The sequence below is a fragment of the Anarrhichthys ocellatus genome, unplaced genomic scaffold (genome assembly GCF_004355925.1).
Source record: "Anarrhichthys ocellatus isolate YVR2014 unplaced genomic scaffold, GSC_Weel_1.0 scaffold24, whole genome shotgun sequence".
Lineage (NCBI taxonomy): Eukaryota > Metazoa > Chordata > Actinopteri > Perciformes > Anarhichadidae > Anarrhichthys > Anarrhichthys ocellatus.
Genome location: NW_022280054.1, coordinates 4,697,061 through 4,903,714, shown reverse-complemented (window position 1 = coordinate 4,903,714; position 206,654 = coordinate 4,697,061). Strand labels below are relative to the sequence as shown.

Genomic DNA, 206,654 nt, shown 5'->3' with positions numbered 1-206,654 from the left:
TGGGGGGGAGGTAGTGCATCACTAACCACTAAAAGATGAATTTGGATTTGCTCTTTTCTCTCTTCTTCACTCTCCTGTGTATGCTTCCTTCTCACAATGACTACCCTTTCTTCATTTTGTCTTTCCTTCCCCTTTTTGCCTTTTGCCTTTTGCCTCTGCTCCACCTCCTGACTCTCATTTCCCCTTCTCTCCTTCACTTTTCTCGCATTGTTTCCTCACCTTTCTCCTATTTCCTCTCTTATTATTTCACTCTTTCGTCTTGCCTCGCTGTGCTCTATGAACTCCTCTTTGTTTCTCTCTTCCTCTCACTCCCCCCCCCTCCCATGCCTCTGCTCCTCTATCTCTCCCTCTGTGCTGCAAGGTGAAAATTGAATGAGAGTGAATGAGCCCAGTCGAAATCCCATCTGAGATTCAAAGGTCTTCGCAGTTATTAATTACCTGAGATATTTCTATCGGCATAAGCTGCGGGGAGGGAAAACATGAACAGTCCTGCATGTAGATAGAAATGTATACAAACACATGCACACACTATACACGATAAGCACTGGGAAGAGGGAGGAAACAACCTTATCTTTCTACAATACAAATTTCAAGTGATAAGGAGCATCTTTTTTCTTTAATTTCTCAGTTTATAAATTTTTCATGGGCAAATGTAAGTCACACTTATTTAAAAAATAAAATTGTATTAATGTCTGTATGATTGATTGAGCTATGACTCCTAGAGTGAGTGGGGTTTCAATGCAAATTGCGGTAATCGGGCGCAAGCATCAGTACTGCAACACCACAAATAGACAAGCATTCAATTTCAGGCCCTGGCTGGCTTGACTGAAGTTTCGCAGTTTTTCGGCTCACTTGACCGCAGTCACCTACTGCTGCATATATCTGTCAACACTTAGTGGCCTATGTGACCACACAGATCCTCCTGTTAACATGGACTGAAAGGCTCTCCAGTCTTAAACACACAACTATTCTCACCAGCTAACATGTTTTAGTGACAGAAACAGAGATACATTGAGAATGTGAGTTGTGTATTAATGATTCCAATGCCAGTGTTGACAGGTTTGTTGGTTTGAGTTCAGTGAGAATGAATCTCTCGTGGTTCAGAGGTTCAGTTTATCTATTCCATGTTAAACCAAGTCGATGCATGCAATTTGTCTTTTCTCGATTTTTTTTTTTTCATTTTCTTCTCTTTCTTTTCACGTTCCTTTCTCTTTATTATCTAATTTGTTTTGTTCCCTCCTTCATTTGCTACTCACTACTCCTTCTTAAAGGTTCCGTCCTTCACCTGTAAAATATACAGACTATATAAAAAACCCACTTTAGCCCTTTCCAGTCTTTTTACCTGCTGTCATATTCTCTCATATTCATCTCTGCACTGCTTACCTCTCACCTGACTTTTGTACATCTGCTCTCTTATTTGTACAATGCAATTTTTTTTTTCTCACTTAATTCCTTCTGGCACAGCTGCAGACATTCCCCTCTGCCAATTTTCTGTTTGCAGTTGTACATTCATATACTACCCAGTCTTGATTATTGTTAGCAATTATTATTATTATGCACAGCATGTCCAACTTGAACCAGGAAGTCAGTCTGCAAAATCAGTGCTTTAGACAGACGGATTGGGTAAATTATAGCTGTGTGTTGCATTTCGTCTTTGCATTTGTATGTTGCATCAGGTAAAAGTGGGAATTTGTTTGCAACCGATGTTGCCCGAGCTGTGAAAAGAACAGTTTAATAACAGCATTATTATTATTAAGTACTATGTAAAGCACAGACTGTATTGCACACATACCAATAATTTAAGACGTGCTCATTTTGTTTGTTACATGAATTTGTTTTATTAAGTAACTCAATGGTGGCATGCAGTTACACACCCATGCCAAGGCCAGAGCCATGTCAAGTCTCTCTCAGCATCGATGGTAGCAGAACAGGGCAAACAGATATTTAAAGATAGAAAATCAAATCAACATCATATTGGGATTTGGCAGGAAACTCAAGCAGTACACATCCCACTGAGCCACTCAGCTATAAAAGAAGAATGTGCATTTTGTGAGGTTTTTCAAAACACAATATGTACCCACATGCTTTTACAGTCTGCTACACACACCCACACACACACATATTATGGTGGGTCGATTTGCGTTTTGGATAAATAGTCATTGGTGTGAAGCAGCTGTATCGACTGGCGGAACAGCCTTTATTGATAAGGCCATAAAAGACGAAGCGTCTTAGTATTAATAACTCACCACAAAGCTCTTCTGTATATAACACAGATATCATTAACTGTGGCACTGCTGTCACACTGGTAATGGCTATAATCAAGCTTCCTGCAGCAGTAAAAAGTTGTGTGTGTGTGTGCGTGTGAGTGTGTGTGTGTGTCTGTACACAGTTGTCTAATGAAGGAGTATGGAGCAACCCTTTAAGCCTTGTTTTGACAGAGAATGGATGAAGCAGGGCTGCATGCGTGAAAGGAAAGGCTAAATTCATCTGATATGGCAGTGGCTGATTTTAGTATAATTCTACATTGCAGCCTGTAAGGTTTCATTACGGGGCCTAAACAGACAGGGTTATTTGTGGTTGTCTGTTATTGTACTACATGTAGACTATGTATGTGTGAGGATATTTAGAAAAGAGTTATTTGTTTTGTTATACAATAATATAATACAATTTATGAAATATACATGTGTATTAAGTATTCAAGATGAGTGGCCTCTTTAAATAAAAGATTTGTCCGTATTGAAAAAAGTTATTATGATCATTGGATATTAGGGGAATGAGATTCTTTTGACCATCTTTGCACCATCAGACCTGCTTTATCTTAGCTCACTCATTGGCTGTCTGATGGACTAACCAATCTGCTCAATGCACACGCCAGCTCATGCGTTCGACCATGTTGAGCACATCTGTGCAGCATACACTGCAGGTGTGTGAATACGAGGACACTGCTTCCATATCAGAGCGCAGAAAGGGTTCATACTGGTAGTTTGGGGAAGGAAATCTGATTTGGGACATACAAAGTAATGAAATGAACAAAGAGAATGGACAGATGGACATTGGCATTTTGCTGGAGAATTGGTTTGAGATGTTTCTCTGGACTTTTTTAACACAGTGAATAGTTGTCATTATTGCAATCTGTTGACAATCTAAGCTTCTGATATTTTCAAAAGAATATAGGAAACTGTGAAAGGGTTAGATTATCACTCATTGCTGTCAGTGAGCAGTTTCAAACACACACATTCATTCATTCTTCAACACTCAAGCACACTTATGCTCTAACATACAAATGCGCTCAGGAGTTTACCACTGAAGATGGTTTTCAGTGGAAACGCTTTCATCTGACTGCTATTTTAGGATTAAATATGCAGGAATTACCTTCAAATATAAAGAACACGGTTAATGCATTAGTGTGTGAGTGCAGGAACATATGACGATCTCCACTTTTAGCAGAACAGATAGGTCTGTATTTTCACAGAGGTTCCCAGGACAAACTCACTGTACTTCAGGTTCAAGAAACCAGCACCGGGCTCTTAATTAATGGCACTTTTAATAGGGTTTGCAATCCATTTTGTCCAAAGTTATGATTTTCTTTTATGATTTGGTCTCTGTGTGCATGCCAAACAGGTTAAGTGGAAATTAAGAGATAACAAAGATTTACAGATAATAACATAACTACTTTGGAGATGAATCTAAAGGCATAGAAGGAGAGCGGGCAGTTTTATGGCAACTTGATTACTTTTAATTATTAAGGCTGTGCAAGTCACTTGAATGGGATATTGAAAACCATCTATTTATAGGCTAAATGAAGCTTAGCAACAGTTAAAACAGGAAGACTGAAAGTCTATATAATACACCGACAAATCACTCAAAAGTGCACAACATTGATATCAGGTGTATCAAACAAAATAGCTTAGCAATAAATACATTTGTGAAAAGTATTTAATTGTTCCTAAAATGGATTCAAAGACAATTTCACTCGTTGGTTGTAGTTAGTGGGTGATGATGGTTTCTGGGTAGGATTATATCAAAAATGCTTTCAGTATAAGTAAATCACCTCTCAGTATAACACAATATAATTCGACTTCTTGATTTCAACTTGGAAAACTCAATTACATTCATTAGCAAGTATATTTATTAACAATGGAGGAATTCAATCTCTTTAAATCTTCGTGGCGAGACCCGCCTGCGTAGCTTGTTGAGGTCAGTGCCATTGGTTGAGGTTAGGCATTGACCAAGAGTGGTTTGGGTCAGGATAGCCTGTTAGTCAGGACCTGGCCAATCCTAGTGTTTGAATGCAACGCAGCGTGGATCATCTAGTAAAGCATTGGGCTTAATATTAATATTCCTACGACGCCGTAGAGCTAATCTAAACCTACTTTAAGCCAGACTGACAACCACTGGCTCCCAGGAGCTACATCCAGCCCTTTATGAACTATAGTTTTGGTTTTAACTTTACATAAAAGGCAAGACACTAATTTCAGCATATTTTAGATAGCTATACCACACATTGCAACATGTATACGCAAATAGTTAGAAAGTCATCCTTTAAGGCATTTTGTCCTCCAACTGTTCTTTTAAGTCCAGTTAAGCTGTTGTGCTAAAAACAAAAACATGGTTCAACACAACAAACCCTTCTCATTGTGAATATTTAATAAGCCCAACTCACAAAGCTGTAATACAATGTGCTGCACTTATACCTGCCATGTAGGTTTGGCCCGTGCTTGTGTGTGTATATGTCTACGCATGCTAATGTAAGTGAATATGTGCGTGTGTTGTGGCATCTTACACTCACTGTTGTTTTCCAAAGAAATTAAATGAAAGGGAATGTTTTAACACATTACCCTACACATTGCAGGCCACACGCAGCAACAAAGGATCATGTGTATCTACGTGTGAGAGCAAATTGATGTAAGTTTATCTCAACAAAACATAAACAATGAATATAACAACCCTCGGACATAGGAAATGTAATTTGAAATATGTTAAGTAGCAACTTGTTTTTTCCAGTCAAGGAAGCTTCCTATAAGTTTAAGTTCAAAGTGCAGGACTTTGCCACTGTGCAATAACTGGGTTTCGTTGAAAATGAAAAAAAGTAAACACCTGTCTTGTGCCATTGCACCATTGCATTTTTCAATATTTAACCAATGTCTACATCTTTCCCTAAACTTAACCAAATGCTTTGAGTTTCCTAAACATAACCAGAAAATGTCAATTATGCTTTTAGTGCCATTATGAAATAGGCAGTGACATCTAGCGTTACTGCTAACAGACAAAAATACACAGAGAGCAGAGAAGCATTTCCCTCATCTGTAATTAGGATTCCAGTATTCTGCTGCACCTACAATTTTTCAAAATCTCATTAATAGCTAAAAGAGAGAAAAAGGTTGGGGACGTTATTGTTTATTTTTTAAGGGTTTATGTATAATACCTTTATGTGATCAGTTCAAGAGATTCTTATGTCTCCTTTTGTTCCTCAGAGTCTCTCAAATCAAATTCATACAGTAAATATGCAGAGTCTGAGAAAGACAGAGACAGTGATAGCTGTTGTACGTGTTGAAGGATTTCTTGGGCGTCACAGTGTTGATAAGAGTAAAAGTGGCTTGATGAACACATAATGTGGGTTGATCTTACTGTATTGGCACAGGTAAACAGCAACAACTAGTAGCAGGTCAGGACAAGTGGAGACATATTGATGTGTGCGGATTATATAGTGTGTGTGTGCGTATGACTGTGAAATGGCAGTTCAGATATAAATAGAGTGGAAGTCATGCAGGTTAAGGGGGAAGTAAACCCACGGTCATTTATTATGAATGACATGACCGGACCTCCCATGGCAAAGGAAGCCATTACCACAGGAGAGACAGAGAACAACGTAAAACAAGGAAAGTGAGCCCAGGCTGAAATAATAGAGAATAACTGTGGAAGAAAAGGGGGCTGACCAAACCAAGAAAACAAATTAAGAGATATGTTTTAGTTATTCTGTATGTGATAATTAAATGATGACTGATTTGGCAGATAATGAGTTCAGCTCCCCGATCTGCTATCACTGTAAAGAGCAACGTTCTTGGATGAAAGAGAGCTATCACATGAAGCAGCAGAAGGTCTCTTTGCCTCACAAGAGGATGTCAGGAAACAAAGTTATGTGATATTTTCATTGTAAAAAAAAAAAAAAAAAAAATGAATTTTTCATCTTAGGGGGCCTCCTGTGGAATCAACAGTTTTTGACAACAAGCACTTTAGTTTGTTTTCAAGGTCTGGGGCTTGCAAACACTCACTGCTTACTGCGTGCCTTGGCTACTGTGAAAGCTACATCCCATTGAAAGTAAAACAAAAACAAAGATTAAACAACTGTTTCAGAGGATGGGGCAGTGCAGTGATCACAATGATCTTTAATGGCAGTGTGGGGCGATTTGACTAAGTAAATTTAATCAAATACTGTACTGAAGTTTCTGAGGTATGTTTTACTTCAGTATTGGAAATATTAAGTGTGTACTCTACTACAAGTCAGAGACAAATATTGTGCTTTTTACTCCACTACATTTGTTGGATAACTTACTTTACTAGTTACTTTGCAGTTTCACATTAATAATGTCAAATTTACTCAATAAAGACGAGGATAAAACTGACCCATGGTTCCCCATTACCCAAAATGCTGAAAATGAACTCCATTGTTATCAGCTTTAACATTAAACAATGTACACATTAATGTTACAAACTCATTATCATTTTAATCTAATAACGTAATATGCATTACTCTGAGACGGTCATTCTGCATAATAAGTATGACTTCTTTTGCAAGGTATAGTTTGTATATTATAGTATAGTATAGTATATTTTGATGACAATACATTTGTACTTTTACTTAAGTATAAGATGCAAACTTCTTCCACGGTCAGCGCTGCAAGTGTGATAGCACTTCATAAAGGCAGTCAACACTTTATTGTTTATAAAACTGTCTTCATGAGAACAGAAAATATCTCCACACATGTCAACACTCACCCCAATTAATGGTGCATGATGCTCTGAATCTTGCCAGTAATTAATGATGCTGTATGTATTCCAGTAAATGCTGTTAGAAACGTAGATGTATCCTTTTTGTGTACTGTAGCCAAATTGAGCACTGGCATTAAAAGGGGAGGGAAATAGACAAATGAGACAAGACTCCAGCAATAATAACATGTGTGCTACATTTATCCCGGTTTGGTGGTTTAGTGGTTTGTGTGAAGGCAAATACATGAAGGCGCATGTAAGCAGGTGATATGTACTAACTACAAGCATCCATCCATCCATCCATTTTCCTCCGCTTATCCGGGGTCAGGTCGCGGTGGCAACAGGCCAAGCAGGCTGACCCAGACTTCCCTCTCACTGGCAACATGTTCCAGCTCATTCTGGGGGATCCCGAGGCGTTCCAGGCCAGCTGGGAGATGTAATCCCTCCAGCATGTTCTGGGTCTTCCCCGGGGTCTCTTCCCAGTTGGACGTGCCTGGAAAACCTCCAGTGGGAGGCGTCCAGGAGGCATCCTAATTAGATGCCCGAACCACCTCAGCTGACTCCTTTCGACGCGAAGGAGTAGCGGCTCGACTCCAAGCTCCCTCCTGATGACCGAGCTCCTTACCCTATCTCTAAGGCTGAGCCCGGCCACCCTACGGAGGAAGCTCACTTCGGCTGCTTGTAGCCGCGACCTTGTCCTTTCGGTCACGACCCAGAGTTCGTGACCATAGGTGAGGAGAGGAACGTAGACCGAGTGGTAAATTGAGATCTTTGCCTTCTGGCTCAGCTCCCTCTTCACCAAGACGGTCCGGTGCAGCGCCTGCTTTACTGCTGCAGCCGCACCGATCCGTCTGTCGATCTCCCGCTCCATCTTACCCTCACTCGTGAACAAGACCCCGAGATACTTGAACTCCGTAGCTTGAAGTAGGCACTCCGTCCCCACCTGGAGGGAGCAATCTACCGGTTTCCGGCAGAGCACCATGGCCTCAGATTTGGAGGTGCTAACTCTCATCCCCGCCGCTTCACACTCGGCTGCAAACCGCCCCAGTGAATGCTGGAGGTCACGATCCGAGGAGGCTAACAGGACCACATCATCTGCAAACAGCAGAGAGGAGATCCCGAGACCCCCGAACCTGACGTTCTCCACCCCCCGACTGCGCCTAGATATCCTGTCCATGAAAGTCACGAACAGGACCGGAGACAAGGGGCAGCCCTGGCGGAGGCCAACACCCACCGGGAACGTGTCTGACTTATTGCCGAGAATGCGGACACAGCTCCTACTGCAGTCGTACAGAGACCGGATCGCCCGTTGTAATGGGTCCGGCACCCCATACTCCCGCAGCACCCCCCACAAGAACCCCCGAGGGACCCGGTCGAAAGCCTTCTCCAAGTCCACAAAGCACATGTAGATTGGTTGGGCAAACTCCCAGAACCCCTCCAGTAGTCTTGCGAGGGTAAAGAGCTGGTCCACTGTTCCACGGCCGGGACGGAATCCGCATTGCTCCTCTTGAATCTGAGGTTCGACAAGCGGTTGGAGCCTCCTTTCCAGCACCCTGGCATAAGCCTTCCCCGGGAGGCTGAGTAGTGTGATACCCCGGTAATTCGAGCACACTCTCCGGCCCCCCTTTTTGAAAATGGGAACCACCACCCCGGTCTGCCAGTCCATGGGCACTGATCCTGACCCCCATGCGACATTGAAGAGGCGTGTCAGCCAGGACAGCCCAACTATGTCCAGCGCTTTCAGCATCTCAGGGCGGATCTCATCCACCCCCGGCGCCTTGCCATCGAGGAGCTTTTTGACTACGTCAGCGGCCTCTGCCAGGGATATGGGTGAGCCTCCCCCTAGGTCTTCAGGCACTGCCTCCTCTGCAGAGGACATGTTGGTCGGGTTTAGGAGTTCCTCAAAGTGCTCTTTCCACCGCCCGACGATGTCCCCTGTCCGGGTCAGCAGTTCCCCCCCCCCTGCTGAGAACAGCCTGGGGTAAGCCCTGCTTTCCCTTCCTGAGTCGTTGGATGGTTTGCCAGAACCTCCTTGAGGCCAACCGAAAGTCCTTCTCCATGGCCTCCCCGAACTCCTCCCATGCCCGAGTTTTAGCATTCGCGACCACCGCAGCTGCAGCCCTTCTGGCCTGCCGGTGCCTGTCAGCTGCTTCGGGAGACCCCTGGGCCAACCAGGCCTTGAAGGTCTCCTTCTTCAGCTTGACGGCTTCCCTCACCTCCGGTGTCCACCACCGGGTTCTTGGGTCCACAGGGTGGCTGCTCCATGCTGTTTATTCGGGCTGAGCCCGACCGGGCCCCATGGGCGAAGGCCCGGCCACCAGATGCTCGCCGACAAGCTCCCCTCCTGGGTCTGGCTCCGGGAGGGTGCCCCGGTTTCCCTGGTCCGGGCGAGGTGACTGAGTCCGTGGGCTGCTTTTCATTGGGATCGTTTCGAACCGCTCTTAGTCTGGGCTCTCCCCTGAGACCTGTTTGCCTTGGGAGACCCTAGCAGGGGCTAATGCCCCGGACAACATAGCTCCCAGGATCACTGAGCCACTCAAACTCCTCCACCACGTTAAGGTGGCGATTCTAAGGTGGCAATTCGCGGAGGAATCTGCGAATCGCCACCTTAACGTGGCGATTCGATACAAGCATGTCTGTGTCAATCTCACATAAATTGGTTTGCTTACACATCCTAACATGAAAACCCATAATTACATGTGTAGATTACAAGCTGACAGCTGATGATATGGGTTTGTTGCCGTAGATACGTTAAGTTTTCTGACACGGAAAATTGTCTACCCACGCCCTGTCACACTGCTACATTACCGTGACATAGTGATGGGTATATCATCAAATGTCTATCCAATCCAACCACCAGGTTTCATTTTAATCTGGGGGAGCCATCCTTGCATTTGCGTGCATACAGATGTGTATACACCGGCACAAGCGCGTACAACATGTGCAGCTGAGAGGGTTGTGGTGATCACAGATAACACTTGCCTCTGCTGTGTGTCTTGTGGTCCCAGTAACCATTCCTTATGAAGAACGCAAACATATTCACAAGTGTTATATTTGTATCTGCTTTATCTCAGCTGTCCAATACATAGCAGGCACCACCAACTGTGGGACGATCATTTATTTATAGTGAAGAGAGAAAGAGGGCAAAAGGGTAAGTCCCCAATGAATACACTTAATGAATACAAAGTGAGTCGAAATGCTATACAATGTGTTACAAAAAAAAAATCATATTGATTGAAGTAGCTTTTTGAAATCACCCTGCAGCCATTTGACAGAGAGAAACACTGCAGGAGGATTAATGTCACACAATGATTGCGAGTGCATTCCCCTAATTCTTGCCTAATGTGCAGTATTGGTAAGCGGGTACTCTGTACTTTGCTGACTTACGGCAGTGACTATATGCCATTGTAACTGTAAAGGCTTTTGACTGCTAGCATGTACTGTATAATAAAATAACAAGGTCAAGCCGTTTTGGAAATGCTGCATTACACAGTTCGAAGCATCAAGTGATCAGTTAGCAGACTGAGAAGAAGTTAGTCTGTTGCCAGATTGTTTTTTGAATGAGCTACATTTCCATATCTAAATGCTCTAAAGGCTCACCGTTAATTACCGTTTGAGATGGGAGTGATTAGTATTAGTTCTGTGTAACCCATATGGATTATTTTTATTATTATCCCTAGGGTATATTCTTTATGTTCCACATTCACAGTCATTTAAGATGTAATGCAGTGTTAAAGGGCTGTGACTGTACAGTGATACTGTAATTTGCATACAACTTTGAATGCAGCCTTATTCGTTTTTTATGAAAGATTCATGGGTTTACAAGTGAAGAAGAAGAACCCTGCTTCAGTCTGGATATGAGGGTTGCCATTTTTCTATTCTACTGTCAGCTATGCGAACAGCCCCGCTAATGTTGGATTAGCTACGCTACTAACTTTAAATCTAAGATATTTGGTAAATAGAAATATTTTGGAATATCCTGCATTTACGGTATTTGACTATTTAATACATTTATCATATATATACAGATGACATACAACTCCATCTGTCATTCAAACCCAGTGAGGCTTTTGCATTAACTAAGCTCCTGGATTGTGTAAATGCTATTAGGGACTAGACGGCAGAAAACTGCTTACAATTTAACGGCACCAAGACGGAGGTTCTATTGCACCAGATGAATTTGTCCCTACGATCAAGCCGAGTATTGGTCCTCTCTCCACTGCTGCCCATTTCAACCTGCGCAACCTAGGGGTTATTTTTGATCGATCCATGTTGTTTGACTCCCATGTTAAGCAGCTGTCCAGATCATGTTTCTTCCACCCAAGAAATATCAGTAAACTGAGATCTGTGGTATCAACAGCTGAACTAGAGATGATTATACACGCCTTTATCTTTTCACGCATTGACTACTGTAACAGACTTTTCTCATCACTCAGTGTATCTGCTCTCAATCGTTTACAGGTAATCCAAACTGCTGCCGCCAGGTTACTCACTAGGACAAATAGACGGTCTCACATCAGCCCCGTACTCCGATCTCTTCACTGGCTCCCTGTAGCATTTAGGATCCACTTTAAAATTCTCACCCTCACTTACACGGCCAGACTCCTACATACGTGACCCGAACTACTTCACCCATATTCACCCGCCCGCACTCTCAGGGCAAACATGTTTGATTATCTGTCTGTCCCACGCACTCGCCTTAAGACCCGTGGTGACCGAGCCTTTGAGGCAGTAGCACCAAAGCTGTGGAATGCTCTGCCTCCACCCCGACAGTTTGCTGTGTCTGTGAACTCGTTCAAAAATCAGCTCAAGACACACCTGTTTAGACTGGCGTTTGGGTAACAACTCATAGGCCTGCTTTTATATCATGTTTTACATTTGTACTTTCTGTTTTTGCATTTTAATGTAAGTTATTGGCCCTGATATGGTCACATTGTGCTTTTTTGTTTGTAATTCTGCTCATGTTAAGCACTTTGTGACTATTGTCTGTTTTTGAGATACTTGACTAATTGAGACATTGTGATTGACATTTAAAGCTGTGGTTTCACACAGGTTTACAGTACAGCTATAGTTACCTGTTGATAGTTGTTCACCTCTCAATGTGTATCAAGATTGTAGTGTAACTATGTATTTGGTCTATTGGACCCAAGAGGGAGGAAGGAGAATCTTTCCTTTTTTTATTTTTGGCCTAGTAAGCTAGGTTTAAAGTTGAGTGAGGCAACACTTTGAATGTTTATTTTTGCTGTAAGTTGGCATACACCAATTCAATAGTTCATAGTATTACATTACCATTGAGTTGATAGTAAACACACCTCGGGCGCCAGTCTCAATGACTGTGGAGCGGAGCAGTGCTACATGTGTCTTCAGGTGTGAAATTAAATCCAGACAATCTATGTAAATGCTGAAAATAAAAGTTAAAGTTTGACATACTTGGTATTATGAATCAGCCCTGCTAAATGTTTCCCACTTCAGGTATCAATTTCAGTTTACAGCTATCAGCGGCAGTATAAACAAAAGTATTACTTTGCTTTGATTGAAACGCGTTCAGGAACTCACTGGCAGTTATCAAGGTCATTGCCTCAGAGGTACAAGGCAGCTGCAGATGGAATAAACACATTTTATTTGATCGATTTTAAATGGAAAAGGTACTCTGACTGTGGAATGAAACGGCTGCAAAAATAATACCACAACACACAATGAACAAGTACTTTGCATATGAAACCATACAAGTGATTTAAGAAGTTAAACAGTGGGAAAATCAAAAATGTATTTGATTTGTTCTTCTTTTAATTCTCTTTCTATCAGCCATGGTTACAGTATTTTTTCTGGGAGATTGTGAGTTTCATGGACCTGGAGGGAATTAAAAGTCTATAATTAGAATTTATACTTTTTTAACGTTTATTTCCAGCATTTTTAGATTAAATATATCTAAATCAAACTGCCTTAAGGACAACTGAAAGAAAGGAAGGAGAAAACGAAAGAAATCAACATTATGCCAGTGTTTTATGTCGGGGGGTGAATGGGTGAATGACATGTAGTGGAAAAGCGCTCTGGGTGATCGGAAGACTGGAAAAAGGCACTATACAAGTACAAGTATATTTACCATTGACCATTACTTTAACTAACTTGACCTTCATAAGGAGGAGACGCTGCTGGAGACCAGCCGGGGCTTCCAACTGCAGGTCGAAGAAGACAGAAGAAGGGTCTGTCCTGCGTGGGCTGGATGCTTGCGAAGGCCCTGCTGTCATCTGAGTTGAAGAGTTTCTGGTGAACATGCAGGATTTTTCCTCTGATTTTGCGCGGAATCCAGCCCAGTGGCATTGATAACTAGCATTGGGAATAACTATATATATATAATGTTTTACTATTTTGCTTGGTACAGTAAGATTCCTTAATTTGTGAATCTGTTGTTGTAGAGACATTGGGTAAATGAATATTCTAAGGGAATTTCATCTCTAACGCAGACACTCACAGGGACCAAGAGACAACCATCTCAGTCTTAATTGAAAGATGTAATCTTGCAAATGGAAGCCATGAAACATTGAGAGAGAGAGAGAGAGAGAGAGAGAGAGAGAGAGAGAGAGAGAGAGGGGTGTATACAGTATGTAAGCCTCAAGAGACTCACATGAATGAAAAAAAACATGGGTGACCTCCGCTAATCTCCTTTCATCTTCTCCTCTCCCTTTTTATGTTCATTCTCTTCCTCCTTCTTCTTCTTCCTTCTTGCTCCCTATATTTCTCTTCTTCTCCTTCCTCTCCATCTCTCTTCTTGCCTTTCTCTTCATATCTCCCATTCCCCAATATCTGTCCCTATCTCTCTCTTCCATCCCGCTCCTGCCATCACACGCACTTGTCCACTCAATCACTGTAATTTGCTCCTCCCATTCACACTTGCTCCTGATAGGTTCCACATCTCTCAGGCCCTCCTCATGTTTTTCATATCTGCTCTTTTTTATGCCCATGCGTCCCCTGAAACATCTGTCACTCTAAACAATATTTTGCATGACGGTAAAATCTCTCTGTATGTCTGTGAGTTGTTGCTGGAAGGCCACAAGCTGTAAGGGCCAAGTGGAAAAATCCTAAAAAACATGTTCTACACTCATCACCCTTTTCACCCATCAAAAACAACTCATAATGTACAGTATATGTTTCAGGGTTTTTTCTGTGTTACTGTATTTTTATTAGAAATAATATTAATGTGCCAACTTGCTGTTGGTCAATAAACACGACTGCATACAGTTTCTAAAGAAAACAAACTGATACAGGTCATGTATTATTGACTAGAACTTTAATTGCTAAATTTAGCAATTCCGGTCCGTGGAGGTACTGCAGGGAGTCCACGAAATTTTTGGTTGATTAGACAATTTCTTTTTTTTTTTTTTGAAAATTTGATTTTACTAGCTGCAATAAAGATGACAGATTTGTATCATAATCAGCATCTCAATAAATAATTGTATCACTATACGATTCCAGTGAAAGACGATACATTATAGATTGGGTACTTATTTGGTATCCATGCACTAAACCTTGCTCAGGTATTCCTACATCACTGTCTTACACCTCTACTCTACTGTATCTCTATCAATGAAGTCTATATTCTACTTCTTTTTATATTTCCTGTACTTCAACGCCCCTTTTACTATTAGTCCAAAGTAACCGTGCAGTGGGTGACCACTAAGATTTATACATTTTTGTGACTGTACCCTCAGCCGTCGAATGCCTTGTGGCAAAATTACATTACGGTCTATTGAGGCTGCTCTTGGTAGAGAAATTGGTGTCTTAACCTCTACTGCAATTGATTTCTACCTGTGTTCTGGTTAAACCTTAGAGAACAAAGAGCTGCAGGTGGACAGATAGAAACAGAGGAGGATGGGCTTAGAATACAGAACAAGAATACACTTTGTCATTAATCTGAAAGCCTGCAGCTCTGGAGCAGCAGTTTCACTTTAAGCTTTACCACCTATAGCAGGAGTATTCAATTCATATTCACCGAGGTCCATTTCGAGAGAATTTCCTCACGCAAAGGTCCGGAACATCACAATAATGTCTAACTTGCACAATGATTTAGTCTCATATTTAAGTAGCCGAACAGTTGTATTAACATCTGTATGTAGTCAACAACTGACTATCAAATCAAATAAAGAAAGTTCAATTGAATAATATCTCAACAATATTCATTGTCAGTTTTCAAATTGAGCTGGATGAATTATTATACATACAACGCTTGTAATTGGTTGGTGTGTTTCCTGCAATTGTGGTACCTGCAGTTTCCTGTAATTGTGGTACCTGCGGGTACCACAATTACCCGCAGGTACTTGTGGTACCTGCTTACAAAAGCAGGCAATTCTTAACCTTTTAGAAGCTATCAAGGAACTGTCGCTGTGCTTGTCTTTCTCATTTTCCATGTGGCTGCTGGAGGAGAAAATGTACTGTCAAATTGGTGAGTCTGCAGTTGGCCACTTTTCCAGTACAAACAACAAATAGCAAAGAAAGATGTGCAACCAGGTTCAACGGTAGTCGCTGCAGCTGCCATCAGCGCCACAGCTGATCACTAAAACTCATTTTCAGACAATTGCAACAAAGACAACCTATCAGTGCTCCCTGTGGCTCCACATCACGCACGCTGAGAGCTGACTCAGATGAGCTGCGGCATACTACTTAACTAACCAAAGGGAAAGTGATGGAGAATCAATTGGTTTGAGAGCTGAAACACAGATACAGTAACAGACTTACTTGCTGCCTAAAAGTGAGCGAGGAAGCAGGAAAAGGGTCATTGAATGAGCTCATCAGGAGGTGGAACACATCAGTTCACAATTTATTTTTTGAAAGAGATCAAGCTGTTCAAATTAAACCTTCACAAATCTGCGTCCTTCGAACAGACATCAAAGCATTGTTTGGTTAGAGGCACCTCATGATAGCCACAAATACGCGCATGTTCACACACCGTGAGAATGAGAGAAAACTGACACACCTGCCTCGGCAGGGAGCACCTTTATTCTGACTCAGCACTGCAGGGAGCTTATTATTTGTGTTTATCTTTTTTATGTTGCAGCATCCAGCAAGCTGCTGTGAGAGTTAAGTAAGAGCAGTCAATCATCAGTGTGGACCTCGCCACTGTCAAGCTGGGCCATCACAGCTGGGCCTATCGACAGACAGAGAACGGACCTGTGAGTAAAGTAATTCTCACCACTCGCTCTAAACCGAGAGAAAATTGGCTCAATTTCCTGTTCTAAAGAACATGGTCCAAAAGAAGACAGCCCGCCGTTATGAGTAATACCCAATAACCAAACTGTTTTACCTGTGACGGCCAATCGCAGATCTTTACTGTGTCTCGTGATATGAAAAAGGTGACTAAGGATGCTAATTTAGAATATTTTTCCCGACTGATAGCCGACCCTCGTTAACCAATCATTACTGTTAAACATACAAGATTCAAATGTACTATTTAGACATGATGTGGGGTTAGTCTGGTGCTCGGTCTGTTGACTGTGAGACCCGTGGCGGAGAAGACCTGCCCAGATGGTACAGAGGAGCACAGAGATAGCGCCTCGCTAGTCACTAGAGTGACCAGCCTTGGGAAGCGCATCTGATTACCTTTGTACCAGTCAAGAGGATTAAAGGTGTCCACCTCTGCCTCTGGGTCATTAGCTTGTGTCCATAGCACCAGCTGTCTCATCATCTCCCCCAGTAACAATATACTTTTTAACTGATAATGTTATTCTCATTGTTAATAATTAACATCCCTATTGAAGGCGGGGTCATACTTGATCCACAGCCATATTATATAGATTATATTTTAACGATTATGATAGGCTTGTATGTTCAAATTCAATTGTCTATAGAGCCTCTGGTGTCTGTTCAAGCAGACACCAGAGGCTGTGTGAAGAAGACGGGGACATTTAAATTAGACAAAATACAATTAAGCCAGATACATTTACCATATGGTAATTTCATTGTATGAAGCTATAGATCGACACAGAAAGTAAAGGGCTCATGACAGAGACGTATGGAAAGCTGGAGGAAGTGCTCGCAGGCATGTTGTGAGTTGAAAGTGACAGGGAATTTTACAGGGAGGATTATTTGAAGGAGCAGACAAAGGAAAAAGAAAAGGAGAAGATTTAATGTTCAAACTGTTATGAAGCAAATGAAACTGAGCTAGAACAAGAGCTATTAAGTAATAGACAGATAGTGAGCGAGGGTGAGCTCATTCAGAAAGAGAAATTGTGGCGGGAGCCAGTCGTGAGGATGGTCAAGACGGAGGGGGGGGGGTAAAAAACATGAGAGGAAAAGTGTGATCCAGAAAGCGATGGGGAAGGGGTGGGGGGTGCAGCGACAAGCTCAGAAAGGGGACTCGCCTTCCGCTCAGCTGTGTGTCTTGGCCGGCTGTGAAAAGCCGCTCTCTTCCTGTCAGCACAGGAAGCCCACAGGGCGCCATTGTACCAGACTCAGAGGGAGAGACGGGGACAGAGAGAGCGGCAGGCAGAGGTTTGAATAATTTAGTGGAATTATTGATGAATTTAAGTTTCTGAAGGTTAAGTGTTAGTTGATATTCAAGCCACACTGGTTTGCCTTAACCGTCTTACTCTTGACTTTGCTTTTGAAGGTCTGCATGGCCAATACCAGGCAAGTCTCATCAACACTAATAAGTGACGGATTTGTGTTTGTTTTGATTGATTCACATTCCAAATCAGCAACAGAATAGGGCTGCCTTTAAGCATTACAGTTGCTCACTGTTGAGCCAAAGCCTAAACCTGCAACCCCCCCTCCCTCCCTCCCTCCGTGTGTTGTTTACAAATGAATAGACTCCAGGTTTCTGTTTCACAGTCTATTGCCCTCTTTTTGGTAACAATTGTCCCTAATGCCAGTCACAGATTAGTTGCCAAGAGTCTGCAGCGGTGATTGGTTCTCCTCCAGGGAGATGACTCTTTCAAGCTCTTTCAGTCAAATTTTTTCACTTGTTTTTCTAAGTAATTGCGCAAGTCACATACTCAGAAGAACTGGCTCAAACAGCAGCGCACAGCTGTGTGTGAACTGGCACAAAATTAATGTGATTCATTTCTTCTGACTCATTCAAACGCTTGCATTAATTGGCCCAATTTGCACATCACAAGACTGACAGACAATCTTTTTGTTGTTTTCTGTTTTCATTATACAACGTAGATTTTAACCTGGTTTCTATTGTGAGATTTTTTATTTATTTTTATTTTTGTTATTCAATCTCCAGAAGGTTAATGTAATGGGTTTGTTTTATCAACCATTGAAAACAACAATCCCATTAATCCAGCTTGTCCAGAGTAGCTGCTACATATTGCTTTAGAGATCAGTTTCACACAGTCGGAGGTCTCCAGCAGAGAATTTTCTCCATAGAGTAGCAGCCCTGTAGCAGCCTCATTCAACCAACTGCAGTCTGTCTACCGTAGCGTTGTGTTACCACACATGCATTGGTTTGGTTTGTATGAGACCGAAAGAGCGAGAGCGACAGACATAGATGAAGACCCTGAAGCGACAAAAAACTAAAGGTGCTTTGCATCTGTTTATTTGTTGATGTGTTCATGCATGTTTTGCCGTGTTTACATGACTGCACTCAATAGCCTACGCTGCCGTGCAATAGCGCATCTATTCTGCTCCATTTATTGGGTTGTCTTGTCTTCCATATGCGGGCTAGTTTGATATGGTATGTCGCAGCAGTGACATGACTCCAGGAATTAGAGTAATTGGGAACAATGAGTGTGAAGGTCAAGGGGCAGAAGGAGCAACGAGGGGAACAGAGAGGGCAAAAAGAGAAAGAGATGCAGAACAAACAGATATAAGAGACAATTGCTATGAGAAAATAAGAAGCAAGCAATAGTCCCTGAACCTGGAAGCAACCATGAAAAGAAAGGGAGATGAGAGAGAAAGGATGGGAGAGAGGAAGTGAAGCAGTGGATGAATAAAATATGTTTCACACTCATCATAAGGGGGCACAGAGATCCAGAGATATCCCTTTTTTATTTTGTGGCCTCTCTCTAACTCCTTTGCGTTGTGCTGCTATGAGTCCTCTTTTTCCATGCCCCTTGTGTCTATTCCTCTGTACGTCCTTGGAGTTTGTAAGTATTGTATCCAGAGATTGGGTTGCCTTCGCTCACATGTCCTGCTTCCACCGCTTTACTCAACTTTCCTTTTTCTTCTACCCACCCTTCTTTCATCTTCTCCTTTCCCATTCCGTTCCTCGTTCCTCTCGACTACAGTTTTCTACTTTCCATCTCCACGGTCTACTTTTCACTCCATTATACTTGCTCCCTCCTCTACCCTGTTTTGTTCGCCTTCTTCTGTCCTGTACTCTCCTTTTGTCCTCAACTCTCTGGCTCCCCCTTTTTAAGCCATCCTTTCTTTTCATCTTATCTTCCCTTATTCCCATTCTCCCATCTCATATTTTGTCTTCTCAGACCCATTCCAGTTCCTCCTCCCACTGTCTCCTCTCATTTCTGCTTCTTCCTTTCCCATTTACTCCACTCTTTTCCCTCCCCATTCTTGACTTCTTCTTTCATCTTCTCTCCCCTCCTCCCCTGTCATGAACCATCGCTACCACTTTTCCACCCCCAACAAATGTCAGCATTGATCAGTTGTAGGCTAGTCATACTGTGCCCATTCACCGCATGCCTTTATACTACAGTAATGCCAAGCCATACTATCCACAACTGTGTCTATTTTACACATGGATGCTAATGCTAAACAAAACACCTCAGGCATACTCTTCAACATTCTTTTACACTAATTCCAACTAGCTGCTAGCTACGTAAGGCACAAGCCTCGCTGTGTATTAATATGTTGCACCACAACAGTGTCAGCGCGGGGTTCCTCCTGCTCGTGTTTTTCTTTTACTTGATGTAACAGCTCTCATCAGCAGACATTTTCTGGTGATTTATTCACAGCAAGTGATGACTGAAGAGACCCACACAAAGCAGGACAGTGTTGACATCAAAGATTGGTTCAACATGCTGTACTGCAGGTGAGAAGACAGAGGCCACCCTTTGTTATAACTAGGTTTGATTTTCAGTTGTTTTAGAAAAGCTTTTGTGTAATTTACAGGAGTCACCGTCTATGGAGCTTTGTTTCAGTCCCTTTTACTTTCATCGAACAATAACCAACATACAGTATGTCATCAAGTACATTGAATTACCTGATATTTAATGGATCATACAATTTGGACCAAAAGCAATGTCTCCGTTATATATTACATGTGAATAACATGATATTCTTAGACGTTATTGTGAGCTTCATGCTGTGGATTGCATATCTGACATGACATGTTTATAGTTTACATCATACCATGGTAGGGGTGGGCTGGATGGTCCAAAAACAATTACACACAATTATATCTCACAATTATATTCTTGATGACATGACGATACAAAAAAATATTTTATTATCAATTTCAAGAACAAACAAATAAGTGCCAATTTCTCTTTCAGCCATGTTTGTTGTTGTTGTGGCTAATGGTAGGACGTCGCTACGTCAACAACTAGAAATATTGCCAGTATCACAAAGTAAGTTTTTAAAAATCATAACAAAATTATACTAACATTATCGTAATGAATATTTATATGGGAGTGACAAACACATAAACAACAACAGTGAGACTGTATCCTCCCAAGAATCAGACAGAATTAGTCATTTCAGCCAGTGCCACAAAACATTTGTTTAGGTTAAATGAAAAAAAAAAACCTTTCTAGTGGCTGTAGTAACTATGACAGGAGCAAAGGAGGAAGTCATGCTAGCCTGGTGAGGAGGTGCACATGGGATAAGTCTGCCTTTTTCTGCCAGATGTCTCCTTACGTTCAGGCAACACACTTACTTGGTTAAGTTTAGGAAAATATCAAGCGAGAAATGGTAATGACAGACATTGAGGCTTTTTTTTCAACCTTCAATGACCTACAACTAAACAACTGCCGGTATTAACACAGTTCATGGAGTGGATTCCTCTGATTTAATGTCAAGTACATTTAATTTCATTTTCAGTTCAGTCAATTCAGGTGTAAAACCATTTGTTTTCCATACAGGAACATCCCACACACTCAATTTACTTTTTTTTTTTTTTCTTTCGCAGAATGACAAAATACTGCTTTGGTAGTATTTGCAGGGTGCCACCAAGCAGTGCCAGCAAATAATTGAAAAAGATGAAAACAAATGATATTGTTGATACCATTAAAATGATTTGCAGTAGCTTTGCTAATTACTGTAAACTTCATCTTCTGCTTCTTTATGTTAGCACAATTCATTCACTGTGTCACATGCAGTATCTTCATTTTGTGTTACTGTAGCAAGGCTGCTATACAGAAGGTGTTAAAGTGGTGTTGACAGCACAGCCATGCATGTACACCCACATACATTGCTACCACACACATACACACACCACTCCCTGTCACACCCCATTATCATCATGATCATTTATTAAACGTGGCTTCCGCCAGAACGAGTGAGGCTAAGAGTGAGGGAGCTCAGGGGAAGGAGGGATTGCTTTCTTAATTAAACGAGAGGAGAAAAAAAGAGAAGGAGTACGGCGCCACAGGCTGGGCTTCTTTGAATAAAAAACATTTATCTCATTCACTGCATTCCCCTGCTCCTTGTTTCTCCCTCTCTGAGTTGGCTTAGTTACTCCGTGGCAGAGAACAACCCAGACAAACACACACACGCGAACACACTGCAGTGTGCTGCGGCTCGTTTTCTTTGTAGAGGTGTAACATGAGCATTGTTTCTTTTCAGGTCACAAACTTTGTTAAATGACATAACATTAAACATTCTTGCGCACCTGCCAATATGGCTACAAATGCTGTTAGTCTCTCTCACTCTCTCTTTCACACACATACACACGCACACACACACACACACGCATCTTAGTGACTTTGCCTTGGAGGGCCAGCACACTGTGAACTGAGCACATGCTATTACATTATTTCAACTTTCCTTTCATGTCATATGCAGCATTTATTATCTGAATGCATGCATCCATGTTCTCAAAATTAACCTTCAGATACACACACAGTAATGATGCCGTTTAGGCTTCACCTCAACTCACCTCACACGTGCACTCTCTCTGTTCCTTGATCCTTTGTTGAAACATCAAAATGCTACTTAACAACTTTAAAAGGGACAATGGTTGCACAGACACACACATACACATTTACATATGAGGATATACAATTTACATTTTGGTTATGAACTGTAACTCTTCTGTGAGCACAGTACGAGTCCTCTAATGGCTCTGAGACTTTGATGAATGCCCTTTGCAGTGAATCACTGTGTACAGAATGTACAGCACCGCAGTAGACCGAATGTTCTCAGGAAGGTCTCAAGGAGGCTGCATCACTTCTGTCGCCAGCAAACATGCATTTCCATTTCCCCTTTCTCCTCTTGGTGTGAGGTGGAGAGAGAAAAGGCATGATGCTACTTTCCCTGAACCTAAAATAACTTCTCATGTTTTTAGGCTCAAATGTCAGGTCAGGGTGAAGACCCAATGGCTACACTGTGGCATGAGGAGACTTCTTGTCCTGTTCATTTTCTATGGGATGATAAGAAAAGGGGTAAGTTGCTTTTCAAGATATTGTGGGACAGCAGGCAGAATGGGATTTTCCCACCAAGATTTAAGATTTAACCCAATGGAACTTCATATGGCGGCAATCTAGTTATCCACCAAAAGACGCTGTGATGCAGTGGTGACTTTAAAGGGCTCTCTTCTCTACAACTTTTGTCTCTTATATTACTGAGACAAACAAAAATGGATTTTTCCTAGCCACAAAGTCGCTTACGTTGGATGCTTATTTTCATGATATGCTATGCTTGCAAGCATGGACACACATCAACATCAAGCAACATTTTCATTTTCCTAATGGCTGGATGTAATTGTCTCACAAGCAAACATGCTGGTCTCCTCAAACTGAGAAGTAACGTGGGTGTACTAATGGTGGACTGGTGTAAAATTCACTCACCCTTCCTTTGTGCTGAAGTCAAAGCCAAAGCTGTCTTGACAGGGAAGACCTTAAATGATATCTATTGAATTTGCTCAAAGAGAACTCCAGAGAGCTTTGAGCGCCACACAATCCTCTTGCCAAATCCAAACTGGCAGGAGAAAATAGATGAAACATACACCTGACAGTAGAATGTGACAAGCCTCTCTCCAGTAGAGGTTGGACACAATAGGGAACTTATTGAACAGGACAGTGGGGAAATCCTCATTCCACTATAACACTCCATCCATTTAGTCCATCCTTTTCGATTTTTAGGCAAACACGATGGACACAGCAAGAGTACTTATAACCATTCAACGATGAAACTATCCTAAATTCAACAGACTGATCCATAAGTGGCTGCCTCCAGCTGTCATCTGGCCTATTGCTCCTTTCATCTAAAAAAATGCTCCTCTGAACTAAGGGACCGGCCAGGGTGGCGGCGTCATTAGTTGAGTCACTCCTGTCATGCGCCTGGTTAGGTGCGTTCTCCTCACCAGCTGCTCCATTCTCATCCTCACCAACAGGGGAGATATCGGATGAGGCAGGGGTAACCGCATCAAAATGTTTCCAGCAAACGAAGCCACCCTCAAGAAGGGATTGTCTTGTTTGTTCAAGGAAAACCACATGTGACAATGAATCTTCAGCCACTATACAAAGAGGGACACTTCCAGCCACATGAGCCGAGTATCATGATGCGAGAGGCCCGCATCCAGGTGTGACATCAGCACTGAGGACGGGAATGCCTGGAAAATGGAGGGCTGTCAGGAAGCAAATATTCTCTATGGCCCATTTCTCTACCAACACGTCCTTGTAGAGAAGGAGTGGCCTGAAGATGAAGAGGATATAGAGCTTCCCATTCATCATATCCATCTGTAGTAAGTTGATATGGCATCTCCTATCAACAGGTCATACGCCACCAAGGGATTTACCAATTTGGTCCCCTTTCCATCCCCTCATGGATGTAGACACAACGCAGGACAATGATTCTCAGACGTGTTTTCCCTGTGGTTTATTGCAGATTGACTGCTGGAGAAACTGTTAGGTGTCACTGTCTGTGGTGTTGCTTAGTCTCCCAAAAGGTATTCCCTTGTGTTCTATATTCCTAATAGTGCTGGAGAGCATTGTCTATCTTTTCAGCCCCAAATCGTCCATAGCATTTTAATTGGGTTAAGATCTGGTGACAGTGAGGACCATGTGATTAACATACGTTTCATACTCACCAAACTATTCACTGAGCCCTTGTGCCCTGTATGGAAGCATTTGTACACTCATTCATTCAGGGTTTTTTTCTTTTCAAAGCAAAAAAAAACAAAACAGTACATGGCAATGGTTGCATGTTATACACTTGCAGTATATAGAATAATTTTATGGTAAATTATTACTATTATATACTATAATATTATTATTATATAGCGATAGTACATGCACATTTTCAGTCCTTAAGTGGAGAGACAATGTGTGAAATAGAAAATGTTATTCATGAAATGCAAAGGATGCAAAATCACTAGCAAGTTATGCTGTTCTTCTTTACTTGTGACAGCAAGTAAACATTATGTATTAAAAATAAAACAAATTACCTGCAGACGCCTGTGCTGGCCGTTAAATAGTATTTAAAATTGAATACGTTATAATATTTCTTGGTTTATTTATCAGTAGAAGGCTCATTGCCCTCTGGATGAAGGCCATGAAAGGTTAGCAACTTCTCCCACTGCTCACAGTCAGTACTCTCAGAGAGAACAGAGAGGAGATGTGGAAGAATTTTGAGAGGAAGCTGGAGAAAGAAAGAGGGGAAAGACTGGGGTTGGATTGACTGTAACACAAATAGGGATGGTGGGGGCAAGAAAAAAGAGAAGGTGAACGTGAGAATGGATTATAGAAAAGGGAAAAGGGAGGACAGTGAGAATAAATAAAGAGCGAGAAGGGAGACCTGAGATATGTAAAGCAAAAGAGAATGAAAATGAGTTGAGATGGGAGGAGGTTAAGAGAGAGAGAGAGGCTTTCACACAGTAGACCACTGACGGATGGTTGGCATTTAGCTCCCCACTACCTCCGGAAATAACTAATTAAGCATGGTCTGGTGTGTGTGTGGGTGTGTGTGTGTGTGTCAGTAGACGTGTTTGTGCATGAAGACAGAGCTGGGAACTGTGACGGGAGAATAAGGGATTTCATTTGAATCAGAAATGTGCTTGTTTGCCTGGTCTTACGGCAGCTTCCGAGATAAATTTGCTTCTGTCAAAATGATTTGTAAATACAAACAGAGCTTTATTCTGCCGTACTCTGAATAATGCTATTAGTTCGAGGTTTTACATCCTACGGGTTAAAACGTAAAACACACAAGTTCACTGGGTGATGTCGTGGAGAGCACAAGATGATCAACGGCATAGATAACAGCAGGCAGTTTGAAAAGCCACACTTCCGTTAGTGTTCATCCGAAGCCTTGAATTATTTTAAACTACAGGCACAGAAAGAGAGGGTTTAACGTTGGATAACACTACCAGGTTCTGACACATAAGCTTTTGTTTTGATTACCTCTCCTGTCCCATACACCTTTCATATTGTCAGGCTATCCCCTCCTGGAATAACTTTCCATTTCTTTCTGCTCCTTTGCATGCACCCCACATAGTGTCTGTAATGCCGCTGAGTCTGAGAGCTGTGGGATTGCTTCCGTGGAAGCACTCCAACACAGTTACGATTTGCGTATATGACCTGCTGGCAAGTCCCAGAATTATTTTGGAAAGGGTGTTTTCATACTTTCACCCCTTTGCCTCGTCCAAGCCAGAGTGGTACAATTTTGCTCATCTGAAATAAGCTCTAAAGATCAAGGTCTGTAAATGTAAAAAAAATTAAACATTTACAAACATTTCCTTATCAGGGCTGCGCATCACAATGGAAATCCAGATCTACATTACTTTTCATTTTACCGCTCTGTGTTTGAAAGTCCATGTCAATGAATCCCATAAGAGCCTTTGTATTGAAAACAAAATGATCCTCATGAAGGTGATTGTCTCCGAGCTATCTTGAGAAAAAAGCTTGCACAACCACAGAGAATATATTTGCTGTTCGAGATTGGCTTTGCACGGCAGTAAAGATGACATAGCACTGTTTGGGAGTAATAGTGACCACAGGCTTTCTAATAAGATATTTCTTATCTCGTCCATCTGGTATCCCTCTCTGTGGCTTGTTTATGCTGTTGATTATATGTATTGAGGATTGCCAGTGAGCTAATAAGAGACAGATTTTGTTTTGATAATCAGAGTACTCTCTGTGGCAAAGATTTGATTTATTAAAGGAACAATGTTCAGAGCGTTTAGAATTCACTACATGTTTTGTTTTGACAGTTTCTTTTTTTAAAAAGAGCTTAAATAATCGCAGGAAAACGTGTACCACACGGGCCTATCAGGTTGTGTTTTTTTCCTAGGTTAAGTACCGCTCCACTGACTGTTATGTATAGGTTCAGGGCATTTGTCTGATTTCAGACTTATGTACGGAAATATTCAAGAAATTATACAAAGGTGTAAACTCTTCGGCACTTTCACAAATAAGAGAATAATGATACATTTTTTTGTCACATTTATTGCAGTTAATTGAAATAACAACAATTCTCAAGAACAGAATAAAAATAAGGAAAACAAAATATCTACGTAAATCCATCCATGTTTACATAAATCATGTTTCATGACCATGGGGGTGGGGGGGGAACAAAAAGTTGAGGAAAGAGGTAGAGACACCAAGACAATTGACAGAAATGAAGAGGTGTGGAGAGAGGCACACAGACAGACTGACAAGTTGTTCTTGAGACAGAGGAAACAGTGAAACACAGAGATGAAAAGAGACAGGTACAGCTTTCCTACTAAACCCCATCCAAAGACACAAAAAGTGCCCTTCAAATATCTTGAGCTACTGGCAAACACTTCTCACACTTACCCACACATTCACACACTATGGTGTGCTGAGAAAAATCAACAGATGAAATGCACACACCTGAACTGCATACACACTCCTTGACTTGGGGATTAGACATGATGACAATACTCACACCTTTGTTAAATCAGGATCTGATGGTGTTAAATCTACACATAGAACCTCGCAAGCATTTCAACGCAGACAGAAATTATAATAACAAAAAAAAACGCTGCTCATCGAAGTAGCACAACTGGATGTATGATATTTTACATTGTTAATATTTCATACATTTATTCACCGATAAAAACATCAGCATGTAGAAATAAAACACATAGAAATCAGAAATTAAATAATTGATTATAGTTTAATTTGCGCGTTGACTGTCATGCATAAAGTATTGCCATGCGAGGCTTGCCACACATTTACACACTCTCTTGTACACTGTCTTGCACATACAGTACAAGTCGAGGCATGTCTGTAGCGCAGATGTGATTGTCTTCAGTTTAGGGTGAAAACAAACAAATGTTCCATTATTCATGTTGATTAAGGAAACAGGAAAACAGTTTCAATGTTCCACTAACAAGCCCAACAAGAGGACAGGAAGAGGGGGGAAACCACAATTGCCTTTATTCCCATTATCACATTCATGGTCACAAACAAACATGCCCATATTGTAACACACACACACACACACACACACACACACACACACACACACACACAGACACACACCAGAGGCACATTCAACTAACTGCTTACCATCCATGAATGACATGGATCAGGCTGTGCTTTGTTGGGTTGCTTGGAGGTTATGTAGGCTTTTCCATGATACTGCCTCATCAATTCAGTCAATTGTGAGTCACCAATTATGACTCTTATAGCACTGTGTCTTTTCTTTGAGGTATAACAGAGGTACATAACCTTGAGATATGTGTATAACTGCAATGTTGCTGGCACAATGAAGACTCTTATAATTTCCTGTATTCTTGCAGAAACTGTAAGATTCCTGCTTAATTGGGTTTCTCATGGTGAACCCGACCCAACATACTGATGAGAGACAAGACGTTAGCAGAGAAGAAGGCATTTTGGTTCTAAAATGCTGTTAAACGTCTTCAGATTTTCACAACCCTATGTCCCCTAAATACCTCCACCCACTCATCCACTTACATGCATGCACATGGGTAATGTTTATTGGGTGGAAAAGCAGACTTCCCAGCCACTTTCCTCTTTTTGAATATTCATGAGCACCTGCTTTACCATCATGAGATCACCAACACAACATTAACACATATGTGCCCCTGTTAGGCTTGAAACCTAAAAAGATGGAATGCCTGCCTAGAGATAAATTGCTATATTCAATGGGAGGGAAAGACATTTGCAATATAACTTGATTTGAAAACTCTATCGATATAGACAAAAACGAACACGGCCATAAAACGTACACAATTCAGCGTGCTGGCTTATCACTTCAAATGTTTAGACTTCTGGTCACATTCAAGTCGCTGATATTTTGCCCCGAAGTGATAAACACTTTCCAAATGTGTTTCATCTGTGTGCAGCAGATATATACTATTTCTGATGACATTATTATTATCATTAAAGCTGTTTTTGTTATTATTATTTTTTAATCTTTTAGAGAGGCCTGTGTGTTGGCCTTTGGGATCACTGATGATTGATTGTACTATTCAACTGTGTCCATGGAAGTCTGAATGTCATAGTTTTTTTTAAAGTTGATTAATCAAGCAAGCTTGTACAGTTTGTGTCAAGAGCTCATTATATTTTATAATCCCCCCCACTCCACCTTTAAACCTTCTGCACACACACATACTGTATGTCTCATTTGAGGTTAGGGTTTAACAAGAAACCAACAACCATGTGGTGAGGACACGTCTTGTGATGTGCACACAGACAATCACACAGATGCCAAGTCTTAATGTAAACCCCCATCTTCCTCTGCCAATCCAATAATTTCTCTGAGGCCAATTCTCTGCAGGCACATTCACATCACAGAGATGTGAAGTGAATGTCATCTCTACACACACGCATGCATGCACAGCTGTATGGTTGAGGTTAAGCCTCAGATCAGTGTTGAGAAAGGGGTGTGTGTGTTTATTAAATAATACAAATTTTATTATTTATAAAAAGGAATCCAAAAAACACAATCTTTTAAATGACCACACTATCCATTGTTCTCTGTTCTCCTATCAAACTATAAGAAATACAATAAATTACATATAAATATAAACTGGACATGGAATCTAAATAGTATGGTCACACCATCTTTAGAAACTATCATTGTAAAACGAACAATATTAACACCTTGCAAAGCAGCATGTGATTGACTCCCAGTTTAAAATAACATTCTCACATAGTTTTTATTTTAACAACCAGATACAGCGTCTTTTTTACCACAGCAAACATGCCTATATTAGTCCACAAACTGGCATATACCTAAATTTGAAATCGCATTATAGTGTATTTTCTGATAATAAGGTTAATAGCTGAAAAGCTGTTATTTAAATCAATGTATACTTTATTTCCTGTATCCTGATAGAGAACGTTATTTTAAACAGGTAAATGTCTTTATGAGTTATATCCGATCATTTATGTAAAAATAATATATTGGTAAAAATGTCCAATTAATTTATTTTTCCTTTGCTTGAAATACACATCTATGTTTGGCAGACATTAATAACCTCAGTAGCTAGTTAGTTTCAGTTCTTGTCTCAAATATTTAATTATTTGGATATCAGAGATACTAGTTGATTAAATACCTAAAGTCTTGGAAATATCTTTAAACCAAGCCATCAAAGACAACAGGACACTGTTTTGTAGCTTCTTCCGAGTTTGGTAGCTAGCTTTTCAGGTTAACTACTGACAGTCAGAATTTACGATGCAGGTAATGTGTCAGTTTCCATGATAATGTCTTGTAGTATGATTAAATTTGTCTTGATAATGTTTGATACAATAAGCTCAAGTAATCGTAGTCGCTCCTCATATGAATTATAAATTATACTGTGTTTGAAATAGGTTAACTGCTGCTATAAAGGTGAAACACATAGGAGCTCATTAGCCACACAGGCACTAATTAAAACCTACAGAAGAGTGAGAACTACTCAAAGTTAAGAAAATGTGAAGTTATTGCTGCTAAGAGTGGAGTATCCACAATGACTGTCTTATCTTATTGTTGTCTGTAGACGGCTAAATGTAGATGTCACAGACCAAATGGGTCTTCTGTGATGTGTGTTCTCTATAAGTGCTGAAATGATTAATATACATAATAAAGGTCAGATTGAATGGCATATATTCATGAAAGTAAGTTCTCGGGGATATACATTCATTTGGGATGGCTCTGGTTTGAATATTGTTCATAGGTGTTGTGAAAGGTAACAAGTCAATACCAAGAACAAGACTGAATATCAGCACATTGAACTCACTTTTTTTCAGTTTTCAAGTGGAACCAATGGGTGAAAGGAAAAAGAGGATAGAGACAGATAAAGACAGAGAGAAAAGCAAGATCATCAGACTAGTAGGGAGAAAGAGATGGAGGCAGAGTTATGTGACCGCTACATTAGCCTCTGTGCTTGTCTCCCTCCAGCATCATTAGCATATCATTAGAAAACATCTGAACTCACAGATGTTGGACTCTTAGCCTGGCAGGCTCGCTGAGAAGCCAACACACAGTAACACTCGCACAAACAGGCTCACTGCAAATCGAGTGCACTCTCAGTTTGAACACGCACACACAGTGTGAACTCCCAGATGTTTTACGTTGGCCCGTGGCAGGATCAGAGAAGAGGAGAGAGGAGCTGGCACAGATCTGACTGAGAGATCTGTCTGAGAGATGCAGAGAGATATTCCGTGTGCATCCATTCAGTAAAAGCATATTAAAATACAATATATTGAAAGACGGACCTGCAGAGCCAACAACACATGCCAAAGTCTTTCCATGTTTATGTTTTAATGTATGAACAAACGCATATGCCTGTGTTTCGATCTGTATTTGTATGTCATGCAGTGGTATTAGTGCACATTTGTGTTTGTGCGTGTGTCCACATAATCAATCCAGTTTACAGCCATCTACCAGCCTGTGGGGACAGCGCGGTCTATGATCTGTCAAACAGTCTGCATTTAGTCGGCCTTGCCAGAACCCGTGCAGAGCATTTAGACAAGGTGTGTGAAGATCCAGGACCATTGCACAAGAGGGTAATCATCTGACAGGCACACAGGGATGGCATTTAATGGTTTTGGCAACTAGCCCAGCTAAGTCATTCGCCTGCCGCCTCCATACCACCTCTACAAGGACGCATCAAAAAGTGATGACAACAACTTGAATCCTGTGCATACAGCAAGTGCAGATTCTGGCTCATAGTGCATAAGGTGATTTTATCAACTAAATGAAACTATTATTTGTCTTCTTCACGATTCTAGGATTCTTGCTCTGATGTAATTCATCAGCGTTATACAGTTACCTACACAAAGACAGTGTTTGGCAGAATCAGGACCTGATTGCTTCTTGCTTAGGTCTTCTGTGAGCTCCTGTGCATTCATATTTTTTAGATATACTAATATCCTTAGCGCATACTTACAGCAATTCATTGCAACAGATCAGTGATGAGCAAATGCTTTACTGGTAAAAGATATTGGAAGCATTCAGTGTTTCAGTGTGATTGTTTGTGTGTATTGTGCAGTATGTGTGTGATTGTGCATGTATTCCTTGTTCAGTTTTGAGACCTTAGTTTTATTGAAATGTTTAGGTCATTGCCTAACATGTTATTTCTGTTCTACAGAAGTAACACACAGTCCCTACAGACAAACAATTTTCTCGTTAAAGGTGCATCATACCAGATTGGGAGCATTTCAGCATTGCCTCCGCTGCTCTCAACATGTCTACAACTGAGTCGGTGGCTTGTAACTAACAGCTAATAGTGTTAACCTGAGGGGGGACCAGATTGTGGGTGCTACACTTCCGTGACGACACTGTCGCTCGGGATGGCGTTATCATCTGTAACCGCCATATGAAAGCAGTGCAGAGCAGCTTTATTGACATAGCCGGACCAACCATGCGGGCTTAAAGTTCATGTCTGTGCGTGTGAGCTTGCCTCACTAGCATGGCTGACGTTCTGCACTGCTCTCATATGGCAAATACAGCTGAGAACGCCATCCTGACAGACGCCATTGTCCAGGAAGCATAGCACCACCCTCCGGTTACCCCTCAGGTAAACACTTTTAGCTCTGTCAGCACTACTTGCCGTAGTTTGCACTGTTAGTGCTCTTTGCACCGTTAGCTGGGAGCTGCCGGCTCCGCCTTCGCCATTTTGAGAGCTGTTGCTCCCAATCATGTATATAGCAGCTTTAAAATGTGTCCAAGCACATTTTTTTTTGTAGGTATAGTTATATTACTACTATATTTAGTACTAATATATGTATTATTCACCTCCTAATGTATTGCAGTAATGTTGATCAAAGTCAAAACAAACACAAAATCCAATCTGTATTTTGAATACATGTGTATGTCTATCAACAATGCATTGTGTCTTGTCGAGGTAAAGATGAGCACAACTGTGGTGTCTTAATCGCTGAATTACTAGCTACCTCACAGTTCCAGGTGCCTGTAATTTATCCCGACGTTAATTCTTTCCGGTAGTCATATTGATGTGGCACGCTGCCACTCTGTCACTGAATCAAACCACAATACCATTTATTTACAAGTCACGGTTTATCAGCACATAGGGCTCTAATTTGACAGGTCCAGGAGAGACTGAGTCGAGTCTGTCAACCGTAATGAGAGTGCTAGCTCAGTAATTCATCAGTGTGTGCTGCAAAGATCTTTCAAAGATCTTCAAAGACTGGTGAAACTACAGGATGCGTGGGCTGTTGCCTCAGCCTTGTACTGCTATAGAACAAGCTGCAAAGATTTGTTATGGCACTCCGTTACCCTTATATTTGCACTGACATTTTTAACAGACTTTCAAAAACATAAGGGCCAACATTGCCTATTTTTAATAAAGATGCTTTTTAGTGCTGTGTTCCCCTGAAATTAAAGTATTTTACCAAATTCCGGTGGAGTTGTGAATAAAAAAAATAAGGTTCTCAAAAAAGTGGGGCGTTAACAATGAGAGAAACAACACCCATGTCTATGTTGCATGCCCACTGCCTTCTGTTCATTACTGTTGAAATGTTCCATCCATCCTTTCGATGAAGAAATCAGCCACAAGTCACATGGGACTGAACAATTGCTGCTGCATGTTATAAATGCACTGTTCATCTGCTGCCATTGACTGGCATTGATTCTCACCTTACTTAGGGTAATACGACGACTCCCCACCTGCAACCTCATAGTGTAACACCATCAGTTGATTTGTATTTGCTGTTGTTCCTTTTGTCTGTTTCCAATAAGACACAAGATAGCTGCTGGGGGGTTGTAAGAGAGGAAGAAATGAGTGAGAAAGAGCATGGCAAACAGAGATTTTCTTTGGCGGACATGAGGAGAACAGAAGCGATTTGGCACAGTAGGTTGAGTTGGAAGAAAGGGTCTGCGGGGCAAGGAAAGAGGTGAAAGATAGAGGTGAAGGAAGAATACAGAGAGACCTGGTGGATACTGATATTACCCTAATGAAGTGCTGAAGGAAAAGCAGGAGGGTTAAAGGAGGGATACAAAGTTGGAGAACTAGGCTACAGTTAAAGGGATGAGTCATAGGGCACATGGCTGGCTAAGGTGGAGGGTGAAGCTAAGATAAGCTGTATGAGGAGGGCGGGGAAGGGGGAGGGGAGGAGGAGGAGGAGGAGAAGGACATTTAGATTGATGAGTCATCACATGCATGGGATGGAGAAAGAGAAGGATGGATGAATAACCAGAGATGAAAGTGGAGGGGAGGAGGGTTATTCTTGTAACCTTTCAGGCAGGAGTGTTGACAACTTGGCCGAATGACTGCTGGCACCGACACAACATAACACCTGTGACACAATCTGTAATAATTTGTTCGACAGACAGACAGACAGACAGACATTATCGCCATATGACGCCGTGCCATGAGAGTGATTTTAAAGATGGCTATTAGCATGGTACCCATTAGAGTGTAAAGTACAATCTATGGGAGGTCCTTCCATAATGCTTGCTCTGCATGATGACAGCAGAATTAGATGGAGTTTGGTCAAGGGATCATGGGGAGGGGGTATATATGCACAGACATACTGACGCACATATTTTATACAAAATTGGATGGCAATTCATTGTACATTTGAGATATTTCTATACCATTTATTGGTCTTGATTATGAAGAAAAGGATTGTTGGGTTCGGGGTTCAATAACAATGAATCTTAAGATTATAGTCAATATGGTATTGCAGCAGTACATGTTTGATTTGGTGGTGAAAGGCAGGTTTGGCAGAGTTTGAAAGGTAGTTGAGATGCTGGCATTGGGCCAGATAAGTCATGGTATGTTTGTTAACTTGTTCTTTGAACATGTACTGCTGTACTACCATATTGACTATAATCTTAATCTGGTTGCCCTAGGAAATGGGGACAACAGTGTAGATACATATATTCTTGTGCAAAGTAAGATTGCTCATCTGGTTTGTCGAAAATGTCAAAATGAAAGGTAAAAAAAGTCTTCTTGGACAACACCATCACCATCGTCGTGCACAGTTTCACTCAGTACAGTTGGAATCTGAGTGTCAATTGCCACATGCTTATAGGACTCTCGGTTGATGGTTCTTTATTAGCAAGGTGGTACTATATTGACTTTGAACTAAGTAATTGACTTTGGTTAATTCAGCAGATGAGTATGCCTGGGAGGCAATGGATATATGGATGACTTTATTTGGACGTATTGTAAACTGATATATAGATTAGATGCATTGGGTTGTATAGGAGAACAAGCAATGTTTTTAAACTGTGACATCATCCATATTGATTTGCTATGAGCGGAACAGAAAGGTGTGTTGTATTGTATGTGTGTTTTAACTGGGGGTGCACAATATGGATTATTTTCAGCTGATACCGACAGTAGATAATTCACTGCTTCTCATTGCCGATATCTATAAGACAACCGGCAATATCAGAAATGTTGTGTTTTAAAAAGAAGTTCATAACCTGTAGTTAATGCACGGCTGAGGGTAAGAAAGAAGAAAGGCAAAGGTGTAGTCAGCAAAAATGGTTGACCTGACCTATCCTAATCTGACTGACATCACTATTGCTAACAAAACAAAAACAGTTCTGACTACGGATGTTCATTCACGCAACGCACATCACACAATTTGTATTGCAAATTGGGTTGTCTTTCTCCTGATACTGTGAAAAACACCTACAGCGGCAACATGTTTGGTTATATAGTCGTCATGCTTCGGTGGCTGTTCTTCTTCTCTGTGTTTATTGGCGGTTTGCAAATCAACTTTAAAGGTGCATATCGCCACCTACTATATTAGAGTATGTAGATGCAATTGTTTAGTCAATGAAAGCAGTTTGGCTTCATGTGTCAGTCGCCAACATCAACAGGTCTGGCAGCAGTAGTGCGTTTGTTGGTGTGTAAAACAAAGATTGTTTGGTTGTTGCTGGCATTATTGCACATTTCACTTCACATTTCACTTGTTTTTTTAATTAATCTTCCATCCTCTGCACCTGTTGGTGTGCTTGGCACCACAAACTAATGATCTGGTAACACAACAGATTGTTTCGTCATTTGATCAGTCGAGGTGTTCACTTTAACATAAGAGCCATTTGGACTTCCTTTCACCTGAGCCGTGTGTCTTTGACCTGGGGCTTGATGCAAACCTGGTGGAGGAAACCCACAAAGGACCAGGGACAAAATTCACAATCACGACCTTCTTCCTTTACTTAGTACCTTTACTTAGTATTCTGCTCATTTTTCTACATTTTCTCTTTGGAACACACTAATAAGGAAGCTGTGACCTGTATACTTTTGTATGATCATGGGTATTCACCACAGTTCCATTTTATTTAAAATAGTCAAGACAAATAATGTTCTGAACATTTGTTGACTAACCTTTGGTCCTGACGGACTCAGGAAAGAGATATTAATTGGCTTAAAATTGTCAATATGGGAGAGTATTGGCTGTTTTTGTTCTTGTCCTTGTGGGTGCCTTGTTTCCTTTAAAAATCATCTTATTCAAGATATTTATTTTTTATGATTACTAATATTGCTTACTGATGATGGAAAAAAAGCTGAATGATTATAATTAATGTTTCCCAAGAGCCTCTGATGTCAGAGGTTGATCATTAATGGTGTCATGTGGAGTTCAGCGAGACAAATCCCTTTAAACACTCAAGAAGGCAACTTCCTCTAAAAGGGACATATCCCCACTGGGAGACCTCACAAAGGTGCTGTGTGTAAGTGTATGTGTGTATGTTTGTAAGAGTGCCATCACATGTTTCATTTTGCTCATATTCTAAGCTTATAGGAAAAAAATGAAATTGGACTGTACAAGCATTAAAACGTACTGCTACCAGACAGTAGAAGGTATTTGTCACATCCAGTGAGGATTTGATAAATAAGTAAGAGAAGTGAGTCAAGTGAGTCAATAAACTCCCTTTTTGAAACATTTTGTTCAGAATTTTACATCTGTAGCGATCGATTGCCAACTAAAAATAAACTGCAGTGAATCACCATTACAAATTATTTTACAGATGGCTGAACCCAGGTCTACCAAGAAAAGTTTGTGACTTCAGATGAGTTTGCCGGCACTGCATCGGCTATTGAATAAAGCCAGCACAAAGAACAGTGGAGCTGCAGACTTCTTTATATTCCAGCATTGTCAAACTTGTGTAACAACCAGATGAGACTGTCCCTACAGTATATGCTAATGTTTCTACCTGGAACTATTGTGGACTTAAAGCACCAGGTGATTTCACTAATTAGCACACCTTTACTCAGAGAGAAGCAACTCATCAGTGTCATCTCCTGGTGTGGTGTTTGTTTTTTGCAGCATTGCCTGCAGACTCTGTGCTCTCATGGCGTGAGAGCGGGGAACAGCCAGTACTTCCCCTTTATCCTGTTGCCTGCATATAGCTCAGTTTGATTTCAGCACCATGGACAGAGCTCGCAAGTGTGATGGGGGGATCGGAGAGCACAAACGTCTAAGTGCAGTGCCTATTTTGTTGCAGCCCACATTACACTAGTGATCAATCTGAATCCACTGAAGCAGATCTCCAATGTGGGCAGATTAACATACATTGTATAAGCATACGCAGTTAAATACGCTTTATTACCATAATTTAGTTAAAAAAATAAATAATCAACTATTAATTAAAGTTAGGTCCCATCCCTGAGTGAAATATATGCATGCAGTGTCCAAGTCTCAGTAAATTAGTCTGTGTCGGAACGTGGACTGTAGAATGTCAGAACTCGATTTACTCGATTTGATTTACTCGTATATGCTCAGCAGCCAACTGGGAAACCCCTCAGAGATGGACAGACCGCATCTTTCACTGGGACAAGCCGTGAAGCATCCCTTTAGTTTTTCCATCTGTAAAAATGAAACTGTGCTCTCCACCGTGTAACTACGCGATCCCAGACCGTCTGTCAGTTTTACCGACCTGCTACCGGCAGATAAAACGCCTGTGAGTGGGATACGACTAACATAATGCACTCTAACAGAATCTACTCCAGGCTATGAATCTTTTTCACCGTTTTATTTTGTTATTTTAAGCTGAACAAATCACCTCATTATCTCTGGCTTTTACTGTGTCGCTGAGGGATCGGGCTTTCTTTCTTTCTTGCGCAAACGCCGTTACCCGTGAATGATCTGAGGTGTTGACCGAAGAAATATGAGCTCTGTCAGGCTAAATGCTGTCAAGCTTACACAGAAGTGGACCACGACCACGAAATAGTGCGCGCAAACACGCACGCACACTCACGCGGGTCCTTTTTTTTTTTTTTTCTTTTCGAGCGAGACAGAGAGAGAAAGAAACCATCTCGGAGAGAGAGAGAGAGAAAGAGAGATAGAGAGAGAGAGAGAGAGAGAGAGAGAGAGAGAGAGAGAGAGAGAGAAAAACCATCTCGAGAGAGAGAGAGAGAGAGAGAGAGAGAGAGAGAGAGAGAGAGAGACGGGGCGCGCATGTCCAGTTCTTCCATGCAGGCTGTTCTCCCAGCTTGCCAATCATTCTAGCGAGTTTCCCCACTCTTTCCATCTCCCCGTCTGCAGCCTACATGTGCGCCGGACACACAGCTCTCCTCTGAGCGGACACTGCATGGAAAGAAACGAACGAGCCCACCATGGAATAGGAATACTGCTGGACAAAACGGGGGGAAAAAACTCTCTCACATCTTTCTTATTTTCTCCTTTTTTTTCCTGACGCCTTTTCTTTCTCTCTTTCTCTCTCACACTCTCGCATCTATCCCCCACTCTCTCTCCCGATGTCTCTCAACAGTTTCTGAAGGGATTGAAGGAAAGAAACATGAGGATTATTATTTTGTCTTGGCACTTTCTCGGGGTGTATTCCGCCCTTTGGGGGCTGGCTGCGGGGGCATTCCCCAGCTCAGTGCAGATAGGTGAGTTGGAGGATTACTGAATTTACGCACGGCACTCAGATCTGAGCCCCTACACTGATTATTAGTGGATTCTAGCAGACAGCAGTCACCAAGGAAAGGGGGGGGATGCACCACAAAATCAATGTAAAACTCAAGACATTTACGCAGGAATGATGGAACAAGAACATACAAGTACAGAAACACATTTTCTTCCGGTGCATCTTTTTCTACTTGTCTTTTAGCCATGATGTTTTGGGGTTAAGGGGAGATTGGTGTCTTTTCTCTACTGAGACTCATATGGTTTATAAATGCACACTTTCACTCTTTTATGGAATTTGCTTGTGTTTTAAAGGTTGCTCTGGGCTGAATGTTTCAGGGAGCTTTATTCCCTTCAGTCTGGTTAGGACACTGCAGTATTCTCTCTCTCTCTCTCTCTCTCCCTCTCTCTCTCTCTCTCTCTCTCTCTCTCTCTCTCTCTCTCTTTCTTTCTCTCTCTCTGTCTCTCTGTCTGCCCTTTTCCAGTTACCCTCCTGTCAGCGCAGAGGAAGCCTGTCTTTCAACCTGTCGTATAGATGAGAGATAAAGTTAACTAAATCTGAATTGTCTTTGGTTTGCTGAGTGGGACCAAACATGCATGCAGCGTCTCTCTCTCTCTTACACAAACACACACGTACAGGCATGTGTGTGATAATGCATGCACTGCATCACTCCTTGAGGGGGGCAGCTGGGAGGTCCTATAATGAGATTCGGCTCCTTGACTCTGTCTCCCTATAGCTGCCAATAAACTTAATACGCTAAATATTTTCTGCTTGGCACACACACACACAGAAACACACACATATTTGCACAGGTTATAAAGCATGCCTGTGCACCTGTACAGTGTGCACATGCCTTAAAAATGCACACATGCTGTATGCTGTGCACACAGCTGCAAATATGCATTCACATACATGTACAGCATACAGCACTTTTTATGCAGGTATGAACACATGTGCACACAAAGAGAACAGGCACGCATGGACATATAACGCTTATGTGACTGTGCAGAAGCACACATGCACTCTTTCCTTCCCTCCCACTGACGGTCCTCCTTAAACACTCCAATATACATACATGATCATTCACTCGGCTCTCCAGCACGTCACTTGAGGAGTCATTTGCATATCTCTGCATTGCACACAAGTGTAATGTCGGTGGAAGCACAGACAGCTTCTTTTTGCATGTGTGTGTAAGAGAGACGGACGCAGATGAGTTTCTTGGAGAAAGTGGTGCAATAACGTGTCATGTTGGGACATATCTACTCCAGTAGTAGGTGTGTGTATGAACGTGTGTGCGCTCTAAGGTTGACTCCTGGCCTAAAACATAAACCTTTTATTTGGTTCCTTGGATAATTCACTTGAGGGAGAGTTTAACGTAGAATAAATCTAATTAATTATTCTATTAATGCGAAGATGTATTGTCTCTGTGTATGCATGTGTGTTTTGTGTCTTGCTTCAGTAACCATACTGATCTACTGCGGGACATAATGACAAAGAAAAAGAGAAGATAATACAAACATTGAACGAGACACTGGCACACACACGCACACACACACACACACACACACACACACACATAAGTAACATATTATGTAGTGACAATTGCTTCGCTCAATATGCTCTTCCTTCTGACTACTCATCTTTCCTCCCTCCCTCCCTCTTTCTCTGTCTCCCGATAAAATGTCAAGGCTTCACAGTCTGCCTGTGTAATCCAATTCAGTTGAGTTGAATCTGATTCAGTTAAACTTAAGTCACATCAGTTTATTTCAGTTCAGTTCAACACACCGTGTGAAGCAATGTAGAACTAATTTATAGGATTATCGTATCAAATCCATGTCCATAGCAATACAACAAAATGACAAGTTCTATAGAAAAAAAAGATGACTATCATTCATCAGTCTCAGGTTATAGGAGACCTCTGAAAGGATCACGTGACCCTTATATTAGTAGTTTTCTCAATTTCAAGCAGAAGACGTGATGCCTGTCTTTACATAGATACTACTTCTCGCTATATCTCTCTTTCCCACACATTTTCACATGTTCTTCTTCTTCCTATCAACTCTGTGTCTATATTTTTTGGGACTTAATACTGTCAGCTTCACTGTTTATTATCATCTCCTCTCTCCCCTCTGATTCTCATTTTATCAGATGGGCCATATGGAGGGATACTCTCATTTTTGAAGGCCAACTCACTCTTAGCACTCACCTCCCTCTCCATTTCTCTTTGCATGCTCCATGCTCCTCCTTTATTTAGCTGACACTGTCTGATCTGGCTTTCCTCCTCTGTTTTCCTTTATGCCCTGTCCAACTCATTATCTCTTTGACTGCCTTCCTGTCGGCTTAGTTGTCTCTCTTTTCTGCTCCTCTCATCTCTCCCTCTCTGCCGTTCTCTGATTTCATCAATGAAATGTGCTGTGTGGGTACATGTGTGTCTGAATTCATGTTTAAGTGTATGTGTGAATGAGGATCGGCTGCAAGACAAATTACCTTTTCTAACAAAGCTAATGAAGATCTCTCTCCTCTCTGTTTTCTCTGCCGTCCTCTTCCTGATTTTCTTTCCCCACATTACTCTCCTTCCTCCTGTCTCTGTACCTCTGTGACCACACTCCCACATGACCCCTCTCTACCCTGCAATGACTGACTTCCTTTCCACACCAACGTGTTCATCTCCTCTTTGCCCTGCCTCTGTGTCCCTCTCTCCAGGTGGGTTGTTCATTAGGAATACGGATCAGGAGTATACAGGGTTTCGATTAGCCATCTTCCTTCATAACACCAGCCCTAATGCTACGGAAGCTCCCTTTAACCTGGTCCCACACGTCGACAACATAGAGACCGCCAACAGCTTCGCCGTCACCAATGCATGTAAGTATTTGACTGAAAATGAGACTGAAACAAATACTCTTTGCCTCCATCTCTCTCTGACTGTCCGTTGTTCAGTCTCTCTCCTCACCATGCTATTGGATGGAAATTGGTTTAATTAGGAACTTGTGTTGTTAAGGATCACACTGCAACTTCATTGGACGAGTAGTTTATGGTTGACATAGTTTGAAAACTGGCTTTTCTACAACAGTTGCTAAATAATTTGCAACTTTGAAATGTTGAGTTTAGACACTGTGAAGTACATTTTAATAATCCTAAATACCAAACGTTCTGACTGCAAGGCATTTTGAGGCAATGTTGGTGGTTATTATAGACAACAATTATGGCCAATACACTTTTATAAATCATACTTTTGCTCCTATTTATGTTTGTCACATCTATTTCCACTTTGCACTACCAATCCCATCTGCAGAAAAGGTAATATTACCCATCAGAATTACAGCATGTTACAGCTATGAAATTAGTCTCGGAACAGTTGCAGCCAGTGGTGAAAAAGGTTCTAAACAGATGTGTTTAGAACCGAAGGGAACAGTTGGTACTTGTGTCCTCTATGATCTTTTGAATGATGACAGTTAATCTTTCACCAGTCCATCCTCTCTTACACTTCCTCTTGTCCTGGAATCATGCAAGAGACAGTTTGTGTTGTTTGCTAGTGTTAACAAGGCTATGTGGGCAGCCAACAGTTCAGAAGTGCTCTGCATTGTACAACTGTCTGCACTGTATGTGTGCCTTGAATATTACAATTTGGCCATGTCTTTGTCATATTTTACGATGAACATTTGTGTGTTTAGACGTCAAATAAGATTAAACAAACATGACAATGCTGGAAATGTTTTTGTAAAAACACCATGTTCAGTTGAAATTGTGTATATTTGACGTTCAACAGCTGGTCATCCCACACTTTTGCTTTGTGGATTTTCTGCTCATCTCTGCACCTGTAGCATTTATTTACTCTCAATAACTGTCATCTTTTTTCCCCATATATAGATGTCCTTTGTTTTGTTTTTACTTCAATCCTTCAATCTGACTGGCCTCTGGAACTACCACTTGTCCAGGCATTGCAATTTACCGGAACTGATTTGATTATGTTTATTCATCACAAATGAAGATTATTGGCATAATCATTGTTATTGTTTGCCAGGACTGTGAGATGTCCTTACATGATGGATTTGCTTACTCTGGCTTCTTTCTTAGAGCAGTGGAGCTTTGCTGTGGCTCTCTGCGTGTATTTGCATTACTTAAGAAGTTTGATTATTTGCTTTCTGAGTGACACTTGTTTATACCACACTGATCTAAATGCCTTCAATGTTGTTCGGTATCCTTCTGTTTGTGCTTGTGAGTTGTTTGCCCTTTTAAGATGCCAACAAATCTCTAAAGGATAGCCTTTGTGTAATTCTGTTGCTCATGGTAAGATATCGTCATGTCAGTGCATGAGAGGGTACAAAGGTTACTTTGAATAATGGCATACGTTTAGTTTAGTTATTTCCACACAAAATAAAAGGTTAGAGTCGTGGGGCTGAGCAGTGTGTGGTAATATGTTTATTAAAGAGAAAAGTAAAATAATATGAAAGTACTGTTATCAGTTTCTGTTGCTGCCTTTTGCTCTGTCCTTAGAGACTACATTTCCCTCTCAGGTATGATATCATATACATGCATCTTATTTTAAGGAGAGTTTCATGTGATTGTGCTGTAATGGTTCACCTCCTTATCTCATCAAACTTTAACAAATCGACCACTGGGGCTGTTAACTAGGCAGGGCGAACAAAAATCAATACAGTATAATACAACAATAAAGTTCTTCCCCTTGTGATGTTATATCATTGTGTTTAACAAGATTTCTTAAAAATCTCCAGATTGTAAATGAAAGCTGCTCCATTCTCAAACCATGCAATTGAAAATGACAAAGAAATGCTTCTCAAAGGATTGCTTGAAACTCTGAAAGATCTTGAATATCATCTAGCGTTATGTGAAGCATGAGTAAAATACGTTTTCACAATTTATGTACATGCAAAGTATTAATGCAGGATTTAACTTCACCAAAACCGTGTAATGTAATTTCCAAGTTTCTTAGCCTCCTGTCCCAGCTGCATTGCAGCCTCACATGAATGAGCAATCTAGTTAATGCAACCTACAATGATTGGAAAATGAATAGTCCATCTACTACCTCCAACCCACAACATGCTGCATCTATTTCTGTTCACTGTTTAGCAGACTGAGTGGGAAGGTACATATTGAATGCTCGTCAGGTGGCATTCTTAAAATGTACGGGGAGTTGTATGATTTTCATAAGTGATGAGTAAAGAGGTGTGCTAATGGAAAAGGTTGGGCACAATAGCTCTGAATGTACAGAAAAAGCACTGAAGCCAGACTGACTGAGATACGTTACAGTGTGTGCTGGAAATCGTGCTCCCACTAATTCTACTATATCCACTTATCCACCTGAATGACCTGCCAGTGGTTTAATTACAACGAAGTTCACGCTGATGCACTGGCTGTTCCTTCATTGCCATGAACAGGTTTAATGTCATTTTTGAGACACTCCCACATACACTGTCCGGTGCTGTGAATACTCGCTGTTATTCACTAATACACCAAATATGTATTTATCTATGGCTGAAAAAAAAAAGAATTCCTGTTTGAGTAAATACACACACACACACACACACACACACATACACTCTGACTTATGGAGGCAATGGGTCATACGACGAGGAGTTCTTGGCAAAATTAAGCTCTTATATGTGAACCGTCTGCTCTCCGCAGGCTACATGTAACCTCCTCTCTGTCTGTCCCTATCTCTGCCTCTCTTTCTTGCCCACTTGCCTTCTCACTTGTTCCATCTCTCTCATTCTCCTCTCTGTTACTTTCCCCCCTTGTCTCCCATTTCCTCGGATTCTCTCTCCTTTTCTCATCTCCTCTATACTTCGTCACGTTTTGCCGTTTCTCTCCCCTCTCCACAGGCGTGGTGAATTGATCTCTAAATTAATCCCTGATTCTTGCTCCGGGTGGTGAGCAATGCTCCGAATTAGAATGGGGAATTCTGCCTCTGACCTTGGCTAGTTCCTCTCTATTCTAGTATTCAGGAAGCGTGAACGGATCATAAAAAGCCCTGGTCCCCATCGTTTTCCATATTCCCCGAGGAATACAACCTAGTTTATTGTCCCAGCGTCACACATTCATATATCCCCTTCTGCTGTCAATCTTTTTTTGTTGTTTCCTGCCTACACACGCATACCAGTTTCTCTTTTGTAGTACATGTATGCCTATACTGTATCAGTGTAGGTGTGTTAATGTCTGACCTTCGCATTGCTGTGTTTGCATCTGTGTGTATTTTTGATGTGCCTCAGCCAGAGAAGCACACTATTCCACTGGGCTCCTCACTAGTGCGTCTCTATTCACTGGCTTATAGAAAATAATGCACATGGATTAGTGTGACCAAAAGCCACTGGGAATGTGTGTGTGTGCATGTATGGGGATATTTCTGCCCATACTGAAGGCATGTGTGAAAACCTGTGTGTCAATGAGTTGCATGGGCACATATGAGCGTGACTGTGTGTGTGTGTGTGTGTGCTGTGGAAAAAAAAGCAGCTGAGACAGAGCATGATGAAGATAGACAGAAAGTGATAAGGTGAATTAGGGACAAAGGAGAAAGAAATGGAGAGGAAAGGATTTGTAACAAAGAGGTGGTTATGCCTGGTTTGTCTGCCAGAGCTCAGAGACACAATGATTTGCTGCCACGGCTGTAAATGTGATTCTTGATACGTGGGGTAATACTTCTATTTTAACTAGTTCCCTGTCCAAAATTAAGACAAATGATAAATGATTGTATTCCATTGTATTCTGTACCTACTGTACAGCAATAGTGATAGTGATTATGATGTGTGGTGTGGTGGTTTGGGTGGTTGATTGTTTGCGGTCATGCATAACCTCATTCGTCATCTAGAATTAATATAGATTGCTCTTATAGAGAATCATTTACAAATCAATACTGTTAATGTATTATTGATGGCCACAGATTGTATTAACGTGCAGGCGACACCTGATTATCTTTGCAGCGCGACTGAGTCAAACTGTTAAAGTCTGAATATCCTCCAGCTGTCAGTCATGTTTCGTCCCTCTGTTGTACGTAGTTAACTACAAAATTAATTAATTCAGAGATGAGAAGGTATTTGCATTAAGAACAGTAGTTAAGCCTGCACTACACCATGACAAAATCTGTCTTCATATCATCAATCACTGTATTTATATTAATATAACATATTCTTGTGAAATAGTTACACTTCACCTCAATGTAACCTCGGCACACATGTTGACTGTTGGCACAATGCATCTGTGATCTTCACACTTTTCAGGAGCAAAAACTGGGACGTAACAAGACATTGTTGATAAAGTGTGATTTGGTGGCTAATCAGTGTGTGAGTCAGTCAGGGTGGTTTACACATTTCATCTGCAAACTTTGGTGTGTATCATCAAAGTGTAAGGTTAGTTTCACCATTAACAGGCAAAGCACAGGACTTTAACTTGCTATCATGTCTACGGCGGCTACCGGGAGATACCGCATTGGGACCACAAGCCAGGTCTGTGATTGGTCAGCTTGGACTTGTTGTGTTTTCTCCTGCAAGTTTCTGATGCCGGTAGAGGCTGTTCATAGCAAAGACAACATTATGAAAGTTGATGAAAGATGACAGAGCTGTTGTTTTTTTACACATACAGTATCTAACACAACCATCTCCAATGCAAACCTGCTCACCGCAAAATGTGAAAATGTACCTCCAAATGTATTTGGAGGTGCTAAATACTGGTGAATCTGATGACTATAAATGATTTATGATTAAAAACCTATGATAAGGAATGAACAGCGAGACTCCCATTAATCCCTTGGCTCCACAATAAATCTTTCTTAAGAAATGTCCTACTTTTTAGACTGACATTATTAGAGTAATTTGTAAAGCCAAACGATGTTCGATTTTCAATAGCTTGACAGTTATTGCAAGTGTAACTCTAAAACTTCCACCCAGCTTGACTTTTCAGTTTTTCTTCACAAACTGACCAATCAGTTCAACAGCTCATATTGCCATCGTTTTTTTCCGGGCTTATTTTCAGCGTCTCTCAGCACCTTCCTGTTCATTAAAGATGCCGAGTGGAAACACACCCTTCAGTCTGTATTCCCAAGTTGACAAGAAAATGGTCGCATCTGCGGTGATGAAGTTGTTAATTGAAAGGGTGTTAATACATTAGTGTACATAAAGAGCGCGTATATAGCACACGCACGCACACACCATTTCAAAGAGTTCATCAGTGTTTTACATTCACCCTACGTGCCCAGGCTTGGAGCTTTGATTAAATATATTCCTGGTACACACTGCTACAACTCAGCACCACCCACCTACACACAAGCACAAATACAATGTTTTACAGTCTTTCTCTCTCCGACACATATACACATTGATTTGCCACCATGTCCGTATATTTCCCCCTTCCTCACATACAGCGATTCTCTGTGCCTTTTGCCTTGCTCACCTTCTTTCATTAAATGGCTCGGTCGTCTTGTAGATGATTTGAGACTCAATGATGGCACTGAACCATCATCTTTATTGGTTAATTTTTGCATGGTTATATGTCTTCTTAATGGCCACACTAGGGGAAACAGAGTGAAACCCTGGCAGGACAAGGAGATTTATAATGCAGCAAGCCTTCGTTTATTCATGTTACTGGCATACTGAAAGAGTTGGATGACTCTGACAGTGCTCTAAATGCTTTTCCTGGCATCAAGACACATTATGGGGTTCAATGCTAATAGCATGGCAATAAGGGATTCATAGGTACCTTTAGTAGAGCGTTATTTAGTTTGTCACCAGTTAGTAATAACACTGCAATTTAACTGCTTGTTACAATTTAGTTCCTAATGCTGAGTTTAAGTCATATGTGGGTCGCTGTAAGCGCTCCCTGAAGAATCAGTTTGTTGCATCATTTTAGTCTAGCGTCAGCAGTAATGACCAAACAGCAAGCAATGCCATTAGACAATGCCGCAATAAATCCGCACATTTGCTCCAGGTAATCTGATTTAATTTAGTGGCACAATAAAACAGACATTTTTTCAGTATGTCTCGCTTCTCTAATTAAAGAGTCTACCGCGGTGAAGTAAAGCTGACATCTCACTGCACTAGCAATAGTGAGAGCAGTAAACAGCAGTAAATGTTCTTTCTTCCAAAGATAGTGCTGAAGCCTATGGGTGCAACATTAGACTCAACAATTATGACAAACTCTATTTTGAAGAACCAAGAACATTACAGTGTGTCCAAGTTGTTCAGTCTCATAATATCAACATGAATGGGCGTTGAGACGTCGCATGTCAATGAGGATTTCAAAGTAATGCTGACAGCTGGGTGTGTATACTGGGACTAGATTTTTAAAAGGACTTGCTATACAACTTTAAACTATGTGGTAAAGCCAACAGAGGCAGCTATATGGTACTAAAATGTTAATGTTGTCCATTTTTTAAAGACCAATAACATCACAAAATGTTTGGGATGTAAAGCACTGATGAAATTCAGATCCGACATTTGGCGCACAAAAGGTTTTAGTTATAAGGATGAACAAAAAGCCAATGAAACAGCAGTTAGGGAATCATACTCGTACTAAACCTGCACCGATAATGAAATAATTTTTTGTGGGTCTGCAGTTCCTTGAGGCAAGATGAGACAGAGTGAGACAGTCTTGTTGCAGGTTTTACAGACTAGCGAGCCTGAAGCTGGTTGAGTAAAATCCTCCCACAACATGCTGCAGTGTTTTGTCTGATTCAGCCAAGTGATATTACAATAACACTCAGAAAAACCTTTCAGCGGTCAGATGGGAAACATAATCAGAAGGATGGAAGGTTTTTTGTCTACATGAATTTAGCATTGTTTTGTCTTGCTTGTTTGTTTAAGCCTCAGTAGTAATGCACAGGGAATAATGGACCATGTGTGTCTCAATGAATCGCCATGTTCCCTCAAGGTAATCTGACTTCACTGGGATAAAAGGCAGACTATGTTTCTTTAACCCACACGCTGACCCACACCTACCCACTTGTATACAAACACACACACACACACACACACACACACCGTAAGAGCTGCCTCGGTCTGTCTAATGTGTTTCATTAAGACCTCTATTTTCCCACTGGGCATGATAGCTGATACAGAAGGAAATGTCTGTTTTCTCTGTGTTTGTTTTTCAATCTCTGGTGTTTGGAAGATGAAAAGCATGAGAAGAGATGACAGCAGATTTTAAGTGTTACCCATCGCCTAAGCAAACACAGGGGTGTTTCTGCTAGATGGAGCCGTGTTCGCGGTAATTGTCTGTGACGTCTTTTTGTTGTTCTTCCCTCTCTTGGCTTAGCGGCTGTTGTTTTCATGTTCTGATCAAAGGATTTCCATTTGCAGTCTTTCTTCTCTTCTCTTTCCTTCCTCCTACTTTGCTTTTTTTTTACGCTTATAAGCACAAGCATGCACTCGTGCATAATCACAAACACAAACATGATCCCTGATATATTTCTCACCTTTCCTTGAGTCATGCTCACGATTTATCTTTTGTTTTCACCCCGCTTACAGTATTTCCTTCCTCCCTTTCTCTCTCTGTGACTCTCTCGCACACCCACCTTTGTCTGTCATTGCTCCATCTCATTACTCATTAGCTGTTACGTGACGTTTGGTGTGGGACAACAGCTGAGATGTGTGCGTAGTGGTTTTATTTGAACTCAAATAGACACATCAGCTGCTGAAACAATCACTACATCTACATCTTCCCATCTGTCACCTACTTTACCTTTTCTTGTTTTGATTTACTTATCCCTCTCCTCCATTGCCACAAACTGGAACGACACACACATATATACACACAACAAAAACTCGTCCCCAAACCCTTGTGTGTGTTTGTTTCCATGGATTTATGATGTGGATGAAAGGAAGGGCATTAGTTAATATTGATGAGTGCTGCCACTCGGTGCTTCTCACCGAGGCTTACTTAGAGATGAGAGGCATGACCTTTATACACACACACACACACACACACACACACACACACACCAATGTGTGCCTTCACACACAAACACTTACACTCACAAGTTCACACAAAAGTTCCCCAGCAAAGGTTCAGTTTGTTCATGGTTGTATATTAAAGTTCTGTTCCCAGACTGTGCCATTAATTGGAGAAACCTAGCGTCTTTGTGTGTGTGCATACACGTGGATGTTGGTCTACATTGGTTGAATCTGTGTTTGCTCATCTAAAACACTGAGATTTTCCCAAACCTCAAGTGTCGGCCTTGAACCAATTCGTCCCTAATGGCCAATTGGTATTCTGCAAGGTTAATAGATTCTTAGGTAACCAGCAGGTCATTGATCACACTTACAAATAGGAAGAAACAGAGCAGGAAGCAAATAAAGCTATTACACCGATCAGAGCAGCAGCGGGAAGAGAGAGAAAGCCTCTAATGGAAATAGAGGAAAATAATTAATTATGCACTGTGTGGTGATTATCATGGGGGCTGATACACATAAAGAGGCCGGTTGGGCTGAACACATGAGCATAGACACACACAATCCCGTATGCACACACACATTCTCAGCGATGCAGTTGAAGCAAGTCATCTAACCTTTATGCTAGACAGAGAGATGGCTGCTGTGTATCTATGGACGTGTTGTTGTTTGTGTGTTTACTGGCCTTAGAGGTCAATTTCTTTCTGACAGCATTGGCATTTATCTCCTTAAGCTTAATGGTTACCTGTGTGTGTATCTTGCGCGTTCGTGTAGGTGTGCGTGAGCGTGTGTCCATGTTTAAAAAGTCCCATCACGGTTTGACTCGCATTTGAACTCTTCTTTCTGAGGTAGTGGAGTGCATCAAATAACAACAACACACGAGCACACACACACACACACACACACACACACACACACACACAATCGATCCGGCCCTTCAGACAGTCACAGTGATGGATGGACCCTCCCTTGCTTCTATTTTTACCCCTGAGCACTCTGTATGTCTGCCTTCTTATCTTCACAAGTCAACCTGGTTAAACTCCCAAATCGTGAAATACCAGCGTCATTATTAGTCGGTCAGAAAAACTGCAAAGCGAGATTTTCCACACAGGTATGGGTCAAAGAAACACAGAACTTTTGTCCAGGAATCAGCTGTTCGTGTCATGTGCGAAACTAAAAGTAAACTTCACTACTTTGTCACGTCAGTCATTCATCACGTGAGAGCTCAGTCACGACACTGGTTATTGTTGTCAGTCACGTGACTCGTTTGTCACTCGCTAGTCATTTGAGTCCTGAACCACTCTGAGGTGGCGTGAGTCGTTAGTCAGTCAAGTTAACATCAACCAGGCTCTTTTCTTTCACCTAATTAAGGGGTTTTGGTGCCTCAACCTAACTTCCTGTGAAGATGGAAGTTTATTTTGAAAAGACAATATGTAACAAGTGGACACTGACACGCCGTCCCTGACACTAATGCTAGAGGGGTACCTAGAACGTCGTAGTTTTAAGCTTACATGGTCACTGATCAAGCGTCCGTATTTGACCTGTTGGGAGTGAGAATGTGTTGCACAAGGATAGAAACATGAGGAAAGCACCTGTATACCACCATAATTGAAACTAGTCTATGTGTGTGTTGGGAGGATATTGGTGATTCTGCATTTATATAACTAGTGTTTTTTTCACAACCTGGTAGCAGCCCAGGAGTTTTATTTTCCTGACTGAGCCACATCTTACTCATTCAGCCTCTTGACTCTCCTACCTCTGAGGCAGCACTGAGGCAGAAATCTACATGGAACCACATGCTCTCTTACAAAGAGGTACACCTGAAGAGTTCTCTGCCTCTAATTAAACAGAAACACATCAAATTGAAACAGTGATGGAAGGCCTTGTATTATTTTAGAAGCTAGTTGCAGACTCTTGTGGGGCTTGGATATGTAATCCTCAAGCTCCAGAATGTGTCTCATTGGGCTTTCACCTTTGATTTGGGTGCTCATAGTTAGCCTGTGTGTGTGTGCCTGAGTAATCTGGGCTAAGTGAACTAAAGTTCTCCTTTTTATGCTGATCCATGAAAGATTTGAGAAGATGAATTTGAGGCAAAAGGACAATCTGTACTTAATGATCACCGTATTTCATCCTTTGACCCTCCCTAAAATCATGTCCAATATTATTAAAAATATTTCATCACAGGCTCTGACTTTGGCTGCATTAACACTCAAGGACACTACAGCTCTTCATTATTGTACAATCCACTACGTTCCTTCTCATTGTAAAGTCAATCGAAACCAAATCCAGACAATAAAACCTGATTGGAGAATAATTCAAATGATATTCATGTGAGTGGAGTGTGCTACCACTTAATTAAGAATGACCCCTATATTATAAAAACGTACTGGTTTGTGATAATCATAGTGACACATTTTCAATCTATGCTTCTATGATGACTCACTCCATTTAAAAAGGCATTGAGTTAGGAAATGTAAACTAGCTGAGCATCAACATTACCTCCTGGCAGTGCGGGATAAGTTCAAAACAAGGTCAAAGCCCTCCCATCTGGGGCCCTTTTAGTTGGAGGAGTCACTAGAGGCCGCTTACTAAATGGGATCACCAACTGCCTGGAGAACCCCAGTGCTGCTGTTTTGTTTTTTCCTCTCTAATATCCTCAAGGAAGAGGGCACTGCTCACTGTCCACCCCAGAGCTATGTAGCAGTGTCTATACTGTCTCTTTAAGTACATGGGTTATCCTGACAAGAAACATTTGACAACTCTGAGATGGGTTGCCATGGAATTTAGTACAGATATTCACACCCCCATGAGGATGAATTGATCCAGTGATCCTTTAACTTTTAGACAAGTAAAGTGTTCCAAACTTAACATCCATGCAAAACTGATTACATTCCCATCACCATCAGCTGTATTTTGAGTTTAGAGCTAATTAGCAAATATTTGCATGCTAACACAACACTAAAATGGTGAGTATAAATGTGATTTGATTTGGCTAAACATCAGCCGGTTTTTCTTTCTTTCTTTCTTTCTTTCTCTGTCTCCTTTTCTCCACTTATGGTAAAACATACTGACAGATAGATGGAAGACGAGTATCCCCTCAGACAGGTTGTGGTGTTTGTAAGGCAGTAGGTGAGACTAGAAAGGAAAGATTTGGGTCAGGAATGTGTTTCATGTCTGCTGTAGGATGGAAGGGGTGGGGCGAGATATGGTGAGAGAGGGAGATGCAGAAGAAATTAAGAGATGCATTTCAGAGCCCTGCATGTATATGTACAGCTTTCTAGTTATGTACATGTTGCCGTTTTTACATGATCACATATATCTCCTTGGTGAAAAGCAAGCTCTGTGATAAAACACAAATTGTTGTCTGCTTGATGTTGTAGAAAATAGTGTCCTGTTGTCTAGCGTATGCATGAACAATGATAATTGTGTTTGTGAACACATGACAGAGTCATTAAAACACCCCCACCGACAAAGAGCATCAACTATGACAATCGGCTCTAGGTGGGGATTATTACACTGTCTCTTATCATGGCAGTGCTATACAGACTGTGAAGTATTGGAACCAATGCCCATGCACGTAAACTCGCTCTCCATCTCACTCATTCACATGACTATTGACACACACACACACACACACACACACGTCCTTCATCTCTCTTCATCTCTCTTCGCCCATTCTCCCACAGGCCCTATTCTCACACACACACACACACACACACATACAGTCACAGGCTCGAGGGGATGGATGGTAGTACAGATGGCATACTAGAGTAATATTCTCCATATGGGAAGGTAATATCGTCAGAGCAGTCGTCTAGGGGGAAGGAGAGGGGAAGATTAGATCTGCAGAGAGAGAAGCTGACATTCTGTTATATGGCCACAGGATTGTACATGACTGAATTTGGTAATGTGGAATAATTGCTGTTTATGTTATAGTTAGTAAACGTAGATATAAAAAAGTAAGCTGTGGGCGTTTATTGAGCTACAGTATATATATATATATATATATATATATATATATATATATATATATATATATGTATATGTATATGTGTGCGTGTGTGTGTGACATAGCACATAGCTATATCTATTTTCATAGTAATAATGAACTGTATATCTGAGTTTTTGCCATCATACACTTTGTGGCTTAAGATGAGAACCTGAGTGCAGAGACACAGAAACTCATAGAAAGACTTTCTTTGCCATTCACTGATGCCGTCTCTTTGGTAATGGGATGAAGCAGATGGCTTTAGTTAGTGTGGTGATTGATTGTGGTGATACTCGGTTACCCATTTTGGGGAATACCTGCGGGAACACGGATGCCTTGGATCACCACCATGGATAATACAAAAATACGAGCCGTTTTCTTGTTTCTGCCACTTTGCATTTAATCAAATGAACAAACCGTCAAAACATACCATGGACTTTTGCCCTGGTTAATGTCGATCTTAACACAATATACAGGCCAACGCCACACGTGAAGATTATACAATAGCAGTCTTACTTTTGACCGACTTTCAGCAGGTTGGTCAAAATTTGCAGAATTTGCTGTTAGTTAATAGTTGACTATATATATATAGGTATATATATATATACCTATATATATATATATATATATATATATATATATATACATACATATTATATTTCTGAAAACCCTGGCCATTACATCAATCATTGATATTATTTAATGCATCTGTTGTTCAGAAAGACGATGGAATGATGTGACAAAATCTCACAAGTAAATACAAGTGCCCATGCTTTTGCCACTGAAACAACTATTAAAAAAAAAAAGGTAGTCAACAATATAATTTTCCCTCATAAGAGATACTGCATGTCATTACTCTTCATACTCCTCCAGATCACTTCCAGTGTTGTAGGAACATCTCTAAAAGACTAAAGGTTATAGATTGTGGCTTCTTTTTATAGAGCAAATCTATTTTTCATGAGAAGACTTCTGTGTTTTATCTTCCCTGGACTTTCTTAGTGTTTGTCTGCTGTGGATGCTATATACAATGCTGCCAACAGAGATAAAATGAGAGATGGGAGAAAGAGATATGGAATAGACACATATGACACAAACCACATATTAAGCTTGGGAAACATATTTATCATTACAAATTGGATCAAGAAGTGATATTTTCTCTTAGGCAAATTGTAAGGGGGGCGGGGGGGGGGGGGGGACTACAGCATTAGCTTACTATGTATAAGAGTGTTTCTGCATTTGTGCTCATCCAACCATCCATCTATGTCCTGCACATGCCTTTGCACATTATTCTTCATATATTCTGCATGCAAAGAGCTTAGCCTCAAGATAGAGAATGAGTCATTATCAAGCAGAGCCCTTGAAAGCTCGATGTTCAGATAAGGCTCTGAATGTTTATCTCTACTATGTGTGATATAGAGTATAAGCAGTGGTTTATGTAAATATTCTTGTAGCTGCAACAGGGAGATGTGTGTGGCTGACCTACGCCACTCCTGTGTATTGTACAACATAGCAACACTGGTAATCTGGTAGAAATGAGCAATCAATTTTAGCCTTGCAATTAAGATGCGAAAGATAAGAGTATTGTATACAAAAATGGGAAAAAAGAAAGATGTAAAAGCTGGATTGAGTATGATTTGTTATGTATCGATAAGGAGTAAGTAAACCCTAGCTATGTAAACCAGAATAATAATGACAAGGCCTTGTTCAACAGACTTGGTCAATAGGGAGAAGCAATCTGCTGACGTACAGCATTCTTCCATTTGTCCTTGTCAGTGGTTCGACCAAGTTCCCAAGCAAGTTAATTGTTAATGGATTATGTTTACTGAACTCTCAGTGCTAAATGAACCTATTTGTGTCTTTGCTTGGATTGTGGTGTGTTTGTTATTAAACATGCATCTGTTCGCTTTAGCTGGACTTAAAAACAGCTGCAATGCAAAGAAACATGCTTAATATTTGTTCATCACACAATTTCTCTGTCAAGGTCAAATCTGTATTTAGAAATAGCTTTCTTATTATGGCACTCTGGTGCTGTGTGTCTTTGATAAACTATGGTACACTGTATTCACAGGCCAAATCCACAGCATTGGATTCCCTACCTAAGGAAAAATAAAACACTGAAAAGCGCAGTGTGAAGAAAAATTCAAAAGAGAAAACTAAACAAAACCTGCACAATCGCTGCACTGTATTTATACATCTTGCAGACCTAATGTGTGCGTGTGGTTGAAATTATAATAGTCTTTTAAAAAACTGCAAGAATCTGCACACAAGTGTTTTTGCACCTCTCAAGTTAAAGTGTAAAGTTCATGAACACTGGAATAGCTGCTTCTATAGAGAATTCAGGGTTATTTAGTTACTATAACTGATATCTGACCTTGTCTTAATCCATATGTTCTTCTGTTACACCAGTCTGCATTTATCCAGATCTGTCGATTGATCGATTCGATTCTTTCTTTTTTTGTCCGAGGGAAGTTATCGATGCTCTTATTTTCAAATGTGTGCCTTCCACTTATTCATGCGTTCAAAGATTCTTCGCATAACCCTTCTCTGTAAGTTTTCACTGGCTTCGGAAACAACTCCACTGAAACAATACATATTGAGTGCCTTGTTCAAGGGCACCTCAACAGTGGTTGTTGAGAGAAGTTATAAAAGTTACACTTGAACAAGACATCTTCTGGTCTGAGCCCTGCATCTGTATATTACAATCTGCCAACACATGGGTGTACTTTGACATTTAAACATGTTTTGCATGCTTGATTCACCAGAGTTATTCTATTACAACAACCTTATGTTCTTGGTCTCTTGTTACTGAAGTGCTTGACCATCATATTAACACTCTACCTGCTCACTCATTGTAATTCTCCGGATGAGAGCCTCAGCAAAAGGCTAGAATGTAAAATGAGATATTTTGTATTGGAATGGGGGTTGAAGAGCATGCAGCAACCTTTAGGGGTGTATGCAAGACTTTTGGAGCCAATTCATTATCCCTTCACTGAGCAAGGGCAACATAAAACCGTGCTCGTAAACCAAGGACAATGTGCAAATAGATTCGGTTCATTGTTTTAGAGGTCAGTTTAAATGATTATGTGGCATATTATGTGGTATATATTAAACTATTATGTGGTATATATATTTCTACAGCATTTTTTTTTTTCAGAAGGCCGTTCTAGTCCTCCGACCTCTCAAAAAGATTTTACACGACATGCCATCCACCCAATGACACCCATTCATACACTGACGCAGGGGCTACCATGCAAGGTGCCACCTGCCAATCAGGACTAACTAATCATTCACACTCATTCACACACAGAGGGCACAGCCTTCGGAGGAATTTGGGCTTAAGTGTCTTGCACTTTCTTAGCCACAGAGATGTTAGTCTGTGTGTGTGTGCACGTGCGTGCATGTGAGTGCTGGTGTGCATGTGTGTCTCCTTAGCTTTCATCAGCACAGGTTGACTTTTTGCCTGGGGACAAGTACTGTTTGCTGTGCTGCAACCCTGCAGTGTGTCTGTGTGTGGAGACTCCCAGGGGGACTGACAGTGTACTTACACTCAGGGCAGAACTGTGGACACTCACAGGAACAATGAGGGGGAAATGTTCTCTCACACACTAACCCCTGTCTCTTTATCGCACCTTTTCTCATTTTACTTTTTGTTATTCAGGTGTGCTTTGCTGAGCCTTGAGAGCAAATTAGCCTCAGAAATTACAGGAGATAAGTGCAGCAACAGACACATCTGGCAGCTTTGATTTGGGGGAGTTAATGATTACATCATGCTAACTAGTGTGCTTGTGTAGGTGTCAGGTTATACTTTAAGATAACATGCCGCTTCCCCACTTGAAAGAGATTGAGGCATCTACTTGAAGTTTTTCAAGATTCATGAGTCATTAGGCATTAGGTGAAAAACTGGTAGAATCAACTCGATTACAGTTATTACCTGTAATAATCTATGAGGCTTTATGGAGGCTATTTACTATACATAAACTAGCCACCCCTATAAACATGCAGATTATGCAAGATTATGCAGTCTTCACTTGCTAATTAGTGTCATCTGTCATGCTAATCCACATTTTTTAAAACCAACTTCCCCAGTTAATTCCCCCGTGTCTGTGGCTCATTTTAGTCCTTGACAACGACATTAGCATTGGAAGTACCATGTCATTACCAGACAAGTTTGTTCACAAGTTTTCTTTAATGATTAATGTGTTTGTTTTGGATTCCAAAACCTTCTGTCTAAGACAATCTGTGTTTGTTTACCCAGGCTGGGAGCTCAGCAGACACACCAACAGTAGCCACAGTCTGGTTGTTGGTTTTGAGAGAATGCTGTTTGGGTCTCAATGTTTGAAGTTCGGCTGTACACGTCACAGTCACATGTGAAAAGGGTTTGCTTTTAAATACTGTTCAACCAGCTGGTGCTGCACATTACACGGTGGGACACACAGTGGTTGCCAAATTGTCCCCTTACTTACTGCAGATGTGCTCATTACATAACGCCGTGGCATTTCAATGTGAACGATACAATATGGCTGGTTATACAATACCTCAATCCTCAATTTGTTATATGGAACGAGGTTCAAACATCTGTGTCGACAACTTTTCAAAAAAGTCCATATAATGTCAGCATATGTCCCTGATACAGAATGGGTGGTGAGTAATTGTTCTTGTGCAAAGTGTAACCCCCTCAGCTGGTATTTACATTGTACAGGATATCCAGCTAATCTCCAAATTACATATACTGCACATAATTGAATTCAAAAAGTAAAAAAAATAGTCAAGTAAGACTGTGTTGAATAATTGTGCTATTATATAGACCAAATATAATGGGACCTTTATTTTTATTTTGTAAAATTGTGTAAGAAACCAGACTGGAACCTTCTAATATAGAATTATTTCAAATATATACGCTTGTAGCACAACAGACATGCAATTTTCATCTCCATCAGCAGATCAGAGATTGCAGGGTTAGCTGTGGAACGACACTCCAGAGATTCAGTGTCTGCAGGAGCAGGAGGCATATCACTGAATTGGAATAAATACAAACAAATGTGATTTGGTTCTCAAAATTAAATAGCTGTCTTTGCTGCTCGAATGGGATATGACGCACTTAGGGCTTGTATCCACCAAATGCTTCTTTTTTTTAACTAGCAGCAGCACTCAGCAGATGCTTGGGGTCAGTCATGGTTTTCACTGTTGCTATGAGATAATATGAGACTACTGGAAGCACAAAGCTCTTTGGGAAAAAATGTTTTTTCTTGACTTTAATCACATTGCACCACATGAGGTAAAACTATGCTCAGCTCTTAGCACTTTAAGCATCTTTTTCATTGCACATGAGGAGGCAAAGAGGCTAGCGAAGGACGCTTTTCCAACACACATGCAGACATTTGCAGTGATATGTTTTTGTAGTGAATACTAGGTTCCGTATATTAAACTGATGTCGATTTGCTTTTATTGCATTAAACTAATGTTGTACTCTAGTTTAAAAAGTAAACTAGTACTTTCACTCACTCATGCACACAGTATATGGCATTTACTCTCTCTGTCTCCTCCATCATTCTTGCCTTTTGTTTTGTAACATTATCCACTTATGCATTAAATATTAAACTAAAAAATAATACCCATAGGAAGGGCATACACAAACAAACACCTGTGAGTGTGTAGGTGTGTGTGTGTGTGTGTGTGTGCCTGTTCCGGACGTATTCAGAGATGAGGACATACTTTTATTAAGTAATATTCTGCCATTCCTTGTAGTTATAACGATGGAAAAGGATAGACGTACAATACAGATACACACACACACACACACACACACACACACACACAACATGACTATAAGTTTATAGCAACATGACTATAAAAATTAGTATTTTCCCCAACAACAGCAAGATCCGCAGATGAATGATCCTCGAGGTCCTCATTTTCTGACGTTGGACACACTGTTGAGCCCAGATGTCCTTTTTGCCTGAAGTGTATTCCTGTCTCATCTCTCTGGTTCCTGCTGCAGACAACACAATCACATTCAATTCACTCTCTCTCACATACCTCTCTCTCCCTCTCTCATGTCTGGCCATTGTTTACCAACACATTTTACAATCAAACTAGAAAAGACAAGGAAAGTGATAGAGTCAGGGAAATATTTTGCATTTTTACAGCAACATCAGGCAATGGTATAGTTGCACTGTAAGAGAAGGCTGCACAACATTTCCCTGACAGCTTCTCAATCTGTCACACACCGCATTGTCATGCACCAGTCAGTGGTCAATACTTTGTTCCATGGGGCTGCAAGAAAAACCTTTAAAATGAGATGGACAACTTTTTGATGTTTCAATTCCCGAGTCAATACTGGACATCCGACTAGTGCGGCCCATTGTCTCTGAGGTACTTCTTCGACTTGATGTGTGTTAGGAGTGTAGAGCTGAGCTATTGTTTCCCCGTGGAAAGCACACCAGATGCAGCGCTACCTTTGACTTTGCACACAAATCCAAATCCTCACTGACTCATTCAAAGTTGAAATTACTTGAAATTTGGCACAACAGTGTCAGTGATTTCAGAATATGTCTCAAAACCAACATTTGTTTACATTCAGGTGACAAAACCTGAGAAATCATGACTCGTTTTCCATCGGGAGCAAAGGAGGAAGTTAAGTGTCCCCAAAACATGATGTTTCTTACCTTTAACCCAAACCATTATAAAGCTAACCAAAAGTTAACTATGGCATTGTCAGGCAGTATCATGGATTTATTTTTCCAAAAGTAAATTGTAATGGTTTTAGAAGCAACAAACAAATTATGTTTTTTTGTAATTTAACTTTAACTTCAAAGAGCTTTCATTCACTTTGTGCCAAATATTCAACTTTTTGATTCAACAACAAGAATAAAGATTAACATTTTGTGTTAACTAATATTTTTTTTTATTCCCAGCTGTCCCCAATACATGCCCACTTCTGTTATAATGTATCTACTTATGCCCTAGTTATCTTTCTGCAGGATTGCCGTACAGAACATTCATCATGTCTTGGCACTCGGATCACACAGAGACGTGTCACAACAGAAGCATCTTCTTCACAAATGCCTATCGGTATATACCATGTTGGGAAAAATAGATTCATGCACCTGGGGCTGTCAGGACATTGTGTGAAACTGACAAGCTGAGAATATTTGAAGGTTTATGCATGGCTACAAAACTGCAAAAAAACTATACAAGCCCATCACAAGAGAGGAGTGCATGCCATGGGTGCCATAGCATAGGGAATCTGCAGGTTTGACTGTGTGATCGCTCTTTCAGAGATGAAAGTGCCATAGTTAAATGCAGTATGAGTCTAGCATAGTGAGTGAGCTTCTTCTCCCCTCCTTACTTTATTCCCCTTCTCCCCCTGTCTGCTGTGATGAATGGTTTTGATGTCAGCCATGTGTGCGTGCATGTGTGTGTGTGTGTGTGTGTGTGCGTGTGATGAATGACTGCGTTCGTACCGGACTGGCCCGCAGGGCTTTAGCTACTGTTAGTAATGCTTAAAGATGACTGGAGTAAAAAGGCTCTCTGTCACATCTCTCTCTCTCTCTCTCTCTCTCTCTCTCTCTCTCTCTCTCTCTCTCTCTCTCTCACACACACACTCACACTCACACTTACACACACAGATTAGCCCTGTTTAAAGGACTCTGTCCTCGGGGTACGCAGCACAGCACCATGGCAGGTGACATGCAGTTTCTTCTCCTTTTCTATTACTGTATTTTCTCCCTGCCTCCCTCTCCCCCTCTCTATCTCTGTGGCTGCAGACCTCATTGGGGAGGCAAAGTCTCCACATTGTCAGTATAGTATATGCCGCTGTGTGTGTTACTGGTGTATGATGCTGTGAGCAGATATGTTTTGAGCCACAGTTTTGCCGTGAACCTCTTTTTGCCAAGTTCAGTATCACAAGATTCATAACAGGCCTCAGTGGCCACAGGGCCGAGGGACATTTCTTTTAATAGTGTCACCAAAAAAACGAGCATTGTTTTATTCCTTAAAAGGCGCACACTTTAAAAGGCTGGAATGCTTATTGCAATTGCTGATTGAATGTTTAGCAAAAAATATCCTTCGCCATGATGTCACTTCAATTTTCTGGATATCAGGGACCAAACTGCATATTTCCACAACAATGTCATTAAAACGTGTATGGCAGCCATTGTCAGCGTTGCCCGCCAATAAATTCAAGGATTCTGGTCAGGGGCGCCCTTTCTTATCGTTGTGATTTGAATGACCTTAAAACAAAGGCAATAGATGACCCTGCTGTTATCAGGCTGCATACAACATGGAGCATTAGGAGATACTACAGCCCCAACTCCACTCAAACTCCTGATTTATTCCTACTTGGTTTCATTTCATTCCTGTTTAGTTTTACAGCTCAAGTTATAAAATGAGTACATTTTAGAGGCCTTTTTGAAAATTGTTAGCCAATGATGTCTTTAGGTGCTATAGTTAAGCTCCACTCCAAGGATTCTCTGCTTGTGGTCAATTATCTGACTTTYTTTGATGGTGTTGTGACAGATGCGTGTGCTTAACATGTAGTAGATACTTGGTGGAAGCATCGTACTTCACTTGCCTATCAAGGCAATTGTCTACTGTATGTTATAAGACTGCCACAGTATATAGCAGGCTCCCATTCCGGGACATATCTGAATACTTGACTTTGTGGGTAATGCCTCTTGGAGCAACAACCAGGGCCAACTCTGTCACTGTGTGTGTTTCTGCCAGACAAGCCCGACGTTACCCGAAGTAATGTACGCTAAGAGATATGAATTTGAGACACTAATGAGATGTCACGAAATTTTGTTAATTTCCTCATGACTTCACAGAAAAGGGAACAGAAGTGCTGATTGGTCATATCCATGCCTCATTGGACTGAGATAGTACCAGTTACAACCAACGGACGAGCCATCAATGTTCAATCGCTTTTGCATGTAATTGCCTCCCTCCCCCTTTTCTTGTCACTCTTCATTTTCACTGTTGACTAATACAGAGAAATTCCACAAACGTAATATTTAGATGTCATGTTTCAGGCCCATGGTTGCCCTAATGTGCAGGGCTTCACACCACATCACAACAGGATATTAAAAAATTGTGAAATCCAAAATTGGCTATTTAAAGTCAGTAACCTGTCTATACAGGTAAAAGAAAAAAGATCACTTGCTGTGTTATGAGAGAGCTGTCTTTTTCAGCATACATGTTGCCGCTAACTGCACTAACTAAAGTTAGGTTTTAATGTTTTATGAGAATATTTACTGTATATTTAGATAATACAATGTAAAAAGAACATATTTATAGGTTAAAGTACAGACTAAATTATAGTAGCTAAATAAACAAATGAAAATAAATAATAACTTGATTATTATTACCCTAAATCATGTATATAATATTCTGTTTTGCCCTTAGTAGCAGGTCTTCTTCTCAGGCTGCATACTCACCCAACAAATGCCGCTAATAAGGTTAGGCAGCCTGTATGTGGCCTGAGAAGCCAAGGGCAAAAAAGTAGACAAAGCATTCACTGTTCCACCTGCAGCTGCTTGTTTATTTTTATATTTCTTTATTTTTTACATTTTTTATCAACTCCTCTCACACGGTTAACAAACAGTCAGAGGACACTGTTTCGGACAATAGAAACGTATCTAAATGTAAATGTGAGCAGTAAAGCTGTTGCTCTAGCGGCACCAAATATACACATATCTGAAGACTGGTTTTGTTCCAGTAAATCAATCAATAGAGGAAAACCAATCAGAAAAGGAGTAAATAATCTATTAAAGAATACTGCTCAAGAAAAACCAAATAATGTGTCAGCCAGTTGGAAACTTGAGTGAGGATCGATGCCAGCGTCGTCCCTTTTGTATCCTAATTACCCTTGTGAGCAACAGACTGCGGAAGCCATTAAATCCCCACCACCTTCCTCATTTACTAAACCATCACAGCCAAATGTAACGTTTTAATTTTCTTAAATTATTCTCAAGAGAAAACTGAATCCTTGCATAGTTGGGAGGTTGATGATTTCCGTTCTTTTTAAAGAGTTTTTTCCTCTTATCTGATTGCATAAGGGAGGAAGCCATCTATTAGCATATTCACTAACTGCGACAACACCAACGGCCATAGAGTAAGCCTAGCTGCCCCCCCCCCCCCCTTGGGTACTTGCCCTCATTTTCCTCAATCAGTACTCTTATTCTTAGAAGCTTTATTCATGCAGCCTGAGGGCCAGGGCCTGGAGGAGAAGGAGGAAGAGGAGGGGTAGGACAGGTGGAAAGATGAAATCAAAGAGGATAAAGAAGTGACAGTAGAGCGTGGCAGTTTTACCCAGGAGTCCCTGACCTCTGACCCTGGGGTGGACAGGGACAAAGAATCGGCCCGAGCCTTTTTCTTCACATTCACATTCACACATATTAAGCTTTTGTTGAGCTTTACATACATTATGACAAAATAACCTGGCGACGTTGATGCCGGTAACCAAAGCAATTCACTCAGAGAGGTAAGGGAGAGATGCTGCCAGAGGGGCTGCTCACTGAGTTTTCTCTGACCAGCAAGTTGCTAAAAGGCTCTGAAAAGTACGGCTGGTCATAAAACATTCTGGGCTGTAGCCCCGGACACCCAGGCAATTCTGCCTGAATGGTCTGTCTTTTTGTGGACCGTTATTTCTCTGCGCCACCCTTGCATTTTGTCTTATGTATTTTGCAGATGCGTTGTTTAATGAAGGCCCTGAGCATAAAGTGGGAGACGTGATTTGGCCTGCCCAGTGTCATTTAAGAATAAAATACCAATGGGCCAATCTACCTGTTTTATGGACCAGTCAGACACAAAAATGTGAGAGCATCGAAGGACAATTCCAGTCCTTTCTTATCCTTCGCTGACCTGCAGGGCAAAGTTTCCTCACATTCTCTTTCTGAACCCTTCATCATCCCATTGCTTGTGCTTTCTTTCCCTATCTCTACGTTCTCTCTGCAGTGTCTGCTTTGCAGACGTACTCTTCCTCTTGCTCTTTTTTCTCTATGTTTCTTCTTTTGTTCCCTCATTGAGTGCAACAGAAGCCCCCTTTTCCTCTACTTGAGGCAGTTTTGTGAAAGAGGGACTAGAGGCAGACAGGAGAAGGAAGCAGACAGAGGGATGAATGGCCTCATTCACAGCAAGCACACACACACAGCACAGCATACAATACACAATCACTCACAATAATCACTGCCCTGTTTATGAAGCTATTGCGGCTCAGTTATCTTGTAAACTATGTTCTGGTGGAGAGGATCAGATATGAAATCCATAAGGTGGCTGAGCTCCCCTGCTGGACTATTGATTGCCAGGCTTTATCTTTTATCTTGTCTTTATAATGCTGCTGATGAGCACACTTGAGGCCTTGTGTCAGTATTAACGTCTCAACAACTGATCATTGCACGTTGGTGTCTTTTGTTTTATGGATGCATTTTATTAAACCCGACTGAAGAATTTTAGAACATAATCTATCAATTTTAAGCTTTAATTACCATATGTCTCTGAGAGGGAAACAACAGAAATGTTTTATTCTCCAGAGGTCAATCAAAAGTCTTGGTTTGGTGCTCTCAGCTGAAAACAGTTGGCCGTTGCTTAACAAGCTCTCCTGCATGCCTTCTCATTATTGTCTGTGTTATTGAATAGTGAGCATGCTCTGTCGAAGAATGTTGATCCTCAGGCTTTTAGCTTATCATCATAACATTGCTGCTGAGGATGGATGAGTTGTTGTCTGCCTGTGTTTATCTGGGGATGAGGAGCATGTGTTAGATTGTTTCAAGTCTAAAGAAAGCAGTATTAAAAAGCAAAAATTGCTTGTAGAGATCTTCTACTTTTTTTTAAAAGAGTTATTGTAATAATGTCATAACAGGATATCCTGTAAAATAATATAAAAGCATCACATTTGCCCAAATTCCTTTTCTAACCTCTAAGGTGGTAAGGTTGTTTTTTTTCCCCCAGAAGTTGCTCCATTGGGCCATAATCTATGTTGAAGTGTAGAGGGACAAATATGAAATCCATACAGTGACTGTGCTCTCTGCCAGATAGTATCAATCTCCAAACTTTGTCTGTAGTAGTAGTTTAAGTTATATAACTTCTGTAGAGTGTTTCATTGGTAGTTTTGTCTTTTAAATTTAAGTTTAAAACACTGTTTTAAACTGAGTGAAACAATTAAAAAAAAAATGCTTATTTTAATAATAAAAAAAACACAAAACTGGTGCCCGGATGCGTCAGGCAGAGAAGCTTTTTTGGCTAATCTTGTCATGTGTTCCCCTTTTGTTTTTCATTGTTGTCATCGACAGGTTTGCCAGTAAACAGTAATGGGTGTGGTGATCCTACTGTGGCTGTGTAATGAGTATTTAGTTTTTTCTCTTGGCTGCTGCAGAGTGCAGGAGCACCTGTGACTGGCAGAAAAATATCTTCCCTGTTATCTGGAGACTCTCTGGAAAGGACCAGAAATCCCTATTATAGTATAATATTTTACCAATATAATATGAGAGAAATATCATAAACTCACTGATGAGTAGCTAAAAAAACAATGTTCATTATTAATATATGATATAATAAATTAATACTAAAACAATATAGGGGCAAAGAGGTGTAAATATACCAAAACCTTTTTGTATTTTTGTTGTACATTGTAGATCATCTGTATCCTTCACTCCTGACCTCCAGACTTGGTTTTCTGTCTGTCTTAACAATACCACTTTGAAAAGCTGAGAGCAGCTATCAAACACGAGAGACAAATAGGCAGTGTTACCCAGCAAGCAAGTACCATCCACCAAGTGAGAGCTGTGCCATTGAAATCACTCAGGTACAGAGATCTCCCCATTTTTCAACAAACTACTGTTATGCAGAAAGCCATGGGCATTTTGGAAGCAGTGGCTCAATTCCCCCCAACTTTATTGAAATATAGTGACAGTAAAATTGTATTGGAGATAAAGTGTGTAAGAGCTGGCTGCCGTTAATCATAACGTAACATAATGTACTATCAAACCAGCTTTGTTCTCAGCTATATAGTATCTGTATCTGTATCTGTACCCCTAAAGCTTTGACGGATCAACCCTGTCTCCTAGAAGTTCTGTTTGTATACTGCACCACTAATTTGCAACAGAAAATATGTTTTGGAGGATTCAACATGCCTGAATTGCATCATTCTTAACCCTGTTTCAATATATGAACTCATCGTGAGTGTTAATTTCTTCTACATTTTGAACTAATTGTGTCTGGATTAGAGTTTTAGTCATTGTAGAAACTCCACTGCTTGCTGCAGGATGCTCCACTCTTTGCTTCTCTCTGTAAAAAGATCTTTCAAAACCCCCACAATGCTGAAACACAATGAAAAAACAGGAGCGTACTTCCCCTAGAGGTTACTACCGTTAATGCCTTAAATATGAAATGTCAGTGTAAGGCACTGGGCGCTACATTTCTCTCTAATTATATAGCTCATAAAAGCTTGTTATTGGCATTTACCTTCATTCACCCTCCAGGTACCACTGTGCTGCACTGAAGGTAGCCCCGGGCAATGCCCGGAACACTATGCCTTATGGCTTTTAAACTTGTTTGTATTCCTCATTTACACAGGTGCTTCTTCTTTCTTGGCCTGTACCTGCAGGTAATGAGAGCTCACAGTATTTGTTGCGGTGTTTCTGTGGCTGTCTGGAGAACGTCTCTGCAGCGGGAGGGTTATTCAGACTAATGGGTGAGAAGCAACTGCAGCATCAGGACCGAAAGTCTGAAAGTTATTTATTGCAGGATGGGGGTGTATGCTTTTGTGTGTTCAAAATGTGTATAGATGACTATGTCTGTTATGTGTGTGTTACTTTTTATATTGTGTGCTGTGCAGTGGTAGTTAAATCAGTAGCAGAGCATCTGCTCTTGCTGTGATGTGAAATGCAAACAAGTGGCCAGTTTAGAGACGGAGGCACGATGCTAAGAGAGGTGAGGAAAGAGGGAGGGAGGGGAGACACATGAGAGACACTTGGGAAATAATACCAGAGTAAAGGGAGCTAAGCTATTTGTCCGTATAGTGTACTGATTGAGCATTATATCTTCTTCCCTGTTATGCAAATTGGACAAGATTGAATTTGAAAAACAAGAAATAAAGGGATGTGCCAAGTGTGCACATGATTGAGAGGTATTTCTAAATGCACAGAGACACAAATGAAATGAATCAAAGAGAGGCAGAGGAAGATGCAACGGTGCTGAGGCTTGATATGCTGTATAGAGTAATGCAGCTAAAGGAGGGGCGTTTTAAGGAGATACATGGAGAGGGCTGCACAGAGAAAGAGCAAGGTTTGACAGACAGAGCGAGCAATTAAGAACCCGAAAAAAGACAGGAGAGTGTACACACAAAGAAATGTAACATTATGGAGATGCTAAGAGAACAAGCGAGGGGGAGGCAAGGATGTGTAGAGGTAGAGGAAGTCCCAGGAGACCTATTGTGTGCGATGCTTTTACTGTGGTGATGATGCACCCTGCCGCTGGTCCCCTCCTCTCATTAAAGCTTTATGAAGCAAGCTTAGCACACATTTTATTACAATGACGCCACTGTCTGGCACATTCCAGCCTTGCGGCGTGATGGTGGTGGTGGTGGTGGTGGTGGACGGCATTGCAGAGAAACAAGCTCATGGAGACGTACATCAGAAAGGGAAACATGGGAATAAGAAAGGATGACAGAGTCAGAGAGGCAAAGCCAGCATCAGAAGGCATAGATTGAAAATAAGGGAAGTGAGAAGGTGAATGATAGGAGAGAACAGGGAAAGAGATAGTGGATGAATGAAGAACAAGACTTACATAGAGACTGTTGTTATGTGCTCTGGGCCTCTGTGTGTTTGGTAACAGATGTCTTGGTGTTTAAAATAGATTGTTTTGGGATTAAGGCTATCAATATGTCCTTACATTCTGATGGAAACCCGAGAGATGGGTGAAAAATATAATTTACAGACAGTGATGTCACAAACTGCTTCTAGGCCAGTAGTTTCAGTCAAGTTTTAAAAGAAATCCATCAGATGCCATGGGAGCAGCACTCCACTCTGTTACACAATAAGTCACTTCACATGTAAAGTTCCTTCGTTTTTGTTCTGCTGCTTTTTCTATATTTGCTCTGTTCCCAAAAGCAGCATATCCCAAAAACACAAATTAATTTAAAAGCACAGGAATGGCTTTGCCATAACACTGCTGTCAAATAATATCAATTGTGTGTTGATTCTTTTGTTTTCCTTAGACAGAGTCAGGACACCATTTCTATCAGCCATGAACTGCCATTATAAGTGAAGTATAATTTCCCCTGCATGTTTCAGTCTGAATGGACACATCTCACCAAACTTTCTCTGCTTGCTGTTTGCTTCAATCCTCGTCATTTCGTTGTTATTTTGAGTTTAGGTGAACATTTGCTCCTGATTTTTCCGAGCACTTATTAATGAAGTCAACTTCAGTGATTTAGTGTAAACATCTTTGTGCATTCCAGGTACTGGACTGTAAAATATAGCATCTGTCATTTAGTAGTTAATCACACACAGGCTCATCTCTTTAACCATCTCTCATGTTGTAATGTGCTCTGAAGTATCAAAGAAAACCTAGAAATGCCATCACAAAAATCTTGTAAGACAGTAAGTTTATTGACTTTGAGGATGTGACTCAGCTCCCACTGAATGACGCATGCTTGCATACGTAGTATGCTAGTTCTCTGAATTCAAGACATTTAGCTGCTGTCATAATCAGAGACTAAATCCCTGCCTTATCACCTCCTGGGTGCAGGGGCCTCGGCTTTGTTTAATTGCCACAAGCCGAAGCGTCAAAGCTGCATCTCCCTCAGTATTTACCCACAGTGAGGCTTACAGCTGATAATGGAATTATTTTGAGTCCCAGGAGGAGGGAGAGAGGGAGGAACAGAAAAGAGGAGGCAGTCATAGGGGAAGAGAGGGAGAAGAGATGACAGAAAGTGGATGGTGGAGGCTGCTAGAAAGATGATGGATGTCTTGTCTGCCTTTAAAACAAAAGAGAGGGGAAAAGGTATGAGATGAAGTGATGCGCTAGGAGATTAAAAAGGGAGAAAAGGTTACAGAGTGATAGCCGGTTGATGCCAAAAGCAAAGTCTGCAGTCCCCCTGTCTCACCATTTACTCCAGTGTGACGTATTGCAGGGTGGAGAGTGAGTTATGACGCAGGATATAGAGCTCATGCTCAAAACATGCCCGCCTGAAAGAATCTAGCTAAAGGATGAATGGGTCTGAAGAGAGAAAGGAGGGGATGAAAGAAACGGATGAAAGAAAGAGAAACATTAAAGAGTATAAAGAGAAAAAAAATGATTTGACATACTTTCAGTCACTTCACTCGCTGAGTCCTTAGAAAGTGAAGCATGTGTTTGCGTGCACATTTTGGTTGATTTGTCAGAATATGCAGGACTCTCCAACTCACACACCCAAGAGCTTTTTTTTTTGGTGTGCAAACACAGTTGTGGTCGAGCCGCATTGATGAGCGACAAACTGAAGCAGAGGAGAGATTTTTGTGGAAACGAGATAGCGGAGGACGTCGATGCTTTTCACTCTCCTCTCTTTCATGGTTGAAAGCTTCAGGGTGTTTGAAGACTGACTTGCAGTGTTGTAGTGGAAAATTACTTCACATCTGATGTGAGCTTGCGGCTCGGTCAAGGGTTTTGTATCTGTGTGTGTATGTGTGTGTCTGTGTGTGTGTGTGTGTGTGTGTGTGTGTGTGTATGCATGGGGGTTACACTGTAAGCTCCAAGCAGGTGGGGCTATTTGGCTGTAATTTCTTTAACAACTGTATAATTAGACATGCCAGTTTTGGCTAGTGGAAATGATTTTGTGACAGTCAGATTTTAGGGTATTCTGATTTCCACCCATGTCCGTGCAGAAGTGTGTGCTTATACGTTACAATAACATGTAAATGTATAGGATGTCTGAGTCTGGCAGAGAGGGATTTTTGCTTTAAGTGCCATGAATCTGTCCATGAATCATGAAAAGCTGTTTTTTTTAGAGCAAACTCAACAAGTAAAACTGATTGATGCATTTGAAGCTTCATTAGATTTTAGTCTTTAGACCAGTTAAATGTATGGTTGCTGACACACACCACTCAATGAGTGGGTCTAATTAGGTGACAGAAGCTGAGGCTGCCACTCATTAAAATGGTTGACATTTTTAAAAAATCCAGTGTGTATTTAATTAGGGAACATGTGTCTTTCTCTGTTCCACCTTCTTGTTTTTTCTTCTTGTCTGTTCATTTGCAAAGCTCTCAACTCTGTATTCGTGTTTTCTCATTTTTCTCCCCTTGTTTTCCTTCTTTCATTTCTTTCATCTGGATCCCTCCCCAACACCCCTCCCTTACCTTCAACTCCCTCCTTGCATCAGTCTGTTCTCAGTATTCAAGGGGAGTCTTCGCCATCTTTGGCCTTTACGACAAGCGCTCGGTGAACACGCTGACGTCGTTCTGTGGGGCCCTGCACATCAGCCTAGTGACGCCCAGCTTCCCCAGCGAAGGAGAGGGCCAGTTCACCCTGCAGCTCCGGCCGTCCATCAGAGGGGCATTGCTGTCACTGTTGGACCACTATGACTGGACCCAATTTGTCTTCCTCTACGACACTGACAGAGGTGAATGCACAATGACAAATGTATTAACAAGTTATATAGAGAGTTGGTGTTTCAAGATAAAAGAAAGTCACACAATTTGATAACCGTAGACTTATTTTTACCAAAATAATATCTATGTTTTGAAATGGGGTTCCATATGAACAAGTATGAACGATTCACTCGTATATTTGGACCTTGAAGTCGATTGTTCCTTTCAAAAGATAAGATAAGAAGTAAGATAAGCCTTTATTTATCCGCAGAGGGGACTTTCAGATACTAGTATATAAAATAAGAATAGAAATAAAAGGCAAATTGTTTTACAATAGCCATTAAACTCAAAACTACAAGGCAATCAGTGTACATGAAAAGTACCCACGATGAGTTTTGTACTCAAGCTAATAGATGAATTGCTGTCTCAAGTGAGGGAGTAAAGAGTACAACATAGACAATTAACGTTAGCCGCTATTAGTTACTGGCCTCGGGGATTGAGCGAGGAAATTGCATAGCTGAAGTAAGTTCAAGTTTACAATATGTTCACTTTTGTAATTCCACCAGTTGACATCAAAATGCTGCAGTACAGTCATATTGTTTTGTCAGTTGACTTCACCTCTTGCGTGTTTTCTACTCCCTTTTTATTCCTTATTGGATTTCAAGAGAAAGGTCAGAGAGGGATTTGGGGAAAGTATGCCAAATGGTCTGTAACTCAGTTGTATAGGCTGCATTCACTGTACAACAGAACAGTCCAAATGACTGTGACTGGAGTGACACTGTGTCCTTATGACGCCGCAGCTGAATTCATAAACTCTGATAACAGCAGTATCTCTGGGGTTAAATTAAATACTCAGCTACGGAAGATTAAAATTGTTTTCCAAATTAGTCTGGTTTAAAATGCTTTTTTGCATGAATAACTATTTGTTAATTTGGGCTCAGTTTGGAATGGCACAGAGAACAATATTATAATGTCATCAAGTCATATTAATCTTTTTGAAAGTCTATTTCTGGGATTATTTAACCTTAATTTAACTCCCAGTTAGTAGGCTGTGCTACTAGACCTGCACTTTCCTGATGAAAGAATACAGCTGCAGAAACAAGGGTGTAATTTGGCACTTTTCAGCAAGAAACTATAGTGTTTGGCCTCAACTCTTGCAGCGTTTAACCGGCGTCAATTTAACCACCCATCATGCAGTGCACGTAAGTTAGTGGAGCAGGCACAGCTGGAGCCCACGGCCCCTGTCCACTGTCATGGGAATGCTTGGCACGCTCTGTCTTTCTCTCTCTCTCTCTCTTTTTCTCTCTCTCACACACACACACACACACGCACGCACAGACTAAGTCCCTGCCACAGGGGGACGCAGGTCAAACATGATGCAGAGTCCCCAGACCAAGGTATAGTGGCATGTTAGGGGGGAATCTGTGAGCTGCAGATTGTGTGTGTGTGTGTGTGTGTGTGTGTGTGTGTGTGTAGTTGTGTGGGCTCTATCTGTGCCTCTGCCACCTTTCCTCTGGTCCAGGTTGTCTGGGTTAGTACCCAGGGGGAGCAGAAGGAGAAAGAGGAGGGACAAAGGTGAGCAGGAGGGACAGGTTAGGTGAGTCGAGCTGGTGGAGCTGTCAAAAAGAGACAACATAGGAAAGACAGGTGTGAGAAAAGGGAGGAGGAGACAAACAAGGTGACAGAGGAAGAGACAGGAAGAGGAGAAAGCAGAGGAGGGAGTGGAGGGAGGCAGGGGGGAGATTACAGAAATTGCAAAAAGGAGAAGTAAGAGGACAGCCAGGATGGCAAGCCTCTGGGGAGATACAGTAGCACATAACAGGAAGAGGGGTTGCAAATTGAGAGGAAGGAGGGATAAATGGAGCGGAGGATAGATGCTTAGAGTATGGGCTTGACTTGGCCAAGGCAGGGCCCTTTATTATAGGATCCCATCAGGCCCTGCTGCTGGTAATGTGCTGGAAAATGGGCAGTAACACTGTGATCTGTTTTATGCTCCCTGCTCTGCTCTGCTCCACAGACAGCCTGCTGACACACACTCACACACACACACAAACTGAGGTATGTCCACAAGCTTGCGCACAAGTTTACAAAGACATACAGCAGATTAATGTTTTTACATCCATGCAGGAATTAGAAAATACGTATAACTCACGGACAAACGTTACCCGAAACACAAACATTAATTTAGGGCACAAACTTATTTACAATATCACTTGTGAGGCTGGAAAAGTAAGAGTGATTTCACACCACTCAAAAATACACACATTTCCACACATACACGTTGTGATTACTGAGGCTTCAGATGTTCTTTTTTTGTTTTCAACTCAAGCAGTAAATAGCTGCTTCCACAAAAGTTGAAAGAAAATAGGGTTGGCACTGTTGCACCGCAGTGTGTGTGTGTGTGTGTCATTGTGTGTCATGCACACTTTGAGTGAATTGTGAGATATGTTCATATACTTTCCACAGTTCCCATTCTACTTCAGAGCTAACAGCATATTTAGAGGTTTGATAGAGATTTCAACGATCATTATGATAAAAATGCAGTATCTGTGTGCCAATATTGCAAATGACCATTAAGGTGATACTGAGTTTTCTCTCATTATTGTTATTTTTTACTCTTGTTACGACCCATCTAGACAGCTGTTCAATGTAATACACTTTAATTCATTATCACTTGTGATTCCACCTGCTGCTCATGAGATCATATTAACTTTGAAACTCATAATATCATGCCGGGAGGCATATTCAGCCTTTTCAAACTTGTACTCTATTGTGTAGAAAAAGATCTTTCCTTTCTGTGATTTGTTCCAAGCTATAAAATTGATGAATTGATTGAAGTGGCAGCGTGTTCTCCGATGAGTAGCTTTTAAATAAAAAAACATATAATTACTCCACGTCCCAATAATGACTTCTACCTACAACTTTAACTCTCCCGCTCTCTCTTTTCCTTCCCTTATTCTCTGTTGTCTAGGTTATGCAATACTGCAAGCAATTATGGAGAGAGCGGGGCAGAACGGATGGCAGGTCAGGATACACAAACACACACTTTCCTGGAAAAAGGCCAAAAAAATCACACGCAACAACACTGTTATGCGACATACATACAGTGCATGTGTAATTTACACAATCACACATTCACTGAACCAATGTTTTTGGTGTTAATTCTTCAAACACAATTGTTAACTTGCTTCTGGTTTGTATGCATGACCTTATTCCTTTGCTGTTTGTGTTTGTATGCGCATCCACGTTTCATGTGTGCATTTTAACCCAGGTGAGTGCTATCTGTGTGGAGAGCTTCAATGAGGCAGCATACCGCCGACTCTTAGAGGAGTTGGACCGACGTCAGGAGAGGAAATATGTCATTGACCTGGAGCCTGAAAGACTACAAAGCATCCTGGAACAGGTAATGGGTTCACACTTGGTTCACACAAGTGGTTTACCAAAACTTTCTTCAATACAACAACAACAACACAAAGACACATCTAAGAGATAATTTAGGTAACAGGACTGTGTGTTGAGATTGATATTCTCAGTCGTACTTACAATATAATCAAAATTACAGATAATTGGATAACTTGCTTTTTACCTTCCCCTGGCCTTCAAGAGACGCGAAGGTTGGTACATGATCATGTGACTTGTGTTATATCCTAAATGTTTCGAGGTTCTATAACTGGACTGAGTGAAAACCTGGAGACATGAGACATAAAATATGTATATTGAATAGCCTATTATGAATTTCTAATAGAAACATGTATTTGCCTATCTAAATTGGAAAACAATAATATTAAAAAACAAGATTTCTAAAGGACTCTAATCGTTATATTTCATGGTGAAATGTGCTCGTAGTGTTAGAGAGTGGAGACGGGCTAAACATGTATCTTTAAATTGCAATTAGGACAAAGTGCAGGGCACTTCGCTTGATAATAATTGTAATGCTCATCATGTTTTGTAAATGTAATTGGTAGGGTGGAAAGATTATGAAAAAATAATTGTTTAATGAATACTTAACTTAAAATTTCACTGCAAATTAAACATTGTAGATGCCAGATAGATAGTGGCTTCATATGGTTATTTATTGATATACGTGTACACGACATGGTGCATTACTAAACACTATAGTCCTTAGCTACAGTACATCACAAGATTAAAAAAAATCACTATTAGTTGCAGGCACTGCAGGCACAGGATGACATTTGACACTGATCTGGAACCTGAAGGACCCTACAGCATTTAGAATCTAGATCATAAGATACTGCTTTAATGGACGCCGCACTATAGTTTTATGTGGCACTGTTACTATCACTGAGATTACTACAGACAGTGCAGAGATTTTATCACTGACCTGGACTTAACAGCACTTAAGACTTAATGATAAGGTTCAGACACACCAACATGACACATTATTAACTTAAAACACGTAGTAAGCTTTAAAAACGTATTTAAAAACAAACCTTTTTAACAATTCAAAAAACAAAAAGTATTTCATTCCCAAATATAGTATCCCATATTGTTTGTTTCAATTGTATTACTGGTGTCTGTCTCCTTCACTCAGCTAGTTGCAACAACCCTCCTTATTCTTTCTGACATCTGGAGTGAAAACAAGATGTGAATTTTTCCCTGGAGTTCATAATGTGGAGTGAAAAATGTGACTTCCCCAACAGCTACATCAGTGTATGATTGCAGTAAACACACCATACTGTCCACTCGGATACAGATTTTGAGAACACGCACACAACACACACACGCACACACATATGAAGGCACACACTCTGAAACCTTACACTTGTCCATGTTCATTATATCATCTGTCTTGCTTGATGGTTGAGCTCTGACAGGTGGTGCAGATGTTTGTTTGTGTGTGTGCTCTTTCACTCTGGTGTCAGTGTCATCATATCGCATCACATCTGATCCTCTGTCTGCACATCTGACTAGCTCAGTGACCCTCCACCCCAACACACACACACACACACACACACACACACACACACACACACAAGCATGCACATGTATCTGTAAAATACAAACCAGCACATAATGCAAGCAAACATACACACCAGCTTTTAAATGCACATTGTCATACAAGTACACACACATGAACACACAAACATACACCAGTAGCAGCATCCCAGACAGACAGACAGTAAGACAGTTTCTTAATTGGCTTCTGTGGTTAGTGAACAGACAGACGGAGAGACTCACACTAACATACACACGCGAGTATATACAGAGACAGGCATACAGACACAAACGCACACTCTCGACACAGTGGGCTCTGTAGTGCTGGCGTTGGCAAGCGTCCCTGCACTGAGACAGAGACTGCTCTGTTTGACTGCCCCTGCCAGCTGCGTTCTGTGTGTGTTTGTGTGTGTGTGCACGTGTGTGTGTGTGTGTGTGTGTGCATCTGTATGTGTCACTACCTAGCTGTTGATGTGTGGAGGACAGAGATGGAAAGAAAATTATGTGAGCCATTTATTAATGAAGTTTTAGGCACCATGTTAATATGAAGATTCTCATTCCTCCTATCACAATGTGTGCTATTTCACAATGACAAAAAAAACATTACAGATTCCAGTGCTGGGCAGGATTTCACTTTCAACTTAACCAGTGTAGAGTCTGAGACAGCATGGTACCAAGGACAAGTGCAGTCCTTAGAGGCTCACTGCTCCCTCTGCTTTTAATCAGTATAAGAATATAACCACAGCCACAGATGGTAGGGAGTCTCCTTTATCTGTAGTATGACTCCCCTGCCCTTCTCTCTAAAACTGATTTCAACCAACTTTAACTTCTCTAGCTAGTTCGTTCAATGACTTGTGAGTGAATTGTGAATCCTACAGTACGCTCCCTGGTTTGCCACACCACATGCATTGTCAATAGATAGCAAATAAATGATGTATTGTTTCTCTCTCTCTCTGTTTTTTTTTTCTTTTCAGGCTGTAAGTGTGGGGAAACATGTGAAAGGTTACCATTACATCGTAGCAAACCTGGTAAGAGCTCCAAATGGCATTGCTTGTCCTTGGCTGTTATTTTGCAAAATGTTGTTTGGAGAATGTTGGTTTAGTGTCTTGTCTGAATAGACTACATGAAGATAATTCCCTTTTATTTAAGATTTGGCAAACAGACACAAACATTAACAAGACAAATTTGAATCACCCATGACACTCAACGGCTGCGTGTTTTAGGCCAACATCATGAGACACATGTGTTACTGACCCCTACTCTGTCATTCAGCTTGTTCGAAATTATTAGCAGAAAAAAAAAAAAAACACCATGTTTGCCATGTTCCGCATTGATCTTTACAAATTCGCACTAAGTTGTCCTTTTTTTCCTTCCACTTCAAAATGAATACATTTTCGTCTTTCCTCAACAAAGTCAGAGCTGCAGGTAGCCGCCAGAACTTGCATCAGTAAATGAAGTATTGCTTCAACCTTAATCCCTGAAATCTGTTCCACAGCAGTTCTCTCTGGGATGGTGAGAAAGGGTCCAGTGAGCTCAGGTCAAGTGAGATAGGCTTTTAGCAATTAGCATCCATCAACCCAGGATAACCCTCACATCTTTTTACACTCTAAATGTGTCTTTGGCCTGTTCCCAAATGGATCCCTCTCCACAACCACTTTACTATGAAGGGTCACTGTGCATGAAGTCACACTCTCAGCTGTAGAAGCCACTCCACATTAAATAGATATAAATAATCAGTTAAACTCATGGAAGTATGACTTGTTAGCAAAGGTCACCACACTGTGTCGGAGGAGTTTGTCGAAATACCCAGTGGCAATTGGGGGGTCCCACCTAACCTGGTAATCCAGTGTTACACGGTGCTGAATTCTTACACAGACTCAAAACGCAATGAAGGTCAACAAGATTTCATGGTTGCAAGCCAAGACAATCAACTAGGCTGTACACACTTTGCACACACATTACCAAGGCGAATGCTGTTAACAATAAGGCCCTCACACAACCACACAAACACGCAACAACTATATGCCCTGCAACAGAATCCACACAGCGCACTCGCCTCTGTCTTTCCAACCCGAAAACTCGCTGTACAACTTTAACCTTTCACAACTTTTACATCACGGAGCATTTGCAACAGCGCCACCCATGGAAGAAGACCACAATGTTTTTCTCTGTATTTATATTTGAAAATAAAGATTTTGCAGTTCGAATGTTGGATACTGCTGGAAGATTTTTAGTGACAAATTATTTTTTAAAGATTCCCCCCCCCCCCCCCCCCAAAAAAAACAAATGTTTGCTGGTGAGGCTATGGGGGGGGGTCAATCAAGGGGTCTCGGACTCCCCTGAGACTCCCTGTATTTTGCACTCTGTTCTTCCTGTGCTTGCATTGGCCCTTATTTCACTTTGTCTTTCCATCTCTCTTTCTCTCTCTCTCAGGGATTTAAGGACATATCTCTGGAGCGGTTCATGCATGGCGGCGCCAATGTGACTGGTTTCCAGCTGGTGGACTTCAGCAGGCCTATTGTTATTAAACTGATGCAGCGTTGGAACAAACTGGATCAGAGAGAGTACCCTGGATCTGAAAGCCCACCTAAGGTGATAAAAATGCACTGTCCCATCCTTAAATATAAGGATTGGAAAGAGCTTCCCCAACTCTAACAAATGTAATTTGAAATAGTTGCAATAAGCGGTTTTGGTTGGGAAAATGTCCTTATTCTACCTTGGCTGCTTTATTCATGAAAATGCAGAACTTCACTTTACTTCAGAAAAAGGTATTTTCCACCATATCACATTGTCAGTACATCTACATATACAGCAGAACAATTTTCACAGCTACACACAGTCCGGACTCCGTTTAAATGTTACATTGCATGAAAACGGTCATATGGTTACTTTAAGAGGCAATTTGGCCTTGTGCGCTCTGATTAATTTGTTGTGCAGTTAACACATCAGTCATAATTTTGCTTTAATGAAAACTCACCTCCTGGCATTTGCTCATAAGTGTTCTTGACCACTCTTTTCAAAGAAGGGAATAAAAAGCTTTAAAAATGTCCGTCTTTTCTTTTTTTAAAGTGCTGTGTGGCTGTCCTAGTTTATGCCAATGTGAAGGTTACTATATTTAGATTTCTAAAAGGAACTGATTCATATTTGGAAAAGCAACTGATAGATATTATTTAAGGATGGAATTTGATGTGGTGGTATGTCCCTGACCCATCCGCCTGCTCCAAAGCAGAAACACTCAACACGCGTCTTTTGACCGAGTACTGACACGCAGCACATTGCGTTTGATTTGTGTATATATTAACTGGAAATATGTCCACCTACCTATTAAAAAGTCATCATATTGCAGCTATCTGTCCAGTCCTCTTTGACTCACACCCACATGCAGTCACTCTCAGAGGACACGCACACAATTTAGTTATGATATGAGTCTTAAAACGCTGCGACTTTGTGTTGATGGTTATGTTCTTTTATTGTTGGGATGTCATTTTTCACCCAAGGACCAGTGTCAACTGGCTAATCATGGCTCTCAGATTTACCTGATGAATTTTCATTAGTGGATGTCAGCTGCATCAATCGACCCGTTTACACAACAGTTGGTTTGTTAATGGAAATAAACTTATTGTAAATTTTTGTGACAAATAGATACAGTGAATTTTGTATATGCTTACAAAATATAGGTAAACACAACTGCAAGTGTTCTGATCTTTCAGAAATTTGTGAACATATTTGATTAGGTGCATTCAAAGGTTCTCTTCCCAAAATGTCGTTTTACCTCTGACTTTTGCAAAGAACTAAACCAGATTTTAATGATTTAACACAATAACACAAAACCAGGTATCTCTAGTTACAACAGATGCTTCCAAAGTGCTTCAGGCTAATTGGTGCTGTGTAAAAACTGAGCTCAGTTAGCCTTGGGCCAACTCATAGCCTCAGGCCAAGTAGTCTAATCATGTGCAGTGTAAAAATCACTATGCAGACATGTCCCTTTCACAATGAAGAATGGATTTTGAGCTAGCTGCTTTTGGCCATCAATCAAAATCTCTTAACCTAGTGTTTCTCAACTCTGCAGTGCCTGTAAATGTGTCAAAGTATAAAGGATATCTTCAGTTATATCTCAATATTCTTTCATGATTATTATTGTAGCTTCTGTGTGAAAAGTTGCACGTGCTTTCTTTTGTCGGCTGAGGCTCTGGGGTAGAGCTGCTTGTCCTTTAATGTTGGTGGTTTGAACCTCAATTCCTAATATTGAAGTGTGCTTGAGGGAGACACTGAACCACGAGATGCTCCACTGCTCTTAAGTGCTTAGGATAGTTAATTGTAAAGGTCAAATTTTGCATATGTAATGTATGTGACAATTGAATCAAAGAGTTTTATTGCATACATCATTTATAAATCTGGTTCTTGGTATTGGTGGAGTAAACTCGTACTAGTCTATTTGAGAATGCTCGTTCAGTTTTCTCTGTTTTGTCTTGCTGGATTTTCCCTGAACTTGGAGGTTTGAAATGATCCTAAAAAAAATATCCAGAATTAGGCGTTTTTTTCCAAAACCAATACTGTTTTCTATGTGACCCCAAGGTGTTTCTATCTTACTTGTGAGAGAAACAAAAAAACAGTATGCTATCTGGTTCAGTTTTGTTGTTTTGTTTCTCCTGGGTTTGGAGTCTACAGTCATCATATGTCAGTTGCACGCCTAAAGGCTTCTTTAGTTTCAAAGGGGAGAGATGAAATGAGGATAACATGGTTGTGCAGCCTTCCATGCCTTGTGGGATGCAAATCAAGAGACGTCAGTAAGAGAGTAAACTATACCTGCAGAGGCTTGGAGAGCATCGGCTGAGTCTCTCAGCTGACGTCCCTCTTTCCTCACATTTTCATCTCACCACTCGTTTCCGCCGTGATGTGAAGGCAGCCCGCTGTGTGTTTGACTGCCTCTGTCTGTGTGTTGGCTGGGTGGGTTTGTTGCTGCTGAGTGTGTGGTAATGTTCCCCACTGTGTGTTACTTATAATGAATTTGTCAAACAATCTGTCAAGATCACCACTACTTTCAAGAGTTTCATCAGAGAAGAGATAATAGTATCTCTTACCCTTTCACTTTTCATTACTCACTGCAACGTTTCAAATGTCCTTTAAAATATTTACTTAAGATCACTTCTTAAGGGCCACATCGTATTTTAGAATATAATGAAACCACATTCATAAATCCTGGGAATCTTTATCTTGCCATCAAAGGGAAATTCCTAACAAAGTGGATTCAATTATCAGATAAACAATATTAAACAGATGTTATGTCATTGTAATGGCCCAGCGACTGTATTTGAAAAAGCCTGTCTAAAACTGGCACATTTACAGTGATGCTGATTGATGTTTACTGGTGTTAACTGTGGAAGTCAAATAAAAGTCATCGCGATAGACTGAGGCACAGGTCAGCGTGTTTGCATGGTGGTAAGGTTGGTTACAGGGATTTAAGATGGTCTGAGGTCTGATGCAGTGATACAGCTGTTGTCTAAGATCAAATTGGTTCTCTTTTTAGGAATAAATCACATTGGCCCGGCAACATTAGCGTATTCTACTTTGGCTTGGTGAATAACAGAAAGCATCTATTCAAAGAGTTTGTTGTGTATCTTAACTCATGGAGTCTTGCAGAGTGAACCCATCACTGAAAAGAAAATGTGGATGCTTCTTGTGTTAAAAAGCTGTGACTCTGTGATTGTTCATTGTAATTCACAGACTAAAAGAAACATATAAATAAATGTTTTGTGATGTTGTTTAAATCAGTAGATTGTGTAAAAACAGGAGTAAAACGGGCCAATATTCATGATTATGTAAATTTTAAAAATGATTCATGTCGTTTAATATTCTAGACACAACAAACACTAAATAATGTACTGTACTTCAGTCTTTAATTTAAACTTGGATGTAGGTACGGATCAGCTTTATTTGGTAAAAAGCTATTTTAAGCCCTGGATTCCCCCTGAGTAAAACAGGGTCTCGTTATGTTTGTTTCAGGAGACATTTTAATGCTTGAGATTTAACTGTATGACGGGATGTATTTCTGTAATACTGCGTACTAACGAAGAAGAGGTATTTATCTACATGGCAATTTCTATGTTTGAAACTTGTCACAATGATAACATTTCTCTTGTCTTCATGCTTTCCTCCATCCTTCAGTACACCTCATCTCTAACGTATGACGGCGTCCTTGTGATGGCCGAGGCCTTCCGCACCCTTCGCCGTCAGAAAATTGATATCAGTCGCCGCGGCAACGCTGGCGACTGCCTGGCCAATCCAGCTGCTCCCTGGAACCAAGGAATAGATATGGAGCGTGCACTCAAACAGGTTGGCGCAAGTTTGATGTTGTGTGGACAGGTTGCGAAACGTTTAGACAGATGTTCACAAGCATGCACAAGAGAAATCCATGAGCGCATTTATGTATTTTAAACTCTTGTTGGGACTTTGATGGAGTCCCCATCAGAATCCACACACACTTAACACGCAAACTTGTATTGCTATACTTGTGGGGACATTGTCGTGACCTCCATTCACTGCTCAGGTACCTACTCTAACATTGATAATAAGCACTATCCACCTCAACCCAGTATTTATTCTAACCTTAGCTCAAAGATAGGCTACTTGTTAACCTTGTTGGAACAGAAGTTTTGATCACTGACTATTCATATTATTTTTGGAGAGAATAAATCCTTGATGCTACATATGATTAAGTTAGAATCCTCACATTTTTCAAAAAAATCAAACCCCATTTTGGATAATACTCATGGTCACCCTTTTTTCTGAAATCACCATTCAATATACTTGCATTCTATATAACAGTTTTCATTTTTTAGTGGGCGTGTCCTCCATTCCCGCACTGGATTCTGGTTGCCTAGCTAAGCACAAGGGATGGACAGGAAATGATGCATGCATGCAATCCAGTGTTACTGTTTGTAATATCATCTCATAGATATTAGCCTCACTGCTTACTGTTAGTTTTTGGCTGGTTTTCTTGTTCTGAATGCAGGTGCGTATTCAGGGCCTGACTGGAAACATTCAGTTTGATCACTACGGTCGGAGGGTCAACTATACCATGGACGTATTTGAGCTAAAGAGCAACGGACCTCGCAAGGTAGGCTGTCCTCATGGCTTAGAAACAATAACAAACAGCACTTTGAATTTGTCCATGGAACAACATAAAAAACATACCAAAGCCAACATATTCCATTCAGTTTCTGTCATTTATTTTCAGGCTGTAGTGCTGAAAAGCAATGTCAAAACAACTGCATGTAAAATTGAAGGAAAGCTCCCTTTAATCACCACTGACAGGACATACACTTACTGTTATTGTTAAAGGATAATAACTGTAGTTTATATTCTGTGCTGCATATTTCTTGTTTTATTCATCATGATTGTGAATTGTGTAATTAATTCATTTACAGCGTAATTATCTGCAGAATTCTTAATTAATAACTGTCGCACTGCAGCTGAACCATCACGGCTTGAGTCTTAATATCTTTTTGGAGTGTACATTCGGGAGCAGCTCCCAGTCAAACTTGGGGTAGATAAAACTCTACAGTGACATAAATAAGGAAAGTTTGAACATAACCCTTATTTGTAATAGCAAAAAGTTGGAAGACAAGGCTTAGGTTGCAGCTGCTCATAATATCTCTTTTACTGGAAAAAAAATCATACATGTAGCGCCTTTAATAACGAAATAACATCATGTTCCAGCTTCTCAATTGTTCCTTTGACAGCGATGTGTGTTCATTGAAAGTTTCTGCCTCACACTCAATATCTCTCAATATCTTCTACAGTTCCAATGGGAAATCTGCTGCAGCGCGCTCATTCTGTTGGCTCATTTCTTTTTATTTCTTTCTCTCCGTCTCACATAGGTTCCATTTCTTTATATATATTGTGCTATGAAGACTGATTGATTGAATGATATTTTTTCGTTTTATCACTTATTATCTCTCTCTCTCTTATCACTCTGTTTCTCTCAGATTGGCTACTGGAACGACATAGACAAACTTGTGTTGGTCCAGAATGATAATACTCTGTCCAATGACAGCACGGCGATGGAGAACCGCACAGTAGTCGTGACAACTATCATGGTAATGTACCCTCAGACTGCTTTTATTTCTGCATAATTTGGGTGCTGTTTGGGATTTGTTTGAAGCTGTCCTTCAACACACAACAATCTTTCCAATTCCACAACTTAATTTCACCAAAACCTTGCACTCACCTGATTTCCCACCTCACATCTGCTTCATGTAAAGGCTTAAAGTTTACGGAGAAGCAAGATTAGAGCAAATGTCAAATCAGGTCCACAGCAGGTGATTAATAACCGATGTTAGACGTGCTAAATAAGAAAAATAAGATCAGGTGCGCAGCATGAATGTGGTTAAACAGCACTAGATAATGACCAATGTGTTACAGGCATGGCTTTGCTTCTGCACTACGGTGGTTCCAAACAAGGGGTTCCAAGACGCATTTAAGGGGTCACAAGATGATTGACAGTACAGAAAAAAAATGTTTTCTAATAGTTGCCTAATAGGATACAGAAAGCCAGGGGATGAAGTACTTTGAGTGGATGCTATGTGGCAGAGTTTTGTTAATGTCCAAGAAAAAACAGGTTGGAGCAGGATGAGCACAGAGCACAGCCAGGAGGGAGTGGCACTTATCCAGCTGGAAGATTACATTAATGTCTCATTAGTAGGCAAATCTAAAACTGACCTCAGATCACCATTTAGAAGTGACCTCAGTCCAGACTACTCGAATGGCTTTCTCATAGACACCAGTCTGCAGCCCAGTATAATTACTCCTCTTTCTTACACAAACACGGATAAAGGATGGCTAATCGGTGGATTTGTGCACATCCTCTGCTTACATTTGATTTCACTTCACCCATCTGCAGCCTTTTTATGGTGGCCATCCCCTTCCTGTAAATGCAATCAGTCTAATTCAATTGGGCATGCAAAATGATGCAAGGGAAAGCAACTCAAAAGACTAATTTCAGCCCTGTGATAAAACAAGCCACAGATGCGTGAGCTTTGGCAATTCAGCACTTTGTCTTAAGCCACTTCGCTTCATCCAGCAAACTGCTAAGTATGACCAAAATATCTGTCGTTGTACTGTAGTGCTTGCGATACAAATACCTTCAACGATTTGATAACAGGGTGAAAGTCTACACCCTCTGGCCAGGAGTGGTACTGGCCAGTCAGGTCTGCACTGAGGAAAAAAAACACACACGCTGCAGGAAAGTGTTCAGAAAAAGGAATTCAGCTGGACTAAATGTCCACAGCGACTGACACGCCTTCAGACATGCACACTTCAACTGGCAATGTGTTAAGCCGCAGTGGGTAGTGCCTTTAGCCAGGCCCAAGACAAGCAAATAAAAATACATCAACACAATCAAATAAATTAAAGGGCAAGTTATTTTTTTCTGTGGCAAAATTTGTAAATGTTAATATATGTTAATATAACATTACTGTTAGAATATATCATAAATATATATAATTGTATTCATTTTGTGTGTTTGAAAAAGAGGTTAGTGTCTAAAACAGAGTTCGGCATTACTGCAGTTGTCTGTTCCCTCCCTATTTCTTCCCACCCGTGTCTGTCTGTCATCTGATTGTTTCCCACCTCACTATCCCCTCTTTCTCCCTCCCTCTCTCTAACTGTGTCTTGCTGTCTTTCATTAACTCCACTCATCTCATCAACCCCCATGCCCCTCGTTTTTACCTCCATGCCTACCCCCGCCTGCATATTTCTCTGTGGATGGTGACCTCAGCAGGCCTTGGCTAACCTTAGCTCAGCCACCTCCTCCTCTTTGCAGCCTCTGATGATGAGGAAGCCTCTGCTGCGACACTGATGCCGGGTCTGCAGACAGAGCGACAGACAGACACACAGACTCACCTGAGTCGCAAACCCTCGGGAAAGACAGAGGACAGACTGATTTACTGAATGTCTCTAAAGCTCTGTACAAAGACTCAGTGTGCTCTAGTTTTGCTTTGTCATGGTGGCTTTTGTCTTTACGTGTATTTTGTTTAAATGGGGATTTTCTTTGTTTGTTCTGAAATTATTTCTTTAAGTAGTTTGCCCTGCATTAAAACAGAAGAAATGGCAAAGAGGGACAGATGAGAAGAACACGGCCACCATGTTTTGAGCCTGCAAGGCACTGGGATGCCTTTCTCGCTGTGCTCCTCATGACAATGGCTACAGTCGGATGGATACTGTGGCTGCTGTCAAGATTTGACACTTGGCTGCACAAAATCACCAGACCATCAGACAGCCCTGTTAATTCAGATTCTTTTCACTCCTTTCGAGGACACAACAATCACCAGCACCATCTCTGCTACACTGCAGAGAACCTGCAGGAAGAAATGCCTCACCAAAATGCATCATTTGTTCTATTTCTCTCGATACTTTTGTTTTGTTTTTGGAGGAGAGTGATACATGGACAGATCTTTGTGCCAGTGTATTTTGGCGCCCCTCACCTTGTGATACTATACTCTCCCTCCATCTTCATCTTTCTGCTCCGTCACTCTGTAAAACTACTCAGTCATGCTCACTCAGCCAACTTTCCTCTACTGTGTTCCAGTGAGAGCTCTACACACCACCTGAATGTAAAGGAATTCAACACCAGGGGTGCTTGACTGAAGCACAAGAGATCCCCACACATCACATTGTAATGGTGCCATTTTAAATGTTTTGACTTGTCTAAGTTTCACACTACCATTGTAGCAAAGTGCATTAATGGGGGGATTGATTGTTAAGCCTGTTGACATTTACTTCACTTGTTAACACAGTCCCTGAGGAATTCACAATTTCTTGTTTATGCCTTTTGATTTTGCCTTAATTAATTGCAGCATACTGTACAAAATGCTCCTTTAGTGATTTGAATGTTTAATTGGCTTTAATATAATATTTCGATATAATAGATTTTCTGACTTCTAATCGATTACATTTGTCTTCAAATATATGTCTTTTGATGGATGAATTATTACTAAAAGGTGTAGCACATCCAGCTTCAAAACAAAACTGTAGAGTCCGCTCACTGTTAGATTGTTCTCCAATAGCGTGTTTATGAATGAAACGTCAATGTTGCTTTCCCACAAGGCTCCTCGTCAGGATGCAGGACACTCATATATAGAGCTGAAGATGGGAAATTGTCATTAGGGGGTACATTATTTATGTAATAGTATAAAGTAGGCCAACTTTCATAAACAGAAGAGAAAATATGAAAGCTTCTGAAATATTGGCTTTGGAAAAATATGTTGAACCGAACTGAATGCCGTTGTCTGACTGAACGGGTGGCGGTTGAATTATTAGCTAGACAGACAACAAGGCTTGTTTTTGGCAGGCTGGTTAGTTACCTGGTGGACTCAGCAGCTCACAGTCTTTGTGTCTGGCTGACTTACTGTGAAAAGCTTTTTAACTGGCAGGTTGTCTGGTGACAGACGATTGGCATTGTGACTAACAGTCTGGATACTGACTGACTAACTGGTCATTTGTTTACTGGTGGACAGACTGCTGAACGGCCTTGCTCGCTTTATGGTGGAATTGCTGCAAGATAATCCTACTGGCTCACTGGCCAAATATGTGACTGGATAGATGATTATGTACGATAATTGCAATACTAAATGAATGAATGAAGTGATTGACCGATTGACTGACTGCTTGGCTTACTTCTTTGGCCATCTGAAAGGATGGCTAGTCGGCTTTTTTAACGTCTCAGTGGTTGGATAACTTTTTACGTCTGGCGAAAGTCTGGCTCTTTAGATGCTGAACTGATTGTGCGTCCAGATGGCAGCCTGAATCAATGATGGAACAGTTAGGTGACTGTCCAGTCGGGTGCCTGTCTTTTTCACTGGCTGGCTAACTGGTTTACATAGCAAGTCCTGTCTGCCTTTTTGGCTCTGGTGTGAAGTGCTTCATGTCTTATCAGCACCAACCATTTGCTTCTACAAAGCTCTTCTCCCTCTTTTCCCCCCACCCGTTTTCCCTCTTTATGTCTGTGTTTTCAGTCTTTCTTCTGTCTTGCTTTCCTCCTCTTTTGCTCTAAATTTTTTCACATTGTCATATTCCTCTTCCATTTTATCTTTCCTTCACACTCCCTTCTTCTGTACCTATTTATCTTCTCTCCTCACTGAAGCTATCTGTTTGTATTCTGATCTGCTCCTTCATCTTTCTTTTGTAGTTTCATGCAGCCAACACATCCCACATCCCTCTCTTCATCCCCATGTCCAAGCTCTCTTTCAACCTCCTGATCGGCATTAGCATTATTACCTTCACACCAAGACAAAGGCATCTGGGGCAAACTGATAACAAACCTTGAGGAGGCTTTAAAGTGAAACAGTGCCATACAGTGTGCATCTGTATGTGTGTGTGTTTATTTGTAGTTTCTGTTCATGTGTAGTTGCTTACATGATACTAAATTAATTAGCCTGTTCTCATTTCAAACACTTGACCTTCTAACATGATAAACAGGGCAATTTGATGGAGGAGGCAACTGAGATGGTTGCATACTCCTTGTCAGCACAAATTAAGTAAATGGTTTCCCTTGAGATTTGATGATTGAAGATGAAAAGTGAAGCAAAACAGCCTTCTTACATTTTTTAAGTGGGGTGTCACTGATGATACAATCTCCTGATGTGGGACACTTTATACAAATAAATAAATAAATATATTAAAGGCAAAGTTCAACATTTTGGAAAATACGTACATGTCTTTCAGGGTGTTCATTGACAAGATTGATACGACTCTCATATCTGTCCATTTGACATGTCGCCGGGGCCAGCAGCCAGTTAGCTTAGCATATCATAAAGACTGGAAACAGTCTTTATGATATAGCTTTGCTCTATCTAAATGCAAAAAAAAAATCAAATGCACTCATTAACATGTCCCGTGTCTTATACCATCTCATTTAATCAAAATGTAAATAATGAAAACATGGGTATTTCTTCCCAGACCATGGCTTTGAGCAGTGACTTCCTGAAGCGTCCACTGGTTGCCTGCAACCTCACGGTGACAACAAGACTCTAACGAGATAGTCATTGTGCTAAGCTAAGCAAACCTTCTCCTGGCTGTAGCTTCAAATGTCACAGACAGATATGAGAGTGGCATCAATCGTCTCATCTAACTCTAAACAAGAAAGCAAATAAACATATTTCCCAAAAATGTCTCTAAATGAGAAATGCTGAATTAATTAACAATGAATAAGATTATTGTATGTCATCCTTTGTTGTGTCCATTAGATGAGATAGATGGAATAATAATTTCTGTCCAGTTTGGCCCAAAGTTTCTATTTTGGTGCGTTCAGATTCTTGAATTTGTGTTTCAGTGTATCTGAAACAGGTCTGCCAAGTACTACAGCTTGTAATGAATATAATCATGTCCATCTGGCTACAGCATTATCATCATTCGTTATTTTTAAATTACTTGAAAATATCCCAAGCTAAATATTCCCTTATTGTCATTGTTACTTTCATTTTGCATGCAACAAACAGGCAATTCTGTATCATTCACCAGATGTCTTCTTAAAGCGCGTTTCCTCACAAACTTCAATGTCAAATTGTTGTCAATACGTTTTCGATTATCTGGGCAGTTAATATCACACCAGGCTGGTAAACCATCAAGTTTATGATGCAAAGCAACACATATTGAATTAAAAACAATAACACAGCAAGATGATTGTAAAAACTGTAGATTTCGATATAAGCAGTAATTAGGCTACAGCTATGAATCACACTGGTATTGTATTTTTATATTGTTTAGCTCACATCGTCATACCCTCTAGTCTTTATCCTGCTACAGTACAGAGCAGTCCTCGTGGCTGTGTTGATCTGTCTGAGAGAATTCACTTGAAACTGTGTGCTGTTCATTAATATTATGATTCATGTTGAGTCAATGGAAGTCGCGCCCCAGGACATGCTAATGTCCTTGATAATGATATTTTAGGGGAAATATTTTTGTATGTTCTGACATTGAACACAATGGGGCAAATGATTGTATTTGATGATGATGGTAATGATGATGATGATGATGATGATGAAGTGTTGTTGATCAAAAGTGTCTTATTTTTATGGCTGGTTTTGGAAGAAGTGTATTTTGTTTTAAGAAATATTATACTGATGACTGAATAATGGTTTGTTAGAAATGTGATGCTCAGGCTGTTTTTGATGGTTTTAAAATGCGTTTGTTTCTCAACCTTTTTGTCAATTTGACATTATCTTTATTAATTCGCATGAGTGTGAATTGATGTTCAATATTAATGTTAAATGTGGTTTATGCACACAGAAATGGACACGCACATCCCAAAGAAAATTGTGACATTTTCAATCTTGCAAACTATTTAACAGGAAAAAAACTAAGCATGCTAACATGCTCATCATATCTATGATAGCATGTTGATGTTTAGCAGGTATAATTACCATGTTCTCCATATTAGTATTAGCATGCTAACCTTCTTCTACAAGTTTGAATAACCATAACTGAAAAATGATAAAAAATGATTTCTCCCTATTTTACTTTTCAGTCATACACAAGTACAAAAGTAAATAGTTATATTTCAAGCTCTTTGTTTATTAAAGAGAAAGAGGATTCATCTATAAATCCAGCTTCCCTTTGTAGGTTTTGTTTGTACAGTTCAGTTTCCATTGTAAGATTTATTTTTATCCCCTGCCTGCCTTCTTCTGATCTAGATCTAGATCATTTTCTTCAAATGGTATTCAATTTCCCAGATTGACGATCGCTCCCTCCGCATCTGTGTCAGAGGGATTATGTTGCTCAGTTGACCCCTTTTAAAAGATGTCTTGAATCTTATGTGAACTATGCTTGTTTTCAATATGAATCAATTTCCTTACTGAGGAATTCAATCCAAAACATGTTATCATCTTTTATTGTGTTTCGTGATCTTTATAAACCATTTCATAGCAGGGGAGTGTTGTATATTATGAAAGCCGGTTTGATTAATTAGATGAGATTAGTCTTTGATTAAAAAGGATTTGATAGCATTTTAATAGACTTGGCTTCAGTTGGATTACAGGGTGAGCAGCCTCAGGCATAATACCATAACTCACTGCTCCGGACAATTGCGCTGTCACTCAAAAGTCAGTATGTGTGTTTCTTTTCTCTGTGGATATCCTGCATAGGTGTGGTACTGTATGTGCATGCTTCTCTGTAAATACGTTTGTGTGTGTGTGTCATCCCTAATACACCCGCCATGTCGCTACACAACATTAAACTCTCCCTTTGCTTTCATCTTTGTTTACTGCATGCACAGAAATCAGTCTACCTCTTATGGCACATTACCAAAGCAGCAGTCTCCTCTTTTTTTCATCTCTCTCTCTCTCTCTCTCTCTCTCTCTGTATTTTTCCTCTCTCTTGTACATTTCACTCCTCTCGGCATTAGTGTTGCACTGAGTCAGGTACAGATCCCAGAGGAGGCATCTAAAGTCAGACGAAGGAATAAAACAAGGCACTAGAAGTCAGAGACACAAGATATAAAACATCTACCCAACCCCCCCCCCCCCCCCAAAAAAATATATTTTTCCCCAATTGTATTAACTGTGCAACTGTTTCTGTCAAGTTTTGAGTGGTTTCTGTGTTTTCCTGACAAGATGGTTTGTCTGTAAGATGTTCATCTCCTTTAATAGTTCAAACAATGTGGATCTACATAAGGATGTGTGACTTTCAGTTTACCTTTACTGTCTTCCATGTATGGTTAAATCAGTCTCTTATAATGCATACATTTCAGAATCTTAATGTTCTGATGAAACTCTTCTTTCATCATGAGGTTGGTGTCCAGTTTAATGTGGCAGCATTGCTTTCGTGTATTTTATAGAGCTGTGCCTTTCTTGTGCAATATGTGTTTTTCCTTGGTACAAAGTTTACAACCAAACTGCTTGCACCTGTTGATGAGTTTTCATTTTCCTTCTTCCAATAGTCGCTGCTGTCATGTTCCTCCAAACAGTTGTGTCTCTCTCCCCTTATGCTGGTTTTGTAGGAGGGTCCCTATGTGATGCTGAAGAAGAACTCGGAACTCTATGAAGGCAACGACCAGTTTGAGGGATACTGTGTGGACTTGGCCTCGGAGATTGCCAAACACATTGGAATCAAATACAAGATCTCCATCGTACCGGATGGAAAATATGGAGCCAGAGATTCAGAGACGAAGATATGGAATGGCATGGTTGGAGAGCTTGTGTATGGGGTAAGTTTAAATGGCAAATATTCGGACTATTGATTAGAACTATTTGCTAGAACACGTTAGACCTTCAAAATCCAAGAGAGGGATATTTACTGACTCTGTTTTATATCATAGAACAAAACATTAAAATCTCTTGAGCTTTTGTTAAACACAGACCTTATTTCGGGCATCTAACCAAAAACCCATTCAAAAAACTCATTGACTTTGAGATGAGGGAACCAGAAGGGGAAAAAATGCAGACTCATTTTCTAGTTTTAGGACTCAGCGCTCTATTGATGCTCTGAATATCATACAGTAAACCTTAATCAAAGACAAAGTACTATATACATGAGGTAGGAGGATATAATGTTCAGCAAACCAGTACAACAGCAGTACAAATTAAGACCTCTGAAAAACTGTGTTGAATAAACACTTCTCTGGTACAGAGTCAACTTAACTTCAACATTGTAATCTTATAATCTAATATATACAGCGGGGCTATTACATGGCATTTTATGTGCTTCTGCTATTATGACCCCGCCACAGGCCATCTCGCAACAGATGAGAAATGCTCAAAATAACTCCTATGCAGTACACAAACTTGTCTTGAGCTCTCCGTCTCCTTAGTTACCATGTCAGTTTCCTGCAAAGATGCTGTGTCTCAGAGTGTTAACTTATCCTTGAGAATTTGGCAAGCTGGCTAATTGCCACTGACGCCCATGCATGGTCTGAGATTTCACACTGCTGTCTTGATGCAAACTTTATCAACATGCAGAAGACAATGTCAGTTGTCATTTTGCGGAAGACTGAAAGTGGAGACGTTTGCTGCAGAACATTGACAGAATTAATTAGCCTCCTGAAACTGTGTAGTGGAAGGTGACACAACCGAACAGCTGCATTGACTAATCTGTTTTTGATTTCTTGCAGTCATCTCTTAAGACTCTTCTGCCACATAGAGAAAATACAGAAATGTGTCCTCTACTTTATGTCCTTTACTCTGTATATCTTTGTGACTTTCTTTTCTTTGATGTGTACTTTTGTCCCCTGCTTTCCCTTTCTAATTTGTTTTATTTCTCTGTCTGAAGTGTGTTGTGGGTTTTTGGCATTCCTCTGCCCCCTCCTACCCTGTTCTCTTTCTATATTGCTTCTTACTTCCTTTTGCTGTTTATTCTACATGCATTGTATCATCCTCTCCCTGTAGTGAAAAAAGGGAAGTCATGTGATGTGCTATTGTAGCCTTTTTTTGCGGATCGTGTATAGACACACACGCAGTTACACAAAAACAGATGCTCAGAGGCGAGTTCACAAAAGGATTTTGCAGCATTTCTAAAAAAAACTCACAAAAGGTAAATGACACCCTTAAAGGTCTAGTGTGTAGGATCTGGAGGCACCTAGCTGAGAGGTTGCAGATAGCAAACAACTGAAACTTCTCCCGTGTACCAAGCGTGTATGGAGAACTATGGCACTAATGTGCGAAAACACAAAAAAAAACAGGTTTGGATGGAAATGGCACTCTGGCAAGGCACTCCTTACAAGACCCCTTGCTCGGTCTGACTCTTACAATCCACACATTGGCTTTAAGCACATTTATAATTTGCCTCATGGATAATTCCAAAAAAAGCCAAATTTCACTCCGCTGCAAAACTGTATGGGTGTATTTGCGCTGTAATATCATGGGCGCAAAATCTTTTGTTTCGGACCTTGAGAAGGCGCAGATAGCGATGCGCAATTAGTGATGCTATCAATGGCCGCATTCCATTATTTGTAGAACTGCTCTCAGTGTGCTGAATGAATGATGTTTTTTGACTCTTCTGTAGATTTTGCGTGTCTGCATGCACACAAATGTGTGTGAGTCCTTGCAGACCAATTTATATTCTGGCAGTGTCACTTTCATGCCTACGTATGAATTACTTCTCTGTCATTCGGGTTTTCCCTCTACCTACTCTGTCTCTTTCAACATTTCTCCCTCCCCCGCTGTACCACAATTCCCTTTCTTTGCCTCTTTTATTTATTTCAATCCCTTCCTTCTGTTGCTCCTGCTTCAAACTCTGCTGATCTTTTACTGTGTCTACTTAACCTGATCCTTGTGTTTTAATTTTTATTTCTCCTTCCTTTATCTTTGTCCTCACTTTTTCCTTTTGCAGACATAAGAGTTCACAGAGAATTCCTGCTCACCATCAGTCTCCTGCTTTTGCATGAAGTTGCTGCACATTAACAACTACTACTCTATGACTAAACTAAACTAAACAAACACTATTCTCCCCACCACCTCTTTGCAGAAAGCAGAAATTGCCGTTGCCCCACTGACCATCACTCTCGTGAGAGAAGAGGTGATCGACTTCTCGAAGCCCTTCATGTCTCTGGGCATCTCCATCATGATCAAGAAGCCCCAGAAGTCTAAACCAGGTGTTTTCTCTTTCCTGGACCCGCTGGCCTACGAGATCTGGATGTGCATAGTGTTTGCTTACATTGGAGTCAGTGTCGTGCTATTTTTGGTGAGTGATTCTTAAAAACCAGTAGTCAGTGCTTCAGTGAAATTGCAGGGCTGTAAGAGTTTGAAGCATTTTTAAAGCTTTAGGGTTGAAAGAAGCGATATTTTATTTGGCTCACAGGCTAAGAATAAAATGTATTTAAAGAGAATAAAATCCTGATATAGGACACATTTCCTGCTGATCATGATATGGGAGATTCTTGTCATATTCTGATGATATTATACATTGTGTCATCAGTGATCATGTGTCCGAATGTTTCTGAGAGTACACTGTGTGTATCTATTAAAGATTATTACAACCCTTCAATGAATTAAATAATTTAATAACTTTTCAAGTATGGCTACATTGCCCTTAATGCAATGTCTTCTGCAGTGTTAAGGAAATCTTCTGTGCAGGAAATTGTTAGGTTCTTAAAGGTGTCCTATCTGGACAGAATTACAATCACTGACAGTGCTGTATGCAAGAAATGCAAATACTTAATGTGAGACATGCAAGTTTACAATGTCAAGATCAGGTCAGCATAACTCCTATGACACCGGATTGTCTGCATATTCAAGGACACATTTTTGTCTTCCAGATAAGTCACGAGAAATGTACCCATATGGCTTTGTGTTTGTTATTAAGCTGTTATTAATGCTCTCTATGCACCTGGATCAGTCTGTACCTGCACTGGTCGCTCTTCCTCTAAAAGTTCTGTTTTCCTTCTTTTGTCTTAGGTGAGTCGCTTCAGTCCGTATGAGTGGCATGCAGAGGAACCAGAGGAGGGCACAACAGAGCTGGGCCCCACCGACCAACCGCCCAATGAGTTTGGAATCTTCAACTCCCTCTGGTTCTCACTGGGAGCTTTCATGCAACAGGGCTGCGACATCTCGCCACGGTGAGGGAAAGGAAATGTATTGTGAGACAAACGGAGTGCTTTGTTGTGTGTGTGTGCCTCTAGACTGAGTAAGAGATAGTGTTGTATATGAGGCTGTGTTCACAAGAGAGTGCGTTTGGGCCGGGGATAGCGTGTGGCTGTCTAACTGTCTGTAGTGTTAGAGTGCTTTAGTATTAGGCTGTGGTGATTCAGACTGTCGTCAATGTGAATCACTCTCTCCGCACTTTTCTAGCTTTCAAGCTGAACTGGACTGCTTCTCGAAGACGGTGTGTTACAGAAGCTTAAGATGTGCCAGGAATGCACACATACATCGACACAAACGTGCACGCGCACAAAAACATGGAGGTGATAAGAACACACCTGCACATCGTCCAATGGTCATGCCTATATGGGTTTGGTGCGGTGGGAGATTTAACAGTTTGCTAGATGTGCATGAATGTTTGATGCAGGACTGAAGAGGCAGAGTCCGGCTGTATTTTTAGAATATTTATAAGAATATGGCATTTTATTATTGATAACCTGAGAATGCAGTTTAGTGAAATATTCATGGCCATCATACTCAAGACCTTTAGGGAGCTAAATCTAAAGAGAGAAGCAGATAGCAAAAGAGTGATAGACGATGAGCTGAAAGGAGGAAAAGGTGTGAGCGGTTGAGCAAAAAGGTGCGTGAAAGAATAATAAGAACTGGTAGCAAAGATGTGAAAGGACACTGCTCACTTTATCACAGACATCGACTCACAGTGGTCAGTGGTTCATGTTATGCTGACGGACGAAGGTGAATAGTTACAAATTCACATTTACTTTTAATACGCGTGGATATGACATTTTTGATTCTGTGTCCTCAACATGATCATGTGCGAGATGATTATTGTTTGTCTTGACTTTGGTGACACTTTAGTGAGAAGCATGCAGTCACTGCTGTGATGTTTTGCCTTCAATGTAAAGCATTTTATAATGATAACGACTGGAGCTTCCTACATTTCGTTAACTTTCCATTTGTTCCAAACAAACTGTTGTTATTACTCTTATAAATATTAAAAGCATTATACGCAGAAACGCATCACTTCCTGTGCAGCAGGAAATAGGGTTTATCTTGTAGGTGTCCCAATTACTAAATGTTCAGTGTAATGTATATTTATGAAAAGGTTTTTCATTTCTTTAACCTCAGAGAGCCTAACTACTTTTCAATATTAACTATAATTCATGTCCAGGCTCACTGACACTACATATAATCTTTAAGAATCTTTTTCTCATCTCAGGGACTTTACTTCTGCTTTAAAACCTCGTTAAATCCAGTATCCTTCAAACATTTCACTTTTGGGAAAGGGATAAAAGTTCTACATCGGTTGCTCAAACTTAATTTTCTTCCTCATCCTCTGCTGCTCATTTGCCCTTCTCCTGCGCTCTTTCATCCATCTCTTTCACACTTTCTCTTTTCCTTCCTCCCCCGCTCCCCGACACCTGTCGTCTCCTACTCCTCCCCGCTATACTGTGACTGACAGGCCAATTCTATCCCCAACACACAAAATGGAAAACACTCACACCAGCTGCACGCGCACACACACACACACACACACACACACACACACACACACACACACAAACACACAAGATATGCACATGAATACACACAAACATTTCACACTCTGACATTGCTTACACGCGCATGCAGAAAAATCACCCACTCAGCAGTTTCACAACAATCCAACGCACGCATGCAGACCTCTCCATCATTGGCAGGACTTGTTATGGATGTGTCTGCGTAAGCTACAGCTGTCATAGCGATAATGTGATACTTAACGTGAGGCCAGTGTTTGTCATACAAATCACCTGACCCCGTCACTTCTAACACAGCACAACTCCTCTGTAGACAAGATTACTGCAGTCGTAAATGCCTGATTTTATTCATACAATGAGAAATCTATAACTCATGTATATTTTCTTCATGGTTTCAAGGAGGTTTCAATGTAAACCCAAGTTTGAAATGTCTTTCTCATAAAACATACATTTATTAAAACAGCAATTTAGTCAGTGTGTCCTTGTCCCTATGGTTATAATTGATATTGTCATTATAACAGTGTAATAAATGACAATATGAAAACAGCGGTTTCGCTCGTAATAATAAACCTGCAGACAGTTATCACCTGCCGCTCCCGTCAACTATACAGAGCTTTATAGTGAGTTCAGCTCATTGTTTAGCTGTCTGGCCCGCAACTTTACTGTTTTGGTTCACTCTTACTGCTCTCATAGAAAGCTTTAAACGAAATACAAAAAACCTGGTGACCATAGTGGAGCATTAGGCAGCTAAAGAACCAGATGTTTCTTTGGAGAGGTTTTTTTGGACCAAAAACAAAGCTACTGTGAAGGAGAGAATATTGGACTGAGATTCAAACGTGATTTCTAGATGTATAAATAAGCAACTGTTTGTGAAAGCGTCTGCCATATTAACTTAAAGAGTGATGATATGTCAATGTTGTGTTCACAACTTGTTTCCAATGTCCCCAAGTGGCTAAAAAAAAGTCAGTTATGGCACATTTAATTAAGATCCTCAGAGGTGGCATCAACAACGGCAAATGTTTGGAAGGAAGGAACCATAGAAGGTGTCATCCAACCACATCTAAAGGCCAAATTGTTTGCCCACACTCAGACTGACAAGCCTGCCGTTGTAGTGACGATATGAGAGCACACATAGGCCCTATGGCCATACAGGATACGTTAGTGCTACAGTGTTTATGTAAACTAGCTACTATAGTTATTGCCATATTTATGATTGGTCATTATTGACCATCCATCAACTGACATGACCAAAGCTTCCTGCCTGAACAAAAACACTTGGTTTTTGTCAGTGTTTCTAAATGGTTCTGAGGTACACACAAACTAAACAGAGAATTTGAGTTGCTCTGCTACACATATTACACACCCCACTCTTTGCAACACATACCCTCCACACCCGTCTATTTAATCTGTCACGCTCTGCTGACTCTTTTGTTCTGCTTAAGCTGCTACTGCTACACCGCTCACTGTAAGCATCCCTACATCATCATCATCATCGTCATCATCAGCTGCATTCACCTGTAGCTGCTGATTAGTTTAGTCCCTTCCTAATCTCTCTACGCGTGAGATTAAGTGTATACTGCAGGGAGTGATGAGGCTTGACTGACTTTCTTAGATATCAAGCATTTACTGTACCTTGTACCCGACATATAACCATTCCACAGGAAATGACTGACTGAAATTCAGTAATGATACAATTTCTGATTCTGCAAGAAAATGAGGAAAGAACTAAAGACATAGGCCTAATGGTAAAAGAGTGAAATTAACTTGTTCATTAGATCCGTTGATGAAGAAATGATATAACCCCGCAGACCAGTCTTTCTGCCATAAAACAAGTGATGGATGAGCCTTCACTATGACATCGTTCTCTGCAGCGACTTTGTCTTGTTCACCTTTGCAGGCAGACAAAGTCATAATGTTAACTTCAGTCAGCAGAAATGTGCTTCAGATATACAGGTATTACCATATCACTCAGAGTATTCCTGCATGCAACTTTCCTTTGTACAGAAATATCAAATATTTGACATTTACTTTCATTACTACATTAAGGATATTGCAAGACACGTTAGTCAATCACTCATAAAGGAGAATGCATAAAAGAATGGGATGATGTCTTGCTAGTTTCTCTATACTCTGCCAGAGTTTCAAATCCACAGGGTCTCAATTACAGAGAATACAGTAGCACTCTTCTGTGTGATGTGTTGATTTAGTCCAGGAAGGCAAATGCAACTTTACAAAGGAATCTGGGCCAGTGGAGCTTTAGTGTCTGTGTGCATCAATGACACAGTAAATTCTTTAAAGGCACTACACAAGGTGGAAATGGTGCAATAATTAAACACCGTTAAAAGTAAGTCAGTTTCTTGGGCTGTCGTGACACAAAATAAACTACTGAATTGATACCATATGAGTCTGAATGCAAAGTTAACTTTTTTTTATTTGGTTGTTATTTTACATTAGTCCTCTGAGAGACTGGTGACTTGCTATGTGTAGGTAGAAGACTCTACATACCGTGCACATTTCATAATGCCTACCGACTACCTTCTTTGCCCCACTATATTATCCTTCACATTATCTGTTACTTTTTCCATCTTCCATACGTTTGACCCGACCGTGGGATGCTCTTTCATGCTCTGCTGTTATCCATCTCATCCATCCTGACACTTGTATCGTCTCTGGCTAGTCAGCAGGGATCAGAGTATTGAGGTTGACATTTACAGTGGAGCTGGGAATAAAGGGAAGGATGCACAGGTAGAGATTTTTTGAGAGTGTGTGCAGTCTCTCTGGTTGGTTATTAACAGTGTATTTGTGTTTTTCTTTCTAAAGGAAAATCTCTTCTGTCTTGTATTATATGTCCTCTTACACACGGGTTGTTTGACTTTATATACTGAGCGTGTCTGTGCGTGAATACTGTGTGGGTTGTGTATTGTGTATTAGGCTGCCATATAGGTCCATTGGTATTCAGTGTGGGTCCCTCTCTCCCTGCTGCAGTCATCTCTGCAGTCTGGGAGACACAGTATAACTATTCAACTCACCCACTTTCTCTCCTCTTTCTTTCTCCATCTATCATTTTTTCTTTTCTTTCTCACAGCCTTTTTTTTGCTCTCTCACTAAATGCCTGTCCCTGCTGCTTTGTTGTCTAATCTCCACCTTAGTTAATTGACATTTTCATAGCTAGAAATGACTCCATGAGTGTGCTGCCAATGTCTGCGTGCTCATGAGACAAACACACGCTGTCTCTTTTGCAAACACCGACTTCTGTTTCCTTCACCTTCCCGATCAAGCAAAAGCTAATGGCTGGAAGCAGACATGAACGCACACGCTCACACACATCTTCAGAGTGACCTTGAGATGGCATTTGCACCACACACACCAGTCATATTTCAGCCCAGGCTTCTAGGTTTGTAATGGCGGCGATTGGCCCGGTCACCTCGCCCAAATGGTGGCGACAAAGTGATGGACATTGAGGTGATGGGACAGGAAAAAAAGTGGAAATCTATAAATGGCATAAGAAAAAGTGACATGTTGTACATTAAGGAAGACCGAGAGTAAATGCGAGAGAGGGAGAGAGCGGTAAAACTGATCACCAGCGAACATCTCAGAGGGATTGGATCTGCCTCTGTCAATAACCATCTGAAATTACAGCTCTCTTGTGTGTGGATGTGCACGTGTGCCTGCTGCTAGGTGAGAGCACTTGTGCACTTCTGGCTGTGTGTGCGTGTGTGTGTGTGTGTGTGTGTGTGTGTGTGTGCGTGTGTGTGTGAGTGTCATGTGTAAGTATTGAGCTAATGGCCTTGGGTATGTTGAATACTTAATGATAGCAACAGATCCAGTTAATGGTTTGACTAACTAACTAGAGTGGAGCACTAAAGCCTACTGATTAATGATCTCAAGGTCACTGACCTGTATTGAATTATTATTTATTATTAGAATAATAAATTGGACACCAGCAACTTGGTAAAAATATTCAAAATTGCCAGGGATTAAAATTCCAGTCTATTATGTATACAAGTAGAATTGAATGGAATAGATCGTTCCCATGGTCACTGATACCCGGTCCAGCTATGTCAGCTATTGCTGATATCGGTCTGACCGATATCAGCAACGGAATCGTTGCATCCCTAGCTTATATGAATCATATCTTTTCTGCTTCACTGATATGATCCCTGTTATTATTTTATTTGCTCATTCCTTCATTATCTGCCTGCTGCATCTAATCGTTGATCTATTAATCAGAATTTCTTTCATGTGTCTGTTTGCCTTTGCGCCCTTCATTCTGCCTCCGCTGCATAGTGTTTCTGCCGGTTTCAATCAGTCAGTCGATTCACTTTATTTCACACCTGAATTCCATGCAAGACAGAGTTGAAAGACAAGAACGAGAAAGGATATTTGTCTGTATTTCTATCTGCATTGGTCTTTCAGTCCTTTATTGTGTACTAATCAAGCATTCATGCTTCACTACACCCACAAATTTGTTAACATGTCTTTCACCATCACTTTAGAAAATATGTTTTGTAAGCACCCCAATCAGATAACAACAAAAACAGTTTCATTTCCTCTGTCTGCATGTCTTAATGAACAGGGAAATTAGAATCACAATAACATTTTCACGATTTGCATAATCAAATGGAACTTATGTCACTCGTGATGTCTGGTGTGTCCAAAGTAGTTTGCAAATTTTATTTCAGAATTTTTCCTCGATCAGGAGCCCAAAAAAATAGCATTTGTTGAAGAAAAAATGCCCGTTTAGTAAAACTTTACACAATATGTAAAACTACTGTATAATATGTGGTATTATGTCATAAAAAATAAGATGTTTGTAGATCGGTTTACGGTTTTCATAATGTCAATGGACAACAACTATCCTGCGCTGGCTCATGTTGTTGTTTTTGTCAGCATGTCTGCTTGTATTTGTGTGTTTGGTTGAGTCAGCATCAATCTACTTTAGTACTTGTTTGTGTTTGTTTTTCTGTGTGTGTTTGAGTATATTTGTGTGCTCTTGTTGTGGCAATTACATTAAGAGGTTTTTCTTCTCAGATGATTGTGATAACTGTCATACTCGTAAGAAGCCAAACAACATAATCTGAGGAAATAAGTTGATGATTAAACTACGGGAAAACATCTCTGTCTTCCATTAGTCCTCATAAGAATGAAACTAAAACACACATGCAAGATCATATGCACACAGCCTCAAACTGCAGTCTCTCGTATGTCAGGTGAGGCTGACATACGGTTAAATGTAGATGAAAAGAAACTGTATCGCTCGGAACTATGTGTATGTGTGTGTGACAAAGTGTGTGTGTTCGAGAGAGAAAGAGAGATAGAGAGAGAGAGAGAGAGAGAGAGAGAGAGAGGGGAACAGCATGCCATTAATCTTTCACACAGAGGATTGGGAAGGCAATCTGTTGGCTATCATAGATGATACATTACCCGCCATAGAATGAGTCACCTGTTGCATACCAACATACACAACACAACTACACACACAGGCAACACAGACATTCACACTGCCACAAACACACTGACATGTCACATAAAGAATCAAGGACATCACTCCCAAAGCTCATCCACGTACACTAAAATACACTTTTAACAGGAAGGAAACATGATGTGCTCATACGAACACACGAACTGCATGCATGCGCACTCTATCCAGTCTCATTTAATTCCAGCCTCCAGAAGGTAAACTTCACTCCAAGGCCAAACACTGGTGAATACCTCCACTCTTTTTTCATTCACACACACAAATAAATCAAGTACAACACATTTAGAAAGAAACATGCTGTCAATCATTTTGTCCTCAACCAATTTATTTTTCTCTTCTCCGTAGGATGGTTGTCTTTCATTCCCACGTGGATAAAGAACCATTTCAGATGTTCTGTCTTATATTACAAACTCATGGCCACACACAAAATGGCCTTACCCTAATGATTTGATGTGGTAACTCAACAGTACAATTTATTTGATCAGCATCAGAAACCTTACTGAACTTGAGTAGTCAAGATAGAAATAGGGTGTCAAATCGAGGGTGATTCATTTCTGTTCACTGTAGTTGAATGTTATCTTGTCGCTACCCTAAATAAATTAGATTCAAAGATGCACTGTATGCATTCAGGGTAATTTGTGGACCCTGAGAAATCAATATGTCAAGCAAATAGCTACGTACTGTACAGTAAGATAAGCAGTTTGGTGTTCAATTTGGGATGACAACGCTAATGTAAGAAAGGAGTACCCCAATCAGCCGATGAACAACAGTGTTTACATGCACTTATTCCCAGGTTTCAGCTGAAGTCTGATTTGTTTAACATGTCTGAATAATGTGGTTTGGGTTACCAGAATACTCTTTTTATTTAAAGCACCGGCCAAAGAAATTGAAAAGATGGTCCCTAAACACTCCACTCATTACCCAATAGGTATCGAACGATTATTGGCTGCAATATTCATCACTTTTACGATTAACGGAATCGTATATTTTTATAAAACAAGTCGATTTAAAAGTACGCTCTGAGGCACCTCGCCTCTCCGTTTGAAGTCACCGCTCTCTGGTGTCGCTCAATGTCCCGCCCACTGCACTGACTGGTTACGTGTTACGAGTAACAGCCTATCAACACTGAAGGATAGTGTGCCTCTGACGGGAAAAGTCAACTTGCGCATTCGCAGATTAGAGCTGCTCCGGTGGACGAGCAGAGCTCTCTGTCAAGTGTGAGGCAACAGATATTGCTGAAGTTGCAAAAAAATATCACAGTCATCTATGCTGAAGTTGCACAAATACCCAGTTGTCCGGCCATGGCCTTCACAGCAAAATAAAAAAAAGAAGAAAAGCAATTACTGGATAGATGCTCTAAAGAAAATGTCTAAGAGTGCAGTACCCTCAACCACCACCAGGGAAGGCAGTCTGCAATACATGCAAAGAATGTGTCCGCGTGGGATAAGCTTCAAAAGTTCTCTTTTCCAGAATTGAATTAAACGTATATGCTTAAATGCATTTCAGCAGTTTTGTGTTATTCTAACTTTTTGCCACAAGGATTTTCATTTTTATGGCAGTATATCCCTTTCAAATATTAGTAATCAGTCTCCTTGATTGCTAATAATCGGTTACAATATTGGCCCAGAAAAAAACATAACAGTCGACCCCTATTGCCCAATGCTCCCGTAGTTTTTCTTAATGGGTCAAACACATAGGATAAATTCTGCTCAAGTGATTAATAACTTAAAGCCCAACTGAATTGAAATAGCTTCTTTTTTTATTGCTACAGCATATCTGCCCTGTAAATCACTTGTCCTGTGTTCCCCAAACATGAACCACTTCATGTTCTGCTCCTTAGCATGTTGACCAGACAAAGGAAAAAGTGTGCTACTAAGGTTTTGCAGTTTGCAGGCTAGTTAGCTTTTTAATACTAGAAAACTACAAAAAGGAATGAAATGGCATTTCAGTTGGACTTTAAATGGATTCCTTGCATTTTATAGTCAGTTAAAGTGACACTACCAACATCTAATGTACAAAAAAAATCAATTAATGTTCCTGTTCTTGAACTCGACAGGTTCGTGAGATAAAAGCACTATGATTCACCACATTTTGGTGCTCACAATGATGCAGAGCGGAGAAGTGCACTGCCCTTGAACCTTCTCTCCATCTCTTTATCTCTGTCTTCCTATTCCTTCCTTCACTGTGGCCTGCTTTTATCCTCCACCCTTCCCTTTGGATGTCCACTTAAATCACACAGTCACTCCATCAGGTCAGATTAAAAATGCTGTCACAGCCCGTTTACTAGCTAACCAATCAAATCACACGCTCATGTTGGGCATCGTCCATTGCCTGAGTCTCATTTTCAGTGCAAAACTATCGCTGTCTTTCCATCATGAAGTCTTATTAATTTTCCCGCTGTCATCTAATACGTATAAAATTAAACAGCTCTTTCTGAGGAGAATCCATACCGTGTATGCCAGGTTCATTAATTCAGGTAAACAGATCAATGCCTCAAGGACACATGCTATCAATCTATATTTGCATGTGTGTGTGTGTGTGTGTGTGTGTGTGTGTGTGTGTGTGTGTGTGTGTGTGTGTGTGTGTATGAGGATTAAGAGGTGTGCTGGCTTCCGAAAAGCAGCAGAATGTCGAGTTGCTCCAAAAGGTGACATCTTATGCTGAGTCAGTCATCAATGTACCTCTCAGCTCTCTCACTCCTCTGTTCTCTTTACAACCCAACCCTAAAACTATCTTATATATCACGGCTTTCACATCAGGGTGGTATTTATTACCAAATGGCTACCTGTCTGAGAAATGTCTGGCCTTATTTTCTGACTGCGTGTAAAAGGAGCTATGAATGTCACCCAAATTTAGTTAAAGTCGCTATAATCAATATTTTTTTTATATTAACAATGGCTCAAATGATTATGTGCGATGTGAAAGGGGTCACTCGTGGAGAGGCACCAGCAGATAATTAGCACTCATATCAGCTATTTACCTCAGCTCTGAATTAAAAAATGAATTAAAGTAAATGAAATACATCAGTCAATTGACATTTTAAATATCTGCCATCTGAATATAAAAACATAAACTGTTATAAGAGTGGAAGTTAGGTGATTCAAAGAGACATATTTTCAAATCACTGATTTACTGAGGAGTGCAAATAACTTCAATGTATTCATATTCACTCTGAATGTTTTCTTGAGCTACACACAGACTTGAAAGGGGAATGGTACAAAACATTTAGCTTGTCATTCTCTGTGAGTGTGATGGCTCTCCAACATTTCATACTGAAGCAAAACTGAGGAAACTGTAAAAAAATTAATTTCGCCAGTATCGTCTCCTTTTTCTTGTTGACTCTTTCTAAACTGCGGATATTTTATGTCGCTGCGTGTACCCATTAGAACTTCAAGGTCTTTTGTTGACTACAGCGCTTAAAAGAAAACATACCATCTCCCATCTCTCTCTCTCTCTCTCTCCCATCTCTCTCTCTCTCTCCCATCTCTCTCTCTCGCTCTCTCATTTTCTCTAATATGCTCACTCTTGCCTGTCCTCTTCCATTTTACTAGTTTGTACAAACAAAATGAATTGCCACTTACTTTGATGCTTCAGCTCACAATTGGTAGATAAAGAGAGTAAACATGGAGAAAGAGAAAAGAGAATGAGATTGAGAGAGATGTTTCATGTAGCCTTTGTTATTGTTAGTGCTGAATTGGTTCGAGGCCTGAAAGACAACTACTTTGGCGCAACTGTCATTTTTACAGTTATGCATACAGTGGTGCCGAAAATGCTTTGTAATACTTATGGCGTGTTGTGTTGCATCTCTCTGACTCAGGAACTAACCTTGATTATGTTTCCTTCCTCTTTCTGTTCACTTCATCCCTTTATCCTTCACCTTTCTCTTGTCCATCATCCTCTACTCGTCCTGTTCATTTCTCATCTCCAAATCCTTTTTGTTCCTTCCTCATTCTTAACCTTTTGCATCTCTTTGTCCCTCTTTCCCTCTTCCTTGTTTTCTCCGGACCTCTCCAACGTCTGTTTTCTACCCAGGTCTTTGTCTGGACGAATTGTTGGAGGTGTGTGGTGGTTCTTCACTCTTATCATCATCTCCTCCTACACAGCCAACCTGGCTGCTTTCCTCACTGTGGAGAGGATGGTCTCACCCATAGAGAGCGCAGAGGACTTGGCCAAACAGACGGAGATAGCCTACGGGACACTGGACTCAGGCTCTACTAAGGAGTTCTTCAAGGTAAGGACTCCACACGCTCTGCTCATTTGCTTGAATCCTTCAGACTTGTGTTGGTCATGTATGTATACGCAAGGAATTTGACACCGTCTTTTACGTTTAACTAAGTTAAGTCAAGTTAATTTGCTTCTGAGCTGAGTAGCCAAAAGCCAAAAGGTCTCAATGCTGATACTGCTATCAATCCCAACCAGTACTGCACAGCTGCTTTTAAACATACAGAACTCTATTTGAAATTCTAGTCAAAATTTTAAGTTCCAGATTCTTCGCCAGAAACAGTTTAAAAAACTTACGTAGCGAAGAAGAAGATAAGCTAGCAAACATGTCAACAATGCAGGTTCCATAATATTTTGAAAATATATATTTTTTGCAAATGTTTTTGAAGAATGAAAAGTATTCAACTTGTCTGTTAGCTCTCATAGATACACACAATGTGTTTTGGTGTGAAACATTGATTGTAAACATAACGTTGTGTGTTTGTAAGAAATCTCCTCTGGGCCCTTTTAAGAAATAGATAAGTCAATTTTAGTCAATTTTCTTAGATATTGCTTGTGGTCTTTATTTCGTTCTAAACGGCCATTGTGTAAATGTGATGGAGCACAATATGTCCCTCGGAGGTGGAAAAATGCCATTCTACTTATGCTTTGCAGCATTCATCACCTCCATTCAATCCATATTGCATTATTGTTCACTTATTGTACAGCATAAGAAAAGGGGAGTAAACAAGGTGGAAGGGGAAAAGTCCAGTGTCAGTCGAGAAGGTTGGATCATGTACAAACAAACAACACAATCTTAAAGTTCTCCTGAAATACAATGACAGTCAGTAAGAGGAAGCAAATGTGAGGGAGGTGTTTCATTTATTGAAGCCAGACAAAAGCCAAGCAGCAGAAATCAGCTCTGACTGTAGGTGGGACAAGGACAAGTGACTAATGACAGTCTAAACCAATTTACAAAAGTCCAGGTGGGTGGAATGTCATGAATGGATGACTTTTTCCTGATCTTGAATTAAGAGCCTTACATTTTGGGAGTGACGCTAAGCTGAAATGGTTGACTTGATGGCTTTATCCAAGTTCACACCAAGGTTTTGGGGGAGTGCTAGAAGAAAAAGGACCAGCGTGGGATCTTATTCCTTTTGATTAAAATTCAAACGTCTGAAATAGAACAATGTTTGTTTATCACACCCCTGTTGCTTTGAGTCACTTCCCAACTCTGTCAAATAAAGCAATGATCTTACCAGCAATTATAAGTGAAGTAGAGATGGACAAAAGAGGTGGACAGAGCTGGAACAGAATAGACTAAAGGGAGCAGGAAATTATAGCAGAGTGGAGTGAAGTGGCCCAGAGGAGACCTGTAGTGGCTTCACCCATTAACATATTCACCCATGTGGATTGCAATTACATAAGTACTCATAAACATAAAAACACACATGAGCACAATGCTGATGAAGACAAATATTTATTTTCTGCAGACATGGGCAAAAACACAATCGTCACCACATGTGTACAAATACGAATCTGCGAAGTCATGCTCTGTTGAGAAATTGTTTGTGTGCTCATGCATTGTGTACGAGTATATATACCAATTTACATTTATGCTTTGCAGATATGTGTGCACTAGTGTGTGTATTTGAGTGTGTGGAGGAGGGGGAGGTTTAGCAGACAGTTTGTGCTTCTGTGAGCGGCTCTGGCATCATCAACATAACGAGCGGGCTGAAATCTGTGGAGGGTGAAAAAGCAATTTACTCTCCCATAGCTGAGGGGGATTCGCCACCACCATTAATTATCTGTGTCTGTGTGTGCGTGAGTATATTTGTGTGTGTACATACGCATGCCTATATGCATATTCGGCCACATATGTATGCGTGTATATGTGCAGGTGAGTGTGTGCGTCACTTCTCCCACAGAGCAGATTTGTGTGTGCGAAATGTATATTTAAAAGTGTGCGCCATGGTGTGGACGCCTGAAGGTGACTTGCAGCATCCATTTCCTCCTTCACCCTCGCTCATTGTTAAAGAATCTGGAAAGAGTCACACCGCCGCATTGTCACACATCCATCCCTCAAGGCCAGGCGCTGCTTTATATGTGCACAGTCATCATCATCATCAATGTCTCTCTCTCCCTCACTCATTCTCACTCTCTCTGACTCACACACACACACACACACAGTCAGATACAAATACACACAGTGCACAACACACATTAGTGCATACACATTTTTCTGTGGCCAGACAGAGAAAACGGAGGATAGAAAAATAAGAGACAGATGGATGGACGGATCAAACTTGAGGAATAAGGAAGATAGAAAGGGCTGGAGGTGTAAAAATAAGGGGATGCTGAGAAGGTTTTTTTAATCGATGATGGTAAACAGAGTGAGAAATGATAAGAGAAAGAATAGAGAGAGAAAGAGAGAAAAGGTAGAATGGAGAGAAGAGGGACCTGCTGGTCCTCATAGATATGAGTGACATTATAATGGAATAGTTGTCCGTCACGCACTTGTAACACACTTACAAAGGCGTACACACCATCCCCCGGGCGCTGGTTTCCATGGCTGAGTCCGTGGCTTGTCGCTTGCAGAGCGACAGAATAACGCTTAATCACCAGGAGAGAAAGAGAAGAAAGAAGCAGGATGCTTGTGGAGGATGACAGTTTGACTCCTCGGCTTGTTATTTTCCCTCTTGAGTGAACATGTGAACACATAAATTCCCACGTACACATATAGACTGGTGCACAGAACTGCACACTCACACGTACACACACACATATAAATATATATGGTATACACACAATACAATCTATTGCATCATACCGGACCAATGTCCTCTGACACTAGTCCTCTGAATTTCCTAACGGCACAACCAGATCAGTATGCCACTAATCCAGTCATAAACTCATTTAAAGTAAGACTGATGCTTGACTTGCCAATGGAGATGCAGTGTTACATTTCAAATGTGGTTCTAAATGTCATTATGTGCCAGAGGATCAAAATGGAAGATGGAAGACAGAGCCCTCCATCAGAAGTGTAATTGTATTCAAGAACTGTAAGAGGGAAAATCAGCCTCAGCTGTTTGCTCCACATCATAAGACACTGGAGCAATAAATGAAATGCAGTAAAAGCATATAGACTAATAATACACTTTGTACGAGTTCAATCTCAGAAGTATGTTGTTTAGATTGTCGAAGCAAAAAAAAGCACTTCTCCCTAATACATTAACACAAATGAATGGTATTGTGTTCAGTAGCATTGTAGTACTACTCAGATTCATCCTTTTTGTCTCAGTAAGCATGGCATGTGAGAGAAACATCTGACACTTTGGGCATCAGTTTGGTGTGAATGGACACCCATAGGTGGACACAGAGCACGGACATGTCAACAATAAGACGGCATTCTTAAATGGTAAGGCTGACGTTCACTATTTTTCTGAGGGACCACAAATTCTTTGAGAAGCCAACAAGGTGTTAGTTTGTTTCTCAGTACTTTTAAATGTTCCCTACCCTGTTTGTGTGTCTCTCAAATCCAAGCCCATTCATCCCTGTTGAAGACACAAAGCCTTTAAAACAGGCCATATCAAAGGGCTAAATAATCTACTCATACTGCTGGGCACTGTAGTTTTTAGCAAACAGTTTCTAATCAGAGGTAAATTGTTAATTTGTCTGGGACTATTTTCAGTGGTGGATTAATACACATTTGGCTATTGAGTATTTACAGCTACAGCGCCGTGTATAAGATTGACTCAAAATAAACTACAGTTACCATGTTCATGGTGATGAAGGAACATGATACCCATTGAAGCTAATGTGTTTTTCTAGTTTTTGGACAACAATTGAACTCTATGGCACAGAGGAATAAGCTTCTTGGCTACACAGGCAAAACCTGTTTGTAGGATTACTTCAGCATTCAGTGATGTTCTCATTTTGTCAAACTGAATCCTGTTACACACGGTCACTTGAAGACAGAGTCTTGGTGATATCTTCTAATACTGTGCATCATCAAGTACGATCCTTGCAGTGAACACAACATGCTGTCAGGCGAATAGAGCGCACTGCCTTCTGCAGTCACTTCACACAGCACATGTTCACAACCTTAGCAATAACTTTACTTTAACTTAACTTTTTACTTATAGGCTGTCTGGTCAATGACAACAGTTAGAGTTAGATTCATGGGAAGTGAGATGGTTGGGTTAGTTTGAAAATATCAGGGTCAGAGCCAATCAGAGGCAGAGTAGGGGCATTTAGTCTCTTAGTCGGTTTCAAGTCAAATCATTCAGATACAGAGAGACAGTGGGTTTTTCAGGAAATTATTACCAAGGTCTGGACCATATGGCCATGAGCGGTATGGCCTAGATGGACTCTCTTCCCTTGGCAGTCTTCTCCTCACTGGACTATGAAAACTATCATCTGTGAGACAATCTGGCCTCGTATGTTAGCAAAAAGATGCCCACTCATTCCTAATTAACATCTGCTCTCTCCTCTTCCCCCTCCTCCACACCACAGAGATCCAAAATAGCCGTATACGAGAAGATGTGGTCATATATGAAGTCTGCCGAACCGACCGTCTTCACCAAAACCACAATGGAGGGCGTGGCGAGGGTCCGCAAATCCAAGGGGAAATACGCTTTCCTCTTGGAGTCCACCATGAACGAGTACACGGAGCAGCGCAAGCCTTGTGACACCATGAAAGTCGGGGGGAACCTGGACTCCAAAGGATATGGGATTGCTACGCCGAAAGGCTCACAGTTAAGGTGGGTGGAATAGTGTAACAATAGGAGACAGTAACAAAGCTGATACTGTCCTATTGCTGCGATATTCCACCTACCCTGCTGTGCCTTTTACACTTCACCTAGATTAACCTGTCACTGCTGTCAGGTGAAAATCGCCCTCAACAAATGAAGAATTGAGTTACAGTTGACCAGTATTTGGATATTGATTGTTTCTCACGAGTACTAAATTCCCTGTAACGATTTTGGCACCAGTCCAATTTATGTATTCCTTATCATTATAAACTCCAAAAGCAAAGAAGCAGTTATAGATTCTCACCCAGCAGCAGCGATATAAATATGACAAAGTATGTTAAATATGCAGATTACGTGTTTCATCCTCTCCTGTTTGTTTAATTCCCTGATTTTTTTGACATCTTCTTACATTTTTTTTTCCATTCGTCCGTGCTTGTCCTCACTTTTTTTCTGCTACCACTCTGTTCATTTAGGGCCTTTTAGCTCCATTTCTGTGTCCTCTGTCACTGTCATTCATCCATCCCTGTATGGTCACATCCCATCTTTCTTTCCTCTTTTAACCACTCTGTTTCTCCACAGGGCCACCTTACAGGTAACTTTGTCCATTTGTCTGCCGTCTCATCCATTCGTTCCTTTCATCCTCAGTGATGGTAGTCATGATGGTGATGATAATGATGATGGTGATGATGATTATGATTATTATAGGAGAGATTTATTCACTCAAAATGACTGCAAGGAGGGGCAGAACCTCAGACTGCTGCCGCTACATCCAAAGCCTTGAGGGGGAATTTATAGAAGAACAGGAGACAAAAAGTGAAAAACAGGAAGTAGAGGGGCCTGGCCAATGGGGGGACTAGAAACTAAACATAATACAGGATCCCACATCAAAAATACTGAGTCACAAATGAGAGAAAAGAAAATAGTTCTTCAATTTTACACAAACTAAATAAAGAACATATTAATGGTAATTGGACAACACCAAAATAAACCCAGATCAGAAAGAAATCAGTAGTTTATTTTTAAAAAGAGACCATATGCTGGAGGAAATGATGAGAAAGTGATTGAGTTTAAGTTCTAAAGTTGGTCCTTTTGTTTAGATTTTCCCTCAGCAGATACTTGTTTATCCAGGCTTGTTAACTTGAGCCTACAGTAACAGTCCCAGTAGGTTTAACTGAGGTATTCTCTCAGTGCAAATAATTAATTTTTCAGGTGACTGTGACAGCAGTATAGTGAGACTTTATCTTTACGATGTTACAAGTGACTGCCCAGGGAAAATAATTGACTAAATTCAACAAAGCCGGACCACTTGCTCTCTCTTCTCTACCTCCATCTCTCTCTGTCAGCATTTCAGATTTGCCTTATGAAAGGCAAATCAAAACAGCACATCAGCCTCACATCCTGTCCTGTAACTTTCCCCTGTGTGCGGTGCAAACAAGTTCCACTAAACCCCAGTCACTGTAGTTTATTCCTTGTTATTTACACAAAGGTTTTTTCCGTTTATGAGGGAAAAGTGACAGACAGCGGGTGGATAGGTCCCTTTTTTTAAGCCCCCATCAGAACACATTTCTGGAACTATCCACGGTTGTCTCTGGCTTCTCTCAATCAGCGGAAACCTGATCTAACAGGTGCACACGAGGCAGGAAAGTGTGCATGTCAGGTGAGCCTGCCTCTCCTCTCAGTGCACTAATCACAGCGTTAATTTGACTTGATGTTGATGAGGAGATTGAATACTCTGATGATTGAAATGGATGTTAGGACTGTATGTTTTTCTGAAGTATAGCTGCTTTTGATATGATTGTTATGTCACTGAAAAAAGATATGTTTGAAATGTTTTCATCCATACCTCTTACGTTGATGAGATCAGTCATGGTTTGTAGATTAGATCGCCCCAGAGAACACTCTCTCTTTCTGAATCTCTTAAATATCTTTACTAAGAGAGGTGAACCCATAGAAGGCCGGTGTTTTACTCTGACTTTCCTAATTTGTCCTGAACTGACAACCTTTCAGTCACAAGCCAGCTCCTACCTGCAGTCTACTGACACACTCTGTGATGAGATAGGACTTCCAGATAGACGTGTACAGACAAAGAGGCAGGCTAACAAACAAGCAGACAGCGACTGCAGTGACCTTTGTTGTATAGATTTTCACGGCTGATTACAGCATCGCACAAACAAAAGAGTGGACAACAGAGGGTTGTAGCAAGAGGAACAAAGTATTTTAAGGGTAGCTGTTAAAAACAAAGATGTAGCGAAGCAGGAGAGACGGGCCAAAATGTATTTACAAAGGGCATGCAGGGAATAAGCTGACAAAATCATTCAGCCCCTGCAGCCGTGTTTTATAAACACTTTTCTGGACATCGCAGTAAGGGAGCAGACACGTATTGAGGCAATGGAGAGACATTTGCAGAAATAGTGAATTGGTAAGAGTTGGAGCAAATTAAACATTCTGGTTCTTTATATCTCATAAGACTGCCGTTGGGTTGTCTGTCTTATCAAAGGCGGTGCATTAATATAAAGAGCTTACACGGATACATGTGCACACACATGAAAAAGCATGAAATGCAATATCAGGAATGCATGAAATTCCTGATATTTATCTCTGTGTCCCCTGATTTTGTTTGGAGGTCAATCCCTTCAGGGGTGCTGTATGAAACTGGAGTCACGCACACACACACACACACAAACATACAAAACCACAGATTGAGAGTAGCAGTAAGGCAGGAGAGCATCAGGAGGGGACAAGAGCACCATCAGCAGGCTGCAGAGAGCTGGTTAACACACTTAATATTACAATCTCACAGTCACTGCGGAACATCCTGTGTTAGTGCAGCATCCTGTACAAGAGAGCCAATAATGACATGAAAGCTCAAACAAAACCATTTTAGGAAGTATCTTAATTAGACAGAGTCAAAGAGAAAGACGTTGCCTGGGGTGCATCCTTCCCCACTAACCCACCTTTGTCCCCTGAACCCCTCTAATTTCTCCCCCCCACCCCCCACCCCACTCTGCTCCCTCTCCTTCTCTTTTCCCTCCCTTTTTTCCTCCTGGCTGTGATCCACGTCCATCTTGTCTGTCTGTCCCTCCAACCTCTGACCAAACTATCTTATCTGTCCCTCCTTTTTTACTTAAAGAAATGCGGTCAACCTGGCCGTGCTAAAGCTCAACGAGCAGGGCCTGTTGGACAAATTGAAAAACAAGTGGTGGTATGACAAAGGAGAATGTGGCAGCGGGGGAGGGGATTCCAAGGTTAGCCCTCTCTGTCTGACCACACCACCACTAGGGGGACAGGGGCCGCTCGCCGGCTAGCTGGCGGCAGCCCCTGTTCCGTGAGTGTAATGCATGCATCTGCCCTGGCAAGAGTCAAGCAGCAAAGAGGGAGGGCAAAAGTGACACCCTAAAATCTCCCTGGGACAACCCTGCAGCTTCAAAAATAGGCACAATGTTGCATCTCCTGTCAGTGAGGTGTGCCTTTTTATACAAAAGGTTCAGACGCAGTGACAGAGGTACAACACTTGAGCTTGTTGAGACAGAGAAAAAGAAAAACCCTAAAAAAAGAATAAAAGCATTCGAGTGAACCAACATTCTTTTTTAAAAGATCAATGTAATATAATTGCGTGTTGAATCATCAAAAATGTGTTAATTTTCAGTAACATGCAGTGAAATTTGTCCCATTTGCCGGTGAGTGCGTGCCAAGTTAAATCAAGCACACGTCATGATAATAACCATTTTCAAATGTGTTTGGCACCGATCTGGTAATGCCCGTCTGAAAGGACAGAGTGTGAAGGTGGAGAAATGAAGACAATTACTATCAAGACAGGAATATTCGCACCCCAGTGGCAGCTCTGGGGAGAGGAGAGAGAAGAAGGAGACTTGAGTGAGAATCAAATTGCAAGAAGGACAGAGAGAGGCTGAGAAGATACATGGCAGATAAAACAGGTTTTAAAACGTCTAATGGGAAAACGAGACCTAAGAGAGAGTAGCTCTTTTGAGCTCAGGTTGACTTGAGGCAGAGGGGAGGATGAATAATTGATAGCAGCAGAATGCAATCAAAGGATAAAGTTTCAGTGCCAATTCATTTTGTAGATGTTGAGATTTTTATATTGGATAAGTTTAAACTTTGACCTGCTGGTGGCACTAAATGAAAAAGTCAGATGACTACTAAAGTCACTACTAAAGTGCCCTCTGTTCAAAATTTCATGCCAATCGATCTATAAATTGTAAAGATATTTCAGTCTGGAACAAAGTTGTGCACCGAATGACAGCCAGACAGACTGAACCACCTGACAGTTGCCTTTCAGTGAAAATATGTGCTCGGGATGCAAAGTGCCATATGAGTGCAACAAGAAAAGATTATATCTGTAACAAGATCGGAGTTTCCTGTTGCCTCGTCTGTAGAGTTTATGAAATCAGCTACACATTCAAACCGGCCTCGATGGAGCTCTCTCTCTCCCAGTTGTAGCACAGTGCTAGCCTGATGCCAATAGCCCTGACTTAACAGTACTTGCCTCTGGCTTAGTGTAGGATCAGCTGGGGCAGCATGGGTGTGTTACCTGAAGTGACAAAGGTGGGTCCCACTCATATGTCTGTAGCTCGCCTTAGCTCCTCGCTCCCCCCAGCCCCTCCTCAACGAGCATACACACATGTACTCAGTGGGATCCATCCTAGGTCACTTGATGTGAACAAGTACTTTTCTGTGTAACTGAGCTGTGCAATGCAAATGTGAAATATCCTAATAACATAAAATAACATGACCTATGATGTTATTTATGTTATTTTTACACGCGAAGAACCCCGGTAAACCTTGCAGTTTTGAAACTGAGCGAAGCAGGAGTCTTAGACAAACTGAAAAACAAATGGTGGTATGACAAGGGAGAGTGTGGACCCAAGGACTCTGGAAGTAAGGTCAGTCTCACGCTGCTGCGGCCCTCAGAACGCTAGCCTGAAACTCTCATCCTGAATACGCTCCAGATTACTGCAACTACTGTTTTAGTAATAGTCAATATTTTCAGTCAGCCTGAAATATATCTTAAATGTGCTCCACAGTAGACTTCACTGTCCATTTAGTGATTCCCTGCAACATTTTCCTATACCTCTACTTTAATGCTGAACCACATTTACCTAAATATGCATCAGAATAACTCAAATTTGTGTTCAGTTTCTGTAGCAATCTGTGGCAGTCCCATCTTCATTACAGTTAGCATTAGCAATGCAATGTCAATTTTGATTATAATCAGCCAATTTTCACTTGCATGTTTTTTTTAAATCTCACACACTAGCGCATTTTTCCAGATGAGAATATTAGTTAGATTATGAATTTGTATTAGTAGATACATTAGATTACTTTTCGCATTAACAACTTAGCAACTATAGGCTTTTGCCTCAATGTTTAAGCTTTAATCAGGAAATCTATTTATTTCTTGGAGTAACGTCTGGTCATGCTTCATTTTACAGGTCCATATTTTTTAGATAAAATCTGGTATAAAGACTTCAGTGCACAGCAGTTCACTTCATATGGATTTTGTTAACAGACAAGCATTCAATTGTATTATCAATTTAACATAGTATATATTAATACTGAATTAACAAAGAAATGGGTTTAAGTGGAGCAGTTCTTTAGTCTGGAAATCAACAACTGCATCTATGCTCAACACAACCTTAACTTTAAGTAAATTCACCACCAAACTCCATTTTAAAAAAAGTATTTAGACTCAAATGATGTAGTTTGTTCAAGAGGATTCCTACAAAATGAGTAGAAAAGTATGGACCTGTAACATATAGTGTTGCTCCCTATAGAGTATGAGCTGCTCTACTGTAGATGTTTAGACTATTGGAGCATTTCCATTCTATTAAAACTGCAGTGAAAATCATCAGCGCTCAGATTAAAGCCTGCTCTTCTTGACCTGATTTAAATGTTTATTCAAGCTGTTTTGATATCATGTTACCATGCTGCAGTTGTAGAAATGTTCTGTAGTTATAATGACTGTTACAGATGTGTAGTATGTAGTATGTTGTGGTGATAGTCGTAATAATTGTAGAAAAGTAGAATGTAGTTGTATGATAACTCATAATTAAGTGATAACAAATGTAATTTCAGTGGCATACAATAGTACATTTGCAAACGTATAACACTAAACATTGCTTTTTTTCTGTGACAATCTCCATTTCTGTGTCTAACCAACTGTATCTACTGTTTCTCTCTGCTTTTCCCCCACCTCTTTTCCCATACGCTCGCCCCCTATTCACTTCCCTCTCCTGCTTTCTTACTTCCATTATTATCCTCTTCTCCCATCTCTCAAATTTTCCTTACACCTCTTGTCCCTTTTGCCTATCTCCTCTCCTTAATCACATATTGTCTTTTTCACACACCTACCTCAACATCCTCCATCATCGTCCCACTCTGCTCCTTCGCTCCCTTTTGTTTTTCATTTTTCATCCTTTTTCCCTTCTTTTTTTCCTTTAACTCCATCCCTCTTATGCCTCCTTTACCTCAACCCTTCCTTTTCTTTTCCCCGTCACACCACTCTTCCCCAAACCTCATCCTACTGCCTCTCTCCAGGACAAGTCATCCCAGGCTCTCAGCCTGTCCAACGTGGCGGGGGTCTTCTACATCCTTGTGGGCGGCCTGGGCCTGGCCATGCTGGTGGCCCTGGTCGAGTTCTGCTACAAGTCACGGGCCGAAGCCAAGCGCATGAAGGTGGACCTTAGCCCCCCCCACTGCCCCAGCCCCTCCCCCAGCACCCAGAATCTAGCCACTTATAGGGAGGGGTACAACGTGTACGGCTCCGAGGGGGTCAAGATATAGGGGTAGGATTTAGAGGCTCCCATATAGGTGGGGTTATGGTGGTGTTGATCATGGTGGTGGTGCTGTAGATTATTGTATTGTCAATGTAGAGGCTGACGCAGCAGCCCCACGCAACCGTGTTGTTCTTCATGTGGTGATGAGGATGTGGTCAAGCATTGTGGAACCAATGTAGCTTTTTATGTTTCGTGAAAGTTTTTGGCTGTTTTGTTTCTTTATTGACCTAATATTTCTTAGATTTTTGGGTTTAAATTTGATTTGTTACATTTTTTTAATTTTTCATTCTACAGCATTTCACCCCTGGCTAGATTGGGGTTAGATTTGTGTGACTACAGATTTGGTTCCATCGTCTTTGGCTGCAGATGATGATGATGATGACATTGATGCTCTTGGCTCATGACATGATTAGGCACCTGCATTGTAATTTTAGCTAATAGTTAACGAAATAATGACAGCGAAGGGATGCACAACTCCATCCTCAGGGACTAGAGCTGTGCTAAGTACATTTTTGTATACTGTATAGCGCTGCAACTAACAATTATTTTCTTCATCGATTAATCTACCAAATAATATCCCAATTAAGTATTAATTAATTAATGAACAGTTATATTCATTGTACTATCACATAAGTCAAGAAAAGCAGGAAATCCTCACAAAAGAAGATGAAACTACAGCAAGTAAAATCTTAAACTATTTTAAGTTTGTAGCAATAGTCTACATTGACACTTCACTACCCTGAGAGCACTGTTACTGTGGTGTTCCTCATTAAATTTAGTTTTGCTTCTAGCTACAAAATAATTAGCTAACGTGTTGGCGTCAACTATCACTAATTTGGGTCTGAATAAAACTTTTTCAGCCGTAATGTGATAGATATTTCAGGACTTCAACAACACCATTAAGTTGTTTTTATGTCAGTGGATGTCTGCCGTAATTTTGGTAACTAGATTAGTAGGACCCCTGTAATGTCAGAAAGACATTTGGGCATGAGCTTGCGTGAAAAACCTTGTTTGTAAAGAGCCTTTTAAAGCCACTTGGCACTGAGGCAATTCAAACCAATTTAGGATAAGACTGCACTTTTGACAGCTTGAGCAAAGTTTCAAACATTCCCTTTAAATACTGATCTAATCGTGTCCATTCAGGTAACATGTATAATCAGGTAAATCTTTGTTATTATGGTAACAAATGAAATCCTCAGCAGCAGTTTTTAATTGGTTTTCATTTTTGTCCATAGATGATAGTCAACCTGCAGCCATCATTTGATTTAGTGGTATTACATTCTTTAAATTCTAAATCCCTGAATCCTATCTAATATACTAATTAGAAACCAATCCCTTATGGGGAAACTATTTTCTAATCCAGACTTCTAGGAGCTCATTAGAATAGATGCAGTGGTGTTATTTTGATTACCGGAGATGGACTCATAGATCTATCAGACCATGACTAGAAATATCAAGTGTATACATGGGAATCTAGTTTACAAACAGCAAAACAAGGTGCAAGGTCCATCAGTGCACAATTGCCACCGTTTAATTACTGAACTGATGTTTCCCTAGTTCTGGTGGCTAGTAGTCGGCAGTGTGTCCCACTGTACCTTTAATGCGTGGTCCATAAACTGGAGTTGTGCACCCCTGTCGTAGATGGTTCAAACAGAGACTCTGACTTATTCCAGCCCTGACAACCTCCAAACAGCCCAGTTACTTAGTGTTAATGCAGAGGAATAATTGATGAAGCAAACACTTCATAGAGAACGGCTACTCAGTGACGCAGTTGTAAAAACATGACTCATGTTTATTGATGTAAGAGAGCCATTAACTGAAACAATAGGAAATACTGGACCTCAATCTTAACGATCTGCTTAGCAAACCTTAAGAGGCATTATAAGGTCATATTTGATTATCATCTTGAGCAGATCAATACCCATTTAACGGAAATAATGACAGCTAAATGTGGTACACTAAATATTGGTTATTATCTGTCTACAGGTAGCCATGCCAAGTTCAAATAAAGTACGAGGTTTACCACAGATAAACCATCTTGAGAGTGGACTGTTTAGGACTAAATATATGAAGGCTCGTTAAATATTTTCTTAGATGCTCCTTTAGAGTAGTCTATTACATGTTTTCTCTTTGGTTTTTAATTGAGCACTACATCAGCATGGCAACACTGATTAAAAGAAGAGGAGGGCAAACGTTTGTCTCTGTTTCTGGCGATGTATTACCAAACACAGTTGGCTGTCTTCAGCTGCAGAGTTAACTGCACTGTTCTGTCCTCTAACAAGAAGCGTCCCAATCAGAGCTCAAGCAACACCCATTTTACTCATTACATGTTCTCAAAAAATGCAGATATATATATATATATATATATATATATATATATATATAAGATATAAGATATGACAGTGAAACATCACAGAGTAGCCTGTCTGTGTGAAGTGACGCCCTTCTCTGAGCAGTATAGTCAGTCACTCCCTCTCTATGAATCTGAAACCTTAAAGGAAAAATCACTCCTTCATGTTTTCCTTTTGTCTTTTTCCAAAGTCCTCACCTTCTAAATCCTTTGAAAATCCTCACCCGAATTTTTCAGTTTACAGAAACCCAGAAATGCATGGTCACCTTTGAAATGCAGATGTCTACAACCCAAATCCACTCGTCTATGTACATGTTTGTTGAGTGTGCCTGCGTTTGCATTTACTTGCACTGTGACATTTGAATGTGTAGTTGGTGGTGCACTCACACATACAGTCACAGGCAGTTCTGCCTGTAGTTCAGTTTGTTTGAACAGTGAGAATTCTCGTTCAAACTTTGATGAACAACAATTAAGTGCACCCAGCACATCTGAAAATGCTATTTCAAGCAGCTGATGGTGAATTCTGATCAGAAAAACTGAGAGGAATAGTTCACCCAAAATAAATATAAATTGTATATAGCACTCACCTTTATGGTCCCAGAAATGTTTTTTCTTTAAAATTGTGCATTTGTGCACAACGCATTCCTTCACGGGAAATGCTTTGTTTAGCAAATTTTGCAAAAATAGTGATGTTTGCAATTCCACAAGCCCACGAATACTTTGATAATGCTGCACAGGAATTTTCAGAAAGAATTTTGGACGTTTTATAACCTATAATTTTTCGGGCACTCCGCTCTCTGTAACGCCATTTGATGGAGACTTTCTCTGTGAGCATAGAGAGCCGAGGGAGGTGAATATTATGTACAATTTATATTGTTTGTGGGTGAGTTATTCCATAGAAATGTTCTGTAAGTCTCTAGTAAATGAGTTTCTTACTTCTTAACCAGGCAGTAATAGTAAAATGTGACATTTGAAAAAGCTGGAGCCACCAACTGCTTGGCATTTTTTGCTTTAAAAATGACTTTACTAATTAATCGATTTTCAGAACTGTTGGCAATTAATTTGACACGGACTAATCGATTATTTGATTGTTTCCGCATTAGTAAGCTTATAATGTGAGTCTTACAGCAACAAAAAATAGACTGGAATGCAAATAGCAAAACTTCCACAGTTCTGTTTTGACTATGTGTGTGATTGCACCCTCACACCTTTCTGTTTGTGTACTTGTGTGTTAAGTGGGTATACTGTACAGACACATGCATGTAAGCGTTCTTTGTGCATGTGTTTTTATAGAAATTTCTGTCTTTATGAAAGTTTGTTGCTGCACAGTTAATGAACTCACTCCACCCTCTACTGGACTTGTATGGTTATACTCTCCTCCAATCACAAACACAAGTTTGCCAACTGAAAATTTGCACAAGTGTAGCTGGCCAATCAGGACGTGCCGACTCAAAAACGTGTGTACCCACAGTATATAAGGCAGCCCACGTTGCCGCTTGACATCCTTTTCTCATCAGAAAACTGATTTGCCCACTGCCTGTATGTATGCCTTTTGTCTTCCACCCCATGTGAGGGACAGGAAGGCAAAGTTACTGCTTTGCCAAGTACGTGCGTTGCCATGTTATGTTGAATGCATGGCCCCCATCAGACACACTGAACAGCTGTTTATGTGCTTCAGGAATGGTGTGGCCAGTAAAGCCCTAGCCAAGAAAGGTCTTGCGGGATAAGCTTTGTAAGTGCATCTCCCAAGCCTATAGTCAGGCAGGAAGAGATCCTCCCACTGTGGCCCACACACACTCTACACACAGTGTTGGCAGTCTTGTTCGGTGTGGTGAGTGTTGAGAACATATGTACAACAGAGTCGTTGATAGCGCCTTGCCCGCTCATACGATTCTATCCCTTGGAGATGTCGGGCTCCTTTTCAGGGTCTGTCCTTGTTGAAACGACACAGGACCGGTGAAAGGGGTGAATGTTTGTCGGTTGTGTTGCACCTGACCCAACTCTGGGCATCATACACCTACATGTCCCAGTGCTCTTTGATGATCCAGGTAATGTGGTGTGCAGGGTGTCTAGTGTTTTTGTTTTTGACCCCTGCAGGATCCAATGGCTCTACCTAGTTCAGCTACATAGTATCTGGGTTTGCTTGGGCTCCCTACTCCTACTTCTCCGCTGTGGCAGACAAGGTTACAAAGAAGTCGGTGGGCTGCGGAGACTAACCTATAGTCAGTCAGGATCAGTGTAGTACACTGCTCACTGAAGAGGGTGTAGGATGTTGAGCAGCCTTGTACTGTATAGGGTGCTGTTCACACGTATTTAGGTAGGCAAGTCCTGATTGGCCGGCTAAGCTTATACAAATTTTTTCTGGGCTAACACGGCTCGTGATTGGAGGAGAGTATTACCTCTAGAGTCCAGACGAGGGTACAGCCTGTGTTCATAGAACGAGTGTTACAATACCGTAATCTTTGCATATGACAATGACATGATTTTTATTCCAAACTAAATCTCCACTCTGCCATCTCTATTCCCTTCTCCGTCCACACCTCCACCTCTGCTCTCCTCATGTAGCTGTCTTTTTCTGAAGCCATGCGGAACAAGGCCCGTCTGTCCATCACAGGAAGTGTGGGGGAGAATGGGCGTGTCCTGACGCCGGACTGCCCCAAAGCCGTGCATTCTGGCCACGCCTCCCTCCGACACCCTGGCCTTGCAGTGGTCTCCTCCGGACTGCCCTGAAAACCAAAAACACCTTCCGTGCCTTAACGACACTCAAACATACAGACTCCGACAAGGACACACACAAACCCACATGCACACACTTACCATTTTCATGCATAACACACACACACACACATATATAATTACAGATACTCAAATACAAATACTCACATTGTTACACACTTGAGTACACAAACACACACTGCGCCTCATCATTTCACTTTCCTGCTGCCATTGACTTATTTTACAAGAGATAAGTGAAAAACAACTATGGAGTGAACAGTGGCGAAAAGAACAAAGGACAACTCTGACTGTCACACTTGCCTGCAGCATTCATTTTATTGTTTTTTTGGGAGGACACCATCCTGATATCGAGAAACCGACAGGAGAGCCAGCGCGGACTTGCGTGAAATGAACTATGAGCTGTGAACATGACCGCAAAACTGATCATGATGATGATAGTGATAAAGATGATGAGCGCAGCTGATCGTAAAAAAAAAAGAAAGACAACCAAACAACTCTGTTCCTGCTCTGTCTTCGTTGGACAGTGTTGGCCAACGCGCCGCACTCCTTGACAACGCCTTACTAAGACTACAAACATTGTTTTCATCATCATCATCATCATGGTCATTGTCATCTTAACTTGCCTGCAGAGAGTGCCAGGTATTATCACCCTTAGAAGACCAGAAAACTGTAAGCTTGAACGTTCGGACTGTGCAAATTCGCTACTTTGCCATGAACTGTCCAAATTGAATGAAATGCTTTCTTACTTCGCATATAGAATGATTTCTCGCTCCCAAAACCAGCGAGATAATCAGCCGATATATAGAACAGAAGTAACCTCGAAACACACACGTGTGACTGATCTCGGTCACAGAATTCACAGGGGTTTGTAAAAGAAAAAAATAAACAGTAGTAATTAACTAAGTCCTTCATCAACAGCATCGTCATGACAGTAGAAATCCTAGATAGCAAATTGATGATTACTTTTTGCTGAGCGGCATAGGCGAAGTTTAAACTGTATATTCAGTGATGGAAAGAAAAAATTAAAGATGTGGGCAGATCTCAAATGGTTACCCAACAAAGTGCTTCTCAACCTGAATGCTATGGACCTTGGTGAAGAAAGGAATGGTGGAGGAAATGAGAATGAATGTGATGTCTACAACCTTTTAATTGTGGAAACTAATTTCTGCCTCCGTGTCCTCTTGGATATTAAACCCAGATGGCCGAGCAACAGAAAAGGCGAATCAAAGATCATCATTCTTTTAACGTTTCCCAGCAGTGGGGTTATTAGAGTATAAACCATTTGTTTCAAGGGGTGTAATAAGGTTGAGAACCACTAGTCTATGGTGGGTGCGCTTCATTTGACTTGAACTATAGGTATAATTTTCAATTTCTCTAAAGGTAATGACTCTAATGGGCAGTTTGGTTGTCATTTGAGATCCTCAGTCTTTTTCAGTCGCCGGGGAAAGGTACCATATCAGAAAGCTTGCTTTTTAAAACTGTTGTAAATAACTGCGTAGCAAAACAGAACTCAACTGTCTTTTTTAATCATCTTAGATAACAATTCATTGCAATAATGAATATAAAAGAAAATGCCACTACTTGTAATTAAGATCAAATCTTTTTTTATAAATCTACATATTATATATAATACAAATAAATATATATCTATACGTCTATAGAGAGCTATAGAAAACATTGATCACAGATTGTCAGAGGCCATGGCATACATTCTGTTATATGGCTGTTTTTTTGATAACTTGAGAATATTAATATGCCACAGACTTTGTGTGTCCTGCTCAACATTGAATGTCCATCTGGCAGTCACACGGACACATACGTAGAATCGCACGTACACACATTGTTGCATACACAGGGTCAGCTCAGATCACTCCAGCACCGTGAGAGGTTCGGGACATTTTATTTTTGCCTGTCTGTCTGTTTCACCAGTAGTTATTCACTGATTTTCATTGTCTAACAGTGTTTTTACCCCCAAAACCTTCTGTTGGTGAGCCCCTGAGACAGCATGTCGGTGCCAGTATTCAGCATTGGAACTTTTAGGCAGGCCTCTAGAGAGGACGGGCTACTGCGATTACCAAGATGTAGGGAAACAATGCTGTCTGACATTTGGCGAGTGTAGCATTTGTGTTGCATTTTATATCGCCTCAGTGCTTTTTTGTTATTTGTCTTCTCAGTCAGCTTCAAATTGAAATCCAACACTTGTACAAACTGAGCAGGGTTGGCACATTTTGAGGACATGCTTGGATCCATCATGCTTGGCAAGAGCACTCAAGCCTACAAAATGTTTAAAATCTGTTATATAGCATATGGCAGCCTGTTTTGGTGCATCCACCAACTGCCAGCCTAAGGGAGGGGGAATATACATTGCTTTAATATCTGAGGATCAATTAGGAAAAGAAAAAATATATCTTTAATCATACATCAGTGCAGTTTTACTTTTGTAATGCAACTTAGCCTGGTGGTGATGCCTACATAGAGATTGTTTCATAACACAGCTATACTGTGTGTAGGACTGAAATATTGTGTTTTCTGCCCTGCTCACCTCTCCTTTACTTCCTTGTCCTCTTTGTTTTTTTCTACTATTTGTCCAGTGTCCTGCCTCCCATCAAATCATCCTCGTTCCTTCCCTTGTTTTGTCTTTCCCGTACCCTCTCCGGGCTTTTATCTCACACACTGTCCCATTGTAAGACAGAACTCTCTGTACAAAGTGCATCTCAGCAATGACAAATTACTTTATTTTCTGCCCTGACTCACTGCAAAATATTGGGATAGAGAACTCAAGACACCAACTGACAATCTGAGTTTCTTCCGGCTCTTTGTTCTGAACATTGCATACCTTCTACGTCGTAACCTCTAACATCTAACAATAAATAAAAAAAACATTGGAAAAATTCCAACTTCTTTGTTAAACTCACACACATACCTCATCACGCATCAGTATGCATGTATTCAAGTCAAACTCAACAATCAAAAGCATAAATGGAAATGAATACCTTAAAGCCACAGGTATCTCAAACAACAACCCTCTTTATGGCTCATAAGAATTAGGTAGACGGTTTCCATTCACCTCCTCTCAGCCGTGGGGATCAGTTCAGCAGCACTGCAGGAATCCAACATAAGAGAAATACTGAAAATCGTTTCTACAGTGGATACATTTGTGAAGAGACGGTTAACACTGATCTAGCTATCACCGCACCAGGCGGATAAACCGTACATACTGTTCTGTTTATTTTTTTGCCACCTCCAGCACATGCGTAGACAGCAAAAGCAGACTGCTTGGCTGTCAACATTCTGGCTTTAACATTTTTTATTTCTTCCTTTGTTTTATGTCTTACCATTTGGTTTCTTTTTCTAGTAAAACATCAATGCTGAACCTGCTCTCTATGCGTGGTTATTTATCCCCTGATCCTCTTCCTGTTTACGACAACCGGCCTGTGGGCCTCATTTACATCTGAATCATACCGTAGAGGTAATCTCACTCAGCATTTTGGATCGACGTCTTTTCTTTAACTTAGAACTGGTAATAAGACTGGATTAGAAGATATCAAGTTAAGTAATTCATAATGCATACTTATTATCACAGCTACATTTATTAAAGAAAGAAATGACAGCTTATGGACAAGACTAATTTAGTCATCTGTTGTACAATCTTGTTGGTTAAAAGGTGTTGAACAAATAATGTTTTTGACCGGATGATGGTGCTCGATAATAAATCAGAGGATCACCCAAAGGGATGTACAAACATGAATGTGTGCACCAAATATCATGGCACGTCGTCCAATAGTTGTCAAGACATTTCATTCGAAGCCACAAACGTCATCCTGAGGTTGACACTAGAGGAAAGGTCAAGGGATCACCAAAGACAGCGGTATTTGTCATCTGGGGACGACGGATGTCAGTCCAAAATGATGTGCCAATCCATTTTATAGCTGTTCAGATATTTCCATCTGGACCAAAGTGGTGGACTGACAATTTGTCATAAGCTTGAACATTTCCGTTGTAGTTGTGCCCATCGGTGTCTCGACAATTACAACACAGCTATAGTGGGGGATTTAACCTTCAAATCAGAGCTCTGATCAATTACTCAGTGGCTTTGAAATATCCTCGAGAAACAGCTGAAATGTTGAGCCTCACCAGAGTGTCAATGTGTATCTCTTCTGTTTATTTGAAGCCTCGCTGTGTAGGCCTACAGTCTCTGCTGTTGTAGACCAGCTGTTACGGGGTTAAATTCCCTGCTGCGATTTTGTCATCTGGGCTCATTTTTTCAATCTGTGGGGACCCAACACTTCTAATGCAGAGCCATCACTGACAAGTATTTCCCATTATTTCCCATCTCTTTCACACACAGAGACACGAGCATGTACACACACACACACACACACACACACATACACACTCACACACCATGCTGGGTTATTACTGACAAGTATTTCCCATTTACCCAAAGATGAAGCAAAATAACAATTTTGAGGTGGTTCCGCCAACCTTTTAACCTTGCACCCTCACGTGTGAATGCACACACACACCTTCAATCTACCTCTTTTATTGTCACTGTGAAGCGACAGCAGCCTTTTCACCTTTTCATTTGTATTGGCTCATTTCATCTCAGCCTCAGTCTTTCCCTCCCTCAACTCTGCATTACCCCCATCCTGTTCAGCCCCTCCTCATTTCTCGTCTGTTCTCCCCCTCTTTTCCTCTGCTCGTTCTCTTTATCCTCCCACCTCCTGTCATACTTCATCTATCCATTTTCCTGCATTCCTCTCTCTGGGGAATCCATCTCAAACCCTGATTTCTCATTCACGGCCCCTCTCTTACTTTTTCTTTGAGGTGTCTCTCATGATCGGATAGGAAATTGAATTCCACCAACACTGTCAGCACACACAAGCAGCTTGTGGCCATGCTGTTCTGTCCTTGTAGCTGTTGGACAGGTAGACTGCTGAGATGTGCATTTACTAAATTCCGTACACGTTTACCTTTACTGTACAGACTTTATCTGTACAACGAATGAGCACACAACATGTGACTCGACATGGCTGGATTGCTACAAATATCATTTTCTGACTGACTGAACAATAAATCAGACATTTATACATTTTTAATGCTATCCGAAAAGTTTGACTAAAATGTGTTTGATTTAGATTAAAGAGTGAATCAAATGGAACTGATTACAAGTTGATTAAAAACCAAAGGTTTCTTTCACTGTGATTATCGTATCGAATCCCAGTGAAAACTAAATATGTGCTGCTTTGCGGCCAAGTATTCCCTCATCCCGTGATACATATATTTGTTTTTAAATGTAAACTAGGAGTGCAAGTCACCTTCTAATCATCGGCAAATCTCAGAAGAAATGGTAGAGAGGCTGATAGAGAAAGAAATACCACCAATGTGAATCACATCAAGTTTTTGAAGCTCGGTGAAAAAAAAGCAGCATTTCCCCAGGGTGCTTTTTGAAACGGGTCACAGCTTCTTAAATCCAATGCCCAATGGTCGCAACAACATTACCTTACATTACACGATAACAACATTTGGGTTGTGGATTAATCTGAAAGCCTTAAATATATCTTGCCCCTCCACTCTGTGTCAGAATATACAGCTAACATTGCCTAATTTAGAGTGGCTGAAACTGAACATGCTGTACAAAGTCAACCTCGAACCTTCATGCTCTTTTTGTTCCAACTAACATTTTAGAAACAATTTAAAATTGTGTAGCCTGTGCCATTATAATGTCATTCTTTTAAACAGCTTCGCTTTCCAGTTTTGAATAACTTCACACCAATCTCAAACTCCACAAAGTTCACCAAAAATTGTTTAATAACACAGAATGAGAAAAATAAAGTGTTTTTTGAACATTAAAGCATGTAAACATGTTTAAGTAGAGAGCCTTAGCACATTGTTTCCTTTAACTGTCACACGTAGAGCATTTTAACTTGAAACAAAATGATACAGCAAAGGGATTATTTAGTAGCATAACTGTATTTCCCACCAATCTACAGTTAAAGAAAAACCACAGTGAAATGAAAATTGTTCATAATTCTGCAGCAAGTCTGCGACCATAAGATCATCTCTAAGGTCGACATAAACTCTTTTTAAAATCTCAAACCACCTGGGTATACTGAATGTCAGACATGCTCATAATCCATGGGCAGAGACCTTTTATCTGTAGCAAGAGATCTGTATGCTATGAGCAGCTTTTTAGTTCTTATCTTGGTCACCAGTGGAACAGTGAGCCAGAGGACCTTGAGGGCATCTCAGTCGGTGGACAATGTTTCAGTATATTCTTACAGCTTTCTCTGCTCTGCTGAGAATCCTTGATGTTTTTCTTTCATTTTAGATGTAAAGCTCTGAACTGTAATATTGTACAGCCTGATTTGAGTTTCCTAATTTGACTGAATTACCGTAATATTTAAGGTAGGACATAATAAAAGAAGATTTAAGTATTAGTTTAAAAAAAAAAAAACAGTCCCAAAGTATTAAAAAGAAATATTGTGGTATTTTATTCTCCACCTGGCATTTGCTGCCATGTCTCACCACACAGCAGTCCACACAGCAGTCAGTTACGCTTTGAGTTACGCCATGTGTGTGTGTAAGCGTGCATGTTCGTATAAGGATCTGTAGAAGCACAGGTGATTTAAGAGTTTAAAAGAGCTTTCTTACCAGCGTTATTGTCTCTGTTCAATTCTAATTGTATGCCTTCCTTCTGCAGTAAAGTGGTTTCATACCACTATGACACAAATACTATAAACAATTTAAATGTGAAATGCAAAAAAAAAAAATGAACAAGTGTCACTGGTTTACATCATTGTACCAAAATCCTCCAAAAAGTTGACTCTTTAGAGATGCAGGGTTTGTGAAGCACATCAGTGCTCTCAAAGTGATTTCAAACGCTTGTCTCTCCTTATTAGCCTGCATTGATCCAAGGATCCCCCAATTGGCTTCCTGAGGAGCATAAATACAGAGGAGACAAATGTTTCTTTTCTAATTATCTTCTCATTCTCTTTTACCATTATTCTTCAAAGGCAATGCAGAGTACATCAAGGCAAGAGCGAGACCACAGAGGCTGGCTTTCAAAAGCAGTACTTTGGGGCTTGAATGGGTAACACAGATTTTATTAAACTCTGATTATTACAGATTTTGTCTGGAGGTCACATTTCTTTTCCTCAGCAAAAAAATATGAAATAATTTATCAACACAGAGGCACATGGACTTAGTAAGAAATCATAAAAAAAACATTATAAGTACATATATTTGAAGAAAATAATAAAAAGGGCTGATATCAAGTTGCTTGAACAGACAAACATTAAAAAGGGGTTATTCTTTACAAAACCAAATGGGATAGTGGGTTTGATGTGTTGGACAACAGTACCTTCAGTACACACTAGCAAAATATAGTTTCCAGCAGCCAGTAACACTTCACAGTATATTCGTAGCACAACAAAACTGGAGAAAACACAGCATTCAAAAAGAAAATATCATATACATTTTTCTAGCATGCACACCATAACTTCCAGTACCTGCCCATCGCAGATGTTCAGGTTCTTCTCCAAGTCCGCAAATCTTAATGACAAAAACAGTACATCTTAATAGACCTTTTTTTCACAGCAGACATTCTGGCATGTCACAAAAGGAAGAGTAACGGGTGTAAATAATAATCAAATTAATGATGGCTGGATTCCATTCAAGATGCTTCAGTTTCAGGGTCCTGGTATTGCAGCCTGCTCTCACCAAATGCCGTATGAATGACTCGACAATTAGTCGTGTTCGATCATGTAGTGTGCAATAAGAACGCCTTTATGTGTTTCTGCGTGTCATTCGTTCGCCATGTAGTCTGTACTGACTGCAAAGTCAATGTATCCGCTAAACAACGATTGTTTACGTACGTATTGTACTTGGTAGATGTAGTTTTTTTTCAGCCCAACAAGCTGAGCGTTTTCTTAAACCTAAGTGAGACACATGGAAAGCCGTTTCACAAAATGAACCTTATAGTGTATAAATGCCACACGAAAAGTGCTGCATAAATGACATGCAAAAAGACAAAATGCGTACTAGTGACGTGCAGAAATGTTGTATACACATTCCCATGAGATTGGGTTGGGTATTGTGTCACACTTTCACACTGTCATGACTGAACAGTCATTGCAAATGTTATTAGTAACCCCTGTGCAGGCGGCAAACTCCGGTTCTGCCGAATGGAGCCAATGAGTCACACATTTTTAACACAAGCACTTGACAGCAAAACATAAATACCATAAAAATCTCTCTGTACAAGTAACAATACTGTGCTTTTGTTTTTGAATGTTTGAAGCTGACTTATACAAACAAAAACCCATGCAGTAGAAAAAATTGGCACGGATTTGGTGCATGAATGCAGAGTAAGACTCCATGATTCCATTCTTTCATATAGAACATTATAAAACCACAAAGGTAAGGATGCTTTGCATTGATATCCCAGCATTTCATGTTTAATACTGCACGTTTTGTGCATTAGTGTATTTGGATGAGGTGCTAAACATTTCATAAACCAAATATGTTCAAGGCTAACCAGCCAAACAAATCCTAGATTTTATCATCATGGCATCTTTTCTGTCCTAGCACCCATTTTATGAAGGCATCATAAGGCACTGCTTTATCATGTTGGTCATAAATATGCCAGCCCTCTCTCTCAGTCTTCTCCTTGGCCAGATTTCAAGTCAGGAATGATCATTTAAGTGCCTCACACCATTTTTAAGGATGTGTGTGTGAGGAACTTGATAAAGGAACAGCTGCTCGTGCAATTCACATTCTGGGTTGTTTTCAGTATTAGACGTACCCCTGAATCTGGTAAAAAATCTAATCTCCCCCTCTCCCTCTCTCTCAGTGGCTCTGATGATCTTTGTGCAGCTGCATTCTCTCTTTCTCCACTTGGAGGCGTTCTCTCTCAATCTGCAGTCTGCCTGCCTCAAATTTAAAAAACTGCAGCCTCTCTTTCTCCAGCTGTAGTCTCTCCTTCTCTAGTTTTATCCTTTCTGTCTCCAGATCCACCATTGGCTTCCAGGCGGCTTTACTTTTCCTATCTCTCTCCCTCTGTCCATCATGAGTGGAAGATAAAGAAGACGTGGAGGATGAAGGCGGGCCTTGCTGTGGCGGCAGGTAAAAGGAGGAGTCGACCTGCTCTGATTGGCTGATGAGCAGAAGCCTCAGCCTTTCCCTTTCCACCTGTAACCTCTCTCTCTCCAGCTGCAGCCTTTCCCTCTCTACCTCCATCTGACGAAGCCGCTCCTTCTCCACCACCAGTCGCTCTTTCTCCACTGCCAGGCGTTCAGTTTCCACAACCAGGCGATGTTTTTCCAGCTCCAATCGCTGTTTCTCAACAGCAACCAGAAACCCCGACCCCATGTTTTCATGATTGGTTAGTCCACCTAGAGCATGGGCCGCCGTCCCCATCAGGCCACCCGCGAGTGGAAGGCCTCTGTTGGTAGTCGAGGTCGGAGCCTTTGAGGAGCTGAGCATGTCCAAGTCGTTGTGGGAGTAAACATCACCAACATGTCCCTCACCATGAGACTCAATGTCACTGAGGAGGGAGGGAATATCATCTTCATCTAATTCCCCATCTCCCATTTCGCCATCACCATCCAGCTAGAAGGAGAGAGGGAGATTCTTAAAGGGGCACTCCACTAGTTTCACACATGATTTGCAAGTTTTCTTTGGAATTTGACCCACAGAGACAAAAAAATCAAGAGTCTATGCTTCTGCTGCTTTGATTTCCTTTTTCTGTATAAAGAATGTTTGGCAGTTTTTAAATGAATGTCACTGAATACAGATGAGACTCAACACTATTACCCCTTTTACTACTGCAGATTGTCTGGCTGATATTATGAGGAATTTTAACAGACTGGATATAGGTTAATTACGCTGTTAAGAGACAGAGCGGGACATTTTTTAGAGAATGATTGTGGATGATTGTAATACCACAGCTTGAACAGATGATGATTATATCTGTGAACACATCTAAATGCAATTGCAAAAGAAAGTAACATTTACATGTCATGTTCGAATAAATCTCAATTAATTAACACATCCCTTAATTTAATTTGATCTTTACCTTGTGGACCTACATGAGCCCAATCAAAAAGACGGCTTAACGAGAGCCACTTGAACTACAGAATGTGCTGGCATCATCACTGTGCCGTGTTTAACATAACTACCTCTGCTAATAAGGATATTAATTAAGCTAATGAACACATTAAAAACTACTTGCATCTCAAATTCTCTATCACACTCAATATGCAACTTGTCTTAACATGAACACTGTTAATGTGAGCTCTCTATCAAAAAGCATGAAGGTGTTTGAGGAAATCATTTTGTCCTCATTTACATGCTAATTGAATTAATGGACTCTAAGGTTTAATTAGAATATCTAATCTATAGTTATCGTACACGCACAGGCACGACTGAGTTTTTTTTCTTACTCGGTATACACTGACATCGTCCTCCATCTTCACACCCAGCGGTGCCATCATGGCCTGCCCATTCGGTTCCCCGAGAGATGCCAGCTCCGGCCAGTCACAGTGACAGTCCTTCGAGAGGCATGAGAGGTCAAGCAGCTGGTCACACCCAGATCCCAGAGAAGCTGCCTCGTGCTCAGGGGAGAACTGATTGTACTCAGTCTTCAGGGCCACAGAGGAGGAGGAGGAGGAGGAGAGAGAGAGCTCAGCCCGAAGCTGTTTTCTCTTCACCAGTGAACGCCAGTCCAGGTATCGACGCTTCACCTGAACAGGAGATTAGGAAGGAAAGGTCCTGGTGTTTAATAGGTTATATACTGTACTGTATACATGTATACACATTCAAACATAGAAATAAACGCACCTCAGCAGCAGTGCGTAGCTCTCCCTCCCCCAGGGAATTAACACCTTGAGCCACTTCCTCCCATGCCTGTCTCTTCAACTCATTAATGGCTGTGTTCTGTTCACACGCAAAGAGAAGAGACGCAAAACAGACAACAATTGTATTCTAACAATTGTAACATGGCTTTTGTGAAGTTCCTGTCAAAATAACAGAGCTGTCAGTTTTACAAAAAAAAAAGGCTGACACGTCTGTAAAACAAAATGCTCCACTATAGTACAGCCAGGGGATGATTTTATCCTTTTATCATTCTAGATATTTGACATTTCTTTCCACAAATACATAAAGAAAACATTTTTGACAAGGATCCCGTAAATTGGTTAGGAAAAATAAAATGTGTCAGTGCTCTCTGGTGGTGATAACAGAAATACTTCTAAATCATTTCAAATATATTTCGGCCTTTCTGCACTGCACTCATTTTACGTAGCAGCTGACCTACTGTATACGGGACCCGGTTGGTTGGTCTAGGTTTACTCTTTATCTGACTCATAATTGTATATCTGAGTTGTGGCTTGCTTTTTGGATGAGCATGTCAGTTAATTGTGTCAAAGACAAAGTTTTTTGTCAGTAATTATATAAATGACATTAAACAACTGGTTTGAAAGCTATTTTCACATATTTAACAAGAGGTTACAAACGACTTAAAAGAAGTTGCTACTGTATAAGTGATAATTGGTTTGTGCTGCGGTTGATCTGTCCAAGAGAAGAGAAGAAGAAATCTATACCTGCTGTCTGGAGAACAACACGTCCGTCCTCTTGTGGATTTCCCTGATGAGTGTCTGTGTTTCTCTCACACTGTAGTTGCTCTTCCTCTTCCTCTTTAGATGCTTCACCTGCAGGAAATCCAGCTTGGCAGCAAGAAAGGGGACAGAAACCCCAGAGACAGAGAGAGAAAAAGAGACAAGGAGAGACAACTAGGGGAGGGAAGCAAGAAGACAAGGGGAAGAGAGCGGTGTAGGTATGGAGGGAGCAATAGATGAAGAAGAAAATGAGTTAGAAAAGGAAGGGTGAATGGAAACAGGTGTACAAAGAATGATAGATCACAGGTCAGAGTAAAGGGGGGATGTTATTTGTAAAGGTTAGTCCATGTCTAGGAGTGTAGCTTTCCTTCAAAATCACAGTGGTTTTCAATATGGAGGAATCCCTCAGTGGCTTCAGTATTCCCTGTGAAGTTCTCCACCTGGGAGACTGATCCCAGCTGTTACACTAGATACTGGCTCTGTGTAATGGCATGTGAGAGAGAAGTGTGTGAAGTTGCAGAGGTCACAACTGGTTGGCTGAAGGATTAAATCATCAAAAGTCTTCTTTTTTTCCCAGTGGAGGGTTCACGTTTGCCTTGATGAGGCCCTGATTTGATGTATAGCTAATTCCACAGAATATTAAGACTTGCAGCGTGTTCCACCTGTATTCCCTGATCTGCACTGCTGCCAGTTGATTGTACGCAGGTAGAGAAGCATCACAGGCTGAAAGGACTCTGCAGTCTTCCTGTATGCAAATCAGAGAGTAGTTCATATTTTTGAATAAAAAAAGACCTCTCAAGATATTAAAGAAATAGGATTACAATATGAAATACAAGGGCGTAATATACTACAGCATAAATATTAAGTGCAATAAGTTATTCTCTCGCTTTCTTTTGATGAAAAATGCAGACATGTTTGTTATTTGTCTCTTGAATTGGAAAGACCATAAAAGGTATTTTTTAATAAATCGTAAGGGAATAATCTTTTAAGATATTGTATCATGTTACATTTTTAGTAAGGCCTCTTTCATTGACTGATTACCTGTCAATATGAAGAAATGCAGTATTTCATTGTCGCCAATGAAATACTGCTGATGTTTAAATTTTTTCTGCAACACATTAACACACATTGTTATGCGATGTTTACACATTATATTAGGCTACTATAAGCAGACAATATCGACCACATAGGCTTACGTTACTAACATATTAAAATCACAAGTGTAGCCTTGGGAGGTTTATTGTAAGTATATTTGAGATGTGCGTTTCTTCTGTTAGTCTACGCGTAGACAGAATACATACAAGCAGTATGTGTTTCAGGTTATGCCCTCTTGTATCTCCAATATATTTCGAGTTAAAAATAACGTTGTTTTTTTTAGGAACGGTAGGCTATGAGACTGTGGTCTTCGAACCAAACGAGTTTCATCATCATTAACAGAAATGTAACGAAATCGTGTGTGTTGCCGGTCCAACCACCACCTCCAATTAAACATTATCTTTCATATATTGTGAAGACAACTCACCTTACACACAGATGTACCGCAATCAAAACAACATCGTGGAGGTACAATTTAATGGTGCTTTCAGGTACGATTTGCAAATTTAATTTCCTAATATTGAATCAGTAAATAGGACGGTATAAGTGGAAATTGGACAGAAAAATTTGGAAAGGCAAAATAAAACCTTGCATTAAAAGCCTTTTTTCCTTTTTTTTTTATGCAGCACAGCGTTATTTTCACAATTATGTTGCAGAATAGATATTTAATTGATTTTCAAGGATCAGCCCTAGCTGAGAGGTGTTTTTTAAGTAGGAAGATTGAGATACACCAGCTTTACAGTCAATATGCTTCAGATTATCCCATATCTCTCTTTGGTATCAAAAGCTGTCATATTCATTGATACCACAACACGTTTCTTTCGTTTTTACAACATTCCCGAGAGCACCCGAAGGTGTCGTTAGTTGTGTACCGTTTCGATCGATCCTATTGGTCAATTCTTCACCGCGCCCACTTATGACGACATAGATATCTCGCCTCGGCTGTTCCGGGTTGCTCGGCATGTTCACCGCTGTCAGACACAAAACGTGTGACGTTAGTAGTTTTAATAGTTGTCCCCAGTTATGCACTGCACACGGGGCACCACTGTGCAAGTAGTAAAGCATCAGATGTAACGTTCACAGAGTGTTGTTGTCAGTCAAACCTTACGTGCTAACGCGCTATGCTAACGTTAGCTCACTAACAACTAGTTGTGGAAGAGTCCAGATGACCAGACGGAGGTGAGGAGATGGGCTCTGTTCGCTGGGCTTTTCGCTGCGGGTCGTGGACACCGACTAGGTCTGACTGGCTGTTTGCTGCTCGTTGCATTCAGCGGGAGGAGAAAGACAGAATCGGACAGTTTGTGTTTGCTAAGGATGCCAAGTCAGCCATGGTGAGTCTGACTGTAAAAACGTTTGTTTTTGCAACCAACTTGGATCCCTTCCCACTTGTCAAATCTATTTATCCCTGTTTACTCGCTGTGTGGCCCTGTGTTACCTCGTCAGGCTGGCAGGTTGTTGCTGAGGAAATGTGTGTATGAGAGGATGGGGATCCCCTGGTCAGAGATCAGACTGGAGCGATCCCCCAGAGGGAAACCTTACCTGGCAGCACCACTGAAGGTTCATACCATTATTATTTTTATCTGAAGTGTCTCCATAAAGAATAAGAAATAAAGTTCTGTGGGTTTGAACAAAGTTCGGATGCACAGCATGTGTTTAACTAGCTTGCCCCCTAAACTAGCGGAATAAGACTCTCATAGTATTTTAGATGATGAGTCACCAGAACAGACACTTTGCTCAGGTGGATGTGTGCACATTATTACATGCTGCACAGTATGAATATAATTACTTTAGATGTAACTTGGGCACTGGTAATTGTTTTCTTTCCCCCCGCTTTAAAAGCTTTTAGAAGATGTTAAAGTAGTTCTCTGATTGACGTGTTTTTTGTCATGATTGAAAATATCCAGAATTTGAATACTGTCTTGCTGTTGTTGGCATCCAGGTCAGTCCAGATTCAGGTCCTGAACCCCCGGCCTGGAGTTTCAACGTGTCCCACCAGGGGGACTATGCGGTGCTTGCTGCAGAGCAGGGGGTGCAGGTGGGGGTGGATATCATGAAGACCACCATGCCAGGTAAATGCTGAGGGTAACAGTTTAAGCAGCATTAACAATATCAACAGATATGTGCACATACATTGATATCTGAAGAGAAAAAAACAAAAGACAATGAATGATTGTCATGATTGTCTCACTGCTCCCAATAAGCTAGAGATGGGTTAAATGCAGAAGTTACATTTAATGTATGTGTATCTGTATATGACGACTCTAATACAATCTCTATTCCTCACTAACATGACAGATTATATCAGATATAAATGAAACCACACAGTTAGTTGCATATAACACTATATATTATTGTAAATCAGATTCAATTCGGCATAAGTTGCAGCGAACAAAAAAGCTGTGAGGCTCCCGCTGTACTCCGGCACATTAAACAACTAAACATTCACAAACTATAACTGAAACCCTGTGTCCCATCAGTCCCAACGTTCCTTAATTCAACCCAAAACAAAATCAATAACGGGTGGAAGCGTGGCGAGATGCTGCTGTTCCGAAATCCATAGAAGACACGCTATCTCACCACAGTCTGTTTAGCTGCTGGGTCTTCCTTGTAGTAGTCCAGTGAAGGTTTCCTGCTTTATGATCTACAAAGGTTCATTCGGATCCTTTGCTGAGCAGTCGCCGGAAAATCCTACTCTTTCGAGCCCACTAAACGCCGACTGCTTCCCCTGTCTGCCTGCTCCATACTCGCATCTTATACAAGCGAGGACAAATAAAAACAATAGCAACCAAAAAAAGACCCTGTATGATAACCGATATTAACATAGCAGGCCGCTGATATCATTTATAAGTGCAGACAAATCTGTATTAAGATCAGCTGATGTCTTAAAAGCTAGGCAGAAATGGAAATGCTTTTGTATTTTCCAACTTGACCACAAGAGGCCACTGTTGCCTTGTGTATGTAAAAGGTCTAGGCCAAGGCTGTGTGTGTGTGTGTGTGTGTGTGTGTGTGTGTGTGTGTCAGTAAAATCACTTATGTTCAGACATATTTCAGAGAGAGGAAACAGTCCACACTAATCTCAAAACCTGAGTATGTTTGAATAACCCTGCCTTCTTTGTCTGTCCCTTCTGTCTGTGTTTCCATCCTTCTTCCTCTCTCTCCTCTTCCCTTTCTGTGGCCCTCACACTTTTTTTCCTCCCTTTCTCCCTCCTTCCTTCCTTCCCTCCTTTTTCCCCTCCAGGTAGCAGCTCCGTGCCAGAGTTTTTCCGCATCATGACTCGTCATTTTACCGCGTACGAGTGGAGCGTCATCCAATCGGGCGGCTTGGAGCACCAGCAGCTTGCCGCGTTCTACCGCCACTGGGTAACCACGGCAACCGTACTACCCTGTTGTCACTGTGTGTGTGTGTGTGTGTGTGTGTGTGTGTGTGTGTGTGTGTGTGTGTGTGTGTGTGTGGAACATAGAAAGAAATGACATTGACAATATCCTTTGAGACACATTTGCACATACATGTGTGAACTCATACATGTGTGAATGTGCCTCCTCATTTTTCTCCTTTTCTCACATTTTGTCCTTCTCTATCTCTACATTTCATCCTCACAGTCTCACACAATGGTCCTTCCTTTCTTCCTTTCTTTCCCCTTTCTCAGTTTTTGACACACACACAGATGGACAGCAACAGCACAACGGTGGTGCTAAGTATAAAGATGTGGTGAGATTAAGAGGGTGGCACAGAGACGTCAGGCTCTGATATCATCACCACGCTGTTGACTAATGGCAGAGTTCGACGGTTGCCATAGCGATTAGCCTTGTAATACTGTTATTGTGGCTCATTGGCTACCGGGCAGGGTTGGTTTTGGCTGGACACACACAAACACACAGTCACTCTTTTGCATAGATTCCCATCTGTTGTGATTTGAAGTTATTGTGCTACTGAGTCAAAATATATCACACACACACACACACACACACACACACACACACACACACACACACACAAAGAAGCACACCAGACGGACCATCTCTGCCTTGTCAGGCATACAAATGTATTTTTCCTTATGTGCTGGTGATCATTCTCTGCATGTACCTGATTGAGTTTCCTTCCTTTTCCACCAAGGCCTTGAAGGAGAGCTTCATCAAAGCCATCGGCACGGGTCTGGGCTTCAACCTGCAGAGGGTGGAGTTCCACCTGTCATCTGAACCGCTCACACACAAACATGCACTGCGCCAGACCAAGATGCATCTGGACGAGGAAGAAGAAGACGACTGGGTATTTGAAGTAAGTCTGTTCGAAGACGGGTGTGACGAGTAAAGGGGACACAATAGAAAAATCATCTGTTGTCATTTATTTCCCATTTTATTTCCTCTTATCTGCTCTTCTTCTTCTCACCTTCATTCCTCATCCTCTTTGCATTTCCCTTGATGTTGTCTCCTTTATTTCCTCCCTTCCCTTACCTTCTCTCTTTATTTTACTGTTCCCCCTCTCCTCTCTCCCCCCGATGTATTTTTCCTCTCTATTCCCCCTCCCCTCCTCTTCCTCTTTTCTCCATGCCCAGTGGCAGGTGGATTAACAAGTGACTGCTAAAAGGTTACCACTGGTTTAAAAAGCCAGATGTTACGTCTCCTCTCCTTTCTCCATCTCTCTAGAGGTCACGGAGGCTTAATGCTGTTTTAGTGTCCATGTTTTCACACCGGGGACTAAAAGCTCACTTCTGTAGATTGCAGGGCATGCACATGTCCGCTCTTTAACTATAGACTGTAGGGCAAAGTGAAGTACGAAGTATGAAGAGTTGCAAGTCGAAGAGAGAATCAGTGAAGCATAGAGAGAGAGAGAAGTGGATGTTAATATTGTGTTATAAATGTGCACTTTGTCCTTTACAGCTGGTTTATTCCATATTTGTTTAGTATGACTTTTGGTTCGAATGGCCGTCAAGTACATCATCAGCATCGTAACAGATCCATGTTAATACCTACATGCATAAATAAGGCCAAATTAGCTAATTTAGCTCAAACAGTTCGTACATTTATTACTCTGCAACCATTTTGACAAACAAAGAATTGTTTGAGTCACTTATCAAGCAAAAAAAGCCAAACATATGCTGGTACCATAATCCTAATATTTGAGCATTTCCTGCTTATCTGTGTTTGATATAAATGTAAATTGTGCGTCTTCGAGTTTGAGCTGTTGTTTAGGACAAAACAAAGCATGTGAAGACGTTCCCTTTGGCTTTGGACTAAACCTTATTACACTCATCATACACATTCAGGGTATTTGATGTCCGCACCCGCAGAGCTACTTGGGATTCATTGTCTGGCTCAAGGGCCGCCAACCTTCTGGTTAAAGGATGAGCAACTCAGCCAGAGTTTCTCTTTGCTTTGTTTACTTAGCCGGTCCAGCGAGGTAGGTGTGTGTGTGTGTGTGTATGTGTGTGTGTGTTCCACTGGGGGGTTGCAAAATACAATCTCTTACATTAGATGCTTAATCCTGTGAAGTGTAATTACACAAAGGCATGTGCTTCATAATGTGCTGTTGACCTTGTGTTCTCTGTCTCACTGTCGGCTGATTCGCTAGATCAGAGAGCAACTATGAGATTTATTATTTCCTGCTGACCTCAGGTGATGTCACCCCTGCAGCCTTTACACAGGAACTGAGGGAGACACAAGCACACATTGAAGGCAGACTATAACATAATCTGAAACAGCAAAATTACAACAGTTTCACATTTAAATACAGTTCCTTCTGATGTTTCTCTCCCTATCATTGTTCTTTGAGCTTCTGTCTACGTTCCCTTACTCTCTTCCATTTTCCAACTAAACCCCCACTACTCACCACCACCTGTTACTCCCACGGATACACACTCAGCTTTTGGCCTTTAATGTCCAAGTGTATTTCTTCCAGCTACAAAGGCAATTGCATTTGGAGTAGAAGTTATAGACTTTACACAAATTCTAAACAGAAAATATGTTTTTACCATTTTAAAGGCTCAGTAGGTTGGGTATATATATATAGTGTGTGTTGTTTGAAATGTGAGTTGCAATAACATGAAGCATGTTTTCTGTTCAATTAAATCATTTTACATAAGCAAGGTGGGTAGACCGCATCAATCGTGCAGTGGAATGGATTCATCTTAAAGCTAAGCATTGACATGTTTCAGTGAATTCATGTGTGCTTGATGTTTCCTGGTATCAAAGGAATCTCTTAGTGCTTGTGACTGTGTGACCTCTAAACGCAGCAGTTATCTGACTGAAACTTTGCTTACCATCCTTAGAAATCATGCAAACAGATACTAGATATTCACATGCATGTATTCAATAGTTGTAGATGCATGCGGTGTGGATGTCGGTATGAGCGGGTCTGATAAGGTTGCACATATGCATTCTATGTCATGTGGTATTTGAATGAGTGTAGAGTTGTTGTTTTTTTATCATAATATGCAGGCTATACTGTATATGTGCATGTGCTGATGCGTGTGCTGATACATGTGTGTGTCTGCAGGAGAGCTTGCTGGATACTGATCATCATGTTGCTGTAGCACTCGGACCAGCAGACAATGCAGTAAGAACACATAACATTTACAGGCTGCTCTCATTCAGAAGGATTTTTCTCAGGATGCATAATTAAATAAATATAAAAATTGTTCATTTTGATGAATCAATCAGATGATGGATAGACTGTTATAAACAACAACTTTAATTGATCTGAATAAGTTTTACACTATTTATAGAATAAAAATGGCAAACGTGTAGGTTTACTTTTCTCAAATAATGATGTACAACATTTCTCAACCTCATTAAAAAAAACATGTGTTAAAACATAACACATTGGTCTCTAGGAATATGCGATGTGGGAGCATTTTCAGTCATTTTACAGTCTAAATAATGAATAGATCAATGACAAAATATTCACTTAAAAAAACTGAAATGAACCATTAATTGCAGCACTATTACAGACTCTACTCTATCTCACTAATCAAAGACTCTTCTCTCTTACTGTCAGCATCTTCGTCCATCTCTTCCTCCTCCCACCTCATTCACGCTGCTGTCATTCAGAGACCTCATCGCCTCGGCCTCACCTCTGACAGAGGAAGACCCCGCCTGCTGGGACAGCTTCAAGATGAAGGCTGAAGCTCCACAGAGACAAAGAGAAACACATGCGTCCAAATAACCACCTGTCTCATGCTGACACCTACACACACCCCCCCCCCCCCCCCCCCCCCCACACCCGGGGGGGGGGGGGGGGGGGCTTGTGTTGAAAGCTGCTTTCAACACAAGTCCAGTCAAGTCAGGTTTGTCTCTGAGGGCTTCAGAATCCATACGGCATCTGACACCTTCCATCTTTAGATCCTGATGGAAAAAAATAAACCTTCACATGCCTGATACACGCACAAAAACACTGTGCAGTACATCCAAACTTTAAATGTTGATCAATAGATTGATATCCTGTGAAATTGTGTAATTTCAGGGTACACATTGTCCAAGATTCTGCACTGAGCAATTCATTATTACCCTTGTACACTTTTAAAAAAACACATTGATTGAAATAAATCTGTAATACTGTATATAGTGTATCATAATGTAAGATAAGTAAGGCATAATTCACAGATAAATCGACGATTAATGACCATAATTACTTAAGTCTACTCCCGATGTGGATCATATAGATGCAAGGATCAAATCTAGAATTACTCCAAGTAGTGTTGGTGTTCACTTGATGTTGCTCTTAACGAACAAATGTTTCCTCTCAAGGTCTTTTATTCTCTTCTCTCTTTCCTCCAGCAGTTATTGTGACTTCAATGCAGAGCAACTTATAAAGTACCCAATAATTACTGCATGTTGTGTTGGCCATTTTTGATCTTTTCCTTGTGGTGATTTTGCATTAGTTTGCCATACTGGGTTTCTGAAAGACTTTCTTTGTAACCATATCCTTGTGAGTTGTGTGTCTTGCTACACTTCCTCTGTATAACAAAATATATCTGCCTCTCTTGCATTTATTTTCTCCTTCCTTTCTTCCTCATCTCTTTCAGTTTCTCTCTTTCTTTCCTTTTCTCTGTCTCCATCTTGTCTCACCATCTGGTAGCACATCTCTTTCAATCAAGAATATTTAGTCAACCATCGCGTTCTCTCTGCAGTTCATATCTCCATCCTCCCTCTCTCTCTTCAGGACAGCTCGTAGATGTAGTCCGTCTGCATGTTTACCTTCTTTCTGCATCGCCTTACTTTAATCGCAACATATAATCATAAGCCTTCTCTCCTGCACACCTAGAAGGAATTGACATGTTCGAGGCCAAGTGGTATGTACGGGCAGTCGGGAATGCGCCATGTTTGTGACATTACACACTCCACCGTACCTTCCCACAACCTGAGGTGAACAGATACATAAACACAGAGTGGATGCTGCAGACATTTTTCATCATCTCAGCTCTGTTTCACGGCTTAACACGCGACTTAATGTATTATGTAAACTGTTATCCACCAATGTGTCTCTGGCCGCTGGGCAGTGGCTGAGCGGCGTTGATTCATTCAGTGTTTGGCCTGGTTGTTCCTTAGCTGTTTGCTGACAGTCAAGCACACCGTCCAAAACAATAAAAGTGAGCAAACTGTTTTCCCCCACTGTTTCTCTGGCAGCTGAGTGGCGGTGATGCACTCAGCTGTGTTATCACTAGCGGGGGCCGGATAAGAGTAGTGAATGAGGAGTCAACAGTCAATCAATGAGGAGTCAATCAATCAATATCAGTATGAAACAGACAAAGGGTGTTTTGAGAAAGTGTGAGTGACTACAAAGATGAGAGGCCCTTGAACTTTCAACCATTAATGACCCCAATCAGACAGACAACATCCTAAGAGCAGAAAAAGGATATTATTGGCTATTATATTTCTGACAGACAAATATACAATTGCCTGAACTACCATAACCTCACACACACGACCCCGACAGGGCTGTGTGACATGGACATGAGATGTTATGAATGTGTTTTCTGACAACACGACCTCCACTACACCTGCTGCTAATCTTCATGTCGGGTATCCCTCTTTCTTGATTCCTTCCACCTTCAGATGTTCTTCCCATTGGTTGTGTTGGTATTTTCTCACCATTGATTGTGCTTTTGTAATTATGGGAAGTGATGGTATTGTAACCTGCTATGAGGATGGTTTCATGAGGTCCTTTGTTTGTGTTTGTATGTGAGACACAAACAAATATAGACATTGTGTCGGGGGAAAAGTGTAGTCATTCAAGTGGATGTCGTAGAGCATGTGCAAAAAATAGAGCTTGAGAAACACACACGTAGTCATTGCCTCAAGCTGGAGTGAATTTAGCCTCTCCACCATCTTAAATCTTGTGTTCTCTGCAGCAGGGAAGGAGGAGAGAGTGGGCAGCAGGGTCAGACTGGAGTCACACAGGCTTTCCTTAGAGAGAGGCCATTTTTAGTTGCCTCAGGTTTACTAGTGTGTCAGAGAGGATACCTTTTTTTTAAATGCAGGATGGAGACAAGAGTACTTTATGCATCAGACTGAGGATTTATCTTTTTTTAGTTTAATCGGCTAAAATTAAGACGCCAGACAGTAGCAATGTGCTCATTAGCTGAGTAGGTATGCATTATAACTTTATAACCCATGCTCTAGAAATGTCTTTCTGGCAGAGAGATGAGAAGATGGATACCACCGTCATATCCATTGCCTTTAATACTTAATGGACAGGTATGATTCTTCTTGAGCAAGGATGCATATTAGCATTTTTGACCCTGCTTTGGAACATGCTCTGCACAGCTCAATATATGATGAGAAAGTTACAAAACATTTGACACAATCAAAGCACACACTTACACAAAGTAATACCGACACAACCCAATCAGAAACATTAGCGCTTGTGTTCACTTGTTGGCTCGTACTGATTACAGACTCATCCATTATGACTGTCTACTTCATGCTTCAATAATTGGGTATTTGTGTGAGCTCTTGTGCTACGTGTTGTGTGTATATGTGTGTGTTCAAAGTGGGATTGAGGTTTACAGGCAATCACAGAGGATGGAGTTAGAGTAATACGCTTAACCATTGTTTTCCTCTCAGGCTAATAACACCGTGTTTCAAATTGTAAATAACTCTGTGTTGCATACAGTGTTTGTTCATAAAGACATTTTTGTCTGGTTGACAGTGGTGAGGTTGCAATGGAATTTCTTATCCACTTTTGAAATACCAGCAGTTGTATTAATGTCAAGATGTGTTGTTGTTTTCCTGATCAATACATTTGACATACTTTTGTTGTCATTTGATAGTTTATGGACAGGCTCTGTTATCTGGAGTTAACTTGCAGCTCAGAAAATGCATATAATGTCCAAAGACTAATTTACTGTCTGATTGATGTGTTTTTCTATCCTTTGACACCTTCTATCCTTTGGTTTTATTGCAGCCCTGTTGGTCCAAGACTGGTGTGAAGATATTGGGATTGTCACCGCCCAACATGTCACGCTAGCCCACTGACCAATCACGTATGGCTAGGCCAGCTAGAAGCTCTGACACGTCAAAGAATACGCCCAATATGTCAAACTAAAGATCTGATTGGTTGAAGACTATGACAATCAACAATATCGTCCCCATTCACTTAAACTGCAAATGGATTCACGTGAGAGTCTGCAGGCCTGGGGCCTCTCTTCTTACCTAGAGACACATAGGTGAAATCTGATTGGATAAAAGCTCTACTTAAAACAAGCTGCACTGGAAACGGAGCAACTGAGGAAGACAGTAGCTGTGCAATGAGAAAATAAGATAACGGGAAAAAAATATTGTGTATTGTGTATTTATGAAAAATTATTAAATTATAAAATAGCTATAACTTTGTGATTCTCTCTAGGCCAGCAGAGAAGGCCTTGCTGGCCCTGACGGCCCACCACTGTAGTATAGTATGTCGAAAAAAGTCATAATATAGTATTTCCAAAACATTCATTGCACAATCAATGTTGAAAATAGTTATGCGTCAAAAAAGTCTTATCGTATGCCCAAAAAGTCTTAAAAAGTCATAGTTGAAAAAGTCACAGTATTGCATGTCAAAAAAGTTATAGTATATTATGTTATAAATGTCATTGTATGTCATTGCACATAGATTTTATGTGCACTTTTATGTAACTGAAAATATTATGCAGCACATATTTTGCACATTTTCTTCCATGATTTCTTCCAATCTGCTAAGTGGTTGAATTTTGCATTATGCCACACTAAACCTAATAATGCTATTGCTTTCCTTAATCTCGAACCCAATACCTAACCATGAATCTAATCCTTCAACCTGTGAGAACAAATATTCAACATGGAGGATTTGACTTACACACACACCAGTTTCCAGGATCACATTTGCTCACCCATCCCTTACATGTGCAGAACAAGCATCCTTAGGACACACATACACGCATTCACACAACTTAATCACAACCACTGTCGCTGCCCTATTTTCCATATGTAAGTGGGGCACCTACATCCAGCCAGCTGTATTAATGAGAGAGAGAGAGAGAGAGAGTGAGAGTTCCTAGCCATCTGCACAAATGCAATCTACTGCTGCAGGCAGAACTCCAGCATCAGTCACAAGGGCATGATGGAGAGGAGGGGATGGGAGAGAGCAACAAGAGAGTTACTCCAGTTTCCTTGGAGAGAAACCAGAAAGGAAATTGGGGGAAGAAGCAGGAGGGTAAATTGAGGCTACGAAACAAAAGAAAACAAAAGCAAGATCATACAAAAAAGATGAAGAGAGGAAGTAAAAAGGCGATATGGCCAAACTAAACTACTCTCACCACACAGTGATGCCTGTGAGTAGGAATATTATTTTTGATAGAGCCTCTAAAACTGGTGATGTGGAGCATCCTGGTCATGCAGGAATTGCTGGTTTGGAGAGGGGAGATGAAGAGAGAAATTGATGCTGGGGGGGGGGTTGCAATTTATGCAGAATTTAAGGGAGAAAAATTGAAATGACAGTTTGCCTTCAGGGCTTTCTGCCAAGAAACCACTTAGGTTTAGGAAAAGATCATGTCTTGGGTTAAAATAAACCCTTTCTGGCAGAAAGACCTGAATATAAACTTATCCCTTGTGCAATGAAATAAAGAGAAAATTGAAAGTGTGAAAAGAGGAAAAGGACTGAAAAGAAAAGAAATGCACCCAGAGGATACCTCCACCTCAACTTGTTGCCAAGAACAGCAGCAATCCTTACTTTGTTAAGTTAAACATAATTGATTCAGAGCTGGACTTTGAAACAATTGGTTATCACACAGACACGTACATAAGCCAGTGAAACTGATCAGTAAGTGCTCGGGGAATGGTCATGGGTGCACAAAATCAATTCACCTTTAGGAAATGACACACATACACACACACACACACACACACACACAGCGTTAACGTCAGAGCAACGTCAGAACTGCCGCAGTGGATTAGACCTCAGTCTTGGTCCCATGTCCTGCACCGGTCCCCCAGAGAATATGTTGTTTCTCTAAGAGAGCTACTGTAACTGTTTGTGAGGAAAAAGTTAGAAACTAGTGTGATGGAGACAGCTGGAAGGGATTATTCAACTTGAAGGTCAATGCAATGTTCATAACCAAATATTCTCCTAAAAACTACATTGAACATTATTTTGATCCCAAAACAAACCCATAGCAAACTGTAGATTCTGTCATATGTTACTCAGAAAAGCTAAGCAACTTGGGCCTCACCGGAGTCTTTTACCAACCAGCATAATGTAAGTAATTTCCAGTTTTTCCTCTCTCATTGCAGGGCAGCCTTATCTCACAGAAATACGTGAAATGGCCACAACCTCTTAACAGCACATTACGTGGCAGGTAATGTGTTAAAATGACTAGTTGGCAGCACGGAAACAATGCCAATGGAAAGTTAATATGGATTATTTGTGGTGGTGGACACATATTAAACACATCCACTTGAATGCTAGACTCAGAACCAGTGACGTACTATGAACAGTGAGACAGAGTAGTCGGTGGGAGGGGAGGTGGACGGGTCAAACAAACTTTCAACCAAGGGAGATTGACTCTTTTGTCAATAGTTTGAGTCGGCCTGTGGCCAATATGCTCTTTGACAGTTTGATTTATTTTGTGTGCCACATTAAATACATTTTTAAGACACCAGAGACGTAAATGACTTACTTTACTGTATCTGCTGCCTGAGTGTTTTAGCTGTTAAATATAATACAGTACGGCTGCTGGAGGTTTTACATCACCAAACTACTTTTCAGTTTACAGAGTCTGAAGTTACTGGACGGCCAGTTGAACAGCTGAGTCTCACCATGTACTATAAAGTCTGCACAAGTGTGTCAGAGTGTTAATGTGTATGGAGTGGTTCAGCGGAGGCTGAATTTATCAACCCATACAGTATATAGCGACTACGGCTGATGTACTTGGCAATAAACCATTTCTGATTCTGATTCATCAGTTCTACAATATTATACTGTAAAAAATCTACATTAGAAATACAACATCATTCACCGGTTGCAACCTCAATACCTTTATACTGGGGCAATATAAACAATGTACTATAAAACGAAAGGTCCTTGTAGTTGCTTTAAAGTAATGGATTGTCCTCGTTCAAACAGCAGTATTACCCTGTGAAATGTTTTAATTGGGGGTTTTTTTTTACAAAACAATAGGAGCTTGTGACTTCTAGATGGTCAGTCAAACCTGAAGCAAAACTGACAGCAGCTTCTGACATTGAGAAATACTCAATACATTATCGAGGTTAGAGTCTTTAAGTTAATTAAAGACAACGATACAGCAGGTTTTTATCTCTTTGCGGCTACCACCATGCTGCCCTTGAGCAAAGCATTTTCCATTACTTTTCCCTGGTTACACTGTTCAGTGACCTGTAGCAGTGGTGGCTCAAAGATGAAATTGTATTATTGTGCAAAAGGGCAGCAGAGAAAAACTGCGTACACTCAGCTTCCACTGGATGAGGAATATATCACAAATGAAAGCATGTCAGACGTCTCACACTGCATTCCAGTGTCCCAATATTTTACCTTTACTTCAACATCTTAAAATATATGTTTTATAAGGATGCAAGAAAAAAAAACATCCTCAATAAGGGAGATGGCAATTTGTCAGTGCAAGCCGATCCCTTCTTGTCTTTCTTCCATTTAGGTGTCAGATCAAAGGTCTCGAAAAAAAACATGAATAACATAGTTGCTTTTAGAAGCCAAACGTTTTTTTAAGCCAACAAACATGTACACATACAAACACATAGTTTCCCTTCCATGTTCTGACCTCTAAAGTTCGAAAAATTATCAAAACATCAATATATTCCCATCAGTTTGTTTTAGTGAATAAATACATGCAGAAACACATTGTACACTCTCATTCTCACAAACAAACGCAGTGAGGATTGTTGTTTCAGCTGAGGAAAAGAGGAGGAATAGAACGAGTTCATGCGGGTCAAATGTCAAACAGGCCGGGGGAATGTTTACTGTTAAACTTCATTTAAACTCTGTGCGTGCTTGTGGGCAGACAAGCCTGACTGTCCATAACCATTACATACATACAGTAAAGTATATGTTTATGCAGCGTATATATATACGCCTTCGCCTTTAGATTTTGAAAAGAAGCAGAGGAGTATAGAGTAAATTCCAATCTGCTTTTTTCACTTTAACCTACTTCTGATTTTTGAATCTTGTGTTATTTTTTCTTTTTATGTAGTAAATCTATGCTGCAATCAAACTATCCATGAAAGGAAACAACTATACTCAAGACTATAACATTGCTCTGTTGTCTGTTATAAAAAAATTAGCATTTTTGGAAGTGAATATGAATTCTAAAGAGATGTGTCATTTTGGGGAAATAATTTGTACACTCTCCATGGCTGCTAAAGCTTGTTATGAGCAGGAATAGCAGCCAAACTTATTCACAGTGCATGTGTTAGGGAAAGGATGCATAAAATGTGTCTCATCATTGGCTGCAAATATCACTTGTTTTCATCATTTAAATTCCTTGTACAATGAGGTATTATATTATTATGCATCTACAATGTTCTAAAGCAGGAATACAAGTGAGATCAAATACCATGGTGACAAGTAACTTAACATTTGGCTCAAACCAATATGCAACATAATTGTTGTTTTGGTGGCATAATACAGCTTGCCACTGAGACTGGTACATTACAGATACAGATCCTCAAAGGCAGCTATCATCACTGTTCCTTAAAGCTATGAGCTGTCCGCTAATGTCACTTGGTGGCAATGTATGAAATATACAACTGTTTTCAATCAGAGGATTTTAAAGCTAAAAGAGAAAAAATGTTTGATTTCATGTTATCTTGAGTCTCACAAAGATTGTTTGTTTCACCTCGCCACCAACATATGGTCTGAATTTTAGTACTCTAGATAAGAAAGAATTAATTGTGTCTGAAATCTAAGATTAAAAAAGTCTTCAATGTTACAGATGTGACTGTATATCCATGTTGATTCATCGTCTGTTATCTTGTGACTGGCAGCAGTAATGAGGCTTGGGGATAGTTGTTTTTTTATGTACTAAAATAACCTTGATTTCAGATTCCTGTCATTAACTCTCGGTAAAATGGCATGTTTCACGCCTTTCACCTCATATTGGTTACTAATTACAGTGTGATCAATGGGTAAATGTAAACATATATCAAATGAAATTAACAAATGCACTTAAATAGATATTTCTTGATTAATTCCCACTGTTGTCTCTGTATGATTTATCGCTGCCTATGAGATTTGTCTTAAAATGATGGGTAAAACTCTCCAAGATCATTTTTCTCAGCTGTCGGGGGAATATGTTCATTCCATTCCAACAACAACCAGTGCACCCGTAGCAGTGTGGGAGTCTTAGATTTGTGAATGTGTGTTTCCTCCCTTTCACTCTCTTCATTTTTCGCATATCTCTCTATCCACGTCTTAACGTTGTTTAATTACTTTCCTCCTTTCCTCCTCCCTTTGTGCATTTCCATTCATCTCGTATACTTCCTGTAAATTAATGTACTCACTTACTGTAAGTCACTCTTCTTCATCTGCCAAATAACCAAATCTTATCTCCTTACAATCACCTCTGTCTTCCTCTTCTGCTCTTGTTAAGGAGGCTAGACAGTCAGCATTCAAAAAATGACAAATATGTGAAAAAAAAAACAACTTAAAATAACAGAAAATACACACTCTTCACTACACACAAACATAGACTTGAGTGAGAACACATCCAGGCTTTCTGAGTCATTCGGATCAAAGCCAAGTTAGAGTAACTCCCAGCACACCACACAACCTGAGTTATTATCAGGTCGAGGCGACCGCGTTGTCTCTCCATCCATAGTTCTCAATTTACAAGAGCCGGGTATTCCTTTGGAGGCCACACACATTCACATGAACACATAAGCCTGCTCTCTGTTTCAAACACGCACAACAGGACCAAAATAAATCTACTAAATCTCCAATATATGTCTAATGTCTCCAAATTGTAACCCAAACCAGCTCAGTGAAGAGGTGAGGGCCGTCTAAAATGTACTCGCTCAGTGTAAATCCCTAACCATGTACAATGACACAAACACACAGCAGGTGGTGCGTCCCTGTTCTAATTAGCTGGACATTTGCAGTAATAATGGATTCCTCTCGTACTATATTCGGAATGATTAGATTACAGAGCAATCTGATTGGTCTGAATGAGTATCTAATGAGAGCATGATAATGGAGTTACACGATGTTCCAGGAAGTAGGAGGGTATTGAGAGCATATCCTTAAATCACACACATTACAAGACACACACACACACACACACTCTCTCACAGATACGTGCAGTTTATTTTATCAGCTGTGTATCTATGACCTTCTAGTTCCTTTGAGCAGCGATGGATTGGCTTCAAAGCCTGGCAGTGTGTGTGGGTGTTTTTTACTTGTCTTGTAGGGACATCAATCTGTTTACACAGTCACATTGAGGGGACTCGCCTTCCTTATGGGAACAAAATGCACATTTGCGTAACATAAATCATTACATTATAGGGTGAAGACTTGGTGTAAGGTTAGGGTCAGGTTAGGTTCTGGTTAAGGTTTGAGTATGGGTTAGGATTAGGCTGGTAGCGATTATCGTTGGGGTAGGGTAAGTCTCCAGGAAATAAATGTAAGTCAATTTAAAGTCCCCAAAAGTCATGAAAACAAGAAACACACACAATTCAGACGGTTAAGTGAGGACATTGAGTATTATCTCTTGTTTAGCTGCGGCTAAAGTGTCCCATTCAGTATTTTGTTGTACTTCTCTTGCCACTTCTGGTTGCGAAAAACAAGATGGCGACAGCCAAAATGCTTTACTCAAAGCTTCAAAACCGTAGCCCAAACAGAATGGGTGACGTAACAGTGACGACGTGCACTTCTTACATAAAAGCCTAAAATGACAATTTGATAGCTATGTGGGCTGAAAGATGCTAAAATGCTCTGTATGAGCTGAGATTATGTTTTTTTCTGCAACATTGGTGCTAATGGTGTATTTTCTGCAACAATAATCCTGTAAGAATAACGCTGTCCCAACGATATTATGTACAGATTTCTGAGATTAACCAGGATTTCATGTATGGGTGACTGTAGAGACTTCTACAAAGAATATACATTTGTGTTCCAGTCAATACGCATCACTTTGTTCATCCTATGAGGATTAATGGAAGCCAAATGAAAGCATACAGCAGAGTAAAAAGGCACATGTGCAGGGAGATGGACATGATAGTGGGGGTGGTTACAAGCTGTCCCACACAGACACTTACTGTATGCACTCACACAAACACATGCAGATACACGGCCTTGTGAGGTTGCCTCTATGGATCAACACTAATCCCTAATCCTGCTCATCTCTTTTCCACTGTGGTGACCATGGTGCAAAATATCAGAGCAAGGCAGGATATGCGGATTATTGCTTGTTTGGGATAAAGTCGGCTTAGATTTCAGTTTGTCTGTCATCTCGTTCACTGTTTATAAAGATTCTTCAACAGTTACACTTGATCATATTGTTTTTCGTCTTGTGCTTCCCCTTCAGTAGTTTAAGGGTTGTCAAGGCCATCTTTTTCCAAACTGTAGTGTCATATTTATTGTGTACCTATAATGAAAATGTCAATTCTGGGGTTTTGAACAATGTCACACTTCAAACGCAAGCAAAACTATAATGATTACTGTAAGGTCAATTCTGTTGCAGAGCAGCAGTGTTTAAATACGGATTTCGGGGGAAGGATATAAGGAGATCAGTACATGAGCCATGTACTGAATTCAGATGACTTAAATGTTACTGGCATTCAGCTGAAAGGGTGGTAAAAGATAAAACAGCAGAACAACAGAGACATTTATAGCCAAGCTGATTAGAGTGGGACTTGGCTTGGAAAAAAAAGAGGAACAGAGTGATGTGAAAGAATTGAGGGAGCTAGAGAGAGAAATGTAGAAAGTGACGGACGAGAGAAAGATGGAGGGAGGGAGAGAACAAATGGAAGTAGAAAACAAGTGACGAAGGCAGCAGTGATTCATTATTGACGATCACGCCCCTCGACTGAACTAATGCACACAGATACACACACACACACACACACAAACTGGGAGGCTGGCAGGGTGGTCTTGTAGTAGGTGTGAGTGGACACGCCCTGTTAGTGAGAGTCACTGACAGTTTATTACCTAACAAGAACCAAGAGGAAGATGAAGGTCAGTCCTTTATAAATCTTCATCTACATGTTTACAGCGTATGGAAACATATTAATCTAATGAAGGTTGATGAAGACCTTGATGTTATACATTCTGTTTTCAAATAGGCTTTGAGTATAACTATGTAAAGGTCTGCTTACAGTGCGAGATTCCCTGGAGCATTTTACCAAGCCAACACCGACAAGAAGTCCTAAAACGCTACCCACCAATGAAGACTGTGAAATGCAGTTGAAAGAAGTGGATAAGTGGACCAAGAGTTGAGTTTGTTTGTTGTGTTGAACCACTGATGTTGTTGAATTGATCTTGAACTTCCAGAAACATTTTTTCCAAAGATATAAAGGCACAATTTCAATATGGTTACGGTAACACTGGATACGGTAAAAAATTCTCTCACAGTAGAAATTCTGCTCAAGCAGAAAGGAAAACATACCAAACCACACTCAATGTTCTGCTATACGGAGATCAGACAGCATCATTTCTACACATGCCTCCATGAATAATGGCTGCATAATTAATTCTGATGCAGAGTGGTCTGACACACATATACAGTACACACACCTTTACCCCACACCACCCTCACAACTCCCTGTCAAACTGTAATACTGTCAGCACCCCATAACTCGGCCCTGCTTCATTTGGTTAATATGACAAGCAGTGTGTAAATTACATGACCTTTGTTCACTCTTTCATACCTACCTTCAATATACTGTATATGTGTGTCTGTGTGTCTGTGTGTGTGTGTGTGTGTGTGGGGGGGGGGGGATTGCCATTAGCACGTAAGCTTGTGCGATGTTATGCCACAGCCCATACTCACTCCTCTGTGTAGTGAAGATGGTTTGAAATAATCAAACCTCCCACAGTCAATTAGTGTAATGGTGATGTATTTGCATATACAGGGTGCGAGGGGGTAAAAGATGAAGGGCAGAAGGACGGATGGAGGGTGAGCAGAGAAGAGGGAGAACTATTAGAATGCATGGGAGGGAAATGAACATCATCTTGGAATTGTCATTGAATGTTTTGCAGGCTTCTGGCTTAAGTGTTACGTGACTGTTATTACTAATTAAAGCTGCACGGTGTGAGAGGAGTTCTACAAAGAGCTGCACATGAATAACAAACATAACAGGAGACAGCAACACAACTCTGCTGGTTACCATAGTTTACATGGAAACCAATTTCATTTTGCAAATTGCATGCAGGCTGAGAATTATTAACACAATTTGAAAGCCTCCTTAAACTTTCAGATTGGTTGGCTGACATCTTCTCTTTTACGTGCTTTTGTTTAAACAGCTTTAGTTACACCTTGACAAGTGAGTACTAGGAGACTAAGTTAGAGAAGATTCATTTCCACCACCACCTCTGCACACGGCACTGTTCAGAAGGTGCTCATGCGAGCTGGGACAGCATGCTATTTTGTGGAATTGGAGCTTATTAACTGATAAAATTGTGAAAACAGGACAAAAAGGACGTGAAAATGAGGTTTACAATCACACTACCAAAGGACCTGATGAGTAGCTGAAACCTGCAAAGACAGAGAAAACCGAATGTAATGATTGTTTCTACCAACTTGCACGGATATTCTTTTTAAATCCTTGACAGTCGTGGAGGAGCATATATGCTGAGGGTGGGGCTATGCTGAATATTACATGATGTCACTCCTTAAATATAAGGAGAGTGAATGAGATGTCAATCCATCACAGTCTGTACACACACAGTTCTGACAAGAGCACTAATCAGGCAACAAGTTAAAACATCTGTGTTGGTGAACCTGCTGTATCCTTGTCTTGTAGAAAGTTTTCAGGAAATCAACTCATTTGATTCAGATACAGGTTGAATATAGATTTATTTTAAACCATATATGAGAAAACCAGTTTAGGTTAATCTGGATTACACTAACATATCAAATGACAATGTGAGAGAGGTCTTTTGTAATAATGAAACCTACAGAGAAAATTCACTTGAATCTGGGGCTCCCCTCAACATGGCAGAATGTTCTGCTATTTGTTTTGCTCTCTGGCAACTTTACTGTTTTGGTTCAATCTCGCAGGATCGGTTTCCACCGCAGCAGCCCAGGGACACTTCCACATGCGGTCCGATTACTAGCAACCCGCCCCAGTTGAACCTAGTGGTGCATTTAGCAGCTAAAGAGACAGATATTTCCCTCAAGAGTTGCTGGAGACCAAATGCAGAGCAACAAGAGAATGCATATTGGATTCCATTCACAAGGTGTCAGAAACATAACTCCTGATGATTGATGATTCTCCTCAACTGAATGTATAAATAAGCAACTGTTTGTTAACAAGTTTGCCATTTCAACTTAAAAGATAGCGATTGATCAGTGTTGTGTTCACCACCATCAAGTGGCCAAAAAATCAGTTATTGCAGGTTTTGTTCCTGCTCATCCGTCATATACAAATGTGTAAATGTATGTAGTAACAGCCACAGTCTTTTCTACTTATTAAAGATACTTGGTGTTTTTTTATTTATTTACATCATATAAGAGAGAAGATGTGCCCTTAATGTCAGTCAAAACAAACAGCTGTCATCAAGCCTCTTCCACACACCTGATTCCAACGACAGAATCAAACAGGGTTCATGTCCAGGGTCAGCTCTGCAGGTTTACAACATGACATCAAAGTTAAAAACACTGTCCAACCAGCGGTTTCCAAAGTGACATCTGAGAGAGATCCCAGTGAAATGTCACAATTATATTAGACTTAACGTGAGCTGGTGAGCAAATGTTATGGAAGCTACTATTCTCATGTGGGTGAAGCTTTACAGATTGGAGATTGGTGGAGTAATATGCATCCTTAAGGAGGGCTGGATTTTTTTGTGAACCCTGGACATGGATGGTAAGCACCCACCATGTTTGTTTCTGCTGTTAAAACCAGGCAAATGTTAAATAGGGACCAGTTTCCCATCAGCTTGGACTCACTCTACTGCAAGTCAATGGGGGTGAAGTTGATCTTGGCAACAAGACAGTTTACAACAATGTCCTGCAAGAAACATGTCAAGCAACTTTGTCTTTCAATAAAAATGACAGCGTCATGTTCATTCAGTTGCTTCATAAATCCATCATTTAAGAAAACCATTCGAAATTTGATGTGTAATAAAAAAGTACAACAGAGTAAATGGAAAAATCTACATTTTTCTTTTTCTAAATTCTTGAAAAAAACAATACTTGAGGGTGGGAAGGTTTTGTGGGACACTGGCATGTTGGGAAACCCAGCCTGGCTTTAGATGGCACATATACTGACATAAAGTATCTGAAATAGAAAACGGACAACAAAGCAGTGAAACATGTGATTACGTCAAATCATTTTGTGAATTATAGCCCAAAGAAAATCAGCGGATTTTATAACAATTTCCATAGTTTTATATATTAAATAGATCTAAATTGTACAGATTTGTTACAAGTACAATAGGCGTTAATTAACAAATTATTATGTTTGTACATCTCAATAGGTTCTTATATTGTTTGACACACACACACACACACACATTCACACAGACAAGCAGTGTTGCTGGAGTTCCAGATGTTTTTGGCTTTCGCTCACTGGTTACTGGACCCTCCCTGACTTACCTCAGGCTCATGACAACATTTGCTCGTATACATTGTTTAACACTGCTTATACAGTACAGCTCAGTTGTATTGCCACTGTAACTGTGATGGCTGCCTGTGTATGAGTAAGCGACCTAAAAAAGGTCCATTAATGACAACAACACGGTAGAAAACCAGTACCTGCAACCCCTCAGCTTCATAACAGCAAGATCTGACCAAACATTTAACATTATGCTGAGAACTTACAGACTTGGCGGCATGAGAGTTGGACACAAGTTGCGTGGGTGTAACGCTGGTGTAATGTCCTTTATTTAGCCGAGATACAGAATTCAGGCACTGCTGAAGTTGTATGTAAATGACATCTGCTCTACATGTATGCTACAATTGATTCATTTAGTACACATAAATGCATGTATGCATTGTAGAAAATCGCAAGGATGGCAGTCAGAGAGTGCTGAAGCGTCTCTATATATAAAACCCCAGCCTCAATAACACTGTCAAATACACTTTAGAGTGGTGCACCTTCTTTATGGGAAACCTAAAGAATTTTTTTGGGGATTTTACATTTTTTTTCTTGCATTTATCTTTTTATGTACAGTCTAACCTCTAATGGCAACAGGACAATATCTTGGTATCAGAAGCATTCTGGTTTCCATTTGAAGTCTGCGTAGTATTGACTAATCCCCCTATGAGTGACCTCAAACGATTACTTGTTCTATGTTCCTGGTCGGTTCAATTGTGCATATGGGATTTTGAGTTGACTAAAATAGAGCCTCTTTAGGTATCTCTCTGAAAACTGATGTTATTTATCAAATTGTCCATGTGGCCTTTCGTTATACTTTACTTTATTATCAGGGGAAAATATAAGGCGAAGCAGAATCCACTTTCCCGGGACTTTAAGACTCGGAAACTTCTCATGGGTTTTTGTTAAAAGATGAACCATTCTCTAGTGTATTTGGCAATTATATTGAACCTATTGGGCTTTTTATAGGCAGGCATGTCATCATTACTATAAAGAGAAACGTCAATACGCTAATCTTCTGAACCACTGATGTGTGCATATACACAACGTATGTTTCACTGATGTCCCAGGTAGCGGTTGCAGATTCTGGTTCTCTATAATATCACAAAAACTTTTTGGGCAGTGTTTCCACAAAGCAATACAATGTTATGCTGCTTTCTAACAGGTGTAGCAAAAACAATAATCTACTGACTTGAATTTCGAGTTATCTTTATTAAATCAATTTATACTGTAGAGCAATTCCTTAGGCTTCAGATTACAAGGCTGACCCTAACAATGGCACCTAATTCAGAGTTAATACACATTTCATTGTGTTCCTGATATTTTTAGGCTAAAAACTATGCTCCCAAGTCTTTGAATAATTTAATTTGACTTGTTATCATTGACTAGTCTATTATTAATTTTATAATGCATAGTATATTTAAAGTAACAGGAAATAATTCTAAAAGTAGGTTATAGTTATTTTTGTTTATAAAAAACATGGATACGATTTTCAAAAATGTCTATTCTCATTGCCAAAATATTTCAGGACCTTTACAGGAAATGCTGTAGATGTGCAAGTGTTTGAAGCTTTCTGATAGTACATCTGTCAGGGAATCTGATGACAGTTGTTATAATTATGTATGACAATAATAACCTTTGACCAAAGCTTTCAAGCATTGTCAAAATGAAATATCTATATTCCCCTCCTCCCATCCTTACTTCATATATGGCACTCAGCTTTCTTATATGCTGGTGTCGACCTCAGGGAGAGGACACAATACCCTTTAAGTGGGTGAATCTTTCAACCAGATGGACATTAGTTTTCATGTCCCAAGTAAATTATCCTTTGGATGTTTTCCCACAAGCTGTGCTTTACATATTAAAGCCAGCATATGTTCCTGTTGAATCCCCGACACGGCCATTGAGAAGACAAAGTGTTTGGCTGTCAAAATGTGCTGGTCCTGCCTTTAACAACTAAACGTACATAGAAGTCAGCAGGAAAAAAAAAAATCCTTTGCCTTAGAAAGATGAGCCTGTGCTGGTGGTGACTAAGAATTCATTTGGCACATTTTATTAGATATTTTAGAGGTTTAGCAACCACTATGTTATTTGGCAAAATGTAGAGAAATTGCATCATGCTATTTTCTTTCCATTCCTGGTGAAGGTTTGTGATTTAAAAGTGAATTTAAACCTGTGCTGGAGTTTTTCCACTGTCAAAAATGTATGTTATGCTGTTGTTAATAAATGTTATTAATCGTTTGGTTATTAAGTCATATTGTGATGTTGTTGTACAATTGAGAAAAACACTTATTTACGCCAAGAAGGTAAGCACGCACAGGTACTACCACTTATTCAAATTTAAACAACCTAGATCATTTCAGAATTCTTTTGTTTTCAGTAATACATTTAAATTAGGATGTGATGTTGACAAACCTCTATTTACTTTTCTATCAACATCTAAAACATAATATTTTATGGAAACTAATGCCTCCTACAAATTATTTTTTCCTGATGTATGATTTGTACTTTACTGATGTCACATCTATGTGATGTCAGCAAACAAAGAGAACAATGGCAGCAATGTAGTGCAAGTTAGATTAAGTTATTATCCAAATATGCCAAGTTTATGAAGTTTCTCTTCGACAAAACGTATTTTCTTATGTCTAGTTGTTGAGCTACGCAGAAGTGTTTGGAAGGCCTGAGATTTCCACCGAGTAAATCATATTCAGTCTACCAGCAAACTAATAGACTTCAATTTGAATCCTGTTGGTTACATTTGCATGGGGCTAGTGTGTATTTTTATATCCACGTGGTAAAAAACAATACAATTAAAAAAAGATTATGTATGTAAAAGTGAACCGTGTCAAGCATGCGTTCTGTGACTATGTGTACAAGTTAGTATAGTACAATATTATTAGTACTATGTTGTGTTTATTATTAGTTTATCTGGACAAAGAAACAGATGAATAGAATTTTAAATATTTGAACTATTTAAGAAGCGCTTGATTTATCTTGCCAGTCACTCGTGGCCGTCTTAAAATCAAAGACACAGCTAGTCGGGACTCCTGGCGGCTTGGTGCGATAAGGTGACTGTCGTGACTTGCAACATCACAGCTCCAAAATGTGGCTCACAACCTTTGGCACATGTCATTCCCTCATTTAAATCTCGCACCCTCCAGTGTATATAAAGTGTCGTAAAAAATGTCTTAAAACAAGTAGAAACACAAGATAAATGAAGCGCTCCTTGTGGTTTTTTTCTTTTCAAATATTCAAAATGAACCCATCTTGTATTTGTCCTGACTTGAGCAGTAAAAAGGCACTGAGCTGGGAATAATTTTCAGTCCTAAACATATTACCTGCAATGAAATGACTGGATTGTTGTTGGTTATAGTTTGCTGTGTACTAGTGTTTTTGGCATTTGTCTTTTGATGACCCCTTTTCAAACCTTGTTTACGCCTCTCATTCCTCGCTTCCCACATCGACCAACTGGTTCTAGAATGTCAGACGGATGGAACGAGCAGCAGATGTCAGAAGTATGTTTGGTAAAGCGTGACATGACTGAGGGACAGTTGGAAGGGTAGCTGTATTGTCCTCAGTAGCAGTCTTTCTTGTACAAGAGGCCACGATGCACAGCAAACATTTGTGACAATGTTGCCATCTTCTTAAAGTCCATACAACTTAATTCCTCTGCATCCACTTTGTTAATGGAAAGTGGATTTGTTCTGTTTGCACTTTTCGGTTACTAATGAGTGCAACCACGGTCATGTAAATGGACTCTCTCCGGGTTGTCTCCGAGCATTGTTGCCTCTAGACATGTGTCAGGGTACTGTTTGTGAGAGTGGGTCCACTGGAGAGACCTAGAAACCAGGTACGGAGCTGAGGAATCCAGCTCGATCACTATGTTTTATATTAAGGTTTCTCTGCTAATTGACCCAATCAGTACACATCCTTAGGGAAGGGTCCATGTGAGACTAGCACAGTTGCTGATCCTCAAGTTTTTTGAACCACATCTCCGTCGCTCAGAGAAAATGAGGGCATGTTGTTCTTTTTCAGCGATAATGAGAGCATTTTTTTTTTTTTAAGTTTCATTCATATAGGCCATCTCAGAGGTCTGAATCCAAGTTTTAATAGAATGCACTGCATATCCCAAGATCCATGTGATTCATATCCTGCATGTTCCACAGGTTCAAATCCAGCCTCTCACAAAAGGAATACCTGTGTATCCTAGTCTGTGTATGGGACCTACAAACTTGTTTCTCTTAGAAACATGGTCCCAATGCTGTAGGAGACTTTCCTCATAGAGGCCGGGGGAGCGGAGCGAGAGCTGGTCAGTGAGGCATGGCTGTGAGATGTCCCCGCCTCCAGGAAATAACATGTCCCTTGGATCTCTTTGGGAAAATTCTCTGGAAGCTCCAGCCGTGAGCGAGGGACAAATGAAAAAGAACGGTCATCTTTCAGCAACCTGTTGAGAAGAGAAGCTCTCTTAAAGCATTTATTGTCATGGCGGCATGGTTGAAAAGAAGGTCGCATATATGTTTGTGTGCACGCACATTTGTTTGTGTGTTCGTTCAGTGCCGTTACTTACTGGTAAGTTGTGGGACTAACATTGATACACCTCGGATGGCTCCCCGATTCAAACTTGCTGGCCAGTGTCACATTGTTCCCAAACAGGCAATAACGTGGCATTTTAACCCCGACCACGCCTGCCAGCACCGAACCGGTGTGGATACCTATCCTCAGCTAAGAGAGAAGGGGAGGAAGTAGGTGGTGGGAGGAGAAAGATTAGAACAACAACAAAACCGGCAGGATTTTTAAAAGCTCAAACAAGTTTAAATTAGGGTTCATACACATTCCTTGACAACAAAATGGAAGTGATGCTGCTGCTACTGTATTTTCAAGTCTGTTACCCTCCCCCCCCCCCCACCACACTCTCCCTGTTTATTTATCCACACTATTTGCATGCAGCTTAATTGCTCATCAACTACGTAAATCAGATCTAGAGATGAAATGATTAGTTGATTAACTTATCAACAACTTTTTTGATCATTTGATAATCATTTAAGTCACTTATCAAACAAGTTGCTAAACATTCACTGATTCCAACTTGATGATTCCTTTGGCCTTTGGGAGGCCACGTTGTTTTGAACTAGAAGTGCTATGTGTGCGTTGATCCGCTAACTGTAGCAATCATACTTCCATATTACTGTAGCTGTTATCATCTAGTCTGAGATCTTGTGGCAGAAGATTTGATGAAAATCTTAAAATAGCAAGAGTGAGAGAGGAAACCTAATCAAATAAATAATTGCCTCCAACGCATGGTGCTCATATTATAATCTGGCTGAACTATGAATCTATAAATGGCTGCAGGCAGAGTGAAAGCTATCGAGCCATCATTCCAATTTCACCACACCACTTCATTGCCACTCGACCAACTATATATTTCCTCCATTTGGGAACAAGTTATCACACAGAGCAGACACGTGCACATACATCTCCCACACACACCCACCCACACACATACATCTCACACACACACGCACACATCATACTTACACACACACGCGCATATATACATCACGCACACACAAAAGCTAGTGGAACCCAGTAGATTTCTAATGATCTACTTGAGCCGCTCATCCTCTCGGTATCCACAATGTGCATGTCAGCACACTGCGAGGTAGTCATGGCAACAACAGGCAATGGGGGTAGTGAGGTAGAAAGAGCACAGACAAACAGAAAGAAGATACAATGGAGAGAAAGGCACAAAAATAAACTAATAATTAGATGGCAAAACCTTGACAGCACATGGATGAGAGAAAAAGACAGAAAGTGTGCGAGAGCGAGAGAGAGAGAGAGAGAGAGAGAGATAAAGGCTGGTAGGTGCACTAGTGTGACCTATTTTTCAGCTAAACTGCTTACAGATGGCCATGCACTCGTCTGTCTTTCTCTACAACAGACAACCACTCACACACACACACACACACACACACACACACAAACAAATCTGCATCCAGCACCCACTCTCCTCTTCATTTCTTAGTCTCAAAACACAGACACGGTAACACTTATACACTCTTCCCCTGCTTTTCGCTGTGAGTCAGCATCCATAGCACATGGCCCTCAGCGAGCCAATGAGCAAATGGCACAGCAGCAAAGACGACCAATCGCACCGTAGCCTCTGGCCAAGCTGACGGAAGGATACAGAGATGAGGTTGTTATAGAATCAACTTTGTTACAATCAGTTGCAAGTTCATTAAGTAGATCTATCTTAAACTAATCCAGTCAGAAACAAGAGTCCTGCAATAAATCCTACAGTCAAGAAGGTTAGAATATATAGAGAGTTGTTGATTCAACTTTATACTCTACTTGGAGGATGTAGTTTGTGGTGCTGTTCAACTGTATTGCATTACACAGAGAGGTGGAATTGACACGTAGCCCCTCCTCATTGGTATAGACAAGGTGGACAAAGACATTATAACCTTCATGATTCATTGCAGCACTGATACATTAGACTGCATTAGTTTTAGCTCGGTGCACCTAATAAACTGCCAACTGAGTGTACTTAAGCTGCTCTACACTAACTATTACACATGCAATCAGACTTTTGTCAGAGTAAGAAGGTTTATGGTTTTTAGTACTGAAACGAGTCTTAATTGATTTGTCAGACCTCTGTGTACTGCAGACCAGGAGGTAATGGCAACTGCATGGTGAACATGAGGTCAGGGAAAAGCAGCCACTTTCAGTTGGCATGACAAGTCCCTGACTATTTCTGAATTCACAATGCTCATATACTGCTAGTGTAAAGTATGATTGGTGGAAATAAGCCCACATAAACACATTTAAACAATATTAGCAGTGACAAGATAAGTACTACATCCCTAATATCCACACCCACTCACACTGACAAGTGCACACATGCAAAAGGATCATGCCACAGGCCTGAAATTGAACCAGTAATGAAGCTGAAAAACACTTTGTTTTCTATGCGTTTCTCTCTTGATATCTCCCTTGTATATTATGTCTCTGTGTGTCGCTTGATCGCTCTCTTTATTTCTCTCTCACAGCTCTCATGCTACTTTGCATAACAGTGCAACATTGGCTAGAGTTGAGTGCACTCCCTGAACAGCATTTATCATGCCGAAGTGTTGAATAGCTCTATAACTGTCCGTTATACCAACATGAAGTCAGGAGTGATAAGAAAGAGGAGAGCACAACAGAGAGGGCAAAATATAGAAAAGCAGAACAAGATTAACAACTGAGAGGAAAAGAAAGTCAGAAACTAAAGAGGAAAATGAAAAGAATGAGTTAGAGAGCGGTTGCAGAAGAGAGAGTGAGGGAACTAGAGAGAATGGAGAGAAAAATAAAAAGAGGAGAGAGAGAGAGAGAGAGAGAGAGAGAGAGAGACACAGGCCAAACATTCTTGGCAAGGCTATTTTGAGACAAATGACCAATGTTGGGACCACAGCATTATACAGAAGTCATGTCTGTTATTCAGCAGTTATCTGTCTTAGCTTGTCTCTCACATACACGTTTTGTATCTGTGTCATTATGTGTATTTTTAAACAAGTTCAAATCAGTGGCAAAAAATAAAAAAAATATAGCTAACTTCTCAAAAATAGATACAAATTGAATATTTTCTACTCAAGTTGTAAAAGATAAGTCTGCCATTATTCTATACTTTTCTTACTGCCGACACATTAGCACAAAAAAAGAACAATTAGTCTGACTTAATACTTAAAACTTGAACTTAATTACAATAATGAAATACGGGACATCGATGAAGTTTGACCATCAACCTTGTGAATAAAGGACAAGCCGCTCTACCTGAAATTACCTACAAGTCTGTTGCAGTCAGCACCAAGGGCATTTAATGTTCCTGAATATTGTTTTTTTTTTCAAAGTCTCAGTCATTTCCTGAAATGTTACTCAGACAGAAGTCAATAGTGTACTTGTAAAGGCCTATTACTTATTTCATGAGAGCTGTTCGCAGTAGAGAAAAGATAGAACATCATCAGCATTACCCTGCTAGTAAAAGGAAAGACAGAACATGACAACAATAACATTGGTCTAAATGTCTAAAAAACAAAAAATGTCTAAAGTATCTACTGCTCTGCTTCATTTGTTGATTCTGTTTCACTGAAGAAACCAAAAATAAAATGTACGTAATGCTTTGGCTCATATTTATGACATTGTAAGTTAGCACAAAGCAAACCAAAGATAGCCTCCGGTAATGGCTGTCCTTGACCGAGACTGGACTGAGGATGGACATAAATAAATCGTATCCTGTTTTCACTTTTCATTCTACTGAATTAACAAAAGAGGTTTGAACTCTATTCCCACAGTTGAATCATTTCCTTCCCCTCCTACTTAATATAGTCCTCATTGTTTCTGCAAAAGAGAAGCTTGCCTTTCTCTAACTCCATTAAATACTGTTAAATGCAATTCCACATGGACACATAATATGGATTTTGAAGGAGGATAAACACTCACGGCAACAGCTGTGTTCTACCTTTAACACTTCTTTTTTTCACCGTGTGTGAAAGTGTGTGTCATTTTACTGTAGTTGATATATGGGACACATGCTTTTCCTCGAGCAACATAACCATTTTAAATGTTCAATAGCCAACATGCAAAAATTAAATAATGGGTAAAATATCATATCACAGACTGTCCAGAGACAGGGTAAAAATACAACAATTTGATATGCAAGACCTTACATCAACTAAAGAACGAGTAACCCATTTGGAAGAAAAAAAATGTTTTACTGCAATAATATCAATCAAGCAACCTCGGGGAGGTTTTGTAAGGTGAATACAAAGTAAGCACAGCTAAATGAGGACAAAATGAAGGAGGACAGAGAGAGAAAGAGAGAGACAGTTGAAAACCAACACACACACACACACACTCTGTCTCACCTGCGTTGGAAAAATGTGTTAAGCTCAGACGGCAACAGGTGCATTACTTCTCTCCTCTCTTTCTCATTGGCAAAGATCAGTGCACAAAACACTCAGGAAGCAGCTTCTCCTCTTTAGACCAGCACTGACTTGCTTTCAGCAGTTCAAATGACATGTCACCAGTGGTGGGTCGTATCAACAGTCGCTTATTAACGTTAATTCTATGAGTAAATTGGGGAGGAGCCAAAATCAAACTTGGCTGTTATAGGTTTGTGAAGCCTGTCAGCACTCTGCTTAAGATTGTTTATGAGAACGAAGAAAAGAAGCAGTGATACGTCTTTTCTCTATCTGATCGCTTCATGTCAATTTCAGGAGACACATTCTTACAGTTTAACTTTTTTACATCATATTCACAATTTCTGCTGATCAACCGATTATATCGATGTTTCAGATACAATCTTTTTATCAACAATTATCGGATTCAGCCCAAAAAATAAAGCTTGCTCAGAACATCCCTAACGGACTGACAGATGTGTGGAGCAGTGGGGGAATGCTAAAGAATTGTTAATGTCATTTCTGGGAGCACATGGGAAGTTCACCCCAAGCGACACAAAGCTAAAAGGAAAATCATGATTTTCAATAATTGAGACATTTCTCAATCAATGTCCCTCTTTTGAAAATGATTGAGTAGATTCAATTAATCCATTCTTTGAAATATCATTCAACCATCTGTTGATTGAGCTCTCTTATCTATATACCTATATCATCCCTCTTCCCATTTTCCACAATCCATCCCCATCCTCAAATGATGTCAATCACAGTCTCCCATAGCCAGACCTATCTCCACATAAAGGAAGGTCTGCCTCCACACATTATCGTTCTGGTATAGGGGAAGAAACACTTTGTCAAACCAATCACAATTGGACAACTGTGTGATTCAGCTCAGCGGGTGATTGATTGTACGTTTGTTTCATGGTAATAAAGGAAGCCACAATGTTAAATGTTAAATAAGGAAAGAAAAAAATAAATATATAGGAAAAGTAGAGACAAACTGCCCAATCAGTCACAATCAGTTGCTGGTTTAATCAGTTAAAGCACCAGAGTTATGTTAGTTTGATAATCAGCAGTCGGACACACAATTTACCTTTTTTCTCAGCAGGAATCCTGAGCTCTACCCACATTTAAATATGTAAAATTAAATAGACTAAATATAAAATGACACACAGAGATAAAGTTATGGAGGAAATGCATAAACAAAAAACGCAAAAAACAAACAAACATACCAATCCCTCAATACCAAGTCGTTAATAAAATAGCAACAATTTAAGATTATTTGTCTAGTTTCCATGCGCTAGCAGCAGATTGGTGTTACAAAAAATAAAAAAGCTCACCTTGATAGGTCTCCCATCAGGTGTCAGCACTTCCTCGGACAGTTCCATCATCTTCAGAGCCATGTGTGCAATCGGCTTTGCATGACTATCAACCTTCTTGTGAAGTCCTCCCGCCACACAGTAAGCGTCGCCGATTGTTTCGATCTGTATGAGAAGCAGTGGAGGAGAGGCAGAAACTGAAATGAATAAATGTGGCTTAGCTGATGTGTGAAACTAACTAGCCATTCATTCAATCACTCATAACATCTCCACTGAGGAGCAAATAAAAGAACTCTTTCATTCCTCTTGTAATATTAGAACTAGAGTATTTGTCTGTTTCTCTCTCTTGGCCTGAATCATTCACATTAAGACGTGGTGAGCATTTGGAGAAGGATCTCGGCAAAGCCGCTCACAGCATCTTGCATTGCTTCTGACCCAGTCTGAGAGGCCAAACATTAAAAAAACAAGCATTTCTAGTAATTCTTGACACCATAAAATCCATCCTGAAGATCACTGAAATACCAAATACAATACAAAATAATCTTATATTAAATGTTTTAGAATCCGTTTAACAAGTTTAACAGTATTCTTTTTAAAGTGTATTATATTATATTTGTAAGGAACCATGAAGAATATAAAATATTAATGCTTGACATATTGTGCAGTGCCAGAGTGAGTCAACTAAGTGGAAAATATATGCTATAATCCATCATGATAAAGATTTTTTTTTTTTTTTTTGAAAGAACAATAAACGATACAAACTAAGAACAAAAAAAGTATTTTTAGTAACAGGGCATCTTGAGGCTGTGATATACCAGACCACCACAGAACTGTCAAATGTTAATGGGTTGGCATGTAGAAATGCTTGGATCAATCCGGTGCCATCATTATCAGCTGAAATTCAACGCATGATTTTTTTGTATAGCCAATGAAAAAACATCTTACTTGATCTTTTAAGCAACAGTCCAGTGTTTCCCAAATACAGCAAGCAATTAATCCGCTGTAATGAGCTCATTCCGTATATTACATCTTCAAACAGAAGTCAAGTCATTCCTAGTTCCATGTTTGGGCGTACTATGCCAGAGATGGAAGTACAGTAATAACAACTCTTCCTTGAATGACTTCCAAAAGCCAAATTCTAAACACACGTTAATAAAGCCATCCCAGGAATGCCGTTTTCAGGGTTGTGTTGCCATATTTCCAGTTGAAGGAGTGAGCTAGGTGTCATAACAGTTGATGTGGTCGTTAAAGAAGATAAAATGGATAGCGCAAGAGGAGAAAGAGGAGGGAAAAAGAAAACTAGGACTCATTTAGGCCTGCCACCAGCACAATCATTTCAACAGTAACCATGACAATGGCAACATATGCATCCCTCACTCTCTTCACCTTGTCCTCCTGCTTCTCTCTTTTACACATACACACTCGCTCTTTAACTGCTGTATACATAACCCCTCTTTAATACACCCAATCTCTCTGCCTTCCTCTCTGTATCTCTTCTTTCTTTTCCCCAGGCATCTGACACGAGACATTTCTGAGAGATAACACAGAGGACAAGCGTGTTGATGGGATTGTAGCAAGTGTATGCTGTTGTTACAGGGACTGAGGCAATGAGAGAGAGAGAGAGAAAGAAAGAGAGAGAGAGAGAGAGAGGGAGAGAGAGAGAGAGAGAGAGAGAGAGAGGAACGATGATGGCAATGGTGATGATGGGGAGAAGCAAAGGTGAAAATAGTAAAAATGAAGAGAAATACTGATGTGATAATGGATAGTGAGGATGGGGGAGGGGGAGATGGCCCAAAGCCACACTGTCCGATGGACAATATTGACACATCTTTGTTAAGCTCCCACAGACTGGCCATTAATCAGTTACTTTTTCCACAACACAAGCACACACAGTACACACACACACACACACACACACGGTTGTGTTTTCATGACCTTTGGGGACATTACATTGACTTACATTCATTGGAGACCTATGTCTAACCTTAGCTATAACCGCTACCAGCCTACATCTAATCCTTTCCCCAACCTTAACCCGAACCCAAACCTAACCTGACTAACCTTAAACCAAGTCTTCACCTAAAAAATGTAATGATTTAGGTTATGGGGATGTTCAATTGTCCCTACTTTGACCATGGAAGGGGGCTCTAAGTTCCTGGGAAACTGTCACTTCCTGGAGAACATTTATCTTTTAAGATGACCTCAGGGTGTGCATATAAACCAATAAAGCCATCACAATTTTAAAGCAATCCCTTAACTGATATCCCATTGTGTCACAGTTTAGAAACAGATACTACTACATCATATAAAGAAGATGTGTGCGTCTTTCTGTCTACTGACCTTATAAACATCCAGAATGCCACACTGGTAGTCAAAGCGCGTGTAAAGCTCGTTCAGCATGGAGATGACCTGCATCGGTGTACACTGGGCACACACAGCAGTAAAACCCACGATGTCTGAGAACAGCATGGTCACATCATCAAATTTGCGAGCGGGCACTGGATGGCCCTGCCACAGTTTCTGTGCCACATCACCTGGAAATATGGAATAAAGGAGATCCACGGTTCTCCTCTTTTCCTCTTCCAGTGCCTGGTGAGTCCGCTCTAATGTGGCCTGAGAGAGGAGAAAAGAGAAGGAGATCAGGAGGATTTGTTCTGTATGCTTTGCTTCAAAGGAGGCACTGATGACAACAATTCATGGATGTGGGAGTACTGCACCAAATTAAAACTGCTGGTGCATGTAAATGTATTTGTGTTTGATTTATTTTTGATTTTGTGTATCTGCATAATGAGTAATTGTGTCTGTGGGCGAGCTTCATAATGCCAAATCTGTCTGATTCAGTGCTATACCATTGTTCCAGCGAGCAAGTCAAACTAAGATACAGCTATTTATAACAGTGGCCTGGGGGAGTAGTTGCAGTGAGAGTGTTGCAGTGAGCAGATGCATAGGATTGGGTCAGAACTCGGTGACTTGTTCAAGGGTACTTTGAAAGCAAATTATAAGAGCAAGTCCCAGGAGCCACGTTCTTCCAGCCATTATGAATCAGTCAGTGCAGCCAAAGCATTGCATTAAACAAGTTCGCTTCAGTGAGTTGTCTTGCTCGCATGATGGAAAACAGAAATAAAGACCAAATATACAGAATATGTTTGTGTATTTTCACTATTTCAACATGTCATGGTCACAGGTTTTCATTTGTCATTTTGATTGGTTGCCAACAGACAAGATGGCGGGTCTTAACTAACATGAGCCTGTCAGGGTATAGGCTCCAGAGAGACAGTAGAGAAGGAAGAAAACAGTGGCGTGCTGCTGATAGCAATAAGTCCTGTTGTTGAGTCACTTAATGATAACCCTAATCCTTGAATTATTTTGGCTTAGTTTCTGTCTGCATCTATTGTTAACCTAAATGCAACAACAAAACAAAGGGGAACTACACGGGCCCCCTACCACATGGCAAAAGCACATAGAGCTTACTAGGATGCAGGTAAGGCCTTCAAGAAGCCACAAAGAAGAAAAACACCCGATTGATTGATTGAAGAGCTTATTTTTTTTCACGATGGCAAAATGGTCCAATAAACTGAAGTTTCCTAAGTTGTCCTGCGCTGTAAATATAGAATAGAAGAGACCCAGAATGAAGCACTCTACCTTAAGTTTGTCCATTCTCTTCTTCAGGCCATCCTGGGCCTTGGCCTGCTCCCCCACCAGGATAACGTCCCGCGTGGCATCATGGATAGGGATATCTGACAAGTGGAGGCCCCTGCCCATGAGCTCCTCCAACTTATCAACACGTGGCGAACCCAGAAACATCAGGGAGCAGGACTCGGGCACATGGATCATCTGACCCTTCAACTCCATAACCTGGCAGAGCAATCAAATGGCAAAAAGGAAAGAGTTACAGAAGTTAGGCCTTTTGTCAAGGCTGAGGGAACGTGAAAACCTTAAAGACAATCCTGATTATATGCAGATTGCAGAAGTACACTGAGCCAGAGGAGAGGGGTAGTCGAAAAAACGGATTGTGAGATTTATGTTCGTTAATAGCCTCTCACTACTATGGATTTCATGTCCACCTAATACTTGCTTTTCTTGAAACAATGGTGAATGGTTACATGGTGGCAATGACTTTAGCATTGGAAATGCATTCACAATCATACAAATAACGAATATATTGAACAAACATGCCTTTCTATGCTTACATGACTGCATACATACCTATACTTATCCACAGCTTTATACACACAATGTAGTACATACAACAGAGATTATAATTGAATAGCTGATAATAAATTTCATTTAGCATGGCAAGGTCTGATGTATAATGCAGGCTGACCTGTATAGAGCCTGTAAAAACTGATGACCTAGTTATTAAGGAGACAATCATCATCACAATGTCACTGGTTTGTCCCAAACTCTCTCCAAATGTCCTTGAACAACCTATGATATCATATTATGAAACGTCTTTGAATATTCGATTGGTTATCAGACAAATCGAGGAGCAAACTTGCCAGTTAAATAATGATATTTCTGTCAGAAGGTGTTGTCATTTTGAAAGAAATACTTGCAAGGCTGAAGATCTACCAACAACTGCAGTATTATTGTCAACATAATAAATACTGCAATTGTTGGTGAATACAAATTGGGTTTCACTAGCTTCTTGACATTTTGCACACAAGCCCTTAACCATGATGACAACACACACCAGGAGTGGGGAGCACAAGCAAAACAGCCTGGAGACATAGAAGAGCGAGATTGAAACAGGCATTGCACATTGCTGCCCTTTTGAATATGACTCCAGCTCCTGCTCAGTCCTTGCCCCTGTTCCTTCCTTTTCTTTAGTTTCTCTTTCTCTCCCCGTGTTCACCTGTCTTTCATTCCTGCCCGTCGCTCCGTCGCTCTCTATGCTCTTCTCTCTGTCTCTTCAATTACTTCTCTCTCTCTTTCTCCATAGTGTCAGATAGATTATTCCGCCAGTGAGCACACTGCAGCTCTGTTTTATTTATAGCACAAGGCTCTCCTAGGTCTGCATAATACATACAGTCTACATCTACACACACACACACACACAAAATACATCCAACAGGGAGACCCACATACCCACATCTGACGTCCACGTCTGTTTTTCAGAAACACTGACTTACACCCATAAAAACACATATGCAAAAACACATATGCGGCCTACAACCAATAGGGTCCAAGTTCAAAACATACTTATCCACTGAAACACAACTGATTGACTTACTCAGAAACACACACACACGCACACACACTCAGTAGTTTATGGTTTTACTGTAGCACTGTATGCCTAACATCTGCACATGTTGCCACACCAATACAGCAGTAGTCATAGTGTCATATGGGAGTTTAACAACAGTTGTGTGAGTACACCCGCTCAAAATCAGACATAAATTCATCTCCCACATTGTAGAATAATTCTAGTTTTATTACAATTTAATATATTTTATGTAGTTTCCCCATTTCTGACAGCAATTTACTCAAACTAATTACTGAGATCTGGGAACACAGCTGCAATAGTCGGACAGGGAAGGTTACACAATTACAATAAATGTTCTGTGGGATGAGACTGCTACAAGGAGAGGTTAACCATTTGTTAAAAGTCAGTCTGCTACAAGCAATATGCCCAGCAATGCAGATTGTGCAGCTGGGCCTTGCAACTTGCCATTCACATGAAAAAATTGCAAAGTGCACTTTTACTTGACAAGCAGCAGCTGGAACAATGCCTACTCAGGTAAACCTTAAATAGCCTGCATGTTAAAGCTAAGGTCACTACACTATGTAGTCTAGACTGAGTCAGTGTCCTGTACGCACTCTGTAAAGCCTCAAATGTGGGTTGCCCTTGCATGAAAACATCAGGACCAGCAAACGCATCAAGCAAATCCTGCAGGACTGTCATAACCTTCCCTGACTGCAAGACGACTGCCATTAATGCCATTGAGTTTCATTGCATTTTCCTGTTACATAACAAAGATTGAAATATCCATCTAACAACTGTTGTTGCTTTTTTAATTGTGTACAGTAGGTATAATTATACTAGTGTCTCACCAGATTACTCTCTGTGTGTCCGCCTATGTTTATCCGTCGCTCTCATTTTCAGTCTCACTCTGTCACAAACTCTCACACACACTGATGCACAGATACAAACATGCATGGACACACACACCCGTACACACATCCCTGGAGGCAGTTGTGTTGGCCTAGTTGTGCGTCTGTGTTTAACTCAGCACTCTCTCCTCTCCTTCTGCCTGCATCTCTGGCATCACAGCACAGTGAAAGAGGAGGTGAATAAACGAAGGAGGAAGAAAGGGCAAAACGAGTGGTTTCGGAGAGAAAGTAACATGCAGAAAGAAGGGGGAAGGGTGGGAGAGATAGGAGACAGAGAAAATAAGGTGGGAGGGCTAAACCAAATAGAAAGAAATAATGAGGAAAAAATAGCATTGTAGAAATAGCTGAATAGATGAAAGCACAATGAGACAGTAAAAGACGCAATGCAAACAGTCAGAAAGAAGCAACAGGAGGCCGACAACAAGAAAGCACAATTGAACTTTAGACAGACAGAAAAAATGTAAAATGTATTTTTATGAAAGCAGATAAAAAGAAAGCAAACTGTGAGAATTAAACAGTCCATTGTGTCCCAGTCAATACGTAGTAGTGAGTTGTTACACGTTTACACTGAGCCATTGTTCAAGGTCACTGCATTGTTACCACGAGGAATCGACGTTCTGCACCTGTAACTCTGACAAGTCTTCACAGAGAAACTTGTTAGAGTGTTGGAGTGCATGGAAACAGATTGTTATGTGAAGAAAAATTATACAATAATTGTTTTAAAAAGTCGTATTAAGATCAAACCTAACTGTTATTGATTGCTGTCCTGAAGCTTTGTGACTTGCCTTTCTGCCACCCGACTCCTCTTCACTGTGTGTTTTGTATTTATGCATGATTGAGGGTTGTATTATACTGCATAAGTTTATGTTAATGTTTTATGTCTTATGATAGCGAGGCCTGAGCAGCATGCACTGTGATGTCACATTCTACATACACAAGATCTATCTAAGTTCAGGCCGCTATCGCCATAGGCAACAAGGAGCTGAAGATAGATGAAAAGGAAAGGGAGGTGGGGGGGGACAGCTGAAAGGGCCAGAGGTTACAGGTGGAAAAGACTGAGGGAGACAAGAGAGGGACAAGAGAGAGACACGAGAACGAGACACATTGGACTTGAGGTACGAGAGATAAAGATGGAGAGAAGGACAGCGGGAGGTGGAATGGACAGCTAATGGATTGTCTTTTGTGAGCGGACTCTGGCATGTCAACACATTCATTTGCATGAACAAGCACTGAGTAGCAAAGAGTCAATGAGTCAGCCTCTCTCTCCCTCTCCAACACACACACACACACACACACACACACACACACACACACACACACACACAATGCCCTTATCTTGTCAGACTCTGGCTATATTGTGCCGTATTCTTACCTCCCACTCTTACAGTAAAAGAAATGCACACACAGCATGTAGCCTAGATAAACATCACATAAAAAAACACACACAAACACACATGTGTATGGGATGTGCTTGTACCTTGTTGTTTCAGATGAAAGACTCAGCAGAAGCTTTAATATGCTGATTCACATTTAAAAATACACAAATAAATAAATAAATAAAACACACCTGTGAGGTGAATTCATCGAGACTAGAATTAGAGGTCAAAACGAGTCATATTGCAGGATCTATGTAAGCTCTGGAAAAATAAACACTGACAATGTTTACATGCACTGGATGCTGGTAATCAGCTAATAGGACTGTTTGAGGTGCATTTAAATGAATTAAAACAGGAAGATCTGCATTCCAAGTTATAGGAGTCACACAGCAATGAAGATCGTCTAACGGGAGATACTTGGTGTGCAGATCAATTCAATCTGTTTTAATTAATTTAGATATTTTTTTGATCCAGCACTCGTCCGATTGGACACTGGCTTTCTTTAATAATTTCACATGTAAATGAAATACTTCAGTTAGGATACAGGATCACAACTAATCTGCACCGGATTGAAAATTGGATCTAAACTGAAAAACAGACCCTTTTAAAATGAATGGAAAAAAACCTGTCCACTTTAATAGAGATAACATCAAGCAGCTTTACTGTATGTACATCTTTCACACACCAGACGTTTGGCCATGAACATGTTTAATGACTACTTTTCAACACCCTTTCATGCAAAAAGACTGAATAGCCCATTTCTGCATCATGTTTTTCACCTTGAAAAAATTTGGGTTAGACTGATTTTTCTTTTTCAGTCCCGATACCTGGCCTTGGTGTTTCGGCTGGTACAGACTACCAGTGTTTAATTAATAAGCTGTATATCTCACTGTGTGGAAGTGACAGGGATTATTGTTGTATGTGTAAGGCAAACATGGCTTCCCTAACTTTGTAAAACAAAATGTTACAAATAAAAACAAATATAGATTTACTGAATTGTTGGTTATTGTTTAGATTAAACATTTAAATTCCAATATAAAATAATCTAGCAGTTAAAATGCTGCTGGATGCCTCTGGAGGTGCTTGACTAAGTTGATAGTGTTTGCGGTTTTGCAGTTTTGCAGTTTTGCAGTGCTCAAAACATTGGCTTTGCAGATATTGCAAGCAGCTGAAGAATTTGTTGGCGTAGCAAGTGAGAAAACTTCCAAACAGCTGATGTGTTTGTTGTTGGTACCTTCAGCAATGCAGCCTAACGGCATGCTGCTGACACATGACGTATACACTCGGAATCAGACATAAAGATTTAATTAAATAGAATAGATCGGCCCCATTGTCACAGATACCCACAAATACATATATAATACGATATCGGCATTGATGCATTCCTAGAACATGTTTTGGCATACTGATACATACTGGTCCAGTTTGAGAGCACAATTTCCTTAAACAATTAACATTTGAGAAGTGCGGATCAAACTTATGGTGCAGAGATGCAGCAAAATGAAGAAAATAGGGTTTTTAAAATGACATTTAGGTCAAGATCTAACACCTTTTAAAATAATTTTGCTCCCTAAATTTAAAGACACGAGACCCATGCACAGCCCGACAGTACTGGGAACAGGTGCAACGGGATGCACATTCAGCAGGCAGAGTGCCACTACAAAGCTGACAGTGCTCTAGAACCAAGCAAGCACAGTAGTGAGGCGGTTTCATGACTGCAGCAGCAAGGACTTGCTACCACCCGAGGCACACCTTCTTGGAATTATGCTCTCGCCAGGCTGTTAGAAAGCTCGAGGGAACGTTAAGGTGACTGGAAATGCCCGTGCTGCTTAATTTTCAAAGATACTTGATGCTAAGCAAAGCTAAGACTCATCTCTATGAGTCCGTTTACACTGCTCATTATTCACATGTATTGTTAATACTCAATAATGTTCCTATTGAAAAAGAAAAGTATTAAGACATTCTATTCTCTTCATCTTTGTTTCAACAATCAGACTAAAATATGTTTGTCTTGTTTATTACTTCTGGTGTTTTATTCCTGTCTCTATGCCCGTTTTTCCTCCTTCATTGTATTTTCATTTGGCCTGTTTTGTAAATTTATCAAAAGTAGACAGAGACAAAGAGGGCCGTGATTTTCAAAGCACTTTCTCCACCGAACAAACGAACCATCATGGCAGTGATTTATCTAGAAACGGATCAAAGGTGGTGCTAATGTCGAAATTGTCTTTGTACTCAGACACGCAGCTGGACACATGCACAGACAAAGCTCATTCAGCAACCCCTGCAAATGCAATACAGGAGTATTAGTTAAATAACAAGTATGACGTTGCAAATTTGAACATCCTGTTCGTGCCTCACGGAAGTACTCCTTTAACTTCCACAAATCTTCCTTGTCCTCGATCTCCCACAGCATATTGCATTGGGTACAAATGTCATAGAAAAGAGAAGGGATTGTGTCTGAATACTCATGGCATTTGGTCTACAACTAACAATCAGCTGAAACCAAAACAACTGCTGGTTTAGGGCTCCGGCTCCACACACGGTGTTCACTTAGAACCATAAAAAAAAGCACTGACTCATCCTAACCAGAATTCTGACTCTATGATCCACAGAGTCTGGGAGCTTTTGGGTGTTTACAGCGATGGCATCGCTAATGCGGAGGCAGGTGTTGTGAATCATGGACTCTCTATCGTATTCATCCTGTTGTTCTTAAGAAAAAGGAAATAAGTCTACATCCACAGCTTGGCCCTGGCCCAAACAAATGACATCAACATTTACATGTCCTGTTTTCTAGCAGGCTAAATACTACATTCCTCAAAAAGTGAGTGCATAACCTTGTTGATGTGTCTTATAACCAATAAAAGCCTATATGCAGATTTCTGAGCTTAGTTCAACTCTGTTCCAAGCTTCGAAAAACATCACCTTTTATCAAGCCTTCTTCACAGCGGCACCTCTACCGGTGACTGTATAGTTGTGACATCACGACTGTACGGAAGTCCTGACTGCTTGCTTAAAAGCACAGTTTCTGAATATGGGCAGTGTGCATCTCTGCGACGATTGCGCGTTTACTTGCACAGTATTTATATAGCACCTAGACCTGCTTCATAATAATAAGTGACTGGGAAATATTACTTTCTACAATATGGGACCTTTAAGGATGAAGGAAACTGTGGTGTAAAGGAGACATGATTAACAAGTGAGGAACTGGTTAGAGGATAGCTTTTGACAGTGCAACCTGTGTACGCTCCCCTGTGTGCGGATCACAGTGCTCACACTAAGCGGGGAGACAGAGAGAGCTGGGACTTGACCTTTTCAGGAGGTCTTTGGATGCCTCTTGCACAGCCCATGTCCCTGGGTGAAGAAAGGAAAGAAGTCAAACTGAAATTCCACTACAGGGTACTCTAATACACACATAGTGCAACACAGGGGGGTGCTCTTTTGTGGCCTGTTTACCTTGGCCTGTCGCCTTCTCTCGCTGCCCTTTCTAGTGAAAATGTCAGCCCGGCCTTCTCTTTCTCTCCCCCTTTGTTCTGCTTCTCCGCCCAGGTGACACAAGATTCATACGGCAAAAATAAAGTAAAACAATGGCCGTCCGTCCAACTCCACAAACACATACTGCAACACCGATTCTAAAGTGTCTATGATGGTGTTTGGAGCTTGGAGCCAGTGTCTAACTTAAACTTCAGCAGTACCAGGTCTAATTAATGGTGATACACATAAAAAAAGGAACAGAAAAAGCAGCTACACTGACTCACTGAAAACAGCATGAATGTGCCGAAGTGCCTTTTTTTCAACCAGTGGGCTGCGGATGGGAGAGATAAGAAAGACAGATTAAGAGGCCACCACACCAAACCAGAACACTGATACTTCAGCCGACCCTGAACTCAAATACAATCTTTTGACTGAACCTCCTGTCAGGGAGTCACGTACATTGCCAGCCCCATTCATCTGGCATCTAAAAAGGCAAAGACTCAAATATTATCAATGGTTAACAGCCACAAACACATACTAATATACATTAGTGAGGCAACAGTGACAATGTGCTCAATATGATTGATTTATCCAAAAGCAAAGAATAAGTCTTTATTGCGTCTTGTACAATTTTACTTCGGATTACACTAAAATTACACCTACATTCCCTCTGATCCACGAAAATCCGAGAGAACACATGCCATTGAAAACAATAAAAGAAGATACTGTTGAATCATAACCTGCAAAAGCTTAGTAGCAGTTACAGTAAACTACACATTTGGGAGTGATGCTATTGGTGTGCCAGCCATAAAAAACAGAGTAAAGTCTGTTTCTCTTGCTCTAATAGAGAAGTGAAAAAGGAGAAAAAGGAAGACTCATGAAAGAAAAAGCACTTTTTGAGCAATTGTTGTTGCTTTTCCATTGTTGAGCTATAACCCCTTTTCAAATGAAGTAAGTCTGAATCCGTAAGACGGAGCAATTAAAAAAAAGCTGGGAATATGTTAGAGAAGAAACACTGCAATGCGAGGTCAAAAATAGAAATGGGTAAGTAGCAGAGAGGGAGAGATAATGATAGTGAATTCATGAGAGACACTGACAGAGAGTAGATGACAGGTAGAGACAAGATGTATTGTAGTGGTCCTCGAGGAAGGGAATCCTGCAGCTACTGTGAGCATTGTAGTGTCTCATTATGTGCATCCGCATGCATGTATGGAGGATCTGTGAACCTATGTACCATGTGTTTGGTTGTCATCTGTTCAGATTAATGCACTAAACCCAGAGATTGGTTTATTTGGCCAAAACAAGTCCAAAATCACCCAATTAGAGCTCTGTGTACACACAGCTGGAACACTATCCTAGCCTTCACATTGCAGTGCAAACAACATGTATGGGAGGAGCCCATATGAATGATTCACTTTTGTGCTGTTCACAAATTGTGACATCGTAGCTACTCCTATTTATATTAACAACCGTGGGTAGTGTCATCTTGAAATATGTTCTCAAAACATATTAATAGGAGATCTGCAGCGATTAGTCATAAAGTGAATTGGCAACTATTTTGGTAATCTAATGTTTCAGTCATTTTTCAAGTTAAAATGCTAATCATTTGCTAGTTCCAAATTCTCAAATCACTTCTGTGAGAATTTGACGCTTTTCTTTATCATGCATGAAAATAAACTGAATATCTTGAGGTTTGGACTGTTGGATGTATAAAACAAGACATTCAAAGACCTCATCTTGGGCTGTGAGAAATGATAATTTTTCACTATTTACTGACTTCATAGACAAAACTATGACTCAAATAATCAAAAAAGATCGCCAAAAGTAATATCTAGATTTATACAAGATACATTGCCCTATTTAATCCTGAACATAAGACATTCTCTGCAGCACTGACATGACATGAACTGAAATGAAGCAGCAGACCACCCGAATCATCATGCATCTTGTAGCATACTAAAACAAATTACTTGGCATAATCTGCAAATAATTGTATCAGGGATGTTTAGAAAATGTATTGTAACTGGTTTGTGAGCCGTGTGATTATGCTAGCTGTCTGTGGGTTCTATTTACGTGCCAGGGCAAAGACTGGTGCAAACAGGGCTCTGACAGGAAAACATGACATGACAGGACTTTTAACACCACCATCTGCCTTTGGCTGCAGATCTGTGGTGCTGTTTATTCACATCTTGCCGTGATACATAAAACATAATATAATTTTCCTATTTGGACAAGCCATCTCTACAATCGGTAAGGCTGAGCCATTTTCACACCTCTGTGAATTGTTAAAAAGTATGAGACAAGTAAAGTGACTAGCTGAAAGGATTATGATTTACCTTTACTAACTCCAATTCACATACCATTTATATTCACCCACCTTTTTACTCATAGTGATGCTTTGCCTACATGAGCAAAAAATAGCAGGTGTGCTTAGACACGCCTAAACAGTACATGTGCATAAGAGCTGGCATTGTGTGCAGGTCACTCTCAAACAAATCCTTATTTTGTCTGGTTCACTCACAGACTCGGCCTCCAGTTAGACGAGACACCACAGAAAAGCAGTAGTCTCTGTTAAACGCCTTTTTATACCCTTACCATTTGGAACCAAACTATCAAAACTAGTTTATACTTTTGTGGTGGATCAAAGGGTACACATCTGCTCTCATAGGAGCCCATGTTTCAGTACTTCAATACAAATATACCAGTACTCCTATTTTTTTTAGAATGCGACTTAGGCTACATCCACACTATACATTTGCATTTAAAACCGGGGTTTTATCACATGACAATTCACGTACGCTGGTCATGTGGGTGCCTGTGTAAACAGGAAGTAGATTGGTTGCTTGGATACAGAAATTACGAGTATTATAGTATTATAGTAAAATCTTCCTCTATAATCTTCCTGTATGTACTTAAATGGACAAATTTAGTGGAAAAAACAAGTTTTGTTTTTCAAACTTAGTTATAAGGCTGCAGGCTTCGCTCTCCCTCTCTCGCTCTCTCTCGCTCTCTCTCACACACACACACACACACACACACACACACACACGGCAATGTGGCTGAACTGATCCATCTCCTCTCTGTCAGTTCTATTTATCATCAGGGAGTTTGGTGCCGACACTGACAGCCTGCGCTGACCCCCCAATCAAATAAAGAACTGGATATAGCATACAACTCTGAAGTATTAATTGTTTCTGGCAATTTGGAACTAATTCAAACCTCATTCTTCCCATGCAGAAACATCACAGGCGTGCGGGTGGAATGGCATTCAGTATAGACAGTTTTCTTAATGTTTCGCTTGGTACACCCAAACTTTAATGGTGGGCAACAACACTACTACGCACCCTACAAGACTCAGACTAGAACAAATAATAGACATGTTCAACTACACTAAAATTGCAATAATTCTCTAAAATATGTGGTGAAAAGTAGGATTTGAGCAACAGTGTCATCAGTTATGTATGAGATATGTATTACCTTCTCCTTGGTGTCAGACTGTGTGGAATCAGGCCTGGTGCGGATGGTAAATGGGGATGCAAGTCTCAGCAGGATACCCTGGAATGAAGGATCCATCTTGGGTGAGACAATCTCAAAAAAGTCCTTGAACAAGAGGGTCCGGTGAGGCTCAATGCGAGCCTGTTTCCTCAATCCTTCTCCAAGCTGCAGTAGCTCCATGCGAGGCCCCAGGACAAGGTGAAACGGAAAGGCACGGCAAAACGTGGCCAGGGATATGCACAGATCACTGGGGTTGGTGGAGAGTGAAAAAAGGGGGCGTTTAGTGCCCACTGAGGCAGCATTTGAGAGGGAGGAGAGGGAAGGAGGGCTTGTCTCCTGGATTTGGAAGGATAAGCAAACTGTGGAAACAGAGGTTGGGAAAGGAGAGGGAGGGGAAGGGGACGGGGACGAGGAGGGTGTGGCAGTGGGGGACGCAGTCGGGGTTGGGGTTGTGGAGGCTCCGTCTGCGTGTTCTGTATCTTCATTGGGCAACAAGGGAGTTAGAGGTGGCACCTCTTCCACCTCAACTTCCAAATGAAAGATCCGCCTGGCAACAGCTCTGATAAACCCTGGCATGACCAAGCCAACAACAGAGGCAGGGTTGAAACAATGTAAAAGCAACACCTTCCCTCTTCCATCTGTTTCTCCCTGCTCTCCATCTTTATCCAATTTTCTTCTCCCTGTCTCTTCTTCATAGGGATCCTTGCACTGGAAGGAGGGGCTCTCAGATGAGGCCCGGCGCCCCGTGGAGGTGCGAATGTGTTCCAAAATGGCGTCAAAGCCATTGAAGAAGTCCTGGAGGTTGCCGCCTACAGCCCGAAGCACTCGTTCATTTTCTTCAAAGCAGAGGCCAAAGAACTCTTCTCCGAAATGCTCTCGCAGCTCACAGAATGGTACTCCTGTGAGAGAGAGGATGCAAAACATCGACGTCAGCGATGTCGAATAGCACTCTTTTGAGGATAACATCATGAACTGATGACACAACAATACACCTAACCTGCCCACATGCACACAATCGAATACCCACACTGACTTAAAAAAATCGACCTATGAATATAAGCAATATGATTGAGAAGACATGTCATTCAGCAACAAAAAACTTGCATCTTTGATCACTGTCTTTCAGTATTATTTCTCAATGCATCACCCTAAGCGTGTGTGACAATTTCCCCTTACAGCTGCCTTCTACATGAAACCCAGCATTACATCTGCTCCATGAAATGTCTTGACCAAGATTTGAATTCAGCAAAAGTAATTTTAAGCAAATCAATCACAAAATAACACTGTTCAAAGTAATCAAACATCAAAGCCTTGTTCAAATAATGAATATTGATAAGATAAAATAATCATGTCACATGCCTACTAACTGAATAATAACTCAGGAAAAAAAATAGGATTAAGGGATTATAGCTCAATTAAAACTGATATTTATTTATTATAAATAAAACTTGATACCACAAAAAATCTCAAAATGTGAAAGAAAATAAACAAAATTTGAAAAACATAAATAACGACTTAAAAGTGTATAATTATACAGACTTGCAGAGAAAACTGCCAAGAAGTTAATGTAAGAAGTGACGCAATGGAAAAATGCTGTTAAAAACATGTCAAATTTGCAGTGATAACATCATAATAGAGCCATTGTAGGTTGTAGATTGTAGGACAATTGAAGGACCATGGACATAGAGTGGAATTATTGCTCATTCTAATTGAAATGAGTCAATTGAGGTGGCATGGGCACAGACGTCTTTATTGGCAGCAAGGCCTGGTGGACGCCTCCCTGTGGATGCATTCCAAGCACATCCAACTGGGACGAGATCCCTGGGATAACCATGCTGCAGGGATTTTATATCCCTTCTGGCCAGGGAACACCTTGAGATCCCACAGGAAGAGCAGGAAGCCATGGCATGTGGAGAAGGATGTCTAGTCTACTGCTTGCTGCCACCATGACTCACATTCAGGTAAGCGGCATAAAATGGTTCCATAGAATACTATATTAGTGTCTACCATGTGTTTTGAAGGTCTAGCCTCTGTGGGATGGCTTTGAAAACTATAATACATACATACACATACTCATTACCACACCAACTTGTATGCAGTGGAGACCACACACACACACACACACACATCTTACTTTACTCACCCAGTATGGTTGCCATGTACTGTAGGATTTGTAGGACATCTTCTTCTGAACCAGAATTTTCTAGAAAGGGGCACTTTTCATCTCTCCTTTCTCTTTGCCTCTCCTCATTGCCATCTTCCTGACACCTGTCAAAGGCATAAACCAAACACACTCAGCGTAAGCCATGGTTAGCCATGAGATCGGCAAATAAGAAGAGATAATACGGCCCTAATAAGCTAACGACACAATGAACCCACATCTCATCCCTTCAAGACATACTGTGGATGGGGTTTTTGTGTGGATTTTTTTGTGCCAAAAGCCATCAGACTGTGTAATAGTTCACTGCAAACTGTGCTGATACCAGTTCTTTAGGAATATTTCTTCATGAGAAAGTCGATCCATTAAAAAAAAAAAACAATGGCAGTTGTGGGTTGTTCTGAATGACAGAGTTTTTTTCTGGAGTAGATTTTCCAGTGCAATGAGCTCTACAGAAAAAAAATGTGTTTGTTGGGGTGGTGGCAAAAAATCTATTTGAATAGATAGATACAATAAAAGTTAAGTTAGAATATACTGAATAAACATTTTACACTTTAATTAGCTTGTGTAGGTTCGTATTTTTGGTCGATGTGCAGATCTAGTGAAACAGCAGAAAGGCAGGGAAATGTTCTCAAGGTCACCTCGTGCTCTTTCACTTCCCACAGATTTGTTTCAGTCTGGGAATTAGACCAGAGACCCTCTAGTCACAAGTTTAATCTTTAACATTTGCACCATTACATGTTCTGTCCAACAGAAGGAATACCATTGCTTTCAGGTTGCTTTTTTTGGATTCAAAATAATTGAGAGACTATTTATATAATTATTGACAGACTACCATGTGTCATTATATGATTTGCTTAAAGTAAAACAGGAGTCAGTTGCACTGTACATGAATAAAACAGGGAACAAATGAGTGACAACAAGTAAGGCCAAGGGGTGAAGGAGAGTTGACAGGACAGAAAAAGAAAACTAGAAAAATCTAGAGAGGTCCCAATGTGCTTTTCTATATTTGTATTCAGTATGTGCTTCATGGACAATGTTGGTACGTGTTGTGCCTGGATGAATCTTCTCTACTGCGTTTTACTGTTTTGACAGGGAGGGACAGTGAGAGAGAGGCAGAGACAAGAGGTGAAAGAGTGCGTCTATATATGAGTGTGTCTGCCTGTCCGTCCTTCTGTCCGTCCTTCTGTCTGTCTGTCAGTGTGACCAAAAAAGACAGGAAGGCAGGGAGAATGAGAGGCTCAAACAGACAGACACAGGCAGACAAGAGAGAAAAAATAAAGGCATAGGGGAGAAAATGAGTGATAGGGACGCTACAACAAGACAGCACGTAGACAGCAAGTGCGCAGTGGAGACTGACAAGAGAGGACGGCAGACAGAAAGAGAACCACCAAGAGAGACCAACAGCAAGCGGTAAAGACAGTCTTACCTGATCTCTTGTTGCCTGTAGAATTTTAGAGTTCGCTGTAGAGCCTCCTGAACAGTCTGCGTCTGCAAGAAGAAGTGAAAATATTACACAAGTAAGTATAAATGTATTTGTGAGTTCATTTCTGCACGCAGTAAAGCTACAATACTGCACATATTCACTGAAATCATTGGAATGTATTACACACAAATTGGTGGCTTCCTCTCTTGCCGTTATAAGGTTAGGTGAGGACAGTTTATAAGTAAATGTATTTGGTTATGGATCCAGTATTGGAAAGCATGACACACAGTCACGCCCAGGCTTCATGCACACCTGGACCATCTGAGCAGACTAAAAACCCTGCCAAAGTATCATCTGAAGTGTTATCTGCAGCCAACACACGTTCAAATTTAATAGGTCTCTTTCAGCCGAGAACATGACATGTCATAGCAGGAAGAGCACAGGTGTAAATAATAAAAATGAATGATGGCTGATTTCCACGTCGCTGCATTAGTTTCATGATCTCGGTGTTGGGCATGCTGCCTCACAGGCTCAGCTGTCACAGCTTACTGGGGCACTTGATTAGAACATCATAACATCATTAATGTTATTAGTAACACCTGTGCTTGGTGAAAATATAAATATTATATATTTTTCCATTTTGGCTGAGGCTGAGAAGCTTCCACAACGTAATTGCTGAGAAAACTATGATTACTGTCGTAAATTTCATTTTATATTCGTGAGAGTCATTTAGACAAGTTCTACTAATAGCCCAGCATCCGTGGAAAAAAAAAAAGAATGTACTCCCATCAAACCCTGTGTGTGTATGTGTGTGTATGTGTGTGTGTGTGTGAAGCTGGCCTATTTTCCGTAACTGACAGCCTAAGCTAGAGGAGGCGGGTCCAATGTGATTATCTTTGACACGGCTCAAACGCAAGGCTGTAGTGACAATACTAGAACACAGTGTGCCAGCTGGAGAGGTCATCCTGAGGCCCCCGGACAGATAGAGGAGTGATTTTGTGGGTGTGGTTTTTTTTTTGTGTGTGTGTGTGTGTGTGTGTGTGTGTGTGTGTGTGTGTGTGTGTGTGTGTGTCAACAGATAGAAAAGGAGAGGTTGTAGAGGAACTGACAGAGTCAGTGTATGTACAGTCAGAGAAAAACAAATCTAAATATTAGTCAGCAGGTGTTTTAAAAGGTGAATATACGTAGTTATTTCACTATCAGGTTAAATAAGAACTAGACGTCATATTGTAGCTAACCAATTGGTATTACAAATAACTGGAGCTTCTCTTCTCAGTGCTGACTCTTTTATGTCCATATCGGCTGATATAAAAACACTTTTTCACTATTAGCTCCAGTGAACCATACGTCAACTTAGCAACAACAGGAGCAAGCTGGTCACTGATAGCTTCAAAAATATGCAGTGGGCCATATTTTCACAGTCTATCTGTGAGGGAAAAACTCCCTGTCACCTCTCTATTGCATGTGTAGAGCAGAAATGGCGTCTTCTCAATCTCCTCTTACTGCGTCCTTCATGCAGCTACTCATTTACCACAGAACATGCACATTACATTGTGGGCACACAAGAGTCCTATAACATGACCAAACACACGAGCACTAACTGTTATCAGCCACACATGCACACATGTGCAAACATACTGTGCGCATAACATCGTCATTAGTCTACATTGTCGCAATCCCTGGCATGTTTACTGTACACACAATTCCATACCTCATCACACATTAATCTCACTAACAAACCTGCTCAAATGGCTTACAGCTAGTAGATTGCCCGGGTTGTCAAAAACACACTACAATATCGAGCCTACAGTGAGAAGATTCAATTCGGAAAATAACATGGTAAAACAGAATTATTATTATATAATAATAATAATAATAATAGAATTAGTATGAATGGAATGCTTTCATGTAGCTGAATAAATATTTTTATGACAATGGCATGTAAGGGAAGATTAGTAAAACTAAATGTTCCATTAAAAGAAAGTGGCCGGGTAAATTTCAGGTTGAGAGTTTAAACTCAAACTTTCTCTCTCTTTTAAGACATATTCTCCTCTCCTCCGTCTCCTTTTCTTCTTCCCTGTGGCCTTTATCCAAACCACTCTGTCTCATTTGTTTGCTCTGTTTCTTTACCTTGGGAGGGGAGCAGTATCTCACCAATACTCACTCCATTCCGCTTGCTCTGTTGCTCTGCATTGCCTTCTTTCCCAATGAGGTTCAGTTACACTCTTCTTAACTATGTGAACCTTTCTTTTCCTGTCTGTCTGTGTGACTGATTCCTTCGCTCCTTTTATTGCATCTTCCTCCTCCGAATTTTCCAATGGCATGAACCGGCGTGGTCTATGGTCACAGCGCAGTGGGTACTGGTGCTTCAGCACAGTTTGAAAGCTGCCCCCACTACTAAAGAAAATAGAAACTCACACACCAGATGAGACCCCGCAACATCCCAGCATGAGACGCATACCAGTGTGTTAAAAAAACTAAAAAGTTAAACAGTTCAGAATTCCCTCTCTTATATCTATTTCACATTGCTCTGAAAACATATCCTTGAAACAACTGTTTTTAAACTTTAAAAGATTATTTGAACAGATCATGACACGTTATAATTAACCTTCACCTAAAATAAATTTGAATTTAAGTTCTTAATACTCATTTTTATCAAATGGAGCTTTAACGCTACTCGAATGTTTAACCACAGGTGTGTAGTACTAGTTTGGACATGAGCAGTATTGAACGGACAGGATGTACAGATCGGGTAGCGAATGACACGTGTTGTTGTTGTTCCTGTGTCGCATAAAGGGCTGATTACAGCAAACGGCCAACTTCAACAAGTACATTTCTACAAAGCGGAGAGGAAAGATTACATGAAAACAGCCAGCACAATGATCCAACTATGCTTGTAACTAAAAGCAAGGTAAATGTACTAATAAAACTGGACCTTTATAGGGAAGATGTAGCCACATACTTGGGATATGGATCTACCAGAAGACACATCAGCACACTCACACAAATGTCTCACACTCTTCATATTCATGGCCGGCACTCATGGCCTTTAATCAGCGTCGTGGGTCACTAAGTTAATGCCCACCTTTCATGTGTGTACACGAAGCTGAGACAGGGAGAGGGGGCGAGACAAAGAATTAATGTTTGCACACACCCCCCCCCCCCCCCCCCCCCCCCTGTGGGGGGGGGGGGGGGGGGGGTAGGCATGTTTTACCCATCTTGTCAGGACATAAATTTGATTACACTGTTACAATGTAGGGACTCGCCTTCCTAGTGGGGACAAAATACACATCTCCAGAACGTAAATCGTTATACATTTTAGACAACGACTTGGTTTTAGGTTAGGGTAAGGGTTAGGATTAGGTTAAAGGGTAAGGGTTAGGATTAGGTTGGTAGCAGTTAGGGTTAGGGTCTCCAGGAAATTAATGAAATGTCCCCAAAAGTCATGAAAACACAACTGTGGGTGTGCGTGTTGTTGCTTCTGGGTCAGTGTGGTCAGGGTGAAGACAACCACAGAGAGCTTGCTCTGTTCTCTCTGTCACGGTCCATTGCAGTCAACAACAGACACTGCCACTGCACGCAGCCACAGTGTGTGTGAGTGAGTGTGGTGTGTGGGTGTGTGGGTGTGTGTGCGTGCATGCGTGCGTGTGAATAAACAGTGTGCCATTTTTTCAGTAAGTGAGTGAGTACGTGAATATATATGTCTATTAGCTAATTTGCTAGTATATGTTCCTACTTACTTATCATTGTTTTCTTTTACAGCACTATCTCTATAAATGTGTTTACAAAATGGACAAACATTAAAAATACTGTGCAAAAAGTGCCATCCACTGTATGGCTGTTTGGTGGAGAGTTTAAGCTGCTCTATCAGAGTCCAGCCTAACTCACGCATGCACATAAACACCCTGAAAAAAGACCTTGGACATTTACCCTTTCCCTGTCCTTGTAACCAAAGCGCAACACCACAATGACCCTTACGTATTTAGACGGATGATGATGCCCAACTGATGCCTGTAATTGCACTTATAGACAAACAAAAACATACTTACACAGAGACAGAGTTCCACAATGCTAGACATTATCATTATTGAGTGTTACACAAACCTGTCTTTAAGTGTTCCCTCTGCTCTATTTTTTTCACAGATCTAAAGATCAGGGCCAGTAAGAGCCTCCAGCTGAGAGCTGAAGTTGGCTCTCAGTGGTCCTCTTCAATATACACCAACTTCAGATTTTTAGCTGCGGTGCTGAATTTAATTATTTTGGGGAGGCTGTGCCTGGGCAGCGAAAAAGTCTGACAATCACTGCTCTCCTATATCGGCTCCTCTGCAACATCTACAGTATTTCCACCAGGAATGGGACCACAGGGTCTGAGCAATTGCAATTTGGAGAAACCTATTCCCACAACCTCCTACAATCTGAGGAAAACACAGCAGTGCTCTTATTATGTGGGGAACCAACATAAATAAACCAGAGAGTTTGTCGGTTTTAAATCTGGTCAAAACTCCTATATACATTTTTTCATGTTACATGTTTTCTCTACGTATGTTTTGGTTTCTACGTTTTATGGTTAAAACCATTTTAGCTAACAAACTGCTACTTACACATGAAAAACAGAGCAACATAAGAATCTCAATATGGGCTTCACACCGGCCACATGTAAACAAAGCATTATTTACAGATGTTTTGGTTTGTGTATATAGATACTGTATATATATATATAAATTAATTCTGGTGTCTGTGGATATTGGCAGGGAATCTCTGCTAAAGTCATAAAGAAGTTTGTCGATTACATTAAATTACCTTTAAAGTTGGATATTGTAATTTGAAGCAATATTTCCTGATGCAGATTCACATTTTGCAGACTGGAATTTTAATTATTTGATCCATGCTACATACTGGTATATGTTATTGTTGCCCAACTAACAGGGGCCACATTACAGGAGATGCAATCAAATCTCAAACTGATGTAGCCTCCCATCACAAGGGACTATGCTATAGCAAATGCCCTAATCGCACATCATCCATCACAATTGGACTCCGTTCTAATAGCTGCTTTATTACATTAGAGCCGGTAATACAACTGAGACACACAGAAACAGGCTCACTCGTCACACTCCTTACATATAAACAGACAGAGCATGGGCTTCTCTCTCCCCCTCTCTCGCTCTCTCTCTCTCGCTCGCTCCCTTCCCTCCCTCACAACAATATATTTATTATATAATCTGCCAGATGATTCAGGCTGAAGGATGAAAAGAAGCTTTTTTTTCAGACAGTACAGCAAGCGTCACGTGATGATGTGAGAAAAGACATTGTCTGGGATTTCAGACAATATAGCCTACAATGGTGGAATACCTTGAATGAGGTCTTTCTCTTGCTCTTAAAGGCTGTGTGTCCTCCTCAACTTTGGTGACAGCTGTTTGGAATGGAATATATGCCTCTGGCTGTTTGGTCATCATATTGACTTTCTCTCTCAAAAAAAAAAAAAAAAAAATAGGCTACTGAATGTCTTCTGACGACCTACAGTCATTGATCTGGTTGATAATGTTCAGCTCTAATTGAACACAGAATGACAAACTAACTGGATCTAATACATTTGAACTGATTCCAGTAGAATGCTCTATACATTTAGTTAGGCTATTCATTGGACCCTTATTGAACATGAAAGTAGGGTATGTACAAGATGCCTTTTATGGCTATGGCATTACAATTTAGGACTATTTACTGATATTTCGTTAAGACACAGTAAAGCCCTTCTGACTGAGCTGGAGGCCTACCGTGGGTGAGGTCAGTCGCCTCAGGCTCTCCCCCAGCGAGTCCAGGTTCACCCGTCTCCTCCTGGTGACCCTCTTGTGGGGCCCTCCTTGCGGCTCCTCGCCCGCCGGGCACGCTGCCGGCCTCTCGGCGGGGCTGCGTCCGTTCCAGAGCACCGCTCTGTGGGACGAGTGGAGGGAGGAGAAGGGGCAGCCTCGGCTCTCCTCCGCCGGCTCCAACGCGCCGTCCCCTAGGTCTCCGCCGGGGCTTTCGAGCCCGCAGTCCGAGCCCACCGAGCTGCTGAACGACTCGGATGAGATCTTGCGCGACGACGAGGACATGGTGGTAGCGAGGAAGAGGAGGGTGATTGTGAAGATGACAGTGGCAGTGTTGAGGAGGATGATGATGCTGCTGCTGCTACAGTCGGTTCCGTACTACGCCGGGGAGTCATCAGATAGTGGAGGGTGAGAGGGTTGAGTGGGTGAGGAGGAGGAGGAGGGGGGGGGGGGGGGGTAAGGTCTGTTTGTATAATTATATATGCATGTGAGATGTGCGTCTGCGTGCGCGTTTGATAATGTCCAGGTCGGTCTCTGTCTATGCGCGCATATGAGATGCGTCTGTCTGCGTGTGAGACTCTGCAACCTATTCAGTGGGAGAGGGGTGGTCTGCCGAGAACGAGAGCACTAACGGCACGCAAACATTTATGTAAGGGGGGGGAGGAGGTGGGGGTCTCTCCTCTAAAAAAAAAAACGTCCTCCTTTACCCCCAAAACAAATCTCACTGACAGGCCAGACACTCTCCAAAGGATGCTTCAAAAAATTAAATATACAGAGTAACCCTGTCAACATTTTTTTTAAAGCCGTTTTAAGTTGTATTGGCCTCGCGACGCAACTATGTTACATTAGCTGACGAAATTGCAAAACAGAAAAAAAAGGTCGCCAAAAATCGGCATGTTGGGCCACCACGGTAATTCCGACACATGTGAATCCTTCCTCTCACACACAGTGATTCTTTGGCATCCGGAAGATGTGGCGTCTCCCCTTTTTCCTCTCCACTCTGCGGGAGAGAAATCCCCAAAGTCACGGCAGATGTGACTGCTCCCCTCTCTCTCCTCCGTGCCTCCTGCTTCCACTCCTTCTCGTCCTCTGCGACAGCGGTTTTCCTGTCTGTCTGCCAACCAACCGTCCTCTCATCATTCCTCCATCCTTCACTTGTAAGTCATTCACCGCTGCTCTTGTTCGGTGTCGTCTCTCTATATTGGTCGTCGCTCGGAGTGCGGACAGTGAGAGAGGTGGCTGGAGTGGAGGTGCGTGAGATGGGGAGACGCGGAGAGAAAGAGAGAGATAGAGAGAGAGAGAGAGAGAGAGAGAGCGAGAGAGAGAGAGAGCGCGCGCTGTCAGCCAACGGCAGCACGCACCGGCGATGTGCTGAGCGCGCTGCGAAGTATGCATCAGCGCGCAGTTTGGCGTTTTAGTTGGACAAAAACACAACCAATCGGTGAACGGATAGATAGACAGACAGACAGACACTCGACACCTTTTTGGTAAAGTTGGCTATAGCTATGGTATTAACATAATTGGCAGAATTCACAGTGAGGGGCACAGATGAGACATCATCGGTGTGATGACTCCAAATTACCTCTGCCTAAAATATTTTACATTAACGACCAAACCAGTGGTCTGTGAAAAATGTCCTGTAAATTTAGCCTAATTACATTTTCTGTATCTGCCTTCGGTGATCTAAATAGGCTTACAGTGCTGTAAACCCTGTCAGGTGGATAAATTACGAATCCTGTTTATATGTTTTTCATTTATTGTAATATTTTTCCTTAACTCAATTGGGAATAATGGACAATATTCAATCACACATAAAATAGTGTGAAATGGTTGAAAGCTCCGCAAGTAAGAAAACAAGTAAGTGGACATTGAGTCTGGATTGTTTTGAAATAAAATACTGTTTCCACGGTCTAGATTAGACTTTCATGGATCATCCTAAAATCATAACAGTTCACATGTGAACAGATCCATCTCCATGGCAACTGATCAAACTCCCCCGGCTGGTGAAGACAGTGTGATACGGTTAAAGCCAAGCGGGCCTTCATTAGGGATTGTTTTGTAAAACATAGTATTACGGCATAGGGTGACTGGTTGGTCTCTGCACACAATGCAGCTGCCATGTGTAGTCTGCTGTGTGCACTGTACCTAATGGGCATTCAAACACAGACAGGTGGTCGGTGAGGGCGAGGCGCATCAACATGGGGCCAAACAGCAAAATTATTCAATTTAAAATAAAAGAAACAACATTTTAGTTAGGGTTATTGTTCCGATTTATTTTTACAGTGTCATATACAGTCATGTTGACATCTTGGCTGGCGACAAACAGCAGGTGATTATTCCTTAATTAACTAACTGAAAACTGCAATTAAGCAACATCTGATTATAATCTAACAACAGTCATGGCCAATAAACCAAGTTCATGGCAATGTGCCAAATGTGTTCAAGGACAAATATGGCTCCACAGGCAGATAATGGAGCTGGCAGCAGTGGCACACGCTTGTAGCCTCCCATTAGAGAAGAGAATGACGCTCATTTCTGCCACTAATCACAGCCATGACCATGACCTCGATTGGCAGAGCATGTCTGGTCATTGAGGGCCCCAAAGGGACAAGCAGAGAGCGAGACACCGAAACAGACATGATGCTTGCATGACACGCACACGCACACAGTGTAATTTCCTGGAGGTGCCGACTAATTCATTTGACTTTCTAGAGCAGCATGACCCCAATACATTGCATATAATTTAGCTCCTTCTCTCTCTCTCTCTCTAACACACACACAAACTCTCTTCCTCTCACACACAGCATGCACTAACACACTACACACACTCTAACTCTCTGTCTCTCTTCCCATTTCCTTATCTGGTCGCTTGCTCTTAGCAATCAGTCTGCTATCCATCAGTAATAATGTGTCTATTTAATAAAGCCAACACAGCAATGGAATAAAATACTGTTCCAGTGAAGATAAGCCCCACTAGCAGCCAGCCAGTGCAGACAGGGCAATAACTCAGTAACTGCGCGGTCATGGAATTAAAATAAATAGAAGGGGCACCTCCTGGTATCATGGTAATCTTATTCAATAGGTACAGCTAAAATGGATGGCAGCAAATTTTAATAACAATACCATGGAAATGAAGTATGGAGCAGTCTAACCCTGAGTCTCTGCGCTATTGCCTCCTACAACTGAACTGGATTGAACAATTAGGTGAATTATGGTAATCTTCATGCACTCGTCCATATGATTGTGTTTGTAAGTAACGATGATAGTCAATAATTAAGTTTTGTTCATATACCTTTTCTGTGGTGACATAACATTTGGGGCACATTGGCAACTTTTACGATATTATGGTATGACTGATCAAAAACTTAATTTGAATGCAAATAAGCAATGTAAAGGTTATCATAAATTTAAATTAATCAGACACTAGTTACCTTTAAGGCAGATGTAAAAGTTTCTAAACATTAAGCAATAAATTTGACAGGATTGCAGTAAATTAGACTACATTAGAAGAGAAGGGAGATGTAACTCACGTTTGGCAGACAGATTTACAGGGTCTCCTCAGCTACAACCCTGCAGCATATTTACATGTCGTCTAACACACACATATACAGAAACATGCACTCACACAAACAGATATTTCAAATGAATCCATGCAAAAAAGGAGACAAACCATATATAGACAAAACCAGCCAGGAGCCAACACACATATTTAGCAGAGTTTTTCAGCCTGTTGTAGTTGAGGAATGCAGGAAGATAAGAGGTTTAGCCCGGTGACACACACACCAGTGAGCCAAAACCAGGTTCTCCCCAGAGATAAGCAACCAGTCATACAGACACACTCGCAACATAAAACACAATTGTACATTCATCCATTATCTGCCACATCACACACAAACTTGAGCATTTTAGATATTTTAGTTCTTCTGTGTGTGTGCGTTCTTTAGCAAGCATGTCAGTTTCGATTTTGTGACAGAGTACATTGTATTTTTTTGCCTTAAAAATAACTAGAAAGGACATATGTGTGTGTGTGTGTGTGTGTGTGTGTGTGTGTGTGTGTGTGTGTGTGTGTGTGTGTGTGTGTGTGTGTGTGTGCAGCACAGACAGAGAGAGAAATGTCTGTCTCGGTCATAAATCTGCCCCCAGTCAATCTAATTGGCCATAACCATATATCACCCCAGGCCACTCTGCTGCTTTTAACCATGAACCTGGTCCTCTGTCACTTGCTTCTTATAAATAAGCTGCTGCACTGTCCCACGGGACGGTTTCAAAAGGTACAAATCGGGTTAAAGAGTAGAAAATTGCTTGTTGTGGTGTTACAATAAAAACTGCATTACGGATTCAGTTAAAATTATCACATTATGATCGAACCTTTGAAGACACATTTTGACTGTGGGATTTATTTTTGGCGGTTACATCATACTCAATGAACAATAAATAATCCACAGTCCATTGACTGCCGAGCAGCAAAAATACTGTGGCAGCCACGGCCTGCTGATCTTTACAGTGAAACCAAGGTGATGCTATAATAATGATTTAAAAGTTGACTTTTAGCATACACCCTTGTTCAATGTGACGTGAAATGAATGCAAACTGTTATATTATAAATGAAATGGCCAAAGTGATAAATGTGTTCAAGAGACTACAGGAGACAATATTTCACTACTATGGATTGAAACATACTGCAGGGTGACGTCCCTCTTCCTTATATGAAAGTTAGAATACTTTCCCATTTCTATATTCTATATTCAGGGGGTTTAAAATATACCACAAATGATGTTTATAGATAAAGATGATCCTACACATATTAAAAAATGACTGAAAACTGAGTCGACCCATGGGATCTATTTAGACTCTCACAGATAGTGTTTCTTGTAGAGCTCTCTGCAAGAGAGAGAAAACCTGATCCTGAATATTTTTCTCCTTGTGACAACATATGTATGAGTACTGCAACAAAAGACAAATTCAGCACTAACCAGCTGCACCCATGCACCACATGGTGTCTGAGATGACACCTGGAAATGAGATTGGTCTCTGAAGTGATGAGCTAATTAGAGAGCCAATAGCTGAAAAAGACGGGGTCGCATGTCAGGGCAAGGTGGCTGATTGCTCATGTATACACTTGCACATGTGGATGTGATGACACTGAAACCTCTTAGAATAAAGAGACAGCTGCAAAGGATCATGAGGCCACAGAGTAAGAACAGGGCTGGAGAGCAAGGAGGGTCAGTACTGGAAAGAGAAGCTTTAAAAAAAAAAGAGCCTTTGACACAGAGACACGACTCCAACTCAGGACTTTGGCGCCAGAAACTGCTTCATAGATGTTCCACAACCCACCAACCCAGCTCAAAAGAACTAACTAAGACAAAAACCTCCCCTAGAGTCTTATTTGATACTGAAATACCTTCAAAAAGTACACACAAATCAGTGTTTAGGCCTTCTGGCATGTGTGATGTTATGCAACATACAAATAACAAGGTTGTTTCATTTATTTTTTTATTTGATTAAAACCGTTTAATATTATACATTTTAATAGGAACTTTACATCAAATTCTGAATAAGTAGGTGCGACAGTGTCTGCACCACAGTGTGTGTGTGTGTGTGTGTGTGATCTTCACTACTCAGCAAAGTGTAAACCCTTCTGAGAGCGTGTCCAGCTAGCCCTCAGTCTTGGTGCAGTCGTAGGGTTTCCACCACTGTGCAAACTGAAGGACTTTTTTCCTCTGGTCATCAAAGTTCTCTCTGATCAACTTCCTCCAACGTCGCGGCTCCAAGTCCATCATGCCTCCGACCACTTCCTGTGAGGGGAAAGAGGGATTTGGTAATATTGAAATATTGCTGTAAAACTAACTAGAATAAATTTGTTATTGCAGAAAAAAAGTGACTCTCAAATAAAGAATAAAATCCTTACAATGTTCATTTGAAACAACATTGGCGTAATGCTAGAGGTATAGCTACTGTAGGCAAAATGTACGACTGCATTTGTCACATATGTCATTAATGCACTTTTATCAAACCAGTTGTAGCTGTGACCCACAGTCACACATGTTTAGTTACATTGTATAGAATCCTGGAACTAAAGGACAGTGTCTTCTACTAGCTAAACCAGTCTCAATGCACACACTAACCTTGCCAAAGTAATGGGGGAATTTCTGTTCATTTTCAATGACGTGAGCAAACCCTCCCTGGAGTCCAAAGTCGACAGCAAAATAGGGCAGACCTCGAGGAACCTAAGAGGCATCAAACGAACAAGTAGCAACAATTAACAAGGAGTACAAGAATCAGACAAAACCAGAAATATTACAGAAATAACAGACGGGAGTGAAAGACAGACTGATGGAAAGACGAATGAAGCGGGCTTACAGCGTGGCGGATATCTTTCGAAGAGAGGTCGACGACCTTCTTGTTCATGGACCATTCCTCATCACACTCCATTATAGCTTTCTGAAGGCACACAAAAACTCAATACCTATCCCTACAATACTCAATTTCCAGTGTAAAACTTGACAAAATGAACTTGACGAGTCATCAACACAAACACTGACAGACCTTAAAGTATATAGGTGCCATATCGCCCAGTTCTCGGGGTAGTGGGATACACTCCAAGACCATATGTTGTCTTCTGCGTGGGTTCATGTGCGTCTCCATGAACACACAGTCCAGCTCCTGGGACTCGAGCATTCGCACCAAAGTACGCCGGAACAGCTGAGAACACCAGAGCAACAACTCCATTACATTTTAATCGTTCTTGTTTGAGGTAAACACTGACATTGGAAGTTGTCCCTTTTAGTCTTTAGAGCGCTGACTGGCTAACCTGCATTTCTGACCACACGTCCTCGTCCAATCCGGTGGCAGAGCAGTGATGCTGGAGTGGACAGATTCGACAGTGGCCCTCTGACATCGACACTCCCGCAGGCACGCTCAAGTACACCTGGACACAAGATGGAGAACACACACAATTTAGTAATGCATCAATTCATCTATCTATGTGCCTTTTTCTTTTTTCAGACCGGCAAATTAAACCGTAAGTTTTTTAATTTAATTAAAAAGCTGCAATGATGAGGCCATTCATCTATTTGTTGATTGTTGCCAATTCATTTTCTGGCAATTTTAATAATTCATTTGTTGTTCGGATTCGTTCTCTGGTTCCAGCTTAAAAAGTATCAATATTTTCTGGTTTCCTTATTCTTCTTCGATAATGTCAATAATCGTTGTTTCCGCCCCATTTCAAGGAGAAAACCTGCATATGGTCATATTTGAGAAGCATGAACAAGTGAATGATTTCCTTTTTTTGCTTGACAAAAGACTATCTTTAAATTGTTGACTGACCAAAAACATTCTGTATTCAGGACCCCCTACCTTGCTCCCTATTGCCACTATGAGGTGCTTCTGGAGCTCTTGGCTGCTGAAGCAGTGCTGGCATTTCTCCATGGAGGCAGCCAGCCTCCTACTCTCCCCGATGGCTTTGCTCCTCATCCTCTCCTCCTCCTTCCCCTCGCCCTCCCGCTGCGCTGCACTCGACACAAACATGTCATCCAGCGTGTAGTTGTCGCCGTCCGTCTTCCCCATCATCTGGAGAAAGGAGTGGAGTTGAAGTGGTGGTGGAGACGACGGGGGCAACAGAAGAGACGGAGAAGAGTTAAACAGGAGGGTGATCAGTCTTGGCCAAATCTGGTACAGAATACACTCTAAAGTATATATATGAGGTATATTTAAGCAAATTATGGACAGGTTTTATTGATACGGTGTCTGTAGGTGCTGACGCAACAGGACCGTCCGTCCTACTTGCCCTGTATGCGAGTTGGTCTCTGGTGTGTGTGTGTGTGTGTGTGTGAGAGAACAGTGTGAGGCAGGATGCCGAGTATCGACCCCGGTGTGTCTCTACGTCTGAGTCCTGTCGCCATGGCGACCGGGCAACAGGTTGGAATGGTTGTGCATGGGCGAGCGTGGCTGAAGTGTGTGTGCATGACTCGCTGTGTAGGAGTGAGTGTGTGTGAGTGAGAGTGAAAATTGGATTAGTTTAGTGACAGTGTGGGCGGGAATGTGTGCGTTTGTGTGTGTGTAGGAGTGAGTGTGTGCAAAGGACTGCACATAAGTGTGTAGCAGCACATGCTACATTTGTACAAGAGACAACACACATACAACAGTTCCACTGTTGATGATTTCTTTACGTGTCTTAGCTAATGATAAATTGACACATTCTTGATGTAATTTAAATGATAGATTATGAATTCAGCGAGTAGAAGGGTTGACATGTGTTTGGTCCACTTCTCATATTCTGTTTGTAAATACACTACATTACATCTCCAGACAATGCTTGTCTGCTAACAGACTCCGTCTCTGACCGATGGATGAAACTGGTATTTATAGAAGCCCTGCCCTGGTAACTGTAGATGTATTTTTAGTGTCACTCTTTGTAGGTGCAGAACAAGTGTTTGTGTGTGTATTTTTATACGTATGCATGTGTAATGAATACATGAGTGAGGGCGAGTAATTGTGATTGCGTGAGTGAGTGAGTGAGTGAGGGCAGAGGAAGTCAATGAAAGGGAAAACATGGAAAGCTAAAGCATTTTGTCTTTTTTTTTTTATTATTGCAATAGCAACTCCTCCCAACGAGAGGGAGAGAGAAAGAGAGAGAGACAGACAGACTAGTAGATGTAATAACTAGTGGATGGAGAAGAATGGATAACAACACAGAACCAGATGCATACAAATCTGACAGAACAAATCCTAAACATCTATCCTCCCTAAAAGTATAACAACTAATCAAGGTAATCCTTCACATAAACACACATAGATTTTGTAGATTTGTACCTTTACCATGCCATATTTCTGTCTGCCTTCATCTAACCTTGTTTACATCCCATGCAGTTGCGATGAGTAATCCATTTCCCAAATTTGATTTGTCAAACAATGGAACCTTCAGTATGTATTTGGGGGAGCAACATGGTGTTGTATTTAACAGGTTCTCAGGTACAGCTGATCTAATCAGTCCAAGATCTACTTCCTTCTATTACATCATTTAAGTAATACTTTATTAAAAGTTAATAGTTCATAAAGTAGGCTTTATAATTTGACTACAAAATAACTTAAAAACTAAGAGAATGATGATGATCTTTTAAATACAGACGGTGATCTGGAGACACTTGTACCCATATTAGGTATGAGCGACTGCAACAACTGACGAAAGCCAGAGTGGAAGCCAACTTGATCCGCCTAACTTGAGTTTGCCAAATTCAGGTACAAACAGCTCTGTCCTTCATTGATTCATTATTTTTAACCCAACTAAACTGATCTGAAAACAACTTCTTGAAAATAGGACCCCAAAATCAAAAATACAGATTCTTCCTCTAACCTGTAGAGCTACTTATAGATACCAGCCGTAGAGGGACTAGATGGTAATCGGCTTGTGGTGCTCAAAGCGCCAACAAAACTACTGAACTACACCCGCCGACTGTATCACCGCACAGAAGGAAGCGTGCATCTGTACTCGATACTCCTAACTCACCTAAAAACTAATGAGCTCGCTAGCGTTACAGCTCAGCCGAGGAGGACGGCATTCATGTTTACATCTTGCACAAGCCCCTAGTCCATTAGCAGAAACCACTTGTGTTGCCAGGCTGAGGAATAAGCCCAAAGATGCCATGTTGCTATTACTATCGGTCTATTTCAAATAAGTTGAGCTCACTGTTAAGCTTTAACGTTTAACTTTAACGTTTTCATACCTTGGAAGCCATGCGAGAGTAGAGGGCGTTCTGATCCTGTGCAGAGCTCATCTTCTCCCTCCTCACCATCTCCTTCAGACCCACATTGTCATCGTCCTGGAAGTAGCGCACACGCTCCCCGTCAACATGGGTCTCAATCTGATGAGAGGGGGAAAGGGAGAGGAATGTGAGAAAAGAGACGAGGTGGCGAACATGAAAATACACTGGAAATTTGGGTGCCGAATGTCAAAAAAGGGAAAATCTTTTCCGTTCTACTTTTCTACAGTCATCCCTCTCTCTTTACCTTGTTCTTCTTCCGTCGACCTCCGTGGGTATCCTGGAGTCCAGAGGGGTCATTGACTGGCCAGGCACGCCCTGATTGGTCTGTTCTGAACAGCAGGACTTCCTGGTCTTCACTGGTGCGACCTGTGGCCTTTTAAAAAAAAAAAAAAAAAAAAAAAAAAAAAAAAAAAAAACCACAGCCAGGTCATTATGCTTTTGATTACATTTTGATTTTGTATAGCAATGGGGGGGAACAGTACTCCCAAAGAGTTGAAAAAGTTAAAGATGTTCCTCCGTGAAGACAAATACGTTTGAGAGCTAAGTTATAGTGAGCACTTTTAATTAAAGAGTGGTGCGTTTTCTGACTTCTGCTCAAACTTCAGTGGTAGAATGATGTGATAAAACTGCTGCTTCAGTGCCAATCTAGAACTCAACACAGGTCTGTGTTTTTCAAAAGGTCAAAAAGTTTTGAGGAGCTGAAGTCTGAGTTGCACAAAGACTGGAGTTCGACCTGACAGGTCGAGACAGACAGCCCAGAAACAAGAACACAGTGGGGAGCAGCGGAGAGGATAGGAGGCAGTCACAAGACATTTACACTGGACTGTCAGAAACAAAATGATAGAAGAGAATATTTTCCCTCTCAAGGCTCCGCAGTGAAAATATGAGCCTGACAGCCAGCACGAGTCAAAACACTGAATGGCGAAGACAAGCCAGAAGTCTTCTATAACAAGACAGATCGGAAGGATCTCTAAAGAGTGCAAATCAACAGCACTCCATCTCTAGTGCTGAAGCACCTCTCAGCTGATGAGTGCACTAAAGCCCAAGAGTGATTATATTTTCCTAGAAATGTTTCGGAGGGATTTCACACTTCTTTTAATTTGGACAGGACCGCCTTAGAGGGGATGAACCTGGCCTAACTTTCACATGATGATATACTGTACGGTCCATAGAAATAATCAGCCTGCTTTCCATACGTTTATAAAGTTGTCAGGAGTCTGCTCTTGTTGGAAATAGACCTACGTTTATTGCTGCGTGTGTGTGTGTGTGTGTGTGTGTGTGAGAGAAGCCAGAGAAGGCATTAGCAATGCCAAAGAGACAGGACATAAAGCAGTGCTGAAGTGTCAGGGCACTGCCATTGCTCTCTGTTAATTGCCTGTTGTACAGACGCAGACAGGATGGCACATATAATCTCTACCGTCTCCCTCTCTTTCTTGTTCTCTCACACATAACACCGGGGGGCACTATCTGAACGACCCCTGGTAGGAGAGTGTCGTCAGCAGCACACTGGCAGACATTGGTTTCCCCATTAGAGGGTCTGCTGACATGCCAAGCGGGAGCCTTTTTCCATGAGGGCAGCAAGACATGAGTGCAGAGCAGCAGAGAGACTTCGGACAAACAAACTCCTTTTAAAAGCAGTCAGACGTAATAACAGCAGAGGGTTTGGTTTCATCTGAAGACAAGTATGAGGCACTTTTTGTCACTTGTACAGTGAGAGAGATGGATGCTGCTGCAACCTGTCTTCTACAAAGACTGTGACAATGAATGTGCAAGACGACTGACATATCGTATTTACAGACCTGCTTTGATTTAGCCTCTTCTTGTAGCTGCTTTCGGGCGGCGTAGTTCTCTTTGGCTTTGTGTGCCGCGTCCAGCTGTGATCTTAGCTTCTCAACCATGGCCTGAAACATAGACACACAACACTAGGATCAGTCAATATCGTTGTGTACAGGTTTTTTTGAGCACACAATGTGCTTACACAGTCTTAAAGGAAATCTAAGAACATAATAAAGAGGCCTTCTTGACCTTTTTTCAGCCTATAAAAGTGACGCCTGACATACAGTGGAAGGCTTATTTTAACAGCTGTTACTGGATTATCATATTAATGTCATATGGGTGTATACGTTGGCAGATATGTAAATAAAAATGCCATCTGTAAATGTTTTATGAGCTGCAGTTTAATACATAGTATAGATTATTTTCTCTAATGTTTTTTGACGATGGTCAAAAGGCTTTGAGGCTAAACTACAGAGGACTGAGAGCAAAAAAACATTTGTCTCAAGCACACACACAACCTCTTAAGCCATACGGCTGTGACAGATATCGATAACTTTATGTACAAGACAAAAAAGGTAAGTGCACGAGTGTTAAAGGCATTTAACACACATACACACACAATGTGGTTTGGGAATATCGGTTTGATTGCTTTTCCGTGTAGAGAGATGCTGGATGTCAGGTTCATAACACTCATAACGCTCTATAGATGTGAGAGTGTGCGTAAGTGTGTGTGTGTGTTGTAGCAGACAGCTCTGTAACACTCTATAAGAGATCCCAATAGCACGCTTAGCATTGACACGTGAAGACAGACAGAGTGCACAGCTCAATGGACGCTAGAAATCAATGGGCCGTTAAATCCACGCAAACAGTCAAAAGCAAATGTGTAAAAAAAGAGAGTAAATCATATGTACTTATATTGCAATGAGTACAAGCTGTTTTTTAAATTCTACAAAATGATATAAATGTACTGTGAATGTTATCTGTGACACATGTGTGATTAGTATCTTTAAATGCTTGTATCCCACACCTTTAAAGTGATCAGTAGATAAAAAAAGGACTAGACGGTACCGGTTCATAAAGTACATAACATTTAATCAAGGGAGTGTTGGATTATGGGTTGTCTGTAGCCTTAATGTTGCTGAGCTAGCAAGGTTTCTTCATTAAAAGTTGCAATGTGTCTTTGGGGGTTGGTCAGTCCTAAAAGTGTTTATTTAGCCCAGTTTAACCTTCAGGAGATTATGACGACTCGTGTTGCATGGAAATGAATTCCTGGTGCGTGAAAACGAGCTGGCAGAGTCTCCCAAACCGAAAAAAAATGGCAACAGCCAGTAAAAAAATGCCTGTCTGAGTGTGTGTATGACTGGTAGACCAGCTCCACAAATGTGGGATTTATGTCCTGCTTTAACGGAAGTAACTTATGATTCACTTTTACGAGAGATCTTCTCCTTGGAATGATAGTACCTCAGGGACACTTTCACAAACAGCACGAAGCTCACAAATTGCTTCCCATCTTTGAAAAAATATATATTTTTGGAAAACGGCGAGTCGTCTTATAATCAGAGTAGTCTCATATTCAGCCCGATACAGTGACAAACAGTGACATAACCATCTCACCGTGTTGCCCATAAGCTCCGCCTTCACCAGTTTGGCTCCCAGTTTGTTCATCTCGTCCTCTGACAGCAGTGGAAGCTCCTCCTCTTCTTCCTCACTGTCACTCTCACTCCTAGGAAAACATGAAGAGATTTTGAAGACCAGACCAAAACCAGCAAGTAGAAAAGGACATTTTAGACAAACCCTGTAATATAGTGTCCTCTTGTTCAGCACCTCCCCATCTCTTTTCCTACAGATCTCCCCCACAACAGGATTTTATGACTCTAACATTCTACCCTATTCGTAATCCTAAACCCTCTAATGGGGAACTTATTTGTGTAGCTTTTTAAATTCAAACCATTTAGTTGTCTTCTTGTGAGCACTCACCCAGAGATCATTACAGCCCTGCCTCGGAGGATCTGAACGGCAGCCTGGGAAGGATCGTTCTAGGCTATTACCCTTCTCATAGCCTCGTTTCATTCTGCAGACTCATTTCATGCTATGCAACTTAGCCTAATTAGGCAAAACTCGGAACAACTAATAGAAGGCTTTACAAAGCAGTGATGCCCTGACATCTGGCCTACAACGGCGCTGTGTGTTGGGTTGCCATGAACGTAGGAAAACGTATATGCGTTATATGCTGCAATCATGTGACGCAGTTTAGAAGAGTTGCTGTGCCACCCACTGTCGTTGCAGTTCAATGTCACTTATAATCAGACAGAATGTTTGTGTATGTTGCAGATATAACATCATGTAATGCACTAGATTAAAGACCAAGGACTATGTTAGGAGCATATGCGTGTCTAAATGTCTGTTACTAAAAACAGTGCTGTAGACACACAGACTGCTCTTAGGACAGAAATAGTGCAGATAAGATACGAGTTCAGAGTTCAGAGGGGGTTTTTGTGGGAACATCAAGACTAATGTTAAAAAGCAGATCCTCGTAGGTCCCTTGAAACTAACCAAGTACATATGTGAAGAGACAGCCATGCTTTATGGAAGGGATTACAGTGAGAAAGTCTCTGAGGAGGTTGGCAACGGAAATACATAAACATGACCAAACACTGACTGATGCTTTTATGCACTGTCTTGGAGTTCCATTAGTAGTTTTTGTTGTGTGCGTGTGAGAGACCTCTTTACGACAAAAACTTGTAACCCAACACCTACATAATCTGCCAAAAGGACATGATGATTAAATATACCGTACTTGTACTTTTCTTACACACGAGAGAGAGAGAGAGAGAGAGAGAGAGAGAGAGAGAGAGA

The 206,654-nt window shown here is 40.8% G+C and overlaps 5 protein-coding genes across 11 annotated transcripts in view; 2 read left to right on the top strand and 3 right to left on the bottom strand.

Annotated features, from left to right (window-relative positions):
- Positions 1-37,971: 37,971 nt before the first annotated feature.
- gria4a (glutamate receptor, ionotropic, AMPA 4a) lies at positions 37,972-124,429 on the top strand. 6 transcript variants are annotated; one of them, XM_031861114.1, is made up of 18 exons: positions 37,972-38,386; positions 41,107-41,265; positions 70,640-70,879; positions 73,819-73,871; positions 74,119-74,250; positions 76,778-76,831; positions 78,237-78,395; positions 81,969-82,136; positions 82,816-82,920; positions 83,792-83,902; positions 91,798-92,004; positions 94,260-94,475; positions 95,189-95,349; positions 106,418-106,616; positions 111,101-111,348; positions 116,126-116,240; positions 117,895-118,032; positions 123,049-124,429. In XM_031861114.1, the coding sequence occupies exons 1-18, from the start codon at positions 38,293-38,295 to the stop codon at positions 123,211-123,213; spliced, it is 2,724 nt and encodes a 907-aa protein (XP_031716974.1). In that variant the 5' UTR covers positions 37,972-38,292; the 3' UTR covers positions 123,214-124,429. The 6 variants fall into 6 exon arrangements, with proteins under 6 accessions (XP_031716974.1, XP_031716973.1, XP_031716977.1 ...); XM_031861113.1 differs by lacking the exon at positions 116,126-116,240 and adding an exon at positions 114,470-114,584; XM_031861117.1 differs by having other exon boundaries at positions 117,895-118,142; positions 123,049-123,136.
- Positions 124,430-128,904: 4,475 nt separating this feature from the next.
- Positions 128,905-136,895, bottom strand: msantd4 (Myb/SANT-like DNA-binding domain containing 4 with coiled-coils). The gene is made up of 5 exons (XM_031860967.1): positions 136,764-136,895; positions 134,823-135,011; positions 134,062-134,157; positions 133,665-133,964; positions 128,905-132,831 (listed from the first exon to the last, which is right to left on the bottom strand). The coding sequence occupies exons 1-5, from the start codon at positions 136,893-136,895 to the stop codon at positions 132,070-132,072; spliced, it is 1,479 nt and encodes a 492-aa protein (XP_031716827.1). The 3' UTR covers positions 128,905-132,069.
- On the top strand, positions 136,862-146,434 carry aasdhppt (aminoadipate-semialdehyde dehydrogenase-phosphopantetheinyl transferase). Of its 2 annotated transcripts, XM_031861242.1 has the most exons (7): positions 136,862-137,263; positions 137,376-137,489; positions 137,872-138,001; positions 139,171-139,292; positions 140,047-140,208; positions 142,426-142,485; positions 142,927-143,166. In XM_031861242.1, the coding sequence occupies exons 1-7, from the start codon at positions 137,120-137,122 to the stop codon at positions 143,092-143,094; spliced, it is 900 nt and encodes a 299-aa protein (XP_031717102.1). In that variant the 5' UTR covers positions 136,862-137,119; the 3' UTR covers positions 143,095-143,166. The 2 variants fall into 2 exon arrangements, with proteins under 2 accessions (XP_031717102.1, XP_031717103.1); XM_031861243.1 differs by lacking the exons at positions 142,426-142,485; positions 142,927-143,166 and adding an exon at positions 146,335-146,434.
- Positions 146,435-156,410: 9,976 nt separating this feature from the next.
- gucy1a2 (guanylate cyclase 1, soluble, alpha 2) lies at positions 156,411-193,542 on the bottom strand. Its single transcript, XM_031860663.1, has 9 exons — positions 192,229-193,542; positions 186,458-186,519; positions 185,014-185,138; positions 182,853-183,769; positions 172,057-172,269; positions 170,755-171,027; positions 168,436-168,579; positions 162,736-162,890; positions 156,411-162,612 (listed from the first exon to the last, which is right to left on the bottom strand). Exons 1-9 carry the CDS (start codon positions 192,544-192,546, stop codon positions 162,393-162,395), a joined length of 2,427 nt encoding a protein of 808 aa, XP_031716523.1. The 5' UTR covers positions 192,547-193,542; the 3' UTR covers positions 156,411-162,392.
- A 4,198-nt stretch (positions 193,543-197,740) lies between these two features.
- Positions 197,741-206,654, bottom strand: part of cwf19l2 (CWF19 like cell cycle control factor 2) — a 10,376-nt gene continuing 1,462 nt past the window's right edge. Inside the window, exons 3-12 of the mRNA XM_031861246.1 lie at positions 205,413-205,521; positions 203,822-203,923; positions 202,267-202,395; positions 201,984-202,121; positions 199,618-199,830; positions 199,073-199,189; positions 198,808-198,963; positions 198,622-198,702; positions 198,387-198,488; positions 197,741-198,056 (exon numbers count right to left, since the gene is read on the bottom strand). Coding sequence (XP_031717106.1) covers positions 197,916-198,056; positions 198,387-198,488; positions 198,622-198,702; positions 198,808-198,963; positions 199,073-199,189; positions 199,618-199,830; positions 201,984-202,121; positions 202,267-202,395; positions 203,822-203,923; positions 205,413-205,521 — 1,288 coding nt within the window. The 3' untranslated portion in view covers positions 197,741-197,915. The remainder of the gene's footprint in view (positions 198,057-198,386; positions 198,489-198,621; positions 198,703-198,807; positions 198,964-199,072; positions 199,190-199,617; positions 199,831-201,983; positions 202,122-202,266; positions 202,396-203,821; positions 203,924-205,412; positions 205,522-206,654) is intronic.

What these genes read in the sequence shown, in the direction of transcription:
- msantd4 (XM_031860967.1), bottom strand. Translation starts at nt 136,895, where the DNA reads ATGCCGAGCAACCCGGAACAGCCGAGGCGAGATATCTATGTCGTCATA. An exon ending in CGGGTGCTCTCGGGAATGTT is followed by an intron (nt 135,012 to 136,763) that starts GTAAAAACGAAA and finishes TCCCTCCCCTAG; the next exon opens with TTGTCTCTCCTTGTCTCTTT. An exon ending in ACGATGTCAGTGTATACCGA is followed by an intron (nt 132,832 to 133,664) that starts GTAAGAAAAAAA and finishes CTCTCCTTCTAG; the next exon opens with CTGGATGGTGATGGCGAAAT.
- aasdhppt (XM_031861242.1), top strand. Translation starts at nt 137,120, where the DNA reads ATGGGCTCTGTTCGCTGGGCTTTTCGCTGCGGGTCGTGGACACCGACT. An exon ending in CATGAAGACCACCATGCCAG is followed by an intron (nt 138,002 to 139,170) that starts GTAAATGCTGAG and finishes TTTCCCCTCCAG; the next exon opens with GTAGCAGCTCCGTGCCAGAG. An exon ending in CCGCGTTCTACCGCCACTGG is followed by an intron (nt 139,293 to 140,046) that starts GTAACCACGGCA and finishes TTTTCCACCAAG; the next exon opens with GCCTTGAAGGAGAGCTTCAT.
- gucy1a2 (XM_031860663.1), bottom strand. Translation starts at nt 192,546, where the DNA reads ATGTCCTCGTCGTCGCGCAAGATCTCATCCGAGTCGTTCAGCAGCTCG. An exon ending in TACAGGCAACAAGAGATCAG is followed by an intron (nt 185,139 to 186,457) that starts GTAAGACTGTCT and finishes TGCCTTTGACAG; the next exon opens with GTGTCAGGAAGATGGCAATG. An exon ending in GTACATGGCAACCATACTGG is followed by an intron (nt 183,770 to 185,013) that starts GTGAGTAAAGTA and finishes TCTCTCTCACAG; the next exon opens with GAGTACCATTCTGTGAGCTG.
- gria4a (XM_031861114.1), top strand. Translation starts at nt 38,293, where the DNA reads ATGAGGATTATTATTTTGTCTTGGCACTTTCTCGGGGTGTATTCCGCC. An exon ending in CTTCGCCGTCACCAATGCAT is followed by an intron (nt 41,266 to 70,639) that starts GTAAGTATTTGA and finishes TCCTTGCATCAG; the next exon opens with TCTGTTCTCAGTATTCAAGG. An exon ending in TAGTCGTGACAACTATCATG is followed by an intron (nt 83,903 to 91,797) that starts GTAATGTACCCT and finishes CTGGTTTTGTAG; the next exon opens with GAGGGTCCCTATGTGATGCT.